We start from the raw sequence: 220,000 nt of genomic DNA, 5'->3' as shown, positions 1-220,000 counted from the left end.
AAGTCCCGCTCCCGCTACACTTGCTACCGACAGTTATTACAGAACGCTACTTTTCGAGATCACCTTTCGTTCGAGTGATATGTTAGCGTATCGGTTTATTTGTACTTTTGTGTTTACTCCATTTATTTTGACGAAAGTAAGAGCTGATAGCCGAGGCATGCACACGCTCACACACAATCCAAACAAAACCGGACAGACCTACAATCAACTTCAACAAAACTAAGTAAGTCCAAAAACAATCAAAAAGAAGCGCTATCTCGGCAATATGAAGGCTGCAGCTTAGCACCACTGAAAAGAAAGATATTGAACAAGTGCATGTTGTAATGATGACAGAGACGGAGCGGGCGGCTAAGAGATAAGATGGACATGGCTAAACGACAGAAGGAATGGGAATACATATGGAGAAAGACAAGAGAGGACATTGTTGAAGTAGGACAGAGCGCAGGGGAGGCCTGTCTGTCCCAGATCAGTCGTTTACTGCCAGAGAGAGAGAGAGAGAGAGAGAGAGAGATAAGGGAGAAAAGAGAGAGAGAAAAGGAGTGTAAACGAGATGGCTAAAAATGGAGCGATGAACTACATCCCCCTCTGAGCAGAAAATACTGAGAAGAAAGTTAACGTGACACTGCAGGTGAATAGGGTTACATTTTTGACTTGAAACTTCGCCTTGTTGATTACTTATATCAAAACAATATTGTTTTTGTATTACAATTGTTTCAGAAATGTTTGTATGTGGCAAAATCTAACTAGTAATGTGTAAATGTGTATCTCTTTAAAAATCTGAAAAATAAATGTTGGATTAAGCCAGAGTTCAAATCATAATTTCATTTTATAACATATTAGTGTCAGAAGTTTTTACTGAACAAATTGTGGATACCGCCTTTCATATACGTCGCCTATTTTATGACTAAAAAAATACTATGGACAGGTCTTAAAAATGCATTTTCTGCATGTTTTTAAGAACAAAATGTATCATAGATCTGACAATTTGGCGTGGAAACCAAGCTTCAAGTTGTCACCAGAGCAGCATCTATACTGAGGTATAATCAGTCCAAAAGACAGAGCATTTACTTCCTTTTCTCTCCTTCCCAAACCCCCATAGGATTCTCTATAAACAACATGGCTTGAAACGATGAATGAAAAATCAATTAACAATTAATCACCAAGTGTCTTCGTCAATGTCTCTATATCCTCTAAGACAGGTATGAGTATTAACCCCGTGTTAAGATAAACCCTCTGTGTGTGAAGTTCAGTTCAAGCTAATGAGATGCGACGAGAGAGATATTGTCCCTTGTTCACTAAAGAGGGGATCTGCATGGGTGAAAATGTCAACTGTGTTCTTTGTGTTCTGTGGTGTGTGTGTGTGTGTGTGTGTGTGTGTGTGTGTGTGTGTGTGTGTGTGTGTGTGTGTGTGTGTGTGTGTGTGTGTGTGTGTTTTGCATGCTCTGTGTGTGTTTAGTGTAAGTCAAGTGTGGCGTTCCATAAAGCTTCCCAAGCAAATAAGGTATTAATGGTATATCCCTGCGAACGTTGGCTGAATGTTAATTCATTTTCTCGGGGTAATTCATGTTTGTGTTCGGTGGACCTTGACTCTCTCTTGGTTCCAAACAACGTCTGAACGTATAAACGACATGACAGTCAGTTGATCAACGCCATGGACCAGATCTGCTAGGCTTCCACGGGTGCACACACACACACACACACACACACACACACACACTCGTTAATTGAGCTCCCAGGGAACCAGACTAAAGCGATCTGGACTCCAGCTAAACTGGGTCGAACTCTCTGAACCTCTTCACACCAACACACTCCTCAGTTTTGGCTTTTTCCCCTCTCATTCAAAGGCATCAACATTAGGCTTACATTAGTCTGAACAAACTTTTGGACTGTAGAAATGTACAGCTAAATGTTTAAGTGACAATGAGGAACTTTCCATTTTAGTTGATTCTGTTGATTCACAGTTGACATTTTGCTGTCCTAAAGATCTTTGCTAGCCTGGGACACTTGTTTAGGAAGCGAGTGAAAGAGAGACAGCGGGATGCGTGGCGATGTAGGATGCAAATGTTGGGGCGGCAGTGGCGAAGTGGGTAGGGAGTTCGCCTCTGGTGTGCAGGGTCGGAGGTTCGATCCCCCGTCTCCCCGCCACATGTCGAAGTGTCCCTGGGCAAGACACTGAACCCCGAATTGCTCCCGATAGTTACCCTGCGTGGTAGCTGCTGCTATCGGTGTATGAATGTGTGTGTGACTGGGTGAATGTGTACAAAAACAATGTAAAGCGCTTTGGGTCTGTGATAAACGGAGATATAGCGCTATACAAGTCCATTTACCAAAAATGACAGATCATTTAAACACATTTTTCGTAGGCAGTGTGTAAACGTGATTGACACAACATGACATTATATTTATTTCTAAATGTGCAACAAATTTTTACGAAATATAAGACTCAGTGTGCAAGAGCAAATACAGTAAATAGACAGACAGACAGACAGACAGACAGACAGACAGACAGACAGACAGACAGACAGACAGACAGACAGACAGACAGACAGACAGACAGACAGACAGACAGACAGACAGACAGACAGATAGATAGATAGATAGATAGATAGATAGATAGATAGATAGATAGATAGATAGATAGATAGATAGATAGATAGATAGATAGATAGATAGATAGATAGATAGATAGATAGATAGATAGATAGATAGATAGATAGATAGACATAGTCCAGTAAAGTAAAGTCATATACATTTTAGACTGATTGCACTGCTTTAATCCAACATGTTTAATCTAATGTGTTTAGTCTGATTTTCTATATGAGCGAGTGAAGCCCCTCCTTAGCTGATCTATGGAGGGCCAGGGGCGATAAGTTAGTGTGTAGCGAAGGCTTGACATGGGTCTGTGATGAGGCTGTTTGGGACTCTGAGCACCACTACAACTCAAAGAGTGAGTCATGGACCTGGAGCACCTGCTCTCAGCTGAACAGTCACTACGCATTGTCAAAAAAAATCTCTTTTACAGAATGTATGCCTCCAATATATCCAAATCCACCATTACTGATGGAGGTGGCATTCAACGTTATCAATGCTACAAAATGGGCCCGTGGTGTGTGACGTTACCTGTCTTCTCTGATGATTCGCTATTGTGTGTTTTGATATAACATTTCTATATATATATATATATACAGTATATAATAGACTGTTTAAGTAAAGTTTTATTTTTGGTATCATTATAAGCGTTATTTTAGTAACTGTTTCTTATGCTTTTATGGTTTTAACTACTCTACTTTTGTGTGTGTGTGTGTGTGTGTGTGTGTGTGTGTGTGTGTGTGTACTTGCGAGCGTGCATGCATGTTTGTGTGCGTGTGTGTCTATGAATGTGTGTGGGCGATGTTCCCTTCCATTGTCCAAATCTCCATGAAGCCAAAAAAAACTGAAAACATCTCTTGCACTTGAACGCCTCCTACATACAACAAGTTCTCCCCATGTTAAACTCCCTCCCGCTATAGTCCTCCTCCTCTCACAGCGGTGTAGCGTGTGTGTAATTATTCCTGACCTGCTATCAACCTTCACGTTGGCATTGTTCAACGTAGACAAAAGCATCTATAGAACCAGACTCAGGTGTGGATAATGACGGGCACAGAGAACAAGCATATGTTCCACTGTTGGCACGGTGACCCCATCTGTTGTCGAGGCAGCCACTCAAGTGAGAGGGTTCGACATTTGCCATTGAAATCCGCTGTTTAACGCATGGACACACACACACACACACATCTACATCTGCTGCCTGCCAACACATCTCTAATGCTAGGTTACATCTGTGTCTCTGTCCATCCATGCATAAACCAACCCTTCACCCTCCTCCTGCCTTTCTCAACACAGTCATATACTGTAGCTATGTCAGAGGTGGAGCCAAAGTGTGATTGAGTGGGTGATTTTATGCTCTGGTTAGCCTTTTAATGTGAACACTGAGTAGTGAGCAGTGTCTCTGTTGCACGAATAGATGATCAGCTGAATCCTTTGGCAGGCGATGCAAATGTATGTGGGAGGGATTATCAGTTTGACACAATGATAAAAGCCAGGAGCTTGACAAGTGTACAGGGCTGCTCTCTCTCTCTCTCTCTCTCTCTCTCATACATCTACCCCTCTACCTATCTGTGTGCATCCATATAGACACATACAGTACATTGTCTGGGTTCGCTGCCTTGTCTCAATGTCTTTGCAAAAATCGTCTCCAAAATCTGCGTCCCTTTCGACTGTTTTTTTTTCTTAATTTTCAGTGCCCCACTTGTATATCTAGTCTCCCATTTTCCTCCTGGCTCTCTCTATATGTGGTGAATTGTGCTCATCTGTAGAGATCAAGGAGGAATCCACTGCCAGAAACTGTTTGGTTTTTGGCATTCGTTTCAAGTAATATCCTTTTCAACAGTTTATGTTTTTTTTAAATCTCGTTCCGTTTTATTTTTTCATTCCGTGTCAAATCTTTAGATTCAAAGCTGGTATGCAAGTATTTGAGTGACACATCAGACGCACGCACACACACACACACACGCACACACACACACACATGTGAGAGTCATGTTTTACGTTAATGCAGTAAACTTGAACATGCAAACCAACCACCCTTCCCTCCTCCCACCAACCCTGCTGCACACACACACACCGAACACACAGGCACCATGCACATACACACACACACACACACACACACAGGCACCATACACACACATATACACACACATACATACACACACACACACACACACACACAAACACACACACACACACACACACATTCTTACATTACCAACAGTGGACTATCGGTCTACATCAACCAAGTGGGGACCCCTATTCCTGGCCATTCAAAAAAAAAATTAAATGTACACAAACAACCACCCACACACACACCAATTTCCAAAATTCTCTGCCTCCCCTATGCAACCCCCCTGTCAGTCTCCCATCCATGCATGTCTCCTTGAGGCTATAAGAGGAAAGAAAAGAACAGGGCAAAAAAAGCAAAGAAAGATAAAAAATTCTTACTGTCTTCTACAATCCCTGAAGAAATACAGAATTCCCTCCTCTGGAAAAAGGGGGGACAACTGAAGTAGAAAAAGGAGGTTGCTGGTTGCAGTGGTTGCCAGTTGCAGCGGTTGCCAGTTGCAGAGAGAGAGAGAGAGAGAGAGAGAGAGAGAGGGGGGAACCAGGGATTGAGGAGGGGCGAGCGGGAAGATTATGGACAAGACTGTGAAAAAGACTATCACTGTGCTGCTGCAACAGTGAAGAAATAGAGCCCTCCTCTCTCTCTCCTCCTCCTGTGCTAGGTGATAGCCGCCGCTGCTACCAGGAGTATTCACAATGTGTCCGGTGGCGATGTGCCTGGTCTCGGCTGGTTAGAGACGCTGGAGCATTTTATTTATCCTCAGCTCCCGAGCCCCATGCAGCCTCCTCCGGCAGCCGCAGCTCTGTAGTAACACTTCTCTCTCTCCGCTCAGTCCAGCAATCCTCTCACACACTCTCTCTCTCTTTCTCCCTCTCTCACACACACTCTCTCTCTCCATCCCTCTCTCTCTCTTCCCTTGTACTGGTTGGTTGGTCTAACCCCCTCCATAACTCCTCTCTCTCTCCTCCATCATTACCCAGATACACACACACACACACAAACACACACCCCCCCCCCCTCTCTCTCTCTCTCTCTCTCTCTGTGTCTTTGATGTTTGGAGTCATACTCTTAGCTGTCTTCTTCTTTTTCTTCTCACAGAAACTCAAAGCACCAAAAGAGCAGCACACACTGACTGGGATCCACCCAATGGTGCAGAGATCCACACACATAACACACACTTAACACAGTCAGTCACACACACACACACACACACACACACACACACACACACACACACACACACACACACACACACACACACACACACACACACACACACACACACACACACACACACACACACACACACACACACACAAAAGATTATCCAACAATTACCACGCAAAATCCACAACAAAACCACACACATCATCAATGACAGAAGAATTTTTTAACAGATTCCTTTCATAAAACAAAGATTATTTTGAAAAATCATAGACACAGAAAGGTGCAATCTGCAAGAGTGTATAGCCAACATGTGAATCTTGAAACACACACACACACACACATACACACACACACACACACACACACACAAAGGCAGAGAAATATGAATAAGGAATGAAAGAGATGTGTTTAAGAGGATGAGGGAAGCTACTGCTGCAATGCTTATTACCATATGGGGGGGGGGGGGGGCGTGGGTGGAGAGAGGGAGCGCACCTCTGACGAGCTGAACTGAATAGCAAGCAGAAATCAACTCCATTATACCAATCAATGGCAATGGATGCGCGTCACAATCTACTCTCAGGCTTTTGATGAGCTAATGTGTCTTTAATACTGTAAGTGGGGATGAGGAGGGGTGTGTGTATGTTTGTTTCTGTGTGTGTGTGTGTGTGTGTGTGTGTGTGTGTGTGTGTGTGTGTGTGTGTGTGTGTGTGTGTGTGTGTGTGTGTGTGTGTGTGTGTGTGTGTGTGTGTGTGAATTGGAGGGGGTGGGGAGGTCAATAAGGTTGTGTATAATAATGATCACAGAGAAAAAATAAATTAATACTAGTATAAATCAAATGTCCAAAATATACATTAAGGTGTATTCAATTTTTTTTTCAATACTTTGACCAAAAATCTCAACTTCTAAAACACACTTACATCAACCAGGTTTTCCATAATCAATAATAGCTCTATTCTGAAGATCATCGCTGAAGGATTTGATCATATGTTGTTAATTGATTCATTGATTAACGATTCATTTTTTTCATAAAAAACATGCAGAAAATGTTCATCCAACATCAAGATTTTTTAGATAGTTAAATTTGCCTATTTATTCAAATATTTCTGGAAGAATTGCTCTAATGTAATTCATCGACTGGCAACATTTCATGGTGATATTTACAAGTTAAAAACATAACCCTATATTCACCTGCAGTGTCTGGCCTTCAGGTGATAAATATAGCTGTGTGCTATAGCCTGCCTGACACCAGTAAGTCAGAAGCTTTTATGGGGATTTAAGTGAGATCCCTACGCCACACAACGGGAGAAATTCGCTTGGTGGAAAACTGCCTGCTTGCCAAGTGGTGACAAAATATCACCGGTTAAAAGTGCACTATGTGACTTTGAGTGTGTGAGAAAAATTTGAATTTTCTGATGTACATTATCATAACTGAATAAACAAACTGTCCTCACAGGAAAAGGTAATCCCCGGAACACTGTTTGAAGTTAGAAAGCTTCCTGAAAATGTACTGTTTCACTGTTTTTGTTCACAGCAGCAAGGCCCCCAGTCTTTTCTTTACAAACATATTCTAGTCTTGCGTTTGGTTCCAAGTTCCTCAATATAATTTTTTATTTATTTATGATGATATAATTATTCAAAACTAGGAATTACATGCAGAGAAAATATGTTGTGTAAACTAACTGCAGGCGTTGCAGATGTAAACAAATGCACCTCCCCTGAAACTGCATAGTGCACCTTTAAGATTCAAGTGATGATAGTAAAAAGTCCCACACTTCTGCATCCTACTGTTTCATTATGAGGAATAACTTCTCCAACACAATACTTTGTGAATATTGTTCCTATGTGTATTTCGGTGAGCATTTCTTGTAACTTACTATATTTGCTGCACATCCTAAATTGTCTGAATTCTTTCTATTGTCCTGAAAACTTTCCAGAATTGCGCTGGTCTATTTGACCTTGCCGCTATTCTTGAAAAGCAATATTTTCCAGGGTCTTTGAAATCTACTACATCTCATATAATATTGTGCTGTTTTGTTTTTATGCAGTGTCAAGGAAGCATGATTAATCACAAGTTAGAGCAGTGGTTCTCAATTATTTTCTGTCATGCCCCCCCTAGGGGACAGAAATGTTTTCGCGCCCCCCCTAAATTGAAATACTATTGAGAACCTGCTAATATTTATTTATTTATCTGTACAAAACCACTGTATGAGTTTCTGGCACGAGCATTCTGCATACAATCACCTTATTATCAAATTAGATAACAACAATTAGCTGAGATAAGCAAAAAAATTCAAAGTGCAGTTTATTAGCTCAATTTGTAACATTTAAACAAGACTGCTCAGTCTGTGTGAATCTCAGGACAGACAAACAAGAGCAAATGATTCACTGAGGTTTGCATTTCATTCAAAACATTTTTAAACATAGTCAAGGTGGTGTTTTTTATTATTATAGGCCTTCTGTGATGCGATAACCAATAATTAATTAATGTTATTATTAGTCTACTTGCTTGATTTCTTTTTAAATAGCCTACAGAGACACTTGGAGACACATGTGGACATTTATTTACTGGAAATCGCGGCCTTTCGCGCGGATATGACCATACACAAGCATACATCGTGCTTGCTAGCAGTTAAAAAAAAAAAAAAAAAAATGTTTTTTTTTTTTTTTGTTGTTGGTCATTTGGAAATCAAGGCAGCCCGCGTCCCCCCTGACAACTCAAAGCGCCCCCCCAGGGGGGCGCGCCCCACCATTTGAGAAGCACTGAGTTAGAGCATCTTTAATAAGTTATACTTTTTTAAATGTTTTTAAATAGTTTAATTTCTATTTATTTTTATGAATGATACATGTCGATAACTGCAAAGTAAAACTGAAATGACTAAATGGAAACTTTAAAGAAAATGTGGCAAAAAAAATGGGAAATATTCAAAGTTGATAAATGAAACATAGGCCCTTATTATCTTTCTAGACATTTGTTTATTTGTTATTTTGTTCAGACTATGGGTTACATACAGACAAGAATAAATAATAATTTTTCATGCGAGGAAGACATCCCCTTTGTTCTTCATCGATTCGCACAATTCAAATGATGCCTTACCGTCTGAAAACAGCCAGAAGACTTTTATTTATAAGTACCTTTATTTAGTTTTGTATTTAATAACCAACAAGAGCCTATAATCTGGGACTGGATCAATACTAGGACAAAAATATTTTTCTTTTTGAGCATTTGACTCCCAGATCACAAACTTTCAGAGCAGATTGGAAATTGCACACCTATCTGGTCACTGGATTTTAAATCTTGTAACAATTTTTTTTTATAATTATTTTACTCTCCTTAAACCTGCAGTGTGTAAAATGTTGGGTTTCATTTCCTAGCAGATTTTGTAGAAAGTAATTATAATATCCATAAGTACATTTAATTTAGTGCATAATAGCTGAAAAAAATATTTTTAATAATTTTTTTTTCCCTTAGAAAGGGTCTCATATATGTCCATATTTCTGCATATTTTGGACCAAGGCCTAGTGCCGCCATCTTGAAAGTGTCATAGTTGGAATGTCATCAGGTGCATTGTTTAAAATTTTGAATTGTTCTTGTCCTTGAAGGCCACTGTAGCTTCTGTTACTATTCCAAAGGGGTGGGGTTACCCAGGGAGCGTTGCATTCTAGAACTTTGTAGAACTTTCTTGATGATGTCATATTACACACTGCACCTTTAAAACTTTTTGTTTTTCCTCAAAATTACTGTTTTTTTTCATATTTACATTTTTTTTTAAATGAACGTGTGGAGTCTTATCAACCCAACCCTAAAAGAGGGATCACAGAAAACAAAAAAATGAAAATCACATGCATGCTTCTGCACCTTTTATACATTTGTTTTTTATTGTCTATTCTTCTCTCAAAACTCTTTGCACTTTTATTTATATTATTTCGTTTGTTGCTGGTGCCCATAAAAAGGGTATTCATTAAGTCCTCCACCAATCCTTTCATAATCTTATTCCAAGCTTTCAAATTCAGAAATTCAAAATAAGGTGAATTGTTTCTTAAAGTTTTTTCGTTGCCTTTCTTCTGCAGATGCTGATGCACAAGTGTTGTGTGGAGACGGTGTGATACGAGGGGGGTATTTGTAGAGGAATTTGAAGGGGTCGTACACAGGTGGGCAGCACCTAAAAAACCAAGACTGGACTTGTCCCATGCGTCTGTTTCCCTCTCTTTTCCCACCTCAGAAACTGCTGTGGAGCTCAGAGGAATTTTCACTGAATATTTAAAGTTTCCATGTGAAAAACACTGGTTTTGATACTTTTACACTATGCATTATCGTGTGCAAACTTAGCAAAAACCATTCAGAGAGGTTATGTCTGTACTTGATTCTGATTTATTTTGACAGATCGGTCATGGGTAGTTGGGTGGTTGCCCCCATCAACACTCACCTCTGTCGAAACTGTGATGACTAATGTAGTGAGGAGACTGATTTAGGAAACTTTTTCTTTTTTTTCTTTTTGGATTTTGCGTAAGATTACAATCATTCAGATTGACGCAAGCAGGATGACACATACGCATAGTTTTGGTTTACATCATATAGAGACAAATATAGATTTTAGTCATGGAGTCATAGTATTATTTTTTATATATTCAAGATTCAAGATTGTTTATTTGTCAAATACACAACAAATACAGCAGCAGTTGTTGGCAATTAAACTCTTGGGTATTAATGGGTATAGTACGTTCAGGGCAACACAAACACACATATACAGTAGTTGACATTTTAGATGGAGGATAATGTATTGTAACAGATAGTGTACATTCACTGTTACTTGTTCAAGTGTGAATTTCTATCTACTTCAGTAAAAGTAACAATATCTCGCACAATAAACAATAAAAACTTCTGCAATGAAAATGTCACTTAAGTAAAGATACTGGCATGTTAGTAGCTACATTAAATTAAAATATTCAATCTACTTATTATTATTTTATGGTCCCTCTGAGATTTATACTATCATATAGGGGAGAGTGGCCTACGTTGTGCATTTTGGAAGTTGTGCCACCCCTTGTTTCTAGAAAACCGTGGAAGAAATTGGAAATGTGACCACATATTTAAGAAGAGCCATCCATTTGACTCATCCTGTAAAGAAGGGAGACACAAGGAATAAGATAGTACATTTTCAATTTCTCTGAGAAGGACCTTGTTGGGTTGAAAGATTGCCTTTAAGTCCAATAATATTGCACAAGCTATAATTCAGTGAGCTGGTATAGGGCGGCAAACCTACAAATTATTTTAAAGATTAATCTGACAATTGTTTTCTTGATAAATTCCTTGTTTGGTTTGTAAAACATGACACAAAAGGGGAATATGTCAATCACTGTGTCAAGGTGTCGGAATTAACCGTATTATTTTATCCTTCAACACTTCAAAACCCAACAATATTGAAGTGATAGTTCAGTCATTTTTAAAGTGGGCTTGCATACAGTAGTTAACAAACGTAAGGTGTGGAAATAATCTCAGTATAGCCTACAATTGAAGGGATATTAATGTTTTAGGTTAATATTCATATAAGTGGGGGGGAACAAAAAACGTTTCTCTTCTGGCCCTGTCTCCAACAATACAATGCTCAATCAATTATGAAAATAGTTGAAAAGGTTGGAAACTGCCATCCATCCACACATGGACATTCATACTATATTTATCACATTGGCTGTTCTCACAAAAATACCACACGGCATATTTCACACTATCAACATGAGTGAATCAAGCGAACAGTATAGCGTCATATCTCAGCCTATATGCGTTTAGCTCAAAGGTTACATTGACAGGCACAACGCCCGACATCTCAACTCCTGACAGCGGTATTAATAGCCGTATAGCTAGCACCACCATCACACCATCCGTCACTTTATTTTTTCTCTCATTAACATAACATCCATTTGCGAGTTTCAAGCTGAGCATCGAGAAACGGCTGTGAATGAGATATATAAGCCGTGGCGTCACACAGCGGGGGGGCGGACAACTCCTCACTAACTCAGTCCGTCTGTGAGTCACACGGCGTGATAAGAAACTTTTTTTTTCTTCACACGGTATTAAATATATTATTACATCATCTGATCTATTGGGTTTCCTTTAAATGAGGTTTGCATTGATTAGTCTAAGTCAGCCAGCATCTGCCAGCGCTACTCCTGTGTGACGGATTGAGTCAATATAAGAGTTGGAGAGAGAGAGAGAGAGAGAGAGAGAGAGAGAGAGAGAGAGAGAGAGAGAGTGTGTGTGTGTGTGTGTGTGTGAGTGTGAGTGTGAGTGTGAGTGTGAGTGTGTGTGTGTGTACAAAGTAGTACAAATCAAAATTTGCAAATCAAGGCCCCCGTATTTTGTTCATCAGGCTCAAGCTTTTGGCTCAGCAGTTTGAAAGCTATAGTGCATAACTTCTGTCGCCCCCATGAGGAATTCTGAGTAAATACAACAACACTGACGGTGCATAGGCCTACATGAGGTAAAGCCTTCAGTGGCCGCAAAAGGATTTTATACTTTCTGCTGTACATCCAGGTTATTTCTTAGCAGTAGGATCAACAACTGAAACATTTCTTGGGCGCTTCTTGGGATTTTTCTGAGCTCCTGCGCCGGTGTAAAGGGGCGACACCAGTTTGTAAACGCTGCCATGCTGAAAAATACAGAGAGAGTTTTGTGGAGCTGATAGGCTTAATCAACTTTGTGTCAACTCATTTGGCGATGGCGTGAATGTTACCGTTATTAATTCATATGAAAATGTTACGCATTATAGTTTTAATTAAATTCATGTTAACAAGCAGTTGCATTAGGCTAAAAGGGATTGCTGTGCTTCATTGTAAGCCACACACTTGTGACTGTTGGTTGTACGAGGAGACGGGGGAATGGGCCTTAATGGCAGACAGTCATTCTTAATAAAGAAAGATGACCATAATAACGATAAGAGCAATATCCCTGCTGGTGCGGCTGACATATTTATTCAGCCCCCTCTGTCAGACCGCACAGGGTTTTGTTACAGTCATAATTTACACTAATGCACTGACACCTCAGCCAGTCATTTGGAGCCTCTGCCACCTGTCACATGGGAAATAATGTGCAAAGGCAGTAGGCTACACCTTTCGAGAGCTCTCTCTCTCTCTCCTCTCCTCTGAGTGTGTTCTATCCATCCATTCTCCCTCTAGCCTAAATAGCTCGTTTCTCAGGGTTACAGACCGTTTGTAACTCGCTGCTCTTGAAGGTGGATTCAGCGATTCTGGAGAACGCTTGTTGTCAAAATAATTTTTTTGTTTAAATAAAATCAGTGAATATGTCGTCACGATTCGCTACCTGTCCGTACTGTGTGGGAAAACAAACCCAGTGTTCATGTGCAGCCTAGGCTGTGTAAATGGGCATGTTGCTATAGCTACGTTGGGCCCCCTTTGTTTTCATTCCTTCTGAGTACATGACAGTTTACAGAGCTTATAGGCTGGATTTGTCAGGGCACACACACAGTATGGACAGGTAGTATATCATGAGGAGATATTCACAGATTTAGACAAAAAGTGATTTTGACAAAAAGCGTTCTCCAGAATCACTGACTCCACCTTTTAGCTATAAAGGCGGCTATTCCACTGCTTTCGATAGTAGTTCCAGCATTTCAGAACCAAAAATCCAACAGAAACTCAACACTGCTGTCAGCCATTTCTCAGTCACAAAGCTACTGCTCATATCCCGTGACAGATTCTAACCCCCAGAGACCTTAACACAGGGAACACGGAGTCATGCGGCCACATACATACATCTTATTATGCTTTAATGGAATTCTGATGTACACGAGAAACACAAGGAGCGAGTGAGGTGATGTCGTAATGAATAATTAAAACGGCGGAGAAACTGGCAGGGTAAAGATTGGGGGGAAATTTCTCATGTGGCACAAATTGGACAAAGCAGCGCTGCACGGAGTAGGTTAAAAGCACTGGACAGTAACTACAGTACATTCACTCCAGAGGTGCACTTAAGTCCAATTCTGGCTTTCTTAAATGTATTTCAATGCATGAATGATTTTAAATGTCAGGAGATTTATAATCAGTGATGCAATAAGACTGGCCCAGTGTACCCATAGTAAATTACATAAACTATTATCTAATGGATTAAGTATTTTTGGCTTGTGTGACATCCAGACTAGGCTCTGTAAATGGGCATGTTGCTATAGCTGCAGCAAAGATGACGGTTCACCACTAACCTGTACACTCCGCCCGTGTCCATAACAAATCAGCCCTCCCTCTCTTTCCATGCTCATTATGAGAAAACAGTTAAACTTGGCATCAGAATTAGTTGCTCCGCTGCTACTGAGAGCTAGAAAAGAAACACAGAAGTGGGTCATATGCTGGAGACACAAACACACACACACACACACACACACACACACACACACACACACACACACACACACACACACACACACAGGTTGGGTTTGGATGAAAGAACAGGTGGAGAGGAAGGAGGTAAATGAGGATAAACAAAAAATGCTGCGTTCCATTTACATAGGAAGTCGGAGGATAGAACTGAGGTGACGTCACAACTGAGTTTAGTCCAGTTACACAAGTGGCACATTAAAAGAAAGCCTGACTGTTTGCCTTTAGGAATCACCTCGGGTTAGACATCGTTAGCAATACCGGTTGATAAGGAACGCTCAAGGTTGAATTTTGTTCATACGAATATAGTAGCATGTGTACAGGTGAGTTAATGTGACACAAATAATACATTAGAATGAAAAAAAATTGTATTATCCAAGTGTTCAATGCAGTTCATGCGCTGAGCAGCTGTGTGAGATGTTGCATTCTGGGTTTTGCGAGGTTTCTCCGAGTTTCCCAAGTAAAAAATTCTTGAACTTGAACGCAGCATTCGCCTCAAACTTTAAAATTGACCAAAATAATAATATATTAAAAACAAGGAGGAGACGGAATGAAGCAGAATAAGACAATTAAATGTGAGGGTCTCTTGCAATTCAGTATAAAACAAAGAGTCAAACACGGAAAAATACAAAAAAGAATTAAGTGTCTTTAATGATATAGGCTACATTTGTACATTTCTACAGCAGACTTTCAGTAAGACTAACTGCCAATTAGAAAAAAGACAGAGAACGTTTTTTCGTGTAACAACTGAAAAATTAGATACGATTTCCAATGTTTGAAATTAAATACTCAATTCATATATTCAGTTCAGTATTTTTTTTTACCATTAAATAAAAAAAAAACATTTAATAGCTTGAACAATCAATCAAACAATGTGAAATATAAATTACATTAAAGCACCATTTCAAGGATGAGGATATTAAAATAAATAATTGGCCTTTCCATATGAAGACAGTACATTTTATATGGTAGCAATGTAAGGATGTGCAGTCAGAATGACCAAATGGGTTCAACAGACAGTACTGTGACCTCCACAATCGATAGCAAATAACTCACACAATATGAACACCTGTAAATTTGCGTAGCTCCATCAGCAACAGATACTATTGTAGGATATAAACAAGGTATCCTTCTCTTCTTTCTGTAAAACAATCACCTGAAAAAAGACCAAATAAAAAGACAAAAAGTGAGTGAAGATTGTCTCTTTCTTTGACGCAACTTGTAACAATTTTTAAATGTTTACAATTGGGAGAACCCCCATTACAAAGAGTTCATGTAATGTTGTACTATGCCTCAATCCATCAAGCACAACTGGACTAAAAAATATATTTATATTTATATATATATTGCAGTTTCTCCCACTCACTCATCCATATATTATTTCAGGGCGGCAAATCTTTTAACTGTACACTGTCCATGCACAAACCTTTATTTGATGCACTAAAGACTAGGGACCTCCCTAAAATTTGGCAGAGCAAAAGTCACACAATCAGGTTTGACGAAACATCTTAACTTTGATCCCTCAAGACCTACCCACCAAATGCATGCACACTATCGCACGCACACGCAAGAGTTACACACACACACACAGAGTGAGAAAAGAGCTTACGGTGAGTATAAAAAAAATTAGGGTGGACCGTTTCAACAGGTGATTCAAAAAGTCACAAGAACATATCAAAGACTGAGGCACAAAGCTGCCTTTTTTAAAACGCACCAATACAAGTACCAGCAACCAACGGTGGTGCTCCTGTCTCTACTGCCATACGTGGCTTAGAAAAACATCTTACAGCTATGTTACAGTACATTACAGAGGGCTTTTGATGTTTAAAGGGCCTGTAAGTTCAACATCCCAGTCCCAAATATATTAATGCTTTGTTTTTTCTTTATGCACTCTTAATTTGGTATTTCCAGCAAATTGCAGTGGATATTTATTTATTTATTTTTTGTAATCGTACAGTAGTTAAAACACACTAATACGCCCGCTTTACATAAAACCCTTTACAAATGAGTCAAACATTGACAGTCCATCATAATAATGATTTAGAAAACCGTCAGTCAGTGAGCTTTAAATCACCGGTGGACTATGAATTACAGTGTTTACAAAAAAAACATCTTGGGACAATTGTAATAATCCCCCTTGAGCGGAAAACAACCAGACGACCCTCAAAACCAGTACAAATCAATCCGAGTACTGTAGATCTAAGTCTACTGTTCCATCTGTCACCACTAGCCTCACTCTCTTGGGTTTGGTAGCGCCCATGGAGTGAGACGTCGTGGCAGGTCCATAGTGTTGTGAGCCATGGTGTTCCCCTGGCTGGCACTGTTGCTGCATGTCCCTTCTGAAATGTTCGTCTTGACCCCTGGGCCCTGAAAATCCACCCAAGGAAAAGGACGGTTGGTTGGACATCTGGGGTGCGCAGGGCTCGAGAACCAGCCGCCCTTGGGTGCCCGAAGGTTCCATTAGGCAATGGTAGGTGTAGTTTGCGGCGCCTAATCCCGGGTAACCATCAGACCCATCCCTGAGCCCCAGGGTCAATGAATGATCTCCGCTGAAGTTTACCACGTAAGGGGGGCCTTGATAGCCATAAGGGAACGAGGCTGAGGACTGACTCTTGTTTGCTGGTGCTGCCGTACCTGGAGGTGTACTGTGGGCCAGTTGAGGGCTGTTGTGCTGGGACATGGGCGAAAGGGACGAGCCAAAGCTGAAGTCATAAGGGTCTTGCTGAGTGTAACATGGCTGGTGCTTCTCTGAGGTCAACAAAGTGGATTTATCCGGTCTTAAATTCTTGTCTTGTTGGGATGAATAACTGTCCGACATTTTGCTGGGAAAGAAGAAAGGTCTTGGCATTGCTGCAAAGTTTTTGTACGGCATGTTGGTTTCAGCACTTTCAGATGACATCTTACTTTTACTAAAAGGTTGCGAGAAAGAGGCGTTGTGTTTGCTTAAGTGAGGGTTAGATCTGCTGGGGTTGTTGGAGGAACCAGGATGTCCAATGTCCTTTCCAAACCCTTGAAGAGGAATGTTGCCTTTATGATGGCCGACTGTACTCGCACCTAGTTTCTGACTCTGCGGAGTCGTCTCATTAGCACCGGATCTTGCTGGGAGTGTTCTGGAAGCAACGTTGGACATTCCAGTTGCCATGGTGTCTTTACAAGGTGCACTATACAAGTTCTGACTCTGGTTGCCACCCTGGAACTTGAGCACCCTGTGAATAACCGAGGAGGTTTTGAATGGATTGTCGGGAGGATTGGGATTTTTCACAGTGAAGAGTTGAGGAGAGAGGAATTTGTTGTTAGACATTTGAGAAGGTGGGGCGGACTTAGTAAAGCAACTCTGGGACCCTCCTCCTCGCGCTGTGTTGGGCTGACTACTCGAGAAAGACTGAGATTTACTGGGCATGGTCATACGATGGAAGGGGCCTTGGATTTTAGGGCTAGGCTGGGCTTTTGGTTGACTGGTGCTCGCCTTGACGTTGATGGAGGGTTGGGTAAAAGTAACAGGAGTTTGACATGTAACAGAAGATGATGTGGAACCAAAGAACCTTGGCTTGTTGACTACAGACGGGGACGGATTTTTGAAGTCTTCTCTGTACATCCTCATTGCTGGGTTTTTGCTCATGATTCGATCCTTGGCAGACAAGTCGGAGTTGCCTAAGGCTGAAAAATTGAAACTGGGATTTGGTAGGTTTCTGTCTTTGAACATATCCTCAGGAACGCAGTCACTTTTGGAAGTAATGAGATTTGGGAAATACTGCAGATCTTCACTGGTGAAGTTGTTTGCTGGACTTGGAGGACCGAGGTACGGCGTTTCGGTGGTCCATGTATCGGCCGGGCTGTGAGAGAGGGGACTGCTGAAAGGGTCCGGTGGCGGGTCCAGTGAACACAGGTCCGATGGGGAGGATGGAAGAATGTTCTGTGGCTGATAATACCCCTCGAAGTTGAGACACTGAAAGTCCAGGAGATCGTCGCAGCAGTTTGTGAAGTTCGGCTCGCCTGAAAGCATGTTATCAGCCGTTGTAAACGGCGGAGACTGGGACGGGGGCTGGATGACAGAATTAACAACATTCGAACAGGCTGTTGGCTTTTCCAAAGTCTGAGACGAACACAGGCCTTCGGTGAGACGGGAGAGACTGTTGTCGATTTGCTGGAGAGTGTGACTAAGGCAAGGGGTGGGTGTTTCTACAAGCCCACACTTGGTGCGTGGTCTCTCCATTTTGTGCCTCTGCTTCCTTCCTCCACTGTTCATCTCTGGCTTTCCGGTGACTGTAACTGCTGCTGAGGATTTAACTTCAGGTGTATTGTCAGTAAGAGGGGAAGACAGAGACAATGGCGACAGAGATAAGGAAAATGGTGGGGGTTCTGTTTTCAGAAGGCATAGGTTGTTGTTGGGTCTCAACGAAGGGGGGTACTCTTCTTTGAGCTTGGTAAAATCAAGGTTTTCTGTCTTTTGTTTCCCTAAAGTTTGACCTTTTGTCTCTTTCTTGATATTAGGCTCTGCTTTAAGCTCAGTTTTTATGGGCTCATCTTTGCCATCCACCTCCCAAATATCCTGTGCCTTCCTGCGTAGTTTAATTACTGGCAATGGAAGACCATTTATGTCAAATTGAGGCTGCAGTTTCTGTTGTGACGCAGTTTCATACAAGCAGCAATTATTTACAAAACGATCCTCAATTTTAGTTTCTTTCCCTACAGTTATTAAAACACTACTGTCAATTTTAGAACCTTCTATTTTTTCTGGAATCTGCTCAACTCCTTCTAGAGGAGGCTTATCAAGCTTTTCTTTGATTTCTACTTTGTCATTGGGCGTCTCACTAGGTCCACATTCTTTCTCTGCAATTTTTTGATCTGGTTTTACATCCGAGGAGACATTTGTGGATTTCAGTTTGCTCAGCCTCTCTCCTCTTCTTTTCAAACGATGCAATCGGCTCTTTGACTTCTTACTAGCCTTCACATGAGCCTGAGCCGCCTCCATCTCCATGTTTAAAACAGACACAGAATCCATGATGGCTTTAAAAGGATCACACGTCATCAATTCGTCTCCCTTCTCTGTTTTTAATGCCAGATTTTCAAATCCCGCTCCTTGCACATCCCATACTCTCCCTCTCCTCCTCTTGAAACGAATCCTAAAATCTTGGGCCAGCTTCATCTCTTCCAAACCGCTTTGATCGATTAACATTCCTACCTTCTCCTCCTTCTGAGATATATTTTGAGTTGGTTCTTTAACACACTGCTCTTGAATTTTAAGAGGATCCTCATCCACAGCCTTATCACTCTCTACTGTCTGAGTCGTGTTAATGTCAACCTCATCTTTCTTTTCTTCTTTACATTTTCTAATTTTCCGCACTAGATTGCCTTGCTGTACTTCATTACCTCTGCAGCGAAGTACTCGGCTAAAAGATGTGAACTTTTTGTTGGTTAATCGCTGGAGTTCTGTTGGCCTAATTCTACGTTTACGTTCTTTTTTCACTTTGCTACTATCTTCTGAACACGTTTTAAGGCGCTGCCCTAACTCTGCGGATGTTTTCAACTCAGTGGCTTCTTTGGAAGCTTGATCTGAAGCAGAATTCAAATCTTTTTCAGAGTCTAAATCCACAGAATTGCGAAAAGTACGTTTCTTCAGAGGTATGTTGGACTGTATGTGTGCCTGTGGATTGGTGTCTGGCTGTAGATTAGTGACAGTTTTTGCTAAATTTAGAGATTTATGAGGTAGTGCGTTGAGGCAAGTGGATGGCGGATCATTTTGCTTCTGTGGTGATTGAAGCAACAATGCATCTGTATTCAGCTCAGTATTAACTGTAGCTGAAGCGTCTTCACTCGAGGGTTCCTTCGTGTTTAGCTTACCTTCTGCTTTAATTTTCGCTGCTCTAGGCCTCATCTTTCGTCGTCCTACATTCCTCGCCGGCACTGAACCCGGGCACCTGCCTCCATTTATTTCTGTCTTTTCTCCTTCCTTCTCATCACTTTGTACTTCCTTAGAAGCCGAAGTAGAAAGGCCTCTTCCTACAATATCTCCCTGTAATTTTTGATCTATTAAGGTTTTGTCTTTTCTTAAAATATCAGATAGAAGAACCTTTGCCTGTTTTATGACAAACTCTTCTTCCTGCTTACTCACTGGCTGTTTACTTACACCCTTAGCCATTTCTTCTGATGGTTTAACAACCTCCTTAACAGCCTCCTCACAGGCATCCTTGACTTTATTTCTAACACACGGTGTGTTATTTTGGCCTCTAGTCTTTTCACTGGGAACTTTTTTAGATTTAGGTTTAGGTTTAGATTCAGGTTCTTTCTCTTGTTCCAGAACCTTGCTAGTTTTACATTCCATTACTATAGCTACAGAATTTTTCTTTGCTTTCGGCCCTACAGTTTTTACGCTTTTTACAATATCCCGCTGCTCCTTTTGAGTATCATCTTTGTCTTCTGACACAGCTTGTATTTCGATAACCTTGTCACGCCCTCTCTTCTCGCTGTGGGATAAATCACATACAGATTCACTTGCTTGTACTTTGCTTACATTTTCTTTATCAACGGCCTTGAAAAACATTTCCCTCACCCCTCTGTTACCTTCAGCTGTGCAGATCTCTCCTGAACTGCCTGTCAACTTCTGCTGGGACCTGGACACTCGTCTGTCTGGCTGTATTGTTAGTGCTGCTGGTTTTGGACCCTGGCTTAGACCCTTGCTCTTTTCTTTAACCTCCACTGTTCCTTTGCTATCTTCAGAAGTCTTTTCTGCTCCTACACTTTGTGGCACAGATAACCTCGTAAGATTGACGGTAAGGTATTGCTTCAGTGTTATTAGGGGATTGCTTCCAGCTTGCTTTGATTTATCTGTCACACTTTGACAATCTTCTAAAAGGGACGCAGCTCTGTTTGTCTTGTGCACCGAAACTACATTTTGAACTGCTCCGATGATGCAGGATTCAATGCTCTTGTTGATTGCCTTTTCAAGCTTGTCTTGTTTTGTTGCACTGCTGGTTTTGTCAATTTCAACAGGGGGAAAAACGGTTGTTGAGACGACAACCGTTTTTGGTATTACTGTGTTACCGCTGGGCTCCGTTTTTCTTGTTCTCGAAGACGTCCTCTTTTGAACTTGCTTCACATCCAAGACTTTGACGAATTTGCCATTAAGGTCTTTGCTAATTGCTGCACATTTCTGATCAGCTGACATGGTGGAATTCAAACTGAAAGGTTTCAAGTTTAGCTGACGGTTGCTGTTTTCTTCACCGGTTGTTTTCAGTTCTTTGAGCCCGTTGTCTCCCGGCTTCACTTCCTCCAGTCGCTGCAGCAAAGCCCTTTCTTTGCTTTTTGGATCTTTACACTTGAGTAAGAATTCCACCGAGTGTCGGCGAACTCTGACTCGGAGGTCCTTCAAGGTGACTTCGGACAAAAGTGGAGTCGTCCAAAAATGTTTGACTGGGGAGTGATTCCCCGATCGTCTGTGCTTCTCTCGTCTCCACTTCTTGGATTCGCCAAATTTTCTGTTCTTCAAGGCGTTTCGCCTCATCTGCAGGGTGAAGGAATTCCTCGAGGGGATGGCTATGAAGGAAACACAACAGGGAAGAAGTTAAACTTGAAGCTGTGTCAATAGTCGTATATATCCGTGAGTGTATGTTTATTAAAGCTCCTGTAATCCCAAATCCACAAAATCCCCCCAACTATGTCATTTGGGGAGTTAGTTGCATGATAGTAAAGGATCTAAAAAAGAGGTAGGCATATTTATCAATCAAAATTAAACATATTGTCATTTAAGTTTGAAAAACATTACAGAAATTGTCTGGTTCATATTAAACAAAAAGTATGTTGAACCAATCATTGAAGTTCTCTGTCCGAACGTTCTATAAAAACAATGACTGTTGCCATGGAGACCGTTTGATACGGCCACGTCCACACATTCATGTCAAACGGTCAAGACATTTTTGTAAAAGCTTATTGAGACATCAAACTTTGATATATTGATGTTAACTATTTTACACCAGGTTTCTAGAGGCTTTAAATAAAGAGTGCATGAAAATGATGTCTTTTTAATGTTGAAAGAAAGGTCACCTTAAAGGCTCTCAGCCTTAATTATATCACAATTTACAAATTAAAAATACCTGTGCCTTTTTTTTTTTTTACAAAGATTCTATCATCACAACATTGCAATTTCAGTGTAAGAAAGCAGTGAGTCACTACATGATTACAGCTGCCCTTTGATTTCTGCGAGCTGTCTCCATAGGAACTAGTCCGGTAAAATGTCTTTGTAACAACAAGGTAAAAACAGAATAAATTAAACATAATTAGAACTTGTGATTCTTAGATGATCAAGATTGGTTTTGTGGTTTTGTGAGTTTGAACGTGAAGTAACTCAGCAGGAAAGTGCTCAAATCTGGCTTTTATCAAATGTTTATTAATTTATTTAACCTTTATTTATACTCGAGATATCATTGAGGGGTGACCCTCAAATGTATGTATAATAAATGTTGACATACAGTAGTTTTACTGGAATTCCAGCACAAAGTTTGTTCACATATTAAGCTGAGTGGACGTTAATGAACGAGCAGGATTTGTTGTCCTAGAGGCTTTTAATTTGATGGTGCATTTAACAAGCACTGAGGTGATTAGCAGGACTGTCAACCTTCTAGTATCACAAGCTGTTGTTCTTGATATAACTGATGTATAATTGCATTCTCATACGGCTACAATTCCAGTTAGCTTTAGCACTTTGTGAATCTGTTAAGCTCTTATAACATTTTGTAAGGTGTCCTTGTGTGTCCAGAAAGGCACCCACAAATAAAATGTATTATTATTATTATTATTATTATTATTAGCTATTCCAAACCACTTGTGTAAGAAGCCAGCAATGCAGATCTTTAAATATGTATTTTTAAAACCCTTTTTATGAATACTTGGACATTATTCAATGCTGTACCAGTGATAAAATGTTTTATACAACAATTAAATTGATAAAGAGGATTTTAGATGAATAATCTTTAAGCGGTTACCTTTAAAGATACCCGAGTGTAGTCCTGGTATTGTCGGCCTTGGAGTGTGCCCCTTCTCTCTGTGATGTCGGAGATATCTCTCTCTCAGACGATACTTCTGCCCGACAGAATCCTTTGTTTCTTCACTCTCAGGCTGCTTCCCTCTGTTTTTAAAGTGACCCTCTCCGTTCCTAAAAAAAAACCAATAATAATCACAAAAATTACCAAATGAAATTCAAGTTTGAAAAAAAAGAAGGGAGATGAGCGGTAAAAAAGATGTTACTATGAACAGATGCCGACTGACACACCTTTCACAGGTGCGGCATTCGCACATTTCATTGCCTTCCCCAAAAAAGCTGGCGCCATAGTAACAGGTGATCTCCTCCCCCGGTGATATGGGTCGGATCACCTCGACACACGCCATGTTCTTCTCTCCGGGGAGGAACTGGGTGGGCGAAGAAAAAAAACAGCAAAACACAAAAGACAATGTTTGGTTGGTTAGCCCACGGGACACATTAACAGACAGCAAACAGCAGATGAGGGTAATATTGTATCTAAAGCAACATTTTTAATATGCAACATTTTCCGTATAGTACTTACTAGATTATCCAAAAAAGTTAAAATAAGAAGTAAGTATATGTCACAGTAAAATATCAATCTTTTCACGTGATAAATACATATTGCTGACATTACCTTGCAGTTTGGTTTGCAGTCTTTACCCCAGGCAGACAAACAAACAAAAAAACAAGGAGATAGAAGATTCAAGGTTATTAATTCAATCACAGCAATAAAATACAGAAAAAATAAATGTATAACTGATAGTCAGACTTGAAAAGTATTAAATACGTCTGATTCTGATTGCACATATAAGGGTGGGGTGGCATGGGGAGGGGGGAAGGTACAGGTGTGTGGGCCTTGTATGTTTTTTAATGTGGCTATGTTTCATATGTGTGTTTTTTTCTGATTGATTTTAATTTTGATTTGGCTGTACTGTTTTGATCTTGTGAAGCACTTTGTTACTTTGTTTTGAAAAGTGCTATATAAATAAAGATTATAATTATTATTCTAATGAATGTATTGATGCTGTTCATTGGAGATCTGTTGTTCAAGTTCAGCTTTCTATGTGGTAGGATCTGGCCCCATCAAATAAATATGAAATGAAATAAAGAAAGGACTCCACCATTTTTCAATCAGTTGACTTAATACTGGATTTATTGTGCACAGGCTCAGAGGCTAAGCTGATTAACTCTCAAACACTATTAAGGAGATCTTGTCAAAAACGCCCCGGACAAGAGAATTAACTGAGTTTTCACTGAACCTTCAGATCAAGCTGTGACACATGGTCAAAGAAGAGCAGGCGGCTTCTGTTATATGTTTTAATAACATCTTGGTTCTTCATCTTGGTTGCAATAATGTGACGTGATGAAATAATATTTTTTGAAACATTTATAATACACTGACTGTGCAAGGCTACAATGATTATTATTTTTTTCAATTAGTAAAAATGATTATTGGAGTAATTCGCTTCAATTGAATTATATATGCTAGACGCACAGTGTTTCAGACTTATGAATATCACTGTTAGACCACTCGTTTACACTGTGCACTCCTGACCTTTCAACATGGATTCTTATTGGCTATAGTAGGCAGTGCTGCTATTTGTTCAAGCAAGGTGTCAATCTAAAAGATCGGGGTGTAGTAGCAAACTCTTCTCTCGTTCTCTGCATGTCATTCCCCTCTCTGCCCCATTTCATCTTTATCTCTTTAAACAGTCTTATAATAAAACAAAAATGCACCAAAAAAAATCTTTAAAAGAAAAATAATAATTTAGGGAAAAAAAGAGAATGAGACTGGATTCAAACTAACTCACCATGGTTGATGAAGGCAGCGGGCCCGAGCCAGAGCTGAGCACAGCGTTTGCGTGTGGAATACATCACACTGAAGTCGTTGACGCCGGCCCGGAGCACGGCGCTGTCTGTGGGGCTCAGCTCCGCTATGCAGCCCAGCAGCACCTCCACCCGATCTGCTGCAAACCTGCATAGCAACAAGGCAAGCATCACATATCAACCAACAAAGAACACTTAGAATTTAGCTAAATGATGCCCCAAATATATTAAAGGAATACTTCACCCATACGGAACCGGCATTCTATCATTATAAAATTGCTATTATAATATAATGAATGAGGTTTTTCTTCCCTCAGTCTTTCCTCAGTCTTCCCTTGGCCCAGTTGTCCTTTTAATCCTAACCCTACTCTTTCTGCCTTTTCCTAGGCTAGGATGAACCGATTTCAAAAATGTTTGCACATTTATACCACATAGGATCTCAGAGTTCAATACACCTTCATATTCCCACCGGTGAAGAAGGTCTTTAAGGACTTTAGTGGACAACTACGGCGGTCGAGAACAATGTTGGCATTTGTGAATTAATGTCATCGCTTCCCATCGCCGTTGTTGGTCTGTTACAGCGGATTGTTTTTAGGAGTGAGTGAGTGAGTGAGTGAGTGAGTGAGTGAGTGAGTGAGTGAGTGAGTGAGTGAGTGAGTGAGTGAGTGAGTGAGTGAGTGAGTGAGTGAGTGAGTGAGTGAGTGAGTGAGTGAGTGAGTGAGTGAGTGAGTGAGTGAGTGAGTGAGTGAGTGAGCGTCATTACCAGTGCCTTGTGGAGGTAATCTTTGCTCCGTTGGTCTCGGAGGAGTATCGGCCACACGACTCGATCTTGATGCCGCTATCCAACAGGAAGGCACTGAGGTAACGGTAAACCTGCAGACAGCATAGATGGTTTGAAATGTGTTCAATACAGGAATTGATGGTGTGGTAGCTTTCTATGAACTTAATACACAAATTAAAGATGCAGTCAGCGATTCTGGAGAACGCTCTTTATCACAATCATTTTGTCAAAATCAGTAAATATCTCTCTTTATGATCCGCTACCTGTCCGTACTGTGTGTGCACTGAAAAAAAGTGTTAAAATACAGCCTAGGCTCTGTAAACTGGTATGATAACACACACAGGATATGTAAAAAGGGGCCCACCATAGCTAGCAACATGCCAGTTTACACAGCCTAGGTTGAGTATAAACACTGGACGTACACACAGTACAGACAGGCAATGGATCATGAGGAGATAGTCAATGATTTTGACAGCAAGCATTCTCCAGAACCACTGACTCCACCTTTAAAAAAAGAGTGAGCATTCCAAGCACAAATGTCACAATACAACTTCTTATACTGCTTTCTTTGTTTTGCCTAAACAAGTTTAAATGAAGTGATTCTGTGTGACATTATTTTTATATTTATACTGATTTGAAAGGTTAAACCTGCAGTGTGTAGAATTTTGGGTTTTATTTCCTAGCAGGCTTTGCAGAAAATAATTATAATATCCATAAGTACATTTAATTTAGTGCATAATAGCTGAAACATTTTTTTTCCCCTTAGAAAGGGTATCATATATGTCCATATTTCTCCATACCTTGGACCAAGGCCTTGGCGCCACCATGTTGGAAGCGTCATAGTTGGAATGTCATCAGGTGCATTGTTTAGAATTTAGAATTGTTCTTGTCCTTGAAGGCCAATTTAGCTTCTGTTATTATTCAAAAGTGGTGGGTTACCCAGGGAGCGTTGCATTCTAGAACTTTCTTGATGATGTCATATTACACACTGCACCTTTAAACCTGCAGTGTGTAGAATTTTGGGTTGTATTTTCCTAGCAGATTTTTGTAGAAAGTAATTATAAATCCAAATCCAAGTACATTTAAACCTGCAGTGTGTAGAATTTTGGGTTTTATTTCCTAGCAGATTTTGTAGAAAGTAATTATAATATCCACAAGTACATTTAATTTAGTGCATAATAGCTGAAAAAAATGTTTTGAATTATTATTTTTTCCCTTAGAAAGGGTCTCATATATGTCCATATTTCTGCATATTTTGGACCAAGGCCTAGTGCCGCCATCTTGAAAGTGTCTTAGTTGGAATGTCATCAGGTGCATTGTTTAAAATTTAGAATTGTTCTTGTCCTTGAAGGCCACTGTAGCTTCTGTTATTATTCGAAAGGGTTGGGGTTACCCAGGGAGCGTTGCATTCTAGAACTTTGTAGAACTTTCTTGATGATGTCATATTACACACTGCACCTTTAATTTAGTGCATAATAGCTGATTTTTTTTTTTTTTTTATTACTTTTTCCCTTAGAAAGGGTCTCATATATGTCCTTATTTCTGCATATTTTGGACCAAGGCCTAGTGCTGCCATCTTGAAAGTGTCATAGTTGGAATGTCATCGGGTGCATTGTTTAAAATTCGAAAGGGTTGGGGTTACCCAGGGAGTGTTGCATTCTAGAACTTTGTAGCACTTTCTTGATGATGTCATATTACACACTGCACCTTTAAAAGGGACACTGTGTAATATGACATCATCTAGAATGTTCTAGAACGTTCTAGAAAGCAACACTCCCTGGGTAACCCCACCCCTTTTGAATAATAACAGAAGCTAAATTGGCCTTCAAGGACAAGAACAATTCTAAATTCTAAACAATGCACCTGATGACATTCCAAAAACATGGATTTCTCCTTAACACTTACCTGCTCAATGTACAAAATGTAATATTAATATTTGCAATTCTTCACTCAGGAGGATAATTCAGATGATTGGCAGAGGTGATTTTACACCAATGAGGACATATTTATGAATGAGGATATTGATTTTAGCTAATACATTACTTAAAATGTTACACAGTGCTCCTTTAAGCATCAGCCTTACATGTTGCCTCAGCAGCTCCTGTCGATGGCTTCCCAGAGCCGGTTCCCCCACGGTCAGCGCATCGAATGTGGCGTTGAAGTCGTGCGTTCGCTGGAAACGTAACAGCGTCTCTTTCAGATTCCCCCACCGTCGGATCGCTGGTGGGGGGCTGGAGAGAGAAAAACAGATAATGGAACATGAGAAATAGCAGAAAAACACACTAGGACAAAGTCTAAACACAATCTCTGTTAGTCCAAGGTGTGTCCGTGTAAAAATCACATGCTGTTTACAACTGGAATTTTTAGATAAAAGTGACTGTAGAACCGTATTGGCCTTTTTCATAACTTTGTTGAAAGGTATTAATAAAGATGATTATTATTAAACCATTAAAGGATATTTGAGGGGGCGCTCCGGTGGCGTATTGGATCGAGTGTGTATCGAATCCGACCCGTGGAACTTTAATGCATGTCACCCCCCCACCCTCTCTCTGTCTCCCCATTCTGTCTCCCCATTTCAACTCTGTACTATCTAATAAAGCTTGAAAATGACAAAAAAAAGAAAAGATGTTTGAGTTCAGATTCATCAATTCACTCAAAACTCAAAGATTTGCATTTTTGTGAGCCCTGTTGTTTTAACATTCCTTTGCATAACAAGTAAACAAATTTTTTTTTTTAATCACTCATAACATAAAATGGAATAGTAAATAATAATCAAAAATATATAGTTTAAAATCGGAACACACTGTATTTAATAAATGCAGTGTGTGAATGCTTCAAATAAACAAATCTTTTAACAAAAAATATAATTTATATTGTCAAATAGATTTCTCCATCTGCAGTTGCATCACACTTGCAGGTGGCAGCCACAGAGCATTGGAGGGAGAAAGCATCAGTAACAGCCAAAACATATGACCAAAATTATTGGACTATGAATTTGTGAACAGTGAAGGCTTGCATAAGCATCTTGTCTAGATTTCCATAAGTCAAAAGCTATTAATGTTCTCCATCTGTTGCTTTAAGTTTAGCGATACATACGAGTCCCAGTTTACAACAAGTCAGAACGGGGTAGAAAAATGAAAGTGATACTAACTATGGTGACGTAGTAGGACACACAAATCAACCATTAATACACAAGTGTTTGACCCCTGCTCTGATACAGTATTGGAGCGCGATTCTGATCATTATTTGAACGCGACATTTCTCGGGGGTGTCCGTGTCATCACGTTACCAACCTGAGGTTCATTTTGTGGGTGCTGAATCCCAGCAGCGGGTCCAGCACCAAACCGGTGGCCAGGTCATCGGTGGCACACAGCTCCTTCACACTCATTCTACTGCCAAAGTCCATTGCCTCCCACCATCCGCATGCTGCAAAACACAAGGGTCAAAGCAGCGCTATGAAAACAACAACAAACAAAACAGCAACAATAATTATCATTAGAAGTACTTCCGTTAACCCAGATTGCAGTAAATAGCATCAAATACTTAAATACGGGGTTAATCTGCATTATTTATACTACGTTTTGCAATAACCGCTTCATAATAGCGTTGTGTTTGTGAGTTAGGGATGTGAATGGGTGCACGTTAGCATCCATAGCACAGTAGCTTAGCATGTCAGCTTGCTGGAGGAAAAATGATGATCAACTGAGGAGCGAGAGAGGGAGCTAGCTAGCTAACATTATGGCAGCACTAGCGGTCTGCACTGCAGTACGTTCACACAGTTAACGTTCACTTGACCGTTAGCAGTTCGTTCGTGAGATTTGAAGCAATGTAAGCGCACAGTGATGCACACTGGAAAAATGGTTGTCATGAACACATACCTGGGAGTCTGTAGTCAGCGAAAGTATCGTCACAGGGGCAGTTTATCCTCCGGACTCCCGTTAGCCTGGTAAGGGAAAGTTAGCCTAGCCTAGCACAGCACAACCAGCTAGCTTTCCGCCGTAACGAAAATGGAGTCTCGTCGTCACGTCAGGAATTTTCTGCTTTGTTGACGTCTACAGTGTCCAGAGTGATTGACCAAAAAACGCGTAAATGCAACACACGCCGAGAAAAACAATCCAAACTGTATGTGGTGTGTTGCTAGCTAACTAGCTTTACACAAACGTTCATCTGGTAGCAAAAGTTGATGGGCAACCGAACTATTGCTCACCACGCCCACCCGCTTTCCTATTGGCTGAGGTCAAGGTCGATTTATCAAGTCAAACCCAGGATATGAACTGAGCTCTGTGATTGGTCAGAGTGTGTGTGGGGCGTGGCCATGGGTTTTCCTTTTGCTGTGTTGATCAAGATCGTCTCATAAATTCATTCACACGATCAGCTGAGGAGCGGAGACCGGAAAGAGATACCATCCCTCGCCTGGTGCAGCTAAACGCACTTTTAAGATCAGATAATGACATTGAGTCATATTTAACGCACTCAATGCTCTTGATTAGTGTTTTGAAGACGTACAATTTAACCCATTCATGTCCAGTGTCGTTTTACAATTTCCTTTACAACCCTTTACGTGGTCATAACGGGTGGACAGCTATTCAGACTGGTTTCTATGGTCAATTGTTGAAATTGTAGGAGTTAAACAAAAAGAAGATTGGATCAAAGGTTCTAATGCAAACATAGTAGGCTATAATTATTGGATTAGGCTACATTATAACAATGTTAACTTGTAGCTTCTATTGCTATTGCTATTATATGTATCAATTAATTAAGATCAAAATACAAACCCACTACTTAACCCAGCAACATTAATAAGAGATTGAGTTGTTGTTTTCTGGTGTTATTTGCATATCTAATAATGCCCTGTCAAAGTTCTTCCTGTCTGCGCTTTGGGTTTTGTGCCTTCAAAGGCTCAAAGTTAGATTTCAAAGAACTTATTTCCCCCCCACACGGTTTGAAATGTGCATATCTTTGATAGTTGATGCACTTCTTCCCATCCTTGAATAACAAATTAACCTTTGGAATCCAGGTTGTCAATGTCTAGGTTGCAATTAAATTCTCTCCCTAAATATTTAGAAGAACTAGCGATATGAGGCTATTATGTATTTAACAAACAGACATTGTTTAGCATTACTCTTTTAGTCAAAGCTATCTTATTAAATGTATAAACTAATACATTCATACATAATATAAAAAACATTTGTTAATAATGAAATTCAAATAGCTGCCTCCCCCTTCAAGTGGCATTGTATCCAGATCTGCCAAGTAAGGAGAAGTTCAGAAATGTAATTTTACCATCAAAACATCTTGAGTTTTGAAATGTCTTGGAAATAAAGAAACCCAACTGGCAAACGATACGAAGCGGAGCTGCAGCAATCTGTGACAAAAGACTTCAAGTGAAAAGTAAACATCTCTCTCTGTCATCACAAAGGCTCAGCTGACATATTTCATCACATTTTAAAGGTGGAGTCAGCGATTCTGGAGAATGCTTGTTGTCAAAATGAATGAATATCTCCTTATGATCCGCTAGCTACGTACTGTGAGTGCGCTGGAAAAAATCTGGTGTTAATACACAGCCTAGGCTTTGTAAACAGGTATGTAAACAAAGGGGGGCCCAACATAGCTATAGCAACATGCCCGATTACAGTCTAGGCTGCATTAATACATTTTTTTTTTTTTTTTTTTTTACAGCGCACATGATACGGACAGGTAGTGATCGTGACGAGATATTTACTGATTTTGATAAAACATTTTTGGACAACAAGCGTTCTCCAGAATCACTGACTGCACCTTTAAGCGCCATTATTGAGATGTCCATCCTCCACCTACGCTCTGCAGAATGTAAACACCGCAGCACAAGCCAAACTCAGACACCTGATGTAAATATTACAGGTATGGAAAAATCACACGCTTCATTATACACTAGTGCTGCTGGTCAATGTTTTCTAAACATCGCTGATAGTGACCTCTACAGCTGCTTGTTTTCAGTGTACATACTAACTCAGAAATAGCTCAAGTTTTTTTTATTGTGGTTTAACATGCTTTTTTTAAAACATGTTTTTCATTTGCCATTTTCAAACTCTCACAATATGTGTTACCATATGTAGTAACATTAAATACAGTCTTTCTTTTGAAGGCCTGTTGAAAGGAAATAGAATGAATAGAATAGAATAAAAAATTCAGAGGATTTTTAAGCTGGTTGTATTTCAGTTTAAAGACTGTGGTCTAGTTTAGAACAACTATTTTATAATCTAGTTATGTTTTAATGCTGTTGTTTTGGGTCATTGCCTCAGTGAATGAGACATACACTCAGTTTCAGCATGTTCCACAGCAAGTGACAGAAAACCACTGGTGATAAGAAAAGCCGAAAGGATAAAAATAGTCACAGAATGAGGAAGTGGGAGGCTGGCTATTCGGAAGGACAAATACTGTGTTGTCTGTCTATTGGTTTCATAAACAAGTTCACTCTGAACACGGCCAATTGAAAGACTATATTTTTATTTGTTAAACTGTGTTTTTTTTTAATGTCTGAGACAGTTAACATCAAATAAATAATACATTTATGAACTCATAGGGATAAAGAGGTCATGCTACTGCCTCGAGCTTAAATGTTTGACAGACAGAGGCAGCATCCGCAAAGGAAAACAAATCAGCCTGAGAGGACAGCAACATGTATTAAAATACTGCCAGTGACATTGTATGTTTACTGTTCTCTTTTTATGTGGAAGTAGAATGATGGATCAAAAGGTGCAGTAAGCAATTTCGGAGAATGCTTGCTGTTGTCAAAATCAGTGAATATCTCCTTGCACAAAGTACAGACGGGTGGTAGATCATGAGGAGATATTTACTGATTATGACAAAAAGTGATTTTGACAACAAGCGTTCTCCAGAATCGCTGACTCCACCTTTAATATATCTCACACTGTTGTCATTTGGAAAGAAAACCAGACACAAATATACAAATTCTATGTTTTATTTTTTCTACCTTGTAACAGAGACAATTCGTGATCGATCGGAAAACAAATGAAATACAAATAAAATAAAAAATACAGATTAATTTCTGTTGTTGTCTTTTTTCTTTATTAAACTGTAATAATCGAATTATTTCATAATCTACCCAGCGACAGTGCATGGTGCAAAACATCCCTGATTGATTAAAAAAATCCTACACTAATAAGCTCGCAGTATCTAGCGTTATAACTTTGTCAGTAATGAACGAAAAAATTAACCAAATTAACGACCAATGATTCTAAAGCGGAAAAAACAACAGTAAAATATAGAGAAACATATAAAAAAAATGCTATAAGCAGAAGTCTGTACAGCTATGTAAATGGGAATGAACATGGCCCCTTTATTGGACCATTTATTAAGAAGACAGAGATCTACAAGTCCCATAACGTGTTAGCGCTATATTATATCAACTTTATTATTGTTTTGAAGACACAATCTCTCGCCACAACATCAAAAAGGTCTCCAGCTTAGTATTAACTTTGAATTAACCCTATTAGACTTGTTTTACCATTCATTTCTGTACATCATTTTCATCCACAAAAGGTGGGCCTTTCAAAATTTCAAAATAAAATGACCCTCAAAGCACCAGATCACTCCGAACATTGTTACCCCCTATATATATATATATAAATATATATATTGGCTCAACATATTTTTTACCTTAGCGACCTTATAACGCAAACAGAAACATGTTTATTTAATGTAGTTTTCTTAGTAGATGAATATAAATATATGATCTCCTCCTCTACCGCTTATTTTGATTTAAATTCCACTTCCTGAGTTGATCTGACTGGATGTGAAAACTTGAACACACTTTATGATGTCCAATGATTTTTTTATTTTTTCTACTTTTTTTTTCTACCTGCCCACTCTGCAAAATTCTGGATAAAGCTTAATTAATGACATTGATTTGATATTAAAAAAACCTATTTATTTTTCTGAGGTACTGTGTTGAATACCTCTTGCTGAGAAAAGGGGGGAAAGGGGGAGAGAGGTGTGGTCTGCTTTAAGTATGCGCTTAATATCCACTAAACTTTGTACAATATTTTTCTGGATTGCTATCTGGGAGCTCTGCGGTCACGTGTTCACACTTGGACAGACGGCACACACAAATAAACCCACCCGACACACCGGTTATGTAACGGAAGAGGGGAATGAGTTTGTTTTGGGTTAGTAAGAAAGAGATGGGCAGTGATATACCCTGAAAACACTGTCGAAAGATCAGTTATTTTTACCACCAGTTGCAACAGCCTGCGTTGAACTATGGACTGCTTTGCCTAGGGGGGCGGGGGGGAAGGCACCCTGTATACGCCAAATGAACCGAATGCACAGTGGAAGTACATGCAGAATGGCTTAAGTGTGGCATTAAAGGTGCAGTCAGTGATTCTGGAGAATGTTTGTTGTCAAAATGACCTTTTGTCAAAATCAGTGAATATCTCCTCATGATATGCTACCCGTCTGAATAATGTGTACGCTGAACATTTTTTGGTGTTAATACACAGCCTAAGCTCTGTAAACGGGTATGTTAACAAAGGGAGCCCAACGTAGCTAGCAACATGCCCGTTTACAGAGCCTAGGCTGCGTGTTAATACTGCTTTTTTTTTCAAACATTACGGACTCAGTGGATCGTGAGGAGATATTCACTGATTTTCACAAAAAAAAAAAATCACAAAAAGCGTTCTCCAGAATCACTGACCCAACCTTTAAGTAGTATTAAAAAGCTTCACCATGGTAAATATGTTGTTTGAGGGGTTATCACAGGATCGGCTTTGATCATTCATAATTCTTTGTGAAAATTATTTGAAATTCTCTCCCATCTATTGCTCTTTCAGGCTTATTGCAAAGACAGCAAGCTTGTAAAACAAAAGTCAAAAACGTACTTAAGAGCGAGTGAGAATGACAACGCCAGTCACAAGCAACGCAAGCACTTCCACATTCTTCCTAATATTTTAATCTAAGAAGCATAACAAATTATTTAGCAATTTCTGTACAGTGGTAGCTAGCTGTTTCACCTGGGAATTACCTGATGATATATATATATATATATATTATATGTATATTACCATGTTTATTTTTCTTACAATTAAAACGATTATTTTTGTGCTCTATAACTTTTAAAAGGCCTGCCCACTAGCATCTATCCCTCTCAACACTGCCTTTCCTCATGTTTCCATTTTGCATGCATCAGTCATTCAGTGTGGGTTTACATTAGAATAATCCCACTCTTTTTTTATGACTGACTCAACAGAAGTGGTCTCGACTATGGCCCCTTCGAACTGGGAAGGTCAAAGCAATGCGTCACCATCTCATCAATAATATATATGGAAAAACCTTAAAGCCAAGTTCTCCTCAAGTCAGTAGGCGTCTTGAGGCTGCTGTGTTAATAAAGTACACATTTAAATGCCAGTTAAACAGTGTTATCTACCGGTGGAATTTAGACGGCACATGATGGTGATGTTGTTAGGGTTACTGAGCGTCGTTAGGCATTGATCCACTAAACTCCAATTAACTACTTGTGTTTCAACAAGCATTAGTAAGTCGAAAATAGGCATTTTGCATTGAAGAGATTCCTCATCAAATTATATTTAAAAAAAATCTTTTAAAAAGGCAAAATCTCGTTTTTTCACCGGCTTTGGGCGGTTCTCTTAAGCTGAAGCAAAAAATGCCATATTGCTTTAACAAAGTTTAACCTGGGTCAAAGTTACACAACACAGCCTCTACATTTAAAAGAGTGGAGTCAGCGATTCTGGAGAATGCTTGCTGTCAAAATCAGTGAATATCTCCTCACAATCTGCTACTTGTAAATACTGTGTGCGCTGAAAAAAAAATCCAGTGTCAATACAAAGCCCAAGCTCTGTAAACGGGCATGTTGCTAGCTACAGTGGGCTCCCTTTGTTTACATACCAGTTTACAGAACCTAGGCTGTGATATTATTAACAGTGGATTTCTTTTCAGCACACACACAGAATGGACACGCAAGCGGATCGTGAGGAGATATTCACTGATTTTGACGACACGCATTCTCCAGAATCACTGACTGCACCTTTAAAGGAAGTCTCTTCAAGCTGCTGTATTGTTAATCCAAAAGGTTCCACACTCAAAAGACAAACACAGCCACTTAAGCATGACAACGGTTGCCGCCGCCGACAGACAGACAGACATGACAAAGCAAATGGCGAACACAAAGTGATCAGCATGATTCAAAGCGTCATTCAAATAAATGGTTAATTTTATTCATCTTCAACTTTCAATGAACTAAAAACAAAGAAAAAACAAAGAAAAAAGAAGAAAAAATAAAAACATGTCGGTTTCATGTATCTACAACAAAAAAAAAATTAAAGAAAAGAAATTAAGCAAACTGTCACATCAACGACTGCGTTCTCAAATCAATAGTTTTCGAAAGGAAGAAAAAAGAAAAAAATAATAATTTGTGAATCATATTTCATTCAAAAAGATTCACTTGCTGCACATATAATATCCACCTGTGCACCCAGTGTGTGGTGTATGTGCCGTTACCATTTGAACGTGCAACTGCATCCCACCCCCACCCCCCCTCCCCGTTATCCCACAAACACACAGACTTTTGAAACAGGATGTACAAAAGCTTGTGTTTAGCATTAAACAGTGCAGGGCCTTAACATAAACAGCTAAGGCTCTTATGTCCCATCCCCCCTCCCCTCATCCCCTTCAACTAAAGTTTGAAATTACATCACAGATAGGTAAGAGGAACCCATCTCTACAAAAATGACAAAAGAACAGAACAGAACATAACAGAGGGTACACAGGAGGAGGAAGAATTAAAACATACATACAGAATACAGCGATTCACCTCTGTAGCATTCACACTCTTTTCTTTTGTACACACACGCATTCGCTCACAAAAAAAAATTGCACTCAAACAGCCGAACAAACGGTTAAAAATAATCATGATTGAACCCTGGACGCTTGTCTGCTTTGTTGCCATTTGGTGACGAGGGAGAAACAAGTCTGAAGGTAAAGAGCGTTGGGCTGACAGAGGGGTGGGCTGGGCAGAGTGAGGGGGGGAGAGGGGAGGGGGGCACCCATGGGTGTTATTTCTTGGCCTTGGCGGCCTTGGCTGAATTTCGAGGCGGGGTGACCGGTCTCCCAGATCCCATTCCTCCCCCTCCGCCATAAGGATACAATTTCTTATCTGCGGGCTTCAGAATCTGTGGGACAAACAAATTGTTCAGTTTTAAATGAAGAAGTAACATTTTAAAAAAGTACCTCTGCAATGACTGACAGTAGGAATTTATCTGACTTCAAGAATTAAATTGAATAATTAGGTGAACTTAAGAAAAATCTAAACTTAACAAATTTATTTTTTATAAAAACAAAATGTCAAGCCATTTACAAAATTATTAATTACTTATAATGTATACATTTCTAAGGCTTTTGTACACACCTGGAAGGAGCACATGAGCGTCTCGTCCACACTCATCATGGCACCGGCGTTGTCAAACTCTCCGCAGTAGTTGGGAGCCGAGAATAGAGTGACGAGTTGCCTCTTAGCGAAAAACTCATAGCCATCTTCTACTACCTAAAGACAGAAATAAGACAGTCAATATCACATGCAATGAAAAAAGGCAAGAAAACAAGGTAATAAAACTTTTATTTTCAATCGATTAAACACTAATTAAAACGCTTATGCTTAATATTATATTCCATAGCAAATTTGTCCTGAAAAATGCCAATAAATTCTAAAAACACTAAAACTTTAACTGCGTAAATAAGTGTCCTACTATTGAGACCAACTAAATTTGACAATATTTCTTATCGACATAAAAGGTTACAAAGAATATAACATCAGCATATTTGAAGACAAACTGCCCTTCTTGATTTACAGTGAAAATAACAAAAACAATATTTACGTTCTGGTGCATACAAATACATCAATTTAAAATACACCACTTTTGCTCTCATAACTAATCAAATTGGTCAAATACACATGCCACAGTTTCAGTTAGAATGGGGCTAATCCTTACCTGATGTGCCCTGCATATTAGGTCCATGTCGTGTTTGTGCAAAAATTTGGCGACCACATCCGCCCCGAACGTGAAGGAGACTCCGCGGTCGTTCTCTCCCCAGCCGAGCACGTCTTTGTCGGGGTCGGCCCAGAGCAAGTCGCACAGCAACCCCTGGTCAGGCACGTCTGTGGGGCGCATCACTCTGCGGATCTGCTCCATGGACTGCAGGTCAGGAGACAGGCCTGGGGAGAGATATGCACATCTCAGTCTGCTTCTCATTTAATTTCTTTCTTTCTTTCTTTCTTTCTTTCTTTCTTTCTTTCTACACACACACACACACAACAATGGTGCACAACATGGGCAAAAATAAAAACACTACTTAAAGAATGGTAGGACATTTTTTTTAGAAAGGCTCCTGTTTTACCAATAGCTTTTGGCTTATCTGACCTCAAAAGCAAAATTAGTTTAAACATAGATTCTCGTATGATATTCAGTGTTTTCGTTGTATTTGCGTCATTCATTGTTGTTTATGAGAATTAACACAGCTAAAACGCAAAAAGAGATGAGAGCACCTATCTTCAACTTCAGAAAATCACTTTTATCTAGTCTGTTTTAGCCTGTAACACTCGGATATCAGTAAAACAACCTAGAGGCTGACAATAATGTCCATATCAATTGGTTTACTTTTAAATTGTACTTACCTGATTATGTCACCCCAATTTTTAGCTATTTAGGTTCAATTGAGAAAGCTTGATACGTAGGATCTAGACAGACATTTTTACCTGTTGATTACTGTGCAAAATGTAATATAATAAAAATTTTAATATAATACATATAGAATATAATTTCTTAGAGGAAACATTGAATATGTATCATTTAAACCACATCTTCTATTAACATAGACGTACCTCCGTGACAGCAGAAGATTTTCTCATCTACAATGGCGGCCACAGGTAAACAGTTGAAGCAGTCTGTGAAGGTTTTCCACAGCTTAATGTTATACCTTCGCTTACCTAGAAACAGAATAGAAAATATGAGAAATGAGTGATAGTCAAACAAAACAGATATAAGCTTCTTCTTGTTCAAAAACACAGGGTATCCCCAGGTATCTCCAAGTTAAATTTAAGACTTTAATACCTTTTTAATGCCACCTTAAAAAGAATGAAATTTCATACCAACGTCAGGCCATTCTGGCAAAGGTAGTTAAGATATGATGGAAATTGACAAATTTTAAAGGTACTTTTAATAAAAACATTATAATACTTATTCTACTATAATACTTATTAACAGTAGCTTTGTTGTGTGTAAATATTCCTTATCCTCCTTTAACAAAATCAAAAGGGGCTCATTTGTCGCATAACCCCTCTACTTGGCCTTAACTTTTAAAACATATTTCTAACACAATTATTTATTTTATCCTACAATAAATCAAACAATCAATTTAAAACTTTGTGAGCAAATGGAATACTTTAAAGGCCTTATTTTGAAAATATTAAGCAATGCTTTTTTAATGTTTGAAATCCTACACCTGTAAAAAAAAATAAAATAAAATACTAAGCACATACACCACAGACTGTATATAAATACTCACACTCATCATAAAAGCCATAGATTCGATTAATTGAGGCGCATTCGTGGTTGCCGCGCAGCAGGAAGAAGTTCTCTGGATATTTGATCTTGTATGCGAGGAGCAGACAGATGGTCTCCAGCGACTGCTTCCCTCGGTCCACGTAGTCGCCCAGGAACAGGTAGTTGCTTTCTGGGGGAAATCCTCCGTATTCAAAGAGTCGCAGCAGGTCATAGTACTGACCATGGACATCGCCTGCAGAGGGCAGCAGAGGAACTATGGTTAAAACACACCCTGCATTCCAAATCACATACTCTTTCTTTTTACTACACTACATACTAAAGTACAGAAGAGTTTTAGGGCCACAGGAGAAAAAATAAAAAATAAAATCAGATAAGGAAGTTTTTTTTCCATTATGTCGAAATGTCAAGAATAAAGACGAATACTCCAAAATGCTATTGGAGTTAGTGGGGCATTTATGTATTTTCAGCATACTACAATTGACGTGCATGTATTGGGACGTCCTACATCTTTTGCTGGCATACTAAATAGTAGGGAAGTATGGGAATTGGAACGCAGGGACAATTTTTTATTTTTTTCTCTTCATTGAATTGAGGGATACTGCCTTTCTAGTGCAATGGCGCCATTGTCTTCAGCAGTCTTACATTTTACACTGGTAATCTTAAATGCAATACGTTTCTTTCTCCCGACAGGATCCGAGGTGAGGAAATGGGCCTTCACCACAGGTTTATGAGAGAGTCACTCTGCCCCCCCTGTGTTATCACCAAGGCCAACTGTTAGTCCAGGGTGGGCAAAAAGGGGGCACAACACCATTCACTTTACTGCTGGTAAAAGGGTGGAGCTGCTTTGTGTGCACATTGGACATTTGAAGGTGCAGTCATTTGGAGAATGCTTGTAAATAACATTTGTCAAAATCAGTGAAGATCTCCTTATGATAACTACCTGTCTGTACTAGGTGTGCTGAAAAGAAATCTGGTGTCAATACACAGCCTAGGCTCTAAACAGGCATGATGCTAGCTATGGTGGGCCCTCTGTTTACATACCCTTTGTTTACATACATTACTGTAACCTCATAAAAATAATGTTATTTCACATTGAATGGAAATCAGTTTGTATAGTAAGATGTAAAATTATAATGTATTATTGACAATAACTAACTGATTGAGTGCTACATAAAGTTGTTTTAAATATTGTACAAAATTCCTTTGCACTACTTAGTATTTAGAATTTATATAATGTAAATATTGTTTAGGTAATGTTTATCTTATTCTACTCTATATGTTTTATCGTTCCTATTACACCGTGGGCCAGCGATAAACGCTATTTTGATTCTGATGTATGTCTAGCATATATCAGAACTGACTTTGAAGACTCACCACAGATTTTGAGTGGCGCCTCGAGCTCCAGCAGAATTGGCTGACTGAGGAAGATCTCGCGTGACTTCAGACAAAGGCCACGAATCTCCCCCTCCGTCAACTGGACATTCTTCCCCGGTCGAGAGCCCTTGACTGGAAGAAAGGTTTAAAGTTAGTTAAGTTCTTTATTGTCAATTGCCACAGACAGTCACACAAGGTTATTGAACTCTGCCTTTCCGCTAACCCCTCCCACACACACACACACACGCAATTCAAGAGGGAGGGGGGGGGGTTCTCACACAGGGTCAGCCATAGTACAGCGCCCTATGGAGCAGTTCAGGGTTAATTGTCTTGCTCAAGGACACAATGGTAGAGATGGTGGGCTCAGTAGATGTAATACCAGCCACCATTAGTTTTACAACTAACACCCTCCTGTCCGGTGCCGGGGATCCAACCAGAGAACTCATGGTTACTGGTCGGCCCCTCTTCCTCTAGGACATCCTCCCACCCATCCCAAAGAAGGGGAGATAAAAGCAAAAGGTGTTATAATAAGGAGATATACTAACACCACAAAGACACTGCTATGTTCTTAAGAGCTGTAAGAAAGATTGAATATAGAAGGATATTTATAAAAGTATAGCAATGAAACAAGATCCTTTGAATTAAAGCCAGACCGCCAGATGGGGAAATGAACACCTCCCACCAGACAAATGTTGAATAATTCTGTTAGCAGTCCAGACTTAAAGCCATTCCAGAAGGTAAACGCATCATTTTAGAGTTAGGGCGGCTCGATTATGGCCAAAATTATGATTGTAATGATTTGGTTTAAAATTGGGATCACGATTACTTACACAATAATTACATTTGATTTAGAATCCAATTTAGGTCCAAATATCAACTTTTTTTTCTCATTTATTGGAATTTGGAAAAATAACTATTTTTTTTATTGCATTGTTTTTATTTGGCCAATTATTTGAACATTATCAAATGCAAACTAAAAAGCAATTTAAAAAAAAAAAGCGATCCTCGGCAACAAATAAGCAATTCCAGTGATCCTAAATTACTAAACACAAGATATAATTTGAAAAAAAAAAAAAATCAACCACATAACACTGAGCTGAGTCTGTGCACTGTGCAGAGAGCTGCAGCTTCTAAAGAACTGCTGATCAGAGGAAACCAGCCCGAGGTCGACAGCGTCAAACACCTCTTTCTGTTTGGAGTTCAAACCCAAACTGAGCAAAAGGACGTGGAACCCACTTCCCCCTTCTAGGCCATGTAGCTGCCGTAGCAACCACACTGCAGACACGTAATGAGTTCTCTTGTATGCGCTGTAAACAAATAATATCATCCCATGGGCTATGAAAACACTGCTTCTGTAAAAAGTTGAGACAAAATTACATCAAATATGAACTGTTTGACCATGTGATAATGAAGTAAACACTGTGTCCCTGTCAGCTGGCTACTTTCTCTGATGCTATCTGAGGAATTAAGCAGGTTTTTCGAGTCTCAAGTCTCAAGTTGTCGTTTGCAACACAGACTGAACGGAGCCAAACACAACATCATGGTAAAGACTTGAACAAGGAGGAACTCAATTCATTTCACTGATATCCATTTGACTTAAAAAGGTGGAGGCAGTGATTCTGGAGAACGCTTGTTGTCAAAATCACTTTGTCAAAATCAGTAAATATCTCCTCAAGACCCACTACCTGTAGGTACTGTGTGAGTCCAGTGTTAATACACAGCCTAGGCTCCATAAACAGGCATGTAACTAGCTATAGGTGTTGGGCCACCTTTGTTGATGTTCCATTTGTTCATATACCAGTTTACAGAGCCTAGACTTTGTATTAATTCCAGAATCACTGACTCGACCTTTTAAACGACACATCATGGATCAATAGCTAGAAAGGGTGAAACGGCAGCTTCTCACAGGCTCTCAAATGACTTGTATCAATGGCACTGGGTACTCTCAACTCATGATCAAAATATTTGCACATTGACGTGCCAGCTGTAGGGTGCGGAGGTGATGTCAGGTTACTATGACTGTACATCACTCACTCACTACATGTGCTACTCGATGCTAAAGCAGATCCCATAACAAACTGTACAAGCTTTCAAGGGAGGAGTCTCATTCCCACCCAACTAATTATGCAACAGCCAACTGAACTAGTAATGTATGTACAAAAGTCAACTCCAAAGCTAACCTCTTGAAGTAAGCCTCCGACACCTCAGTCCACCCATACCACACCTGATTTAATATGATTTCATCGCTTAATTTTATTTGATGTAAAGCATATTTGAGCCCTGTCCAAAGGAATGCTATATAAATACCATCAGTGATTACTAAAGTGGAGACGGACTCATCGACAGTCATTGGGTGTTCACAGAGATCTCTACACTACGTTTATGGGTTTGACTGGATCAGTTGTCGGGTTACCAGACGTACAGATGAACACAAAACAATCAAAGTGAGTCAGAAGAAAGAAGAGCGAAAAATAACAGTTGAGCTACTTTTTTTTTTTAAACAATATAGCCTTGATTGTACTAATGCAAACTAGAAGGACATTCCGAGGCAAGGATACAAAATTATGCATCAAATAATAATAGTTCCTCTGTAAATTCTGATGACAGTTACTCATGATGATGGCTGTCCGTGCAATGAATGAACAAGATATTCCAGTTGAACATCAGCAGGAAAAACTACCAATTACTTTCACATTGTCACTATTAAGCAACAATGGCCCTGTTTGATATGAACCCTACTTCCTTCTAAATATGAAGTCAATTTGACCTCTTAAACCAACGCTTAAATTAAATTGCTAAACAATCCCAGCCGACAGCACTCACACAAAGATTAATTGTATATGCAGATATGCGGTTGCATTTGTGTTCCAATTAGTTTGTCTTTGATGAAAACTGATCAGATTTTCCTAATACAGCAGATTCTATGTGAAAAAGGTACTAGAAGGAGTCAGTGATTCTGGAGAACGCTTGTCGTCAAATTCCTTTTTGGTCAAAATCAGTGAAAAATCTCATCAAGAACTGTATATGCTGGAGAAAAAATCTGGGGTTAATACACAGCCTAGGCTCTGTAAACGGACATGTAGCTAGCTAACGGTGGGCCCACTTTGTTTACATGCCCCTTGTTTACATACAGTCTAGGCTGTGTATCAACACAGGATTTTCTTTGAGTTACACACACATGTAGCAGATCGTGAGGAGATATTCACTGATTTTGACAAGCGTTCTCCAGAATTGCTGACTGCACCTTTAATTTGGATTTATTGCTTAGAAACATTTTTTTCTCTGTTCCCTTTCTGCCAATATCTACATTCCAGTGCCACGGTCCTAACCTGACCCGCATGTGCAACAGAACAATACCGGTGACGTCACACACACACACAGCAGACATTCCGTCATGCTAAAGTCAACAATGGAACCCACTGAGGTCAGAGTTCAACGTTTCATTTATACCATTATGTGTCGAGGAAGACAGTGGGTTTGAGAGCAGAGGATAATGAGGGCAAGGAGGATGAGGAGAGAGAGAGAGGGAGACACGTTTTTAATCATGGCTTTTTATGGAGCAGTGGATGCTACTTCTGTACTGTGTGTGTGTGTGTGTGTGTGTGTGTGTGTGTGTGTGTGTGTGTGTGTGTGTGCGTGTATATGGGGAAGGTCACAATGCAAACATCTGACCTGTATCCAATTTAGAAACACATACAGTATGAAAAAGGCTCAAAAATATGGAGCGGATTCCTTGTGATTTCTGCTTTTCACACCGTCATGTTTTTCTACGTTTTGTTGCATTGCTACCTTATGTATACAAGTCTCTTTAATAATATAACTAGTACTCTATTTTTACCCTTAAAAAAAGGTGGGTTCAGTGATTCTGGAGAACCCTTGTTAAAATCAATGAATATTTCCTCACTATGTACTGGGAGAGCAGTGAAACAAATCCAGTTTTAATACACACAGCCTAGGCTCTGTAAACTGGTATGTTGCTAGCTACGGTTGAGCCCCTTTGTTCACATACTAGTTTACAGTGCCTAGGCTGTGTATTAACAACAGTACGGACAGCTAAATAGTGTCTACCCTGTGTCAACCTTTGATTTGACGAATCAAACTTGAAATATGTAATAAAATATTTTTATAGAAAATAAATCATTAAAAAAAACACATTTCTCACGTGGGGAGGGACTGGGTGTGAGAGTAAAAAATGAACAAATGAATATAAAAATGCCACTATCGTTATTCCTGAAGCAGCAACTGAAAGTCCCAAACAGTGTAAAGTATAAATACTGCGGCACTGCTTGTCACTTTAAACCAGGATTACAGGAAGCTAAGCCCTGACGGAGCTTACTCCAAAGTTAGCCACACAGCCAGCGCTAACAGTGAGCTTAACCATGGACCGGTACCTAGACAAAAGGTCTTTCCACTACGCTGGACAGGGAGGGCAGGAAACAGAACAAATAGCTTGAACCAGCAAGCACTGAGAAAGCAGTTTTTTGGGGAGTGCTGGCATCAACAGTTGGGTTTGGGAGAGCCCTACTGAATCAGACAGATGGGTGTTTTTTTTTGGTTTAAAGTTTAGTGTGATGTCATGCTATCCAGACAGACACGTTAAATAGCAAGTTAGCAACACACCCTCTCTGTTTGAGTTCATGTAGTTCAAGATCGAAGGCACTAATCCAATTGAAACGGCTCATTATCCCGCAACACATTTAATTGGTTTGGGCTCAAAACATTCGGAAAGCAGAAAGAGGGTTAGCAAGTTCCCTACAAAGCAGCACGAGATTGTGCTGATGAATTTAATGTTTTCTTCTTAGGGCTTGGAGATGCGACCTTAAAATCAATATTAAGATGAATTGAACATTTGACCTAGAAAACGATGAATGTGTTTTTTTTTTTGTTTTTTTTTTACACGCATAGATCACTGACAAATACTAAACTACTAAAGGCAGGAGGTTTTTGGTAATGCAAGAGTGCATACTGCATACATTATTTGGGTATTTTTTCCAATTTAAGGAACACACAAATGAACTATTTATTATGGATTTGGATTGAATATTTCTAGCAGTGAGGATAGTATTCTTAGGTCTACTATAGTCTTCAACAAAGCAGATCAACACCAAAGTCATTCTCAAACTGATAACACTTACTCTCTACTAAAACCAGATTCTGACCATAAAGAAGGTTCTCGTGAGTTACATAAGCAGATATAAATATTGCCACTGTCTGTTAGGACTGTTTGTCTTTTCCTGTGTGTTTGCCAGACAACCTTCATCGCGGCCCAAGTATAACAATCCATGTTCAAAACACTTCAGCAGGGTCTAGAGAGAGTCAGACTCCCGGGAGGCAGTGTGACTCAACATGCATATTTGTGAGTAATCCAAATCACAACCAGCAGCTCGGCTTTGCCTGCTAATGCCGGGCCTGTGCTTAAGAAGGTAAATAAACAACAACGTCCCAAGTTATTAACAGTCTCGAGTCTGGGAAAATTCTCTCTCTGTCCGTGTGCAAGCAACAATCGTTTATACTGGCCAATAGAATCTCCTGATAGCGGTGACTGATTGAAGGCGAATATCTTTTTATCACAACTAGTACTAACCCTCTAACAAACATACAGTCTGTGATTTGGCTTCTGTAAATCATTCAAACACACACACAAATACACATTACAGAAGTATCTATGACAACAGTTCTACATGGGAAAATGTAGAGGTGTATGTGTGTGAAGCGGACGTTATTGCCGCGCCCTGTGCGTTTGCCTCACGAGGAGACCTACCAAAGGTCACAACTGTATTTCGTGTGCTCTTTAAATGAACTGTGTACTGTTGGGTGCGAGGAGATTTATTATGCCTCTGTTTGATGTCCTCTGGCTGCCTGGCTGTTACACAACCATCATGTGAATGTGCTGATAAAACAGCCCTTGTTTCCCTCACAAAACACACACACACACACACGCCATAACAAATCTGTCAGACATAAGCAACTTAATATTTAGAAACGGTTCATGTCAGATGTGCCGTGCCAAAACACATTAACAATAACTACTGTATATATTCTATTCATTTCCAGTTTAATTTATGTTAAACCGCTCTAGAGCATTTTAACGACTTGATTGCTTTACACACAAGATGATTTCCAGTTACAGCATACATTTTAAAAACAGGAAGCACGTAAGCAAAACAGTGCTTTGTGGGGGGCGGGGGGGGGGGGGGAAATTATGTATACTGTTCATATATTGCCCCATATACTGTGGAGCAGCTGACAGGGCCAAACAGCAGTTTAGACTGTGACAGCAAACTAAACAGTACACAGTCCAGTCCACCATGTAAAATGACAAGCTCTGGTTGTTTATGGGGCAAAAACAAACAACACAACAGTTCGTACAGTAGGGCTGAGTCAATGAATGTAAACTTTGCCACAGTAGTAACACCCCACCGCCTTAATGCAAACTGCCACTCTCAAATGTTCCAACTAACATTTGACATTCAGAACTGTCTCTTAATCTGAAATAAAAATAGGAATTCTTAGAGTAGCATCACCTCGATTTTAAAGCTAATGCATTAATGACTTAGAGTGTTGTATGAGGTGTAATTTGTGTAAAATGTCGGTGTGTGCGTGTTGTGTTCCTGCTTTTTCATGCTACTTTCACCTATTTCCCCTTTAATGTGCACACAACAACAACGCATCTCTTGCGAAAACAGAACATCACAGGCTATGAAAACCAAAAAATATCCTTCCACAAAAAAGCGAACAAGAGCTAAATCATTTGATAAAGAGCAGCAGGTTGACTTTGCTACAATTTTACCTCCAAATCCAGCCATCGAGCATAGCAGTCTTAAGTAGGCTACTACAATATTAACTTTACCCGACTCGCCTGGCGGTACAACATTACACTTCCCCTCGATACATCCCACATTGTAAATAAAATACATTCTTCTTTGTACAATGATTTTAGTCGTTCTCACCTTCCAAGAGACGCTGAATTATCGAGTCGATGTTTAATTTGTCTGGTTCCGCCATTTTCTTTATTTTCTGACGTTCTCGGGCAGTCGAGACCTTGGTTTTCCGTGTAGCACCTTAAATTCCTAGAAAAACAGGAAAAATGGAGCGATACACTTACATTTAGCGTCTCACAATATACGTTATAAACCACCCAAATCGAGTGGTTAATGTGAGCCTAGCGTTGTGAGCGGACTAAAACAATGAATGAGTTTATACGAGCTTGAGCTAAGCAAGCTAACTAGCCGCTAGCCTAGCCTAACACAAACTGAACGGCTAGTTACCGCTGTTATATAGCCGACAAACAAATAAAATGTCGCCGGACCTTACCCTGGGTTTAACGACAGTCCTGCGCTGGTTTATGATGTGAAAGTATTGTTCCTCTAAGCTCAATCTTGGCCCCTTTAGCTTTGGTTTGTCCGGGTCCCTTCCCTCTTCCCCTAGGAACTTTAAAAAAGGGCCGATTTCTACCGAAGTGTCCGCGATGACGTAGGGGGGCCGAATCAAGCCGAGCCCCCTTACGTGTTTCCAAGAAGATGATTGGTCCAAACTGGAATTTAAGAACTCGAATTCTCGCATTTGATTGGACGCTTGCTGGATCCGTCTTTACAGTTAAACTCCATCAGACGCTGCCACCCAGTGGTTACAAATATAATTGCAGCATACGACCTAAAAATACTATCTACTCCGCTATGTCATTTGACACTTTTATTTATTTATTTATTAATCGATTTATTTATTTAATTGAACACATTTCAAATGTTACAATAGATAGATATATAGATAGATAGATAGATAGATAGATAGATAGATAGATAGATAGATAGATAGATAGATAGATAGATAGATAGATAGATAGATAGATAGATAGATAGATAGATAGATAGATAGATAGATAGATAGATAGATAGATAGATAGATAGATAGATAGATAGATAGATAGATAGAGGAAATTGTCATTAGAAAAGTTTGATGGATACAAATAATCACTTATTGACAAATGCAAACGTGCATATTGGACGTAATAGCCCATTACAGTTATTTCAAGGTAAAAGGTCATTTTGAGGTGTAAATTAACTTGCAGTGACAAGTTAGGAGCTGCAATCCCTCTTTTAAGGGTTGCAGTGAGGGCCTTTTTTTAACCTTTATTTATACAGGTAAATCCCATTGACCAAAGACTCTTTTTCAAGGGAGACCTGTTCCCATTCCCACGTTACCTCCGTTATTTCTACTTTAAAGCTATTTAAAGTGGCAAAAGGCACTGGATATGTTATAATCTAGGGCACAGACTCTGAGCATGTAAAAAATAATGCAGAGTCATAACGATAATTGAGGTCAAGTATTTGTACGTGGAAAAATCCGAAAATTAAACCTGCTTATCATGTGCATATACTCTTACACACACTTGTAATTCAGGCTTCCACTACTGTTATCAATGTTATCAATTAAATAAAGATTAAAACGTGTCACTTTAGTTTGTTCTGCTGGAACTGCAGTCTGTGAGACTGATGACAATGTCAAAATCAAAAATGTATTTATTTATTGAAGCGTTTCATGACACTCAATGACCTTACAGTTAAAACAAGGAAAAATACAGTTAAAACAGGAAAATGTAGTTAAAATAACTGTCAAAAATGTGTAAAGGACAAACAATTGAAATACATTATTTCCAGGTCATGGTACAATACCCACGAGTCATTGAGCAAACATTACAGAACACTAGAGCCTTGTCTAATCATGTGACATGTACAGTCAACATACATCAGACAGACAAACACAGACTGCTGAGATTACTATAGTGCTGATTCAACGTAACTGTTGGCTACAATTATGCAAGTACTGATTGATTGATTGATTGATTGATTGATTGATTGATTGATATTCATACAACGTAATATTCTTCATTTCAATAACTAATGCACATGTAAATAGTTGCATTCAATTAATACTTAATACTTTACTTTACTTTAAACGACATTTTAGTTACAGTAAATAAAGCATTTTTCTCAAATGAAAGTCAGAATGATCTACTAATAGACCAACTATAGCTGTAAATCACATGAATGTACCAATAATAAAAATACAGTAACTTAATAGGGGAGAGTGGCCTAAGTTGTGCAACTTTTCACTCAAAGTGACTTTAAAGTAAGGCCTTGACAGTAAAGTCTCCAACTCAAATATGTACATATATTTCAGGGTGTTGTGCATCCCTGGCAATGAAAACTTTGGATCTGGAATAAACTGTAGAAGAAATATAGCTTTCGGAAAAAAAGTTGTCTTGTTGCACAACTTGCCCCCGGTGTGATGTAAGTTGTGCGGTTGGAGAGAATGCCATGGGGTGAATTGTGCCATTGCTATATATCTCATAAACTGTAATGCAAGACCAATCCATTAGACAATCACTTATTTAAGGTGTATTTAAAGTAAATAGTTGACAATGATTGAAGGACAAGGCCCAGCAGATCTAGGTGGTTTTGCCTGCAAAGCTCACAATGACAAAGTCACCATCATCATCTTTCTGGCCATCTGAACTCTCATCAGTGGTGTCGTTAAGTGGAATTGAGATGTCACTCTCTTCTGAGCTACTGTAGACAATCACTTTCTTTTGGTGACCAGCGTATACAGCCATGCCACTGGCACAACTCTCAGAAATGTACTTTGCACTAGTTGCTCCGTGCTTGTGGAACCAACTGCCACCTGACAAATGTAATTCCCCATACATTTCTGCCTTTAAATCAAGGCTCAAAACCCATATGTACACCCTGGTGTTTCCTCCCCATTAACTATCTTACCTCTGCACTACTATCTGTGTTTATGTGGATGTATGGGCTTTATGTCTTTTATTTTGGTTATTGTTATTTTACCTTCATTGTTTATCTACTGAATGCACTATGTACAGCACTTTGGACAGTGCAAACTGTCATAAATGTGCTTTTATAAATACATTTTACTTACTTACTTACTTATAACTCACCCAGGCCCTATGGCACAAATCACCCCATCCCCAGAATTTTGGATAATAAGCATGATGCAGCAATTTAGGGCTGACATCGTGCTCACTATATAGACTCAAAATGTAGCATACCAAAGCACTAAAACATGTGTCAAATGTTTTCAAACTTGTCTATAATTGTTCAGACACAATAATCAAAAAACCTTGATCATGGAAATTTTACTTTGAAAGGCAAAACACAGTTTTTTGAGCTTAAATGTGCTTATATCTTATTCCTTGTGTCTCCCTTCTTTACAGGATGAGTCAAATGGATGGCTCTTCTTAAATATGTGGTGACATTTCCAATTTCTTCCACGGTTTTCTAGAAACAAGGGGTGGCACAACTTCCAAAATGCACAACTTAGGCCACTCTCCCCTATATGATAGTATAAATCTCAGAGGGACCATAAAATAATAATAAGTAGATTGAATATTTTAATTTAATGTAGCTACTAACATGCCAGTATCTTTACTTAAGTGACATTTTCATTGCAGAAGTTTTTATTGTTTATTGTGCGAGATATTGTTACTTTTACTGAAGTAGATAGAAATTCACACTTGAACAAGTAACAGTGAATGTACACTATCTGTTACAATACATTATCCTCCATCTAAAATGTCAACTACTGTATATGTGTTTGTGTTGCCCTGAACGTACTATACCCATTAATACCCAAGAGTTTAATTGCCAACAACTGCTGCTGTATTTGTTGTGTATTTGACAAATAAACAATCTTGAATCTTGAATATATAAAAAATAATACTATGACTCCATGACTAAAATCTATATTTGTCTCTATATGATGTAAACCAAAACTATGCGTATGTGTCATCCTGCTTGCGTCAATCTGAATGATTGTAATCTTACGCAAAATCCCAAAAGAAAAAAAAGAAAAAGTTTCCTAAATCAGTCTCCTCACTACATTAGTCATCACAGTTTCGACAGAGGTGAGTGTTGATGGGGGCAACCACCCAACTACCCATGACCGATCTGTCAAAATAAATCAGAATCAAGTACAGACATAACCTCTCTGAATGGTTTTTGCTAAGTTTTTACACAATATTGCATAGTGTAAAAGTATCAAAACCAGTGTTTTTCACATGGAAACTTTAAATATTCAGTGAAAATTCCTCTGAGCTCCACAGCAGTTTCTGAGGTGGGAAAAGAGAGGGAAACAGACGCATGAGACAAGTCCAGTCTTGGTTTTTTAGGTGCTGCCCACCTGTGTACGGCCCCTTCAAATTCCTCTACAAATACCCCCCTCTTATCATACCAGCTCCACACAACACTTGTGCATCAGACATCAAGACATCTGCAGAAGAAAGGCAACGAAAAAACTTTAAGAAACAATTCACCTTATTTTGAATTTCTACAGAAGTTCGCAGGGAACAGAATCAAAGGTAAGCATCTTTTTTTTGTCCAATTTGTTTTAGATTTTCAAAGACAGAGTTTGAAAGCTTGGAATAAGATTATGAAAGGATTGGTGGAGGACTTAATGAATACCCTTTTTATGGGCACCAGCAACAAACGAAATAATATAAATAAAAGTGCAAAGAGTTTTGAGAGAAGAATAGACAATAAAAAACAAATGTATAAAAGGTGCAGAAGCATGCATGTGATTTTCATTGTTTTGTTTTCTGTGATCCCTCTTTTAGGGTTGGGTTGATAAGACTCCACACGTTCATTTTAAAAAAATGAAATGTGAAAAAAAACAGTAATTTTGAGGAAAAACAAACAGTTTTAAGGAGAGTAAAATAAAATAAATAAAAAATTGTATAAAGATTTAAAATCCAGTGACCAGATAGGTGTGCAATTTCCAATCTGCTCTGAAAGTTTGTGATCTGGGAGTCAAATGCTCAAAAAGAAAAATATTTTTGTCCTAGTATTGATCCAGTCCCAGATTATAGGCTCTTATTGGTTATTAAATACAAAAATAAATAAAGGTACTTATAAATAAAAGTCTTCTGGCTGTTTTCAGACGGTAAGGCATCATTTGAATTGTGCGAATGGATGAAGAACAAAGGGGATGTCTTCCTCGCATGAAAAATTATTATTTATTCTTGTCTGTATGTAACCCATAGTCTGAACAAAATAACAAATATATATCTAGAAAGATAATAAGGGCCTATGTTTCATTTATCAACTTTGAATATTTCCCAATTTTTTTTGCCACATTTTCTTTAAAGTTTCCATTTAGTCATTTCAGTTTTACTTTGCAGTTATCGACATGTATCATTCATAAAAACAAAGAAATAGAAATTAAACTATTTAAAAACATTTTAAAAAGTATAACTTATTAAAGATGCTCTAACTTGTGATTAATCATGCTTCCTTGACACTGCATACATTTTGTTCAAATAAAATAATTCGCATCGTTTTCTCAAATATAATTTAATCCGTTGTACTTCTTTAAACAAACCTTAACCAGACTTTAACTAGCATCAGTATAAAGTAAGTTCATGCAGAGACAGAAGTGAGGAGATGTTAGGGAGTGGTTGAGTAGAGACCCCGGTAGAGACACACGGGCCTGTTGGGACATGAGTCGGTCTTAAAACACAAACCCACATAATACAGAGAAGGCCTCAGGGAGCAGGTGATGTTATTCTCTGGGTGTGTTCAGCTATGTGAGCACAAAACACACACACACACACACACACACACACACACACACACACACACAGGCAGGCACACAGGCAGACACACACACACACACACAGGCAGGCACACAGGCAGGCACACACACACACACACAGGCAGGCACACAGGCAGGCACACACACACACACACACACACACACACACACACACACACACACACACACACACACACATCAACAGTATAGCACCACGGCAACAAGGGACAAATGTCTGATGATGGAGGGGAAAAAAAGCAAATGTAAAATGAAAAAAAGTAGATCTTTAAAGAGATGGAAAAAATATGGCATGGGATGAATCAAAAGTACAACGAGGGAACATATATAAACTGTTAGTTCAGTCTTCACCAAGCATGAACTAACTAGTTAATAACTTAGCAGTGACAGTCTTTTAATACCTAACAAGTATTAACTACGCCTTAATAAACCGTTAATAGCATTAACTTAGCATTAGCAAACAGTTTATTGATGTAGCCGTATTGCATAGTGCTAACAATGACTCTCTCTCTCTCTGTGCTCTTCCAGGATGGGCTCAGTGGTAGTTCAGATTGCCTGTGTGGCCCTGGGTGTGCTGGGACTGGTGGGGACCATCGTCTGTTGCGCCGTCTCACGCTGGAAGGTGGCCGCCTTCGTAGGAACAAACATTGTGACCTCACAGGTAATAGGATACAACTACAACCTCTATTCATTTGCTGCAACTTTTTTAATGGCAAAGGAGATACACTTATGAACATACTTTTGTTTATTTGTTGGTTTGTTTTCTGTTTAACTGTAAATGTCGTGGTCTGTGGCAATGCATTATGTAACCATTTGCCACATTTTGTAAGAAACAGCCTGAACACAGTATCTAATAAGTTATGACATAGTGTGGTAGCTATTAGAAATGCCTTTTCTCAATGAGAATGTAATAATATTGTGCAGATTGCAGCAGATAAAAGTAAAAATCATTTATTTTTACATTAAATAGTCAAAACTATTTAATTTTGACATTTTATTACATAATGTGTAGCTGCTAGGTTTTGGTATTGGCTAGGACTTCACGATATGATATACGCTTCACAACGAATGGGTCACAATAAGATATGTCAAGATACATTGCGATTAAGCGCAAACTTTAATTCACATTCAAACACCAGGCAATTCGAGGCAACTAGCTTTACTGCGACCTCTACATGAGCGGAGGTTGTAGTTCACAACCCGTTTAAAACCTAAATTGTTTGACGATACGCTACAGATATCACGAAAATAAATATCATGATATATTGCGGTAGCGATGTTTTTGCACAGCCCTATAGCTACAAGGCTAATGTTTCCTTTCGAATTACAATAACTGAACCTCTCCCTCATGTCTATGTGTGTGTGTGTGTGTGTGTGTGTGTGTGTGTGTGTGTGTGTGTGTGTGTGTGTGTGTGTGTGTGTGTGTGTTTGCTGTCTGTCTGTCTGTCTGTCTGTCTGTGTGTGTGTTTATAGAGCACGTACGAGGGCCTTTGGATGTCGTGTGTTATGCAGAGCACGGGCCAGCAACAATGCAAAAAGTACGAATCCCTCCTTGAACTGGGCTCCGACCTGCAAGCCGCCCGCGCCCTGACCATCATCAGCTGCATGCTCTCCGGCCTCAGCTTACTGGTTCTGTTCTGCGGGGCCGATTTCACCACCTGCGTCGAGAACGAAGACGCCAAGCCCAAAATCAGCCTCGTATCTGGGATAGGTCTCCTGCTCGCGGGCCTCCTGGTCATCATCCCCGTGAGCTGGACGGCCCATATCGTGGTGCGCAACTTCCACGACCCCCTCAACCCGAACAAGAGGGAGATGGGCGCGTGTATCTACATAGGATGGGCCGCGGGCGTGATACTGCTTTTGGCCGGAGGGCTTATCTGCTGCTTCAGTCGGCCCAACTCTGGCGGCTCCGGCGGCACGGCCAAGTATTATAGCAACAGCGCCTCCGCACCCAATAAGAACTACGTGTAGTGTCTTTATGAATGGGACAGGGGTTTGAGAGAGAGGGGGATTTATTTGGGGTAAGACTGGAAGGGCAAGAAAACATAGTACAAGACACCAGTGGTTAGAATGAGTCTGTAAATAGTGAGTGCTGATAGTTACTGTCTCCATTTCTTCTTCCATATTCAAAGTTATCCTATGGAGCCCCAAAAGTGACAAGGCAAAAAATAAAATAAAACGTTACCTGTACTACTTTATCTTGTGCACTCCAGAAACTTTCTCGTGCGCATGTGAAAGATTTCTAGTGCGCACAAGAAAGATTTTTTTTTTTGCCCATCTCACTTTTAGGGTCTCCGTACTTTCTGGTGATGTTTTAAATGTTAAAGCTATAATTGACTATTACAGTAGGTGCTGGGTTATGCATACGCTAAATGGCAGATCTATCTCACAATGTTTTGTTTATCATCCATCTAGTAATCACCAAGTGTAAAGTAGAATTCACGTTTAGAAAAATTTAAGAAGTGTATTTGTGAGGAGACAAAATATTTTTTCTTTCAGTATTAAAATGCTGTTGGGCCGATTTAGATGTATTGGTGCCTCACCTTTTTAAATATGATTTGGATTCAGCATTTATTGCATATTTTATAAGTTGTCTCTCTTTGATTTTTGCTGTTTTTGTCATCCAAAAAAAGTTGCTCCAAATAGTCTTAAACCGCAGGCACACACTGTGTGCACTTGTTTCTTAAGCGTCCATGTAATTTCAAATATTTTTTATATGACATTTGTTATATTGTTTGCTCTTTACTCATTTTGTATGATGATGAACATGAATGATTCAACATGTGATGTCATTCAAACCCCGTGTTTCGTGTGTATTTCATGTAATTAAACCACAAAAAAAAAACTGTTTCTTGTAAAGACTTAATTTTATTTCAAACTAAAAGCATATATTAAAAATAGGAAAATTTTAAAAATTGATCGTCAGGCAAACCAAATAAACAAATTCAAGTTTCATTTTCAGTCAACTGTCGTCTTAAATCTCTCCCTTTACAATCAGAAGTTACAACAGCCGTCTCCCGTTACTGCCTGTCTGTCTGTCTGTCTGTCTGTCTGTCTGTCTGTCTGTCTGTGTTCACAATGTTACCATCTCTTGATTTCTGCTCGGGATTTTATGTATTTAAAAAAAAACTTTATTACCAAACTTTTTTTCTAGTTTTTTTAATGCTTGCTCTCCAGCTCGCTCACACGCTGAATCAGCTCCTCCATCGCCGCTTTGAGATCCTTCACCTCTTTCCGCAAGGACTGCACCTCCTGACAGACAGACAGACAGACAGACAGACAGACAGACAGAAAGACAGACAGAAAGACATGCAGACAGACAGACAGACAGACAGACAGACAGACAGACAGACAGACACACAGACACACAGACACACAGACAGACACACAGACAGACACACAGACAGAGGGACAGACACACAGACAGACAGGCATATGTTTGATTAAACACATATTGTACAATTCATTACTAAACAAGTGTCTAGGTTGCATAGTGGGAACAATTTTTCAAGCTAATGATTTACTATTGGAGGAATTTCAAAATAAAATACTTAAAAAAATATATCTTTACAGCTAATAAGTGGCAGATGCGGTATTAATGTCCTTTACTTCAGTTTAAGTAGTATTACTAAAGCATAAAAGTGGTCAAAATAAAAATGTAGAATAGAAAAAACATGTAGAAAAGAAATAAGTGTAAAGAATACTGTACTTAATGCCACAAAGTATAACCTAACAATAAAAAGCTAACAACATAATATAAGAATAAGAAGTAAATAAGTATGAACATTATACTACAATATGTACACAATGTAAGTACTGGAAATAACTATATATGAGTATATGAGATGTTATATACAAAATGTAACGTAATATTGATCTTAAACCCCTCACCCCGCTGTTGTCCTGTTGGCTGCCAGCTGAAGCGGTGGTGGTCTTGAGGAGACTCTTGATAACCTTGAACTCTTTGGTTTTGGTGGTGGCTGCGAATCCGTCCTTCAGAGAGATGAGAATGGGCTGACCGTCTTTCCCTCCGAACCAATCGTCTGCCTCCACCGAGGGCTCCGGGCCAATGGTGTCGGGGTACAGGTCCTCTTGGAACAGGTCGGACTAAAGGGCGGGGAGGGAGGGGGGGAGTTAGGGACATTTAAATATATCCACTGAAAGCAGAATTGCTGACTCCACCTTTAACCAACAGATATGAACTGATCAAAGCTATATATTCATGTGTATACTGCACTGTACCTTGCGTGGCACCGTCATGACGATGGGCTCACATTTCCTCTCGTGGAGTTTGTAGAACCTGAAGGTGGAAATATTTGTGCATATTTTAGATTTTTTGTTGGTTAAGTTAAATGAAGTTGTTTTATTCATCAGTTATACACAAAGTAAACTCAAACAAGGCTATATTAAAATCTCTTTTCCCATATCCCCTCTCAAGACACCAGACTCTAGAGGGGGTCCTGACTTTAGTTTCATAAAGACATACAGTAAATGTGTCTACCTGGCGATCTCACACTTGTTGACCTCCAGGCCTCTCTTGGGCATGGAGCCGATGCCCTTCTGTGTCTCCTTGCTGCTGTACATGGACAGGTAGTGGATGTACGGAGCCTCGTCCGTAATCTCAAAGTAACGGATACTGCTATCGCCCTGTTGCAAAGACATGGAAGTCAGTTGTGTGTGTCTATGTGGGTTAGACGGATTCATGTTAGATTTTTATTTTTTAATAACTTTTAATTTTTTTGATTTTTGTTTTTGTATAAAAAAAAATCAGCTTTTTTGTATTTTTTTTTTGTATAACTTTTTTTTAATACAAAATATTTTTTTTTTGTTTTATAATTTTTTTTTAATTTAGTTTTTGTTTATAAAATGTTCTAATTTCACCATGTGGCCTCACCTTTCCACAGAGGTAAACCACACCGGTGTCTGGGTCAAAGAACGGGAGCAGGACTCCACTGCTGGTGTCCAGCTCCTGCAGGGTCAGAGCCTCCCCAAAGTTCTTCTGTTGAAAGACAGAGTCACAGTCACATAAACATGTAAAATGTATCGTGTCCTCTGTGTTGTCTGGAAATGTTTATCAGTTGATGCTGCGTGTTCTGTCCTGCGCAAGTGGGTCTCCTTTGAACAAGAGATTCTTAATCTGAAAGGGACTTAACCGGGTTAAATACATTTTCAATAATCAATAAATAAATACTGTTATAGGCTACATTTGGTTATGTCTAATGCAACATAGAAAAGTCTGCTGGATCAGACTGCAGGTAAGCCAGGGATTCAGGTGATTGAGACTGAGGTTAGATATTGCAGAGCAGCAACAACGCCCTTAGTGCTGTATATAAGCCGGTGGTTGTGAAACAGCAGTGTTGTAAATACACGTGCTGTTTGTTTTTGTGTTGGTGGAATGTCTGACTTTTGTGTGCAATAAAAAAAAGTCAAAAAGTGTTGTTTTGGGCGCTCTATGGCGTAGTGGGTGGAGCGCGTACTATATTGGCTTAGGCCTTGTTGCAGTGGTTGTGGGTTCGGATCCGACCCGTTGACCTTTACTGCATGTCATCTCTATCTATCTCCCCATTTCAAATCTGCTCTTCAACTATCAATAAAAAGGTTAAAACACCAAAAAAAATATCTCACCGGGTCCCAGAGCGCCACCTGCCTCTCACTCATGCGGCTGAAGCCCGTGCTGAGGATCTTTCCATCGGACACGAAGACGGCCCGGACCGGCCTGGAGCCCTCGTGAGGCTTCTCCTTCTCCTGTAGGGGGGGGCAGGGTTGAAAAGGCATTAGGTATGTTAACCAAGGGGCCCTGAGCACTGTAGCTACTAGCAACAGGCCTGTTTACAGAGCCTAGGCTGTTTATTAACACTGAAGGTGGAGTCAATGATTCTGGAGAATGCTTGTTGACAAAATCACTTTTTGTCAAAATCAGTGAATATCGAATATGACGATCCGCTACCTGTCCATAGCATGTGTGTACTAAAAAAATATCCAGTGTTAATACACAGCCTATGCTCTGTAAACGGGCATGTTGCAAGCTAAGGTGGGCCCCCTTTGTTTACATACCAGTTTACAGAGCCTAGGCCAGATTTCTTTTCAGCGCACACACAGTACAGACAGGTAGTGGAACGTGAGGAGATTTTCACAGATTTTGACGCAAAACATTTTTTTGACAACAAGCGTTCTCCAGAATCACTGACTGCACCTTTAAAGCCACAGTGATAGGACTCTAGCCTGAACCAGTGATAGAAGTCTAGCCTGAACCAGTGATAGAAGTCTAGCCTGAACCCACCATGAGCACGGTGCCTTTGCGCGGGTCGAGCACACGCAGTGTCTTGTCCTTGCAGGCGGTGAGGATCCTGGAGCCGTCTCTGTTCCAGGCGGCGCTGTAGATCAGGTCTGTGTGAACGCTGTCCATCCGAACCATCGCCTCGCCACGCGCCACGTTCCACAGGATCAACACGTTATCACAGCCTGACGGGCACAACGGGCACGAAAAGTTAATAAAGATAGTTTACTGTGTTTTTATACAGCCTTTAATATGCAGGTACATCCAAATATACATTTGAATATCAATGAAAAGTGAAACATTTATTTTCTAGATTCATTACACATAAAGAGAAATGAATCTAAAATAAACATGACGACATAGAGACTGAGAGAGGGTGGAGGCCGTGAGAACTTCCTGTTCAGTGAAGGTGTGAGTCTCATTCTCAAACTATCTATCTACCTATCTATCTATCTATCTATCTATCTATCTATCTACCTATCTATCTATCTATCTATCTATCTATCTATCTATCTATCTATCTATCTATCTATCTATCTATCTATCTATCTATCTATCTATCTATCTATCTATCTATCTATCTGTCTGTCTGTCTGTCTGTCTGTCTGTCTGTCTGTCTGTCTGTCTGTCTGTCTGTTTGTCCGTCCGTCCGTCCATCCATCCATCCATCTATCTATCTATTCATCCATCCATCCTACCTGCGGTCATCAGTACGTTGTGTGCGGTGGGATGCCAGCTCAGGATTCCGACCCGTTTGGAATGTCCGTCCAGTTTGACGACGGGTTCTGTGAGCGGTGAGGTCAGCCCGTTGTCCGGGATCTCCCAAATCTATTCACCAAGGAAAAACTGTTTAGACTAAAATATACACGTTACAGGTAAAATATGGAGTCAGGCTTAAAGGTGCACTATGTAACTTTGGGCGTGTCAGAGAAGTGAACATTTTATAAGAAGTTATATTCTCCTATCTGAATAAAAAAAACTTTCCTCACAGGAAAATTGTATCCCTGTTACACTGTTTGAAATCAGAAAGTTTCCTGAAAAGTAACTGTTTCACTGTTGTCGTTTACAGCAGCAGAGCCTGAAATTGCATAGTGCACCTTTACACATATTCTACACTACACACAGTAGTGTGTCTACCATGACGCTGCAGTCCTCGGAGCCGCTGGCGATGATGTTGTCATTGTGAGGACAGAACTCGATGTCCAGGACCGGTCCGGTGTGTCCGCACACAGTGGGGTAGGACATGTCAATACGGCCCGCCTGCACACACACACACACACACACACACACACACACACACACACACACACACACACACACACACAGCAAGATCAGTGGTGAAAACAACTCTTAAAAATATATAAATGTGTGTTGTATTAATTTTGGTGGAACTCTAAAATGCAGATTTCTACTGGTTTTCATGCCAAATCAAGATTTATTTTTTGAGTTGATAAGTTTCTGTAGCTTGCAGTACTGAAATGATAGGTTTCAGGTCTGATGGTGCTGACTGGAACTCCATTCAAAAAAACTAAACAGCCTTCGGTTGTGCACAACCCATGTTCAAGACAATCCCCATGTTAGTTCATAGGTATAAAATGTCTTTTGATGCCTTCAATCACACACAAACACATTCCATACCTCACCTGCATACAAAGATATTTCTAAATGAAATGTAAGACTTTTTAGGTTTGAATAAACTTAACTGAATGCTTCAAGACCTACAGGTGCCCTATGTACTGTGTATTCAATTCAGAGAAGCCCAATTAAGTTATCACTACTTTAACAAATGTAGATGTTCAGATGACGATAAACATTGCCACAAGGTTTGCAATTTCCCACTTTTTCTCAGGCACACTAAATGCAATAAAGACATTTACGAGCGACATCACAAACAACTATAAGTGTGTGTAGCGTATAGCACCCGGGCTGAGGCCACATCCTGCCCTTCTCTGAGCGACACAACCAACTCCTAATATGGTGAAAACTTCTCGACAGCCGAGCCAGTGACGTGGAGAAAGACTCAAAGTCGGCATCAAACTTCCTTATTCAGCCCCAATGTGTGAGAGTGTGACAGAGTTGACATGTCTACATGAAAGAGTGGTGTTGAATTTGAAACTTCACACCAACTTGCAACTGAAATGATCAATTAGTATGTCCTTTATATTCAAATTTTTTATTATTTTTTCAGTTTTCAATATAGTTTTTGCACTGTTTAGAATATCTGTATGGTATAATATTATTCATCTTGTTTTATCCTTTGTACTTATTGCACCATAGGTTGGGGACAATTTTTTTTCGATTACTCTGCAGAAATCGACAATACAGTTGACTAGTCTCGAATGCATCCAGTAAGATTGTATATTGAAAAGTTAAAAGGACATAGAGAGCCGATAGACAGACAGACAGACAGACGGACGGACGGACGGACGGACGGACGGACGGACGGACGGACGGACAGACAGACAGACAGACAGACAGACAGAGACAGACAGACAGACAGATAATACCCCACCTTGGATAGGGGCAGCACCATGAAGGCCCCTCCACCGCTGGCGTCCACGATCATGGCCACGAACTTGGGGTTGACGGAGCAGAAGTTGCTGTCCCAGGTCATCTGGGAGATTCTGATGTCATCGTAGCATTGGTCGGCCTTCACCGCCTGGCCGAAGACATGACGGAACTTACTGGACCTCACTACCTTCCGGGACATGGTGAACTGTGGAGGGAAAGGGAAAAAAATTGGGTTATTTATTGAAACAAAAATGGAAAAAGGAAGCATTTTTTGAATGAGTGCAGGACAATTGTGGTCAAATTTGAAATTGTCTAGAAGAGTGGAAACAGATTTATTTTCTCTGGCCATTTCAAGTGTCCCCACATCATTTGAATGCATAAAACCATGTCAAAAAAGTTTTACCTGCACTAGTGTCCTTTATGTTTATGCTTTTGGATTTCATGTGGAAACAAACTAGACTCGACAGAGGAAAGTTCGAAGAAAAAAAATGAAAAGAGGAAGTTAAAACCTTTCACAACTGCTTCCTCTCTGGTCTGTCTGTGTGTGCCTGGTACACCATCATCAGTCTTTACTGTTGGGTATGATATACTAGTGTGTATAATGTGACTTGAATAATTGTGATTGCCCAATACTAATGTAGCCTTCGAGACAACAGTATGCAGATGACACGCTAAATTTTTTTTGTTGAAAAAAACAATGTTGCGTATCATCATTGGATCTGCACACACTGTTTCTGTTTTGCCTAAAAAGGTAACTGAGTTCCCCAAACTAACAGTTACACCACATCCTTAAGACAGAGCAACAAAACCACCAACCTCTCTCTCTCTCTCTCTCTTTCTGCCAAATTCACACACTCAATCTCTCATTGATTGTCCCACGAATATACACACTCCCAAACAATACATTTTAGCAAAATCTGAAGTTAAAATACAAAGAATAAACGCACCTCTTACCAAACGCAGAAATCTTAAACGAGATCTGTGTCAACCAAGCCTCAAATAAACTATAGAACTTCACTCCATACCAACCTAACCTAACCTTACCTTTCACTATTTGGCTACGGTGTTACCAAAATCAGAAACACTGGATATGTTTTGCTTTACCTCCATTTGTAGATTATTTTGACTTCCTGAAATCTGCAGCAGCCGCGCCTAAGCTCAGCTCAGCTCAGCTCGGCTCGGGCTGAAGAGGCGTAGGACAGTTCTGCTGCATGTGCATCACAAGACCTCTATCTGGCCACTCTGCACCTAATTTAATAATGCTTCACAGAGGGCACTGTAATTTTATCAAGAGGCCTAAATGCATGTCAATAATCTCTCTCTCTACCTCTCTCCTTCTCTCTCTTTCTATCTCTCTCTCTCTCTTTCTCTCTACCTCTCTCTCTCTATTTCTGAAAACATTGCATGGTGGAAAAAGTAAAATAACAATACACTCAATTGAAATAGGTAGAAACTCAAGGCATGTTAGATAAAATATGCTAAATGTAATGACATTGTATCATATTTTTACCAAATTATAAATGTATAACAATGATATTTCAGACATGTTTTGTTGCTGCAAATGAGCTGTATTGTATGTATGGCATTGAGTTTACAGGCCTACCTGGGATGAGTCTTGTGGTTGAGGGGCGATTCAGCTTGAAGGAGTATGTCGGCGTAGCAACCCAAAACACCCTGCCACCAGAATGAGAACTTAAAAGGAGACGCTAGGTTAAAAAGTACATCACGAAAATTTGACACGGAGGAAGTGACTGTTTTCAAACGCTGGGTAGGGGGGAAGTGGGAGGTGTCTGCTGCTACTGTGACACTTTGGGGTTGAGAAGAACATGCAGAAGGCAATATGTAGAAGAAATGGGGCCAGTTTTAGGAGACATTTTGTTTTATAATATTGAGGTTGAGATGGAGAAATCACACTAATATACTAAAGGTATGTAGTTGAGTCTATACCCTTTATGGCCACTGCAGGTATAAACTAATAATCAAAATCACTTCATTTTTGAAAAGTGCAGTGCATTAAAGGTGCCCCAAGGAACTTTCAGTTTGTGTTAATTCTTGCTCCCCCTTTGGACAAAAGCGGTAGTGTTTTTACCATGCCAGCTGTAGTTCCTAGGGGAGCGTATACCCATGACAAAGGCATTTAGAAAAACTATATTAAAATAGCATTTTTTGCACTGATGGTCTCGTTTTGCTGTGACATGTAATTTATGATCATCAGAGGGAACAATGAGAGTGTTTTAGAAATATTTAAAAGTTCCTCGTAGCAACTTTGAAAATTGCATGATAAAGGCCTTTGTATCTGAGCTCTGACGTGATACAATGCAGAGATGCAGTTTAAGAGCTGAAGGTGCAGTTTTCTGTTATATACAGTATATGAGAGGAAACATGATGAGACAGCTGGAAATCTGGGGCAGAAAATGCTTCATGTTGAAAAGGTTATTCTGGAACATTTTAAACAGTCTACTGTGGAAAAAACATTAAAGATTGAGTCAGTGATTCTGGACTTGTTGTCAAAATCACTTTTAGACAAAACCACCATAATGAATATCTCCTCACAATCCGCAACCTGTCTGTACAGGTAAAACAAATAGTCTTAGTACACAGCCTAGGCTCTGTCAACTGGTATGTAAACAAAGGGGGCCCACCATCTAGCAACATGCCCGTTCACAGAGCCTAGGCTGTGTATTAATAATGGATTGTTTCCCCCCAGCGCAGATATCGTGCATGTAGCGTGCAGGTAGCGGATCATGAGCAGATATTCACTGATTTTTAACGTGATTTTGACAAGAAGCGTTATCCAGAATCACTGACTCCACCTTTAATTATCACCTTAATACTTACAGTTATAGATCGCTTTACTTGTCATTGTGTCTCAGCCAATAACAACTGTTTTAACTATTTTGGAGAGTTAACTTAATGTCCTTTCAGTTTAGGCTTGGAGAAAACAGACACATAGCAGAACGCTTTGCAAAGTGAGGACGTCAAGTTTAAAAGACTTAATGGTAGGCCTGACAAGAGAGTATTTGGAGTTTGACCCACACGAGGGACTTAGATTTCTGAATCTGTTTCTTGACTTTACCTCACCTTAATGGAAAGTTAATTAAACCCACTTAACCTGAGCATTAACCTTTAAATAACTTGTGCAATTACAATGGAAGGACTTAATGTATTCCTGGAGGAACTTAAGTTATTTTTATATTCTTATGCCTCTGGGAGAATGGGCGTTATGTTTGAGGGTTGTCCGTCCGTCCGGCCCATTCTAGTGAACGCGATATCTCATGAACGCTTTGAGCGATTTTCTTCAAACTTTGCACAAATGTCAACTCTAACTCAAGGATGAACTGATTCTATTTTGGAGGTCAGAGGTCAAGGTCACTGTGTCTTCATACATCATGAATGTAATATCTGAAGAACGCTTTGAGGGATTTTCGTTAAATTTGGCACAAACTCACACTTGGACTCAGGGATTAATTGATAAGACATGTGAGGTCAAAGGTCAAGTTCACTATGACCTCAAATCTTGTGAGCACAGTATTTTAAGAATGATTTGAGGAATTCTTTAAAGCATACTGCATGAGCCTGACTTTGATGTTCCCCAATTGTATACACACACACACACACACACACACACACACATTTGTATGGCTATACTTGTGAGGACATTTATTTATATAATACATTCCCTAGCCCCTAACCATCTAAACCAAATGCCTAACCCCAACCCCAACACTAACCCTAACATAAACTTAATCGATACCTGAACCTTGAAACCTAGTGTTAACCCTCAAACAGCTCCTTTGTTGGAGCCTAATGCTAACCCTAACCCAACATTTAGACAAGTGAGAACAGGCCAAAATGTCCTCACATTCCAAAAATGTCCTCACTTAAGGTCTAACTCGAATTGGTTCTCACAAATATAGTTGTACAAGTACACACACACACACACACACACACACACACACACACACACACACACACAAACACCACAAACATCTCAATAAAATAAACCTATAGGCAGTTTTAAAAATATAGACTTCAGTTTATTGCACAATCGTTGCTGGAGACTGAGGAGTGTGAGAGCCTGTCTGTTATACGGGACAGTGACACTACAGTTAACTACAGGACGGGGGGGAGGGGAGGGGAGGGGCAAGGGGGAGGGGCGAGGGGGACTGTTGACCTTTGTTTGGTGAACACACACACATGGACAATGAGACACTCTGGGGATGACAGTGGGGCTTCCATCAGTGCATAAATGGAGAACGAAAAAGTCAAAGTACAGATATTATGGTTGAATGATTTTTGCAGGAGAAGAGCTCACACACAAACACACACACACAAACATGGTCCAGAGATATAAACAAAACAATAACTGCAAACCCGCGCAGACAGACAGACAGACAGTGTTACAACCTGTCAATCATTCTGGTTTTTGCCTGCAGTTTGGCTACAGTAATGCCTGCATCAGTGCAACATGAAAACCCTCCACTAGATGGAGCCACACTCACTAATGTCATCATTTGAAATTGTGGTTGAGATTGTAGATATGAGACTATAACAGACAGACTCTCCAGAAAGCTCCCTTCATCCTAAAAAGGAAAAAGGTCTTGTCTCAATATCTGTACATATAGACCAGTGTCGTTATTAGGATCCACAGATTAACATAGTTATCAGTATATAACAATACAGGTTATTCCATTATAAACATGTCAGTATTAACAGGCTATCCGGCACCTGCGTTATGTTGAAGAACAAAAAAAAAATGTTGTTGTTTTGCTAGTGAGGTGTTGATAGTTCTTACATCATGTCATTTTTTCTACACTTTTTTTTCCAGTTAACATACAGACAAAAAGGACAATTTTTTCTGGCCAGGTTTCGAGTACTGTGACATGGGTTTTTTTTTCGAGAGATATAACTCCCTTTTTACCTATACCACCATATTCTTTCTCCCAATCCATCCAATCTGTTCGCTAAACAGTTCATATAGGGACGAAACAGACCAGGACAAGGATTTGGGCAAAGAGAGGTGGCGGTATAGCGCTATGTTTCAGACAGTAGTAGGGTCAGGTTGTCTCGGGATGGGGACAGCTACTGTTATGGCACCCTGAGAAGTGGGACAACCCAGGATGTTTTTCGGAGCCGGTTTCACCCCAAAAAGACCCAAAAATGGACGTCACTGTTATAACGTGTCCTTCCTTTCGGCTGATAATATAATGCATAGATAGACCAGTGGTAGTCACGAGGTATTCACACAACATGCCCGCCAAGATCCCCCCCTCCCCCAAAACCATGGTCACAAATGTCTTTTCCCATTTCAAAATAAAATAAAAAGCTGTGGTTACATTTAATTGATCAAAAAGCATTCTTAGTTAGGGGTCACAAAAGGTTAACCAACTCTACATTAGCACTGAAACCAATATCAGTATTGTTGTTATTATTATTTCTGTGTTTGTGCACATACATATGGACAGAGCAAAGCAATCACACATCTTGGATATTGATTCGAGCCACAGTCTGCTCCCCTCTCTCATTCATCACTTTGGCTGTGAGAGAGAGCAGCAGCGTATACACTGTAAAAAATACAATAAAGTTAGGGAAACTGCCACTTTAAAAGGCATCTGTCTTCTCAACCTTTTTGAGTTATGAGCCCAAGTTCATTTGATCCAATTGATTATTTTTTGTTGAGATAACTTATCATTCATTTGTAATGTACCTTCAAGTTTTGAGTTCAATATACTAGGAATACTAAGTTGTGCCCAGTTTTTTGTTTCATTGTTTAATCTTTCAACCAAGATTTTGGGTTTTGTTTGTTATCTCTATGACAGAATAAGTCGGCACAACTGTTGTTGTTTGAAATTCTTAGTACGTAGAACTCACATTTTTTATTTGTTTTTATGCATATGAAAGGTACATCTAAATCACATAAGAATGATAAATTATCTCAACTAAAGATAATCAGTTGACACTCCAAAATCCAGTAATAGCAGCTGCCTTGAAAATGTAATTTCCCATTTCCTTTTTCATTTTACAGTGTATGTGGGCGAATCATAACTCCCTTTTCCTCCTTCTCCTTCTCCCCTTGACTTATCGTGTATCAAAAATGACTCAGGGTATATCGTTTGCGCTTGTATGTATATATAATCTACATACATGTATTTACATTATTTATAAGGACTTTGAACATGTGTCAGAATTGTAATTTTAACTTTGAACCAAAGCCCTTTTTTTTAGATGGAACAGTGCAGTTTATTTGATCGTGACGTATTGCCTCTGATCTGATCCCTTTATAATAAGCTTCTTAGTGGTCTCCCCCCTCCTCCCTCCCTCCCTCCCTCCTCTCGCCCCCCCCCCCCCCCCTCCACACAGTCATGAAACCATTCCACTATGACACATCAGCTCCAGTTTTTACAGCTACTTTCATGCATATTTTTTCAGTTTCATTCAACGGCCGAAGTTACATTACATTTCAGCTTCTATATTGTACCACGTTCATAGCAGGTACTAATCACTTATCAAGCAGTTAGGTTGGGTCGGGTGCAGTCTAATGAGGGGCTATAATGTTGGACTATACACTGTGGGAACTCCTTTTTTCCACCTATGAGTCAGTGTTAGCACAGGAAGCAGAGAATGCTGCTACACACCCTCTGATGATGACGCTGCTATAATTTGGCAAGATGAATTGTGGGCCGGTGGACGGGGAGATTGGCAAACCAGTCAGTGAGTGAGTGAGTGAGTGAGTGAGTGGGCGAGTTTGTTGGCATGGAAACAAAGTGCAATGTCATTAAGAAAAAAGTAAAGTCTGCTGCCTGCAAACTGGAAAGAAAATAAATGGCACTTCAGTCTCTAGTCTTGAGCGTGAACAAACTGACAAACAGTTACTTTTACTCAAGAGTAGCGATTGAATTACAAAGGGACAAGGTGGCAAAAAAAAATCAAAATAAAATCATGAACAATCTTACAAATTTAAAAACATGGCAGGAGGACGTAGGGGGTTCATTCCTGTTTGACAACTTAATAAACTTCAACTGTCTAACTTCTATTTGGTTTGAAAAAGTGCTTAACTATCACATACACAACACAAAAAAAAAGCATTTAAATAGAATAATAAAAGCATAAAGTGGCAGCAAATGACTTTCCCTTATATACCATCAATATCTGAGGTCTGTGTCCAAGTAAACATCTCAATACAGTACAACCTTGTTCATTCAAGCCTAAAAAGGAACATCAAATATTTCTGTTTTCCGGTCCTGTGTGCGATTTAAAAAGTCACGTAACAATTTTTTTATGTCTCGCTGATTACTTTCAACGTTACGTGAATTGCAATAAGATTTTTTTTTCAATCTGTTTTTTCTACAATCTGTTTTTTTCTACAATATATTACTGTGTGAGAGAGGGGAGAAACAAAAGTGTGTAGGTAGAAAATGAGAAGGTAATCTGCGGGATTTGCACGCTTAGAATAAAAACAAATGATTTTCTCTGACCTCTAACTCGGTCGGTCAACTGTCCAGGCAGTTGACAGATACACAATTTGACCCGTACATAGCAGATAAATACAACTGAATAAAATGCATCATAAATATAAAATTCATTACTATTAGTATAGTATTATGTGCATTTTGCGCTAATAATAAAAATGTATGTGTCTTTGCTGCCACACGTACATCAAGAAATAATACATACACGCTACCTGCTTCCATTTCAGTGTAGCACTCTTATCCAGTTCATTTTAAAAAGCATTAGAGGCATGTCCTCCAAAAATGTGCATAAAAACAATATTAAACTCATGACTCTTCTGTTAATAACTTAAAAGCTATAAAACCTCAACTTCCACAAAAGGGAAATGGTGGCGACAATGGAAGGTTATCATAAACATACAAGAATAAATAACTAGCCGGTTTGACCGACAGTAATGGCACAGTCTGTAAACGATGTGTGCACTTCTGTTTTTCTAGTTAATATTAATAATGCCTGAATTTCATTGGCACAGAGCCGTTAACAGTGCACAAATGATTCCAACGTTAGGTCCGCGCCACCTAAAGCTAGTAAACTCATAGCTAACATGCTGCTAGCTGCTAGCACGCTCAGGAATGAACCCCCCTCACACATTATGCATTACCTCATCATCTTGTGAATGAAAGGACAGGTCAGACACACACACACACACACACACACACACACACACACACACTTAGACACACACATATATAAAGAAGGAGGCAGCAACATAAATACATGGAAACACGGACGGAACAACTGGTCCAGTTAAACTCAAGTCAGTTGGACATAGTGAGTGCTTAGTGCGGAACTTACAGTATGTACATGTAGTAGAAAAATATAGGAGTGAGGTGGTGTGTGTGTGTTGTTGTGTGTGTGTGTGTGTACGCACGTGTGTATGAGTTGAGATATGGATGCGCTGCATAGGTAGCATTAGTGACATCTGAGAGGAGCGTGTGATATCATTCAGCCACAGACCGTCTTAACCAACCACATCGACTAATGCTCAAGTTAACCTTCGATTATTGTTAAGTAAAGGCCTTAAACTCTGTAGGGAACAACCCCTTACTACAGCCGTTACTTAAGACTGTATAGTGTTCAGTACTCAATAGTCATTAGACATAGTCATTAAATATTAAATTTTGCATTTAATATATTTCCCTTCTACTGTGTGTGTGTGTGTGTGTGTGTGTGTGTGTGTGTGTGTGTGTGTGTGTGTGTGTGTGTGTGTGTGTGTGTGTGTGTGTGTGTGCGTGTGTGTGTGTGTACTTGTACAACTATTTTTGTGAGAACCAATTTGAGTTTTGGACATTTTTGGAAAGTGAGGACATTTTGGCCGGTTCTAACTTTGCTTTTGGGTTCATATTTGGTTCAGGTATGACTTAGGTTTAGGTTGGAGTTAGGCATTTAGTTTTGATGGTAAGGGTTGGAGTAAGGGGCTAGGGAATACATTATACCAATAAATGTCCTCACAAGTATAGCCGTACAAACTTGTTTGTATGTGTGTGTGTGTGTGTGTGTGTGTGTGTGTGTGTGTGTGTGTGTGAGTGTGCGTTCATGCGAGCATGTGTGTCCATGTTTGCAGCCAGTGAAGGAGTCATAATGCTTGTGCGTGTGTGTACTCGCTTGCGTTTTCTACAAAGTACCAAAGACGGACCAAGAAGATATGAACATTCTGAGTTTGAGCTCCATGAGGTCAACACATGCACCAACACCTACATATGGTGTCACCTCCCAGCCCCCCTCCCCTCCCTCCCTCCCTCTCTCCCCCTAACCCCTCCCACCCCTGTTCTCCCTATCGGTTCAGGGGTCAGTCTGAGGAACAGTTGTGGCTGTTGATCCACACCAGATCATCCAGGACGCCCCAGTGCAGGTAGAGGATGGAGCCCACCACCAGCACGTGCATGATCTGGTGGCTGTTGCACCAGTAGTCAAAGAGCCCGGGCCTGAAGCGCTCGGGGATGCGCGTGATGTTGATGATGCCTCCCAGCACGGCCAGCGCGTCCATCATGAGGAAGTGCCTCAGCGAGGTGGGGCTGCCCCCCCCCATGCCCACCCAGCGCAGCAGGAAGAAGGAGAAGCGGAACAGGGCCTGCCAGGCGAAGGAGCGCAGGCGGCACACGCTGCTGCGGGCCGTCACAGCCGAGTAGATGGCGTGAGTGGACAGCAGGATGTAGACCAGCAGGACCACCGTGCGGATGAAAGGGTAGCAGAGCAGAGTGCTGTACACGATGGGTAACGCTCCTGGAGGGGGGGGGGGGGCACAGAGGAGAGTCAGGATGGAGCAAGGTTTCACCTACATTCATTCAGCATAGTTTTGCCCCACTGTAAGGCTGACTGAGGAAGTTGATGAGGAGTGCAAATGCTCAAAACATCCTTGCGCCCCTAAAGGCCCTGCTATGTCTCAATCCTAGGGGAAACACTGATAGAGATACAGTGGTAGGATAGGATTAAGCAGTATTACACAGGAGGGTTTGCTTTAACGTTATTTGAGCACAACAGTGATGCGGTCAGAACCGAGGAGTTTTAATTATACAACTATTACCAACAAAATAATAAATGTACAATCAACATGTATTAATGTTTTAGGTTAGTTTCAGCTCTGGCAGTTGCAACAATGTTGCCATGGAAATAGTAATATTCTTTAGAGAGGGTTAATGTGTGCTATCCTGCCGATTTTAGCACATTCCAAATAGTCCTGTTGACCAATCAGATTGCTTGTTCTGAACTACATGTTGTATAACACACTGTATTCTCTCCTTAGGGAAATATATCTTGGACTCAAAAGCAGCTCATAATGAAATACCCCCTGACAAACAAAACATATGAACAAACAATACAGCACCAACTCTACCAACAATAAATGACACATAAAGTATTGCTCACATCCCGTGGTGGCAAAAAGATATTACACCACGTAACACATAGCTCTGCTCGCTCAACAGTAAAACACCATTAGACTATTGCACAATCTCTACAGCCTCAAGTAGCATTGTTTAAACGTTTGACAGAGGTACTAGGAACAAATTAGTTTTTAAACCTGTTGAGTTAAAGGTGCTGTGAGCGAAATGGTACTTTTAGCTAACTTCCTGTCAGTGACTGGAGTTAGCAGATTGTAGCGTTCTCTCTTCTGATTGGATATCAGGTTGTGGGATACCTGAAAAGTTTATTTTACGATTACATGCAGGTTGACTGAGAGACCTGTGTTATGAAGCGTGCACACTATATAAGTGATCACTGTATGAATATATAGAGCGATTTAACAAGTGTATATTCCAAGCAGAGGATAATGTGATGTGTCAGGCTTGTGTAGTAGGGACTCAGCAGCAGTAAAACCCCTGCAGTAAACCACAGCGCTAGAGGTCAACCCGTTTGACAGATAGCAGCAGCTTTAGGCTCTTCAGTGTTAAATCATTGCCTGACTGGAGGTTAAATTAAGCACTTAAGCTCTTGTTGTGTGAAGGATATTCAATCAGCAGAGCTTTGCAGATGTGGAAACTTTGGTGAATGTCCACAGGGAGAGGGCACTTCACTGAAAACTAGAATGTTTTTTTTTTTGTTTTCTTTTCTGTTTTTCTTATATCTTGCCTTGCCTTAAATTGTATTGTGATATTATAAAATATAGATATTAAAGGTGGAGTCAGCAATCCTGGAGAACACTTGTTGTCAAAATCTCTTTTCCCACACACACACACACACACACACACACACACACACACACACACACACACACACACACACACACACAGTAGGGACAGGTAGCGGATAGTGAGGAGATACTCACTGATTTTGACAAAAAGTGTTCCAGAAATCGCTGACTCCACCTCTAAGTCTGATGACACTACATTAATTATTACTGTATTATTATCAGATTAATAATGTGTAGGACAGCCTATTTATCATTTTAAATGGTGCATATCATTCATGCAAAACAATGCAGGTAAATTTCCGTTATATCCGGTTAATACAGGCAGCGTGGACAGATCAGTAATGGTTTTTGCACTGGGACCATTCCTTATACATCGGCCAATGGGCTCAGTGATCAAATTAATTCACACAAATCAATGCTGGAACAACTCCAAGCACAACACGTCTACAGTAAATCATTGACAATCAATAAAGAAAGTATCCAGACACACCGGCAATAAGAGAATTGCGGCGCTTACCAAGAAATGGGAAAATGATGAATGGTGGATAAAATTTTGCTGAGTTCAGTGCGTCCCACTACTAAACTTAAAGGTGCAGTGTGTAATATCTGAATATTTAGTGGGATCTGGAATGCAACGCTCCCTAGGTAACCCCCTTCCCTTTTGAATAATAACAGAAGCTACAGTGGCCTTAGTTTAGCCATAAGTTTGTCCATTCTGTGCTGCCGTAGAATCATCATGGCAGGGCAAAATGACTCTTATGTAGATATATAAAAGGCTCATTCTAAGGAAATAAAAGAAAAAAACAACTGTTATATTCGAGCGTTTATACACTCAATAAAACCTACCAGTCAATATCATCTTCCATTTCTACCAAGTCGGTTCTGAAAAAAAAGAATGCTCATAAATTCTACACACTGCAGCTTTAGTGCATTGCTGGCTTACCCAGGGTGTTGATCATGCAGATGCCACAGACGTCCAGCTTGAGCAGCGTGTGGTAGACGGGCTCCCCTCCCTCGTGGTTCATGAAGAGGTGGTAGAGCACGGAGCCCAGCTGAGGGGACAGGCAGGCCAGGAAGTGGACCACGCCCAGCCACGTCACACTGATCTGGGACCAGGGAATGTTGAGAGGCAGCAGCACCACGAAGCAGACCAGGGGGATGCCTAGGGGGGAAGAGAGATTTAACTATAGTTTGTATAGGCAAGGCAAGTTTATTTGTATAGTATAATTCAGACACACAGAGAGAGAGAGAGAGAGAGAGAGAGAGAGAGAGAGAGAGAGAGAGAGGGCACTAGGTTGTTAAGGTGGAGACTAGAGTAGAGGTGTGGCATTTTTCATTAAAGATTTTTTTGGGGGTATTTTCCATGCTTTGTATTGGAAGTGTAGAGACTCAGTTAGAGATGGAAGGGCCCTGGGTAGAGAGGGGGATGACAGGCAGAGAAGGACCTAGGGGTGCATTCGAACCCTGGATTTAAGTTTCATGTAGTCACATGTAGACAAATCTAACTCTACTTTTTGAGCAATCATTTTTCATTATCTTGTATCTAATCACCGAGATCTGACAGTTAAACTTGTGAAGCAACATATTTAGAAAAGGTTTTTTAATGTTGAAAGTTCAGGTTCCCATAACAAAAGGATGAGGTCATGTGCACACTACCATCTCAAGATAACACACAGTCTTTGCAAAAAAAAAAAAAAATGCGGGCGCCACGTTTGTTTATTTATTTTGATGGATTATCTCGCTCGGGACTTAGGACGACATCACCAAGACGAGAGGCTTCCAACATTAAAGGTGATGTCCGAGTTATTGCCCGTTTACAGAGCCTAGGCTGTGCATTAACACAATCATTTTTTTTTATCAGCATTCACACAGTACGGACAGGTAGCAGACATATTGTGAGGAGATATTCACTGATTTTAACAAAAAAGACAAGCGTTCTCCAGAATCACTGACTGCACCTTTAACGCTCTGAGTGTGTGGGACATCAGCAGTGAGGATAATGTGGAGCAGAGCGGAAACCTTCTCAATTGGCACACAGGTGCATCAGTGTATTAACCTGTTTAACCTTCAGTGTAATTTGACTAATAAAGAAACTTAACTTTGAGGTGGAACACAGGGCTAAGCTCTCATTCTGATGTGGCAAAGGGACAAAGTGCTTCATAACTCCAATTAAAGTCTCTCTATATGGCAAGAGAGAGAGAGAGAGAGAAAGAGAGAGAGGAAAGAGAGAGAGAGGGAGAGAGAGAGGGGGAAAGAGATATAGAGAGAAAGAGAGAGAGGGGGAAAGAGAGGGAGAGAGAGAGAGAGAGAGAAAGAGCAGGAGATAGAGAGAGAGAGAGAGAGAGAGAGAGAGAGAGGCGTTCACTGCAATGTGAGCAAAACCAGGACCTTGAAATCTGATCCACATTCAGTTGTTGTTGCAAACACACTGCACCGCTTTGTATTTTATTTTTTTATTTTGTGCCCACTCTGCCGTTCCCAATGTCAAGGCTTCATGTCCCGGCCAGGTGACAGAGGCGACGCCAGCTACTGTAACACATCTATTTAAAGAGCACGTGTTATCTCTGCTCCTCCCCCCAGAGCGTCCCAAACTGACCCCCCCCCCCCCACACACACACACACACACACACACACACACACACACACACACACACACACACACACACACACAAGGTTTAATACAGTGACGAGGACCTCCTCTGCATTACGTTTCATTTAGTTTTATTAAGTTTATCTTGGTCACTTTCCAACACATAGACAAGAGACTTAGTCAGGACTTTGATCAACTGTAAATTAACAGTAAAGCTATAGTGCGTAACTTTTTCATATGAATGAATCTCGGTTACATTCAAGTCATCGCCAAACAAGTTGACACAAAGGTGATTAAGCCACAAAACTCTCTCTGTATTCCTCAGTATGGCAGAGTTTACTGCATCTTGTCTCCTTATGCAAACAAATTGGACATTGACCCAGTGGGGGTTATTACACACATAACTTACTTATTTAGGCAATAATGTTAAAGGTGCATTTCGAGGTCATGTGATCAGCCGACATCACTAGAGTGTAATAAAGAACTTCCATGTTGGCTACTTCCCTGACTCAATAATAATACTGCCATTTATCATGGGACGTCAATGAGAGGAAGTTTGTTAGATTGTCAGGAGGCACTGGATACACACACACACACACACACACACACACACACACACACACACACACACACACACACACACACATACTGATGATGGATTGCACTCATACGGCTATAGGATTATTGGATTGTAGTGAGAGGAAGTGGAAGGACAAACATGCTGCCAGTCTAATTATACCAGTTTGAAAACTAAAGTAGACATATCCACCTCTGAATGTACTGATTAACACAGAACTGCAATTACTTTTTTTTTCTTTTTTTTTTGTACTTGGGCCAACCTATCAAAAGATTAAGAACGGCATATTGTTGTATAACCGGGACATTTTGAACCACGGCAACTTCCATTATGTGAAGTTCAGATAAACAAACAACATTTTTGCATCAAACTAATTCATAAAAGAATATTTGTGCAGAAAGTTTTTAAAATGACAGGAGAATTAATATGTGAGAGAGCCTGACCGCATTATATTCAATTATATTTGTGTCATCATTTCCACCATAAATTGGTGCAGAAAAGGCATAAATTTGTGCATACAAAATCACCAGAACGCAAGAAATGAAAGGTGGAGTCAGTGATTCTGGAGAACGCTTGATGATGTCAAAATCACTTTTTATCAAAATCAGGGAATATCTCCTCACAATATTTAAGCAAGTATACACTCATTGAATCATGAATATCATATTTCATTTCTACCAAGTCTGTTGTGGGTAAATGCCAATAGATTCTACACACTGCACCTTTAAAAGCCATGTGTGCCTCCTTTTGCTTTAGTGCAGTATCGGACTTGGCATCCATTCTCAGGTAGCCGATACAGTACAGTGTGTGCCCTGGTGTGGGGGGGTTAACACTCAAAGTCACGGTCAGTTCCACCTTCCTATAGAAATCTAACCTTCTGCTGACTAAGCTTGTTGGTACCTTTATACTGTCTATGGTTTGTACTTACCGTGAGTGTATATGTTCCCAAGTTCATTGTGCAGGTAGAACAGGCTCCGGATACAGTCTTGCACGGAAGAGATGGGCCGGTATCCAGTGAGAACATATTTGTTAAACTGAAGATATGGCGGTGAATTGGCCCAGTCAAGCAGCCTGGGTCCATTTAAAAATGCCATAGCAAACAGCGCTGTTAAAATCACACCGCCGAATAAGTAAAAAACCGACTGTACACCAATATATACATTGAGTAGGATTATTGCGACTAAAACCTTGTGGGAAACCATTGGTGTTGGTATGTGGGGGTTCCTTGCTGGGGTTATTCTTATATTGTGCTGCTGGTTGAAATCAACGGGAGGTCCTTCAAGCACTACCCCGCCAAGGTGTCCTCTCCTTGCCGCCTCTGCTCGCTCTGAAACGCCGGTACCTGTGCGGGTGTCATCCAAGGGGCTGGAGACAGACACGGCCAGCCACATACATGCTGATGCTGCAAGCTCGGGGCGGTCATTGCAGAGGGGTTTTTCGGCGGGTTAAAATCTTAACATGAAAGCTCTGTATAGCTGCAGCTGAAATCCATGGAGACAGTGTTTCTTATTGTCATGTTAAAAAAAAATCCCACTTCCTTGTTAGTTATCATTGCGGAACTTGAACGCGTCCCTGGTCCCAAGCATAGGGGATGCTGCTGCTGCGGTGGTGCTTGTCCATCCAACTCCAGATGATGCTAGCTTGATCCTAGCGGTCAGATTTGTGATAGATAGAGGACTAGCAGGTCATTCTTTTCCAACTTGAATGAAACAGTAACAGCAACGTGTTATGCTCGTGCAAGTCCCGTCTGATTCCGGCGAGATTTCTTCATTTAAAATAAATTTAATCAAAAGGAGGAGTGCAGTGATTCCAGTGAAGGGATTTTTTTTTTTTTTTTTAAAGGAAGGACTGCGGGCTAGCCAGCCGGGCAAGACGGCTACCGTTGTCCTGTCACCGGGTCTGAGGGAGCCGATATCAAAGCCGACTGACTCCAAACACACTCGGCATGCTCCGTTTTTATCTTCTTCGACGTGTCTTTGAGCCTAACATTATCCAGCATTGTTTCTGGCTTGCGGTATTCTTTGAAATGCGGCGTCTTCTTCACCCGGCGGCCTCAAGTCCCTGCATCGCCTTCATTCAACTCACAACAAGTTACATGGAATATCAGTTAGGCCACTACCGGTCACTGTTTTCAAAATAAAACAACCATGTGCACGCCAAATACAGGAGCAGCCGTTGACATTAAAATGATTACGTATGATCATCAGACGATCCATCCAACAAAGAAACTGAAGAACACGCAAGATAATCCAACTTTAAAAAATGCATACATATAGAAATATAGTGTAAAGAGACATAAAAAGCGAATACTGTATACTAGGCCCATACAGTAGGCCTACTAAGCTACACACACAAACACACACACACATGGCTACACACACATACACACAATCACACTCACTCACACACACACACACACACACACACACACACACACACACACACACACACACACACACACACACACACACACACACACACACACACACACATTATTAGGCCTTGGACATTTTTACTCTCCATTGATATATTATAAGTGCTTTTCTTTTTTAAATTGAATGTACGATTATATAATGCTTTGTCAATAGCCTATAGTTTTATTGAATTATTGTCAATACTGAATTGAAATGAAGGGATGGTTTAGTTTTTTTGAGGTGGGGTATGAGGTACTTATGCATAGTTAGTGTGTTACCTTATACTATAGCAATGGTGATCAGTGCAGTCACTATAAGGAGTTTGGGGGGAGACATCGCTGTAGAAAAAGCATTGTATTGTTACAAATGACTGCGGTGATCACCATCTCCATAAAGTAACAGACTAACTATGCATTAGTAGTAGCCTACTTAATAAAAGACTTAAAAAATACTGAACTATCCCTTTAAATTTCAATAATAGTGCAAATATTTTCAGATGACATTTGGTCCCACTGGTATCTTTCATGTTACTTGTTAATTTATTTTATTTAGACCATCACGCTTATTTGCCCACTTGATAATTTCATCTGTCTCTTTAAAAAAAAGAGAGCGAGAATTTCCTTGTTGCAATTTTATTTTGAAGGTGACTTGGTTTTAACTTCTGGTGAACTGAGCCTGCTTTGACGCTGCCCAGCTGCACTTGCCAATGTGAATACCAACACTGACTGATACAGTATAGCTGCCTTCAATACAACCGGTTATATTGCTTTCACCAGCTGAGCTCACACAATGAATGGAACGAACATAATTGTTATTTCTAAGTTACGCCTTAAAAACTAATCTCCCCATTAGCGCATTGAAATATGTATTTTCCTTCTGTTATTATTATAATTACAGATATAAAATGATGCCTTCAGGAGTGTTTCCAAAGGCCCAGAACAATTAAATTATATTGCAAAACCTTGTAGCCTAATTGGGATTTTTTTTTATTGTGGAATAAAACTTGCTGCAAACCGAAATCTGCAGCCAGGTCTTTAAAGTTAATAGAGTCACTTGTCTAGACACTTGACAAATTGAGTGCAGTGCTCAAATGTCATACAAGCTATATGTTGCTTGACTTCAACAACAACTATATAGAAATAGGCCTACTGTCTTTATGCTGTACACTTGTAGCCTACCTATTTATAGGCTATTACTGCAAGTAAAAGATGCCCTTGGAGTTGGACATTTCCGAGGGGCCCTTGAAGGCATCAGATGACGCGCAGTAATCGTCTAATGGGATAGGAGTGTTTGAGGATGGGTATGAATCACACCACCTCCACCTCTCACCCCGCTTGCACCCTGTGACATGCGGCCGCCTACAACCCCATGTCCGCGGGGCTGCGACAAACGAGACGCCGTGATATTGTAGGCTATTGGAAGACGTGCAGGAGAGAATTGAAGCATAGCATATAGCATTATAATTTTTTACAATGGCTTATGCTAGGCTGTGTTTTGATGTGTTTTATTTTTCAATGATGCTTTATTAAACTGGTAAATGCAGAATCAATTCATTCATGAAATAATTTTTTTTTAAAGCACCCCTACACTCTAATCCAGACAGTCGTTCTAACAATGTAATTTGGGGAGTTAGTTGCTTGATATTAAAGCATCTGAAAAGAATGAGGCATATTTATCAATCCAAATTAAAGATACTGTCATTTAAGTTTGATACATTTTACGGAAATTCGGTTTAGATGAGGCGGGCTATGCTCTGGTTCTTATGACACAATAAGTATTTTGAACCAATCACGGCAGTTCTCTGCCCGAACGTTCTATAAAAACAATAACTGTTGCTACTGACACAGTTTGATACGACCACGCCCTCACAGCCCTTTTTTCAGGCGCTTCTTGGGATTTTTCTGAGTTCCTGCACCAGTGTCAGGGTGTAAACGCTGCCATACTGCGAAATACAGAGAGAGTTTTGTGGAGCTGATAATCAACTTTGTGTCAACTACTTGGGCGTTGGCTTGAATGTTACCGACATTCATTTATATGAAAAAGTTACGCACTATAGCTTTAATTTATTTTCCCATTTCAGTGTTAACTCATGAAAACTTCATCTCAATGCCTCACCTCCTCCATTATTATCACACTTTGTTTGCAATAGTGTTGAGAAATGGATCGTTTTGAGTTTCACAGCCTGACAGGCCTAACCGTCACACCATACCCACATATTATTTCCCCTTGTTCTTTCAAAGACCACTATCACCCACAACCACCAAGCCCCCACCCATCATACGTGCTGCCTCTGTTCTCACAGCTCCTTAGCAGAACCAGAGTTAACTTTAATAATCTCATTTTCATCTGTGGTCCTGGAGTAGGAAACAGAAAATAACATCTCTAAAGAAAGGGAAATCTGAAGTATAAAAACACTATTACACCTTTTACAGCATCACAACACAATATCAATAATGAAATGGTATGAATATGAACTCATTTCATGGAGGAGCGGCCAAATCATTCACAACTTTATAGACTAAACTAACTATCAGCAAGAAAAACAAAACTGTCCAGGGTCATGATGGTATGACTTTGAATACGACATTAGTGAAGACATATTTTTGTATTTTAAGACTTGTTCATCAGTGTGTTACCATCCCCTCCTCTTCTCAGCTAACTAATAAGGCTGCACCAGAGCCCACCACCACTTCACAGAAATGGCTGGTTTGTGGTCAGTGGTCCGTTACTGACTGGAAACTTTCATGTTGTCACTATCTGTTTGAGTTTCAAACCACTTTTTTTTCTCTCCATGCACTCGAGACCACCATCACCCCTCGCACACACACACACACACACACACACACACACACACACACACACACACGCACACACACACACACGCTCACACACACACACCACCCCCCCATCCTGCTTTTTTGACATTTAAATAAAACGAACGCACTGGTATTCTAGCAGACAGTCGGTTTCACAAACGCAGTGTGAACTGAACACACAAGACCAAGGTGAGTCTACGCTGACGCACTCATACTGAATAATTCTGTTACTTTATTCAAAATGTTCATAATCCATCTCTAAGTTATTTAATATTGTGTGAAGTTATCAATTAACTAGTGTTAACCGACATTGTTGTATCAGGGAGTTATTAATACTCTTCTATAGTATAGTTTAGTTGAGCAGCAGTCTTAAACTTTCAGTCTAGTCAATTTCTTTGTAGACATTGAACAGCAGAAGTTTTTCAATGCAATAGTGTTATCATGATAGTTGTGGAGACTCAAATGTACAGCTGTAAAAAGATTGGCTTTAAAGCAGGATTTAATAGACAGTTAAAAGGATACAATGTTCCCCAGTCTGGTTATGTGGGCAACAGTGGAAAGTATTTGATCAGTAATGATTTGTGTGGTCATTAAAAGAATCAATCAATCAATCAATCAATCAATCAATCAATCAATCAATCAATCAATCAATCACCTTTGTTTTTTTGTCTGAGAATGTAAAATGGAGAGGAGTAGTTGGTTTAAACAACTAAAAAAACCTTGGGTTGTTATAGCAGCTAAAGAGATTTGAGATTTATACTGTTAATAAAATGTGCTAATTCATGCACTGTTTAAAAAGCAAACTAAACAATCTTGAAGAAGCCAATAGAAGGAATTTGAAGAATTCTTGCTTGCTATAAGTAGACCCACGTGAAAGCATAATAAACTAGGTAGTAAAATGGGGCCTTGAACTACACCACAAGAGAGACAATCAAAGCAAGATTAAGAGAGATCGTTCTGAACTGAAACTTATCCTGTGAAGATAGGCTCTGACCACAAGGCTTTTAACTTGAATATATGCGCTGTGATTCAGACTGCCCAAGAAAATGAACGTTATCAAAAGCAGCAGCAAGTTACTTAATTTACAATGTTTTAATACATCATTTGAGCTTTTCTAAAAAGTAGTTTTTGATTTCAAAGAAGAGAAGTTATAGCAATGAAGAGAGGACGTTTTTACACCAGTTACACCTAGGATATATGTTTTTTTAGATCAAAGATTCATCACGGCCAGTTTGAACGAGGATGCACCATAACAATTTACTTAAGAAGTGATTCTTTTGAATGAAATAATTGGCCAAAATATGTCTAAAACTACTTTTTTCAGTTATCTCGTACTGGTGCGATAATGAACTCTTTCACTGGCTCATGTTTGTTCAACTTCTCAACATTTGCATTGTTGAGAGGAGCTTCTGAGGTCTATGAATTTCATTGCCAATGACTACTGCTGAAATTCTCTTGAATCTTGAATTTCTTTTTCAGACTGAACCATCAGTTTTGCGTCCATGATCCAACTGAACAGCAACATGTATCTGTTGCATATCTGCGTCTATGCCGTCTCCCTCCTCTCCCTCCCTACCCGTCAGTCATGCATAGACGGTAAACCCAGTGAGTGCGTGGACGCAGAATTTGCTCCTGGAACCAATTTGGCCGGGGAGGGTTTCGACATCATCAAAATGGAACGCAAGGGGGCCTTCGTGCTTGATATGAACCAGTGGAAACGCAAAGATAAGACCTGTACCCTGTGTAGCAACCCCTTTATGGAGAACAAGAAGCAAAAGCTGCCTCTGTCGGTGGTGGATTGGAGACCTAAGCAGGCCTGTAGCACGGCAGTTACCAGTAAACTCCATAGATCCAGTGAGTCTCTGCTTAGCTCCAGCACCTCTTCTGTCGATAACAACTGGGACCTTAATCTAGACGTCAACGTGGGTCAGAGAAGTGCCTCGGTCATGCTAGCAGGGACCGATTCTAAACTGAAGAAGTACTCCATGGAGAAAACAAAAAATGACAAGTTCAGCTTTACGAGTCAGAGCATTTCGTGTGAGTTCTACAGGTAAGAAGTTGAGGAGGTTGGTAGTGCAACTTTTCTCCTTAAAAAAAAAATCTGCCCTCATTATTAAAGTTGCAGTGTGTAGAATTTATTGGCATTTTTCAGAACAGACTAGGTAGGTATGGAATATGATAATACTAAGTGTATTTTAAATAATGTGTAATCGCCTTAAAATAAAAGTAGTTCTTTCTTTTATTTCCTTTTATATCTTATTATATTACACCGTTAAAGGTGCAGTGTGAATATCTGAATATTAAGTGGCATCTTGTGGAGATAGTTCTAGAATGCAACACTCCCTTGGCAACCCCGTAATCTTTCGAATAATTGTGAAGCTGATGAGTTCTACACACTGCACCTTTAATATTAGGGCAATACTGTTATACACTTAAAGGCCTACTTCACCGGTTTGAATATGAAGGTGTATTGAATTCTGAGATCCTATAGTATAAATGTGCAAATTTTTTTTAAATTGGTTCATCCTAGCCTGAGAAAAGGCAGAAAGAGTTTTTTTTTAACCCTATATTAATCTTACTGTGACATCACAGTAAGATAAATATAGGGTTAAAAAAAAATTACTTTGTAAATATTACTGTGATGTCACAGTAGGAGAAATCACAGTAATATTTACAAAGTAAGTTTTTTTTTTAACCCTATATTTATCTTACTGTGATGTCACAGTAAGATTAATATAGGGTTTAAAAAAACACTCTTTCTGCCTTTTCTCAGGCTAGGATGAACCAATTTCAATTTTTTTTGCACATTTATACTACATAGGATCTCAGAATTCAATACACCTTCATATTCAAACCGGTGAAGTAGGCCTTTAAACACCTCTTTTTACTGTCTCACTCACAGCTACCGAGTATCCGGCACGCCCAAGTTGCACAAAGAATTTCGCAAAGCAGTGAAACAGCTCCCCAAGACCTACAGCCCGGAATACAAGCAACGATTCTACAAACTGATTGATAACTTTGGAACCCATTACATCACAAAGGTGGGCGACAAAAAAATCTAAAGCAATTACAGGTGCATCTCAAAAAATTAGAATATCAATGAAAAGTAATTTTTTTTTCCTGTAATTTTTTTCAAAAAAGTAAAACTTTCATATATTCTAGATTCATTACATATAAGGTGAAATACATCTATAAACATACTTTTCCGAAAGTTGACATTTCTATATTATAAATACTTTTTTTGATTGGTTTTATGTAATATTGTAATATTTTTGAGATATTGGCTGTAGGCTGTCATCATCAGAATTAAAACAAAAGAAAGGCCTGACATGTTTCACTTTGTTTAATGAACCTAGAATACATAAAAAGTTAAGTTATTGAATGGACTTTCCCATGATATTCACATTTTTTAAGAAGCACCTGTACAATAAAAAATAACACATTGTATGATTATGGAAATATACAGGATGTGTAAAAATATAAAATACTTCATAGGTGAAGATGGGAGGCAGTGTAGAGTCAGTGACCAGCATCAGGCAGTGCCAGGCCAGTCTCCAGGGCCTCAGCGTGGAGGAGGTGGACATGTGTCTGTCTGCGGAGGCGTCCGCTAGCTTCAAAGCTAATATCAAAACCCAAGCAAAACACTGCAAGAAGGACCTCGACCAGATGGACCAAAAGTCCTCCTTCTCAGACCTCTTCAACGACAGGTATTTTATCATATTTAGACACGTTTTCTATTATTTTGATTGACTGAATCCCCCCAGAAATACTATTTTCGGCTCTAGGAAGGCTAGGCTCTGTAAACAAGCATGTTTTTGGCTACATACCCTTTGTTTAAACACCAGTTTACAGAGCCTAGGCTGTGTATTACCAGATTGTTTTTCAGCTCACACAAGTACGGACAGGTAGGGTGAGATCATGAGGAAATATTCACTGAGAAAGTGATTTCGACAACAAGCGTTCTCCAGAATCGCAGACTCCACCTTTAAAATTTAATTATAGATAAAAATCTTACTTGTTACACCTTTAAAGCAACTCTTTCCTCTGCACAGGTTCACGGAAATCAAGGGTGGCCATACAACCGAACCAGACCTTCTGTTCTCTGCTGACAAAAACCCTTCCGCCTACAAGGAGTGGCTGACCACGCTGCCAACGTACCCAGACATAGTGTCATATTCCCTGGACTCACTCCACGAGTTACTGCCCGCTAACACTCCCAATAGAAAGAACCTACGATCCGCCATAAGCCACTATATCCTGGAGAAAGGCCTCATGAAGAACTGTAGTGAGAAATGTCAGGCCGGAATCAAGAGCGACTCCAAAGATCCATGTGTGTGTCAATGCCACAACAAGCCTGCGGTAAACCAGGACTGCTGTCCCACTCGTAAAGGCATGGCCCAGGTCATTGTAACTGTACAACGCGCCTCTGGTCTTTGGGGGGACCAAACCACGGCTACGGACGGCTACGTGAAAGTGAAATTGAACGGGATCCAAGTGCAGCGAACCACCGTTATTAACAACAACAACAACCCACACTGGGGCATGAGCGTAGTCATGGACAACCAGGATCTGTCAAAAGGAAGCAGGGTTCGATTTGAGGTTTGGGATCAGGATAATAACTGGGACGATGACCTGTTAGGAGAATGTGAGAAAGTGCTGAGTGCAGGGGTAGGGGAGGATCTGTGTAACTTACAGCACGGGAAGTTATTCTACAAGTGGGAGGTGACATGTGCCCCAAGTCTGAGCGGAGATAAATGTACGGAGTATAAACCTTCACCGATGAACCAGAGTCTGAAGAGGCTGTTTGTGTCCCGTCACGCCCACCCCATCCCAAGGGACGTCCTGTTAAAGATGGGCGTGTTCCTGGATGACACAAGCTCACACAGGAACATGAGTCTTGTGAACACTTAAAAGATTGATTTGATGCAATACTCAAGTGAGGCCTTCCAGTACATAGCAATAACATCCTAAAGTTTTATTCAATGCAGCTTTTAATATAAACCAACTTATGTATCCCCCGTTTGTAATGGCAGATTTAAAAAGAACATCTTTGCAGAGTTCATGTATAGTGCAATCACTTTGTAGCAATTTAATAACTATATAAACATTTCTTTAATAGTGTTTTGTGTTTTTTTATCAAATGTTATTCTTAAATATATATATCTTTTGTTTTACGTTTGTTTATCATGAATAAAAGCATAATATCTAAACTGTTCGTAGTATTTGATTTTTCATTTTCTAACTTTTAGTTCTGATTTGGGTGTTAGCTAGTGTTCCATTTTGTGTCACGTTTGTGTTGCCTGGCGACATGAGACAGGAAGTGGTATAGCTTCCTGTGTACGGATGAGGCTTTTGTTGATGTAATTCAAGAGAACTATGTGTGCAGGTAAACATTATGTAGCGTCCTTGAGTGCCCTCCGAAAAAAACCTATATAAATACTATTAACTATTTACTTAAACCCCCTTTCTTCTCCATTTTGTTTCTCGGTTTCAACTTCAACGAGTTGTCTTGACCAGGTCTACATGCCTAAATGCATTGAGTTGCTGCCATGTGGTTGGCTGATAAGTTATATGTGTTAAAAAGAAATTGAACCGCTGTACCTAATAAAGTGGCCGGTGAGTGTGTGTCTATATAAGCTTCTATTCGGCATCAATTCAACAGATAATTTATCGGATTCAAACAGTAAAATCGTCATAATAATCTTTATTTCAAAAACATAAAGACAATTTTCTTGCACTTTACATCTATTTATATGTGCGTCGATCACCACCAGTGTTGACAAGAGTAAAGGCCGGTGGGGCGCTGCAGATTTCAGACCGACAAGACAAACAGATATTGGGTTACAAATGCCCTTAAACACAGACAGACAAGGAGGTTTAGAAAAATTAAAACAGAGGGCAAAACAGACAACACACACAACAGGGCACACAATGGAGGGAGACACACAAAAAGCTTTAAAAACACATAAAAATGTAGCACATTATGGAATAGATCCACTTGAAGACGTCCAGGTCATTTGATTTAGCCTGAAAGACAGAGACAATGGGTCAGACATTGGTGACAATAACATGTACTGTATACACTGATAATCGAACGTCCATGGTAACAAATCATATATTCAATAGTTACTGTACGTCGGAGGAAATTTGCTTTTAAGTTGAGAGAACTTGCTTTAACTTTTAACTCAGTTTGATGCAATTTTCATATGACTGTCGTGCACCAATTAAAAGTTGAGTCAGCGATTCTGGAAAATGCTTGTTGTTAAAATCACTTTTTGTTCAAAACAGCAAATATCTCTTCATGATCCACTACCTGTCCGTACTGTGTGTGTGCTCTGAAAGAAAATCTGGTGATAATACACAGCCTATGCTCTGTAAACAGGCATGTTGCTAGCTATAGAATAATACACAGCCTATGCTCTGTAAACAGGCATGTTGCTATCTAGAGAGGACCCCTTTGTTTACATAAAGGTTTGCAGAGCTCAGGCTGTGTATTAACACCAGATTTTTTCAGCACACACACAGTACTTACAGGTAGCAGAACATGATAAGATCCTTACTGATTTTGACAAAAAGTGATTTTGACAACAAGCGTTGTACAGAATTGCTGACTCCACCTTTAATCTAAAATAAACCTTCCTTGATTCTCACCTTTGTATCCACCATTCCCTGCGCCATATTTGCCAGCTTGCTCTCTCTCTGCTAGAAGGATCAACACAGTTCAATGTTATTAATGCTCAGAGGGAAACTGCAGTAGTGGCAGTATCAAAAATAGGTTTTGACAGTTTCAAGTTAAACCTCACAACAAAGGGTTTTTGACTTGTGTTGGAGTGCTCAGCTTATTCTATATGTACAGGCCACATACTGCCTTTTTGAGTGGAAAATAATCCATAATGCATGCAGTTGTTCTTTTAGCGTGAAATAAATTTGAAGTAAAAGTACATGTTAAGGGCATGTGAGAATATATGTAGGTGGGTTGTAGTTAAAGGTGGAGTCAGTGATTCTGGAGAATGATTGTTGACTAAATCCCTTTTTTGTCAAATCAGGGAATATCTCCTCACAATCTGCACAGTACGGACAGGAAGCAGATCGAAAGGAGAAATTCACTGATTTTGACAAAAAGTTATTATGTCAAGAATCACTGACTCCACCTTTAATTTTCCAAAAATAGCTTCAGTGCGTTTGTCTTTACTCAGGGGAGAAAATGCATTCATAAGCACAGTTATATATATGCCTTAAAATCTGCACAATAATTATAAATGAAAGGTAATGTGTGGCACAGCGAAATGTGCATCTCTCACTGTATGCTGTCACTGTAATGTTATGCAAGATGACACTGCTAATAATATGGTCGCCGAAGCAACGCACAGTAAAGTGAGTGGAAGTGGATAGTAAACGCTCACCCAAGGCTTCGACTCCGAGCTGTGCACCGTAACCTTATCAAACACAAAACAACATTTGTTTAAAAAAGACCAGGGGAAAATACACACACAAAAATAAATATATCTACTGTATGTTATTATTATTTTTGAATTATTATTATTTTTATTTATTTTTTACTTCTGGATTGAGATGTAGCAGCTTTACTAATAAAAAAAATATATAATATAAATCTACACACACACACACACACACACACACACACACACACACACACACACACACACACACACACACACACACACACATTTAGACACAATCACACCTCACACAGCCTCATAGCTTAGCCTTATCTGAGATCCCCAGACTGGTTTGCTGTCTGTACAATATGCAAAAGGCAGAGATGGGAAAAGAAAGTCATTATCATAGTGAATGGGATTCTGTGTTGTGTTCAGGTATTGTCCGATTTTTTTAAGAATGGGAATAATAAGTTAGATTTTGCCAAATTTGCATTTTAACTAAAACCTTTTTCAGATGTTTTCCCTTGACAATTTTACTTAGTAGAATAAAAAGCAGCCTAACCGCCCACTGCTTAAAGGAATGGCCAGGCAGTAATATCTTCCATCACATTATATTTCTCATTTCTCACTCTTTATCGCTGACACAGGCACTCGTCTCATACCGTAGTTCTTGGCGGGTTTGACGCCTTCAGCTCCGAGGGCGACCTGCTGAGCACCGTAGGGGTAGCCACCATCACCTGAAGAGATACAGGACGTACGTTAGTCAATTCAATTCAATTCAATTCAGAAAACTTTATTGTCTCTCACATAGTGACAGAAAATTGCATTCACTTTAATACCCAGCCCTCATAAGACTCACATTAAATCACACAAACAAAGCATTTAGCTGTTCTGTATAGCTGTGATGTTGTGGTAAACTAAGTGATTATATCATTTTGGTCTGACAAAATGAGAATTATATAATTTTTTGTATTTTGTTATAGATGTATTAGTTGATGCATTTTAACAACTGACGGCCTAAAGCTGGAAGTGCTGGTTTACTTTTGTCATTGTATCATAAAACATAGTAGTGCCCTTGAAACTGTGACAAAGGAACACAGCATTAAACTTGACATGAACACACTTTAGCTTACAGATCTCTTGCAAACCATCCAAAGGGTCATGATATACAATGTATGACAATAAAGAATGGATAGGTAGAGAAAACAAGTAGGTCAATGACTCCTTTCAGTGCACTATAATGCTTACACCACATATGGAAATGTGTTCAACCTTAATCTCCTTATGCAAAATGTTTCAAAGGCAGTTGATCTCATAGTGAAATCCTGTAGGACTAGAATCAGATACACTAGTAGTATTGCTTTAGTAAGAAGTACTGTGGTAAGGGGTTACTTACGTTAAAGGAACAGTTCAACATTTTTGGGAATACGGTTATTGTTAGATTTCGTTTAATTTGCACAAAATAAGAATTCTAAAAAAGTCATTTTGCCATTTGTGAATAGGGCTATTTCCCAAAATGTTTACCTATTAGATTTATTTACAATATATAATGTAGAAGTATAGTGATCTAACTGTTGACCCAAACCATGTTACCCGCTCACTGATTTTATAAGACAGCCTCCCAGCCAATCAAAAACTAGTAGTCCATAGAACTTGTTATTAGGTATAAAAAGTTTGAAATAACGTACTATGATGCATAATACAAATGAACTCTATTCTAATTTACAGTAGCAGATGAAATATTTGAACCCATGAAGCTCTTACCCTCCAGACCAGCGGGAACCACTGGAGCGTTACCGTAAGGTGCAGCTCCCGCTCCTATGGGAAACAAAATATGACATTACTTTACATTTCATTCACAGACGCTTTCATCCAAAGCGACTTCCAATAAGTGCATTCAACCATGAAGGAGTAAACTCAGAACAGCAAGAATCACCCAAGTGCATTAGCTTCACATAAACCAAACTACAAAGCACCACATGTTAGTGCTACGTGTAGGTGTGACATGTAAGTGCAATTTTTTGATTTTTTTTATCACATGGTCAAACTGAGTCATTTGGCCTTAGACCAGGTCTGTGCTATACACTGGTTCCTCTATGGTTCAACCCGGAGTGACACATACATGGAAAGCCACTTCACCAGAAGTCTGACTCATAATGCAACAGAATGGTTGCATTCTCACCATATTTAGCACCAGTTGCACATACACATATTGATTCCCGACTTTTATCTTTTTATTAGGGGGCCAAGCCCGAGCAGGCTGGGACCGCTGTATGCAAAGCAACGCGGTTCCCAAGCCCTGCGGGGCAGGGAACCCTATTGTTTTTGTAAGGATTATTATTAGGGGGCCAAGCCCGAGCAGGCTGGGACCGCTGTATGCAAAGCAACGCGGTTCCCAAGCCCTGCGGGGCAGGGAACCCTATTGTTTTAGTGGCGATTGTTATTATTATTATTTGTCGCGCGCAAAACTGTGTGCACAGCCCAAACCGTAAAGGGTGCAGACATGCCAATTGCATGACTAGATCCAGGTCCGTGGTCATTCAGCATACAAAAAAATTCAGACATGCCGGCCACTAGGTGGCGCTACAACAAAGGAAAACGCGTTTGAGGTCATAACTCCCACACCGAACGACCCACAGTCAAAAACTTTATATCCACAGATGCACTGGAGTCAGCTGCATCATTTGGCATAGGCCACGCCCATTTGCGATATTAAAGATTTTTCGCAAAATCGCGAAAACTGCAAAACATATTTTTCGCTACTCCTCCCACAATTTTTGGACAATTGACACCAAACTTTGCACAGAACATCTACCGACCCACACGGAAAAAACTTGTGCTAAAGCATTTTGATCCGACCATGGATAGAGAAACGGTAGCGTTTTAAATATTTGTTGATTAGCTACATTTTACGTAGAAATTCATAAATCCAAAATCATAAGTCGGATCAAGTCCAAATTTTAGACATATGTTGGGGCTACCCTTAATTGCGTTCAATAAAAAAATTGGAGAATTTTGCCATAAGGGGGCGCCATAAATTAGGAAATTTCATATCTCTTAATTGGCCAGAGGAAATTTCATAAAACTCACGGGAAACCATCAAGGGGCATACACGAGTCTATATAAAAAATATGGCCAAGAAATATTAATGTGTAAGGGACTTTTTAATAAAATTAGATTTTTTTTTTTTCCATCAAAGAAAAAAGGCGGGATGCTAATCTCAGCTAGCATGTCCATTGACATTACATTGTGCAATTAGCTCCGGCCGCCATTTTAATCTGCTTTTGCTCATAACTCGCCAACCGAACATCCCACGGTCAAAAACTTTACATCCACGGATTCCGCGAAGTGAGCGGCCGGCGCGGCGCTTGACGACGAGTTGCGTCGGAGGCTTGGCCCCCGGTAAAAACTGCTTGCAGTTCTAGTTATTATTTGTACCTCCCTAAAACTGTGTCCACAGCCCAAACCGTAAAGGGTGCAGACATGCCAATTGCATGACTAGATCCAAGTCCGTCCGGACTACGCAGACAAAAATATTCAGACATGCCGGCCACTAGGTGGCGCTACACCAAAGAAAACGCGTTTGGGGCCATAACTCCCACACCGAAACTCCCACAGTCAAAAACTTTATATGCACAGATGCACTGGAGTCAGTTGCATCTTTTGGCATAGGCCACGCCCATTTCCGTATATATAGATTTTTCGCAAAATCGCGAAAACTGCAAAACTGATTTTTCGCTACTCCTCCCACAATTTTTGGACAATTGACACCAAACTTTGCACAGAACATCTACCGACCCACACGGTAAAAACTTGTGCGAAAGAATTTTGATACGACCATCGATAAAGAAACAGTCGCGCTTTGAATATTTGAAAATTAGCTATCTGTTACTTCCTTGTACGTAAATATTCATAAATCCAAAGCTATACATCGGATCAAGTCCAAATTTTAGACATATGTTGGGGCTACCCTTAATTGTGTTCAATAAAAAAATTGGACATTTTCGCCATAAGGGGGCGCCATAAATTAGGAAATTTCATATCTCCTAATTGGCCAGAGGAATTTTCTTAAAACTCACGGGAAACCATCAAGGGGCATACATGAGTCTATATAAAACATATGGCCAAGAAATATTGATGTGTAAGGGACTTTTTAATAAAATTACATTTTTTTTTTCCATCAAAGAAAAAAGGCGGGAATGTTAGCATGTCCATTGACATTACATTGTGCAATTAGCTCCGGCAGCCATTTTGTCAAGGCTGACAATCTGCTTTTGCTCATAACTCTCCAACCGAACATCCCACAGTCAAAAACTTTACATCCACAGATTCTGCGAAGTGAGCGGCCGGCGCGGCGGTTGACGACGAGTCGCGTCGGAGGCTTGGCCCCCGGTAAAAACTGCTTGCAGTTCTAGTTATTATTATTCTTCCGGACAATTACACACAATACACAATTTTCTCTTTGCATATTGTGTTATCGTCCGAAGGGTGGCAGGAGAAGCCAAAGGCTTATCAGGTTCCCGCCGCCACTGAGCACGGGGCCGTTAGCTTGGTTATATTGAGGTAAGGAACGTAATTTACGATATAGCACAGTAGCAAACGTTTTGTTAAAATGATTAAGTTAATTACTAAGTTAGTTACTAATTACTAAATATTGAATTAAAATAAGTTTAATTTGACATGGTTTGAATAGGATTGTGCGGTCAGTACTTTCTAGTATTTCTGTATGTCTGTGTGTGTGGCAGCCATAGTAACCTCTTACCGTACACACCTGCCTGTCCAGCATAGGCTCCAGCACCGAGGGCTGGAAGAAACACACACATACATGTTAGACTGTACATCTATCAGGCCTACATGTTAAAGCCTTTAAATAAACTGTGTTGAAAGTTAAGTTAAGTTACTTCATTAGTCAACGGTTGATATGCAAAATGTGTCTTTTTGCATATCCTCAGTTCCCCTCTCAAGTTATCACACTTCAAAGGGGGTCAGAGCGCAGGGTCAACCATAGTAGGCCTACAGTGCCCCTGGAGCAGTTTTGTGTTATGTGTCTTGCTCAAGGTCACAATGGTAGAGATGGTGGGCACCGTACATGTAATACCAGCCACCACTATGTTTTACTAATAACACCCTCCTGTCCGGTGCCGGGGATCCAACCAGCGACCTCATGGTTACTGGATTTGCTTCACCTCTAGTCCATCCTACCACCCTTATATGAAAGGATCTACATAAGGCGGAAGTCAGAAACCACCAGATTTAACTGGTCGGCTTCTATAAATTATAAATAAGAGACAATAGCAGCACCCAGTGGATAGCCGGCCACACTGGTGATGTATGGCAGAGGAAGTTGTGCTCTCTTCCTTGACGGCCTCTTATTTTTTCAGCTGTTAAACGTCGGAGGTTAAAGCCCCTGTAAACTCTAAACCCAAATCCACAACATCCTTCTAACTATGTCATTTGGGGGAGTTAGTTGCATGATAGTAAAGCATCTGAAAAGAGTTAGGCAAATTTACACAACCAAATAAAAGGTATTTAAAGACATTCGGTTTCGGTGAGGCGGGCTATGCTCTGGTTCTTATGACACAATAAGTATTGAGAAAATAGATTTTTACTATCTATTTTAGACAAGGGTTTAAAGAGGCTTTTAAGCATCTACGTGTTAGTGTTAGTGTTATCGACGGTTACGGGTTGTAGCGGGTTATTACTCCGGTGAAATTGTTACCTCTACTCTTCCCTGCTTTGTTTGTGGCAACATCGGCTAACTCTGAAGGGTAACCGAGTCCTGAAACATAGCTCTTATTAGCATTATAATAATGTTTATGTGACATAATGACACTTTAGGTAGATGTAGTCCCCTCAATTCTTCTGTATTTTTTCTTTAAATGATACTCACCAGCTCCGTAAGCATCTCCGTAACCATTCCCATAACCTGTTGAGAGAAAAGGCATGGTATGAACAAATCCTTCTGTAATAGCCTTCAGAATAGTGCTAAGAATGATTATGGAAAGTTTAGTTGACGTGCTTTAGAAATTGAGATTTTCGGTTCAGAGTAATGAAAAACAACTAAAGTTCAGATAATGGCCGTTAAATATGGCTGTATAGGAGAACTATGCAGACGCTAACAAAGAATGTTTAGGAAAATAATCCCCTAAATGTACATTTGGACCTTTTATTTATACTAGTATGAAAGAAGACATGTTATGGAAGCAAAATAGCCAAAAATCTCAAAATCTACTTGAAAAGACTGTGTTTTTGCATTCAGTGTCTCGCCTTACAAACTGAAATCAAAGCTAATCGTTTTAAGTCAGGTCTGTATTTTGACATTTCTGACAAAAAGAACAAAGGGAAATGTTGAAGCAAGTCTCCTGCAACATGTCAGATACCTCCAGCCAGAGCTTTTGAAGCATCGCCTACAGAGAGAAGAGAACAAAGTCAGTCATTGCTTTGATTCAGATGACACCAAAGAGAATGTTTCATGGTTTTCTGTTTTGGTTTTAAATTCAAATAGTTTTTCTGTGTTGTTTTCTCAATAATTTTCCCTGGTAGAATTTGAATTTGCACTTACCATAGCCATTGCCTGCCATGGCACCCAGATACGCTCCCTCACCGTAGCCTGCAATACATTCACACATTAAAAAAACATATTGCACCATGGGTCACAGACTTTTTCGAGTTTTTTCTGCATTTGTTTACGGAGAGGCATCAATATTTAACTTGGGACCAACAGGACGCATTGGAGAGCTGCTACAGAAATACAAGTATTTTGATGCTCTAGGACTAAGAGACTCTGATATGACTGGAATGGTTTGTGAGTAAGTTCTTTTTAAAACACTATCAATTATTCAACAGAATAAGACAGGACGATACAGAAGCAGCTTTTGACCTCAAATGAACGGTGGAGATAAACTCAGACACAGCACATTTTTTTTTCTCTTTGAAAGACTCACAGGCAAATGTTTTGGTTTACAAGGCAAAGTAGGACTAACGGCTGTTTTTTTTTTGTTTTTTTGCAGCGTGACATCTGATCTACTTTATGTCCTTGGGCTTCACTCGCATTCTGATCATTCAAATTCAGGTGGAGAGAAAAAAAATCCTTGTTCTCTTGTGTCTGTGTTTACAGAGACAAGGTTTTTACATTTGCAAAGGGTCATTAGGTTTGTGGCGAACGTCCAAATGAAATATCAAATGGCAAGAGAACAAATTCGGATTGTTAATAAAGCTGAAGATGCTGTATTTGAAAACACTCAATTTATTACTTCAAAATATAGTATTACATCTGATCGGTGTTGGAGGGGTTGTGGATTAAGGTAATGGTTTGAATATAAAATATGTTAAAGCTACAGTGTGTAACTTCTGTCACCCCCAAGAGGAATTCTGAGTATTTACAACAACACTGTCGGTGCATCTACATGAGGTAAGCCTTTGGTGATCACGCATGGATTTTATACCTTCTGCTGTACATCCAGGTTTTTTCTTAGCAATGGAATCAACATCTGAAAAAAACGTAGGCGCTTCTTGGGATTTCTCTGAGCTCCTGCACCAGTGTCAGGGGGGGGACACCAGTTTGTTAACGCTGCCATACTGAGAAATACAGAGAGTTTTGTGGAGCCGATAGACTTAATCAAATTTGTGTCAACTTATTCGGGGAGGGCTTGAATGTTACGGACATTAAATTATTTGAAAAAGTTACGCAATATAGCTTTATAAATTAAAAAACCCGGCTTCAGACAGAGTAGTTTTACTTACCAGCACCTTGGGGATACCCGCCCTGTCCGAGAGCGGCTGAGATTTATTTAAGAGAGAGAGAGAGAGAGAGAGAGAGAGAGAGAGAGAGAGAGAGAGAGAGAGAGAGAGAGAGAGAGAGAGAGAGAGAGAGTTAGGAGTGAGGACATGTGTGCAACAGGAAAAACTGAGAGCATGAAACAAAAATGAAAATAAATAATAATAATTACAATGTAAGCCCTTGGAAGCAAGTTTGCCAGCTGCGCCACCCAGGTACGCTCCCTGTCCCAGATCTGTTGGCAGAACAAAGGAACACATTACCACAGGTTGTTTAAATCTACATCATCAGCTCCCATCTGCTAGCAAGAAGTGTTGTTTTGTTGTGTTGTGTGTGTGAGTGGTTAACATTACCTGCCCCGTAGCCCCCGACGCCCAGGCCAGTTCCCAGATAGTTTCCTGCTCCACCAATGTAACCTGCGGAGAGTTTACACAAGATCAGCAAAATGTCCTCACTGTATGAATGAAAAAGTTAGGAAAAGAGTCTGACGTTTGAATGAAAACTACCTACATCATCATTCTAATGTAATCTTACTTCAAGTTTTGAGTTGTACATACTAGGAATTTTCAAATAAGCAGGAGTTGGGACAATTTATCTTTTTAGACAGTTATAACACTAATGTTTGACATAAACATGTATGACAGAGAATTAGTTGTCAGCACAATTGTTATTCTTTTAAATTCTTGGAAAGTAGAATTCAAAATGTGTTTCTTTTACAACAAGAGATAAAAAGTTGACTCAAATACAGGCAGTTTTCCTTCAAACTCCAGAATTTTAGTTGGCCTCAACACTCAAAAATTGTCAGTTGACTGCAAAATGTATGTTTCCCTAACTATTTGATTTTTACCGTGATGTATTTTTGCTCTGGACTAAAACGACATGATCTCTGATTTTTCCAACAAATATAAAACACTAGTGCCAACATTTCTAGAGAGACACATGAGAATGGATTACTCAGTGCTTTATCAACACATGATAAAACTAGCCCAATGTAACCAGCCTCATTCAGTTGTTTCCATAACACAGAAGAGCGCGGTCTCTTCTGTGTTACTGCTAATGGATTGTTTGACACTTGCAGTTGACAGTGGAACAAACACAAACGAAAACACAGGCACTAGATTTCAACATCTTTTCCGGTGTTGGATGGATTTTAGCACCTTGTACACGCTCTTCTAGCCCGAATAACAAAAACTAAAATACCAGATGAATAAATCTCTCAAAAGATTGTCTCGGAAGCTTGAACCTCACAATGATAAAGGCTTAATGATTGCTATGACTTTCCATCCGCGCGAAGGTGAAATTCTACAAGGACGCCTATCAGCATGCCAAATAATATACACAAAGGTTAATAGTTTTTACTATTGAGTAGAGATACAAATAGTGTTTGCATATATAGTGCCACTGGTGACTCTAGCTATTGGCCTTTGACCTGGAGATTACAACAACAGTTTAAAGACCACAAGAATAAATACTGAGTCGCTCACACACACACACACACACACACACACACACACACACACACACACACACACACACACACACACACACACACACACACACACACACACACACACACACACACAGTAATCAGTTTTGTGTCACAGATCAGAGAGCTGATAATCTGATCACAGTTTAGAAAGTCTTTAAAAAACCAAGATAATCCATGCATTTTAACTTCAAGCAGCATACTGTGTGTTCATATTCTAACCAGTTTGCAGCGTGTTGTGGATAAATATAAGTCGCTTACTGTATAGTGCGGCACATGAAATGGAAACCATGTGAGTGTAACTGGAAGATATATTTAGCAGCGTTATGGGACTGGTTACTTGATATGGAGGCTGAGCAGGCTGTCTAGTAAATGGTATACTATATAAGTCATCTAGCAAAGATATTAACAGGTCCAGTTGAAAAATGTGTTACATTAACACAGTTCTGTATATCTTACTCTGTATTTTACAAACAGTTTTGATTTTGTTCATTATGCACAATTTTACAGCTCCTCTTTTTAAATAGATAGTTGCACACATGTCTGTACTATAATATGTTACTGTACATACTTCATATTCTTTAAGATGCCATATTTATATTATCAACGTTTATATTATTTCTATATGTATTGTGTGCATGATATGACCACAGCAAATTCCTTGAATGTGAGAATATACATGTCATGTCATTGGTTGGATGGATAGTAAAATAAAGCGAAAAGCACATGGTATTGAGCTCAAGAATGAGTGTATAAAGACAAAGCGTTGCTCTTACTTGTTGCCGGGGCTTTCCCCCCAGTCTGTCCTTGGTTAACGAGAGATTTTGACTTTTTGAAATCGTGTTCGGCATGGGCAAGATGTTTAGCGTTATGTCCATCAGCAGTTAAGCCTGGAACTTCCTGCCCTTCTACGATGCCTAAACTTTGGGTTCCACGTTCCCCTGGTACCACCGGTCCATAGCTGCCCGCTCCTTGTTGTACCTGAAGATTTTGAGAACCGTGACCCACTCTAGAACCACTTTTCTCCTTAGCAATAAGGCCAGGTTCTCTAACACCCTGTCCGTTTGCCTGACCGTTTTGAAGAGGGAACATATTTCTTGGATAATCGTGAGGTTGTGAAAGAGGCAGTTGATAGGGTCGCTCTCCTTGCGCTTGTGGACTTCCACGTCCGAGATATTTTCCTTCTTTATCGGCGTGAGGCCCTAAACTATGAGCCCTCTGCGCGTCTGAACCCATAAGCTCAAGCCTGTCGAGTTCTGAACCATCTGGCAAACCACGATTATTGGGTCCACAGTCTTTGCCTCGTGGCTTCTGTTGCTGTAAAGGTAAATCGTAGTCTCTCACCCCCTGTACCTGAGGAGACAATCCCAAATGTCTGCCATCGTCTTTATCATGAGGTAGCTGCGGTCTTACTCCTCCAGTGGACAATGCGGCCCCCTGGCTTCCTACACCCCGTCTGGGATCCTGAATGTGTCTTTGTGCCTCTAGAGCTGCCATTAGTTTCCTCTGTTTATCTTCGATGCTTTTGCCCTCTCCTCCGTGTGGCAGTCCAAATGGTCTAAAGCCAGTTGCTCCCTGGGATTCATGAGCGGAGGGACCCAATCTACCGCCTCTAACCAGAATGGGCATCTCGTGTCCAAGAGTCCCGTCTGGTTTCCCGTATTGGGGACCAAGTCCTCCGCTCTTCGGTCCCTTCGCCTCAGCCTGACCCAGATTGGCCATCTCAGGACGTCCGCCCAAGTCTGCTGTAGGCACACCTGGCAGAGAAACATCAGCATGTAGTCACAACTTCTCGGTGGCTCATAGTACAGCAGTGTTTCTTTGAGGGGAGTCAACAGCAGCACACTGTAGTAGACTGTAGTAGTCAGTGGCGACATTATTGACTGTCTTGTCTTTCGACTGATGTGTGTTTCAGAGCATCACATCATCCAGAGAGTAGTCAGAACTCACGTGGAGAAACCCAAGACCAAATGGAGACAAGACGAAATCCATTATGGCTTGAAATCAGTCCAGTTTCAAAGGACAGAATCGTCATAGAGACAACGCACGGTTGTAACTACACTTTGAAAGGACACACACAGTACAGAAAAACATGACATGACAACAACTGTTGAAATGCCATAAAACACACCAGACAAAGACGACTGATAAAGTTTGGTAGATAGATAGATAGATAGATAGATAGATAGATAGATAGATAGATAGATAGATAGATAGATAGATAGATAGATAGATAGATAGATAGATAGATAGATAGATAGATAGATAGATAGATAGATAGATAGATAGATAGATAGATAGATAGATAGATAGATAGATAGATAGATAGATAGATAGATAGATAGATAGATAGATAGATAGATAGATAGATAGATACTTTATTGATCCCGAACATTGACGGGACATGAAAGAAGAAACTTACAGTACACGGCAAATGTTTTACAAATGAAAACGATTTTGCAACAGACTGACATAATTTCATCTTTACAGCCCAGTACACACTTAAAACGTCAGGAAAAGCAACGTTGGACAGTGAAGGGAGTATTTGGGGTTTGAGACGACAGACGGTCAACAAAATAAGGTATTGTGTTAAGCCTTTGTTGACCCAGTGGCCACATCATGAGGCAAAACCATCAACCAAGTCAAAAAGTGAGGGAACCGACGCCATACTGCTCTACCTCACTAAAGACATGGTCTCTATTAAAACTGTGACACAGCGAAGATTCAACTTAACTTTAGGAAATGATATCACAATTCAAATCATAATATCGGTCAGAAAATTCGCAATCAGAGCAGCTACAAATCAGAACCAGAACTGTGACCAGAATTAGTTAACCAATTGTAATAACTTTATCGCTATCACTAACCTAGTATTTCCCACAAAGTAAGCAAAGTGTGTTTTTTACCCAAATAAATGAGAAAAATTCTTGTTTGCATTCTGTTTTGCCAATTATCAAAGTATCTCCATAATCTTTTCATAATTGAGTCGTTAGTGTGTATTTAGTTTGCATAACCTCCGTCCCTTTCAGCTCTTGTAAACCACAGAGTACTTCACCCACATCCATCAACTGTCAGATGGAAACCGTGGTAACAAGAGCTGCGGAACTCGTGCAACATGCAACACAGATGAAACACTGATAGACAAACACGGACAAATAAAAACCGTGCAATCACACACACAACATAAAAACAAGACAGAACTGATTATAACGGACAAGGAATTTCATGCAAACAAACGCTGGCATGGACTTGACATCAGTGAATCTCAAGAAACCATTTTGACTGAAGTTACAGACAACACAGACGGAGACAGACTAACAAACACAACGGCCACATGTTTCTGTGGTGAAGGTTTTACCAGATTTCAGTCCCTTAACTCTGAGTCCATAGGAATACCCAAATCCGATTCCTAATGACAGCAGACAGGGAGTGGGCTGTCATTGATACACCATTGGCCAGAGAGGCATTACATTACATTACTTATTTGCAAAGGCGAGCATCACTGTATTGTTATGTTAAAGGTGCAGTGTGTAGTATAGGAGTATTCTGGCGCCATCTAGTGGTTAAAGTTCTAAATGGCAACACTCCCTTGCAAACGCCACCCGTTGGGATGATTTACTGTGAAGCTACAGTGGCCTTTAAGGACAATAAGCTAGTTACTAAAGATGGCATCATCCACCACTGCCTCAAGTCTTTCCACAATATCAAGTGATGAGGAGACAATGTATTTTAGTATTTATTCTATAGTACTTCTTCTTGGTCTTCAAACAGGTGCGTTTCCCCAGGACGCCCACTATAATTACCCAGAGAGACATGGTGTCTCACCATGTTCCTATGTAGATATAAAACTCATTCTAAGCTAATAAAAAACATATTTCTCCAGGCGATTATACACTAATTAAAACATACTCATGATGAATATAATATTCCATTTCTACCGAGTCTTTTCTGAAAAATTGAAACACCATCTACACACTGCACCTTTAAGAAAATATGTTAACCACCAAGTTACCTCATGAAAGTGATGATTAACAATCAAATAATAACTACATTCTCTTTTGTTGAACCTGATTATATCCATAACGTACAGAATAATTGTGTGTTTGTGGCAAAAGCTAGAGGACATGGGAAAATACCTGAGCTAAATGGAACAAGTAAAGGGTAATGGGGAGTACAGTAAGACCTGATTTATCACGTACCTGGTCGTGCATAGCCCATTCCAGCTCCATATCCTATCAAGAAAAACAACAACAAAAAGACAAGTTGAGAGGACTTATTTCCATATTTAAATCTGACCTGCACTCTGATTACATCACCACCAATGCCATGGGAGGGGTTCTGTGTTTAAAAAGGACACATAAATAATTTTCCGAGATGCAGTCCGCCCCATATATCATGTTTTCAGGCAAGGAGAGAGTGCCACTTAGCCGAGATTTATCAGACAAAACAGTGCTGCATGCAGACAGTGTGATTTAGTGTGTTTACTCTCATACGGGGAAAACAATGCAAGGAAAACATTGATAATGTCTTACCTGGAAGAGTTCCAAGGCCAGCACCGTAAGCTGGAAAGTCAGAAAAAATGGAGATTTTTAGTTTTATTTGCAAAGATTTGATAAAACCCCCACTGATAGATTCTTCTTCTTCCCCAATAGATTACACAGGCCGCTTTCCGACAAAGAACTACTTCAGGTTAAAGCCCCTTAAAAACATACAATCATTTTTAATCAGGAAGACATGTATAAAATGCTTCACAAAGAAAAAATATGGTGTGTTGTATACATTTAATCTCCCTCATTCATTGGCTCAGCCCCATTTTAGCTTTTATTTATTTTTTATTTATTTTTTACCAAACTCTGCATGCATCATCATTACTTTATCTGTCAGTCTTACCACGTTTTGCTCCCTGGCCCAAACCCATTCCAAGTCCATTGAGTCCAGTTCCCAATCCCATTCCTGCACCTGCAATGTCAAGAGAGATTTGATGTCAATGCACAGTATGTCAATGAGTCTTTACACACATACACACATACAGCTCCGGAAAAAATTAAACGACAACTCCAAATGTTCAGTGTCTCTTATTTTACTCTGAAGAGGCATATGTTTGAGTAAAAGGAACATTTTGATTTTATAATATAAACTACTGACAACATTTATACCAAATTTAAAAATATTGTCATTTAGAGAATTTTCAATAAGTAATGGAGAGATACAGATTTAAGAAAAATCCAGACTGGTCTCTTAATTTTTTCCAGGGCTGTAGATTGAAATCAATGGACGACAATAAAAAGCCAGTCATGTGAGTGTTTGATAAATGGTAGTATCATGTATGTACCGTAGGCTCCCATGCCCTGGCCTCCATATCCACCTTGTCTCATGCCGAGACCTCGACCTCCCATTCCAAGACCTCTGTAGCCTCCTGGGAAAACAATAAACATTAACATTCACATTGTTGTTGAACAGAAGAATCTACCAAAGAATATCTTCAGTCAGTCTTCCGAGAGGCAGAATTTTTTTGACTTTTGAATTTACCTAAAAAAAAAATGTCTCTACCAAACAGGTTTTACTAATTCAATTCTGCAACTTATATGACATAGAGTTGTCCTTATCTTACCAACACCAAGCTGAGCTCCGGCATAACGTCCCACTAAGATTAAACAAATAGAAAAAATACAAAAATGACTCATCTGAATTTTAAAGTAATATAAGACAATGCTGTGTGCACTGTGCCGTCAAACATACTTCCAGACTTCATTGCTGCTTTGTCGGCTGCATATCGGCTCCCCAGTGCTCCGAGGGCGCCGACTCCAACTAAGGATAAAGTAGAAGGAAAAAAGCAGATAATTATTTTCCTAGTACATTCATTATTATGATTAAATGTAATGTGTCATACGTCTATCTAAGTTAACTAGCATAGAAGCATTTCATTTAAAGCTGAAACATAACTAATTTCAAATCTGTTGTGGTAAAACACCCAGGTACATGTTACCTACTACAGCACATGTAGCCAATAGGATGGAGTACACACAATAAACATTGTTTTAAATGTGTGTTAGAAGGGGACACCTATGGCCCAGTCATGATGGCACAGTTTACAATACACACACAGCTTTAGATAAATCAGTGAAGGTGCTAATGTGGTGGCATTATTTTTTTGACTACACTTTTTTTACTAGCAGCCTAAGCTAAGTTACATGTTGGTGTAAAAGAAAGCCACAAACCTCCATTTCTCATTCCAATGCCGACACCTGAGAAAAGACAAAACCAGGACACAAATAAGAGAGTTACAAACTTTAAGAAATTTTTGTTTATTGTTAGCCAACAATATCATGTCACTTGAGGTATCAAATATGTCAAACCTATATTCATGCTAACGTTCCAAGCTAACTTGTTCAAAATAGATCTCAAAACTTAGCTAGTTGAACTTGAGAAGGCATAAATTACATTAGTATGAAAGGTAATACACTAAAAAAATTAATAATAATATTTAAAGCAGTAATTTAAAAAGTTAAAAAATATTGTCAAATGTATTGACGTACCTCTGGATGCCAGCATTCTCCCATAGGACACGCTTTGAGGTCTAACCCCTGAAAAATGTAACACAAAATAACATTTTGGGAATTTAGTTTTAATTTGAAAGTACTTTATTAGCTAATTTTAACATGATCCCAAATGTATTATGTGAATGAATTAATAGAAATGTATTACTGTTTATTCAACAACAACTGCAGTAATATGTAGACCAAATACCAAAATGGGGAAAATAATGAAATTAATTCAAATTAAATAGAAATAGGCCATGAAAATAGGAAAAAAAATAAATGAAATGCAGACACAATAAACAGATGAGTATACATATATGTTAATCCTGCATGATGACAACAAGGGCTATAATGAATAAGGCATGACGCACAATTAAAATGAATTACAACAGTGTGAACAAATGATTAGCAATTGTGCAAAAAACTGAAGACTGTTGGGAATAATGAATAAACTCCTTGACATGGATAGGTCTCTTTATATTTTTTTAGTCAAGTTATTTGCTTGAATAAAATTATAGATTTCCTTTGAGTCCTTTGAAATTATTTAAAAGTTAGTTTTAATTCACTTTAACGTCCTTAAATACTATGCCCGATTAGGTGAGTACTTCAAGAGACTTATTTAGGACAATAGGAATTCAGGCTTCAAACTACTGACTATAAATGCCACTTTGGTGTTTCATATTCTGCGGTCTGTGGCTTGTCAACAGGACTAGACACTAGACAGATAATCCATTGATGGAGACTGGAGCGACTGACTGACTGACTGACTGTGTGGATGTCTGTTAGTTCTTCTCACAATCGCTCGTCAGATTTTACCTCCCACTGCCACCTCATTCATGGCTTCATCCTTTGATTCAAAAGAAATAAACTGATATCAACCACCAGCGACTCTGACACACTCTCACACACACGGGATTTGACAAGTAGGTGAGAGAGAGTGAGTCAGTGGAAGATGCTGATGCCGCTGCAGCTTTGAAGGTGAAATCATATGGTTGACACTTGACTTATAAACGCTCTTTGATACAGTGAACAACAGCAGCAGCCATAAATTATGAATACTAATAGTGTAAATATAATGGCAACTATAGCAATGAGAATTTTACATACAATTATAAGAGGTTAGTGCAGAAATGACCAGAAGGTGCTTTATTTTTGGTGAAGTTAAAAGTAATTTGTGAGTATTTTCAACCAATTTTTCAGTTTTCAATTTCTTATAGTTGACACATGATACATAAACGCTCGTTGATAAAGTGAATAACAGTAGCCATAACTTCTGAATACTAATAGTGTGAATACAACTATGAAAATGTACAATTAATAATACAGGTTACTGCAGAAATAAAAAGACTGTGCTTGAGGTTTTCGGTGAAGTCAAAAGTTTTACGTAATTTTGTAAGTTATTTCAACAAATATTTCAGTTTTCAATATATTTCTTCAACCTTATGATCACGCCGTTTTCAACAAATAATCTACATTAAATATCATCACATCAATTATCAAATACTTGATTATTTTTGATTAAAATTAATAGAAATTAGAATTTATTAGCATTAGATGCATTTTGAGTAATTTAACATTTCAACATGAGCACAATAATTATAAAATTATCAATTTTTCTGTGTAACATTTTTCAAATTACACTGAAAATAACCAAATCTTTTTAAAATTCTGGCTGAACTTAAATCTGATAAAAAAAACTGAATACATGGTTCATAGAAAATGCTGATGATAGCCTACAACCATGTACTATATCTTGACATATGCAATATGCAATGTATGTCTTACCGCCTTGCAGAGTTTGCTCAGCCAACCAGAGGACCAGCGACGTCTGGAGAAGAGCTCGAAACAGCATGATGCAGGAGAACGGAACGAAAAGAGGAATGGATGGACAGATGGATGGATAGATGGATGGACGGATAGATGGATACCTAAAGCCCAAACTGCCCTGTTGGCCTTATATATGGTCTTCTCCTTGATACACACCCACTGCCCAGGCCTGCCCTCTGCACACACACACACACACACACACACACACACACACACACACACACACACACACACACACACACACACACACACACACACACACACACACACACACACACACACACACACACACACACACACACACACACACACACACACACACACACACACACACACACACACACACAGGTCTGATGGGGCAAAGCCAACTGCACATTTTGGTCCATTTCCATTAGCTGAGAAAGCACAAACACAAGGGAAGTGTGATTTCATATTTTCTCCTGCATCTGAAAACCCACACCCTCCATCTGCAACAAACTCAGTTGCATATTTTGTTGGCATGTGACTTTTTAGTGTCATATTTTGTTACACGTTTTTATCAACACTGACTATACTGTACATATCTTTGCAATAATTCACATTTTTCTGAAAGCACAAGTCAGAAATGTACTTCCTGATAATTTATCGTTGTGTCTTTGTCTGTTTTACTGGGTGTAGATCAAATGCTTTCTGTCACAGTCAAGTAGAGGACGAAAACAAACAGCAAACAGCAGCAGTACCTGATGCTACAAGTACAAGCAGAATGTGTTAGATAAGAGAGAGGATGTCCACCGTCCTGGGGGCTCTGTGGTTCTTATAAAACAGTTCCCAGACCAGTTAGGAAGGATGGCAACTATTAGGATTCTTTCCACAGCAGCACAGTAAAATACCTTCAGACACACACACACACACACACACACACACACACACAGTGTTTTCTCCATTATGGTACCCTTGTGTGTGTGTGTGTGTGTGTGTGTGTGTGTGTGTGTGTGTGTGTGTGTGTGTGTGTGTGTTTCGGAGGGAGTCACCTGAGGAAGGTACAATTTAGTGAAAAGCACGCAACAATATGGAAACAAACACACAACACACACGCACACATTAAACTGAAATAAAATATGCCCTTAAGGCTTCCACCTCACTTGAAATTTAGGAAGTTTCCAAGGTTTTCTACAGAAGAACATTGTGATCTCACTTACAGTAAAGGTCTCTGGGGAAACAACACAGTGTGACTAGAGTCTGTTGAGACTGTGTACAGGAAGCATTAGCCCGTGGTCATATCAACACCAAACTCTAGGATCATCCACTGCACACTGTAAAAATTATGTTAGGAAAACTCAAATTTTCAAGGCAGTCTGCACTCGATCTTTACGTTTTGAGGCCAATTAAAAATCTTAAGCTGCCTACATTTGAGCCAACTAATTATCCTTTGTTGAGATAACTTATCATCGACAGTAACTTCAAGTTTTGAGTTCTACATACTTAGAATTCCAAAAAGAGAAAATTGTGCCAACGTATTATTTTTGGTTCAAGAAGTTGTTTTAACACTGTTTAATGTCTGAATCAACATTTTGACAGACTTGGATTTGTTTGTTATCTGTATGGCAGAGAATTCGTGGCACAACTGTTATTGGTATAGTATACTAAACTATGAATTGTGATTGAAATTCATACATTTTCATTAAATAAGAATAATAAGTTATCTCAACAAAAGATAATTAGTTGGCTCAAATGTTGCCAGTATAAGATGGCAAAACTCAAAAATCTAGTGATGACAGTTGACTGGTTCTCCTAACTTTCTCATTTTTACAGTGCATATAAAGCCATTTCTTAATATAATGTGTAAGTTTATGTCTTGGGCGTTTCAATGCAAACGTCTGAGCGGAGAACCACATACGATGGTAAAGTTGTTTTGGTGCCACCTGAGGAAAACATGTGCAGACCACCACAGTGTCTGCCCTGGTGGTAGAGAAAGACAATAACATTATGTCTGACTCATGATCCACCTCTAAACATTTATCTGTCTGCATGTTTCAGAGAGCTTCCCCATTGGAAAAAACAATCCTGCATACATTTGCTCTACCTTGGTGTTTAAGTGCCATCTGTAGCTAAAAATGCAAACGTAAACATCAAGGAAGGTGAAATATGGACTTTGCACATCTGCAAACATGTGGCATTACTTTCCATTTTATTTCAAAGCTACGAAATGATCACGTTCCCTTCTGAGATATATTGGAAAAACAATGTCGGTATCGGGCCATTGTATATTCTAAAATGTAACATGGAGGTAAGTGTAAGTCAGTGTGTAAGTGGGTGCTAACTGCTGAGGCCATCTGGGTACAGGTCAAGTGGGGTGGATCATTTTGCAGTGACGTTGCACAGAAACCCCTTCATAGTGACTCATTGCTTCATTAAAAGGCCTTGCCCTGCTGTTAAATAAGATTCAGTTATGATGCCTGGCTGCTTCCTACATAACACCCAGTCGTGTGTCAACTTCATTCAGATTTATTTTACTAGTCAAAACAGCTCACCAGTTGCTGCTGCAGTAGAGTCCATTGTTTCCTTTCAAATAAAGCAACATGTTCCACATAAAGTACAAAACCATAAATATGGGTCTAAACACAGACTGAGGCAAGGCAGGAGCATGAAAGATCTCTGTGCCTCTCCTACAGAGCAGCAACACCTGTACCTGATTACATTAACCACCACAGGTAAAGGTGGAGTCAGTGATTCTGGAGAATGTTTGTTGTCAAAATAACTTTTTGTCAAAATCTGCTACCTGTCTGTACTGTGTGTGCGCTGACAAAATCCAGTGCTAATACACAGCCTAGGATCTGCTGGCTACGGTGGGCCCCCCATTTACAAAGCTTAGGCTGTGTATTAACACCCAAAGAAAAATTCAGCAAAAACACTCAATGAAGACAGGTAGTGGATCATGAAGAGAGTCACTGATTTTGACAATAAGTGTTCTCTAGAATAGCTGACTCCAACTTTAAGTCTATTTATCTCAAAAAACAGATGGTCCACTCCACAAATATGCAAAAATACATTCATATAATTAAAATGTCTCGAGAAGTCAACGAAATCTGCAAACTTGAACACTTTCACAAACTCTAAGAATGAATGAAATGATAAAATAACAATGTCACAGTGTTGAATTGAACAGGTTTTTACCCTGGTTAAAATGATCACAAAAATAACTTTTTTTCTCTTAGCCTGGTGAGTGGAACAGTAGTGTTTACTGGTGGTTTTACGGTCTTGTTCTTGCAGCTTGTAAGACACTCCGGAACACCTCCAGGGGGCTTAATATTAGTGTTGGGCTCCGTGTAGCGTGAACACATTACGGGAAGAACACAAAGAGCTACAGAGTGAAGCTGCTGGAACAATGATCACGCAGGTGTTTCAGCTCAACCTGTGTCTGGACGAGCGCGCACTGTAAGGTCAGAGAGGGTTCTGAAAAAAATACAATATATATATTTTTCAATTCAATCAGGGAGTATATTTGATAAAGTGGGACACCATTTTCAAAATTATGGCCACCACGGAAGAGAATAAAAAAATTTATGATTTTTTTTTTTCCACTGTGCACTTCAAGAAAAAAGTTGCAGTTTTGTGATTAAAGTCCAAATGTCTAGGTTAAACTAGAAGACTGCAGTAAAGTTGGAAAGATCTTGACAGATTCCTATTTCCAGATCAGTAATTCACAAGTTAAACGCTATTATTGTATTGTGAACATTTCACTGCAATGTATTGTGTATGTGACAAATAAAATCTGAATCTGAATCTAGAACACGTACCATGCATCTATGCTCTCTTCATAAGGCAGACAACGGACTTCTAATTAACTAATAACATTGCTCTCTATGTGCAGCAGGCTGTGAGACAAGAGCACAAGGGACCGTCTACAAAGGGCAACACGAAGAGAAATATATTCAATACTATCGCTCTTATAAAGTGCACTGCGGTTATTAGTTGAGCTCATAGGATCCTTAGTTTCGGTAAAAATTAAGTCGGAGAAAAATTCATATGAATATTTTATAAATAAGAAGAAAATTATTTTTTTATGTGCTAAAAAACAGCTGCCAACTGCGACCAATAAAGAACACAGTGAATGCAAACCAAAACAGTATAGATGTGAAGTTGTGAGCCGGTAAACCAAAAACAGTGAGTTGTAAAATGCTATAAAAAGGTCAAGAAAGTCTGATAAAAATATTGACAATAGCCTTTTCTTATACTGGCTGCCACTACATATCACCAGCCAGCCTGTCAGCGGGGGCCTACAGTGCATTTCCACTTGCATGCTGATTTGAAAAAACTCAAAAATACCCTGAACAAATCTTCTCAGCGGGACTTAAGCAAAGTGTCCGGCTTTCCCGCTGTGTCAGACTGTTAGCAAACATCCTACTCAGCGCTCTGTCTGCACGCGGCCTGGTGGACAGTGTGCAGAACTAGAATTCAGTTTAGTCAATGTATTGAACATGTTAAAATAGCACAAACACAAAATAAAACTTATAAGCAATAAAAAGTTGACCTACTGCTAAAAATAAGCAACTCAAATTATATTGCTAACGTTCAAAAGGGGGTACGAATTAGTTCAAAACTGCTCTGTACCTAGCTCCTCTCAAATTTGTCTACAATATATTATATAAAAAAAAAATTGCCATCAATGTCCATGATATTTGACCCGGCCAGCTTAAACAAATCAACTCTTTTGGACAAAACAAGGGCAAATTAATCAGAACATTGGCGTTGACATCAGTCCCCATCCCCTGCCGTCTCAGTCTGGGACAATATTGGTGGAAAGATTCCTGAGGACTCAAGTCAAGGTTTGCTCAAGTGTCTCACTCACTCACAAACATCAATGATTTAATATGATCACATTCCAGCATTTTACCTGAAAAAACTATCCTTTGTAGCCTATATTTAACATATTTCACTACTTTGCAATAACAAGAATTTGATAGCCGGATCCATCAAGTGAAGTAATTTGTAAAATGATTGCATGAAAAGCAGACAAATGGTCTCGGCCCCCAAACCAACTTGACTTCAGTACATTTGCTTTGATGTGAGTTGCTCTGAAGTGCCCCGAAATGAGCGGACCACAGAGGTTTATAGGGGGGAACCAAGGACACACTGTTACAGCCGACACACAGGGGCTGCTTTCACCTCCGTCCAACATCACACACACTTACTGCATTGCACATAATCCACAGTTGTCCTCATGTCTTCTGGCACGAATCGCACACAGACAGCGGCGCGTGGGTGCTAAACAGAGTCAACTTACCTGAACTCTAGAGTCTATAATGCTTCTCTTTCTAATTAGCTAATTTCAATAGACTTAAGGGATAAGGATCTTGATTTTTGTTTGCGTTATGATGTTTGAGGAAATTTAAAATTTGACCTGTGATTTTATTTACACATCATTCTGTGTGTGTGTGTGTGTGTGTCTACTGAGTGCTTGAGCTGTGTTGAGTCTACAGTGATTCCTCCAGCCGCTGTGCATGATATGCTCTAAACACACACACACACACACACACACACACACACACACACACACACACACACACACACACACACACACACACACACACACACACACACACACACACAGACTATACACTCCACTCGCATTGCTGGAAATGCTGCACTTCACCTGGTTCAGGCATTAAAACCTGTTGGATCTTGTGTCTGTCCATCATCCTGCCTGTAATAAAAAGCTGCTTTGTTCAATACAGTGAGCTCACCAGGAAGCTACTGATGTCATCAGATTGAACTGTATTAAAAGGATTAGTTACCTAACATTTTAGATTTTTTTTTTGTGTTCTTGTTGGGACTTTTTTATTCACCATGTTATTTTGCATTCAGCAGTAGGCTGTGCATTTAAATATAAGCAGTGTAGCCATGATCTTCATACCATGTTGTTGGATTGGAGACATAGGCCTAGATGGTCTCTACGGCAACAGCACACCGGGCAATATTACAGAAACTTCCTATCTTAAGTTCTAACTTAAGATAGGAGAGTCTAAGATAGGATTTTCTCTGATTTGGTATTACAGAAGCAAATCCTAACTAACTTTAGGAATCCTATCCTATCTTACCACATCCTATCCTAAGTCTGTTTAGGAAATCCTAACTGCTAAATCAAACGTCAGTTTGCAGCATTTCTGTCTGTTGCATAGCAACCGACAGTGTTCTATCTCAACTGACTCTCAGCTCTCAGTAGGCTAACAGCTAACTTTGCTTTATGGAGCAGAAAAGGCCTTTGACTTTAAAACAGACAAGTTTGAGCTGTTGGTGACATCTGTGGAGAGGGTGAAGGAAGTTTTGTCTCCAACCATTGTTTTAATAGTAAGTAATTTCAAGTCATTCAAAAGCCTTTCAGTAAATACATTAACTGTGTCTCCATTGACTTGGTTTAAAAAAAGAAAACACAGTTAGTCTGGGTCTAACTGAAAAGTTAGGCTGGCTGAACTAGGGTTATCCTAAAGTTAGGAGACATTTTTTAAGATTCTGGGCAGTTAGGATGCTTCTGTAATACACTTTTCCTATCTTGCCTTAAGATAGGAACATTGATTTAGGAACTGTTCATCTGTAATGGCTATTTTCCTAAATCAGGTCCTAACTCTAATTACCATGGTTACCAAACAGTTAAGATAGGAATTGTGAGTTAGGAAGTTTCTGTAATACGGCCCCATGCTGCAGCACATGCACATACCTCCATGTGTGTGTATCTGCTGCTACCTGTCTGTCTGTCTGTCTGTCTGTCTGTCTGTCTGTCTGTCAGTGTGTCTGTGTGTCTGTCTGTCTGTCAGTGCACGGAGTCTCAAACGGAGCTGGTGTTTAACCTCAGCCCACAATAACACAAGAGCTAGACATTCAGACGGGCTGCTCGCATGGCTGGTGACATCAGCGCTGGCTCTCTGACTGTTTGCTCTGCGGCCTCACGCTGCCAGCACAGACACAACAAAGACTAAAACTAATATAGTGTGAAAACCAAGAATTAAAGCCCCTCTAAACCCAAAGAAAATTGTTAAAACTATGTAATTTGCGGAGTTAGTTGTATGATAGTAAAGCATCTGAAAAGATTTAGGCATATTCATCAATCCAAATGAAAGATATTGTAATTTTAGTTTGATAGAATTTACAGAAATAAAGTTTATATGATGCAAGCTATGCTCTGGGCTCTTATGACACAATAGGATTTGAACCAATCACGAGAGTTCTCTGCCCGAACATAATACAATAACAATGACTCTTTTGCCATGGAAACCGTTAGATATGGCCACGCCCACACAGTCCTGTTAAAGGCTCTTCTAGACTTATAGACTAAGTTTTATAATATCTATGATCCTATTTTTTCAATCAGATTTTAGTTTAAGCTTATTAAGATGTCTAACTTTGAGATCATATATTGATTTGTACTACTTTAGACCAGGTTCACGGAGGCTTAAACATTCAGAGTTGAGAATACCCTTCACAAATAATCAAGTCAGACTTAAAGACAGAGCCTTTTTGTGTGGATAATTATATGATTATATCTCATTAAATTTTTTTTTGACTTTTCTTAGTGAAAAAATGACTTTTCTTCGGGTTAATCTTTCAAAATCCAAATGTTTGACAGAACTTTTATTACAAAGGTTGCACTGAGACTCTTCAACTCTTTCCCATAACTAAGAGGAAGGAAACCAACTGCAGAAGTGAGCCTGTATTTCACAAACAACCAAAGACTGTCCCTGTGTTCCAATCCCCACACTTCTCTACTATTTAGTATGCCAGAAGAAGATTTAGGATGTCCCAATACATGCACGTCAATTGTAGTATGCTGAAAATACATAAATGCCCCACTAACTCCAATAGCATTAGAGTATTCGTCTTTATTCTTGACATTTCTCGACATGATGAAAAAAAATCTTCCTTATCTGATTTTTTTTCTCTCTCCTGTGGCCTTCTACTCTTCTGTATTTTAGTATGTAGTGTAGTAAAAAGAAAAAATATGAGATTTGTAACGCAGGGTGAGTCTATAGAAAAGGCAGTTTACTCATAGCAACACTACCCCACCTGGTGGATAATGTGTCTCAAGGTAAAACTATGTTGTTTTTTAGAGAATACATCTTTTTTACATGTTATTTTTTGATGCAAGGACAAAAATTTGAATTTCGATCATCAAACTAATCTTATCAAAGGCTGTGTGGAACAACCTCAATGTGAATTAATCCAAATCCCTACCTTTCACTTGTTCAATTTGTATGATTTTATGAATTGATAGTAAGACACTATTTCATGTGTGAAAACAGATATTACATATTTCAGCAAAAACGACTATAGAACCAAGAAGCCTGTTTAATTTTACTTGCAATTAAAAATCCAACTGATATGGAAGTATTTTTGCACAAATGTACATTCCAAAGGACCCACCTTATTGGTAATGATATGTGCTTATATATTTGTCATGAGGAAGCCAAGACAGATCAATAACAATTTACAATAACTGGTTATTAATGCATTTTTAAAATGTAAATAAACTGGAGAGTATTCTGCACCTGTGATACACTCTGAGCTACAGGTTGACTGCCTTTAAGAGCTCAAACTGAAAGCAAAAGTAAAAAGCTATCACACGTATGAAGCCTTTTTCATATCATGTGGGCCATTACTTCCACCTTTTGCCCTTATTCCAGTCTTTATAATGCAGGCTAGGAGTGTGCACCAACTACCCCTCCCAACCTCTTCCTTTCCTGGTCACGTATCAGCCCGCCTTTGCACTAAAGCACTTGCCCAAATATAAAGTTTCTTGGCAGTGCGACAGGTTAGAATGGGGAGGAGGAGTCTCACACACAGTAAGTTCAGATCAGGACAGACTGAAGGACAAACAAGCAGGAAGGAACAGAATATTAACCGATCGACAGGTTCTGCAGAAAAATAGAAGAAAAATCCAATATATTTTGGATATCGAACACCTGAGGAAGAGTAAGTTTTCACCTGATTGTCTTGTATTTTAGTCAAAGAAGAGGCTCTATCTGTCAACCTTGATATACAGCAACACTTCTACTACTAGGCCCAGAAGCCTTAAATGCCTGGTTGTTTTTAATAGACAATGTTTGATTGTAGAGGGCAATATGACAGATTTCCTTTGCTGATCTTATTAGATGGGAAATATTATTTTGAAAAGGCTGTGCACAGGCTGTGGAGTTGATTATATTTGAACATTAGTATGTTTTGTTTTTCTCCCAATGTTAACTCAATGTAATACTTATGAAGACTAGAGGAATACACTAGATAGGCCTACACTATAAAAAAATTATTGAATTTTATCTGAAAAAACTAATTATGCATGAAATTCAAATATTTTGCAAATGTTTAACAGTATTTCTCTCCCTCTCCCCCTCTCCAGATGTCTGCTACCTTGGCTGCTCGTCGCATGCTGGCTGCTGCGTCACATTCAAGCCATGAGGGTGGAGGTCAGTGTGTTTTTACTGTAACTCTTAATACTAAACACAACCAAAATGCTTTAAAAAAAAATAGTCTGATATATTAGCCTCCATTATCAGTGCTTCTGCATGCAGCTGCTGCCCTGTGTAGCGTTTAGTCGGAGCCTTTAGTTGTTCATTATCTGAAATGCCTGCAGTGCTGGCAGCTTTCCTAGACACAGTCGTATAGACTAATGCTCGCTGGCAAATCATCAGGGATTGTGTTTTATTATTGATACGGACTGCAGGGAAACAGGTGCTTTGCTATCAGTTTCCAGTCTTCCTATACCTGGCCTATGTAGGAGGAATATCACGAGACTGATAGGATACTAGTCGATGCCGAAAATCATTACAATTTAAGGGTGCTTGTCTTTCTACAGTTCCTTAAAGGAATACTTCACCCATACGGAGCCGGCGTTCTATCATTATAAAATTGCTATTATAATATAATGAATGAGGTTTTTCTTCCCTCAGTCTTCCCTTGGCCCAGCTGTCCTGTTAATCCTAACCCTACATTTTACTATGTGTGATGTCACACATGCGGTATACAATTCTTCCTGAATTGACAGGGGCAGCATAAGCCTACAAGCGCTCTAATCTGCCATTAAATGCCAAAAGAAGACAAAGAAAACAGCTACATCTGTGGTAGCACATTGAATGCAGTGTTTTGTTTTTGTATTTTTACCGTGGTATCGAATAGTATATCAAGAAACTTGGAATTTCACTTGTATTGGTATCGACTATTATATTTATGGGACTACAGATGCAAATGACCTACAAGCCAACTCTGATGCAATTGTTTTCAAATTGTGCCCTTCCCCACAAAACAAAAAATAAAAATGGAAAATTGTATTGTGACATCCCTGCTATGTAGTGCTTCTAAAATGAATAGCTTTGTGGCGTTGTTACCTACTTGTACTGTGCAGCTAAAATCATGTACTTTGACTGTGTGTGTGTGTGTGTGTGTGTGTGTGTGTGTGTGTGTGTGTTTAAACAGCGAGGACCTGGAAGATCCTGAGCTTTGTGCTGGCTTTGCCCGGCGTGGCCGTCTGCATGGCAAACGCCTACATGAAGATGCAGGCCACAGATCACACACAGCCAGAGTTTGTGAAATACGATCACCTTCAGATCCGCACCAAGGTGAGATTCAAACCGCCTACCCTGCACTCATATACTAACCCTAACCCTACCCCCAGTCTTCCAGGACAATTTACATGTTAAGAAATTGGTATAGGATCGAAAAACAGTGTTAAAGGTAGAGTCAGCTATTCTGGAGAATGCCTGTTGTCAAAATCACTTTGTCAAAATCAGTGAATTTCTTGTCATGATCTGCTACCTGTGCATTCTGTGTGCCCTGAAAAAAAAATCCAGTGTTAATACAGCCTAGTCTCTGTAAACGGGTATGCAGCTAGCTACGGTGGGCCCCCTTTGCTTACATAACCCTTGTTTAATACCAGAATTTTTTCAGCACACACACAGTAGGGACAGGTAGCGCATTCACTGATTTTGACAAAAAGTGATTTTGACAACAAGCGTTCTCCAGAATAGCTGACTCCATCTTTAATTTCTTCCTGTTGATTTTATTTATGTATTTTCGTTTCTTTCTAGAAATTCCCGTGGGGTGATGGTAACCACTCTCTCTTCCATAACGGTCACACCAACGCTCTGCCCGACGGCTACGAGGCCGGCGACCATCACTAAGGGGATCAGTCACTGAGCGAGGGGCCAAGCCGCACCGCCAGCTATAGCAGTGCACCTATCTATTAATGAATGAATAAATAAACGCCTTCTGATGTATTTCCATGAGTGCAATTTCTCTTTGATTGATTCAGGGTTATGCTCAATGTAATCAATCATTAAAACTTCAATAAAAATGTGTTTCGTTGCATGTCATTATCTAGATTAAGACCTTGTTTTACTATTTCAAGTGTAGCAGTAGAATACAATGCCATGTTTTAAAGGGTCTTGACTCTTTAAATGTGTGATGACCACTAGGGGTTGACACATTTGGAATTGTTAAAATTCTGTACACACTGGCGTTCATATATCGAAATAAGGCCAATATCCTATATTTTTCCAAAAATTAAAGGGGCGCCCTTAGCTCAGTTGGTAGGGCGTCCCTCCCATGGGACTCGGCCAGCAGCGGACCCGGGTTCGATTCCAGCCCGTGGTCGTTCTCTGCATGTCACTCCCCTCTCTGCCCCATTTCAACGCTGTCTCTATACTATCAATAAAAAAAAATAAGAGCTGTAATAACAGCTATAATATTTGACATTTTTGGAAAAATATTTATATATTTTTTTCTCTATTTATAAATATTTACATCAGCCATAAACAAGAGAGTATTGAGAGAAGAACTAGCAGATTATTAGTTTTGATCATCATGGTTGAGAATAAGAAAAATATCAGGGTTCAAATATGTGTGTGTGTGTGTGTATGTACACCCACTTACAACAATAAGAAACCGAGAGCAAAGAGATGTTCCAACAATATATTCAGTTGCATAAATTAATATGGGACAGTTGGATTCTATACACTATATATCTGCTATTCCATATTATGTCTATGTACAAAATAAACAACTGGCTCCTAGACCGACCCTGATGATTCCAGTACTTCCAGCTAAATTACATTTATCAAACATTGATTGGAATTTTCCCAAATAAAAAAAAACAACAGAAAATACAAATGTCATTAGAATGTAATCCAATAACGGTAAATTATAATACAATTATTATGTCATGGTGCGTGACGAGTTTCTGTCAGATGACATCCAAACTAAATAGAAATGTATGTCTTTAGTTTATGAAAATAAATCAAAAGTTCTGTTAGTTCCGAAGAAGTTCATACAGCATATTTTAGGATAATCATGCTGCTGCAGTAATCTGCACTGCCATACAAATAATGGCAACTTTTCAAGAAGCCTCTAACAAGCCACAAAGTTGACTCTTACTTAAAAAGTTAGAGTTAGCGATTCTGGAGAACGCTTGTTGTCCAAATCACCTTTTGTCAAAATCAGTGAATATCTCCTCACGATCTGATACCTGTCAATACTGTGTGTTCTGAAAAAAAAATCTTTTGTTAATATACAGCCTAGGCTTTGTAAACAAATATGTTAACAAAGGGTCTTGATCCAACCAAAGTAGCTAGCAACAAAGCTATCGATATAGGCCAAGATGTATCGCTATGAAAACCCAGCTAGCATTTTTTTTTTAGTACTGTAACAAGTTTGACAATTAGCCTGTCAATATTCAAATAAGTGTTGAAGCCAAATACTTAAGCCGATCAGTAGCTTAGCCTATATCAATAGCATTGTTGCTAGCTACGGTGGGTCGTCCGGGTCCCTTTGTTTACTTGCCTATTTACAGAGCCTAGGCTGTGTTGAAACACCGGTTTGTTTGGTATTTCAGCGCACACACAGTACGTACACTGCAGGTAGCGGATCGTGAGGAGATATGCATTCCCTGATTTCGACAAAAAGTGACTTTGACAAAAAGCATTCTCCAGAATCACTGACTCCACCTTTAATCTATGCCATCAGTCAATATTTCTTCAGTTGCTCAGCTCAAAGCGGATGTGGCCAGAGTCAGTAGATCTTGTTTCAGAGCGTCCGTACAGTCGGCTTCTCTGGCAAGTCTGTGAAGGCATCGCCCGGCGAGGGAGGCGGACGAGAAGGGCCGAGGGGCGTCGCGACAGCCCAGCAGCAGAGCCAGGCAGGCCCGTCCCAGAGCTGGGTAGCTGTACCTCTGGGAGAACCAGTACACCTGTGGGAGGAGGGCAGCCAGCGCCCCACCTCCCGAACGGGCCTCTGACGACAAACGGGAACCCTGAGCCGGAGGTTTACGGAGCTGCTGCGATGAACTTTTTATCGTGTTTTTGGGTCGTAACCTCAGCTCTTCTGGATCGGGGGATTTGTCCACCGCTGACGAACAGCTAGGTTGTGTGGCACTTTTGATTGTCTCACTGTCTGAATCTGTGTGAAGTCTTTTCTTGGCTTTTTGAATAGTTCTAGCCAAAGATGTTTTACTCCTGTCCGTTTGCACTTCCATACCAGTCAACTCTAGCTCAGATGTTCGATTAGCGAGACTCTCGTCCGCAGACTCGAGGCATTCTTGCTCCATTTTAACTGTTTCAGTCTTTTGGGCTTTGTCGGGCTTCGTGGGACCTCGACAGGCGGCTTTGGTGGAGCAGGACAAGAGAAGAGACACACACAGATCCTCCAAATCTTTCTGCAGTTCAGTCACCAAAAACCTGCACGCTCCAATCATCACCTCACCTAGAGCTGTTTTCTGAAAGTCTTCTGTTGAGTTTTCCTGTGTCTCTTTATGGTAGTTCCCCAGACCTTCAAGGGCCATTTTGTCCAAAGTTTTACACTGTCCCGTCCCATCCCCTTCCTCACTGCCTCTTGTTTGTGTGTTCTTGGTGAGGCGACATCCATGTAAGTAGTGCAGCACTGGTAGCAGCATACCCGTTGTGACATCTTTAATGCGGATAGCTTCTTCTGACTTAGCTTCTCCGAATCCTCCTTTCAGCAAAGCCCAGAAGTATTCAGAGCCCTGTGCGCCCTCTACCCCGGACACAGCCTCCCTATTGGCTGGGACCCGAGTCCCGTCGTCTAGCAACAAGATGAGGTCATAGTTTGAGACTCCGTAAGGACAGCTGTCTACCAGGCGAGGCTTTTTGGAGGGAGGGAAAGAATCGGCGTCTGTTTCGCTGACCGACTGCGTTGTAACTGGAGCTAAAGGTTTTTTATCGATCTCCATTTTGAAGGAACTCATCAGCGTAGACAAGCAGCCAATGAGGAGAGAGTAGTACAGCGAGTGGAGCTGATTGGTGGAGCCCGGATGTGGTGAGTTAAACCAATCAGAAAGCAGCTTTCCAACTTCACCTGGCCGGTCTTCATCCATGTCGTCGTCATCACAACCGAGAGGCTGAAGAGCCAATAGCAGCCCGCCGCTGTCCACCAGAAGTTTCCTCAACAGGGACTTGTTGCTGGGGAGAAAAATATGAAAAAATATGTTTTGTAAAACTTATGAATTGTCACTTAAAAAGGTGGTGTCAGTGATTCTGGAGAACACTTGTTGTCCAAAAAAAAATCGTCAAAATCAGTGAATATTTTTTGTAGCATGTATCCTCGGAGGTTTTTACTGATTTTGACAAAAAGTTATTTTGACAACAAGCGTTCTCCAGAATCACTGACTCCTCCTTTAAATTCACCATTCTAAATCATCTTAATACTATAGTTACTTTTCTACATGGAATCATTAAATAAGTATTAAACAAATCAAATTTTTTAAATCAGGATTTAAAGTAGATTCTTACTGAAAATGCAAAAACTCACCTGCTGATTAATGGCAGAGACAAGGCACAGTTGATCTTGTCAGATTCGGAGCCTGAGAGCATCACATGAGCCAGAACCCCCGAGCCAAATCCAGACTCACACTGGACTCGCAGATTATTCAGCAGAGCAAGACCTACAGAGACAGTCACAGCACATTTATTACATTAAAAAATAACCAATATTATGTTTGATTCTTGAGTATTTTATTCGAGTCACAAATAGGAAAGCCAGCCACATACCGCCCCAGAGCCTGACCTTATTAAAAATGCTGAACAGATGTGACATAGATTAAATAATTAATTCAGTATTTCCGCTGAATCTGTTTTTAGCCACATCATCACTATCCCTGACCTCATGTTGCCTTACATAAAAAGGCAGGTCAAACTGGCCAATTCTAATTTGGGGATTCCTGGTATTAGAGTGCAAATACCCAGAGATGAGATACACTGTAAAAATGAAAAAGTAAGGAAACTGCAATTTAAATGTCCACACTAGATTTTTTTTTGTTTTTTGGAAGGAAAATACCTACATTTGAGCCAACTAGTTATAATTTGTGGCGATAACTTATCATGTGTATAAAAACTTCAAGTGTTGAGTTCTACACACCAAAAATTACAAAAAGTTTTGCCAACTCACTAATGTTTGTCCAGAAAAAAGAAAATTCAGACAGTTTTAACACTTTTTAAATACAATACAATTCTTAGTTTCACATATGAAAGACACAATTTGAAAAATAAATCATCTAAACAAAAGATATATAGTTGGCTCAAATGTGGTCTCTTTTGCTTAAAACTTAAGACTTTTAATTTGCCTAGTAGATAGATAGTGTCGATAGTAACTGATCTCACTAATAACATTTATCTTACCGAGTTCTTTAACTTTTGTTTTCACCCTGTCCGTCTGCCTCTTCTCCCCCTCGGCCCCTCCCTCTCTCTGGCAGAGCCGGTGTTGTATCATAGCGACTGACCCGGTCCTGACCAGCGCCTGCAGACAGTTTGGGTTGCAGCTCAGTCGGCAGAGCATGCGGAGGCACCTGCTGCTGGGGTCCTGATGCTGCGTGAGGTAATGCAGTAGGCCCGACATAACGCCCGAACTGATCAAGGCGGCGCTCGGGTCCGTGGCGTGGGAGAAGCGCGATAGCAGGAGCAATATGGGCGATTCGGGCGTCCAGGGTTCCGGGTGGTAAGGGTGGTGGTAGGCCGTTTGACGGGGCACGGAAGGGGGGGCGTCTAGAGTGACTTTAGTTAAGCTAGCTGCGGAGTTAGCTCGCTGTTTACGTCGGTGAGGGGATGAGAATTTTGACGGAGAGACTGGAGTTGATTTACTGGGAGATGAAATAGAGGAAGAGCTAGGCTGATTTTGGGGTGTGAGTGCAGTAGAAGGTTGAGGGCTAGAAGGTAACGGATCAGTGGGTTTCAATGACTGTTGGGGCTGGACTGAGGAGGACACAGGGGAAGGTTGAGTAGCTTTTTTAGCACTGGAAGAGGCAGTTTGGTTTGATGGAGAAGTGCTTTTAAGAGAGGAAAGTGAGTCAGGGTTTGGGGAGGAGGTTTGAGGGGAGGAGGAGGATGATGGTGGGATGTGGAGACTTCCCCATTCCCCCTCCACACCAGAGGAGTCCAGCAGCTCGCCCTCTGAGGAGATCAAACCCTCAGACACCAACCACGACCTGGAGAGAGAGAGAGAGAGGGAGAGAGGGAGAGGGAGAGAGAGGGAGAGAGAGAGGGAGAGAGAGAGGGAGAGGGAGAGGGAGAGAGAGAGAGGGAGAAAGGGCATTTAAATAGACGACAGGATAGTCAGATATAAAATATGTCACTGTAGGGCTGCACGATTAATTGTAAAAAAAAATCACTTTCTCGGTTCTTATATCTGCGATTCTCACTTCTCAATGAGATAATCATTTTTAAATGTTAAATTAAAGCGTAAAGAGACATTTCTTTTTCCAAGGGTCTCCAGCACTCAAATGTTATGTTTGAGGGTGTCGAAGTACAAATAAAGAGATTCTTGAGAAAAATCGAAATTCACAAGCATCCTGCAGCCCTAATTCACATTTTGGGTAAAAACAAACTGCTCTTCATGTTCCATTTACCTGAGGCTTAAAAAGCTTGATGAACACAGGCCTTGCTCTTTGCCGGCCTCCTCCTTCCTGTAGCCCTCGGGCGGGGGAAAGTCAAAAGAGTCGTAACACGGGGGCAGGAGCTCCGTGGGAGACATGCTGGAGGACGAACTCACATCCATCTTCTCTGCACACTGCTCCTCTCCTCTGCTCAGCTCAACCAGCCGCGCAACAAGCAACGGGACAAGACCCAACTCCTGCAACTGCTCCATCGCTGCCTCGTCAAAGACAAAATCTACACAGGCCAGGATGACTAGCCTGGAAACGGGGTGATCCTGATGTTTTGACAAAAATCCAATTAAGACTTCCAATCCACCACTTTCCTTTACCTTGGCCCGGTTCACTGCCTCCTTACAGCACAAGCAAACCGCCTTTAGGTAAGCTCCAGTTCTCAACGGGTCCTTTTTGACTTCTTCTGTGAATTTCTCAATGACACCCAGTGAGCCTACTAGCGGTCGCAGACAGCCCTGGGAGCACATGTTAGCTAGAGTTTTTAGCGCCAGTTCCTCAAAAGGTTTACCGGACTCCCCAGTAGCCATGACACTGAGTTGAGCAAGCACCCCAGAACGGGACACCTCTCGTGCACATTCCACGCCACAGCCCCGGGTCAGTTCGTGGATGGTACGGAGGGCGGCCCGCCTTAAAGCCTGGGAGTATTCGGGGGCGATGAGGTGAGCCAGAGAGGATAGGGTCCCCTGGGTGAGCAGTGCCAGGCGGTTAGAGGGCGTGTCAGAGAGGTAGAGGAGGGCCCGGGCTGCAGACTGAGCGCATTCCAGTTTGGGACAGTTCTCTTTGGGTGGAGCAGCAGCAGCAAGGGTGGGGGACGACGGGCCGGAAGAAAGAGACACACAGAGGAGGAGGAGGGGAACACCACCTGTAAAAAATAAAATAAAATACATTTAAATTAAGAGTGTGGTTTTTAAATCTGAGGATAAAATTATTTCTCCACAAAAACATTTAAAATAATAGAATTTGATAATGCAAATAAATATTTTCTATTCAAGAGACAAGGGTGCCCTGGATTTAAAAAAGTGAGAGAAAAAAAAAGACATTTGGACCTGTTGACGATATAAATGTATTTCTAGATGTACACGTGAACCCGGTTAGGAAACTATGAACAAAATGAAAACATTGTTGTATTTTGTTGAGTGAACCTGCATTTTTATCATTAAGAACACATACTAGTTAGAGCTGATAAAAGCTAGTCTGCAGAATATGTCTGGCCTGCTCTCTGTGTGTGTGTGTGTGTGTGTGTGTGTGTGTGTGTGTGTGTGTGTGTGTGTGTGTGTGTGTGTGTGTGTGAGAGAGACAAGGGCGTCAGTCACAGCAGAGCAAGATAGTGAAAGATAACCATAAGATTGCATTACCAAAGTTGACGTCGTGAACTAAGCTTATAGTTAATGTCTGTGCAAGCAAGTGCAATAAAACCTTTGCAAATAATGCTGAAAACTGCCAGCTACACATAAAAAAGCTGACATTTTCTCCCCATATAAATCAAAATTATTATTATTATTATTTTGGACTTACCAGCAGAGTGGATGAGAGCAGAACTCTCTGGATCCATGGCCAAGTTCCCCAAAGCCCGCGCTGCTCTGTTCTGGACCGTCTCCTGGGCAACGTTTCTCTTCAGGATGTCCACTGAAACAGACGAAAATATTATTCAAGATTACATGCCGGCAGTATTTATGAAAATGTGTTGTTAATTGTCTGATTTATGACACTAAATAATTATTTGTAATGTCAGTAATCAACTGCAAAGAACAGTTTCATGACGACATCTATAAGTTAAGAATGTACACCTGCAGTTTCTGGCCTGATATTTAAATAGTGATCATTCTAAGATCGAAGTCCCTCATTAGAATTGAAGTGTCCACTCACCCACAATAGCTATCCCATCAAGCTTACGGACCTGTTAGTGGAAGACAATACAATTAGGTAAATGTCAGAATGTTCGATGAATGGTGTAAAAAATGTAGAGTTCAATATTACTTTCAATATAACAAAGACACATTTCAATATAGCGATAGACTAATACAGTTAACTTAATTTATTCTGTATTATTCCTTTCAACTCACAATGATCCTTGTCTGCAGCTCGGTGCAGCAGTTTGCCAGGATGCTGAGGGCCAGGTCGAGGGTTTTCCTGGAGCATTCTGGGTGTTTCAGGAGTTCTAGAAGGGGCCGCAGACCTCCTTTAGTCCTGAATCGAGCAATACCAGCCTTGTCCCCTTTAATGTGCTGTGTACGGATAGCAACCAGCGCACGCCACTGAGATGCTTTAGATCTTTTGTCCATTTCTCGGGCCCCACCTGAGTCAGTTTTTCCATGCCCGTGATGTTCAGAAGGGGGTGAACCATGTTTGTTGAGATGAGTCAAGCACCATGTTAAAGAGGCCTCTGGAGAGGATGGGTGCCCTTCTTTGGAGGGTGCTCGAGACAGTTTCGAGTCCCCTTGAATAGGTGATGCAGCAGCCATGGTCCTTTCTGTCTTGCCTTATTGGCTACTAGTTCAGTTCTGAGAGTTGTTCCTCCTCTTTAGTTTAGACAGATAGTAGGCTGCCTCTACACACTGTGGAGCATCACTGAACGTTTCCAGTGAAATACCGATAGGCTAAATAACATTTCCGTCCACTTTAAAATGTCAACTTATTTACTCGACTGGTAAAAAAAAATGTGTTCTGGAATAAGTTCGTCCACATTCTTTCAAAGTTTACGCAAAAATAACATTGAAAGTCGGTCAGAAAACTACAGATACCATGAAGAAGGAAAGTTGTACCACCTGACAGCCGCAGTCGCTGCTGGGTAATGGAGTTCCAACGGCTTCGGTCCACTCCCTTGAAAACAGGCCTACATCGTGAGGAGGCCCAACCAGCGTCATTCTACGTGATAGACGTGTGTTTGCTCAATGTAACACATTTTTACACAACAAGTGACGGATTAAATCTCTATTTGAACAATGTGTTGTTACCATTGGCCGAACAATTTTTGTGAAACAAAATGCAATCGCCTGTGTTAGCCGCTAACGCCATCTTTAGCCAAACAACAAAACAGGGGCGGTTGAGGGAGGGCGCACGGAGTGAAGAGGAGGGACGGTTAGATAAATATGGGAGTTGTAGTCCAAAAAGCAGCTGTCTTTCACTTCCCCTAGTGCATTTCCTGTCTTAAGAACTACATTACCCGTGAAAGTGTAAAATTGAAGCTTGAATTACTACATCGGAGCGTTAAGGGATTGTAGTTCAGTTGATACATCGCTAAAGGGAAAAGCCGTTTTGTATCAAGCAAAACGGACTACAATCCCCGAGCTGTTTAGTGACGTTGTTATAATCATCGTTTTACTCGATGTTAGGAAATGCATCGGTGGCTTGGGAAGGTTGTTAAAGTCCACGATAGATACACCGCTAATCAGAAATGTTTTAAATAACTTCGACTGTAATTGTTATGGTTTAACAGCATGGAGGTACTCGAAACTATTGTGATACAAAGTACTGAAGTGGAAGAAAAGGAGACGGTCGTGTGCAGTGTGGACTCCGATAGACCTAAAGCAGGTTAGTGCACGTAGCCTGAAGTTGAAACTGGTTTCATACACTCATCGCATGAAGCGCTGATGAGTGCGCACCACATCCGCCTGTGCGATGCCTATAATCATAAACTGTTATTCATCCAATGCCTGTGTGTGTGATGAGAATATTTGCAGTCTCACTGGTCAACTACATGTGCAATATCAATGTCTATATCATGTATAATCACTGTTCACCAGTACCAGTTCTTTTTATATATATTTTAACCTTGGTTAACTTTTACTTTTGGATACTACTTATTTTTTGTATAAGTTACTTGCTTTTTATTATTATTTTAAATTTTTTCAATTATATTATTATACCTTTTACTTTGCTGCAGAGCCCCCTTTTGTTGTTTTAAAATAAACTACATTTCCCCCTTGAGGGACGAATAAAGGAATATCTTAATTAATATGTTGTCTGGTAACTTATCAAACAGACAAGCTGTGTCAAAAAAGTGAATACATTTTTTTCTCTAAATTTTAAAAACAGGTCAACAGTTCAATGCAATGTGATATTATTAACCAACCAATGACATAATTGATGATACACCTGTGTTTATCTTATTTTATTAGAATTCATATGGACACTGCAGGCAACGTGGCACCTGGTCAACACCCGGTTGGAAATGGACCAGGCTTTCGACCAGCCCGTGTGCAAGAAGAAGAAACTCTGGGAGATGGTTGCAGAGAAAGTGAACGCCCGTTTGAGGGAGTCGGAGGTCAACGATGTCACGGTTAAGGCTTACGAGTGTGACCTTAAATGGAGAAACATGCTAGCTACGTACAGGAAGAATGCAGAGAGGGCTAAGAGGTTAGGGGCCGCTAGCGTGCATTGGGAGTTCTTTAAAGCCATGCATGAGGTCCTGGGTAAGAGCAGGGAGGAGATAGAAGCCCAACGAAGGGCCAAGCTGAGCGGGACAAGAGTGGGCAAGGCCATAGCTAACAAGAGGTTTACCCCCATCCTGCCTACACCTCCTCCTGCTAGCAGCACAGTCACAACAGCCACTAACCCCTGCTCCTCCAGGCCTCCACAGGACGTCCTACAGCTGTACATGGAGCTACAGGAGAGGAAAATGAACATGTGGGCCCAGCAGAAGGCTTTAGAGGAGAGGAAGATAGACGCCATTAATAACCTAGCCCAAGCCATCTCCAGTCTGGCTCAGAAGAACAGCACACAACCCGCAAAGGAAGGACTCTAAAACCAAAGGAGATGTTGTGTGTGATGTTTGCTTTTTCCCAAAAATGTTATGATTGTGCACAAGCAAAAGTGTTATATGAGTTTTTAGATTGTTCATGTATGTTGGCACATTTTTACTGTTACAGTTTAAGGAATGACTTACTAGAATGTTCTTGTAAAAAGACGAGAATTAACTCATAGGACCGTGACATGTTAATACTAGTCTATAATACAACATTTAAGTTGATGTATTAAGCTAGATTTAATGCACCTTTTAGGAGTTTAAGGAATAGTTTGGCCAGTATGAAGTATGCTGAGTGGAACAGTATTTCAGAACAAATACAGAAATGAAAGAAACTGGGACATTTGAGACCCAGACTGACATATTATACGCCGGGCGGCTTTTCACATACACATTATGCAACACGCGGCTTTTGTTTACACTGCAAGCATATAACGGCTCAAATTTGTCCTTTTCTGTTTGTTCTGATGGATATTTTCATTGTTTATTTTTATACAGAGAGAGAGGACTGCATTAGGGTTGGCTAAGTTAAAGTATTACTCACAAATTACATGCATCCCATTTATATAAAATGTCATGAAACCTATGCAAGAGTAAAATGTATTTTTTTTTACGTGGGCCCCATGAACGAACAAACTCACACAACCATAAACGAGCTGTTAGAAATGATCATGACATTATTATGATCATTGGTCAAGATTAATAATAGTGAAAATAAATAATTTCAGTGAAAAAGTATTGTTCTAGGTATTAACAGTATTCAAAGATATGTGTATGCTATTGTTTTAATAATAAAACATAATAAAATACATGTGCAATAAATGCTTCCTTTGTGAATGTTTTGTCATCTCAATCTTTTGGTGAAATTTGGTCGTGGACATAATATAAAAAACACTAATATCTCTTTGGACTTTTATTGTGACGGTTTTATCACATATAGTTATTGTATTGTGTTTGATGGTAGAAAAGGTGGAGTTAAAATCAGTGAATATCACCTCATGATCCATTACCTGTCCGTACTGTGTGTGTGTGCAGAAAGAAACATCCAGTATAAATAAACAGCCTAGGCTCTGTAAACTGATATGTAAACAAAGGGGTCCAACCGTACAGTGCAACTTGCCAGTTTCGTTTACAGAGCCTAGGCTGTATATTAACACATTTGGTCACAACCATAGCTTTGAAACATAAGAGATTCTGTAAAAAATAAACCTTTATATTACAAAACTGTTCATTTACATCCAAGCACACACGATTTCCAACTGAAAATCACACACTTAAAGAATCTACATTTTTAAACAACAGTTCTGAAATGGCGTCACGTCTTTGCATGCCTGCCTCCTCCACTTCCATTCCAGTAACAACCTCTTCCTCCTTCTCAACTTCCCCCTGAACAACCTGTCCCAAGTCCACAAACACATTGTGCAATACGCAGGCAGTCAACACAACAGCACGGGCTCGATCGTAGTGTCCGATATCCAGATACTTGAGCCTCTGAAATCTGGCTCTCAGATTTGCGAAGGCCTGATCTAGGATGAGAAAATGCTCCTCCAGTGTCTTGTTGAATAGCTCTTCTCTTGGTCCGACAATTCCCGAGTATGGAGTTAAAATCTGGGAAGTTAGCGGGTATCCTGCTCTCGCTACAAGGCAGGATCCAGAGGGAATAAGTTCAGGATTTTGTTTAAATTCGTCTCTCAAAGCCCTACCCCTGTCCACCTCCGATCCTTTGCTGATTTTGCAGTGTAAGATTTTGCCGTTACGATCACACACAAGCTCTAGGTTTAGCCAGGAGTCGGGATGGGCCTCTCTCTTCATTCTCTTCACCTCAGGCACTGCGCTCTCCACGTCGTGTTTCCCTATGGGCAGGCGGATTGGGATGCGTGTGTGTCCCAGTACGCCCAGCACCAGAGGGACAGCTGGCTCTTTATCTGGACAGGACAGAGGGAAGAGGGCTTCAGCAGCCTCTGTGCCTGGAGAAAACAAGAGACGAAATACCCACATCATTATCATGTTCAGCTTTAATAGATGGAATCAGTGATTCTGGAGAACACTTTTTTTTTGTCAAAATCAGTGAATATTTCCTCATTATCTACTACCTGTCTGTACTGTATATGTAAACAAAGGAAATGTAATCAAAGGGGGCCCACCATTGCTAGCAACATGCCTGTTTACAGAGCCTAGGCTGTGTATTAACACTGGGGGCGCTATCCAAAACCCAAACATCAGATTTGGGTCGGAACTGAAAAATAGTGGATCGGTGCATCTCTACAAATCATTGAGAAATCTCCCACAAACAACTCAGATCATGAACTCACCGTCCAGCCACCTGATGAGCGTCTCTTCCAACATGTTGATTCTCTCACAGAAGGAGAAGAAGATGCGGTGGATGTTTCCTTTCTCCAGCTGGAAGCGTCGGGACACGGAGCGGTAACTGACCCGCTCACACAGCAGCGTGAGGGACAGCTGCACCGTGTGGGACAGGGACAGACGGGCGCGACCCGCCATCCGAGCCCGAGACTTAGAGCTCTGCAGCAGGTCTGCTATGTGCTGAGGAGAGAAGACAAGTATATCACGGAAGCCAATATCAGTGAGTCAGTCAGTAGATTTTAAAGGTGGAGTCAGTGATTCTGGAGAACGCTTGTTGACAAAATCACTTTGTCAAAATCAGTGAATATCTGCTCACGGTCCGCTACCTGTCTGTACTGTGCGCTGTTTTTTGTTGTTGTTGCTGTTAATACACAGACTTAGGCTCTGTAAACTGGTATATTGAAAAAGGGGCCCCACTGTAGCAAGCATCATGCCTGTTTACAGAGCCTAGACAGTGTGATGTTAACACAAAAACAGTATGGACAGGTTGCAGATTGTGAGGAGATTTAACTGTCAACAAACATTCTCCAGAATTGCTGACTGCACCTTTAATGTGTGACAAGAAGAAGAAAATGTCTTGGCAAAAAAAGGTAAACAAACACTTGTAGATATCCCAAAAAATGTTTAGTAGCAGGCTTATTGCATTAATCTAACTAACCCACTATGACAGACATTCACACTTGAACAGTCCCAGGCGTGTTAAGAGGATATTCATACCTGGATTACAGCGCTGTCCACGGGGTCCAGTGGGTCTCGTTGCTCCGGTGTTTCATCTTCCTCTTGTTGGGGAATGATGGAAGTTGTCATCTGTAAAACTTGGGTCTGCACGTGCACATTGTTATCATCACCCTCACTCTGCACTAACTGAACGTATATTGTATTATCATCAGCAGCAGGAGTAGTAGTAGGCTCACTGGGCGGACTGTTGACTCGAGACATCAGTTCAGCCTCCAGTATTTCCTCCACCGCTTGGTCCAGTCTCTGCTCCAGTTCACCCGGGGAAAGAGGCTGCCACTCCCGCTCCACCACATCCAGGACGGCCCGCCCCGCAGATAACACGAACTCTCTCACGTCCATTATAAGTACCGGGGATAGGGCGTCTATGTTCGGCTAGTCTGTGGTAAACAACAGTGCTTCATTTCTTCGTGCATTGAGCTCGGGTTCACCTACCGCTGCAATGCTAAGCTAAGCTAACAACATGCTTACTTAGAGTGAGATGCGTTCAAGTGTTGTCGGAAAGATGGAAGTTGTTTACACTTTATGACCCTTGACCCTCACCCCCTCCCCCCATTTTTAGTCATATGAAAAGATGGAAACACGAAGACTTGAGACTTATTGGTTTACTTTAGTTATAGGCTATATTGATGAAATCCCACATTAATTTGGCAGGAATATCTGTACAAGCTCCATTTTTTTTTTAAATGGCAGAAACTCTTGAAATAGCACTGGAACACACTATGATATATCAGCTGCTGTTAAAATGAGTCCTTGGTTGACTTTCAGAATCAGAAATACGTCAGAATGTGCACAAAACAATATATGCACCATTATGTCAATGTGTTATCCCCGCCGCTAGCATCTACAAACACCACAGTGCACATGTGTGAAAAACAGTCCTTTTAATGTGAAATCAGTTACAAGTGCAACTTTGATCTTGCCCCACTGTTTAACAGCCTCAATTTGCAAACGCTTAAATGTCAACAATTCCATTCAACACCCCAAGGTCAGAATCTATACTCTCCTGTTGTAACTATTAGGGGATTTTCATTTGCTTCTAAATTTGTCATTTTCTAGATCCTGAGACCAAGTGTTATATTTATAATATTTTGACGAGGACATGAGTTAATTTAATAATTCACCTTTAATTTCAGGAAACAATTGTGTATTAATTAAGGTATTATTGGTGTATATTACAACACAAGTTGCAGCATGAACTAAAACCAAAAAAAAAAGGGGGCAGTGATTCTGGGATAAAAATACAGAAACAATTGTGTCGCCCTCTTCGCACAGGCACATTCCATAACTCATCACATGACAGACAACCTTGTTCAACATATAATGGGTTTTGGGTTGACTACTAAACAACATCTTAGAGATGTAATAGGCTACAATCAAAAAATTGGATAGGAAAGTTGGTTATGGTGTGTTCAAGACAACTCGGAAGTGGAGGATTTCCCAGTTGCAATTTCCGATTCCCTCAAAGCATTCCAGCTCCACGACGTCAAACCATTGATGTGACGTCAGAAAACTGCTTAGTAACAGTAAAAACTCAGACTTTAAACGGTGTTCCAGTCTTTTTATATTTCTAGTAGGAAGTAATAGGCTACAATCAAAAAATTGGATAGGAAAGTTGGTTATGGTGTGTTCAAGACAACTCGGAAGTGGAGGATTTCCCAGTTGCAATTTCCGATTCCCTCAAAGCATTCCAGCTCCACGACGTCAAACCATTGATGTGACGTCAGAAAACTGCTTAGTAACAGTAAAAACTCAGACTTTAAACGGTGTTCCAGTCTTTTTATATTTCTAGTAGGAAGTTGGAAGATTACAAACTTCCCAGTTGTCTGGAATGCACCGTTAGTCCCCAACTTTATCAGTAAGGTAAACAAAACAAAAACCATAAAGAATCATAATTAATTCAGTTTTGATTGCTGCTGACTGTTGGTTGTGCCAGCGTTACGTGTGCAGTAGTAACCCAGTCTCAGTAACTTCTGTAGGCAGCTACAGTATGAAAACTACAACTACTGATCGGTAAAGTACCAAGAAATGTTCATCGTAATGCCAGATCTTCTGCCAACGAGTGAATTTTTTTATTTCAGATTCATATTGTTCAAAAAAGTTGTTTGAAATACAGATAGTAACTTAGAAATTCACAAACTCCTAGCTATTGTCTCAACACATATCCAGGCCTAAAAGACCCAAGGAAAACATGTTAAATCCTAGTAATAGTTTAATAAAGAAACACACAAACATAAAAAGCCTAAAAAGGTCACACCTTATCAACTCCCACGTTTAAGCCAGCAAACATAAAAAAAAAACACCGGTAAGGCAGCGATTAACCTTACCACCAAAAATAAAGACTAGAATTAATTAAATACGAGGTACAATTCCTTTATGTTCAGCCTTTTACCAAATCCCATGGATGACTGACAGTGTCGTGACAAGTCCGTCAGGTTTTCTCTGAAGGGTCTTGTGTGTGTGTGTGTGTGTGTGTGTGTGAAATTATCAATTTATCTAGCATGCGTTCGTTCGTTCGTTCGTTCACCGTTTCTTGGGTCAAATGAACCACTTTTTGAAGCACCACCCGCCCTCAAATTTTACAACAAAGGGGAATCCGTGTTTGTTATTGTTTTTTTTTACGCCATGATCGTCATTGGCGAGGTAAAGCTCACCCACTTAGGCATCACTCACTTCCCAAAACTTCAAGCCCCATATCCCCATATCCCCCCTCCCTCTACTCCTCTGGTTCCCCTGCCTGCCCCCCTCCCTCACTGGACCGCCTGCTCGTTGGCTGTGCTGCCCGAGTCCTGGGGCTTCATGACGTCAGGGAGCTCTGGGGGCGTGGAGAACGACTCGAGCCGCAGCTGCTCGAATGAATCATCTGGTGGAGAGAGAGAGCGACAGAGAGAGAGGGAGGGAGGGAGAGAGTGGGAGAGGAAGAGAGAGGGGGGGAGATAGAGAGAGAAGGAAGGAGAGAGGGGGAGAGAGACAGAGAGAGAGAAGGAGGGAGAGAGGGGGGAGATAGAGGGAGAGAGAGGGGGGAGAGAGAGAGAGAGGAGAGGGAGAGAGATAGAGGGAGGGAGAGAGAGAGAGAGGGGGGAGGGAGAGAAAGGGGGGAGAGAAGGAGAGAGAAAGGGGGGAGAGAGAGGGAGGGAGAGAGAAAAAGAGAGAGGGAGAGAGAAAGAAAGAGTTACTTAAGGCCAGACACTGCAGGTGAATAGGGCAACATTTTTAACTTATAGATATCATCATGAACCTTTGCCAGTTGATTATTTACATTCAAATAATTGTTTTTTGTATTACAGTTTTTTCAGAAATGTTTAAATACATATGACGTTTGGCAATATCTAAGTCGTTATGGATCTGCCTGACTTTAAAACCAACTATCTAGATGCTGGATAAAGCATTACAATCATTATTTTATTTTTTACAACATATTATTGTCCAAAGTTTTTAAATAACAGACTTTGGACACATAGCATTTTTTAATTTTTTAAATACTATGTACAGGTTTTAAGAAACCAACTATAAAATGGACAAACACATGGATGTATAAAGAGTGAATCACTTACCACCACCCAGACGGAACGCTAACCCCACCGTTCCCGGAGCCTGAGGTCGGGCTGTTTGATTTGTGAAGCCGCAGTTTCCAAGAGTTTGACCGTCGTTAAGCATTACATCATCCTGGTGAAGAACAGAACAAAATAAAACAAAAGGAAGCTTATAACGGCAGCTGTTCACTCACTTAATTGTTATTTTTAAATGGTTACACAGTATCAGCCTTTTCAGGTGGAGATGGTGTGCAAGGTAGGTGCAGCATGTGCAATATTTACTCTAGTCCGGCTTCATGCTCGGTCACTTTCTCAGTTTTTTTCCCCTGGCTTCTACCGTTACCGTTCTCCTCTGTCTCCATTGTACCGGATCTACACAGCTGGAGGCTTGTGTTTGAACTAACGCTGCTAGTGCCGTAAAGCGCCGCGCAGTGTCTCTCTCTCTCTCTCTGTGTGAGTGAGTGAGTGAGTGAGTGAGTGAGTGAGTGAGTGAGTGAGTGAGTGAGAGAGAGAAAGAGAGAGAGAGTGCTGCGGCCTTCTGAGAAAGTTACCTAATGCCTAAAGCAGGCCACCGGGGCGCTTTGTGGGAATGCCTCAGACACCATTCTCCTTGTTTACACATTTTGGACTATTTGACTGACTTTGAAAATGTTTTATTAAAGGTAGAAAAGTTACCTATTGTTGCTTTAAGGTTATCATACTGTCAGAAGAATATGATACCTGCCCATGATGCCTAGTTCAAGGCGTCTAAAGAAAGTCTGGAGACCCTGTTTGCGTTGCTGGTGAGTTTGTACCTTATAAAGCCTCTGGTCTTCTGGTGGCCTCTTCAGAATGCCTTCCACGATGCGCTTCAGCTCGTAGACTGTGGTCGACTCTTTGGCGTCGGTGAAGATGGTCGTCTTGTGACGTCGGATCATTAGAAACACGTCCTGAAGGGAGATCATGTGACAGAGGAACAATACAGGAAATGAGACACTGATGACTCCAAACAATGACGTTCCACAGAAAATCATCACTGTTGACCTTCTAAATGCGGTGTTACTTAAAGTAGCTACGAGGCACTTTAAAATATTTCTGAAACAGTCTCATTTTTCCTCTTATGATCATAAATTACATGTAACAGCAAACGAGACCATCAGTGCGAAGAATGGCTATTTTTATATAGTTTTTCTTAATGCCTTTGTCTTTGGTATGCTCACCCAGGAACAACAGCTGGCGTACTTAAAACACTACTGCTCCAAAGTGGGTGCAAGAATGAACACAAACTGAAAGTTCCTCGGAGCAGCTACAAATCAAACACAATACTGTAAACCTCGAGAGGCCCATTTCACCCTGAAACAACCAGCTGATATGATGGTGTTTTAATCAGGTTCTTTTACCAAACCTTCACCTAGATATAGTGTGTATGTGAGTCTATAATAACATCAGAGTATCTACATCAAGCCCTGCTAAGGAATAAAGCTCATTTTAGTGTAAAACAAATGATGCATTATCTGCACATTACTGGTCTGTATTCAGGGTTACTACAACTTAAGCAAAGCTAGACAGGTGAATTTTTAAGACTTTTTTTAATGCCAATATGAATGAAATTCAAGACACAATTTACAAAAACGACAAATTACTTTGGGTTAGGCGGCACAGTTTGGCATAAAACATGACTTATTGGTCCAGTGAAATACTTAGAAGATCTTCTTTAACTGTTGAACCATATCTTTCTTAAATTGGTATGTCTTTATTTTATGCTAATTATATTCAAGCAAAACCCTGACACAGATTGAATTCATGATAACAATATGAGCGATGTATCAAACTCTAAAAAAGATATTAAGTCCTGTTGTACAAGGATCCAGGATCTATGCAGCCACAGTTTCACATTGAACATCCAGTGATATAAGATTACTGAACTTTCGAACTTCCACACTCACCCCATGTCACTTTACATCAGTTTGTTACACATGTTAACAAACGCTTACATTTGAAACTTAACATCCGTACATATTGCATATACCCATTTCCATTTTACAGTATTCTACACCATTTATATTACATTTTTGTTCACATTTTGTGTATATATTTTAAAGTCTTTGTGTATCTATTTTGGTCTAAGATTTCTCTCTTCAACAGTGTTTCCTTTCTATAGTTGCATTATTGAAAGTAGCCCGAGACAAGTTTAATCTTCAAGGACTGTTACTGTTGAACATATGACAAATAAACAATCTTGAATGATGCAATTCTGGAATAGATAGCTTCTTGTTTTTGTACTTCTTCACCTGCCTTTAACTGCACTGGTTATAACTCTATATGGTGCTGAATCTGGCAATGACAGTAGTTTAGTTTAGTGAGTAAAAAGTTGATAAATCAGTTAGCCTATAGTTTATTTGAAAAAAAAGAATCTCTCCAACCGGCTGCATATTTAAAGAGCCACAGTGCGGCAGGCAGCTGCTAACTAACGTCATGACGAGATTAGCCTAGCTAGCTGTTAGCACGATTAGCTTCCTCGATAGACTGTGTGAACAAATATGGCCCTCACAAGCTAGCAATTATTAAACCCAGTATGTGTTGGAGTCTGTCCAACATTATAACATCTACATTTAACTCTCAACACCATCCAAGTGTAACGTTAGCCGAGAGACAGCAGCTACTGACAACTTTAGCTACTTAGCTCTTCTGCGGCTAGCTGGCCATTTCATCAAAAACAAAGTTTGTTTTTGAGCTGTCACTTGTCAAAAACAACATACATATCTGAGTAATATTGTCGGGGCCCTTCTCTGCTAACCTTACTGTAGACTTTAGGATTTAAATGCATATTGTTCAGCGTTGAAGCTAGTGTGTAGCTTAGCCGCGGTAGCTATGGGTTAGCTAAACAAAGACATAAGCTTTTAGAGACGTGTCTGGTTCAGCTAAAAATTCAAAGGCTGAGGAAAATAATACAATTACTTTATAGAGTAATGTTTGGCCGTGTTAACAAGCCGTTATATTTTTAACTGTATCTGCTTTGTTTTTCCTCACTCACCATTTCTTGCGGTTGGTTTCACACAGAAAAAATAAAACGCCTCCGACCACCGCACAGCGACAACTGTGAGATCACAGCGGCGGATGCAGCTCCCGCGGCAGCCGGCAGGGGGCGCTACAGCTGGTATTAAGACTGCAGCAAAATTGGGTTATTATTATTCCTCTGGATTATTGAAGCCCATTTCCGCAGGTTTAAAGAACAACTATTGATATGAAAGCTTAGACTAATAAAAACATTCCCATGGAAAGTCATAATTAAGGGACAAAAAGTGAAAATTATTAGCATATCTCACTATTTGTTATCTCATTGTTATGTTTTAACTGATAATCATGACTTCTCATTGGAGGACATGAAAATTGATACAAAAATATCCCTATGTATAGTCAGAATTATGAGTAAAAACTCAAAAAAGTCGAAATTTCAACTTTTTATTTTATATTTATGAATTTAAAAAACATATTTTTGTTACAGAAAATCACCAAACCAATTATAAAACAAACCAATCTTTTCACTGGCTGACTTCTGTTAGACATGCACAAACTCCTTATAGTGACTGCGCTGATTAAACCTGCAGTGTGTAGAATTTTGGGTTTATTTCCTAGCAGATTTTGTAGAAAGTAATTATAATATCCATAAGTACATTTAATTTAGTGCATAATAGCTGAACAAAAATGTTTTGAATAATTTTTTTTTCCCTTAGAAAGGGTCTCATATATGTCCATATTTCTGCATATTTTGGACCAAGGCCTAGTGCCGCCATCTTGAAAGTGTCATAGTTGGAATGTCATCAGGTGCATTGTTTAAAATGTAGAATTGTTCTTGTCCTTGAAGGCCACTGTAGCTTCTGTTATTATTCTAAAGGGTTGGGGTTACCCAGGGAGCGTTGCATTCTAGAACTTTCTTGATGATGTCATATTACACACTGCACCTTTAAGGTAACAGACTAACTATGCTATAAGAACCTCATATAGCCCCACTTCAAAAATAATGAACTATCCCTTTAATGTGGTAGGATGAATTTCCTCATCTCCGCCTAATAGCAGCTGTCACCGTAGCGACTGGGACAGCTGAAGTGTCAGCAGCTAAGACATATAAATCAGGCCACATGCCACAAGCTGTTGGTAAGGACAGGGTGTGTGTTTTTGGTATGTCGTTTATGACTATGTGATGTGGTTGACTTTTCTGCCGTCACTACATGAACTGTGATATCTAAGTAGTGTACACAAATTCTTAAAATTACTTGTGAAGTATTTTATATTGTATGCATATTTTTGTATTTATTTCCTTACTTTTTTAAATATAGCTATGGACCTACTTGCACCAAAACCTTCTATTTAGTAAGTGCATTGTAAAAAAAATAATAATAATTGTCCCTCGACACATACTCCTGAAATTCAGGGTCTAACTTTGCACAACTTGAAATTTGAAATGAAGCAATGGTGATGACGAAATATTCTACCAACAAATTACTTAAAGAAAACACATCGAATGTGCTTGAGTATTTGTGTAGTATCATCTGCCTATTGAAAGCATAATAAAATCACCTCTTATATTTAAAGCATGTTTATTGACATGTTTTACAATTTATAGACATAGAAGAATGACTATCCATGCAAGGCAGATTTAACTTTGCCAACTTGAATGCTTAGGACAACAGTAGCTCAAGAACTTGTACATTGTACAAAATACAAACACATCCGGATGTAAACCATAAAAAAGGTTGTATGTAGAACAAACTAACTTCACCTTTCTACTACTGCTTTCTGTTTAGGATTCTAAATTCATTTTATGTAGTAGAATGTTAAAATTTGAAATAAAATATTTACAAAAATATTATACAGGACTGAAAATGGCCTTTTTTTACTGAGCTGGTAGGTTAAAAAAATGGGTTAAGTCAAATGTATTTCGGACTGAACACTGAACAATTACATTCATTCTTTGGAAGAGAAAGACGATGAAACAATGTCCTCATCCTAATCAAACTATTAGGGTTACCATGGTTCCACTGTTGCCACCAACTACAGCCGAAGTCCAGCACGTTTCCATAACGATCCCTGAACAAACTATTAACACTTCCATGGACTGGTTCGTTAATGAAACAGAGCCCAGTTTGATTTTCACATCAGTCGACCTGAAAAATAATAAATACTGAGTGAGAAGCAAGTTGTACATTTGTGTTAAGTGACCTGTTTTCTAATTTTTATTTTATTTTTTCAAATTCAGAGTTGTAAAAGAAAAAGAAAAGTTCCACAAATTCCATGATTCTAGGAATTTTTTTGAATATTCTATTAAAATATTGTATGATGATAAGATATATTCAACTTACCAAATGAACTCCAACTCTTTATCTAACCACGAAGGCACTCTCTCGGATTGTTGTGTAAGCGTACTGTGGAAGAGCGAGAGAATGACAAAAGCGTAATTTATTTACAGTAAATGAATACACTTAATATTTCACAGTGATATGTAACAAAGTATTCTACATGAATGGGAAATATCTAAAGCATACCAACCAGGTAAGAAAAAATTAAGATATAAAAAAAGAATGAAAAAGCCAAAAAAATCAATATCAAGCTTGATATTGACAAAAATCCCATGATACCAAACAAGATATACACATTTTACAGTATATGAATATAAAAACAAAAGTAAAATGTTTAAAAATCACATCACTTACATCGAGTCCTCTGGGGGACGGTACGGGTTGGGGTCCGTTACAGCAGAGCACAGAGAACGGCCTCTCCTTGGTCTTTGAATGTTCTGTGAAGCACAGACTGAAGACCTGAGCGGGCAGGTAGACGTCCCAGTCCGCTGCGTGCTCCTCCGCTAGATCACCGACCATCCTGTATGCAGAGCAGCCATTAGAAAAAGGTAACACAAAGAGTCAGTGATTCTGGAGAATACTTCAAAATCAGTGAATATCTCCTCTTGATACGCTACCTGTACCTACTGTGTGTGCGCTGAAAAAAAATCTACTGTTCATACACAGCCTAGGTTCTGTAAACTGGTATGTAAATAAAGGGGGCCACTCTTGCTAGCAACATACCAGTATACAGAGCCTAGGCTTTATACAAACACTGGATTTTTTTTCCAGCATATACAATACACAGTACAGACAGGTAGTGGATCGCGAGGAGATATTCACTGATTTTGGCAAAAAGTGAATTTGACAACAAGTGTTCTCCAGAATCACGGACTCCCCCTTTAATCACTTCAATGAGCATATTTCAGCACAATGTCAAAAATATGGTGTAAAATCTTACAAATAGCAATAAACACCAAAAGCGTCATGCCACTCAAAATTCACCATGACAACAGACCTGTCAATCAGCTGCTGTGTGATCAGGTCCACGGTGCCGGTCTGCTGGTGATGAACCACCAGAGCGATGGACACCGTCAGCTGCTCCTTCAGCTCTCTGTTGATCTAGAACGGGGTTAAAGAATCAAGATTTTGGTTATGGTCAATTTTTCATTATTGCGATTTTGACATTAGTGATTTGAAAAAGCTGTGTTTATACAGTATAATACAATGCCTAATACAACAATAGGTTTTATTTCTGTTTTTTTTTGTGTGTGTGTTACGGCTCCCGCCTTGTTTTCTCTCCTCCTGTTCCCTCACTTCTCTCTCTCTCTCTCTCTCTAGCAGGTGTCCTGATTCAGCCTGATTAGGGGGCAGGTGCTCCGGCGGAGCTTTAAGGCGTGGCCTGTGCCGGTGGCGGGTCTCTCACTCAGCGCGAACTGCTCACGGCTGCTGACCTGCACCATGCTGCTGCTTGCTGCCTTATGATTTAGTTAATGGAGGGCTGTTAGGTTGTGTTCTTTTGTTTTCATCGTAGCTTTAGAGGGGCCGGGGTATAGTTTAGTTGGAGGAAGACCTGGGCAATAACGCAGTCCAACTGTGGCTGTCCCAGGCTTCCTCCCGTTTTCCTTTTCTTTTACAGCCTCCGGTTGAGTTGAGTTTTGGGATTGGTTTCATAAATTACCTTATGGTTTAAAAGTTGATTCATGGTTTCGTCTGGGTTTATTTCATGTTTACAGGCCGGTTAACGAGCCTGGTATGGCCGGCCGTAACAGTGTGCAAAAATGTAACTTTTTCCTTGGTGCTTTATACATATTCTACACTACATCATGTTGCTAGCTATGATGGGCCCACTTTATTTACATACCAGTTTACAGAGCCTAACCCGTGTATTAACACCAGATATCTTTTCAGCGCACTAACAGTAAGGACAGGTAGCGGATCGTGAGGAGATATTCACTGATTTAAATGTATTTTTATTTTGACGAGTATTCTCCAGAAATGCTGACTCCACCTTTAAGCGCTCTATAACAATGTGTAACAATGTGAATACTTAGTATGTTGAGCAATGCACTGACTTTGTGGACGATGTCGTGAGGCAGTCTGGAGAGAATCCGTAGAGGGAATCCAAAGTGTGCGATGATGTCAACGATGTTCTTGGCCACATTTGCCGGGAGGCAGGTCTCCATGGGAACAGCCTCCACCCACTTGGAGTAGTAATCCGTCACAGTCAGAATGTATTTGTGTCCGTTCAGCGTTTGGGGCAGCGGGCCTCGGACGTCCAGACCAAGCCATTCCCACGCCTCTTTTACCTGGGGCACAATACAGTATTACACTATGCAGCAATGGTCCCAAACACTTTGGACAAAAGTGGTAGTGTTTTAAAACACCAGCTGTAGTTCCTGGGTGAGCGTTCCCATGACAAAGGCATTAAGAAAAACTATATAAAAAATAGCGTTCTTTGCACTGATGGTCTTATTTGATGTTACAGGTAATTTATAATCACCAAAGTTAACATGACACTGTTTCATAAACATCTCAAAGTTCCTCATAGTCTCTTTAATGCAAGTCTGTTGTTTCAATACATCCGTGCTGTAACTTACCTCTATCACCCTCTCAGGATCCTCACATTCTGTCTGTGAAAATGACAGAAGAGCATTTGATTAAAATATTTCATATGTGATAAAACAGACAACATATTGTAGTTTAAAATCACTACTTACACTCGGATCATCATCTGGAGCCCACTGAATAGCCTTTTGGTACATGGGGAAAAGTTCACAAATTGCATTTTATTTTATTTTATTGGAAATAACAGTATTCAATGATAAACTGCAATAAACAAAAATAAACATTTGACAACTAAAAGTTTCTGATTTGCCTAATATGATATGATTATTTAAGCTAAAAATAAACAGAAATATTGAGAGATATCAAGTCATGATACATTATATGAAGTAGATACAAATATAACATAGTAATACCACTTACCTGGGGGACACAGTAATCTCCATGAAAGAAATGTGGAAATGAATCGATCTTCATCAGTCCTTCGTCTACTATGATCCTCCAGCGGTCTGACTTCTTTGGGTCTTCGTCTCTGAAAATAAAACAAATGGCTACTTGCTTTTTTGGACATTCTCAACATGGAACAGTCGGTTGCAAGATAGCACGGTGCAAAACCAAAGAACTTAAATGTTTTACCCAATGCCGCCTAAAGTGTAAAAACATTACTATAATGTATTATTTGTCTGCAAGTTCTGTTATTGGGAAGGGTGGGGGGTTAAGGTCTGTGTGACGTATTTGTTGTTGTTATTTGCGTGTTATAAATCAATACAAATTTGATTAAAAAAGAGGAAATTACCCAGCATGCTCTTCTGTCTGGCTTGGCTCTTTGTTCTGGACGCTGCGTTTCGTCGTGGCAACCGTCGTCGCTGGAGACCGAGATGAACTCTGTGAAGCTTTACCACCAAGTCGCTGAGAAAAAAATACATTTTATTTATGTTTGAAGTGATTGTGGTTGTTAAAATACAGCTGTGATAAAGACAGAACTCCATCTTAAACAATATTCCATAAATTCACGGAAATTTAACCAACGTTTGACCACTTCAAAATATGACCACAAATGAAAACTAAATCCCATAACTTTTAAGAATTATATGTCAATATTGTTTTCTCTCACCTTGAGTTTCTTACTTCCTGGGTTGGTGGAAGCCTACAGCAGGAGGAGAGGGACAAAAAAAATATGATATCTTTATTTTACAGAATAATCACCAAGATGCTGCTGGGCTGTTTAGGGTTTTACTCTTTTGTTCTGTAACTTGTTTTTAAAGGTGTAGTCAGCGATTCTGGAGAACGCTTGTTGCCGTGAATATCTCCTCACGATCTGCTACCTGTCAGTACTGTGTGTGCGCTGAAATGTTGGTTTCACAGCCTAGACTCTGTAAACTGGCATGTAAACAAAAGGGGCCCTTCTTCGCTAGTAACCTTTACTAGAGCCCAAGCGTTCTCCAGAATTGCTGACTCCACCTTTAACTACAGCTAATGTTGTATATGTAAATGGCCCCTTAACGCTGTAGTAAGATAAACTAACTAACTCCACACACACACACACACACACACACACACACACACACACACACACACACACACACACACACACACACACACACACACACACACACACACACACACACACACACACACACACCTTCTGTGTGACACCAGCGGAGGTAAATATGGTGGGGACGGCATCCTCTCGTAGCGTGACAGATTTTCCCGTTCTGTCGATGTGTTGCTCCTCAAAGTGGTTGATGCACAGCGCAGAGAAACGAGTCGGCGTCCAGTCCTTCCAATTCATATTGAGAAGCCATTTCTTCAGCTTCCGTTGATTGTACAGAGGGAACCTGTTGTGGAAAACGTAATAAATTAAAAACAGGATGATCACTTATGTTGTGCAAAAGTCAGTTACATATGCATTATAGTTCTCAAGATTAGGTTGTTCTCCTCATTTTAAACCGCCATATGAATGTTTCTAAAATGCTGTTATATTTGTTGAATACTGCATGAGTAGTTAGAAAAAAAAATTGAAATATTTTTTAAACTTTTAAATAATAAAATTGCTTAACCTTCGGTCAAAATTGTGTTACTCAATGTATTGCTGGTGTGGTGGATTCAGGCAAAAACACACATTTGGTTGAACAGTGTTTAAAACAATATAAAAAATACATAGTTTTATCAGTTTACAACGATGTAAGACAGAGAAACGCAGCAAATTGAGAGCATTTTTATAGTAAATACTTAACAGGTTTGATTTGTTTTAAAATGATTGCCCATTCAATCATAATTGTACATGGACTTATTGCGTCAGCCTTTCTAAACCAAGTTAGCTTGATTGTCTCTAAACGGTTCATCTGTACATTACATTGTTGTTAGAAAATCGTGCCTAACTAAAAACAATGTCTGTGATGTGTATGGGAGCTAGCTTGACTGTTCTATCATCTTCGAGCTATTCACTGTTTTCGTGAGTGAAAAAAATCTCGATACTCACTTAAAAAACTTCACATCTGAATCGTCTGAGCTCTCGCAGTTGTAGGCACATTTATGTCTTCCCATTTAGGACAAATTTCGTTCAATTTGGGGAAGACAAACTGATTTTGTTGCCTTGAGTAAGTTGTTTGGACGATCTGTCGACTTTACTAAAATCAGCGGCAAAAATAAGACACCAAAATCCGGTTAGAATTTTCAAAGTAATAGTCTCATGACATGTTTGAAAATTACGGTTGAAAGATTTGGGTGTAACAAAACCACGCTAATTATCGAGTAATAGGTAATATAATGGATTATTAGTACTTTTAAATAAATATATTTTTGCTTGTCGTGTTTAAAACCCTGTTGGCGTGTTTAACTCTTATTTATTGGCGGGAAATGCTTACGCTGTTACCCTCCAAAATACTCCTAACTTGACAACAGTTTCACCAACGGATGTTGTTTGTTCTTCTTCGTGTCTTCTTTGTATCAATTGCAAATTAAAGCCACTTATCGCCCCCTTATGGATAAAAAGATAATCTTTTTATTTGCATGACATATTTGTATAAAGGGAAATGCAATGTAGTGTACAGTTAACAAAAGAAAATATAAAAATAAAAATAAAATGTTAAATCAATAACATCCTACCCTCCTGCAGTGAATTTTATAATATCTGTAAAATAAAAACATTTCCATATAAAAATATATTTTCCCCTTCTTGTATGATGACCATTGAGATGTGATCACACAGAATGAATCAAACAAGATTTACATAAAAATATCACTGTTTAATTATCAAAAGAAGATGTGACATAAACAATGTGAAATGTCTCAGAAATCAGTTGCTTTTGGTTTTCCACTCGACCCTCCACTCGTCCCAGTCCAGTAGAGTTCGTTTAATGTCCCATCCTGCAGCTTCTACACCTGGAAAGTATTTTGGAGAAATCATGGTTTTATTGGAGGAAAAAAACATAAAAAAAAATTCACACAATATAAAGATAATTTAGTTTAGATAATTATCTTATAGTTTAGTGGACAGTCCCCTTTATTATTTATAATTAACTTTACAGTAAAAGGAGCAGCAATATTAAGATAATGCCTTTTATGGGTTCAAATAACCTGTTTTATGTTTGCTCACCTTTGAGGAATGGATTGAAAATTGTGTCCATCACCGTGTGACTCTTGTGCACCTTTTCCCAGTGTCCTTTAAAAAAATACCAATAAAAGTTTGTTTTATGTATAAGAGAGAAGGCATCCATATTTAAATGTAGAGCAAGCAAATGTGGAGAAAGCTCTTTTTTTGTAGCTTTTTTGTAAACTGGTATTAGCTACAGAGGGCCCCCTTTGTTTACATACCTTTTATTTACATACAAAATAAATAAAAATTCCAGCGCACACACATTGAGTACAGATAGCGGATTGTAAGGAGATATTCACTGATTTCGACAAAAACTGATTTTGACAACAAGCTTTCTCCAAAACCACTGACTCCACCTTTAAGATAAGATAAGATAAGATAAGATAAGATAAGATAGTCTTTATTGTCATTGTACAGTCACCTATACAACGAAATTGGGAGTGCCAACTGAAGGTGCATTACACACACAGAAAAAACAGACAAGCAATTTAAGTTAAAAATAGTATAAAAACAAGACACAGAAATAACAAAAAAAACAAGACAAGGACAGGCAATGTCATAATAAATACATCTAAAAGGCAGAAAGCATATTACACTTGTGGAAAGTGAGGTAGCCTATATGTATGTCTGTTTAATGTTTTATGTTTTATGAGAGTTAAGTGTCCTGATTGCCCAAGGAAAGAAGCTGTTAGCCAGTCTGTTGGTTCTGCTCTTCAGGCTCCTGTACCTCCTACCAGAGGGCCGTAGGCTGAGCAGGTTTAATGTAAAGTCACAAAATCGATGGAGTTTAAGGCTCACTTACTTTCATGTAGTTGTGACTGAGCACCCAAGTTGCCACTCAGCCACACAGCTTGGCACATTGCTCTGATTTCATCATGAACTGACGCATCTGGTCCCAAACAAACACACACGCAGCCTAAGAGGAAAAATACAAGAACATTTAAAGTACGTTAATATGGCTCTAAAACACACTGTTGTTCTATTGAAGCAGACAGAAGACCACATACCATTTCTTACTCCTAACAGGTAACGTGTGTTGTTTTCCTTCAAAGCCAAATTCAGTTCCTCTGGGCTACAAAACAAGCAACAATATATATTAAACTTTGTAGATTTTGTCTTATTTTAAAAGGCAAAAATGGTGCACGAGGAAATTACCTTTGTACTACTTCCTGTAGCCTCACTCCAAGTTTGATTGGCACAGCTTTCCTAAACTCTGAAAAACATAAAATAAACATTGAAATAATGGAATCAACATTATAAGTGCTTCTCGAAACCGTAAAAAATTAAAACAATTAAAAAAATAATGATTATAATAATTATAATAATAATAATAATTATAATAATAATAATAATAATAATAATAATAATAATAATAATAATAATACTTATTATTATTATTATTAAAAATATAATAACAATAGAAATTAAAATCCTGATTCTTACCCAAGAACACTGGTTCTTTCTGATTGGCCTGTATGGGACTCGGGACCGTCCCATCTCTGAGGTATTGCTGCAGTACGATGGAGAGCCGCGCCTCGTTAAAGGTTTCCATGACAACAGAACGCACGGCTTTGTAGTTGGCAAACAGGTGGAGGATGGTGAAGAGGAAGAAGAGGCTGAGAGTCAGTCTGAGAGAGAGAGAGAGGGGGGAGGGAGACAGAGAGAGAGAGACAGAGAGGGAGGGTGGGAGAGAGAGAGAAAGAGGGGACAAGGAGAGAGAGACAGAGAGAAAGAGAAAGAGAAAGAGTGAGAAAGAGATAGAGAGTGAGCGACAGAGGGGAGAAGGAGAGAGACAGAGAGAGAGAGAAAGAGAGGGAGAGAGAAAGAGGGAGAGAGAGAGAGAGAGATATTATGATAAAGCCAAAAAGTCAATTTCTCCGTAGCGTGGATAGAGATTATAATGTGTGTCAAGAGCCTGTATGAGATTCTAATGGTTATTTATAGACATGTATATAAAAATACTTACACTGGGTTATCAGTGACGAGGGGAATGAGCACCAAGCTGACCAGCAGTCCGGCCAGATTCACTAAAGTCTCCTGGAGGAAATAAAAATACGAGATGAGAATGACAAGATTATGTAAAGTTTATTTACAATCATTAACACCACCTGTTGCTATTTCTATTGCTTCTGAGGAAGACTGCGGGTAGAAAAAAGATTTAAAACACAAACGTCACTAATAATCCCATAGAGGTTCTGTACCGACCTGACTTCCATCTTTAGCTGAGATGTCGGCCATGTTGTCTCTACGAGCCTGATGGACGGTGAGAGCCGCTCTGGTCGCTCCGCCCGCCACTCCAACTATGGACTGGAGGAGAAACACACACACAGGAAATCACAATCAGCTTATTCATACATCAAAAGAAAGTGTTGTGGAAAAGTCCATTCAAAAGTGAAACTTTCATATATTATTTTTAATTAAATTACAGGAAAAAAAATGAACTTTTCATTGATATTCTATTTTTTTTTTATCACAGCTGAGCTTACTTAAGGTATTTTAAGTGTTTAATTACCTTGAATATCCCTGCAGTGCACACGATCAGGGTGAAGAAAGCAGGGAAGTATGGCGCCAGTATTTCCATGAACATGGCGATGTCATTGAGGACGTCAGCAACAAGTCTGGGAAGAAATACAATGAAAGGACATTGTCAAATGTATTCAAGATCATGACTAGACTGACTGTTTTTTTCTTCTTATATTTCAGTGCTTGTACAACACACATACTGTACCTCCATATTTTTGCCTCAGAGTCCAGTTTACTCCTGGAAAAAAAAATCATAAAACTGATTGTAGAGGAATTTACCATAAATGAGCACAAATACAGTAAACTTACATTTAAGTGTATCTAAGTATTTTCGTGCTTACAATGATACAATTACATGCATTACAACTACAAGCTTCATATTAAAATACACAGAACATTAACATAGGCAGAAATATGAGTGTACCCTTTCCGCCAAGCGAACAGGATTCTTCCCAACATGCCAGTTCCATCTGTAGGGTTAAAATAAGAACGAGTTTGTAATTTTTACTCACCATGCAAGACTAATATAAATGTACGGTATGTTGTTAAGATGTTTTAAAAGGTGATCAGACCTCTTAGTAACCAGGTGACTGTTGCCGCAGCGACTGTTGCCTCTTGGTTTCCCACGCCGACCCCTTTGAGAGAAGCTTGAGTAGCGAGAGTCCCCGACAGAGAGCTGCAGAAAGCCTGAATAATAATGATTAGAATAAACTTTAATCAATACAAGGTTCTTATAACCAAGACAAAGTGTGTTAATAACGACTGAACACAGAGTGCAAGTAAAACAGCCATATAAGGAATAAAGTGTTGTATTCCTTTATATGCGAAAGACAATAAAGACTTTATGATTCCGAAAACAACAGGTGGTTCAGTAAAACAAAGTTCTATAGTAAAAAAAAAATGGTCTTCAGAAAAAAGTGAGTTTTTCACTGAGATTTATAAGAAGTGAGAGTTTGCTGACCTCATTTCCTTATTCATAATAATGCTGATGGTAATAATGAATGATGATCATAAGAGTTTTTTATTAGTATTATATCGATTACTGCACCTGCATAGTGTCCCAGAACTGGTACTGCAGGTAGTCCTTGCTGACACTCTCTGGGTAGCCTTGAGGCAGGAACACACTCTGAAAATAAAATATATATTCAAATTATGAGTCAATATTTAAAAAATCAACAATTCTTAACGGAAAAATCCTTACTTTAAAAACTCCCACGATAGAGTTCCCTCTCGAATCCCCTTCACTCCCCTCTCTTCGCCTGTCCATCACACCATCCTTACCAAAATACTTCCAGGATTCTGCACTGCCATATCGCTCTGTGGCCAAAACCACGGCCCCTTCCGTCTCCATTTAGGCTATGGGTTAATAAACTTACTAGCAGTCTATACATGCACTGATATTTACTCAATTAAAGCCCATTTTCAGTTTAGTTTCACTTTAAACTGGACACAGCTTACGTGTCGTTTTCTCCTCTCCCCTGTTATGAATTTGTTTTGCAGCACTTCCGTGTTTGGCGACTCCTGATTGGCGGATTGGCCATTTAAGGCGGAGCTTCGACATTTACGTCACCGCACCTCCAATACGACTAAAGTGAACGGGGGGGAGAGAGAGACATGCTAATAATCCTCCTATAATAAAGTTTATCGCACAAGAACCATGATCTTTGCTGGATACACATACAGGTAAACTACAGGCATTTATAGGAGTATCGCAGACCTAAAGCCATGCCACTAGCATTGTGAATAACTTCGTTTAAAACTACACATAGCCTATGCTACTGTGCCCAAGGTGCAGGACAGGTGGCCTCAGATGAGCATTTTCCGGGTTTCACCAAAAAAGGCCTATTGCACGTGGACCATAGAGGTCCTGCTGCAGAAATTATTAAATCATTTTACAGAATATTCTAAATGTATTCAACCCAATCTATTTGCTTATTACATAGTTGATATAGTGCAAACCAATTAAACATTATTTTCTGTCAAAATCAAGATTTGAGAGAATGGATGTGTTCTTCAGATCTGCATCACTGTATTCACCAAACATGTACACAGTCATTTTACTAACTTAGTAATGTAGTGAGAAAATGAGATCATAAGGCTGTAATAATCAAGCTAAGAGTAGTTAATCAAACAACAGAGGCTTCATGTGTTTGGGTTTTCCAGTCAGTGTGGTCAGTTGTAGTTGCTTGTGTGTGTGTGTGTGTGTGTGTGTGTGTGTGTGTGTGTGTGTGTGTGTGTGTGTGTGTGTGTGTGTGTGTGTGTGTGTGTGTGTGTGTGTGTGTGTGTGTGTGTGTGTGTGTGTGTGTGTGTGTGTGTGTGTGTGTGTGTGTGTGTGTGTGTTTGCGTTGGTCAGCGGGTCTGGGCCTCATCACTAGGCCTGGGTCATATTCATGGGTCATCTACTCTGCAGCTCCGGGCTTGTAGCATGGTGTCATCTCAGCAGGAGAGGGGAAAGCGACTGCTCTGTCTGTTCAGCAAATCCTTAGCGTGGTCTCAGTATTCTGGTGCTGATTCTTAGTTTTAGGTCGGGGGCATCTTCTCTGTGGCTCTGCGGTGATGGGCTGGAGGTGGCTGCTCTGTAGGCTGTGTGGCTCTGCGGTGATGGGCTGGAGGTGGCTGCTCTGTAGGCTGTGATGGTGGACCGTGGTGGGCTGGTAGGCTGGAGGTTGCTTCTCTGCAGGCAGTGATGATGGGTCTAAAACATCCTTCTGAGGGGGCAAACGACTGATCTGTTCAGCTGGGCAGGGGGTGGTCAGCTGTTCAACATCTGAATGAGGACAAAAGAACAGAACGAGAAAGAAAGGTTGTTTTAGTGTGATATCAGTGAAAATGCCACTGCACTGGCAGGCAGGATGACCATGCATAATGTTGTTGAAAGAAAATTAAACATTTTCTTACCATTGTTTGCAGTCATGAAGAAACGAAACAACAATTTAAATAGAAAAAGCTAGCCAATAGGCTTTAGAAGAAATCCTCCATCAAAGAAGCTGCAAAATATGGTTATCTTCTCACAATGGGAACAAGACTTATACATTCCTAAATTAGTTTGTTAGGCATAAGGAATTACGCAGAAGGTGGTAAAAAGAAACATAAAATAAACAATTTTTTGGGGGGGATAGAATGAGGTTAGCATATTTCCAGGGAAATATTCATATTCAGCTTCTACAAGAGTTTGAAAGCAAATGATGTAGTTAGAAGCAAAACAAGAAACAAGTTTAAGTAAAACTTCAACGATCGCTGAGGTTTTCTTAAACGAGGGGAAGGCAGCAATGCAAATGAATGCATAGTAGTAAAGGCATTGAGGGATTGTCTATACAGTAAGTGGGCTATCAGTGGGCAAGGGCAATTATTTGTGTGGTGTGCAAATGGTGGGGATACATCTGTGATACAACGCTAAAGAGATAGATGGGGGGGGGTTTAGAATTAAACAACATCCAATATATCTCACACTTATAAGTCTATACAAGATAAAAACAATGTTTCTTATTGCACTAATAAGCATTCTAACATTTGAGTCCAGAGATATATCATATGCAATATTTGCCATGACAGTAACGTGTCTAAATACTTTCATACTTCTGGAAGACTTGGATATTAAAGCGTTGAATGCTGCCTAGGTGAGGTTGAAAGTATAGTTCCACTGGCGTCAATTCCCTCTCTCTCTCTCTTGTATTGTCTGAAACCAATGAGGAATGCACCTGACCTGATGAGTAATAACCAGCTTCACTGATTGGATAAAAAGCCTCGCCAGGTCCCGCCCCTATATGCTCTTTCTCACGAGGAAAGATCATCCAGCTGTCTCTATGACACTATCAATCACTGAGCCATGGGGCAGGAAATCATTATTATCTCTTCTCGCCTGTTTGACTTTATAATGAGAAAAGTGAAGGATGTAATAATATGAATAGTTATATATAATGCAGTTATACTGTAATCCGTATACATACACACATCCCACTACTAGACACCTTGACTTGACTTTACACACTTTTAACATTGTGTGCCATTACCTGACCTTTGAGTGTAGATGTGTGTGGGATACAGGAATGAATAAAGTATATGTCTGTGTGTGTGTGTGTGTGTGTGTGTGTGTGTGTGTGTGTGTGTGTGTGTGTGTGTGTGTGTGTATCTGTCTATCTATCTATCCCAGAATAGACAGGTCATCTCATCATCACGAGTCCCAACAACAACCGTCACCCCCATATCCATTAATAGCTGTTTTCGTCTTTCACCAGTGAACCCCTAACTTTAGAAAATGCTTATCCTGCAATCTATCCATCTATCTATCTATCTATCTATCTATCTATCTATCTATCTATCTATCTATCTATCTATCTATCTATCTATCTATCTATCTATCTATCTATCTATCTATCTATCTATCTATCTATCTATCTATCTATCTATCTATCTATCTATCTATCTATCTATCTATCTATCTATCTATCTATCTATTTATTCGTCTGTCTGTCTGTCTGTCCGTGTGTGGGTGTCTGTCTGTCTGTCTGTCTGTCTGTCTGTCTGTCTGTCTATCTATCTATCTATCTATCTATCTATCTATCTATCTATCTATCTATCTATCTATCTATCTATCTATCTATCTATCATCTATCTATCTGTCTGTCTGTCTGTCTGTCTGTCTGTCTGTCTGTCTGTCTGTCTGTCTGTCTGTCTGTCTGTCTGTCCGTCTGTCCATGTCTGTCTGTCTGTCTGTCTGTCTGTCTGTCTGTCTGTCGAGGCTAAATCAGTTGAATGGTAGTTATCACTGATAACTACCATTCAAAACAGTCACAGATTCCACAGCCTGATAACTTATCAGGCTGTGGAATCTGTGACTGTTTCACCCTGGGGCAAGACAAGTTTGGACACACCTTTCCCAGGTTAGGAATGTTGTGCGAGAATGACTGTCAACCTTTACAGTGTGTGAAAGTGTGACTCACACAGGATATAGGGAGCTTAACCTGAGAAATGTAAGGGTCAGAATATGATAGGTAGTGGGTTAAAGGTGGAGTCAGTGATTCTGGAGAATGCATGTTGTCAAATCACACTTTGTCGAGTTAGTGAATATCTCCTCACGATCCGCTACCTGTCTGTGCTGTGTGTGTGTGCTGAAAAAAAAATCCAGTATGGAAAAACAGCCAAAGGCTCTGTAAACTGGTATGCGAAAAAAAGGGGGCCCACCATAGCAAGCAACATGCACACTAAAGAGCCTATGTGTTAGCACTGGATTTTTTTCAGCACACACACACACACACACACACACACACACACACACACACACACACACACACACACACACACACACACACACACACACACACACACACACATTACGAACAGGTAGTGGGGATCGTGAGAAGATATTCACTGATTTTGACATAAAGTGATTTTGACAACAAGCGTTCTCCAGAATCACTGACTCCACCTTTAAAGGAAGGGGTTTGTCTGGAGTGGGAGGGTAAAGGAGCTTGCGTTGTCAATGGGGCGTGTAAGTTTCACACAGTTTCCCTCACTTCTCTCTCACAGCTCTGTCATTCAGCAACTTATACGGTCCTGGGACTTTACTGTTGTCTTTTTGGACTTCTTACGGCAATGACCGCGGTTGGTGCTTGAATATATACCACAAGTGGGAATCTTCACTGGAACTTTGAGATCTATAAAGGAAGAAGTCTTAATTTGGCAGCTATCACTTTTTAAACTTGGTTGATTTTTGTTTTGGAGAGAGGAGAACACCTGACTTGCCTACTACAACATCTCCTTAAGACTTTAACATCACTCTGAAATAACACTCGGGATTAACTACGGACTGGGTGTGTTTTTAAGACCGAGGAGCAGATTGAAAACAAGAGCACTTCACATTTGATCAGGTTTGTACTTGAAAGTTAAGAATGGAATTGTGTTTTAAAGTGTAATATCTGGTCAATAATATGACATGAACTTTTCTTTAGTTCCCTTTGTTGTCTTCTAGAACTTTCTTTAAGATGTTTGCTTTCAGTTACTGTATGTGTGTGATTACAGAACAGAAACTTCGATATCATGACTCACGATTAATAACTGCGACTACCGGAATCATTAACTTTGCCTATAAAAATGATTCACAGGCCACAGTGTGATATAACACGGGAAACTCTGCAGACACATTCACTCATGACAAACACACAGAGAGTGTGTTGGCTTGGCTTGGGCAACTTTTGGATCATATTTTAGATCACAGATTAGATAAATTAGATTTTCTGCTTTCATTTAGCCGTGACTGCCATGCCAGAGAAGGTGTGATCTTACAAGTTTTTCAGGCTTTTATTGTTCGGTGTGTTAGTGTGTGTGGGAACAATTGAAGCTAAGGCCCATTTTTTTTCTTTCATCTTTGAAAGGGGAAAGAGAGAGATATTTTCAAAGAGCTTGTTTGGACTTGTAAGGGGCTATTTGCTTCTTGCTCTGGGCTGTATCTAGGTCAGTGTTTGAAACTGCCCAGTGTAAACTGATTTGACCTTATTAACTACTAATACAAGGTGAGCACAGGTCACAAAGGCAACTTGGGGACACATTCTTTTTGTTTTTCAGCAAAAGTCAAAGCAGTGTCACGCTTCGCCGAGCACTCAAAAGGAAGTAACAGATTTTTTTTTACAAGGAAAAGACTAGATAAATTGCACACTTTTGAAATCCCCTAAAATTCCCTTTGGGACATGTTGGCATCTCAATATTTTTTATACAGAAAGAAAGAAGGAACAAGAATAGAACAGAAAACATCAAAGACAATCTGGGTCAGACATTAAATCAAGTTTTTTGTTCTTCTGTTGTGTCTACACATTCTGGAATGCAGGAACACAAGTGTTCCTCTATGGAGCATTAAAGAACATACATTCAGCAAACATTTACCTTAGCAGGGTTTAACCTCTTGAAAACAAACAACTCTATCAGGTCTGGACGAAAATAAATCACCAAAGCAGCCTCTCCTGCAAATTACTCACTCAAATCACAGGGAGAATGTTTGTTAACAAAAATGTTTTTGTCTAAATCAGTGTTATATCTCCACACAATCTAGTCTGTACTGTGAGTGTGCTGAACCAAAAATTCCAGGGTTAATACAAAGCCTAGGCTCTGTTAAAGAGCATGTTGCTAGCTACGCTGGCCCCATTTTTTTTTACATACCAGTTTAAAGAGCCTAGGCTGTGTATAAAAACTGGATTTTTTTTCTCCAGCGTGCACAGACAGTACAGACAGGTAGCGGATCGTGAGGAGATATTCACTGATTTCACCACAAAGTGATTTTGTCAACAAGTGTTCAACAGAATCACCAAATACTCATTATGTGAGTAGTTAAACCTTCTAAAGAAATGCTTTAATGTTTTGCAGAAATGTCGGATTCACCCCAGAAGCATGAAGAGGAGGATCCACTAAATATAACTCACGGACAAGGTTTAGGAGACACAGACAATAACAACTCACTCAAGCAAGTGATAAGCAGCAGAGTGGAACAGTGTGCTGTGTCCTGCTCCCATGACAACCACCACCGCAAGCTAGCCATCAGCAGCATCATCTGTGGGATCTCCTGCATCGGAATCATAGCTCTGATCAATTCAGTCAAGGTATTTATTATTATTTTATTTATTCATTTGTTCTTTATTTCGCCTGTCAGTCTGCTCGAAACTGAAGCAAAGACACTTGTAAACTTAAAGGTGGAGGCAGCGATTCTGGAGAACGCTTGTTGTCAAAATCACTTGTCGAAATCAGTGAATGTCTCCTCATAATCCTCTACCTGTCCATGTTGTGTGTGCAAAAATCCAGTGTTAATACACAGCCTAGGCTCTGTACACTGGTATGTAAAAACAAAGGGGGCCCACAAGCCCATTTACAGAGCCTAGGCTGTGTATTAACACAGGATTTTATTTTAGCTCACATACAGTCTTGACAGGTAGCAGATCATGTGGAGATATTCACTGATTTAGAAAAAAAGTGATTTTGACAACAAGCGTTCTCCTGAATCACTGCCTCCACCTATGAGAGACAACAAACAAAAGGGTTAACTAGTTTCCTAGACCGAACTAGATTGTCATTGTTATTAACGTCATTATGTCTCGTCCTAATTCCAACAGGCGGAGGAGTCGACAGATCCAGAAAGAGCCGCAAAGTTTTCACGACGAGCGAAAAAGTGTGGCATCATCTCCATAGTGACATGGATCGCTGTTCTGGTTTCAATCCCCATTCTAATGGCACTGGTCTCATATCTTCTCACGCTGAAAGACTGATCATCTGGGACAAACATTTACAGAATATAAACACTGGAGTGGATTCTGAGTTTGGACGTTTATGGACATGAACAGAGGACAATACCAAGCTGCTCAAACAACAAGACATCAAGCAAACGGGAGTTACAAGAATACTTTTTAAAGGTGCACTATGTAACTTTGGGTGTGTCAGAGAAGTAAACATTTTCTAAGGTATATTCTCATGTCTGAATAGGAACATGAACATTGGGTCCCTGGAACACTGTTTGAAGTAAGAAAAGCTTCCTGAAAATGTACTGTTTCACTGTTGTTGTTTACAGCAGCAGGGTCAACAGTTTGGTTTACAAACATATTCTAGTTAACATTTGGCTTCAATTCTGTTTTTAATTATGATGGAATTACATATAGAGAACATGTGTTTTGTAAACTTACTGCAGGCTCTGCACATGTAAACAAATCTCCTATGAAACTGCATAGTGCACCTTTAAGTTTGTTTTTGTGCTCAGAAGATATTTCCTTTCGTTGTCTACACTTAAATACTTCCTCATATTTCGAATTTTCTACTCAAGGTAAAACCTCTTTAGAAAAATGTTTTTTCAATGATCTTTACAACTTTTTACATGTTATTTTTTACATGTTGTAATATTTATTTAGCAATTATGAACATATGCACAATTCAAATCATCTAAATGACCCATATAAAATCCAGCATGAACTTTTAGTCTGAGACATATCACACACTGACACATTTACATTATATTTTAATAAGAAGAATTGTCATTCCCCGGTAATGACCCAATCCTTAATATGTTTGCACTTAAAATGTCATTACACTTCAACTGGTGCATTTTTCAGATATTGTATATATACTTAACAGATACTACGAAAGTTAATAAATTACTCAATATGTCGATCTAAAAGTAGCAAGATACACTTGTTCATCAAAGATTGGTTCTAGTGGCAGTGATCATAGCAGTACTAACTCATTATGAGATCTTGCTGCAGACACTGTATCTTGGCATTATTGCATTGTTACTATATCATCTTTATTCATGTCAAATATGTCAATATGTTGTACTGTACTTTTATACAAACATGTATACAATTTTATATAATAAAAATAGAAAAACTTGTGTGCTGCTCTGAGTCGCTTGAAGCATCTTGACATTCAACGATTACAAATACGCCTACAATAACATCTATAAAACATACACATTTTACAGTTAAGGCAACCTCATGAAAATTTGGCCAAAATAACAAAAAAGCTTGTACATTAGGCAGTTTTATCAAGAAGTTACAATGGCCATACAAATATAGACACCACAAAACCAACTAACAGTGGAATCTGGACACTTCCACTCTTTGATTATAAATGCTCTCTATACTGCAGAGTGCTTTATTGTTTCCAAGTTATATACTATAGAACCCAAAAACCTATTCAGCCTTAAGTTACAGTCACAAATATAATAGAATCCTATAATAACTGTACAGGGTCTCCCCGGAGCTGCGTACGATAAATCCATGTTGTTCGAAGACACGTTTAGACCGACATTTTGGCCTGAAAAGTGATTGTGAAAACTGCGGATACAAATCTCTTGCTGGCGTGTTCGAAAAGTTATAAATCAGCACTTAATAAAGAATAGCTGCCTTTACGAAATAACTTACAATGATGCTGGCGAGTAATACAGTGCTTTCTTTCAAACGAGAAAGTGCAAAAGAAATTAGATGTAGTCGGCATCTTCGTTCTTTGAAAAGTAAAAAGGCAGTGTGACAAAAATGGCGTAAGCATTACTCGCACAGGGACGTTGAGTCGATTTCTAACACTGTTAAGTCTGAGGTGTAAAAAAAAAACGGATGATACAATGAAAATGTTAAGATGTACAACTGTAAATGTGTTCAAAATGTGGTTATAGACGGTTTTACTGATCACAGATGCAAAGTGGAGCGGAGGTAAATGGACGGCAGAGGTTCGAGTTTGGTAATGACAACAAAAAAAATGTTTAATGCGTAATGTGTTTAACCACTAAGTTCATAACCACCTTTCTACAAAGGCAACACATTTAAGTTCCTATGACGTATTGTTCTTCAACTTGCAAGCTACAGATCCTAAAAATTTAAAATCGAAATTCTTTAATAATAATTTGCCCATCACAACAATTATTCACCGATTGTGCTGGGGGAAAAAAAAGCGCTGCAAGACTCCCATGGGAATCTTCATGTAGGTTGTTATACATTAGAGAAATAGTCATATAAACAGCAGTATCTCTTGTATTGCAGAGTTTTTTTAATGGCTGCCAAGAAGCACCTGTCAACTGTCTTTCTGATGGTCATTGGCCCACAGATCCAGTTCATGTAGCTTGGCACAGAGCAGTGAGTCCAGGTCCTGTGAGCTGAGGGGGGCTTCGTCTTTAGGGAAGCCCCCGCGCCGTCTCCTTGACGATGACGCGAAAGCCTTTCCGACGCCAACCAGCGGCTTCTTTGGCTTTCTGACCTCGCCGATCTCTAAGAACTCCGTGAAACGTTTCATGCGCTTCAGGCCGAACCAGGACTCAGAACCGTCACGCCTATTGAAAGGCATCTCGTATATCGTCTCCAGCCGACTGTAAAGCATATGATTTAGGGTTATTAATTACTAATGATGCATGAATGTCACTTGTCCATCCACCAACCTTACTGAGTAAATAGAAACGTTATAACGATAAAACGTTGTATTGAAGTTTTAACATTATCTTTCCTCTAACGCCACCTTCTGGGCAAACTTAAGACTTCTGACTGATTTGTGGCAACAAAAAAATGGGTGTCTTCCTCAAAATAGAGTGATGACTCATTTCCTGTTTTTTTAAAACATTCACACATGTTGACTTCATGTGTATTGACAGCAAACACAGTGTACTTTAAATAGTAGTGTATACTATAAGTATGTAGCATGGCATTGGGACACAGCACATTTATTGTGTTGCATTTCATACTTTTGCATGCAAGTACTAAAGCTGTACTTTATGTTGTCTGACTTTTTTAAATTGGTTTAAGAATAGTGACTTCTTAACCTTATGAAACGTTAGGTATGTGCATTGTTTATTCCTTATTTAACATGAATTCACTGTCAATGTTGTAATGTCGGCCTTACCTTTCAGGGGGTTTGGTGTAGTTCTTATTGGTGTAAATTTCTTCCAAAGTAAACTCCTTCTTTTTCAGCCTATGGTGAATCATAAGGGAAACAAACAAAGTGTTGCAGTCAATGAATATTGATCAGAAAGTGTTCAATAGACAACAGACATACATTGACACTGACATACATTCACTTTGAACTGTAGGGTAGAGTTCGACCCGATAGAATTCGTCCTAGTTTCAGACACTAACCAGCAAAGAAAAGCTTTTATTCAGACCTGTGAGTTGATATTGTCACACATACAGTTGCCAAGGTATCGAGTATACTCATTTATTGCTCATTCATTATAGTAACAAAAAAATAAGTTAGATCATCTTACTATGTAAATGTTCACATTAATAGCATCCTACAATTTTTTTTATAAAAAATTTAAGAGGAAGAAAATAATAACTTTAAAGAAAGAGAAAAAAGTAATATAGGTCTAACATACATATATGAAAAAATAAATAAATAAATAAAAGACATATAAATAAAAGATATATAAATGATCATAAATGCTCATGTATAGTACAGATGTGTATTTACCTGATGGCTTTGGGCAGGCCCATGGGCGTCAGGTTGTTCTGAGGTTTAGGTAAAGTTTTCCGAATTCTAATCGACGACACCTTCCCTCGCTCCACATTCTTCTGCACCACCTGTGATATAAAAATATATAAACGGCATATAAGTCCCCTAAATCCCTCTGAAGCATCCTGAAATGTGACTGATCGAGAGTATTAATATGCATTTTATTATGCATATAGTAAAACCGTTCATAGAATTCTGCATCAATCTGAGAATAAAAAACGATCTTTTAAAGATTTTCGAAATTATAAAATGCCTTATCTCTATGAACCATTCCCAACATAAGGTGCATTCATCAGGCTACCAGGACTGCATTACTGTTATCTAGGTGTATGTCATAACATAATAATGACAAATCACAGATCTTAAATCTTATTATTTTTTTACATAAACAGGCTAAAAATTAAAATGGTTTAAAGATTAAATGTAAATGTTAAATATAGGGTTAAAAAAAACTTACTTTGTAAATATTACTGTGATGTCACAGTAAAAGACATCACAGTAATATTTACAAAGTAAGTTTTTTTTTAACCCTATATTTCTCTTTCTGTGATGTCACGAGAAAGAGAAGTATAGGGTTAAAAAAACACTCTTTCTGCCTTTTCTCAGGCTAGGATGAACCGATTTAATTTTTTTTTGCACATTTATACTACATAGGATCTCAGAATTCAATACACCTTCATATTCAAACCGGTGAAGTAGGCCTTTAAGTTTTAACACAGGTAGTTCACGTAAGATCATGTTTACCTTGATCTCAGAATCAGATAAAGCCTTCTCCTCTCTCATCACCACATCTTCAAAGTCCTGACTGGATGAGCTTGTGTCTCCGCCGTCATCCTCCACCAGCCGTCTGGCGATCTCACGCTCCAGGGGAATCACACTGTTTAGAAGCAAAGAGTCCATGTTAGCACAACACCAAAACACTAGAGCTTCATTGGAATTAAAGGTGGAGTCAGTGATTCTGGAGAATGCTACATGTATTTTCAAAGTTATAAATCTTTAGTTTATATCGAAAGCATTGTTGACTGCTATTGTGTGTCGGTTCCAGCCCCTTGATGTTTTTGAACACTCGAACACACACACACACACACACACACACACACACAGTACGGACAGGTAGTGGGATCATGAAAAGATTTTCACATATTATGACCAAAACTGATTTTGACAGCAAGCATTGTCCAAAATGGCTGACTCCATCTTTAACATATTGCATCTGTAGTTTGTTTTTAAAGCTGGTTACCTGCTACATGTGTCCAAGGCAGCACTGGAGGATTCAGATCTTTGGAGGAATCCTGGAGAGAGCCACGGTGACGAACTGGACGACGGATACATGGCAGAAGAACAGGAGGAGGAGGAGGGTGAGGAACCATGACTGGACGTCCCAGCAGCAGTAGCAGCCACTCTGTCGACCCTCTTAGAAAGGAACGCCAGGGGACTGGAGAGGAAGCAGGAGGCCAGGGTTGAACTGTGCGGAGAATGTGCCAGACTAGGGGACAGGTTTTGGGTCGCGGCGTCGTAAGGGAAGGACCTCCTGGACGGGTAGACCTCTTTACGAAGGCACAGCGGGGCGATCTCCCTCTCCACTTCTACGCTGCAGACCGTGTGTCTACGGGCCCTCTGTACGGACTTCTGGAAGTGGTGGACGGATGGAGTGTGTGCATAGTTGTGATGCTGGTGTGGCGTGTGAACACGGCTGTGCTGAGGCGGCGAGTGCAAAGAATATATCCATGTTGTGTCTTGGTGTCGGAAGGAGGGGATCTCCGGGCACGAGTAGCTTCGTAGCAAGCGGATTGAATTCTCTGAAGGGCTAGTTGTACCCGCTGTAGCAGCCAGGTCCGAATCGTCCTTGGATACGCTTTTTGGCACCTCTTCATCTTTGATTGGCCTCTTAAGCGAAACCCTGCCTTTTCTCCTTTGGCTATTCACTCTCCTCTGTCTACTCTCAGTCCTTTCCATACTAGATCTCGTCCTAGAGATTTCGACGCAGTTGATATTGTTACTGGCTTCGGCATCAGTAGTAAATACCTCGTCTACCACAGAAGAAGTGGCCTTTTCTTCACCATCAAGTAACTCCTTAACGCTGTTGTCCAACTGCACATAACAGTCTAAAAACAGTGTAGATGGGGAAGAGTTGGGCGGCTGACTACTTTCAAAAGGAGTCATTTCAAAATACAAGGGGTCAACTATAACTTGGCCTTCTTTAGACTGACTTTCTTTGGTTGTCAACTGAAGGCTAGTAATACATTGCTTTGTCTCTTGAGTCCCGACCGACGTACATGGTTTAACAGCACCCCTAGAGCCCCTTTTGGGTCTCTTGGACGACTGGTTCACCTCCAATTTCTCGCTCTCCTCTTTTTGACCGTTCTGACAGGCGTTCAAATCTGTAGCCGTGAGTTCTAGCGGCTCCATTGACGGTGCCGGTAATAAGGAGGCAGAAACCAAACTGCTGTCCGATTCTGTAATTGGACTTCCTTTGATCATAGCTTTACGTTTCAGTGGTTTCTTGGTTCCATTCTTGCTCTTGCTTGTGCTCTTAATAGCGGGACGGACCAGGACTTCTAAGACTTCCTGTTCAGTCTGTTCCGTAGAGGTGATCGCCAAGGTGGTTTCAAGATCAATATTGTTATCGGTGTTTACGTCAGGTTTACAAAGACCCGTTTTTGTCTTGAGTCTTTTGCATGAGCTGCTGTCGCCCTCTCGGTCGACCTCGGTAACGCCGTTGCTTATATCTGGCGAGCAAGTCAATGTGGAATCAGATGAGCTTCTCGTCGTTATGTTTAGCACAACCTCATTTATCGTGGCGAGTATTTCTTCCTCACTTATTCCTCTCCTAATTGTCCTTGATGCCTTTCGTTTTATAGCAGGCCTCCGCGGTTCTTCCACATATTCACTGGTATTTGTAGACGCAACTTCCTTTTTCAGTGGTCTTGGCACTTTAAATTCAACTCCGTCAGCGGCAAAATTCAATAGCTCTTTTTCCTTTGCATCGTTTGTACATATTGCTGGTGACAATCTTTGTCTCTTTGTGTCGTCCTGGGATTGACAGTCGTTCACTTTCAGCGCCATTTCTGAGCTCTCAGGATCAGTTGCAGTCGCGAAAGTGACCAGATTTAGTTGGCAGTCCGGTTGTTGAGTAACCAAAGGGGGCTCCGGTGTCGTTCCTGTGGCAATGACGCTTATATCATGGCACGGGCATGGCACCAGGAAAACACTTTCTGTTTTTCTGACGTAATCATCCTCACCTTCTGGCTTAGAAGGGTCAGAATCGCACAGAGTTTTGTCTATTTTGAAGTTTATTTCGTTTGATTGGACCGGATTCATGCAAGACACCTGCAAAATCTTAGGGGCGGACTCTTCCGTCTTGATTTCAGCTGCCAGTTGTAACTTAGAGGTAACTTTCTTTCTTTTTCCTGCACATTTCCTAGGCACTGGTTTCGGTCGGGCGGACGTTTTCCCTTTCGGTCCCTCGGTAGCGATGGAAACCTTTAAAATGGATTCAGGTGAGGCACTGACGTCGGGAGAGGGCTGGTACAGTAGAGACGACCGAATCACGGACTCGATAGATTCTGAAATGTCCTCAGAAACGAGGTCAGTGCAGGGTAAGGGACTGTGTTGCAAAGGCACAGAAACAAACAAGTCTTTTTCCTTTTCCGTAACCGTACATCCTTCTGCCAGTTCGGAGCTGTGCGTCGTCGACACCTCCACGTCAAACGATAATTTCTTTGAATATTTAATAGCAACAGTTCTTTCGTTTTGTGCACGTTCTTCTGCTTCACTGAGCCTCTCTTGATTAGCTACAGCGTCCAGATTCTCATTCTCAGTTTGTACTTCTGGATTATATATTTCCATAGTTTCACATTGTTCAACATCAGGTGTCCCGTCGTCCTCGGGCTCCCAATGTTCAATCCTGTCTCGATGATCCATGAATAGTTTTACGGGACTCATGACTATCTCTGTGAAACTGGCCATCTTGGACTTGAATGACTGGAACAAGGGGCCGATCACCCATCTCGTTGTGACAGCGGGGGCATCATTTTCAACAGCAGCCAATCCTCCAGATTTAGTGGCGTCAAGAATCTGCGTCGTACTGTCTGAAAACTCCTTCACTACAGTATCGGCAGCAGAGAAGTTCGTTTGATTTAGTGGGCTTGTCTCCCTGTAACAAAAAATAAATAAAAAATGGAAGAGATAAATTTAGACTTTCAAATCACTAACCAAATAACAAGGCAGAAGCAGTGTTACTATTTACATTATCTATGTATATTTAAAAAACACCTTTATCCAATTTTTCTCGTGAATATATCAACATATTGTATCAATGCCAGATCTTGTTATTCTTACCACTCATTAGTTCCCTATTCATGAAAAACCTATACAATGTGATACACTATTCTATATCCATTTTCCACCAGCTTGGTTTAAATGCAGTAGGTGATATAGAAAGGTATTAGAACCATGACTGCATCACACACACACACACGCACTTTTTCACAGACTTGACTGTTCTTTACATAAAGTTTATTTTTTTATAACTGTTAATAAAAAATTCTAAAAGCAGTTTAAATAATCTAGAATAATACATTTTGCATATGCCTAAATAGACAGTATCTAAAGATGTCTATGTTAACATTTCCACATCAGCTAAACCACTAGCAAGCTGACCGACTAATACTTAGGCTGAGAAGCATAAGCTTTGAACACTTACTGATTTTGGAGCTCTGCTGCAAAACCGAATTGAAATACATCCTGCAGAAAAAATACAAACACATTTAACAGACGTTTTTTAATGTTCAATAAAGAAGTGTTTCGCTGAGCCTCTGATCCAACCAACAAGAAATCGCTAGAACTCTGAGAAAGAGAAAAAAACACACAAAAAAAAACATCGTTGACTCATCATGCATTTATTAAAAACAGTAAAACAGACCGTATTAATTTAGAGTAAGAAAATTAAATCATAATTTAGGTTTTGGAAATGGTTGATTTTCAGTAGGGCGTAGAGAGTTTATTAGTGTTCCCATAACCCGTTTCTTAATTACCTAAACAACCATTTGTGTTGAATGTTTCTGGAACAAAAAATAAATAAATGTAAACTTTTGAATGACAAGTGAATGAAAAGACAATACAGATCCATTGCATTGGTTAATATCTACGGCCTCTACGTGTTAGTGGGTCACATTGTTAGTCCCGATTGGTTGTCTGTGCCCGATGCAGCAGACCGTGAAGGAGGATTAAGTCCCTCAATTAACCTTCACAACCCCGTTCACTGTTCAGGGCCCCAATATTTACATACAAAGCCGTACAGTACATCTGCTGCTCAATCGGATTAGACTCTTAGACTTATGACAGAAAAAACACACCATATATAAATAGCATTGCATACGAGGGTCCGCAGTATGGGAAGATAAAACTGACCTTGTTTTCGTCCTCATCTTTTTCATCTCCATTTGTGTCTTCAACTCTTGGCTGCTTGGCCGGTGAAACTTGATCCTACAAAATAAAAATCAGACAGAAATATAAGTGGTAAATGTTGCCGTGGAGACCGTTTGATATGGCCACGCCCACACAGTCCTGTCAAACGTTCTCTAGACAGTAGAAAAGCAGTTCCTTAACTACGTTTTATAATATTTATAAACACAATACAATTTTATTCGGTTTTTGTAAAAGGTTATTGAGACACTTAATGTTGATATATATATATTGTTTTTTTACTATTTTAGACCAGGTTACAGGGGCTTTAAAGTTAAAATCCTACCATGTTCTCAGTCTCCCTCTGACTCTTTGAGGGGGATGAAATGTGTCTGGATGGTTTCCAAGCTGCTCCGCTGTCTGTATCGCTCTGCTTCTTAGGAGTTCTTTCGCTGATGCCTTGAATGCGACCGCTCCGTCTGCGCCCAGATATTCCATTCTTCACACAGCTGTGAAAGTAAGAAAGAAAAAAAAAGTCACTCAGTACATTTGGCCAATAAAAATGCAGCAGTTTGTTTCAAGTAAAGTGATAATGAATACAGTATTGTTAGCTTTAAGAGCCATACCATGTATCAAAACCTGTGTACAAGTTTTTTTAGGCCACAGTCAGAATTGTTTAAAAATAGGTATCTTCCAATACGATCCAATACTTGTTCTGACATAAATGTAGATTAAATATGTATCTGACACTTTATAATAACAGGAAGGAAAATAATAATAATAATACTTATAATTTCAAAATGTTATTTTTCACAAGCTACTTGATCCAAACAGGGCAAAGCTCATGAAACTATAAAGTTGATTAGCTTCTATATTATTGATGAATGGATTAAAGTTTAACTGGAAGAATACAACTACTAAAATACCCTTCACCAATATTGATTGTGCAATTAAAGATTGATGCTTCTTCTACCTAAAAAATAGTCTTTGACACCAACTTTAAAAATGTCTCTGAGCACTTTCTGCGTCATATTCTGCCTCATGCAGCGTCCTATCAAGGCGTTACCTCTACCCAAACTAGCCAGGCTATCTTCTCATGTGTGCTGCATACGTTAACAGCTAGACTGGCACATTATCCGGATCAGATTCTGAATACTGTCCACAGTTGTGAAAGGTGCTATACTTAGTTTGTGCTGCTAATCTCCATTGCTGAAGCTGCAAGGATAGACGACTGTATATAAGAGAGTTGCAACAAAAAAGATCTAGTCTTTTGGACTGGTGAGGAGGGTAACCACAAGTGTTGTAATGGATTGGATTGGATTTATATAGCGCTTTTCAAGGCACTCAAAGACGCTGTGTCGGCATCCAATGAAGAAAATACTGACAGAAAGGACCAGTAATATTGGCACAATGTCCATAGTACGTTCTCCTAGTGTCTGCAAATTCAAAGTCGTTAATAAATCCATAAAGTAAAAACAAAAGAGTGAAAAAGCAAGGGGGGTAAAAACACCTACACAGCAAAATAAAATGAAAAGAAAATGTGCCGGGACAACTATACCTGGGAGTGATTGAGGAAAGGGGGAGGAGAGGTGGTGGAGGTTCACTGTGGGGAGAAGGTGCACTACAAAAATGGTTAGGGGGAATTGCATCTTCATCCATTGGACAAACTATGTGAGGGAGCGGGTCAGAGGAATAAGTCAACATCCCCTCACTCTCTCTCCTTTCTCTCCTTGTCTGTCCTTCTCTGTAAATAACAACGAAAAACAAACATGCAAGGTATCATATAAACTATAGAATAATTTATGATGCGTTATATGAATGAGGTTTCACTTACTTGCCAGGCCTCCGGGATGAATGTTTATTCTGAAAAATAAACAAAACAAAAAACAACAGTTATGGGATTATTTTTGACTATTTTTTCTTCATCAATTAAATGTAGTATGCGTTGTCAGAAAAAAAGTGAAAAAGGGCAATCACAATTTTCAGCAATATTTCCAACTAACAGTCAGAGGTCTGAAGTAATTCAGTTTACAATCAAATAAATCCTCCCTATAGACAAGCTGGATTGAATTCTGTCATTATGGCATATTAGCTTGATAAATGACTGTATTGATATTGATAATTCCATTTGCTAAATAGTGGCCTACTATTTTCTGGCAAAAAGGGATGAAAAGCAACAACAATACAGATAAATACAAAGTGATACATTTGGCAAAAGTTGGCGCAAGTCTAGGTTAATATAAAAAAAACATGGGGAGTATTTGTGGGACTATTCATGAGGAATCTGACTTAAATTAGCACGTGAGCACAGTCAATCTGGTTTAAATTAGTGTCTTTCATAGGGTCCATAAAATCTTTCCAAATCTCGCAAAAGATTTTACACTTTCTCTGATGCTCCTAAAACAATATGCATTTCTTCTCGTTTTTAACAAATTGAATTAGCTACAGTGTTTATTTAGCTTTTGATGATCAGTATTTCAGATGTGGACGGTAATGTAAAGTCGAAAGACGTTCTTTATAGTCAATATCACAACAATTATCAAGCTCGTGTGTGTGTGTTTGAATTTTAGCTCTCAGCCATTGGCTATCACTTCAGGCGGAAAGCGAAAGCTCGGCTGCATAGAATAACCTGGGAATAAACTAAAGTCTGTTTTATAGATAATTTAACAAATACGAATGTTTTCAATCAAATGGAAGCGGCAGTTCGAACAGAACTGAGCGCCGTCTACTTGCTGGAACGGGCACTCATTCAAACTTTCATCCATGAGCTACTGTGTGCCAACGTTAGCCAGTTTTATCCTATCTCAGGCATTTTTTCTAATAAATATGGTATTAAATTAACATTGTAGCAACAGCTTAATTGTCACGCCGTTAACAACGCATGGTTTGGCTGCCAACATACAGTTTCTCTACGGGTAATAGCCGTAGCCGGGAGCTGTCATACCTGCTATCTCTATGGAGTAACTGGACATATATTAATGCTGCAGTTTAGTTGAATATGGTTATTATAGCCAGATAACATTAAAGAAACTCACCAGAAACGCCTAGAAAGACCAAGGGCTAGTATTCCCACTACACCGTAAACAAGACATGCCGGACGGCGCCCTACAGTGACTCGGAGATGCATCCGTTTTTTTTTACAAGTCCAACTCAACTACCAGACATGCGGATCGACCAATCACAGCACTACTTCGTTTTCCGCTCGTAGAACGCAGTTGAAATCTGACCAATCAGAGGTGGTTTTAAGATGTCGTAGCTTGACGGCAGCCAATAAGAGAGCGGACACAAATAAAAAATGATATATGTCTGTTTTGTCCTCGAGTGACCTACTATAAAAAAGCCTAACATTCGGTTTAAATGGTAAATGTTGCAAATTAACCATCATTTTTTCAACAGTTAATATTTAAAGATGTTTTAAAAGAGAGTGGACACAAATAAAAATGTGTATCAGTCTGATGTGCTTTGCGGCTTTGCATCACCACAACGTGAACGTGCACACCACCGAGCGTAGATCTGTGACGTCAACGCGCAGAGTGGACGCGCAAGTTATGTGACATGAACCCTCTGTGCGATTACTAGAGCGAGCTCGAACCAGTCCGACTCCAGAAACATGTTTACGGGTTATCAAACACTACGGACGCTAAAGTTAGCTCCTAAAACGTAAGGTTAATTCAACCAGAATGGGCGACAGTGCCTCTTTTTCACAACGACACCGGCAGATAAAGTAAAGGTGAGTAACGTTTAGCTATTTATCTGAAATAACGCCAGAACATTACCTGAAAAATTAGCTAGCCTCATAGCAACCAACATCCAGTCGCACGCTGACAGTTATAACAGTTACATGTTACGTGATCAGTTTTTTGCCCAATGCATTTGTTAAATCATATACTCACATGTTGAGAAATGATATGTATTTATATTGTTGGTGATTAACACTTATCTAGCTAACGGTAGAGGGAAGAACAGCGTGTGCTAACAGTGAGTTTCATAAACATACTGGAGCTAAAGTGTCCATACAGCAAGGATAGATTACGAAAAGAAAAACATATAGGTAGGGCCTAGTTAACATGCCTGTCTATTTTGATTAACTTGTGTCATCTCTACATGACTGTAATGTAGGTTTGTTTATAATTAAAACGTATGGACCTCGTTGCAACCTTGTGTGTGAACGAGTCAGAGTTGAAGGTGACAGGAAGACCCAAAAATGTGTTTCTATTTATTATATTTCTATTTTGGTATATTATACTGTATGTACTACTATTACTATATACTATTATATTATCTCTACATGTTCAATGTTTGTGCATAAATGTTGCATGCATTTAAGTCTCAAATTCTCATACATTTTTCCTATGTTGCACTGTTGAATGGAGACTGAGACTAAAGTATGTAATTGCCAGCGACTGCTCCTGTAATTGTCGGCACATGACAAATAAACCATTTTGAATCTTGACGGTGACACTAAAATGTGATTTACTCAAGAAAAAGGGCAAACTAGGGTCATCAAAGGGCATGACAGCCACGCATAGAAAGGAAAAACAGAATTTAAAAAAAAAAATCTCAATATTAATAATTTTCTGTAAGATTGAGGTGTTTTTTTTGGCTTTGTGTCTAATTTCTTCAAAACTTAAACCACTTATTTGAAGACAGGACTTCCCTGAGGACGTTCCTTTGTTTACCAACGTTAGTTTGTGTTGCAGTTACAGTATTTGCTGATTTAAATGTTTATTTATCTTCCACCAGTCATTCTCTGTTAGGAGTGGGTCAGGAGGCGAGGCTCGCTCTGTCTGTTCAGCAACATGCACACAGTAGATAAGCTATCGTTATGGTTCAACGACCCCATTATAACAACCCCACCTATAGTTACCCAGCTCACATATTTCATTACCAGTGTTTGAGATGAAGCGATTTACCCGTAGAATAAATTGTATATGTATAAAAAAAATTAAAAATAATAAAAATATATATATATATATTATTTCACTTCTTGAATTGTTGGATCACAATTTTCTTTTAATATAATTTAAGTTGCAATGACCCATACTTGGAGCATGTCACACAATCAGCTACCTGGACAAGTAGCAATTAAAAAACGATTAGATATGACTTTTTCTCAATCTATACTCTATAGGAATAAGAATTTCTGAACAGTCCTATTTCTAGCTATATGGGATCAACAGGGCCAGAAAATACTTCAATGGAACATGGTGTTATCAGTGTTAAATGGATTGGTGTGTTATTATGTGTGTTATTCTTCTCTCTGCCAGGTGTTCACGATGGAGGAGCGGGCCGTCAGCAGCCGCCATGTGGCCGCCATCTCTCCAGTGCAGCAGATGCTGGCCTCTGGCACCGGAGCCCTCCTCACGTCTATATTCGGTGAGATCTCACACACTAAAGACTAGAAAATGGCATGCAACTTTGTCTGTTCGTCAGTAAATATAATTGCATTTCATTCACCCATTGGAGAGTCCCACAATGTTTTATCTTGTGCACACAATTGGTTTATTGTAACGACAAACTGACACTTGGTTGCCAGTTTATGAGGTACGCCCAGTGAAAATTAAGACTGTGTGAAATGCTCTTAATTATAGACATGTTGATACATCTGCTGCATTAGCCTAACCCTCATTGATATAAAAAGAGTGGATAAAGTAATGGTTGCACTATAGTATCACTATAAGGAAATGTAATTTTTTCCCTAATCCGTGCTTGTAGGGACAGGAATATTCTGGCAAAAAAAAATAGTATATATTTTTTTTTTACAAGAATTCTCATGTACGTGTGAACATGACCTAATTCAACAGCACCTCAACTCAAACTGAATCCTCTAAAAAGGCCGTACAGTTGAATAAAAACCTCTCCAAAACTAAAGCAAAACAACCAAACATTTGAACTTAATTGTGTGTCGTTATTATAATTGAATTGGTCAATGTATTTATTTGCAGTCACTCCGCTGGACGTAGTGAAGATCAGGCTGCAGTCTCAGCAGACTCCGTTCCATCAAGGTGGGTTTGTTCTCTGGTTTTAACTTCAAACATTAACTCAGAGAGTGGAACACTGACTTTGCTTCTAATGCTGCTTGCTGATGCTATGTATTTATCTTGTTGCTTTTTCTAACCCCACTACACCTGTCCTACGTGTATCTACGCTCTGTCTTATGTTGTTGTTTACCCGTCCTGCCTCTTTGCTTTGTCCCGTAAATTTAGCCTGTGAATCTGCCCCGCGAGGCGGCGTCATCCGCCCGTCTAAGTGTGAGTATCTGACCCGCCAACGCTACATGCTAAAACTAGGCCACAGTTTAAAACAACACAATAGTTCAGATCAACTTTCTGTGTGCAGACATATGCTCAACTAACACGTCAATTTAGCAAATAAACACAAAGTAACCCATTTCAGAAATACCTTCATGTGTCAGCTTAGATAGTGCATATATTATGCATATATAGTCACTACTTAAGACTTGAAGGAAAACTTGTCACCCTCCATACAGCAGATCAAGAGGCAACTGCTTGGCTAAAGGACTTTGCATTCGCTAAATAAAATAAATACTTAAGTTTTAGCCTGTCTTTGTGGGGGATTCTGTTTCAATCATGATATTGTCCTTTCTACAGGTTTTGTTCTGGTTTTTCCTTGATTGCCCCAGTTCACAATCTGAAGCTAGAGTATATTGTGAAATGATGCTTTTTTTAGATTTCTCTGTATTTTTTATCAATAGTCTAGCCTAAACCAGCCCTGAATAAACAGGCAGAGTAAGCACTGGCAAGGACAGCCCTGTAGTTATCTTCTGGGTGACTGTTCGGTCATTGCACGTGTTATTGATCCACTTTCTCTCCTCTGTTAAGGAATTAAACTTTACAGATCGAATCATACCTCAATTCAGTATTTTAAATTGAATTCAAATTCTTTATTGGGAATAACCCCTTGATATGAACTCATCCATCTTGTTTTCAAAGGGGGTCCTTAACAACATGAAATAACAACCTATCTAGAACATATTTCTTAACATACAACAATTGGGAAGGTGAGGTCACAGTTATTGTTTGCTTTGCTGACCGCTGGTATTTCCTTCTCTCTCTCTGTCTATCTCTCTGTCTCTGTCTCTCTCTCTCTCTGTCTCTCTCTCTCTCTCTCTCTCTCTCTCTGTCTATCTCTCTGTCTCTGTCTCTCTCTGTCTATCTCTCTGTCTCTGTCTCTCTCTGTCTATCTCTCTGTCTCTGTCTATCTCTCTGTCTCTCTCTCTCTGTCTCTCTCTGTCTATCTCTCTGTCTCTGTCTCTCTCTCTGGCTGTCTGTCTCTCTCTCTCTCACAGGGAGGTGTTTCCTGTACTGTAACGGGCTGATGGATCACATCTATGTGTGTCAGAACCGGACCAGCTGCACCAGTTGGTACAAAACACCCACACACTTCAGTGGGACACTAGTGAGTACAACAAGCACATTAAGCTGCTCTGCCTTTTTAACAGCACAAAATCAAAACAAGATATTAATCAAAATGTGCATTTGTTTGTTTGTGTCACAGGATGCTTTTGTGAAAATCACTCGACATGAAGGAGTCAGGTCTCTGTGGAGCGGGCTGCCACCAACACTGTGAGTCTGAATGCTTTACATACTGGTTGAATACATGTTTAATCATGTGCAATCATAGCAACACTGATTTGAGTGGCCACTAGCTTTAACACCGTTCTGCTTTGAGAGCCATACTTAAATGGATGAAGGGTTCACACTGTTAATGAAAAATAGACCGGATGGAAACACGTTATGTGAAATCATTAACTTCTTTGAGGGTTTGAAGTCTTTTAAAGCTGGATGATCCACCTCAACTATTAATTGGCAAAACACTAACAGCCAAAACATAATATAAAGATAAACTAAAAGCCTTCAATAATTATGAATACATACATGTGCTTGTAACTGTTTTTTCAATTCCGCAGTCAGAAAGGACCCTCCATCTTATCAGGGAAACAACACTTATCATAATAAATAAAAGATATGCCATACTATTGCAGACTGAAACATTGGTCTATTCTGTGTCGAATGTTTGCCTATTTTATGATGTAACAACTTTATATTGATATGGACTGCAGTGTTATCTCAGCACTTACCCACTAGCATGTGTCATTATTATTTGTGTTTGCAGAGTCATGGCCGTTCCCGCCACAGTCATCTACTTCACCTGCTACGATCAGCTGCGGGACTTCCTGAAATACAATCTGGGTTTCCAGGGTGACCACATTCCCCTCGTTGCCGGGGGTCTGGCTAGATGTAAGTCACACTCACTCACTCACTCACTCACTCACTCACTCACTCACTCACTCACTCACTCACTCACGTACATACATATCTTTACTGTTATATGCAAACATGTTTTTGACTTCCAGCGTGTGTGTGTGTGTGTGTGTGTGTGTGTGTGTGTGTGTGTGTGTGTGTGTGTGTGTGTGTGTGTGTGTGTGTGTGTGTGTGTGTGTGTGTGTGTGTGTGTGTGTGTGTGTGTGTGTGTGTGTGTGTGTGTGTGTGTGTGTGTGTGTGTGTGTGTGTTTTGCAGTGGGTGCAGTGACGGTGATCAGCCCTCTGGAGCTGGTGCGGACTAAGATGCAGTCCCGCCGGCTGCCCTACAGCGAGCTGAGGGAGTGTATCCGCTCTGCCGTGGCCCAGGACGGCCTGCTGTCACTGTGGAGGGGCTGGGGACCCACCGTGCTCCGAGACGTGCCCTTCTCTGGTGAGAACACACGGCAATATCATGAGACTAGCAAGAAAAAACATTAAACTTAAGGGTAGATGGGTCGTTACTGAGATACCAAATGCAAAATCTATCAAACAGTCATCTCTTATAGACTTGAAATGTGGCTTCATGTTACCGTTAGGATTATGGATCATATTTTCCATAGAAACCAGACTAGTAACAGAATATTTCCATCCTCTGCTGTTATTCGATATCTTCAGTATTTTCCAAACAGTCATCCTTTGATTGAGATCAGCCAGCTATGCGGCGAACTTTGATACATTATTTGATTTTTTTTTTATTGGATAACATTTTTAGCTAACTATATTTAATCTTATATAAGACTGAAAAGATAGTAAATTATTGTTGAATACCTTTTTTTAGCGAAATGATATGCAGATATGCGTTCAAAACTTTCAATGTTCATTCTAGATATTACATCAATTCATTTTCTAAACACAAGAGATAGAATAGATCATATGCTGATGTAACTGACCTACTTCATCCTGACTGTATTCAGCAACTTATTTTGATGACCCACTTACATGAGTTCATTTGTACAACCCAGTATCACTGAACACATGCCCTGTTATGTGGAGTAAAGTAAACAAACCGTGTGTGTGTGTGTGTGTGTGTGTGTGTGTGTGTGTGTGTGTGTGTGTGTGTGTGTGTGTGTGTGTGTGTGTGTGTGTGTGTGTGTGTGTGTGTGTGTGTGTGTGTGTGTGTGTGTGTGTGTGTGTGTGTGTGTGTGTGTGTGTGTGTGTGTGTGTGTGTGTGTGTGTGTGTGTTAGCTCTGTACTGGTTTAACTATGAGCTGGTGAAGGCCCGGCTGTGTGAACAGTCCAGCGTGACTCAAGCAAACTTCTCCATCAGCTTCACTGCAGGAGCCGTCTCTGGAGCTGTAAGTATATACACACACACACACACACACACACACACACACCTGCCCTCCAACCTTTTCTCTGGTCAACACAATATATTTTTTTGTCAGATTATTATTGACAATTTTGTAACTGTACGCCACCATCCATTTACAGAATCACAGAACGGAAAAACTTAACGGCACGCCTTTTTTATATTTATATATAGTGGGCATCCTGGGGAAATGCGTGTTAGAAGAAGAAGAAGAAGAAGAAGAAGTACTATAGAATAGATAACTAAATACATCTTCACCTCATCACTTGATGTTGTGAAAGACTTGAGGCAGTGGTGGATGATGCCATCTTTAGTAACTAGATTCTTGTCCTTCAAGGCCACCATAGCTTATGAAAATGTTCCCTAGGTGAAGGGTTAGCAAGGGAGCTTCGCAATCTAGAATCTCAACAAAAGATACACCTTGTACCTTTTCACTTACCCTTTTGTCATAACTGTGCAATAGAAATTTGTTCCAATCCCTTTATGACACTCATATCTGATAACATGCTTTCAGTGAATGCATTGTCACTTATTAAGAGAATCAGGCCAACAGCTGACCCACATTCACACGGTGTTATGTTTGCTGTGTAATAAAAGGGCGATTACCTTCCTGATATGCAGTTATCTGTGCAAAAGGAGCCCCGACCAAGTATTGAGTGCATAAATCAGCATACTTTTCAGACGGTCAACTGTCTTGAAATTAAATTATTTCATTTTATATGTCATAATATTTTTTTTGTTTTTAGATTCACCTGTATAATCATTGACCTCGTCTGTGTATGAGTTTATATGAAACTTGTTCTTGTCTGGTTCTTGTGTCCAGATTGCAGGGATCCTGACGCTGCCGTTTGACGTGGTGAAGACACGCAGACAGATCCAGCTGGGAGAGATGGACACATTGGGAGGTATGTCCAGTAACTCACACTAGGGGTTGGGCGGGATCCAATTTTTGATCCCTTGAAACCTTCCCCCAATTCTACCCTGGTACACGGTATTACTATCGGGTAATACCTATTTCTACTTCAACTTTAGCCTATTGGTTTTAGTTTCTATGCCTAGCACTACATTTTACAAGATGACATTGAACTAATCACCATGAAGTTACATTCATGTTACATATTTAACGTACTGCATTTGAACACATCACAATGTAATTCAATATAAGCTTTGTTCCAAACGTAGCTTTGTCCTTCTTTGACAGGTTATTTATTTGACAAATTAGGCCTCCATCATTTACAGTAGCTCTGTCATTACTTTCATAGCATCTTCAATCACAGCCATTGGTGCTGCTGTTATGTGAAATGTATGTGGCATATTCTTAACACTAACATAATCCTATTCCTCGTATAGTTGCCTTAAAGAAAACCAACTCTACAACATGGCACATAATGAAGGAGATATGGGCCGAGTTGGGCTACAGGGGCCTTTTTGCAGGTACACACTTTACTGTATACTATTGTATGTGAAGTTAAAAATCTAATGTTTTGCTTTGTTCAGAAGTTAAAACCTCCTTGTATTCCTTAGGTTTCATGCCCAGGGTGATCAAAGTGGCCCCGGCCTGTGCTGTCATGATCAGCACATATGAGTTTGGAAAGTCTTTCTTCCAAGAGATGAACCTTAAACGGGAGTGAGCGGCTTCCTGAGGGCTGTCTGTGTCTCTCTGGCTGGAAGGACATGCTCACAACAGCACAACACACACACACAAACTCTACTAAGACAGATACTTGAGAAATACGGGCCTGGATTTGGTTTTGTGTGAACCAAAGAATAAGGCGGATTTTCCCATATTTCAGGAATGCTTCTCCCTGAAAAATCTGCTTCCCTAAAAGAGTGTGAAAAGACTTGAGAGTACACACACACACACACACACACACACACACACACACACACACACACACACACTTGAACAAAAGGCCTAGATACTGAGAGATGCTCTTGGACTACGGACCGTATGTGTGCTGATTATATGATTAAATGTTTTACAGGCATCTTAAAAGGAGAATTTCAGGGCTAAAGGGAAGGAATTCCATGAACTACACATCATTTTCAAATGTTAACGACATATATAAGCGGCATGATAAACAGGTTAAAATACCACCTCAACTGTTTCCTTGACGAACCCACTCACCCACGGAGCAAGACATTGGTGTTGGGTAAAATGCCTGAAAAATTAAAAATTTCTTCAAGACTGGAGCTACATCAGTGGGAAAGCACAAGTTCCAGGGAAATGTTCTCATTCCTACATGTTGCATTGCTAGAGACCAACTGCATGGCGTATGTGCAGCTTCATACAGAATCCAGATGAGCCGGTCCAGCCTGCGCTATAGCGTTAGCCTGCATTCCTGTAGCAGTAAAGCATGACACTTTCTGACATCCGACTAGAAAAATCACAAATCTGTTTTGGTTGCTAGATAGATTTGATTATTTCTAGCACGACTGTGAAATGAAATCATTTAAATAACTACAGTTTGTTTTTTAAGTTTATTGAATGTATGCCTCTTTTCTGCTCTCATACCTGGAGGAATGCCACAGTATACCAACATTATTGGAGGACAGGTTTGCATTAGTGCATGGATTGTATGACGATCATTCTTGAGTATTTCTGCAGACAATCTATGAGAGGCACTTCGAACGGCGTAGAATCTGTTCAATGTATTTTGTTCCTGTTAAGTTTTTTTTAAGGTGATTGATAAAAGAAAACACATGAGGCTTTTTCACCCTCTCACCAGTGATGAAATTAGAATCTAGAATTTCTTGCCCTACAACAAACATACCGTCAAAACCTGTCACAACACTGGATCATAAAACTAAAAATGAATGCCTTAATCTCAAAGGTGTAAATGTGTATCCTTGGTTTGTTTTTAGTTTTTGTTTTTTAATGAATGAAATGGTAATAAATGTTAAGAGCGTGACCTTTTATGCTATGTGTGATTTATTCCCTAATGAGTTTATGTATAAGAAAATATCCATTCACTGGTTATGATTAAGAAAGGTTTTTTAATATGGGAAATTAACAATAAAATAGGGGAAATACAAACCAAATTGAATTTTACATGTTCTTGTATACACTCAAACTCAGACAGTCCTCAATTAGGAAAAGTAAAATTGGGGGCGCCCTTAGTTCAGTTGGTAGGGCGTCCCCCCCGGGCCGGGCCCAGCAGCAGACCCAGGTTCGATTACCGCCCGCAGTCGTTCTCTGCATGTCATCCCCTCTCTGCCCCATTTCACCTATGTCTCTTCACACTATCAATAAAGCATACAAATGCCAAAAAATATCTTTAAAAAAAAGTAAAATTGAAGATAGATGTACAATGTGCTGGAGCAGTTACAATAAAATATTAATTAAAAATATAAAGCAAATATAATGCAATATTATTGGCAAGAGGCAGATAGCTTAATGTCTTTTTGAACCGTTTTAGGAAATAGTCAAATGAACATTTGTTTGTTTATTTCAACTGCATTGAGATATTGTGTACTACTATCAAACAGCGGCCTCTAGTGGCTGCTCAGTTTGACACATCTACAGAGTGAAATCTCGGGGGCGGGTCTTCCGGAGAATAGTCTCGTTTAATCCCGCGATGTTTCTCGAGTATATATTCGTAGTTCGCCCCTTCCGTAAGTCTCTTTAGTCGGACCGGAGACAAAATGGTGAGTTTGCCTCTCAGAAAGCCAGCACTATGGACAAGAATCCGTCTGTTATCTTAGTCATCCGACACATTACACTAACTTTAGACACTTTATATGCTTGTAATAGAAAGTTATACTATTGTCTTGATTATATTTTGCGGTATGTCTATCTATATTTAGACATTAGGGATCGCGTTTCAAACAAACAGGCAACTAAGGATCCAAAATGGCAGCATGACTTAGGCCGCTACTAGTATTACATTTTATATGAACTAACTTACGCAAATTCTCACTGTAAACTGCCAATATATACTCATGCATTTCCCGGTTATTGATAAATTAATGCTAACGCACATTTATACTTAGGTCGCAGTTTGACAGACGTCAACTAAGGTGGTCCGTTCAGGTGCTAAGCTATGCTAACAACGTGTTTTAATACATCACCGTATTTTTACCTAATGATGATATATAGTAACCATTTAGAACGCACATCTGATAATTTTTGGGTATTCACTTTATTCAATTTCCACTAAACCACGTGTTATTTAAGCAGCTTGTTAACTAAGACCTTCAGTTAACATTTGCTATCCTCTCCCTCTATCAACAGTCCCACCGTAAATTTTCGGCTCCGCGCCACGGATCCCTGGGCTTCCTGCCCCGCAAGAGGAGTCGTCGTCACCGTGGTAAGGCCAAGAGCTTTCCCAAGGATGACCCAACCAAGCCCGTGCACCTGACCGCCTTCCTGGGCTACAAGGCCGGCATGACCCACATCGTCCGCGAGGTCGACCGACCTGGATCAAGTGAGTTTGACTAATCTGCAAATGTGGAACAGTTCGTGGCTGTGTACTGAATAATTGAATACAGGGTTCTTACAGCTTTGCTCTGATCTAAACTAAAAATAGGCAACATCAATTTGACAAATCCTATCATTCAACCTCATTTATACTCGGGATCATTGAGGTGTGACCATCATTTCCAATGACAAGGCAATTATAGTCAACACTATGTAGATTATCATTGCATGATCTGATAGGTTCATGTTGTGGCAGTTAATGCACACTTTATGGCTTTAATTAGGAATTCTCCAATTAACTAAATGAAACCTCTCGTTTTTTCAATTGATCATATAATTCCTGTTATGTTAAATGGTCAACTTAAGTTACTTTGATTTGCCTTAAAACTGTAGGAACCCTTGATGATTAGTTTCTGCCTGTGATGAGACACCTCGACGGGCGGACATAATGGGTTTATAGCCCCTGATGAATGTCGAGCACTGAGCGCAGTCTATATCATAATATTGACAAGTTCTGCAACTCTGAGTTCTGTTATCTAAAAGTATATTTTTTTACATCTACTTTACAGAGGTGAACAAGAAGGAAGTGGTTGAGGCAGTGACCATCCTGGAGACCCCTCCCATGATCGTGGTTGGAGTTGTTGGATACGTGGAGACCCCCCGTGGCCTGCGTTCATTCAAGACCATCTTCGCCGAGCATGTCAGTGATGAGTGCAAGCGTCGCTTCTACAAGAACTGGTGAGACACTACACAAAATCTCAAAATTAAATGTGATGGATTGATATTGCTTTAGTATTGTTGCTTGAAGCAGTTAGTTACCCAGTTGAAATGACACATCATTGCTGTTTTTCACTGAGTGAGTCTAACGTTGCGGTGACCTCATGGTAGCTCCTCTCAGGCGCCTCGTGCCCTGACGAGCTCCGGGCTCCTCTGGCCAGTGGAAAGTGCTTCTTAGAAACTGAGCCATGAGCCGAAACCCTCAAAGCTGATACAACCCCCTCTACCTACATGGCAGAGCGGGTGAACAGCTATGCACTGTGTCCTTCCGCTGGTCCCTCGGGGCTATGAAGGGCCTGTGCCAACCGTTTGTCTTTGTACGCCGCGTGCTATCAGGTACAAGTCCAAGAAGAAGGCCTTCACCAAGTACTGCAAGAAGTGGCAGGATGATGACGGCAAGAAGCAGCTGGAGAAGGACTTTGGCTCCATGAAGAAGTACTGCCAGGTCATCCGTATCATCGCACACACTCAGGTCAGTACTTTAGCTTCAGATTGAGTCCATACAGTGTCCTGCTAGTCAATGATGAGACCACGGATCTAGCGTCAGGCATGGCGCCCTACTACCATGAGGATACCCTTCTGTTGCCTTCCTTCTGAGACTAAACAGCTAGACGTTTTTAATGTAGTTTAAAGTCTATTGTGGATGATTGTCTGTTCTGACGTGTGTTTTGTGGCCGTACAGATGCGTCTGCTGCCCCTGGCCCAGAAGAAGTCTCACCTCATGGAGGTGCAGCTGAACGGAGGCTCCATCGCCGATAAGGTGGACTGGGCCCGTGAGAAGCTGGAGCAGGCCGTGCCTGTCAACTCTGTCTTCTCCCAGGACGAGATGATCGATGTTATTGGCATCACCAAGGGACACGGATACAAGGGTAAGACCAGCTACAATATGTTTATGGGCAAAAAAACAACTAGACCAGCAAAAGTATTTACTTTTATGTGCCAAAGGAGCTATGCTAAATAGTTTATCAAGTGAATTTTGATAATTGTAAAATTGGTCATCAATTTCTAATCTGAGTGGCATGGAAGTCTTTGACTAAACTGTAGGAACTCAGGATTTAAAAAATTCTGCCAATGATGAGACACCTCGACGGGCGGACATAATGGGTTTATAGCCCTTGATGAATGTCGAGCACTGAGCGCAGTCTATACTATAATGTTGATTTTTAAACAAATTCGGTGAATACTTAGTGCAGAAATTATGTAAAGCTTCACTTTCACTGACTATATAAAAGATGAGAAAATAAAGTAGGCAACAGTAATCTAATATTGGCCATGACATTAATAAAAATCTCCATTCTCCTCCAGGTGTCACCAGCCGTTGGCACACAAAGAAGCTTCCCCGTAAGACCCATCGTGGTCTGCGTAAGGTGGCCTGTATCGGAGCCTGGCATCCAGCCCGTGTGGCCTTCTCTGTGGCCCGTGCCGGACAGAAGGGTTACCACCATAGGACAGAAATCAACAAGAAGATCTACAAGATCGGCCAGGGCTTCCACACCAAGGACGGCAAGCTGGTGAAGAACAACGCCTCCACAGAGTACGATCTGTCCAACAAGAGCATCAACCCCCTGGTATGTGATGGCTTTGTATATAGCACCTTCATAACCATTACAATGTAGCATTAGAACTGCTTTTGTAGATTTCTATCTTGATGCAGAAACATGTGACTAAACGTTTCCTTTCATCCAATAGGGAGGCTTCGTCCACTACGGAGATGTGACCAATGACTTCATCATGGTGAAGGGATGCGTCGTTGGAGTCAAGAAGAGGGTGCTGACTCTGCGCAAGGTGAGGACAAGGGAGCTACATTTTGCCCCTATTTTTAAAATGTCTTCCAATGGGATGCAGCGTTCAACATGAGCCCAAGACTTGATTAAAACATTCCAGTCGGTAGATATTCGCTGTCCGGTGGTTTTTTCCACGCACTTATCGTAATCTGATTCACTCTCAGTATGAATTTGGGTTCCATTCAGGTGCCATATCACGAGCCCCAGTGAGGCAGGGGAGCAGTGTGTATTGTGCTTGCTCCCTGTTCACTCATTGGGAACACTGGCTGCTCTAAAGCAAACGGCAGCTTTTTATATTATCTGCATAAACCTAACTCGTTCTACAAGGGCTATACGTTTTACTTAGCTGATGAAGCTAAAGCAGGTCATACACTGCCTTATTTGGTCATATGGACATTGCACTTAATGAGTGAGCTGTATGGAAATGTCCTTAGAATTTCCCTGCAAGATTAAATAGTTAACGCAACATTGAAATGTATCTAAACCTGCCGTTCTCTCCTCTCCCAGTCTCTTCTGGGACAGACCAGCCGTCGCGCTCTGGAGAAGATCGACCTGAAGTTCATCGACACGACCTCCAAGTTCGGCCACGGTCGCTTCCAGACCATGGAGGAGAAGAAGGCGTTCATGGTAAGACTTCACACTTCTTGCATTACATTTAGTTTCCTTTTCCAAGATCTCTACTGTCTTATAACAGGGGCTTCTTTGTTTAGGTTTAACAGTCCTTTTTCTAGTATAAATGAGCAAGTTTATAAAAGCTAAATACACTTATATAATTTGCCCCCATTTTTAAAATGTCCTGAAATGGGATGTAGCATTCCTCATGAGCTCAAGAATTAATTTGAACATAGAAAGTCGGTAGATATTTGTTCTTTCGGTTTTTCCACGCACTTATCGTAACCTGGTTCACTCTCGGTATGAATTTGGGTTCCATTCAGGTGCCAGATCACGAGCCCCGGTGAGGCAGGGGAGCAGTGTCTGTATTGTGCTTGCTCCCTGTTCACTCATTGGGAACACTGGCTGCTCTAAAGCAAACGGCAGCTTTTTATAGTATCTGCATAAAACTAAATGGTTCTATTTCTCTCATTCTACAGGGACCACTCAAGAAGGACCGTGTCACCAAGGAGGAGACTGCTTGAATACACTTTCCACGACCAACAGCTCTGCTGCTGTAACACTCGCTCGCCATCATTCCTTTTCAGCAGAGTTATTTAATAAAAAAACTAAACCTGAGCTCTGTCTACATGTCTTTTATATGAGATTATACAAACTGATGTGTTGGCCTAACACTGCACAAGTTTGAAAAAGGATTAATCTATTGCCAACAGCTAAACTCATAACTATTTACATAATTGTATAAAGAACTGTCACACTTCTCATGAAATTAGACCATCAAAATAGGATGGCATTTAATTTTAGTGGTTAAAGGGTTCCACACTGCAGTATGTTTTAATCCATTGCTAATGTAAAATTCAGTTTAGTGTACTCGATATTTACATGCCCAATATGACTTGGAGCATTTCATCACAGTACCCTGTTTTTTACGGGTTAATGTGTGTTTAATATGAAGGGCTGTGAAATATGCGTAAATACATTGAAAGGTTTTTCTTAATGGTTTGTAAAACTTGAATGATCATGGCTAACAGCCAAAGTGATTTATTCATTTAGCATTATCAGCATACTTAGGGCTGGTTCTGACTTTCTGTTTACTCCAATTAAGACTAGAAAAGCTGTAAACATGAAAGGATCTGCACAGAATGACAAATGGGTTATTGAGTTTTGATTTTCTACCATCAGCTAAACTGATATACTGTTAAAGGTAAATCTTCACCGATGCATGGTTTATAAGGGAACTACAGTGTAACAAAGTTCCAGAATACCTGAGTAAATGTTTCATACTTGGAGTCCACCCTGATAAAATGTCCGCATCAGCTTGAGTTGAGACTGAGAGCAGCCACCTTTGCAGAACTGACGGCCTGTCCCAACGAGGCCTCCGCTTCGCTGTTTAGCTAACATCGCATGTTTTATCTATATGTGTCCTTGAGCGGTAACGGCCTGCGTTCGGCTGACAGCGGCGCTCCGGCAGTCACAGAGCGGCAATTAAGCCCCAACATCATCCATTCTGACTCATCACTGCCACAACTAAAAGCTCCTCTTCAGCAGGTAACGAGGAAGACCCTGAGAGCGCTCCACAGGCCGTTTAGACATTAGACGTCCTGCATAAAACGCCCCCCCATCCCTCACTGAGGCACCGCTGCATAATATTCAGCACTCTTAGCAGAAATGTGGATTTTCTATAAGGATTTTCAAGGTCCCATCTACTTCACATTAACCCGCAGTCCAGGGAGTTGAAGGACAGTTCTCTGTTCAAGCAGTATCTCAAGAATTTGACATATTTTCATACTACCAAAGCAGTTCTGTAGTAAAGAGAAAAGAATATCCTCTAAAGAAGTGATTCTTTAAATCTTTTCAATTCTGTAAACCCTTTGAAATATATATATTTTTAAAAGTACACCTTGACCGGCCCTGTACATTTTTGATAGAAAAGCCTATATAAATGATGACAGTACTGGGATGTGCCAGTGCCATCAGTGTCTGATTTATTAAAGGTGGACAGCGATTCTAGAGAAAGTTTGTTTCAGTGAATATCTCCTCACCGTCCGCTACCCGCCGTCTGTACTGTGTGTGCTGAAGATAAATCTGGTCTTGTTAATACACAGCCTGAGGTCTGTATGTCTGTAAGCTTCTGTAAACAAAAGAAGAACCCACTGTAGCTAGCAACATGCCAGATTACAGAGCCTATGCTGTGTATTAACACTGATTTCTCTTCAGGACACACACAGTATGGGCAGGTAGTGGATCGTGAGGAGATATTCACTGATTTTGACGACAAAAATTCTCCGGAATCACTGACTTAAAAATGCATTTGGGATAAGCATATCCCTGTTTGAGAATCACAGTGCACTAAGGGACTCTTGTGTTATCTCAAGACTAGCTGTCTGTCTGTATATCAGTATCAGGAGTAGGATGCCGGGTGAAGCCCTCTGTCGCTGTTGAGACGGCCCTGCTGTTACATCACCCCCTCCAGACCCTCTGCCCCTCACTGCAGCACACACACACACACACACTCACACACACACACACACACACACACACACACACACAGGGAGGCTGCTTTACATAATGCCCTCTCCTCTCCGACAAATCTGACGCTCAACCGCACAGAGTTATGCCGTTAATTGCTCCCTCTGTCCCATTCAGGTGGGGTCAGGTGTCCCAGCAGGCGCTCACTTCATGACCCCCCAAACACACACACACACACACACACACACACACACACACACAAGCATGCACAGACCAACACACACAAACGCGTGGACACACACACATACACAGGAAACACACACCCAGTGCATCTGCTCAAACAGCTTCTCTGTGCACTTTCCATAAAGGCCTGTCCGCATCATTCCACCGTATTAGTCCAGTCCTCCATCATCCTAAATGAGCCACGGACAAAGCAGCAGGGACGGTTTAGAAACTCCTCAATGAGGGGGGGAGATTTTAGGATGGGGGCTCATATATGGGTATTGAGTACAAATGTATTTAGTTTTGATTCTTGGCAAAAATAAAAAGTACATGATTTGGCCAAAGAGATAAAACACTGCATCACTTTTTATGCTCAATTGTCAATGTTTGGTTGTTTTGCTTCATATTGTAACAATGTTGCGTCACAGTCTGAGTCTGGTATTTCTGAATCTTTTTCAATCCCTTATTGGTTCTTTTTTGAAGGATTTCATTTTTGTTGCATCTTTTTGTGATCAATGTAATTTTTTTTTTTTTTGTTTTCTTTCCAAAAAAGAGCTTGAGTCCGGGCACCCTGTAGGCCTCTTCAGTAATCCATCCATGATCCTCACAAGCCAACTACCTTTCACCTTCACCCAGAGGTAGTGGGGCACCAGAGGGGGGGGGGGGGCAGAATTTAAACAGGGACCGTGCCTCCTGGCAAACCCCAGATTAGTTCAGTCCTCCATCATTTCAAATGAGCCGGGGAAGAATGAGCCAGTATTGTCTACTTTATGGGACTGCATTGTGCGTGTGTGTGTGTGTGTGAGAGAGAGAGAGAGAGTGCGTGTGTGTGTATATGTGTGTGTTTGTGTGTGTGTGTAACACAGAGAGTGTATGTGCTTGACTGCATTGTGTGTGTGTTACAGAGTGTGTGTGTGTGTGTGTGCTATCCTGCAGTGGAACCTCCAGTCCAGTCGGGTAGCAGCTGTTGCTAGTGGGCCGGCAGCCAGGTAACCAGGGTGCATGCTGGGACAGCGGGGAGGAGGGCCAAGCATTTGTGATTTATGTTATAGCGTGTGAGAGTGTGTGCAGTCGCTTGTGCATGTAAGTGGGTGCGTTGTGCATCTGTGTGTAGGTGTGTGTGTGTGTGTGCGTTCATGTGTGAGTGTGTGCATGTGTGTTTGTGTGTGTAGGTGTGTGTGTCTGCACGCGTTTATGTGTAGATGTGAGTGTGTAGTTGTGTGCAGGTGTGTGTGTAGGCGTGTGTGTTGGGTGTGTGTGTGTGTGCTGGCTCAGAGTCAGCGGTGGCGGGCCTGTCCTGCAGAGTGAGGGAAGTGACTTGGTGTTGTCGCGGTGACAGTCTGACAGGAGGACAGCCTGTTGGCAGGACGACCACACACACAGGGCCATTATAACACACTACGGACGCCTCGGTACTGGATACTATGGAACTGCTTGACCACTGGTAGCATCTGTTATTCTGCCTCATATGGGTGGAAGCTAGTGAAAAATATCAGTGGATTGACTGATTTGAAATTCTGTAGATTCAACATTCATTCATCAAATGTGCATCTTTGTAATGGATATTTCTAAAAACATGTTAGTGTTTTGAATACAGCCTTTTTCTATTTTATTAAAAATGACCATGTATAGGCCTTAACAACTCCTCTTTGGCATGTTTTCATGAAGAAAATGTATCATAAATCAGACAATTAAAAACTGCTTAGAATAATAATGCATGCTTTAGACGTTGCCATTTTTGGTTCAAAGTAGGCCTATTGAAAAAGTTTAAATAATGACAGTTAAAGATGGTTGTATAGGAGAAATGTACAGACGCAAAACAGACAAGGTTGAGTCACCTAAGCACCTACATGTACATTGTGTACCTTTTATCTATACTAGTATGAAAGAAGACATGTTATGAAAGCAAAATAGCCAAAATATTTTAAATTCACCTGTGCTTGTGCTTGTGTGTGTGTGTGTGTGTGTGTGTGTAGAGGACAGTGAATGTGAGGGCCGTCGCGAGCGGTTGGCAGACTGCAGCTCCTGCACCCCTGCACCGTGGCATCAGTATTCCAGGCCCGTTCCTGGACACAGCGTTCCCTTAAAGCCCTACACACACACACACACGCACACAAGCGCACACACACACACAAGCGCACACACACACACACACACACACACACACACACACACACACACACACACACACACACACACACACACACACACACACCCCATCTGTCCCCCATCCCGCCACCAGAGGGCACAACACAGCGCTCACTCTTTCTCTTCACGCATCCCAGAGCACTTTGTGTGTGTGTAACCATAGACTATATAAAAGAGTGTGTAGCCTACTTTGGTTCCTTCTCTTTATCTCTCTCTCGCTCTCTCTCTCTCTCTCTCTCTCTCTCTCTCTCTCTCTCTTTAAACTGTCCTCTATTCAGAACTGGATGTAAAAGCTTTACATGATTTTGTAAGATAGCAGTGACATAGCTCAGACTATAAGGTGCTTAAAGGGGGTTACTTACTGTTCATTTATGTATTCATATATATATATATATCTTCCTCTTATTTGATTTTGGGAATGCGGGAGGTATGCACATGTTTCTATATATATATGTGATGGAAAAAGTATGGTAATTATATCCTGAATGCATAATTAGATATTGCATCCATTTTAAATTGATTTAGTTTCCTGTAGGCCTTGTTGCACATATTCTACATTATGTCCTTTATGTCGCACATTTTAAATGTATTCAGTTACCTATACCGGTGGGTTTTGCCTTACTTTTCCAAACTTACTTAAACAAGTTATTCTGGACGCTCCAGTGGCGTAGTGGATAGAGCGCATACCATAATGGTTCAGACCTCGTTGCAGCGGTCACAGGTTCAAATCCGACCTGTGGACCTTTACTGCATGTCATCCCCCCTCTCTTTCTCTCTCTGTCTCCCCATTTCAACTCTGTACTGTCAAATAAAGCTTGAAAAATGCCCAAAAAATCATCTTAGTTATTCTTCTCAACCCATTTTCCAATGTGTTGGACCTTTCCTTTTTAGTTTTATGCTTCTTATTGTTTGTAAATATAACTTTTTAATGTCTGTCCACTTGCTTGATCATTATTTTCTTTACTTGTTCGGAATAAACACATTTCCAATTCCATCGTATATTTTATTCAGGACATGGTGGATCTTGATAACTGCTTGTCTCAGCGTGTGGGTGATGTGAATGTGTCATTCTAGACTATGTTTTGCTCCAACGATTTTATTATTTCTTGCTTTTTTTCAGTTGGTTGACCGTTTGCTTATAGCTCTCTGTTGCCACTCAACTCTGCATGACCCAAAAATAACCTGGGGTGAGCGCAGTCAGCAACTGCTCTCTGGTCAGCACAAACAAACGGGCCATCACACACACACACACACACACACACACACACACACACACACACACACACACACAGAGGCTTGCCCATGCAGATTTACTGTTTGCACGCACAGGTCAAAGATAAACATTCCTCTGACGACAAAAACACAGACATAATTCACATTGCATTTTGTTTCAATGCCAATAATTCATATAGAATGAATGTTGAACGTTGCAGCTTCCTTTTCAGTGACTTTAGAGTTGACGGGTGCTTGCTTCAGAGTGGGGGTGGGGTGGCATTGGGGTGAGGCGCCTACACAGCTCCCATGGGTGCTGGGTCGCTCGCTTCTCCGTCCCGGAACGTTTGTCCGGTAAAGTCACTGAAAGGTCATCGGTCGGTGTTATGTGAAGTTATGCAACCGGAGAGACAAAGCCAAGGCACAGAGACAGGGGCTGCATTCCAATACCTACACTTACCCGCTATTTAGTATGGTAGGAAAATATTAAAGATGTCCCAATACACCTGGTCAGATGCAGCATGTTTAAAAATACCCGGATACTCTACTAGATCCCGTTGTGATTTTTGGTGTGGAAATCAGCTCCTTTTTAGGCCTTTCCCACAATCCACTGCAGCGGAAGGGAGGTTACATTGACGGAGACAGCGATGCAACGTTTATATATAAGCAAGAGACAAGATCAAGGAGCCAAATTATGATGAAATACATAAGTTAAAGTGTGTCCCAATTGTATACCTACTGCATGTTAACTAGATACTTTTCATGGTCAGCTGTAGTATGTAGAATAGTATAAAGAAAGACTATGTGATTTGGAACGCAGCCAGTGTGAGCTACCTCCTGAAAACCAAACCTTCCCCCCTGCATTGACCCAACCCAAACATCCAGCACTTCTCTGAACACACAGCCCGGCAGACACACTTTGATCAGCGCAGCAGGCAGAGAGACCGTCTGTCAAAGGGAGGGGAAATAGTGGAGAGGAGAGATTTTGTGATGAGGGCTACTTACTCCCATCACCTTTCATAGCAGAACGCAGATAGATAGATCAGGGCTGAAAAGAGAAAATGTAAGATCTTTGCAATGAAGTTCAAAGTCTTGTCTGCAGAGTTTCGTGGACTCAAAATGGGCTCAAACAGTTGATTCAGTGAGGGCTCGATTTTTAAGGTTGGGATGTGGTTAAAGTGACAATGACGAACTTTTAAATGTTAATGTCTAAATTTTCTGATGATTGTGTATGACCTGTAACAGCAAAGAGGAGCATCGGTGCAAAGAATACTTTTTTTTTATATATAGTTTTTGTTAATGGCTTTGCTTGAGTCTGAATGTCATGTAGTAGTTACTTCAATTGTGCGTACTTTTTGTTTGATGAGTTCCAGCGCTAATATCATTAGCATTAGCGGCCACCCTCCCTGACATCACCGTGCAGTGTCCAGCTCAGTCTGCCTGCCAAGGGAAAGAAAAAAATGCGTTGACTCTTCAAGGGCAAATCTCACATCCCCTCTGAGAGGATATAGAAGAGGTAGAGGAGGGTAAGTTTCATCCAACATATGCACATGTGAATCAACCTGCTGGATAGAACATATTATTGGAATGATTGTTCCATATTTTTTTGATATATTGGTGCTGTTTTTACCATTTCACAGATGAGTCGCAAAAACAATAGATGTCTTAAAGGTGGAGTCAGCCATTCTAGAGAACGCTTGTCGTCCAAATCACTTTTTGTCAAAATCACTGAATATCTGCTCACAATCCGCTACCTGACCATATACTGTGTGTGCGCTGATAAAAACAAAAACCCAGTGTTAATACACAGCCTAGGCTCTGTAAATCGCTTAATCGCTGACTCAACCTTAAAGTTTTTTGCTGAACGTTGTCCATGAAAAAGTGACAGTTGCTGTATTGTTTCAGGTCCGACGTGACAAAATCATGACGAGACATTCCATTGAAAAAGTTATGAGATAAGCAATACAGACTTATTCATTAAAAAAGGTGACATTCATTCAGACACTAAAAAGTGCTGCTTTATGAGAAAGCTGGTATCTCTTAAGCCCAACCCCAACACACACACACACACACACACACACACACACACACACACACACACACACACACACACACACACACACACACACACACACACACACACACACACACACACACACACACACACACACACACCGACTTTCTCTTTAATGTAATCCGGGCTTGTAAAATGACTTCTGCTTATGAATTCTGAACAAAGATGGCTATACATAAGAAAAGCCCCTATTCATTTAGACTGCCACGTTGACATATTTCCCCCTCCAATTTATGGAGAGCCGTATGTGTCAGTGAACTCAGATAACGGTGAATCCGGATCTCAGCACTTTTTTCTAATAGAAACTTTTTTTTTTTCTCCCCTTCCTTATTTAATGAACCTGCTGGCCCCTAAAGTTGTCCACAGCACACACTGCACAATGCTATCAAACAGCAACTTTATTTAGACTCCTCCTGTCCTGTATTGTGTGTGTGCTAATACACAGCCTAGGCTCTGTAAATGGGCATGTTGTGGTGGTTTACAAAGCCTAGGCTGTGTGTTAACAGTATTAACACCAGATTTTCTTAAGCGCTCACACATTACGCACAGGTAGCGGCTTGTGAGGAGATATTCACTGATTTTGACAAAAGGAGAATTTAACAACAATCATTTATCCAGAATTGCTGACTCCACCTTTTCTAGGAATGCCCTCTGTGTGCACTCAGCTCTCCCTCCACCGAACATACTGTACAATGAAAACACCTTAAGAATGAACCGCTCTGTCTCAAAATACATTTGCTTTGTATTTATCTGCCTCAGCGGCACACACACACACACACACACACACACACACTCTAACACACACACACACACACACACACTCTAACACACACACACACACACACACACACACTCTAACACACACACACACACATTCGCAGCGAGCAGCATGTTTGGTCCTGAGAGCGATGCTTTTAGGGCGCTGATGTAGAAAGGTGTTGGATGTTCTCTTTACAAGGGAAACTGCAAGGTAGAATGAACCTGCTCGTTTTTTATTGCAAACCTGTGTTTCTTTCTCAGTAAAAATGCCACAACTGTGTCTTACATGCTGTCTTCTACGAAACCTTTTCTATCTCCGAAAGAGGGAGAGAGAGAGAGAGAGAGAGAAAGAGAGAAAGAGAGAGAGAGAGAGAGAGAGAGAAGTACTCACGGGTGTACAGTATACAAAAGCAGTATTAATTCTTACCTAACATGAAGCTTCTTCTTAGGAAATAACATTTTGATCAATACTCGTTTTGACGGGCTGTATATAAAATAGCAAGCTCATTAAGTGTGTAAATGCATTTAACTTGGGTTGTACATTTGTATTATCAACAGAAAGTTGAGGTAAAGACGCTATTAATCCACTTCAAAGTAACATAATAATATAGTAATATTGTCCCTGTGCCTTGAAAGGACTTGAGCAGATTGACCCTGATTTTACACTATATTAACAAAGTGTTTTGTTTGGTTTCCATAACAGTAGGCTAACAAAGTAGGCAAAATATCATATAAACACAAATCCAAATTCAGTCAATCCAAACCCTCATATTTGGTATTTGAACATGAAACCAAACAATACATTAAAACTCTTCTCACCTCAAAAAAAATTTAAATAAAAAAAAATTAAAACGGTAGCGTAATTTACCTCCTCTAATGTATTTGTTAAACAGTTATGCTTCTTGGCTGTATTATATTTTTGCACTGAAGTCTTATTTCACACACCCATGTGAACATTTGGGTTTCCAGAGTTTTTTGAAGGGCCAGTACTGATATTTTAGGATTTCTAACTCCGGGCGGTCGATTACAGGACGTTATCACCATTTTTTTTACAGCAGCAGAGGGAGGCTTGGTGGTTTTAGCCGAGCACACTGCTGGGTTTTATGTCTGACAACTCAGCTTTATTTTTATGGCCGTATAAAGGGCTGATGTATGAAGGTTGATGCCAATATTTTGTGACAATTTCCAGTGTGTTTTGAAAAATTGGCCATTTTCAAGCCTAAAGCCGTTTCTCTAGATAGAAGCATTTCTTCAATGCAAGTCTGTGTCAAATCGATTGACACTAAAATAGAAGTTTACACACACACACACACACACACACACACACACACACACACACACACACACACACACACACACACACACACACACACACACACACACACACACACACACACACACACACACACACACACACATTTGAACTGCTATTATACTTCAAGAGGTAAAATTGTATTTCTTGGCTTTTCCGTCATTGCAATTTCAAATAATTTCCAAATTGATGTAATCAGGTCATTATTTTTGGCTTTGTATCATGTATTTTGAATGACCTTAAATAGAATAATGACTTACCAAATTTACCCTAACCCATTTGAAGTAGATCATATTAACTTTTTTTTTTCATTGGACCAAAATTATCTTACAATAAAACGTTAAGGTCAAAATTGCCCCAAATTCTCAGTAATTGATTGTGTGTTTTTTTGGGTTACTGTTACATTGGTCTAAAAAGTCTTAAATCAAACTTTCCTGGGGATGTAGGTACCCTAAAATGACAAACTTTGAGTAAAAAAAAATTGGCCCGGTAAGTGACAGAAGAGAAATTAGGCAGGATCGACATATAATGGTCTCTCAACACTCTTTTCTCATTCTTCACACAGATCGTTCTGACATTTTTCATGTGTCACAGGTATTCCACACCTTCCAAAACACCTCGTAGGAACTAGTTAGTTTCCTGTACAAACCCCTTTGAAAAGTGCAGGGGTTTTAGAATATGTTTGAATATCTGACAAGCAATTTTTGCATCACATTTACATATCTAAGGCCAACACCTTAACCATTAACTAGAACTAATTCTTTAATTCTAAATCCAAGTTTTTATTTAGCAGCAAGGTTCTTCAAGTCGCTTTAAAATATAAAGAAAAAATTGAAAATTAGTCAAAATGATGAGTCAACACACACACACACACACACACACACACACACACACACACACACACACAGTCTTAATCTTAACCCTTACCCTAAAACAAGTCTTGACCGCAAATTAGAATATTTAATCTTTTGGGGACCTACGTAAGTATTCGTGTCCAGATCGGAGGAAATTCCCCATGCTGTGAATATACTAACTGACTTTTCTACACACGTCCATCCCATACAGTATGGCATTTAGTCCAGTGGATCCTAAACGTGGTATCCATATCCATAAAACTCTTACTGTAACTAAATGCCAACTTTGTATCTTTTTGCAGACGTATTAACCTTATCCAATGGTCTTCTAATGGGAGTAAGCTGCCATCATGTGGTAACAAGTTAAACAATTGAAGGGCCAAACATTGGAAGGACACAACATGACAGCAAGTTAGCGGACATTTAGTTCATTGTACTTGGACAACTTTTTCTTTTTTTTTGTCGGACTCCCAAAAGATGGGTTGAGTTACTTTGTTCATCTTTATCTGGCATCTTACTAAATATAAGACTTAAAACAACACATTTGGTTGAAGTGTTTTCAACTCATGTCCACACTGAGGTCATTGACTGGACCGTGCTTCATTTTAAGGGGCTAGACGCTAAAAAAATCAGTTGGGAATATACTTTATACTTGCACAACTTACCATGAGGACAAATGTTATACTTTTGAGCCCAATTAAGTTTGTTTGCTGTCTGTAAAAGAAAAATCAACAGCAACATAGATATGGTGATGTATCAGTGTCAGACACACAAGTGTTAGTGTTGAGATCTGAAAAACAAGAAGGTGGTATCAGGTACAGTGTGTTAGAGACACGCGGTGAAACTTGGTGATTTGTTCCCCCTAGGGTTCGTATTTTTATTCATCAGGACTTGATGCATCCAAGTATAGGATCATTCGGTTTTGGCACCTTTAAAGATTTTCATTTTTCAATTTTTGAACAACACATTAAAAATCCAAAAGAAAAAAAAAAGAACAAAGAAAAATGACTAAGGCTGTGTGAGTTTTTAAAAATAAAATACATACATACATATATTTATATATTCAGAAAGAAATCAAACCGAACCATTATTTTTAAAAAAAGCAGTTTTTTGTTCAATGTAGATTGTTTGGTTCGTCTCACAAAAGCAATAAAGATAAAATGAAAAAAAAAAAAAAAAAAAGAATACATAAGAAAAATACACATGAAAACATTAATACTTTAAACTTTTTAGCGTCTTTAGCTTTTTTTTCCCCTTATAATTATTAACCTTTAAAACTTAAGTTTCTCAAGAGCAGATTTGCTGTAATTTTTATAGCATGCATTTAATTTCTTGAAATTGTGAGTCACTTAGCTATTTCATTATTTAACTTTGTTTTTTATTTTTGTGTTTTGGCTTCCTCTTCTTTTCCTTCATACCTCTGCTCCTTCCTTTTTTTCGTTTTTGTTTTGTTTTTGTAGAAGTCGTGATTGGAGTCTTTTTTTGCGTTGTGAACTTTAGACCCCCGTTTGGTTGGCTCTTTCTGTTAAGGGTGGGGTTCAAACTCTCTTCCGTTTACGACCCCGCCAAAAAACAAAAGAAAGCGAACAGGGACTGAGAAAAAGACGAGAAGGTTCTGTTAAAAGAATAGATATTATTCTACTGCTGACTGTCTGTCGTTAACCAAAGGCTCCGTCTCCTGTTCTCAACCTTCCAATGAAACAGATACTAAAAGAGTCTTTTCTCATCTGACCAACAGCACTTGGTTTTAGTTAACTTTTTTTGTCTTTTTTTTTTTTTTTTTTTGCTTTTTTGCTTCGGTAAAGTCTGTAACTCTTGATTATTAACGTAATAATTTATTTATAAAAGTAATACATATATATAGTACCTTTTTGTTTAAGAGATTACAGATTTGGGCTAATTCTTACTGAATCCCAAAAACTGTAACAATTCACAGTTTTTAATGCAAAAAATGAAACAAATGAGTCAATAAATAAAAAGAGGTGTTTATGTCTGAGCGGTGGGCTGGCTTGAGGGAGCGCTCCACCTGTTGCTCCACTCAAACATGTTGGGCGAATCGGTCAAACCAAAGGGCTATGAAATCATGAAATCACTTCTTTGTCTCATAAGTGCCCACCACCCCGTCCCATCCCACCCCTCCCACACTCCCTCCCTTCCAGTGCCCCAAAAACCTCATAAACAAACTCAGAAAAATCCCCCTCGGGACAAACCTGGTCCCCATTCTCACTGTTCTGCCCATTCAATCCAGTGAACCTATTAGCAGACTTTGTTGAAAACCCTCTCTCAACAAATGGTAATGGAAAAGTCATGCAGCTGAACGAAAAGAATGAATGTCTATAAACATGGAAATCCATCTTCTCCTGGTGGGGGCCGTATAGCCTACTGCGCCCACAGGGGTTTATTCCCGTTGTCTCCTGGTCTCCTGCCCTGGCCTTTGGGCCTGGGCCTTAGTGTTGTTGACTCTCTCCCCCCTTCATACCGGGGTGGTGCGCCGGTTCGCTGTGTTGGTGTGGCTCGAGTCTTTCAGGTCCTTCTGGATGCAGTTGTGGACCTGCAGGAAGTTGTGGTCCCTCTCGGAGTTGTAGGTGGCGGTGGGCGTGCCGGAGGACTTGAGGGTGTCCCGGGGCAGCGTGTACATGGAGATCTCGGTGGAGGGCAGCGCGCTGAAGCCCTTGAGGCCCACGGGCGAGGTGTCGCGGCTGTGCGACGGGTCCGTGGAGCGGGAGGAGGAGCGCGAGCGACGCCGGTAGCGGTAGCGGTAGCTGGGGATCCGCGTGATGGCCGAGCCCTGGAGGTAGTCGGCGGCCCGGGCCCCTATCCGCAGCTGCCGGTGGCGGTCGATGAACATGTGCACGGCCAGGACGCCCACCATCTCCGCTATGATGAAGGAGAGCGCGCCGAAGTAGAAGGACCAGCCGTAGGAGTAGCTGTTCTTCTTGGAGTCGCTCTTGGAGGGGTCCCCCGCGTTGGCTGATATGTACACGATGATCCCGATGATGTTGCTCAGGCCTGGAGGGGGGCAGGAGGGAGGGGCAGGTGACAGGAGAGGGGTGGGTTAAGGGGGAATGGGGAAAATAAAGAAGAAAACAAGACACACAAGTATCAGTTAAGATGGACTCATACACTCTCAGAAACAAATAAATTTTTGTACCTTTTAGAAGAGATGGTACATTGCACGTTTGTCACTCAAAAACAAACACATTGTTACCTCAAGGGCCAATAATTAGCCCAAAGCGGTACATAAGGGAAGATTGTACCTTAGGGGACATAAATGGACTTCTACTACCACTATGTCTGACAGTGTAGGCAGAGTTATTCTTAGAGGATGCTCAACTTAGTGTATCGTTACCATTGTATGATTCAGAGTGTTGAATCATACACTGTATAGGGGTCGAATCCAACATGACTGATCTAACACGCCTAATCTTTTCCCTCGCTGAGAGAAACAAGGCGACTTCAGGTCTTGACGTAAATCATTTGAGACAGAATTTAACTTTATCCACGATGGAGATGTGTCCTTTGTTCTGTGCTTAGAGACCATGGTATATCCACATATACAGTTTATATATAATGTGCTTTGACTTGTTGGGTTAGTCACACACAGAGAAATGTTTGACATGGTATATCTGGGAAGATGGATGGCAGGGAAAGTGTGTCAGGGACACCGTATTTTTAGAGATGGGTCCCAACGGACGGCTTTTAGCCCGGCAACCGGATCGAGAGAGAGGAACGAAAAGAGGACAAAAGAAAGAAAGAAAGAAGAATAGAAGAGAAGTGACTTGGCAGACTGAGAACAGACCGCTGCATTCGTGGCCTTTGGAATTCACGCCGAGGTAAAATGTTAATCACCAGAGAAGAGAGCAATAGCAACTTCTTTAGAGAAATTGTTTGACATTTTAAAATAAAATAGCCTTTGAAACTTGAGAAAGTTGAACACTCAGAAAGTTCAGTGAGCAGAATATGTTTTTTTTACCAAGATAGAAAGTTGAAACATTCTTCTAAAATGACTGATTTGTATAGATTGCTGATGGTTTCGTCAACTAATATTCACATACGTGCACATGCTGAAGGAGATGAGAGGAGAAAAAAAATCTGAATTGGGCCACTTGAGCCATGTAGTGTAAATACTGCCCAAGGATGTAGAAAACGTTTGCTTGCACATTCACATTGTACCCCATAACCCCTACCCCCCCCCCCCCTGGCCCTCCTGTCCTCACCTGCAGACACAAAGAAGATCCCTGCGCTGAGGATGATGTTGTGGCGTGCCTTGTAGAACTCACTGGCGGCGATGCACAGGCCGCCCATGAAGAGCAGGATCACACTGGTTATGGGAAAGATACTGGAGGCTCGCACCGCACCTGGGAGACAGAGAGAGGGAAAGAAAGAAAGAAAGAAAGAAAGAAAGAAAGAAAGAAAGAAAGAAAGAAAGAAAGAAAGAAAGAAAGAAAGAAAGAAAGAAAGAAAGAAAGAAAGAAAGAAAGAAAGCTTGGTTGGTTCAAGTTCAAATGTATTTATTTAGCAGAGTCAAAAACAGCAATTTGTCGCAGTGGAGTAGGGTGGAGTACGGCTCCCAGGGTCGTTCTCTGCATATTACCCCCCTTTCTTACCCATTTTATCTATGTCTCTCCAAAACTGTCTAATAAAAGCAACAAAAATGCCAAAAAATTTCACATAAAACCCCATAGTTGACCAAAGGGCTTTACAGCTCAAAAACAATATACAAATATACAAGACAGATAACAGTAGAAAGAAGCCAAGGTGTCATAAACTCAACTCAAAACTGAAAGCCAACGAATACAAGTTGGTCTTAAGCAAAGGACTTGAAAGTTTCATACGGTCCGGGCAGTTCTTATATTAAATTGTACATTATGGTGTGCATGTGGTTTTCTGTTTGACTCACACAGAGAGGAGAACAGCCCAAGTAGGCAGCAGGGAAAGAGGAGACTGAAGTGTATGTGAATGTAGTATGATGAGTATAAAGCATAGGGAGGAACAGATAGCTAGAGAGAAACGCACATTAGAATCCATTGCAGCATCTGCTCCTTGTGTGTGAGCACATCCCAATCAACACCCCATCAGGCCTGTGAAAGACTCCATCAACACCGTCTAGTGAGTGTGTGTCCCCACAGTGAGGCCTGTTGTTACCCAACCTTATGTAATCACACCACCGCTTAACTCTCTCTCTCTCTCTCTCTCTCTCTCTCTCTCTCTCTCTCTCTCTCTCTCTCTCTCTCTCTTTCTCTCTCACATACACACACACACACGCACATACACACACTTTCTCTGTCTCTCTCTCCCTCTCTCTCACCCTCTCTCTGTCTCTCTCTCTCACAAACACACACACATGCACACACACACACACACACACACACACACACACACACACACGCACAAGGACACACACACGCACGCACACACACACACACACACACACACACACACACACACACACACACACACACACATACACACACACGCACACACGCACAAGGACACACACACACACACTACACTACACTTCTCCGCAGCACACACACAGAGCTTGCTTGCTGCTTTTATGTAGAATCATGTGAACGGTAGTCAACAACAACAGTGCTAGGGGGCTCCTGGCATCATGTATATGAGCCAGGCCGCAGTGCAGAGGGATGGAGCAGATAGCGTGTCCTTGAAAGCAAAGCAGCAGCGTCCTTTGCAGCTAATTATCAAGAAGCAAAGAGCTAAAAGAGGGATATGCTGTTAGTTTAGGGGTCAAAACAGGGTCAGAAAAGGGTCTTCAAAACGCCCTAAGTTGTCAGGTAAAATGAGGGTCGAATGGGAGGTTGTCAAGCTGTTTGACTTTTGCAGGGGAAACAAGGAAGTCTCCCGGTCATGTCCATTTTCTTTCAGTCACCTTCAGTCATCCTTCCTAACTTTACATCCGCTACTCGTATCCCCTGTTTAACATGCACACTTAAAAGCTATAGTGCGTAACTTCTGTTTCTCCCATGGGGAATTCTGAGTTATTACAACAACACTGTCAGCGCATCTACATGAGTTAAGCCTTCGGTGATGGCGCATGGATTTTATACATTCTGCTGCACGTCCAGGTTTTTTCTTAGATGCAGTAAAGATGTAACAGACATTCAATTACATGAAGATGTTACACACTATAGCTTTAAATATACTCTCTCTCTCTGAAAATACTTCTCTAAAATGTTCAATCAACCTTTTACCATTTTGTATTCAAGGCACGGTGGAAGAAAGGGCTGCACTTAGGTGTCCTAAGGTGTCCGATAAAATTAGATTCATATCGGAGTCTGAGGAGCTGTTGAAGTAACGCAGGGGAAACTATGAGGAAGTCTCCTGAACATGTCCATTTCTTAGAATCACCTTCAGCCACCCTTCCTTACTTCACGTCCTCTCCTCTCTTTCTCTCTCTCTCTCTGTCCATCTCTCTATCCCTCTGCCCCCCCTCTCTCTCCCCTCTTCTCTCTCTCTCTCCCCGCCCCTCTCTCTCCTGTTTAACATGCACACACTTAAACTTTCATCAGGCTGGTTAATTTTTCACCACTTCACCTCATCTCCCCGGTGCGGCTGCCTCTTCAGCACTTTTCTCACTTTCTCCCCAAAGTGCTGACTGCGTGCTGGGCAGGCCTGACTCCGTGCTGGGTGTCTGTGTGCTCTCACCTCCACGGGGACCCGCCATCGGGCTCCTGCCGGCCCATCTGCCTCGCTATACCTGCTGCCCTGCCCTCACTCACTCCTTATCCGTTTGTTCAAAACTTTTGTTCAAGATTACATAATTACTGTACTAGACAGCACTGAGTTAAAACAATAACTTTTAATCAGCGCGGATTTAAAGATGGAGTCAGCGATTCTCGAGAACGCTTGTTGTCATAATCACTTTTTGTCAAAATCATTAAATATCGCCTCACGATCCACCTGTCAGTACTGTGTTGTTTACATACCAGTTTACACCAGATCAGAACAGGGGGCCGTTGATGCTGCGTCCTATTGGGACTGCTGTAGAGATGCACCATCCACTTTTTTTTTTTCAGTTCTGATCCGATACTGATATCTGGGTTTTGAATATCGGCTGATACTGACACTGTCTGATTTCATAATTACAAAATGTGTTAGTGGTGTGTAAGGTTATAAAGGCTGGGGGAACACAGCAAATCTATTTTAAAGTGACTATAGGACAGTCTGGTTGGCTGTTACAGGTCATTTATAGGAAAAATTTGACTGTTCCCTAAACATTAAAAAGTTCCTTTAGTAACGTACATAATAATTCAGATTTCAAATTAGAAAACTTTTATGAAAAAGTTCAGACTGGTTTCAAAAGTGAAAATGTCATGCCATCAATGTGTGTGTGTGTGTGTGTGTGTGTGTGTGTGTGTGTGTGTGTGTGTGTGTGTGTGTGTGTGTGTGTGTGTGTGTGTGTGTGTGTGTGTGTGAATAGGTGAATGAGAGGTGAATTTGAAAGCACCTTGTCCATTAAGGCAGGGAAGCAGGACATAAGTGCAGAGCAGCGCATTCATCATTCATCATTCATCACCTCAACTAACTCTCAAACAGCTTGGTGGCTCGGTCAGGATTTGACCAGCAGGGTATAAATCAAATAAATTCTTGTTTTCCATAGCATCCTACATAAGGCTTGCTGCAATAAAATATCCTCTGTAAATACAGCGTGCTGCATCCTTATGAATCTTGAAAATGAAATGAAGAGACTGGGATTCAGAGGGATTTTGGTATAAATACTGCCCTTTTAAGAAAAGTTAGTATCATCCGCCTCTTAAGTTATGGTGTTTACTGCCTAAAAATCAACTCCAGACATGTTTGAACATATTTAAATATACATTCACTCTCAAAAATATGCCCCCCCCCCACAAAACGTTCAATTAACCTTTAAAAAATGAAATCACGCCCACTTTCTCTCTCCCATGTTGAAACATGCAGAATCTATGACAATGCAAATATATCTAACTGCTGTATAAACTGTGAGGACTGGGGGGAGGGTTTGGGACACAGGTGCGGACCAAAGGGTGTCTTAAAGTTATCCCCGGAGGGATAACCACTAAATCGCTAACGCGAAGAAGGGGAGGGGGAGAAAACAAAAAGCACAAGGCTAGAAAGGGCCACACAGGCTACCTTTTAATATAGAAAAACTAAAGCACAAACTAAACCACCGCTGCCAAGCAGCTAAACGGAAACACACAAGTAAAACAGAAGACTAGAAAAACTTAACACAGAGAGCACTTTGAAACAACCTCTCACTACCTCTTAAGGTGAGATAATGAGCAGCACAGAGCACTGGGATCTCAGGGCATATATCATCTCCTCACACCTGGGTCCAATCAGCCAATCAGTGCCACACACCAGATTGCAGTGAGGGAATCAGTCACCATTCTCACGGAGAACCTTCCGTTTCCTCACAGGACCACCCCTCTAAGGAACGGCACCTGACGTTCCAACAGGACCCCCCACCCACCCCGGGTGGAGGCCTCCCTGGAGGGGCTAGTGGATCGGAACAGACTGGCTGGAGGCGGGAAACATGAGACACGGGGTGAATCCTCATGGACCGAGGAAGCAAGAGGCGAACATTGACGGGGTTTATCCTTCGAATGATCCTGAAGGGACCAACGAAACGTGGCGGCAATTGGCGAGACTCTACCCGCAGTGGGAGATCCCTTGTGGAGAGCCACACCCTCTGACCCACCCGATAGTTTGGGGCTGGGCGGCAATGTTGTTGTGACGTCTTGTTTCGGGCGCAAATTTTGCAATCTGCCACAAACTCGCTCACATCTCTACCCATCCGGGGCCACCAGAATCTCCGTTTGAGAAAACCAATAGTGCGACGAACACCAGGGTGATTTGTGAGGTGTGTGGAGTGGCCCCACTCAAGCACTTGTGATCGCACTCGTGCCGGAACATACCGACAGCCTTGGGGCCCCCCTCCTGGGTCCGGCTCCTGCTGTTGAGCCCCCTGAACCACTGTGTCAATCTCCCCAGTCAGTGGGGCACAGATGTGGGTAAGGGGCACAATGGGCTCTGGAGAACTGTCACTATCTGAACACTGGAATCGTAGAGATAAGGCATTTAGCCTCTGATTTTTTGAACGTGGACGGCCCTTATGTTTACTAATGACTTCACTAAGTTCAGCGCACCCTGCAGGAACCCCATTTGCAAGAAGAGACACAGAGGGCGAAGAATCAGAGGGAGTCAAGGTCTCAATAACCCCGAGAGTCAGGTGGTCACTGGGGGTAGCACAGGGAAGGCCTACTGAACTGTGAGATTTTGAGACAGAGGCACTCGTGGCAGGAGGGGGCTCACATCCAACAGGTTGGCGTTGAACAGAGTCTGATTCCATCATGTGAGATGCACAGTTTGGACCCCAGCTCATCACCCTCCCAGTCCTCCAATTGATGTGAGGGTTGTGTTCCTTGAGCCATGGGTGTCCCAGAATGAGGGGTAACTGAGGTGTATCAATAAGAAAAAACTTAATCTCTTCCGTGTGATTGCCGATGCGAATGAAAATCGGGCAGGTGACCCTCTCAACCCTACCCCTACCCCTACCCCTACCCAATGGTTGCCCATCCACTGCACTAATTGCGAGTGGACAAGGAAGATCATAAATGGGTAAATTGAGCTTTCGGGCCAGGGTTGAGTCCATAAAACTACCTGCTGCTCCTGAATCAACAAATGCAGAGAAGGCGCGCCAGTGTCCATCCCATAATAACTCAAAGGGCAAAGGGGTGCAACTACTGACCACGGGAGGGGAATTATTACGACTCTGCAAGACCTCCCCAAGGTCTGACACGCCTACCCTGATTCCCTGCTTATTGTGTTTCTGCGTTGAGGGGCACTGGCGAATGAAGTGACCCACACTCCCACAGTATAGACACACGCCACTGCTCATACGCCTCCGTCTTTCCACGGGAGTAAGCCGTGCGAGTCCTATTTGCATGGGTTCCTGATCATCATTGTTGAGGGACCCTTCAGGCAGGGTAGGTCTTTCACAAGGGATGCTAAACTCCTCAGACATCTGGTGGGTGTACGCTTGTTTTCTCTCTCTATTGCGCTCACGAATTCTGTTGTCAATTCTAATAGCCAATGAGATTAAATCCTCAAGTGAATCTGGAACCTCACGGGAAGCGAGCTCATCCTGAACTCTCTCAGACAAGGCATGACTAAAAGTGGTCACTAGAGCCTCCCTGTTCCAACCTGACTGCGCAGCTAAAGTCCGGAATTTAATTGAAAATTCTGCAACGCTTGCAGAGCCCTGACGTAACCTAAGGAGGCGTTTGGCTGCTTCGTGGCCACTAACATCGTGGTCGAACACGCGCCTCATCTCCGCCATGAAGAGGGGCGCGTCAGCGCAGACTGGAGTCTGCCTATCCCACAAGGCTGTAGCCCATGAAAGGGCCTTTTCCGAAAGAAGGGATATTATATATGCGACCCGGGCTCGGTCGGTGCTAAACATAGAGGGTCGTAACTCAAAAACTAAACAGCATTGGGTTATAAATCCCTTACACCTCCCTGGATGCCCGTCATAGCGGGCTGGGGTTGCCAGCTTGGTCTCCTGGCCTACAAAAGGGTCATGGGGTGGAACTGGAGGTGCTTGTGCTTGGGTAGGGGTTGGCCCAGGTGGCTGTAAACGGGCCAGTATCTCCCGAAGCATGCAGTCCTGCGAGGCCTGTTGCTCTACAATGGCACGTAGGGTTTGGTCGTGTGAGCCCAACATGGCTCCTTGAGCAGAAATAGCCTGCCTATGGACCTCTAAACTGTCAGCACTAGTGGGGTCCGCTGTGCCCTGCATTGGGCTGCTCATTCTGTGAGGACTGGGGGGAGGGTTTGGGACACAGGTGCGGACCAAAGGGTGTCTTAAAGTTATCCCCGGAGGGATAACCACTAAATCGCTAACGCGAAGAAGGGGAGGGGGAGAAAACAAAAAGCACAAGGCTAGAAAGGGCCACACAGGCTACCTTTTAATATAGAAAAACTAAAGCACAAACTAAACCACCGCTGCCAAGCAGCTAAACGGAAACACACAAGTAAAACAGAAGACTAGAAAAACTTAACACAGAGAGCACTTTGAAACAACCTCTCACTACCTCTTAAGGTGAGATAATGAGCAGCACAGAGCACTGGGATCTCAGGGCATATATCATCTCCTCACACCTGGGTCCAATCAGCCAATCAGTGCCACACACCAGATTGCAGTGAGGGAATCAGTCACCATTCTCACGGAGAACCTTCCGTTTCCTCACATAAACATGTCTCCTTCTTTATTGTTAAGTTAATTATTTTCCACATCACACTTGTACAAGTTGCATAACAGAAAAATAAAATAAAAATGCGCCCGTTTGGTTGACGGGCTATAGGCTACATGTGCTCTTCGGGGCTCTATGTGAGATATTCTCAAGGACAATGACATCATGCGGCCCATGTGCCATGTAATGTTATCCGGTTATTTGTGTTCCCCTGAGGCTCAACACTAATGATTTCACTGACCTTTTGTCTGGTGCCATCGGTGGGCCAAACGTTTCACTTTTGCACAAAAAAAATACCAAAATCTAAAAGGCGGAAGGAACTGGCTTGAAATGTATCGAGCATATTCACTATTCTACAGAGTATATACTGCACCCATAACATTTATAATTTTCTAATGGCCAATGGGTCAGCACTTTAATGGCCCCAAACAGATACATTGATTTAATTGTAACGACCCCATGGCAAACAAACATTACGTTTGTAGCCTAAACAAAAAATCTATATGATGTGGAGTGTAAAACAAAGCAGGGTTCCATACGTATGAAAAGATAAAGGGCTTAATTAGTTTGTTCAATAAATGCATCATGTCAAATGAATGAATTAAAAACACTTTTCAAAATAAAAGGTTTAGATTGATGTATATTTTTATTACAATTTTATTTCCCAATTAGATATCAATAAATAAATGCTTTTAATATTTGGTCCTCCTATTTAAATGACCTCTAATGTGTTTAAAGGACAACAGTTAAAGAAATACTATCATTCTATAATAATAAACTTATAAATTATTTCCTTTCTTAACGTGTGTGTGTTTTTCAGTGTACAAAACCTTTAAACTTGTCTCACTAACAGAGGAGCAACTGACACTATCTGTATTATGATAATTGATTGAAATGACCGACTAACGAGTCCCTTATGAATGTGCTTTTGACCCTGCACACAGTGATGTCTCTGCTCCTTGTCCCACCTGCGTTCATCATGTCATTATGTCATCAGTCAAAGGCCTTATCACTGTCTTTAACCTTGCCTTCAGCAGCACAGCGGCCATTGAACTCCGACCTGAATTATGAAGGAGATTTTAAATCCATTATTCACCGTCCGCCATTTTTCTTTCATGTGTCTGTCACCTTGTCGTCTTTTGCCACCGAACAAACGTCCCCTGTCTATTCCTTTCTCTCTCTCTCTCTCTCTTTCTCTCTCTCTCTCTCTCTCTCTCTCTCTCTCTCTCTCTCTCTCTCTCTCTCTCTCTCTCTCTCTTCTTCTCACTTAATATATAATGCGCTAGACACTGCAGTTGAATAGGGTTACATGTTTAACTTATACATATCATCATAAATCTTTGCCAGGTAAAATATAAAACATATTTTTTAGTCTGAATACATTTTCACAACCTGTGAGAGTAGAATTTTTTTTGGATACAGACTTTTTTCATTTTATTAAGCAAAAAACTATATGTACAGGTCTAAAAAAACAACATTATAATAATAACATTCATAATAGTGCTAAGATGGAAAGTTTAGTGGATGTAAGTGCTTTAGAAGTTGAGATATTTGGTTAAGAGTATTGAAAAAGTTGAGATAATGGTCGTTAAATATGGCTGTATAGGAGAAATATAGATACAGATACAAGGCGAGACAAGGTTTAGTCAAATAAACACCTAAATGTACATTTTGGACCTTTGATTTATACTACTATGGGAACGCTATGGAAGTAAAATATACAGAAATCTCAAAATCGACCAGTGCTTACATTTTCTTCCCCCTAGAGTGTCTCACCGTAATTCACACTCAGTCAAAGCACGAGACCATTTGAAAGATAAAGTGTCATATACCCCCCCCCCCCCCCCACACACACCGTACTGTCTTTCACTGCCTCACCCACTCTCTTCCCCTCGTCCCTTTGCGCTACCAGAGGGGATTGTGGGGGTTTAGGGTTACGTGTGAGGTGCTTGATTAAATATTAAGTTGTCTTGAGGGTTGACCCTTCTCTAAATGCACCACTCTTTCTAGTGTCTCTCAAGCTCTCCTTTCATTGGTGATGCCTCTGGAAACCTGGCCTGAAATAGTCAAAATCATGTCTTATACGCTTTAACAAAAATCTGATTGAAAGTAAATGTGCAGAAATATTATAAAAACTTACGCCATATCAAACGGTCTCCAAGGCAAAAGTCATTGTTTTTATAGAGCTTTCATGCGGAGAACTGCCGTGATTCAAAATACTTATGTCATAAGAACCAGTGCATAGCCCGCCTCGTCTAAACCAAATTTCTGTAAAGTTGATCACACTTAAATGAATATATCATTCATTTGGATTGATAAATATGCCTACAACTCTTTCCAGATGCTTTATTATCATGCATCTAACTCCCCAAATTACACAGTGAGAAGGATTTTGTGGATTTTGGGTTTAAAGGGGCTTTAAACTCTGAAGCTATTGACACGCCACTCACAGCACATTGTACCTGTCTGCATGGGACAGGGCGCCGGGCTGTTTCTCATCCATCAGCCTCATTTGCCGGGACAAATGAGGGATTTAGGGTTCCAGCCAAATGTATTGATTGTTGACGGAGGTGCAGGTTTAATAGTGCAGGAGCTCAAGGTGACACGGAAAGTTTAAGAAAGCTCAGGGAGGCTGTGACGCGGGCAAATGTAGAGAGAAAAACAACACTTGCACTCGTCAAAAATGAACAAAATAAACTTATTTTAGCTGTTTGACTTTTAAACTTTTATTTTACTAAGGAGCTGATATTCATGTGCATTATTTTATTCACTATATCAATGTGGTCATCATTTAGCAAATAAACTACAACTCATAATTGGCAACGCATGTTCAATTGTGATCATTTTGCTCCAAACTAACAGCAGTGTTTTAATTCCTAAAGCTGTTGTTAAGCCTTTTTACAGAATTGAATTAAGCCTCGTTAATTATCTTTAACTCGTATCAACATTGCTCAACGGTATATAGTGAGTTTTATATAGAAGCAAATTACCATTATGGTTTGAATCTTACAACTGCTGAATATAAAGTTTATAGCGTGGACAGAAATATATATAGAAGTATTAAGTACAGTAAGATTTAGTTGACATATTTGGATAGACGTTACAGGTACCCAGTGTTCAACAGCTATATTCAAATAGCTCAAAGTCAGTATATTGTAATTCAAATATAATAATTCAATTCAAATAAAACAATAAAAAGAAAGGTTGCTCAAATTGGCAACATTTGTCAAACTCAAGACAGTAAAATTCTACACGTGAAATTAAGACCTGAACATCCAGGAAACCAGTGATAAGCATTCAAGCTTGAAGGGAATCAATCAGTCGTATGAGTTTTAAAATTGTTATGGCCGTCCCCTTTGCTTCCAACAGTTAACTGGAAGAAAAGGCTGAGGTTAGTTATTAGGATTAATTAGTCAGAACGGCCACAAAGATGAGACTAAAACCCAGGTTTAAAACTCCAGGAAGAGATTCTAGATTACAATGCTCCCTTGCTAACCCCTGTCTTTAAGCCACGGTGGCCTTCAAGGACAAGAAGCTATTACTAAAGATAGCATCATTCACTACTGCCTCAAGTCTTTCCACGATATCAAGTAATGAAGTGAAGATATATTTAGTTATTTTTTCTATAGTACTTCTTCTTCATCTTCCAACAGGTGCATTTCCCAAGGACACCAACTACACTGTATATACAAATTCACAAATCCGTTAAAACCATAAGAAACATGGCACTGCAACATGGATGTATGTAGATATAAAGATTCATTCTAAGGTCATCAATTTGAATTTTCTTCAAGCGATTACACTAATTAAAACACGCTTATGAATATTATAGCCTAATGCATTTCTACCAAGTCTGTTCCAAAAATGCCAATACGAGTTACACACCATTTAAAAAAAGAAAAGCAACTTAAGGCAACTTTAGCACACAACACAACACATTATCTGAAGCCTTCATCAAACCACATTATGTCCAAAGATATAAGAACTGCTCTGTACAGAACAAGTGCCTTTAGGTCCAGAGATCTTGTGAGCAATCTTAAAGTGATGAGGAGTCTTGTGATGTTGGAGCTAATTTGCATGGCTCTGGGGCTCGGCTGGCCTGCAGTGCTTCTCTCCAGTCCGATGCATTCGCCGTATTAACATCCATGTTTAGCAGCGCAGTGTATAAGTGCAGTGACCTTCACAGTGACCTCCCAGCATGCACTGGGCCTTCTCCAGTTTGCCCCCCCTCCCCTCCCCTCCTGGGTTTGGCTGACCATGTTTTATACCACAGAAGAAGAGGCTAAGTATATGTTGGGATACACTGTAATATATGCACTCCTGCGTGATCTTGAGTGTGTCAGTGTTCATATGTAGATACAGGTGCCTATAAAAAAATTGAATATCATGGAAAAGACATTTCAAAAAGTGAAGCTTTCATATATTCTAGATTCATTACACATAGTAATAGTAATAGTAAGGCAACAACATTTTGTTTAATATGTGCACTATAGTGCATTTATTGAATGACAATAAAAACTATTTTAAGTCTAAGTCTAAGTCTAACAGAGCAAAATATGTCAGGCCTTACTTTTGTTTTAATTTTGATGATTACGGCTTACGGCTCATGGAATAAAAAATCGAGCATCTCAAAATATTAGAATATTGCATTAAAAAAAAGATTTGTAATACAGAAATGTCATCTTTCTGAAAAGTATATTTCAACTAAATTCGTTTTACTATAAGTGTAAAGAATCCAGAATATATGAACGTTTAAAGATACATTTGGGCCAAAATACATTTCTGATCTGCTGCTACATTGTGACACATCCAGAGCTCGCAGGTCCCCTGGGACAGGTCTACTCTCAGTCCCCAGAGTTAGGACCAAACATGGGGAAAGAGCTTTCAGTTTTTATGCACCGCATATCTGGAACAAACTCCCGGAAAACTTGAGGTCTGCTGCAGCTCTCAGCTTTTTTAAATCAAAGACTTTTCTGTTTGCCATCTAGCCTGGAACTTTTTATTTTCATCTTTTGATTGTCTTTTGAATGCAATTTCTTCTCAACTTTACCTATTTGTCCGTCTGTTTTCACTCATTGTTTTTGCTATCTCTTAAATGCAATTTCAATATTTTCTTACGTCTAATCTTGATGTATTTCCATGCCCTTGTAAAGCACTTTGAAATGCCTTGTGTCTGAATTCTCCTATATAAATAAACTTAGCCTTTTTCTTGCCTTTACGTATGGAGCCCGGAGCAGCTTGTTGCCTGCAGCGAAGGCCAAGGGGGCCATAACTATCTATGGCCCCGGGGCGCTGAGGCTGCTGCTATCACAGGCCGGATAGTTCAAAATCAATCCTTCAACAAACACATTCTGGAGTTTTTTTTTTAAACATCTTCAGTCTCCATGTTTTTAGGGAGCGTCTTGCTGAGCCCCTGTCAGAGTAGTTGGGTCCTGCCTGGAGGGATGTTTAAGCACAGCAGCACCCCAGGGCCACCCAGCCACGGAGAGTGACACACTGACAGATAGACAGAGACTAGAGTAGTCTGCTGTGGTGGATGGGTTAGTGGTAGTGTAGAGTGAAAAAAGGACATGTCACTGTCACACCATGTGTAACAGTGAGAAAAATGGCTTTGGTTGATATGTTTGGAGCTGACATTGACCTTCTATTAAGCATTACTGTAGCTAATGGTTAATTATATCAGCCAACCTCTGAAATATTGTGTTTTTTTCTTCTTTTTACTGATCAGATATATGAAGAAACTCGCATACAACTGTAAAGAAATAATACTGCAGGTGAATAGGGTTAAAAAAAATGAAGCTATGGATATCATCATGAAAATAAACACTTAAATGTTCATTTTTGACCATTTTTTAAACTATAATGAAAGAAGACATGTTATGGAAGTGCTTGAATGAACTATGTTTTGGACTGACATGTCTCTCGCCTTCATTTTACTTTTTTCGTTTTGTGCTCAAAAGCCAAACAATGAAAAAACCCTTCAAAAACGTTACGGTGCAACTTTAGTCTCGTCTTGTGGGAGATAATAGTTTAACGACCGGAATGACCTATTATTGTATTACATCAGCATTTTATCAAAGAGGAAAAACTGTTATTCTGACATACAGTCCTGAGTAGTGGTGACTCTCCTGAAAAAAAAAAACGCTGTCTATCTCCGGCTGCTGTAAAAAACAAACGAGCCCTTTGCAAATGAAAGCTTTGACCTCCCAGCTAATAGCTAATGACAGCGGTGACCTCGGGAGCGTCTTGTGTTTCTGAGGCGCTCGGCCCCACATGAAGGGAAGCTCCAGGGAACCTCTGATTAGCTCTCAGGTCAACGTTTTGATTTGGGTCGAGGTCACACCATCACACACAGAGAGAGAGAGAGAGAGAGAGAGAGAGAGAGAGAGAGAGAGAGAGAGAGAGAGACAGAGAGAGAGAGAGAGAGGGAGAGACAGAGAGAGAGAAAGAGAGACAGAGAGAGAGAGAGACAGTGAGACACAGAGAGAGAGAGAGACAGAGAGAAAGAGAGAGAGAGAGAGGGACAGAGAGAGAGAGAAAGAGAGAGAGAGCGAGAGAGTACGCAGCATCTTCTCTTTCTTCCTACACAACATTCTGGCTATCGTGGGACAGACAATGTTTCTGGGGTCGAAAAGACCTGCTCTGCACTATGACTTTGGCAATACCAGCCAACCTGTCACCTGATCACACTAACACTATAGATGGAATAAAGTTATGACTATCGCACATCAGTTCCATCACGGCCAAAGTGTAGAGACTTTGAACTAACAAAGTTGCAAATTCAAGCATACAAGTTTTTTTTAAAGATTTTTAATCAGCTTTCTAACTACTTTATTTTGTAGAGGTAAAGGTAAGGTTTGGAAAATACCTTCTCAGGACTAAAACTTCCACTATAAAAAGGGGCTAAAATGTTACTACACCAGAGTTTAGCGTGACATTAGTGGCTTTCTTTTCTAATTCTTTGACGATTTGATAATGTGAACGCAGAAGCATAGGTTTTTCATTTCAGCCATGCATGTACAATTTACAGTCGTCACCTACAAAGGAGACCCAGCTTTTGTTTACTTATGTGGGAAGTACACTAAATCTAAAAAATTATGGGGAGTTTTGTAATGAAAAAGCTTGAAAGGCATCTAAGGGAGTATAAGCAATAGTCCACAGAACAGAAGTTATCTGTTCATCTTTACTAAAATCTAATGAATCAAAGTGAGCTGCATTCATATTAAAACTAACGGGAAGTTGCACCAAACTTCTTTTCAAACAAGACCAAATAAACCCTTCAGCTTTCCTCTAAGTCTCACAGATTTCTATTTATACTGGTTGGAGGCTGCTTGCCTTCTGATGATGATTGGCACTTTTCTATTTACCAGCCCTATCACTGCTTGTTGTCCTGTCAGGAGCTGAGATGAGCTTTGGCACACACCAGTTTCCCTTTCCCCGGATGGAGGAAATCTCATCCACTTTGATTTGAACAACAACACTGAATATTGGGTTTTCTCTGATCCTTCATTTACACATGCAGGAAGAGTTGGAAAGAAGTGAGAGAGTATTGGCAGAACTAACTCACTAGTAAACTCACAAACTTATTGGCTGTCTTAGTGATGGATGAGAAGATTTATTGAACTCTGAGATCCTATGTTAGCCTGGCTCCGCCCGCCCACCTACTTCCGCCCCAAATTTAATTTTCCCTTCAGTAGTCAGTCTGGGGATGGGGTGTATTAGTGGGATTCTGCTCGTCCAGAGTTTTGGTTGTCCAATCAGCGAACAGAGCGAGTGGCTGAGAACGATAACGTCGAAGTCACGCTCCAGTTTCAGTTGAATGCTGCGTTCCTTTATACTCGGAAGAAGGAGATTTAAGACTTGGTAGTTCCGAGTTCCGACCTGTCTGTGTTCCAGTGCATCTACTCGGGAAAGTATGGACGCCTAGAACCTTTCTCATCCAAATAACTAAACGTTAGGCTCTAGCAAGTTACTGTTGCCAGGTACCGGTAGATCCATAGACTACAATATGTAGTGAAGTCGGAAATTTCCGAGTTTCCAGTAAAACTGGAACGCACTGTCAGAAGCCGGCTCATGACGTATGGCACGACCAAACGTTATGCGATTGGTTGGTAAGATCAAGAAAGTGGCACTGAGCAGATCCAATAGTTTTAAACTTCAACAGACACCCGCCTCCAAGTGAGAGAACGTTTGCCAATTACAGCACTTCCAGACCTTCTGTACAAATGAAATTAAGTACGATGGTCTGGTAGCACCAGGCTAATCCTATGTAGTATAAATGCGCATTTTTTTTTAGAAATCGGTTCATCCCAGCCTGAGAAAAGGCAGAAAGAGTGTTTTATGGTCTCACTGTCTAACCCTTCATTTTCCCTTGTATGACATCACACATGGGAAAATGTAGGATTAGGGTTAACAGGACAGCTGGGCCAAGGGAAGACTGAGGGAAGACTGAGTAGAGAAAAACCTCATTCAATAGCGATTTTATAATGATAGAACGCTAGTTCCGTATGGGTGAAGTATTCCTTTAAGTGTCCTACCTTTGGCTCGGGGGGGCAAGGAAGAGGAGGAGGAACCTACACTTTAGAGAGAGAGCAGAATATACAAGGACGATAGAAGGGGAGAGGGACAGTTTCCTGAAGATGTACAGAGTTTACTGTGCGGTCAATCATGTCTAGCTGCTCTGTAGGAGTCCAACAAAGTGTTTTAAGCTGGACATGGAAACAGGGATAAAATAACACTGGTTGCATTTTGCCACTTCGCAGCACCACAGCGTTCAGAGACACAGGCACCGTCATGCCCAATAACTCACAAAAGTTCATTTAGTCTAACTTGATAGAACCTGAAGAAGCCTGCAGGAAGTAGTCGAAATATGTCAAACAAATGAATACTAGTCTGACCATCATGCCTGTTGGTGGCTACTTGGGCCATGCTTTGTAGTAATGAGCGTTGGAGGGTTTAGTCTGCCCTGCCCAGCCCTGTGGTCCTGCCAGCATGCGTGCCAACCCGCTCACACAGACACAGGAGGGGGAGAGCGGATACCCAGTGTGCTGCATCGATCGGCTCAGGCTGGTTGTCCGGGCCCTGGCACCGCTCAGCTGACAAACAACTTAATGAGACCGTCATGCAGAGGCCCGTGGCTGGGTTTGTCTGCCGCAACTCGTCCCCTACACACTGTGGCTTTAACTCATGGAACCAAGAGTCCAAATGGGAAATTATATGAGTGGGTTTTCACACACTGCAACCGACACTCACACTTACACTCACTGCTGGCAGTTACTTTGGGAGAGCACCGGGAAACACGCACGCACACACACACACGCGCACGCACACACGCACATGAACACACACACACACACACACACACACACACACACACACACACAAAGGTAGTCAATCCAGTTCAAGAGTATTAAAGCAAATTCTTTGCATTTAATAAGAACTAATCTAAATGTTGCATTTAAAGTTCTGATTCTGCTTATTCCACCAACATTTCTGGGGATAAAAACCTGAGAAAATGTAAAATGTAACGAATTAATTGCTTCTTTAAACTAATCTGCAGCACCAGCGTCCCATTAAAGGGGCTGATTAGATACCATTTATGTATAAGATTACTCTGTAGAAATCCCTAAATGAAAAATGATTACATTACATTGATCTTTACAGAGCCCAGGAGGTGTCCTAGAGAACAAATACAAAAGTTGGCAATGGATATAAAATCTTTATATAAATAATAATGTATCTTATCTTCAGCCGATCATTTGAAAAAGTCATCTACGAAGAACACCGGAACTTTTAGGCTGAGCTTCTATTTCGCATTATCATCCAAGTTTTAATGCGAAACAGTCGGTTACTGCAAAAAAAAACTTTGAAGTGATCTGAAAGACAGCAAAAAACTCACGCTTAGCCCAATAACTTTGTTACTAAGTTCATAATCTTAACAGAAGAAAAGCAATAAGGTAAAGGACACCAGACAAGACTAACATGAAGGTAAAAGGCTATGCTAAATCGAAAGCACGATATACTAAATTGTCCATACTCTATATATTTTTTGCTTTATGACAACTCCGGGGCTTTGAAGATCTTTGTTATCTGTCAGCGTAATACAATATATATACACAAGGTCACACTTGGAAGCTTTTGTGCTGCAAACTACAGCTTGTGCCTCAGCTTTCAATATTCAACTGACATCCATGAAACACACAAACATAACCAAGTGCACAAATAGTACACACACACACACACACGCACGCACGCACACACACACACACACACACACACACACACACACACACACACACACACACACACACACACACACACACACACACACACACACACACACACACACACACACACACTCACTGTGCACGTGAATAAACTTGCACATTGTCCTCTACACAAAGCCCCTTCCATCCTCTCTTTCACTCTCTGTCTTTTCTTTTCTTACTTTCTCTCTCTCTCTCCCTTTCTCTCACTCTCTCTCACTCTCACTCCCTTTCATTGACAGGGTTGAGAGGAAATTAGCATTGGCTCTTAATCAGCCTCCCCCAGCCCAGAATGTGCTGATGTGCAGTACAGGGTCATGCTAATCAGGTGCCTCAGCTCCCAGGCACATTGATTTAATACTACAAACGCTTATTAATCCCCTCCACACCTCCTCTGCCTCAATACTCAGCCCTTGCTTCGTCCTAGCCTCGCTCGTCGCCACTCAACCCCAACTCTCGACCCCCTTTCCCAATCGACACTGGCATCCACTAAATACAGGATACCGCCAGCAATCTCCAAGTCCAATTTAAGAGTTTTTAAGACCTTTTCAATGCCACTTAAAATTAAATTTAATGCAATGAACGTCACGGCCATACTGGCAAAAGTAGGAAGGGTATAAAGAAAAATCTGTACGCATTCTAAGGTAGCGTACTTTATATAAAAAAAACATTATACACTTACATTCATGTAACAATAGTTTTGTAAAGTGTGTACATACTCACAATAACAAAATCAAGACGTGCTTAGAACATGTTTCTGATGTTAAGTACTTATTTTATTCTAAGAAAGGGCAATCAAAAAATGTACGACCTTTGAAGGGAAATTCAAATCTTCAAAGCCCTATAAAGTTCAATCCTTTTAAGCAGGTATATACCCTGTTACCATCCCTGCATAAAAAACAGTGCGAGTTAAGACAGAATATGTTACGATACACATTGTAAAACATGGCGCATTCAAAAAAACAAAGGGGAATTAGCTTTAGTGGCTAAATTCACCAATGTGCTGAAGAAGGAGAATTGCTGACGCAGCTCTAACAGCCGTGTCTGAAAGCTTATGTGTCCTGACAACACACCTCGCAGGCAGGATGAGGGTTGACTTTGAATTGATTAGGAAATAAATGCAAAGTCTCACTCGCTGCCTTTTATAAACTACAGCAAGAGTAAAGAGTGAGAGCTGAGAGGTTCGGATGTGGCGTTCAGGGACACTTCTGGGAATTCATTAATGAGCTAGTTGGTAATGTTTTACTGGTCCATTGTTTGTTTTGACATGTTTTCTTGATTTTTCTTTTGTCCTGCATTTCTCATTTCCCCTCTTCCCAGTGATTTACACCATTTAAAATGTTCATTAAAATCACCTCAACTCCAAGTGACAGATATACAGAGAACAAGTGCCACAGTAATCAAAGGGTTTTTATAGAGAGATTCAATACGGTATAGTGATAATATTCTTGCTTTAAAGATAGTATGAGAAACTTTTAGATATTTATTTTTTAGATAACAGTCACATTTTTCCCTCTGATGTGCATAAATGACCTATAAAGGCAAACGAAAATCTCTTAATCACTCTTAATTTAGTCTGTGTAAATCCCGGAAAATGTAAAGACATACGTATATGATATGATCCCTGCAGACACGCACATTCCATGAACACAGCTCTGTCTTATTAACATAACACACACACACACACACACACACACACACACACACACACACACACACACACACACACACAAAGAGGGGTCAGTGGAACAGTGTCACTGAAATCCCTTCACATGACAGGCCTCGCTCAGACAATTGAACTTCCTCCACAGAACACATTTCAATTACTGTAATCAGCCTCCACTCCACTGCTGATGTCCCCACACATCAGGGCTTGATGTTGGCGTGACAACAACATCACACACACACACACACACACACACACACACACACACACACACACACACACACACACACACACACACAGACAGACAGACAGACAGACAGACAGACAGACAGACAGACACACACACACACACACACACACACACACACACACACACACACACACACACACACACACACTACCGGGAAAGTAAACGCAACATATTTGATCCCACTAACCCACAGTAAAGACCAAAAAGAATATTACAAAGATCTTATATGGACTCAATTAATTGTGTGATCATTTATATAGGCTGATATGATAAAGGGATGTGATATTTTTTTTATATAGTTTTCTAACTGAGGACAACTGAATATTTTTAAAGATACAGTGTGTAGATTATTGTATGAAGATTAGTGGCATCTAGTGGTGAGATTCTAGATTGGAACATTCCCTTGCTATCCACTCCCTGTCCTTGAATTGGCCTTCAAGGACATGAAGCTATAGTAACCAAAGATGGCATCAACCACCACTGCCTCAAGTCTTTGCACAATATCAAGTGATGAGGTGAAGATGTATTTAGTTATTTATTCTACAGTACGTCTTCTTCTTGGTCTTCCAACAGGTGCATTTCCCCAGGACGTCCACTATATATAAAAACGCATAATGCCGTTAAGTTTGTCCTTTCTGTGCTACTGTAGAAACATGGGGGAGCAACAATGTGGCGCACCCTGTTCCTCTGCAGATAGAAAATGCTCATTTTAAGATATGACATTCAATTTTATTTTAAAGTGATTAAACACTAATTAAAACATACTTATGAATATTATATTCCATTTCTACCAAGTCTGTTCTTCTGACTATTGTTAATACATTCTACACACTGCACCTTTAAATCCAGTATTGTTTCACCCACTTCTCCTAGCAAACAGTCTATTTCTTCCCTGCCTTTGTTGGTGCATTGGAACATTTTGTTGCAGTGTCACCGCCACCAACTGACAAGCAGAACAGCGTGAAAACAAAAACGCAAACAAACAGTAACAAACAAACTCATATAGCAGCTCACTGACGCATCAACGAGTCCCATTATTTCTGCACACAGACACATTTCACAGACACATTTCACACACACAAACACACACACACACACACACACACACACACACACACACACACACACACACACACACACACACACACACACACACGAAGCGTTCAACTTTCCTCTGAAATCTGATGTCAACGTTACGTGACGCATCATTCTACAGTGTGTGACCTAGAGATATGCACACAAAGCACATTGTCAATGATGTATCTCACACAGGAGTCACCTGTGAGCCACACATGACTTGTGCTTTCTCTTTATGTTGCAGGACATTTGGACATTTTGATCTAAGGTGGATTTGATTTAATATAGATCAACTTTCCCTCCAACTAACATGTTGTGTATTGTATAACATGCAATGACAAATATCTACAATGCTAAATCACATTTTCATTTCAATATTTATTGCACAAAAAGTCAGCCAGACTTGACTCTTTACTGCTTTTTTTCATATATATTTTTATCACCTTTCATATCTATTTTAACAATTTTATAATCATGTTAAACTGGCAATGTATTTTCTTAACGCTATGTGGCTTTTGTTTATCCTTCAATGTTCATTTCACTCTTACGACAAAATTGTACTTTTATATAAATGATGCTCTGTATGTCTGATTGTTATTGTATGTGTTTGCACTTTGTTGGACAGGAGGAGTGACATTTCATTTTTTATGTATGCAACGACGCATTTTTCTCTCACAATGGCAAGGACTCTCCAGGCTGTAACCGTCTCACAACTGATTAATAACTGTGTGTGTCTGTGTGTCTGTGTTTGTGTGTGTGTGTGTGTGTGTGTGTCTGTGTGTCTGTGTCTGTGTCTGTG

The 220,000-nt window shown here is 40.3% G+C and overlaps 19 protein-coding genes across 25 annotated transcripts in view; 7 read left to right on the top strand and 12 right to left on the bottom strand.

Annotated features, from left to right (window-relative positions):
• Positions 1-14,879: 14,879 nt before the first annotated feature.
• kmt5c (lysine methyltransferase 5C) lies at positions 14,880-29,959 on the bottom strand. The gene is made up of 9 exons (XM_080043672.1): positions 29,712-29,959; positions 29,127-29,259; positions 27,917-28,064; positions 25,816-25,925; positions 25,037-25,200; positions 23,860-23,879; positions 23,475-23,611; positions 23,188-23,357; positions 14,880-21,742 (listed from the first exon to the last, which is right to left on the bottom strand). The coding sequence occupies exons 2-9, from the start codon at positions 29,237-29,239 to the stop codon at positions 16,389-16,391; spliced, it is 6,216 nt and encodes a 2,071-aa protein (XP_079899798.1). The 5' UTR covers positions 29,240-29,259; positions 29,712-29,959; the 3' UTR covers positions 14,880-16,388.
• A 6,084-nt stretch (positions 29,960-36,043) lies between these two features.
• On the bottom strand, positions 36,044-48,233 carry ppp1caa (protein phosphatase 1, catalytic subunit, alpha isozyme a). Its single transcript, XM_080044146.1, has 8 exons — positions 48,096-48,233; positions 47,732-47,851; positions 40,782-40,913; positions 39,409-39,639; positions 38,726-38,830; positions 37,836-38,059; positions 37,256-37,390; positions 36,044-37,019 (listed from the first exon to the last, which is right to left on the bottom strand). Exons 2-8 carry the CDS (start codon positions 47,784-47,786, stop codon positions 36,903-36,905), a joined length of 999 nt encoding a protein of 332 aa, XP_079900272.1. The 5' UTR covers positions 47,787-47,851; positions 48,096-48,233; the 3' UTR covers positions 36,044-36,902.
• Positions 48,234-52,039: 3,806 nt separating this feature from the next.
• On the top strand, positions 52,040-56,219 carry cldni (claudin i). The gene is made up of 3 exons (XM_080044727.1): positions 52,040-52,158; positions 53,937-54,069; positions 54,882-56,219. The coding sequence occupies exons 2-3, from the start codon at positions 53,938-53,940 to the stop codon at positions 55,377-55,379; spliced, it is 630 nt and encodes a 209-aa protein (XP_079900853.1). The 5' UTR covers positions 52,040-52,158; position 53,937; the 3' UTR covers positions 55,380-56,219.
• Positions 56,220-56,279: 60 nt separating this feature from the next.
• coro1a (coronin, actin binding protein, 1A) lies at positions 56,280-63,932 on the bottom strand. 2 transcript variants are annotated; one of them, XM_080044725.1, is made up of 11 exons: positions 63,301-63,407; positions 62,198-62,401; positions 60,823-60,945; positions 60,384-60,513; positions 59,689-59,870; positions 59,034-59,153; positions 58,303-58,407; positions 57,910-58,055; positions 57,651-57,708; positions 57,300-57,515; positions 56,280-56,660 (listed from the first exon to the last, which is right to left on the bottom strand). In XM_080044725.1, exons 1-11 carry the CDS (start codon positions 63,304-63,306, stop codon positions 56,568-56,570), a joined length of 1,383 nt encoding a protein of 460 aa, XP_079900851.1. In that variant the 5' UTR covers positions 63,307-63,407; the 3' UTR covers positions 56,280-56,567. The 2 variants fall into 2 exon arrangements, with proteins under 2 accessions (XP_079900851.1, XP_079900852.1); XM_080044726.1 differs by lacking the exon at positions 63,301-63,407 and adding an exon at positions 63,800-63,932 and having other exon boundaries at positions 56,284-56,660.
• Positions 63,933-71,494: 7,562 nt separating this feature from the next.
• Positions 71,495-77,609, bottom strand: paqr4a (progestin and adipoQ receptor family member IVa; the record flags this gene model as incomplete). The annotated part of the gene is made up of 3 exons (XM_080044794.1): positions 77,429-77,609; positions 74,277-74,495; positions 71,495-71,928 (listed from the first exon to the last, which is right to left on the bottom strand). The coding sequence occupies exons 1-3, from the start codon at positions 77,592-77,594 to the stop codon at positions 71,495-71,497; spliced, it is 819 nt and encodes a 272-aa protein (XP_079900920.1). The 5' UTR covers positions 77,595-77,609.
• A 4,276-nt stretch (positions 77,610-81,885) lies between these two features.
• Positions 81,886-86,796, top strand: LOC307262700 (perforin-1-like). Its single transcript, XM_080043656.1, has 5 exons — positions 81,886-81,919; positions 83,210-83,780; positions 84,633-84,771; positions 85,226-85,437; positions 85,783-86,796. The coding sequence occupies exons 2-5, from the start codon at positions 83,233-83,235 to the stop codon at positions 86,639-86,641; spliced, it is 1,758 nt and encodes a 585-aa protein (XP_079899782.1). The 5' UTR covers positions 81,886-81,919; positions 83,210-83,232; the 3' UTR covers positions 86,642-86,796.
• Positions 86,797-87,419: 623 nt separating this feature from the next.
• LOC307262727 (uncharacterized protein) lies at positions 87,420-106,839 on the bottom strand. Of its 4 annotated transcripts, none has more exons than XM_080043690.1 (22): positions 106,718-106,839; positions 104,930-104,977; positions 104,612-104,638; positions 104,133-104,201; positions 104,005-104,037; positions 103,726-103,809; positions 103,284-103,352; positions 102,926-102,955; positions 102,593-102,625; positions 101,752-101,802; positions 97,261-97,323; positions 97,080-97,142; positions 96,874-96,909; positions 95,693-95,740; positions 95,511-95,537; positions 95,021-95,056; positions 93,893-93,934; positions 90,895-90,948; positions 89,793-89,867; positions 89,134-89,166; positions 88,382-88,432; positions 87,420-87,757 (listed from the first exon to the last, which is right to left on the bottom strand). In XM_080043690.1, exons 1-22 carry the CDS (start codon positions 106,782-106,784, stop codon positions 87,753-87,755), a joined length of 1,044 nt encoding a protein of 347 aa, XP_079899816.1. In that variant the 5' UTR covers positions 106,785-106,839; the 3' UTR covers positions 87,420-87,752. The 4 variants fall into 4 exon arrangements, with proteins under 4 accessions (XP_079899816.1, XP_079899817.1, XP_079899818.1 ...); XM_080043691.1 differs by having other exon boundaries at positions 88,382-88,429; XM_080043692.1 differs by having other exon boundaries at positions 93,902-93,934.
• An 8,719-nt stretch (positions 106,840-115,558) lies between these two features.
• cox6a2 (cytochrome c oxidase subunit 6A2) lies at positions 115,559-118,149 on the top strand. The gene is made up of 4 exons (XM_080044731.1): positions 115,559-115,702; positions 116,127-116,193; positions 117,200-117,342; positions 117,811-118,149. Exons 2-4 carry the CDS (start codon positions 116,127-116,129, stop codon positions 117,901-117,903), a joined length of 303 nt encoding a protein of 100 aa, XP_079900857.1. The 5' UTR covers positions 115,559-115,702; the 3' UTR covers positions 117,904-118,149.
• Positions 118,150-118,696: 547 nt separating this feature from the next.
• armc5 (armadillo repeat containing 5) lies at positions 118,697-126,614 on the bottom strand. The gene is made up of 7 exons (XM_080044730.1): positions 125,735-126,614; positions 125,538-125,568; positions 125,187-125,297; positions 123,633-124,533; positions 122,410-123,212; positions 121,544-121,676; positions 118,697-121,194 (listed from the first exon to the last, which is right to left on the bottom strand). The coding sequence occupies exons 1-7, from the start codon at positions 126,131-126,133 to the stop codon at positions 119,763-119,765; spliced, it is 3,810 nt and encodes a 1,269-aa protein (XP_079900856.1). The 5' UTR covers positions 126,134-126,614; the 3' UTR covers positions 118,697-119,762.
• Positions 126,615-127,019: 405 nt separating this feature from the next.
• LOC307262463 (uncharacterized protein) lies at positions 127,020-129,113 on the top strand. Its single transcript, XM_080043350.1, has 2 exons — positions 127,020-127,202; positions 127,790-129,113. Exons 1-2 carry the CDS (start codon positions 127,109-127,111, stop codon positions 128,413-128,415), a joined length of 720 nt encoding a protein of 239 aa, XP_079899476.1. The 5' UTR covers positions 127,020-127,108; the 3' UTR covers positions 128,416-129,113.
• A 568-nt stretch (positions 129,114-129,681) lies between these two features.
• LOC307262989 (uncharacterized protein) lies at positions 129,682-131,907 on the bottom strand (the record flags this gene model as incomplete). The annotated part of the gene is made up of 3 exons (XM_080044008.1): positions 131,497-131,907; positions 130,728-130,959; positions 129,682-130,382 (listed from the first exon to the last, which is right to left on the bottom strand). Exons 1-3 carry the CDS (start codon positions 131,854-131,856, stop codon positions 129,682-129,684), a joined length of 1,293 nt encoding a protein of 430 aa, XP_079900134.1. The 5' UTR covers positions 131,857-131,907.
• Positions 131,908-132,383: 476 nt separating this feature from the next.
• On the bottom strand, positions 132,384-138,136 carry elob (elongin B). The gene is made up of 4 exons (XM_080044505.1): positions 138,061-138,136; positions 135,842-135,976; positions 135,069-135,180; positions 132,384-134,377 (listed from the first exon to the last, which is right to left on the bottom strand). The coding sequence occupies exons 1-4, from the start codon at positions 138,061-138,063 to the stop codon at positions 134,265-134,267; spliced, it is 363 nt and encodes a 120-aa protein (XP_079900631.1). The 5' UTR covers positions 138,064-138,136; the 3' UTR covers positions 132,384-134,264.
• A 1,546-nt stretch (positions 138,137-139,682) lies between these two features.
• LOC307262621 (uncharacterized protein) lies at positions 139,683-145,547 on the bottom strand. Of its 2 annotated transcripts, none has more exons than XM_080043569.1 (12): positions 145,410-145,547; positions 144,564-144,765; positions 144,042-144,074; positions 143,724-143,836; positions 143,351-143,459; positions 143,083-143,115; positions 142,963-142,995; positions 142,438-142,671; positions 141,381-141,484; positions 140,738-140,903; positions 140,387-140,449; positions 139,683-140,191 (listed from the first exon to the last, which is right to left on the bottom strand). In XM_080043569.1, exons 1-11 carry the CDS (start codon positions 145,472-145,474, stop codon positions 140,405-140,407), a joined length of 1,137 nt encoding a protein of 378 aa, XP_079899695.1. In that variant the 5' UTR covers positions 145,475-145,547; the 3' UTR covers positions 139,683-140,191; positions 140,387-140,404. The 2 variants fall into 2 exon arrangements, with proteins under 2 accessions (XP_079899695.1, XP_079899696.1); XM_080043570.1 differs by having other exon boundaries at positions 144,570-144,765.
• Positions 145,548-146,103: 556 nt separating this feature from the next.
• Positions 146,104-150,522, bottom strand: rusf1 (RUS family member 1). Of its 2 annotated transcripts, none has more exons than XM_080043397.1 (14): positions 150,250-150,522; positions 150,097-150,174; positions 149,621-149,735; positions 149,473-149,518; positions 149,254-149,286; positions 149,038-149,143; positions 148,731-148,832; positions 148,492-148,562; positions 147,969-148,153; positions 147,681-147,738; positions 147,533-147,597; positions 147,328-147,441; positions 146,526-146,591; positions 146,104-146,311 (listed from the first exon to the last, which is right to left on the bottom strand). In XM_080043397.1, the coding sequence occupies exons 1-14, from the start codon at positions 150,397-150,399 to the stop codon at positions 146,226-146,228; spliced, it is 1,275 nt and encodes a 424-aa protein (XP_079899523.1). In that variant the 5' UTR covers positions 150,400-150,522; the 3' UTR covers positions 146,104-146,225. The 2 variants fall into 2 exon arrangements, with proteins under 2 accessions (XP_079899523.1, XP_079899524.1); XM_080043398.1 differs by having other exon boundaries at positions 150,330-150,509.
• Positions 150,523-154,577: 4,055 nt separating this feature from the next.
• Positions 154,578-158,454, top strand: LOC307263611 (transmembrane protein 265-like). Its single transcript, XM_080044801.1, has 3 exons — positions 154,578-154,915; positions 156,402-156,634; positions 157,142-158,454. Exons 2-3 carry the CDS (start codon positions 156,404-156,406, stop codon positions 157,292-157,294), a joined length of 384 nt encoding a protein of 127 aa, XP_079900927.1. The 5' UTR covers positions 154,578-154,915; positions 156,402-156,403; the 3' UTR covers positions 157,295-158,454.
• Positions 158,455-158,647: 193 nt separating this feature from the next.
• prr14 (proline rich 14) lies at positions 158,648-169,523 on the bottom strand. The gene is made up of 11 exons (XM_080044800.1): positions 169,451-169,523; positions 168,250-168,278; positions 167,974-168,159; positions 166,762-166,924; positions 166,422-166,496; positions 165,715-165,755; positions 162,250-165,165; positions 161,754-161,886; positions 160,968-161,077; positions 160,401-160,469; positions 158,648-159,873 (listed from the first exon to the last, which is right to left on the bottom strand). Exons 3-11 carry the CDS (start codon positions 168,117-168,119, stop codon positions 159,582-159,584), a joined length of 3,945 nt encoding a protein of 1,314 aa, XP_079900926.1. The 5' UTR covers positions 168,120-168,159; positions 168,250-168,278; positions 169,451-169,523; the 3' UTR covers positions 158,648-159,581.
• Positions 169,524-170,005: 482 nt separating this feature from the next.
• On the top strand, positions 170,006-178,960 carry slc25a39 (solute carrier family 25 member 39). Its single transcript, XM_080044163.1, has 12 exons — positions 170,006-170,145; positions 171,683-171,791; positions 172,361-172,420; positions 172,622-172,666; positions 173,725-173,834; positions 173,934-174,001; positions 174,552-174,676; positions 174,957-175,130; positions 175,925-176,034; positions 176,872-176,953; positions 177,399-177,482; positions 177,573-178,960. Exons 2-12 carry the CDS (start codon positions 171,692-171,694, stop codon positions 177,677-177,679), a joined length of 1,065 nt encoding a protein of 354 aa, XP_079900289.1. The 5' UTR covers positions 170,006-170,145; positions 171,683-171,691; the 3' UTR covers positions 177,680-178,960.
• A 713-nt stretch (positions 178,961-179,673) lies between these two features.
• Positions 179,674-184,259, top strand: rpl3 (ribosomal protein L3). Its single transcript, XM_080044759.1, has 9 exons — positions 179,674-179,696; positions 180,283-180,475; positions 181,038-181,206; positions 181,582-181,717; positions 181,928-182,114; positions 182,551-182,813; positions 182,935-183,030; positions 183,537-183,656; positions 184,121-184,259. Exons 1-9 carry the CDS (start codon positions 179,694-179,696, stop codon positions 184,163-184,165), a joined length of 1,212 nt encoding a protein of 403 aa, XP_079900885.1. The 5' UTR covers positions 179,674-179,693; the 3' UTR covers positions 184,166-184,259.
• Positions 184,260-197,164: 12,905 nt separating this feature from the next.
• cacng2a (calcium channel, voltage-dependent, gamma subunit 2a) overlaps positions 197,165-220,000 on the bottom strand; it is a gene marked incomplete at both ends in the record, with an annotated part of 74,323 nt that continues 51,487 nt past the window's right edge. Inside the window, 2 exons of the mRNA XM_080043371.1 lie at positions 197,165-197,700; positions 198,909-199,049. Coding sequence (XP_079899497.1) covers positions 197,165-197,700; positions 198,909-199,049 — 677 coding nt within the window. The remainder of the gene's footprint in view (positions 197,701-198,908; positions 199,050-220,000) is intronic.

This window comes from Ammodytes marinus (genome assembly GCF_949987685.1).
Source record: "Ammodytes marinus genome assembly, chromosome: 16".
Taxonomy (NCBI): Eukaryota; Metazoa; Chordata; class Actinopteri; order Uranoscopiformes; family Ammodytidae; genus Ammodytes; species Ammodytes marinus.
The sequence above is the reverse complement of the archived record's forward strand: the minus strand, read 5'-3'. Positions and strand labels throughout refer to the sequence as shown.

Excerpts from the sequence above, each read along its gene's own strand:
- LOC307262621 (XM_080043569.1), bottom strand. The coding sequence starts at position 145,474 with ATGGGAAGACATAAATGTGCCTACAACTGCGAGAGCTCAGACGATTCA. Across the intron at positions 144,075-144,563 it reads GTGTCACACAGAAGGTGTGT|GCTTCCACCAACCCAGGAAG; the intron begins GTGTGTGTGTGT and ends CTCCTGCTGTAG. Across the intron at positions 142,996-143,082 it reads CTCCAGATGATGATCCGAGT|ACAGAATGTGAGGATCCTGA; the intron begins GTAAGTAGTGAT and ends TCATTTTCACAG.
- elob (XM_080044505.1), bottom strand. Across the intron at positions 135,181-135,841 it reads AAGACCAGAGGCTTTATAAG|GATGATGTAATGCTTAACGA; the intron begins GTACAAACTCAC and ends GTTCTTCACCAG. Across the intron at positions 134,378-135,068 it reads AGCGTTCCGTCTGGGTGGTG|ATGATTCATTCGAGCAGCTG; the intron begins GTAAGTGATTCA and ends TCTCTCCACCAG.
- prr14 (XM_080044800.1), bottom strand. The coding sequence starts at position 168,119 with ATGTTGACTTATTCCTCTGACCCGCTCCCTCACATAGTTTGTCCAATG. Across the intron at positions 161,078-161,753 it reads TATCTGATTCTGAGATCAAG|GTGGTGCAGAAGAATGTGGA; the intron begins GTAAACATGATC and ends TTTATATCACAG. Across the intron at positions 159,874-160,400 it reads TACACCAAACCCCCTGAAAG|TCGGCTGGAGACGATATACG; the intron begins GTAAGGCCGACA and ends TATGCTTTACAG.
- cldni (XM_080044727.1), top strand. The coding sequence starts at position 53,938 with ATGGGCTCAGTGGTAGTTCAGATTGCCTGTGTGGCCCTGGGTGTGCTG. Across the intron at positions 54,070-54,881 it reads CAAACATTGTGACCTCACAG|AGCACGTACGAGGGCCTTTG; the intron begins GTAATAGGATAC and ends GTGTGTTTATAG.
- rusf1 (XM_080043397.1), bottom strand. The coding sequence starts at position 150,399 with ATGGAGACGGAAGGGGCCGTGGTTTTGGCCACAGAGCGATATGGCAGT. Across the intron at positions 147,739-147,968 it reads GAAAGAACCAGTGTTCTTGG|AGTTTAGGAAAGCTGTGCCA; the intron begins GTAAGAATCAGG and ends TATGTTTTTCAG. Across the intron at positions 146,312-146,525 it reads TTTCAATCCATTCCTCAAAG|GTGTAGAAGCTGCAGGATGG; the intron begins GTGAGCAAACAT and ends AATACTTTCCAG.
- LOC307262463 (XM_080043350.1), top strand. The coding sequence starts at position 127,109 with ATGGAGGTACTCGAAACTATTGTGATACAAAGTACTGAAGTGGAAGAA. Across the intron at positions 127,203-127,789 it reads CTCCGATAGACCTAAAGCAG|AATTCATATGGACACTGCAG; the intron begins GTTAGTGCACGT and ends TTATTTTATTAG.
- armc5 (XM_080044730.1), bottom strand. The coding sequence starts at position 126,133 with ATGGCTGCTGCATCACCTATTCAAGGGGACTCGAAACTGTCTCGAGCA. Across the intron at positions 124,534-125,186 it reads TGCTCTCATCCACTCTGCTG|GTGGTGTTCCCCTCCTCCTC; the intron begins GTAAGTCCAAAA and ends TATTTTTTACAG. Across the intron at positions 121,677-122,409 it reads AACAAAAGTTAAAGAACTCG|GTCTTGCTCTGCTGAATAAT; the intron begins GTAAGATAAATG and ends CTGTCTCTGTAG.
- slc25a39 (XM_080044163.1), top strand. The coding sequence starts at position 171,692 with ATGGAGGAGCGGGCCGTCAGCAGCCGCCATGTGGCCGCCATCTCTCCA. Across the intron at positions 175,131-175,924 it reads CCGAGACGTGCCCTTCTCTG|CTCTGTACTGGTTTAACTAT; the intron begins GTGAGAACACAC and ends TGTGTGTGTTAG. Across the intron at positions 177,483-177,572 it reads CTACAGGGGCCTTTTTGCAG|GTTTCATGCCCAGGGTGATC; the intron begins GTACACACTTTA and ends TGTATTCCTTAG.
- LOC307262727 (XM_080043690.1), bottom strand. The coding sequence starts at position 106,784 with ATGCTGTTTCGAGCTCTTCTCCAGACGTCGCTGGTCCTCTGGTTGGCT. Across the intron at positions 104,038-104,132 it reads AGCAGCAATGAAGTCTGGAA|TGGGACGTTATGCCGGAGCT; the intron begins GTATGTTTGACG and ends GTTTAATCTTAG. Across the intron at positions 90,949-93,892 it reads TGGACAGGCAGGTGTGTACG|GAGCGGGAGCTGCACCTTAC; the intron begins GTAAGAGGTTAC and ends TGTTTCCCATAG.
- LOC307262700 (XM_080043656.1), top strand. The coding sequence starts at position 83,233 with ATGATCCAACTGAACAGCAACATGTATCTGTTGCATATCTGCGTCTAT. Across the intron at positions 84,772-85,225 it reads GAACCCATTACATCACAAAG|GTGAAGATGGGAGGCAGTGT; the intron begins GTGGGCGACAAA and ends AATACTTCATAG. Across the intron at positions 85,438-85,782 it reads TCAGACCTCTTCAACGACAG|GTTCACGGAAATCAAGGGTG; the intron begins GTATTTTATCAT and ends TCCTCTGCACAG.
- coro1a (XM_080044725.1), bottom strand. Across the intron at positions 60,946-62,197 it reads TGGTGCTGCCCCTATCCAAG|GCGGGCCGTATTGACATGTC; the intron begins GTGGGGTATTAT and ends GTGTGTGTGCAG. Across the intron at positions 57,516-57,650 it reads TCATGACGGTGCCACGCAAG|TCCGACCTGTTCCAAGAGGA; the intron begins GTACAGTGCAGT and ends CCCGCCCTTTAG.
- ppp1caa (XM_080044146.1), bottom strand. The coding sequence starts at position 47,786 with ATGGCGGAACCAGACAAATTAAACATCGACTCGATAATTCAGCGTCTC. Across the intron at positions 40,914-47,731 it reads AATTCAGCGTCTCTTGGAAG|TCAAGGGCTCTCGACCGGGG; the intron begins GTGAGAACGACT and ends CCTTTCTTCCAG. Across the intron at positions 37,020-37,255 it reads CGCTCATGTGCTCCTTCCAG|ATTCTGAAGCCCGCAGATAA; the intron begins GTGTGTACAAAA and ends TTTGTCCCACAG.
- LOC307263611 (XM_080044801.1), top strand. The coding sequence starts at position 156,404 with ATGTCGGATTCACCCCAGAAGCATGAAGAGGAGGATCCACTAAATATA. Across the intron at positions 156,635-157,141 it reads CTCTGATCAATTCAGTCAAG|GCGGAGGAGTCGACAGATCC; the intron begins GTATTTATTATT and ends TAATTCCAACAG.
- rpl3 (XM_080044759.1), top strand. Across the intron at positions 181,207-181,581 it reads CGTCGCTTCTACAAGAACTG|GTACAAGTCCAAGAAGAAGG; the intron begins GTGAGACACTAC and ends GCGTGCTATCAG. Across the intron at positions 182,814-182,934 it reads ACAAGAGCATCAACCCCCTG|GGAGGCTTCGTCCACTACGG; the intron begins GTATGTGATGGC and ends TTCATCCAATAG.
- cox6a2 (XM_080044731.1), top strand. The coding sequence starts at position 116,127 with ATGTCTGCTACCTTGGCTGCTCGTCGCATGCTGGCTGCTGCGTCACAT. Across the intron at positions 116,194-117,199 it reads TTCAAGCCATGAGGGTGGAG|CGAGGACCTGGAAGATCCTG; the intron begins GTCAGTGTGTTT and ends GTGTTTAAACAG. Across the intron at positions 117,343-117,810 it reads ACCTTCAGATCCGCACCAAG|AAATTCCCGTGGGGTGATGG; the intron begins GTGAGATTCAAA and ends GTTTCTTTCTAG.
- kmt5c (XM_080043672.1), bottom strand. The coding sequence starts at position 29,239 with ATGGACTTTGGCAGTAGAATGAGTGTGAAGGAGCTGTGTGCCACCGAT. Across the intron at positions 28,065-29,126 it reads ACCCACAAAATGAACCTCAG|CCCCCCACCAGCGATCCGAC; the intron begins GTTGGTAACGTG and ends TTCTCTCTCCAG. Across the intron at positions 21,743-23,187 it reads ACACTCGGGTATCTTTAAAG|CCATCCCCTCGAGGAATTCC; the intron begins GTAACCGCTTAA and ends TTTCCTTCATAG.